General features: G+C 44.8%; 1 protein-coding gene and 1 non-coding gene across 2 annotated transcripts; both read left to right on the forward strand.

Moving 5' to 3' along the window:
- The first annotated feature begins 4794 nt into the window (after positions 1 to 4794).
- On the forward strand, positions 4795 to 219504 carry LOC138681636 (saccharopine dehydrogenase-like oxidoreductase). Its single transcript, XM_069769311.1, has 12 exons — positions 4795 to 5385; positions 8554 to 8663; positions 49005 to 49085; positions 62639 to 62768; positions 122409 to 122458; positions 130700 to 130830; positions 143882 to 143999; positions 167107 to 167226; positions 177913 to 177969; positions 201392 to 201503; positions 201622 to 201703; positions 219286 to 219504. Exons 1-12 carry the CDS (start codon positions 5187 to 5189, stop codon positions 219386 to 219388), a joined length of 1293 nt encoding a protein of 430 aa, XP_069625412.1. The 5' UTR covers positions 4795 to 5186; the 3' UTR covers positions 219389 to 219504.
- Positions 36620 to 36692, forward strand: TRNAT-UGU (transfer RNA threonine (anticodon UGU)). The gene has a single exon. It is a non-coding gene; the product is annotated as a tRNA-Thr (tRNA).
- Positions 219505 to 288358: the final 68854 nt, after the last annotated feature.

The raw sequence follows: 288358 nt of genomic DNA on the forward strand, positions 1-288358 counted from the left end.
CCCCCAAGGGTGGATTGCATGTCAATGACCAGGCCAATTTTTACAATTCTGACCACTGTCCATTTATGAGGTTATAACTCTGGAACGCTTCAACGGATCCCAGTGATTCTGACACTGTTTTCTCGTGACATATTGTACTTCATGATAGTGGTAAAATTTCTTTGATATTACCTGCGTTTATTTGTGAAAAACCCCCAGAAATTTGGCAAAAATTTTGAAGATTTCGCAATTTTTCAACTTTGAATTTTTATGCAATTAAATCACAGAGATATGTCACACAAAATACTTAATAAGTAACATTTCCTACATGTCTACTTTACATCAGCACAATTTTGGAACCAAAATTTTTTTTTGTTAGGGACTTATAAGGGTTAAAATTTTTTACAACACCATTTTTTTTAGGGACCACATCTCATTTGAAGTCATTTTGAGGGGTCTATATGATAGAAAATACCCAAGTGTGGCACCAGTCTAAAAACTGTACCCCTCAAGGTGCTCAAAACCACATTCAAGAAGTTTATTAACCCTTCAGCTGTTTCACAGGAATTTTTGGAATGTTTAAATAAAAATGAACATTTAACTTTTATTCACAATTTACTTCAGCTCCAATTTGTTTTATTTTACCAAGGGAAACAGGAGAAAATGGACCCTAAAAGTTGTTGTACAATTTGTCCTGAGTACGCCGATACCCCATCTGTGGGGGTAAACCACTGTTTGGGCGCATGACAGAGCTCGTAAGTGAAGGAGGGCAATTTGACTTTTCAATGCAAAATTGACAGGAATTGAGATGGGACGCCATGTTGCGTTTGGAGAGCCACTGATGTGCCTAAACATTGAAACCCCCCACAAGTGACACCATTTTGGAAAGTAGACCCCCTAAGGAACTTATCTAGAGGTGTGGTGAGCACTTTGACCCACCAAGTGCTTCACAGAAGTTTATAATGCAGAACCGTAAAAATAAAAAAATCATATTTTTTCACGAAAATTATCTTTTCGCCCCAATTTTTTATTTTCCCAAGGGTAAGAGAAGAAATTGGACCCCAAAAGTTGTTGTACAATTTGTCCTGAGTACGCTGATACCCCATATGTGGGGGTAAACCACTGTTGTGCGCATGGGAGAGCTCAGAAGGGAAGGAGCGCCGTTTGACTTTTCAATGCAAAATTGACAGGAATTGAGATGGGATGCCATGTTGCGTTTGGAGAGCCACTGATGTGCCTAAACTTTGAAACGCCCCACAAGTGACACCAAAGTAGACCCCCTAAGGAACTTATCTAGAGGTGTGGTGAGCACTTTGACCCACCAAGGGCTTCACAGAAGATTATAATGCAGAGCCGTAAAAATAAAACAAAATTTTTTTCCCACAAAAATTTATTTTTTAGCCCTCTGTTTTGTATTTTCCCGAGGGTAACCGGAGAAATTGGACCACTAAAGTTGTTGTCCAATTTGTCCTGAGTACGCTGATACCCCATATGTGGGGGGGAACCACCGTTTGGGCGCATGGGAGGGCTCGGAAGGGAAGGAGCGCCATTTGGAATGCAGACTTAGATGGAATAGTCTGCAGGCGTCACATTGCGTTTGCAGAGACCCTAATGTACCTAAACAGTAGAAACCCCCCCACAAGTGACCCCATATTGGAAACTAGACCCCCTAAAGGAACTTATCTAGATGTGTTGTGAGAACTTTGAACCCCCAAGTGTTTCACTACAGTTTATAACGCAGAGCCGTCTAAATAGAAAATCTTTTTTTTCCCACAAAAATTATTTTTTAGCCCCCAGTTTTGTATTTTCCCAAGGGTAACAAGAGAAATTGGACCCCAAAAGTTGTTGTCCAATTTGTCCTGAGTACGCTGATACCCCATATGTTGGGATAAACCCGTTTGGGCACATGGGAGAGCTCGGAAGGGAAGGAGCACTGTTTTACTTTTTCAACGCAGAATTGGCTGGAATTGAGATCGGACGCCATGTCGCGTTTGGAGAGCCCCTGATGTGCCTAAACAGTGGAAACCCCCCAATTATAACTGAAACCCTAATTCAAACACACCCCTAACCCTAATCCCAACGGTAACCCTAACCACACCTCTAACCCAGACACACCCCTAACCCTAATCCCAACCCTAAATGTAATCCAAACCCTAACCCTAAATTTAGCCCCAACCATAACTGTAGCCTTAACCATAGCCCCAACCCTAACCCTAGCCCCAACCCTAACCCTAACTTAAGCCCTAAGCCTAATGGGAAAATGGAAATAAATACATTTTTTTAATTTTTCCCTATCTAAGGGGGTGATGAAGGGGGGTTTGATTTACTTTTATAGCGGGTTATTTAGCGGATTTTTATGATTGGCAGCCGTCACACACCGAAAGACGCTTTTTATTGCAAAAAATATTTTTTGCGTTACCACATTTTGAGAGCTATAATTTTTCCATATTTGAGTCCACAGAGTCATGTGAGGTCTTGTTTTTTTGTGGGACGAGTTGACGTTTTTATTGGTAACATTTTCGGGCACGTGACTTTTTTGATCGCTTTTTATTCCGATTTTTGTGAGGCAGAATGACCAAAAACCAGCTATTCATGAATTTCTTTTGGGGGAGGCGTTTATACCGTTCCGTGTTTGGTAAAATGGATAAAGCAATTTTATTCTTCGGGTCAGTACGTTTACAGCGATACCTCATTTAAATCATTTTTTTATGTTGTGGAGCTTTTATACGATAAAAACTATTTTATAGAAAAAATTATTATTTTTGCATCGCTTCATTCTGAGGACTATAACTATTTTATTTTTTTGCTGATGATGCTGTATGGCGGCTCGTTTTTTGCGGGACAAGATGACGTTTTCAGCGGTACCATGGTTATTAATATCAGTCTTTTTGATCGCGTGTTATTCCACTTTTTGTTTGGCGGTATGAAGTGTTGTTTTTTGCCTCTTTTTTTTTTTCTTACGGTGTTTACTGAAGGGGTTAACTAGTGGGATAGTTTTATAGGTTGGGTCGTTACGGACGCGGCGATACTAAATGTGTACTTTTATTATTTGTTTTCTTTATTTAGATAAAGAAGTGTATTCATGGGAATATTTTTTTTTTCTTTATTTAGGAATTTTTTTAAAATTTTTTTTTACACGTGTGGAATTTTTTTTTTTTACTTTGTCCCAGGGGGGGACTTGCAGTGCCGTTCTGAGCAGGCACTTGGTAAGCCACCTCCCTCCCTGCAGGACCCGGATGCCACGGCCATATTGGACCCGGGCCTGCAGCGAGGAAGGAGGTAGGAGACCCTCGGAGCAACGCGATCACATCGCGTTGCTGCGGGGGTCTCAGGGAAGCCCGCAGGGAGCCCCCTCCCTGCGCGATGCTTCCCTATACCGCCGGCACACCGCGATCATGTTTGATCGCGGTGTGCCGGGGGTTAATGTGTTGGGGGTGGTCCGTGACAGCTCCTGGCACATAGTGCCAGATGTCAGCTGCGATAGGCAGCTGACAACCGGCCGCGATTGGCCACGCTCCCCCCGTGAGCGCAGCCGATCGCTATGACGTACTATCCCGTCGAGGGTCAGATAGGCCCAGGTCACCTCGACGGGATAGTACGTCAAAGGTCAGAAAGGGGTTAAGGGTTTCTTTCAGACTTTTTCTTGTGTAAGCCTGTAATATTGTCTTGTAATTTGACATTTGATGTAACATATTGTGTTGTTATCCTTGACGACTAGTGATGTTTACTGATATGCTAATTATACATTGTCTAGGCCACAGTTTGTTGACTTTTTAGAGGAGGAAAAAATATGCAAATAGATCTCCATTCTTCCCCTTTTATTTGTGAATACTGGATGAAGGACACTTGTTAATTATAAAACTATATCGAATGCCTCTGTGGAGACAGACAGAGATTCAGCCAAGACATCCAGGGACTCTACAAGATTGCAGACAAGACACCATCGCTCTATCACGAGGGACATAGATTTATCATTCTACAGGATGCCAATCTAGGGGACCTCGGCCTCCATTGGAAAAATACAGATTTGCTCCATTGACCATCGCTGAACCATGGATATGCCTGGAGAAAGCCAAGATTGAGATCTGCTGGTCGCCTGGCTCCATGGAGATGTTCGGAGAAGACAGGTTGTGACCCTCCGGTCGACTGGCCTTGTCCCTGAATGGACTAACATCTTCCTAAGCTTGCCGCTACCATCTCTCTGTGTACCACATGTGGGATAGTCAGCCCTGGAAGACGAAGCCAGGTTGTGACCCTCCGATCATCTGGCCCTTGTACCTGGACTGTCAACTTCGTATGCTTGTCGTTACCTCTTCTCTATGTGCGTGCCACAGGTCGGGTAATTGGCCTGGGAGCTCTTATCCCGGCGAGGCGAGTTAGCAGACGAGTGAGACTCTGTAATGTGCACCATCTTGAGTACATTTTCCTGTTCTGTTCTGTGTGTTATCTGCCTGTTTTGTGGTTCAATAAAGCATTGCCACTCAGTCTTACCCTCACCCTATATTGTCTGAGTAGCATTACAGCCACATTAAAGGGCATTCGGTGGGACGACCCTTGGTCCAGGCGGTTTTGCCCCCCCATGTCTCCACAATTCACTTTCTGTACTGTCACTTGCATTTGTTTCTGTCCATTGGAATGGCTGAAAAATGAAAAACCCGAAAGAAATGACATCCAGCAGATTTGGAAAAAAAAACACTTTGAAGGTTCACATCTGCAAGGAAAGAATGAGTAATGCCGAAATCTCACTCACTTTTAGTTCCGTAAAACGCTGCAAAAACATAGCAAGTAAACAATGTGTTAAAATGAGATTCAGATGAACCACGGACAGGGCCACGGGCAGTGTCTGCACTAACGGACACGTTCAGAGAAAGCCACAGACGGGCGAATTCACACTCTGCTCGGGTCACTATATTCTGTGGCCTTGCGGTTCGGTCCCGTTTTCAGGGAAATCGGAGGGAACCCGTCAGACAGCAATGCAGTGTGAACAGGGACTAAACTGACCCCGGCGGCCCCATGACATTCACCAGCTGCTTCCGTTTGCCAGTGACACGGATCGCTTGTGTACATGAATCCCGTCCGTCTGCTCACGTGTTTACAGCCACTGACACAGAACAGCTGCCCTGCCCTCACTGCCGTGCCCGGTAAAGCCTCGCCCATCTGGCGCTGCCGCCCGCACCAGTCAGTCACACACTCTCAGCGCAGTCACTATGGCGTCCAGAGCCTCCAGCCGGCCGTACCAGATCGTCGTATTCGGGGCCTCCGGCTTCACCGGGCAGTTCGTTGTGGAGGAAGTGGCCCGAGCGGCTGATGGCGAGGACTACAGAGGCCAAGAGCTGCGCTGGGCTGTGGCCGGCCGGAGCAAGAAGAAGCTGGAGGACGTGCTGAGCTGGGCCGCGGACAGGATGGGTGAGTGACAGGACGGCGGCCACTGGGGGGCGCACTGACCGGTGCTGCTTCTGACGGCAGCAATGGGCACAACTTCCTTCAAGTGGCTGACAATCAGCTGGTGTGGGACTACAAGGCTCAGCATGCCATGCTGGAGAACTACAGGTTGCAGCCAGCTGTGCTCGTAGGTCACAGGGTCCCGCACAGAGCCATATTGGGGTCTCGCTAGTCATTGTCCGGCTGGGCGTCCTGCTTGGCATGCTGCACTCGAGGCTCTGCCCTGGATATCCTCTATATCTGCAGAGCAGGGGGCCGCTCGCCGTCATGCCCCCCGTTATCCTTGTATCCCACAATCAGCCATATTGGGGTCTCGCTAGTCATTGTCCGGCTGGGCGTCCTGCTTGGCATGCTGCACTCGAGGCTCTGCCCTGGATATCCTCTATCTGCAGAGCAGGGGGCGCTCGTCCGTCATGCCCCCCGTTATCCTTGTATCCCACAATCAGAGCCATATTGGGGTCTCGCTAGTCATTGTCCGGCTGGGCGTCCTGCTTGGCATGCTGCACTCGAGGCTCTGCCCTGGATATCCTCTATATCTGCAGAGCAGGGGGCCGCTCGTCCGTCATGCCCCCCGTTATCCTTGTATCCCACAATCAGCCATATTGGGGTCTCGCTAGTCATTGTCCGGCTGGGCGTCCTGCTTGGCATGCTGCACTCGAGGCTCTGCCCTGGATATCCTCTATATCTGCAGAGCAGGGGGCCGCTCGCCGTCATGCCCCCCGTTATCCTTGTATCCCACAATCAGCCATATTGGGGTCTCGCTAGTCATTGTCCGGCTGGGCGTCCTGCTTGGCATGCTGCACTCGAGGCTCTGCCCTGGATATCCTCTATATCTGCAGAGCAGGGGGCCGCTCGCCATCATGCCCCCCGTTATCCTTGTATCCCACAATCAGCCATATTGGGGTCTCGCTAGTCATTGTCCGGCTGGGCGTCCTGCTTGGCATGCTGCACTCGAGGCTCTGCCCTGGATATCCTCTATATCTGCAGAGCAGGGGGCGCTCGTCCGTCATGCCCCCCGTTATCCTTGTATCCCACAATCAGCCATATTGGGGTCTCGCTAGCCATTGTCCGGCTGGGCGTCCTGCTTGGCATGCTGCACTCGAGGCTCTGCCCTGGATATCCTCTATATCTGCAGAGCAGGGGGCCGCTCGCCGTCATGCCCCCCGTTATCCTTGTATCCCACAATCAGCCATATTGGGGTCTCGCTAGTCATTGTCCGGCTGGGCGTCCTGCTTGGCATGCTGCACTCGAGGCTCTGCCCTGGATATCCTCTAAATCTGCAGAGCAGGGGGCGCTCGTCCGTCATGCCCCCCGTTATCCTTGTATCCGACAATCAGCCATATTGGGGTCTCGCTAGTCATTGTCCGGCTGGGCGTCCTGCTTGGCATGCTGCACTCGAGGCTCTGCCCTGGATATCCTCTATATCTGCAGAGCAGGGGGCCGCTCGCCGTCATGCCCCCCATTATCCTTGTATCCCACAATCAGCCATATTGGGGTCTCGCTAGTCATTGTCCGGCTGGGCGTCCTGCTTGGCATGCTGCACTCGAGGCTCTGCCCTGGATATCCTCTAAATCTGCAGAGCAGGGGGCGCTCGTCCGTCATGCCCCCCATTATCCTTGTATCCCACAATCAGCCATATTGGGGTCTCGCTAGTCATTGTCCGGCTGGGCGTCCTGCTTGGCATGCTGCACTCGAGGCTCTGCCCTGGATATCCTCTATATCTGCAGAGCAGGGGGCGCTCGTCCGTCATGCCCCCGTTATCCTTGTATCCCACAATCATGGGATTAGGGGGGTCTCCGGGTACTAGTGAGGCTGAAACCCCCCAGTCCGCACAATCCCTGGTCTCCAGAGGTAAACGCTGCCGGTCTGTGTCTGCTGCGACCTTCCACCCGGGATTTCACCCGTTCAGCGTTGTCTGCCGCCTTTGTGCCCGATCTTGGGTTTAGGCCACTGGTAGAATATTTTTCCGCCACAGATTACGATGCAGATTGGGCTGTGGATCTGGAGAAAATCTGCAGCTTTCACGGCTTATGGAGCAGGAGAAACTCAGTAGGATTTAATGGGGTTGTCCATCCCGGCCCTCTTCTGCATCGGGAGGAGGCGGCACTGATGATGCCGTGTCTGCACATCGGCAGGTATAGCACACCCGCCATGCTACAGAGACCTAACGTCATCAGCTCCGATTACCTGCCGATGTGGAGGGGCAGTCAGACTACTCGCTGACCACACATTAGATACTGTAGATCGTGGGCATGGGGCACCTGATGAAATTCAGCATGCCCAATCCATTCCTTGGAGAGGTGATGGCAGAAGTGACAGTGTGGTCCTGCATATTTAAGAGGGTGTAAGGCTGGTTTCACATTTGCGGTGGTGTCCACAGTTTTTCTGACGCGTACGTCAGCATTCGTCTTGATTTCCTAGCTTTTACATTGTAGAGGCAGGTGCATGCGTATTTTGTCGGTGTGCGGCTGAGCGCGGTTGACGCACCATGTTAGAATTTTTTTTTAGCGTCAAATTTTCGCCGCCATACGCATGTGGATGCTTGCGGAAGGAGTGCGTAAAAAAACGCATTACAGTCTATAGGAACGCAAGGACATGCGTTCGCTTGCATTTGCACAAGGGTCTATATACAGAAATCCCATGAGCGTGTCAAGGAAATTCTCCTTGAAATTTTTTTTCATAACAAACGCATGCAAAAAACGCATGTAAATGTTGCTTTTTTATCCGTCATGCGTAAATTGATGCAGATAAAAAAACGCAGCGTTATCATGCGTTTTGCCATGCGTTTGCGGTTGTGTACGAAACGCTGCGGACTCAACCGCAAATGTGAACCTAGCCTTAGATCTAGGGGACCTGAGAACCTGCAGAGCCGTATGTATAATGCCTGTGCTGCAGGAGAAGAGCCACATCCTGCATCTGACGGAGCGCGCTGCTACCATTACTTTTAGTCTTGTATGGTAAAGGTCCCATGCTCTAGACTAAGGCTTATAGGTGGTATAATGAGGCTTTAGCGGTATCATTAATTGCTTGTCTTCTTCCGCACCGCCAGCCTGTATTATAGAACAGTTCCGGGTTTTTTAGCCATTGTAGAACTAACCGCAGTCACTGCTTCTATCCATTATTCATCTGTAGGAAAGCCCCAGCTGAAGTCCATTGACATTCTAATCTCCGATGTTGGTGATGAAGCCTCCCTCGCTGAGATGTGTAAGAAGGCCTCTGTTGTTCTGGACTGTGTGGGACCAGTAAGTATCACACTGAAAGGACAAATGGAAACTACATGGAAAAATGGAATACTATGTGACATCTGATCGGCTATATGTCTGTTGGTTATTAGCTTGTTTAGACAGGCCAACTGCGATGCTGATGCTCACAGAATAATCAGTGATAAATTGTTCAGTGCACTTAATTGATAAATTGGTCAGTGCACTTAAACTGTGTCATTGTTATCAACAGCACATGCCCTTTTGCAAAGGAGGGTGTGCAGCCGAGGAGGATGATCTCTATAAGCAAACTTAAAGAGAACCTGTCTTGCCAAAATGCTATTTACCATCAGCTATAGCTTTAATGAGGTTACAATGTTGTCCGGCCACCTTAATGAAAGCTCGTCTACTGGGAGAAGATGAAATTGTGACCTCCCAGGAGCCACTCGGTAGCACAGGGCAGTTACAGTCACTTCTCCTTGTATAGAAGCAGTGACTGTTAACACTTACTGGCTCATTGACTGACAGGCCGTTCTGTTATGACCTGGTGGTTAGGACAATAATGGACCTGGTGGATAAGAGCACACGGAATGACCTGATAGTTAATAATAATATAGGACGAGCTCTGAGACGTGGGAACTCTGCTGACCGCAATCCCTAATCCTATCACACACACTAGAAATAGCCGTGGATTGCTCCTAACGCTCCCTATGCAACTCGTCACACCCTAAGGAACTAGCTAGCCCTGAAGATAGAAAAATAAAGCCTACCTTGCCTCAGAGAAATTCCCCAAAGGAAAAGGCAGCCCCCCACATATAATGACTGTGAGTAAAGATGAAAATTACAAACACAGAGATTAAATAGATTTAGCAAAGTGAGGCCCGACTTACTGAACAGACTGAGGATAGGAAAGGTAACTTTGCGGTCAGCACAAAAAACTACAAAAAGACCACGCAGAGGGCGCAAAAGGACCCTCCGCACCGACTCACGGTGCGGAGGCGCTCCCTCTGCGTCCCAGAGCTTCCAGCAAGCAAGACAAAAATCAAAATAGCAAGCTGGACAGAAAAATAGCAAACAAGAGAAAAACAAGCAGGAACTTAGCTTCTGCTGGGAAGACAGGTGACAAGAACGATCCAGGAGTGAACTAGACCAATACTGGAACATTGACAGGTGGCATGGAGCAATGATCTAAGTGGAGTTAAATAGAGCAGCCAGCTAACGAATTAACTTCGTCACCTGTGGAAGGAAACTCAGAAGCCGCAGCCCCACTCACAACCACCAGAGGAAGCCCATGGACAGAACCAGCCGAAGTACCATTCATGACCACAGGAGGGAGCTTGACCACAGAATTCACAACACCGTTCTGCCTGTACACACTGCAGTGTGATCTTTCTTTCATACTGCCATGGAGTGATAACAGCCACCACTCACAGTATGGTGAGCAATGACTGCAACCGCTCCTTATACTGCCCCTATGACTGATGACTGAAGGCAAATGGCACCCAGAAGGATATAAGTTATTTCCTCCCATTCGCTGTGCTGTTGGTAAGGTGGCCAGGCAGCATTTTAACCCTATTTACCTGTAGATTAACACATGACAGGTTCCCTTCAAAAACCCTTTCAACCACTGAATGAGAGTTTTGCTCATTTGTAGGTCAATCGACGAACTGGTTGCACTGCATGATTATCCCAAAATGAGCCTTCATAGGAACACTCATTCCTGATAATCATGCAATGTAAATGTGCCCTAAGTGTGAGCTTTTTAGTAAGGACAACAACTATATGCGGAGTTTCTTGTTATATTCCTTGCCATAACTCCCTTTTCATATCAGTACCACTAGTTCTTTAGTAGTGATGTCATTGTACATAGTTCAGGTAACTGCTGTAGCCAATCACTGGGCTCAGCGGTGATACTGGCATGTATGGCTTGAGAATGATATGGCTAATTGTCTGTAGCCATGGTATGACACATCCAGTTTCTTCAACAGAGTGGACCATTGTAGCTATGGAACAGCAATGTATTTTAAGACCTCATTCACACGTCAGTATTTTTTGCATCAGTATTTGTATTCCAAAGCCAGGAGTGGAACCTATAAAGGAAAACACCAAGGTTACTTACCGGTAGCTGTTTTTTCCGGAACCCATGACAGCACACCTGAGAGAGGGATCTGCCCAGCCAGGACAAGAAACCTACAGAAATAAAAGGGCGGTACCTCTCTCTCGCTTCAGTTGGGTTACAGAGCATGAGAGTTCCACCGGTTAGTTTACACGGAAAACAAACACCACATTATATCAACAATAAACACCCAAACTATAGTGCACATCCAAGAGGTGAGAAGGAGGAGGGAATATACAGGTTCTGTCATGGGTTCCATAAAAATCTGCTACCGGTAAGTAACCTTGGTGTTTTCCCTTCACACATGACAGCACACCTGAGAGATTTTTTGAGAAATGAAAACATCTTAGGGAGAAACCACCGCTTGTAGCACCCTTCTACCAAAGGATAGGTCAGCCGAGGAGGACAGATTCAGTCTGTATTGTTGTGAATTCTGCTTTTGGGCTCCCTCCGGTGGTTGTAGGTGGTAATGCAGTTGTCCCTAGGTTGCAGTCCTGGTCAGGTGTATCTGCTGATTGCAGTTCTGACTGGGGTATTTAGGTGTGCAGGATTCATTAGTCCTTGCCAGTTGTCCATGGTTGTTGGGAGGTGTTGGACCTCTGTCTGGTTCCTCCTGCCTTGCTGCCAAATCAGCAAAGATAAGTGTTGGGTTTTGTTTCTGTGGCACACATGCTGTGTGCTTGATAATTCAGTGCTATTCATTTGTTTTTTCTTGTCCAGCTTAGATTGTGTCAGTATTTTCTCAGTCTAGTTGGATTCTCAGGAGTTGCAGATATACATTCCACGTCTTTAGTTAGATGGTGGAATTTTTTGTATTATCTGCCGTGGATATTTTTGGAAGGGTTTTAATACTGACCGCTTAGTATTCTGTCCTATCCTTTCCTATTTAGCTAGAGTGGCCTCTTTTGCTAAATCCTGTTTTCTGCCTGCGTGTGTTTTTCCTCTCCTACTCACAGTCAATATTCGTGGGGGGCTGCCTATCCTTTGGGGTTCTGCTCTGAGGCAAGGTAGAATTCCTATTTCCATCTATAGGGGTATTTAGTCCTCCGGCTGTGTCGTGGTGTCTAGGGTTTGTTAGGCACACCCCACGGCTACTTCTAGTTGCGGTGTTAGTTCAGGATTTGCGGTCAGTACAGTTACCACCTACTCCAGAGAAAGTTTTGTGCGGCTCCAAGGTCACCGGATCATAACACTGTAGTACTTAAAGGAAGTAGACGGTGAGGACCAGGTAGCGGCCTTACAGATATGATAATTGATACCTCTGCCTTTTCTGCCTTTTCTGCCCAGGAAGTAGCCATAGCTCTGGTGGAGTGAGCCTTGATGCCTTCAGGAACCGGAGCGCCACTCAGAGTAGGATAAGCTAATGGCCTAACTGATCCATCTGGCAATGGTACCTTTAGATACCCCATAACCCTTTCTGCTACCCTGGAAGGCTATGAATTGGAATTCATCTTTCCTCCATTGACTAGTCATGGACATGTACTCTAACATGCTCCAGGGTGTTGTGATGCAAAAAAGTGGGGATTTATTACATACAGTAAATCACAAACATTTCGGTCGATACTGGACCTTCATCAGTGTGCTAGGTATAATTGTATACTTGTATGGCCCCAAAAACAATAGAATAGTCGGATTTGCATCAATCAGACATGCTGGAAAAAAAGGCAACAAGCCGGGAAGAAACAGAACCAGGCTGGTCAACTGACGGTGAGTCAGAATAATAGGTGGCGCTGAGGCTTAAAAGAGCTGTCAGTACGCCGGGACACTAGGGATAAATGCGGTATCCACCGCTAGTATCCACACTCTATTAGCGGTGGATACGTGTTATGATACGGTGGTCTAGGAGCAACATGGAACGAGCTCTGAAGGAAGTGGTAACTGTACTGACCGCAGTCCCTAAGCTCCACACAACACTAGAAGTAGCCGTGGAATGCTCCTAACTCTCCCTAGGCATCTCGTCACAGCCTAAGAGCTAACTACCCCTAAAGATAGAAGCAGGAAAACTATCTTGCCTCAGAGAAAATCCCCAAAGGATAGATTAGCCCCCACAAATAATGACTGTGAGTGGAGAGGGAAAATACATACACAGAATGAAACCAGGATGAGCACAGGAGGCCAGTCTAGCTAAATAGGACAGGATGGAATACTGTGCGGTCAGTATAAAACACTACAAAAAATCCACGCAGAGTTTACAAAAAATCTCCACACCTGACTAAAGGTGTGGAGGGTAAATCTGCTTCCCAGAGCTTCCAGCAAGACAGAATTAATTCATACTGATAAGCTGGACAAACATAGAAAGCACAGAACGGATAAGTCCACAATCTATGGACAGAAAAGAGCAAGTAAAAACTTAGCTTTGCTGAACTGGTCAGGATAACAGGGAAATCCAAAGAGATGTGAATCCAACCAGAAACCATTTACAAGTGGCACTGGCTGAAGGAAAGAGCCAGGCATAAATAGCTGAGCAGAAAAGACGATCAGTGGAAGCAGCTGAAGACAGCAAAATCCAAGGAGCAGCCATACCACTAGAAACCACAAGAGGGAGCCCAAGAGCAGAACTCACAACAGCACCCCCCCCTTGAGGAGGGGTCACCGAACCCTCACCAGAGCCTCCAGGCCGATCAGGACGAGCCAAGTGAAAAGCACGAACCAAATCGGTGGCATGGACATCGGAGGCAACAACCCAAGAATTATCCTCTTGGCCATAACCCTTCCACTTGACAAGATATTGAAGCCTCCGCCTCGAAAAACGAGAATCCAAAATCTTCTCAACATCATATTCCAACTCTCCCTCAACCAACAGCGGGGCAGGAGGGTCAACAGAGGGAACAACGGGCACCACATATCTCCGCAACAAAGATCTATGGAAAACATTATGAATGGCAAAAGAGGCTGGAAGAGCCAAACGAAAAGACACCGGATTAATAATTTCAGAAATTTTATAAGGACCAATAAACCGAGGCTTAAACTTAGGGGAAGAAACCTTCATAGGAACATGACGAGAAGACAACCAAACCAAATCCCCCACACGAAGCCGGGGACCAACACACCGACGGCGGTTAGCAAAACGTTTAGCCTTTTCCTGAGACAACGTCAAATTGTCCACCACATGAGTCCAAATCTGCTGCAGCCTGTCCACCACAGAATCAACACCAGGACAATCAGAAGGCTCAACCTGCCCAGAAGAAAAACGAGGATGAAAACCAAAATTACAAAAGAAAGGTGAAACCAAAGTAGCCGAACTAGCCCGATTATTAAGGGCAAACTCGGCCAACGGCAAGAAAGCCACCCAATCATCCTGATCAGCAGACACAAAGCATCTCAAATAGGTCTCCAAGGTCTGATTAGTTCGCTCCGTTTGGCCATTAGTCTGAGGATGAAACGCCGAAGAGAAAGACAAATCAATGCCCATCCTAGCACAAAAGGCCCGCCAAAATCTAGAGACAAACTGAGAACCTCTGTCAGACACAATATTCTCCGGAATGCCATACAAACGAACCACATGCTGGAAAAACACTGGAACCAGATCTGAGGAGGAAGGCAACTTAGGCAAAGGTACCAGATGGACCATTTTAGAGAACCGGTCACAAACAACCCAGATAACAGACATCTTCTGGGAAACAGGAAGATCCGAAATAAAATCCATGGAAATATGCGTCCAGGGCCTCTCAGGGACCGGCAAAGGCAAAAGCAACCTACTAGCGCGGGAACAGCAAGGCTTGGCTCGGGCGCAAGTCTCACAGGACTGCACAAAAGCACGGACATCGCGCGACAAGGAAGGCCACCAAAAGGACCTAGCAACCAAATCTCTGGTACCAAAAATCCCAGGATGACCAGCCAACACTGAACAATAAACCTCAGAAATTACCTTACTTGTCCATCTATCAAGAACAAACAGCTTCCCCACTGGACAGCGGTCAGGCCTATCAGCCTGAAATTCCTGAAGCACCCGCCGCAAATCAGGGGAGATGGCAGAAAGAATCACCCCTTCCTTAAGAATGCCAACCGGCTCAAGGACTCCAGGAGAATCAGGCGAAAAACTCCTAGAGAGGGCATCAGCCTTAACATTCTTAGATCCCGGAAGATACGAGACCACAAAATCAAAACGGGAGAAAAACGGGGAACATCGAGCCTGTCTAGGATTCAGCCGCTTGGCCGACTCGAGGTAAATCAGATTCTTATGATCAGTCAGGACCACAACGCGGTGCTTAGCTCCCTCAAGCCAATGTCGCCACTCCTCAAACGCCCACTTCATAGCAAACAACTCACGATTGCCGACATCATAATTGCGTTCCGCAGGCGAAAACTTTCTGGAAAAAAAAGCACACGGTTTCATCAAAGAACCATCAGACTCCCTCTGAGACAAAACGGCCCCTGCCCCAATCTCAGAAGCGTCGACCTCAACCTGAAAAGGAAGAGAAACATCCGGCTGACGCAACACAGGGGCAGAAGTAAATCGGCGTTTAAGCTCCTGAAAAGCCTCAACAGCCTCAGAGGACCAATTCGTCACATCAGCGCCTTTCTTCGTCAAATCAGTAAGGGGCTTAACCACACTGGAAAAGTTGGCAATGAAACGGCGATAGAAATTAGCAAAGCCCAAAAATTTTTGAAGGCCCTTCACAGATGTGGGTTGGATCCAGTCATGAATAGCTTGGACCTTAACAGGATCCATTTCTATAGACGAGGGAGAAAAAATAAAACCCCAAAAAGAGACCTTCTGAACTCCGAATAGGCACTTAGAGCCCTTCACAAACAAAGCATTATCACGAAGGATCTGGAACACCATCCTGACCTGCTTCAGATGAGACTGCCAATCATCGGAAAAAAATCAAAATATCATCCAAATATACGACCATGAATTTATCAAGATAATTGCGGAAAATATCATGCATGAAAGACTGGAACACAGATGGAGCATTAGAGAGCCCAAATGGCATCACAAGGTATTCAAAATGGCCTTCGGGCGTATTAAATGCAGTTTTCCATTCGTCACCCTGTTTAATACGAACAAGATTATATGCCCCTCGGAGGTCAATCTTGGTAAACCAACTATCCCCCTTAATCTGAACAAACAAATCAGTAAGCAAAGGCAAGGGGTATTGGAATTTGACCGTGATCTTATTAAGAAGACGATAATCAATACAGGGTCTCAAGGAGCCATCCTTCTTAGCAACAAAAAAGAAACCCGCTCCCAATGGTGACGAAGAGGGCCGAATATGCCCCTTCTCCAAAGACTCCTTAACATAACTCCGCATGGCGGCATGCTCTGGCACAGACAGATTGAAAAGTCGGCCCTTAGGGAACTTGCAACCAGGAATCAAGTTAATAGCACAATCACAGTCCCTGTGCGGTGGAAGGGAACTGGACTTGGGCTCATCAAATACATCCTGGAAATCCGACAAAAACTCAGGGACCTCAGAAGAGGGGGAAGAGGAAATTGACATCAAAGGAACGTCACTATGTACCCCTTGACAACCCCAACTAGTCACCGACATAGTTTTCCAATCCAGCACCGGATTATGTTCCTGTAACCGTGGAAAACCCAGTACAACAACATCATGCAGGTTATGCAACACCAGAAAACGGCAATCTTCCTGATGTGCAGGAGCCATGTACATAGTCATCTGCGTCCAGTACTGAGGTTTATCCTTGGCCAAGGGTGTAGCATCAATACCCCTCAAAGGAATAGGGCTCTGCAAAGGCTGCCAGGAAAAACCACAGCGCCTGGCGAATTCTAAGTCCATTAAGTTCAGGGCAGCGCCTGAATCCACAAATGCCATGACAGAAAAGGACGACAATGAGCAAATCAGGGTCACAGATAAGAGAAATTTAGGCTGTATAGTACTAATGGTAACAGACCTAGCGACTCTCTTAGTACGCTTAGGGCAATCAGAGATAACATGAGCAGAATCACCACAGTAAAAACACAGCCTATTCTGACGTCTGAATTCCTGTCGTTCTGTTCTAGTCAAAATCCTATCACATTGCATAGGTTCAGGACTCTGCTCAGAGGACACTGCCATATGGTGTACAGCTTTGCGCTCGCGCAGACGCCGATCAATCTGAATGGCTAGAGACATAGATTCGCTCAAACCGGCAGGCGTAGGAAAGCCCACCATAACATCTTTAAGGGCTTCAGAAAGACCTTTTCTGAAAATAGCAGCCAGAGCCTCCTCATTCCATTTAGTGAGCACAGACCATTTTCTAAATTTCTGGCAGTATAATTCTGCCGCTTCCTGACCTTAACACAAGGCCAACAGGGTTTTTTCTGCATGATCCACAGAATTAGGTTCGTCATACAATAATCCGAGCGCTTGAAAAAATGCGTCTACATTCAATAATGCCGGATCCCGTTTCAAGAGAAAAAGCCCAGTCTTGAGGGTCACCACGCAGCAAGGATATGATGATTTTTACTTGCTGAATGGGATCACCAGAAGAACGGGGTTTCAAAGCAAAAAACAATTTGCAGTTATTTTTAAAGTTCAAAAACTTGGATCTGTCCCCAAAAGACAAATCAGGAGTAGGAATTCTAGGCTCTAAAGCCGGAGTCTGGACAACATAGTCCTGGATACTCTGTACTCTTACAGCAAGTTGATCCACACGAGAAAACAAACCCTGAACATCCATGCCAAAGCATATATCCTGAACCACCCAGATATCAAGAGGAAAAAAAAATGGTTCAGAACTTTCTTTTCCTTCTTTTGAGATGCATTTAATTCATTTTTGGCCACTTATACTGTTATGATACGGTGGTCTAGGAGCAACATGGAACGAGCTCTGAAGGAAGTGGTAACTGTACTGACCGCAGACCCTAAGCTCCACACAACACTAGAAGTAGCCGTGGAATGCTCCTAACTCTCCCTAGGCATCTCGTCACAGCCTAAGAGCTAACTACTCCTAAAGATAGAAGCAGGAAAACTATCTTGCCTCAGAGAAAATCCCCAAAGGATAGATTAGCCCCACACAAATAATGACTGTGAGTGGAGAGGGAAAAGACATACACAGAATGAAACCAGGATGAGCACAGGAGGCCAGTCTAGCTAAATAGATAGGACAGGATAGAACAGTCAGTATAAAACACTACAAAAAATCCACGCAGAGTTTACAAAAAATCTCCACACCTGACTAAAGGTGTGGAGGGTAAATCTGCTTCCCAGAGCTTCCAGCAAGACAGAATTAATTCATACTGATAAGCTGGACAAACATAGAAAGCACAGAACGGATAAGTCCACAATCTATGGACAGAAAAGAGCAAGCAAAAACTTAGCTTTGCTGAACTGGTCAGGATAACAGGGAAATCCAAAGAGATGTGAATCCAACCAGAAACCATTTACAAGTGGCACTGGCTGAAGGAAAGAGCCAGGCATAAATAGCCGAGCAGAAAAGACGATCAGTGGAAGCAGCTGAAGACAGCTAAATCCAAGGAGCAGCCATACCACTAGAAACAACAAGAGGGAGCCCAAGAGCAGAACTCACAAAAGTGCCACTTACAACCACCGGAGGGAGCCCAAGAGCGGAATTCACAACAGATACCGCATTTATCCCTAGTGTCCAGGCGTACTGACAGCTCTTTTAAGCCTCAGCGCCACCTATTATTCTGACTCACCGTCAGTTGACCAGTCTGGTTCTGTTTCTTCCCGGCTTGTTGCCTTTTTTTCCAGCATGTCTGATTGATGCATATCCGAGTGTTCTATTGTTTTTGGGGCCATACAAGTATACAATTATACCTAGCACACTGATGAAGGTCCAGTATCGACCGAAACGTTTGTGATTTACTGTATGTAATAAATCCCCACTTTTTTGCATCACAACACCCTGGAGTGTGCTAGTCACTTTATATTGTATATGTTCAGGTTTGGGCACCTATGACTTTGCATCTCCCCTATTTAGGCTGTGCTTAGCATCTTCTATATCACATGTACTCTAACATGGACCTCCTCACTTCTAAAATATGGAATTTTTCCACCCCTGGATTTTTAGGGTTATCACAGAACGAGGGTAAGGTGATCTCCTGGCTCCTATGGAATTTAAGAACTACTTTGGGGAGATAAGCTGGATCTGGTCTTAGAACCACCCTGTCCTCAAATACTTGCATGTATGGGGAGCATATAGACAGGGCTTGTATGTCACTTACCCTACGGGCTGATGTTAAGACCACTAGAAACACTGTTTTAAGCATGAGGAATTTCGCAGATAACTCCTGTAAGGGCTCGAATGGTTCCCTAGTTCGCGCCTCTAAAACTAGGTTCAGATCTCATGGAGGAATTTTAGGAATTATAACCGGTCTAGATCTGTTACAGGATTTAATAAATCAGGACATCCATCTATTGGATGCTAGGTTGCAATTATACAAGGCACCCAGGCCGACACCTGTACCTTGAGAGTATTGGTTGCTAACCCTAGTTGCAATCCTGACTGTAGAAATTCTAGAATAGCCCTTACCGGAGCCTCATTCCCTAAGGGCTGTCCTAAAAACTCCAGGAATTTCTTCCATGTTCTACCATAGATCTTTGATGTAATCAGCTTCCTACTTTTCAATAGGGTGGAGGCTAGCCCTGGTGAGAATCCTTGCCGACTCAGTAACGCCCTCTCAAATTCCATGCTGCCAGATGGAAGCCCTTCACTTGAGAGTGGCACACCAGTCCCTGGGTAAGCAGGTCCTGGATCTCTGGTAGAATCCATAGATTGGTAACAGACATCCACCTTAGAAGGGAGAACCACGGTCTCCTCGGCCAAAATGGAGCAATGAGAATTACTCTCGTCTGATCTTCTCTGATCTTTCTCATGACCGCTGGAATCATAGCTGTCGGGGGAAACACATAGGCCATACCAAACTTCCAAAGTATCTGAAAGGCATCTACCGCAAATGGATTTCCCCTTGGGTTTAACTAGCAGAAGTTCTTCACTTTCCTGTTGTGTAAACTGGCAAGCAGATCTATCTTCGACCTTCCCCATGCCTGCACTATTTGCTGGAGCACTCAAGGATTTAGAGACCATTCTCCCTGCCTCAATTTCTTGCAACTCAGGAAGTCTGCTTTCGTGTTTTCTATTCCCCTTATGTGAAGAGCCGTAAGAGATAGCGGGTGTTGTTCTGCTAGCTGGAGCAGGATATTTTCTGCCCCCATAAGGGTATGGGACCTCGTTCCCCCTGGTGGTTGATATAAGCCACCACCGCGTGATTGTCCGACATGACTTGGGCATGGCGACCCCGAAGGAAGGAAAGAAAGTGTCTTAAGGCTCTTTCCACAGCCCACAGCTCCTTTAAGTTTGAACTCTGATCTCTTTCTAGGTTCCCTTCACTCTCTTTCTAGGTTCCCTCCACTGAGTAAGACCTCAGATGTGATCCCCATCCGGTACCGCTTGTGTCTGTCGTGATAGCATCCTCCAGCCACTGGACTCCTGACGCCAGATGCTCTCTTACTGTCCACCAGGCAAAGTAGTCTCTTACAGCTAAGGAAAGATGTACTTTTCCCTCTAAATGCCCTTTTAATGACCTCTGTGCTGACAGGACCTCCCACTGTAGCTGCCTTAGGTGAATTTGTGCCCATCTTACTGCTGGTATACAGGATGTTAGGGATCCTAGCAAGGACATCACCTTCCTTAGTGTCATTATAGGCTGCTACATTGCTCATAGTGCTAGCCCCATTATTTTGACTATCTTTTTCTCTGGTAGGAGACAGACCTGGCGCTTGGATTCCAGAACCAACCCAGGAAGGATAGTGTCTTTTCTGGTCTTAGCTTTGACTTGAGGGTATTTATCACCGAGCCTAGCTCCTTTATGGCCACATTCACTTCCCTCACTTGCTCTATACAGTGATCTTCCGACTTCCCGACTATAAGGAAGTCGTCCAGGTACGGGATGATAACAATGTCCTGAGAACGAAAGTAGGCCATCACCTCTGACATTACCTTGGTAAACACCCTTGGGGCCACTGGCAGACCAAATGGGAGGGCTGCATACTGATAGAGCCTGACCTGTCCCTGGATATACAGAGCCACCCTTAGGAACTTCTGATGGTCCCGATGGTTTGGGATGTGGTAATGTGCATCTTTTAACCCCTTAATGACCATCAACACGTCTTTCAACTGACCTGAGATATAAGAGACTAGCATCCCCATACAGGTGACAATCCAGTAGCTGTCAGCTGTACACTATAACTGACAACTTGCTGCATCAGCCACGATCAGTGTTGTCACCGTCCATATCTGTTTAACCACTTAGATGCTCCTGTCAATAATGACTATGTCATATAAATGTTTAAAAGTGTGGCTTCTCCCTCTTTATCCCCATGGGCATCCTGAGATCATGATTGTATGGTCCTGATGTTTGCCATGGCAATTCAAGAGCAAGTAGTGGCCTTAGAGTCTGCCGGCTTCAGTGGCCTGTTCAAAAGTCAGCAACATTTAGGTGTAAAAATACACTTTTAAATTCTGCAAATTGTCTCTTCGGAGAGGAAGAGGACTAGAACTCTAGTGTCACCTATTGGAAGTAGCAATCCGAACAGTCAATGTCGACCCTTTAACTAGCCTTGTCACATGACTTAGGTATAAAAGCCAAACCAGAATCTCAATTTGCAGACACAGTGTTTCGGGGTACTGCCCCTCGTTCGGTCATGTTACTTTGCATTAATTCCTGAAAATCACCCTGAATGGTTAATAAACTATGTGACGGCAAATTGTAATATGTCGAGGGGTGCGGTTTTTAAAATGTTTTCCAATATATAGGACCCCTAAAGTCACTTAAAACCTGGATAGGTCCCTAAAAAAATAATTTTGTAAATTTCCATGAAAAAATGAAAAATTACTGCTACATTTTTAAACCTAAAATGCTAACAAAACAAAATAACATTTTACAAATGGTGCTGATGTAAAGCCGACATGAGGGAAGTGTTATTTATTAATGTTTTTGAGTGGTATGACTATCTGAATTAAAGGGATAATCATTCAAAGTTTTAAAATTGCTAATTTTTAAAAATTTTTGTCAAATTTCTGATTTTTTTTTTATAAATAAACACAAAACATATCAACCTAAATTTACCATTGTCTTAAAGTATAATGTGTCACGAAAAAACTGTCTCAAAATCGCTGCAATTTGTCGAAGCGTTCCACAGAGTTATTACCACATAAAGTGACACTGGTCAGATTTGTAAAATTTGGCTGTCACTAAGGGGTTAAGTCTATGACCGCCATGAAGCAATCCTGGAACAACATCTTTATAGCGGTGTTTACTGACTCCATTTTGAAAGAGTAATTCACAACCCATCGGTTGAGCTTCCTCCTTGACGATAGTCTTTAGGGAACCGTCCGGCTTCTGTATCAAAAAGAGGGGGGATTAAAATCCTCTTCCTATCTCTTCCAGCAGGACTTCGCACAGAACCCGCTTTTGCACCATTCCCAAAATCTCCACCTCCAGGGCTAGCGATTCTGGAGATTTCCTGCAGGGTGTTAATATAAATGTCTGCCGGGGTGGATGGACGAAGTCTATCATCAGACCATCCTTTATGACTCTTAAGATCCTGCAACTGGGGGAGATGTCTACCCATGCAGGGAGAAAGATATAGAGCCTCCCCCTACCTCTGACCTGACATCATTGATGGAGCTTTTTGGATGATGAAGAGGGTCCCCTGAACATATATCCAGACCCCTTCCTGTCTTTGAAGTCTCAGCTCTTTCTTTCTCCCGGGAGACAACCCCTATTAAATTTCCTCCTCCGAAAAGAAGGCTTTCTAGCCTCCCCCGGGAAACCCCTTCGTCTTATCCCCTGCCTTCTCTAATATGTCCTCTATTTTCTGACCGAAGAGTAACTGACCGTCACACGGAATGGAGCGGAGTCTATTTTTCAAATGCAGATCTCCCGGACACCCTTTTAGCCACAAAGCCCATCTAGCCGCATTGGATAGGCTTGCCACCCTAACTGCCAACCTCACCGAGTTGGCTGAGGAGTCTGCTAGGAAGGCCGCTGCTCCTTGCAACAGAGACATATTGGCCAAGATTTCATCTCTTGGAACCTTACTCCTCAGCTGTTCATCCATCTGTTGCCAGACCATAAGGGGAACGGGCAGTATACATCTCGGCTATTGCCGGCTTCAGACCCCCTGCGGCTGCCTCCCAGGTGTGCCAAGGTAATCCATCTGCTTTTTTATCTAATGGGTCTCTTAAGTGTGCCGGAGTCCTCCAAGGGCAGGACAAATTTTTTTTTTTAGAGGACTTAGCTACTGCCCTGTCGATCATAGGGATTTTAGCCCAACCCTCCAAGTCCTTTCCCTCAAAGGGGTATCTCCTTTTGGAAGATGAGGGCAGGCTACCAGACCTCTTCTTCCACTCCTTCTTTATGAGTGCCTTTATCCTAGCGTTAACTAGAAAGGTGTGCTTCCTTTTTTTATCCAGGCCCCCAAATATAACATCCTCTATCCTTAGAGGATCGTTCCTAATCATTCCTATTAGGTCAACAATGGGCCTAAAAGGAGGAGAAAACACCTGACTTTCCTAACCAGTCTACCAGTGTCCTCAGCCGGAGGAGGAGTAGGAGGATGGGGGAAGAAGGAGGGGAACGGGGATTCCACATGATATTCCCTGCCACATTGCAAGGCCTCTGAATCCATGACAAGCCTCCGAGCTCACTTGCTTCCCTTTTTCAGAGCTAACTTTAGGGTATCTTTCACCTCCGCCCTGATTATGGTCCTAAAGCTTGTGGTGAAGTCGGGGGTCTCTTCGCGTATTGTTTTCTGTATGCTGTCAGAGCAGAGATCCTGCTGCCAATGACCAATGACCTTCTGACAGCAAAGTGTAATGGTGACCACTCTGCTCATTCTTCTCGACCTCTCTGCAGCTTTTGACACTGTTGACCACCATATCCTACTCTCTAGGATCCAGTCACTAGGCATTAAGGACAATGCTCTCTCCTGGTTCTCTTCCTACCTTTCTGACCGCTTCTTCAGTGTATCGTTCGTTGGCTCCACTTTGTCCCCTATTCCTCTCACTGTCGGGGTACCTCAGGGATCAGTCCTTGGCCCACTTCTCTTCTCCCTCTACACGGCCCCAATTGGACAGACCATCAGCAGATTTGGTTTTCAGTACCATCTTTATGCTGATGACACACAACTATATAAGTCATCCCCTGACCTTACTCCCGCTGTACTACAGAAAGCCAGTGACTGTCTGTCCGCAGACTATGACATCATGTCTGCCCTCTATCTGAAACTCAACCTCTCCAAAACTGTACTCCTTCTGCTCCCACCGTCTACTAACTTCCCTAAACCTGACATTCCGCTCTCCGTGGGTGGCACCATAATAACATCCCGGCAGCATGCGCGCTGGCTGGGTGTTATGTTTGACTCCGATCTCTCCTTCACATCCCATATACAATCTCTTGCCCGCTTTTGCTGCTTACACCTTAAGAACATCTCTAGAATCCGCCCTTTTCTCACCATGGAAACAACAAAACCCCTCACTGTCGCCTTGATCCACTCCCGCCGGGATTACTGTAAGACTCTATTAATTGGCCTCCCCCTCACTCGACTTTCCCCTCTCCAGTCTATCCTTAATGCAGCAGCCAGGGTCATCTACCTGGCTAATCGGTATTCAGACGTGTCTGCTCTTCGCCAGTCCTTACACTGGCTGCCCATTCATTATAGGATCCAATTCAAAGTACTTGTTCTCACCCACAAAGCTCTTCACAGTGCAGAACCCCTTACATCTCCTCCCTTATTTCTGTCTATCGGCCTAGCCGACCGCTGCGCTCTGCACATGACTTTCGACTAACCTCTGCACTATTCCGTACCTCCCACTCCTGTCTCCAAGACTTCTCCCGCGCTGCGCCAATCCTCTGGAATGTATCAGGCTACACGGGAAAGAGACAGAGGGAAAGGTGAACTGAGAGTGGACCCTCTGGGTCGCGGCTCCAGAGCCCCCTAGGGCGAGCAAACCAGATGTACGCACCCCCTGTACAGGGAGTGTTAGGAGCAGGCACAAGGAGGATGGAACCGCAACTGCCAGAGCCAAAATGACGACTGGGTAAAGTTGGTAAACAGGAACGCTGAGGAGACGAGGATGTCGAGGCAGTGAGCTGGAAAAAAAACACAAGTATTAAATGACGGCAATACTGAGAGTATGGAGGCAGAGGAGGACAATAGAACCAGGAAAAGACGGAACAAGCACGGAAGGAAAGGAGCACTTGGAACCAGCAAATGAGAAGGCCTGAGCACGATGCTAGATAAGCAGCAAAGCAGAATCGCAGCAACGAAGATACACAGGCGCTTACCTGCGTGAGCGCCAAGCAGAAATACCCGGTGGGCGGCGCCATATTGGAGGCGGGGCCACCGGGTCACGACCTCCCAGAAACCCGAGCGGCGGAGGAGACGCTACGGCGCATGCGCGGACCGCCGACGTGTCGGGAACCAGAGAAGCTGGGCAGAGAAGGACGGGTAGGGACCTTGGGAGCGCGCCTGCCGGACAGGTAAGTATCAGTGATTGTGACAGAATGCTCTACCCCAAGAACTTAGGACCATTCACAATTTGCATAGTTTTAGGCGCACCCTCAAAACATATTTGTTCAGAGCGGCCTATCACGTTCCCTAACAAAAGTCATTTTGTGTAAGGGCGCGTGTGTAATCCAATTCACTATCTCCATCTATCCCCCACCCCCTGAAGATGGCTGGATCATCATTGTAAATAAGCTCCTGTACTTTGTATCTCCCCCACCTCTTTGTAGATTGTAAGCTCTCACGAGTAGGGTCATCTTATTGTGGTTTAATTATTGTATTGTTAACGTTGTTACTTATGAGTTGTTTGAAACTGTTAAACTGTAAATTTAGCACTGCGGAATATGTTGGCGCTATATAAGTAAAGATTATTATTATTATTCTGCCACTAAACTGCCAGCGGGGTTTTACAAAGGGCACATTCTTTATTCTTAAAGTCTTAAAGTGATTAAGCAGAAAATGGCCCGAATTAACAACAAAGGTGACATTCTCATAGATTATTATTATTATTTATTTATATAGCACCATTGGTTTCATGGTGCTGTACATAAGGAGAGGTTAAATACAAATTACAGATATCACTTACAGTAAAGGTACCGTCACATTAAGCGACGCTGCAGCGATATAGACAACGATGTCGATCGCTGCAGCGTCGCTGTTTGGTCGCTGGAGAGCTGTCACACAGACAGCTCTCCAGCGACCAACGATGCCGAGGTCCCTGGGTAACCAGGGTAAACAGAGGGTTACTAAGCGCAGGGCTGCGCTTAGTAACCCGATGTTTACCCTGGTTACCATTATAAATGTAAAAAAAAAAAAAAAACTACATACTTACATTCCCGGTGTCTGGTCATGTCCCTCGCCTTCAGCTTCCGCACTGACTGAGCACCGGCCGTAAAGCACAGCGGTGACATCACCGCTGTGCTCTGCTTTACGGCCGGCCGGCGCTCACCAGTCAGTGCGGGAAGCTGAAGGCGAGGGACATGACCAGACACTGGGAATGTAAGCATGTAGTAACATAGTAACATAGTTAGTAAGGCCGAAAAAAGACATTTGTCCATCCAGTTCAGCCTATATTCCATCATAATAAATCCCCAGATCTACGTCCTTCTACAGAACCTAATAATTGTATGATACAATATTGTTCTGCTCCAGGAAGACATCCAGGCCTCTCTTGAACCCCTCGACTGAGTTCGCCATAACCACCTCCTCAGGCAAGCAATTCCAGATTCTCACTGCCCTAACAGTAAAGAATCCTCTTCTATGTTGGTGGAAAAACCTTCTCTCCTCCAGACGCAAAGAATGCCCCCTTGTGCCCGTCACCTTCCTTGGTATAAACAGATCCTCAGCGAGATATTTGTATTGTCCCCTTATATACTTATACATGGTTATTAGATCGCCCCTCAGTCGTCTTTTTTCTAGACTAAATAATCCTAATTTCGCTAATCTATCTGGGTATTGTAGTTCTCCCATCCCCTTTATTAATTTTGTTGCCCTCCTTTGTACTCTCTCTAGTTCCATTATATCCTTCCTGAGCACCGGTGCCCAAAACTGGACACAGTACTCCATGTGCGGTCTAACTAGGGATTTGTACAGAGGCAGTATAATGCTCTCATCATGTGTATCCAGACCTCTTTTAATGCACCCCATGATCCTGTTTGCCTTGGCAGCTGCTGCCTGGCACTGGCTGCTCCAGGTAAGTTTATCATTAACTAGGATCCCCAAGTCCTTCTCCCTGTCAGATTTACCCAGTGGTTTCCCGTTCAGTGTGTAATGGTGATATTGATTCCCTCTTCCCATGTGTATAACCTTACATTTATCATTGTTAAACCTCATCTGCCACCTTTCAGCCCAAGTTTCCAACTTATCCAGATCCATCTGTAGCAGAATACTATCTTCTCTTGTATTAACTGCTTTACATAGTTTTGTATCATCTGCAAATATCGATATTTTACTGTGTAAACCTTCTACCAGATCATTAATGAATATGTTGAAGAGAACAGGTCCCAATACTGACCCCTGCGGTACCCCACTGGTCACAGCGACCCAGTTAGAGACTATACCATTTATAACCACCCTCTGCTTTCTATCACTAAGCCAGTTACTAACCCATTTACACACATTTTCCCCCAGACCAAGCATTCTCATTTTGTGTACCAACCTCTTGTGCGGCACGGTATCAAACGCTTTGGAAAAATCGAGATATACCACGTCCAATGACTCACCGTGGTCCAGTCTATAGCTTACCTCTTCATAAAAACTGATTAGATTGGTTTGACAGGAGCGATTTCTCATAAACCCATGCTGATATGGAGTTAAACAGTTATTCTCATTGAGATAATCCAGAATAACATCCCTCAGAAACCCTTCAAATATTTTACCAACAATAGAGGTTAGACTTACTGGCCTATAATTTCCAGGTTCACTTTTAGAGCCCTTTTTGAATATTGGCACCACATTTGCTATGCGCCAGTCCTGCGGAACAGACCCTGTCGCTATAGAGTCACTAAAAATAAGAAATAATGGTTTATCTATTACATTACTTAGTTCTCTTAGTACTCGTGGGTGTATGCCATCCGGACCCGGAGATTTATCTATTTTAATCTTATTTAGCCGGTTTCGCACCTCTTCTTGGGTTAGATTGGTGACCCTTAATATAGGGTTTTCATTGTTTCTTGGGATTTCATCTAGCATTTCATTTTCCACCGTGAATACCGTGGAGAAGAAGGTGTTTAATATGTTAGCTTTTTCCTCGTCATCTACAACCATTCTTTCCTCACTATTTTTTAAGGGGCCTACATTTTCAGTTTTTATTCTTTTACTATTGATATAGTTGAAGAACAGTTTGGGATTAGTTTTACTCTCCTTAGCAATGTGCTTCTCTGTTTCCTTTTTGGCAGCTTTAATTAGTTTTTTAGATAAAGTATTTTTCTCCCTATAGTTTTTTAGAGCTTCAATGGTGCCATCCTGCTTTAGTAGTGCAAATGCTTTCTTTTTACTGTTAATTGCCTGTCTTACTTCTTTGTTTAGCCACATTGGGTTTTTCCTATTTCTAGTCCTTTTATTCCCACAAGGTATAAACCGCTTACACTGCCTATTTAGGATGTTCTTAAACATTTCCCATTTATTATCTGTATTCTCATTTCTGAGGATATTGTCCCAGTCTACCAGATTAAGGGCATCTCTAAGCTGTTCAAACTTTGCCTTCCTAAAGTTCAATGTTTTTGTGACTCCCTGACAAGTCCCCCTAGTGAAAGACAGGTGAAACTGCACAATATTGTGGTCGCTATTTCCTAAATGCCCAACCACCTGCAGATTTGTTATTCTGTCAGGTCTATTAGATAGTATTAGGTCTAAAAGTGCTGCTCCTCTGGTTGGATTCTGCACCAATTGTGAAAGATAATTTTTCTTGGTTATTAGCAGAAACCTGTTGCCTTTATGGGTTTCACAGGTTTCTGTTTCCCAGTTAATATCCGGGTAGTTAAAGTCCCCCATAACCAGGACCTCATTATGGGTTGCAGCTTCATCTATCTGCTTTAGAAGTAGACTTTCCATGCTTTCTGTTATATTTGGGGGTTTGTAACAGACCCCAATGAGAATTTTGTTACCATTTTTCCCTCCATGAATTTCAACCCATATGGACTCGACATCCTCATTCCCTTCGCTAATATCCTCCCTTAAAGTGGACTTTAGACAAGACTTTACATAGAGACAAACCCCTCCTCCTCTCCGATTTTTACGATCCTTTCTAAACAGACTGTAACCCTGTAAGTTAACTGCCCAGTCATAGCTTTCATCTAACCATGTCTCGGTTATTCCCACTATGTCAAAGTTACCTGTAGATATTTCTGCTTCTAGTTCTTCCATCTTGTTTGTCAGGCTTCTGGCGTTTGCGAGCATGCAGTTTAGAGGATTTTGTTTTGTTCCAATCTCCTCACTGTGGATTGTTTTAGAAATGTTCTTACCTCCCTTCTGAGCATGTTTTCCTGGGTCGTCTTTGTTCGAGTCTAATGTTTTTCTTCCCGTCCCCTCTTCTTCTAGTTTAACGCCCTCCTGATGAGTGTAGCGAGTCTTCTGGCGAATGTGTGTTTCCCAGGTTTGTTGAGGTGTAGTCCGTCTCTGGCGAGCAGTCCATCATACCAGTAATTCACACCGTGGTCCAGGAATCCAAATCCTTGTTGTCTGCACCATCGTCTTAGCCAGTTGTTTGCATCAAGGATCCTGTTCCATCTCCTGGTGCCATGCCCGTCTACTGGAAGGATAGAAGAAAAAACTACCTGTGCATCCAGTTCCTTTACTTTCTTCCCCAACTCTTCAAAGTCCTTGCAGATTGTCGGTAGGTCCTTCCTTGCTGTGTCATTGGTGCCAACATGTATCAGAAGAAATGGGTGGACGTCCTTGGAGCTGAAGAGCTTTGGTATCCTATCGGTCACATCCTTGATCATCGCACCTGGAAGGCAGCATACTTCTCTTGCAGTTATGTCCGGTCTGCAGATGGCTGCTTCGGTGCCTCTCAGTAGTGAGTCTCCCACCACCACCACTCTTCGTTGCTTCTTGGCTGTACTTTTTGCTGTCACTTGTTGCTGTGTGCCCTTTTCTTTTTTGCTTGTGTTATTTTTTTTACATTTACAATGGTAACCAGGGTAAACATCGGGTTACTAAGCGCGGCCCTGCAATTAGTAACCCGATATTTACCCTGGTTACCAGTGAAGACATCGCTGGATCGGCGTCACACACGCCGATTCAGCGATGTCAGCAGGAGATCAGCGACGAAATAAAGTTCTGATCTTTCCCCAGCGACCAACGATCTCCCAGCAGGGGCGTGATCGTTGGTAGCTGTCACACATAACGATTTCGTTAACGATATCGCTGCTACGTCACAAAAAGCAACGACATCGTTAACGATATCGTTATGTGTGACGGTACCTTAAGCAAACTAACAATTACAGACTGATACAGAGGGGCGCGGACCGTGCCCTTGCGGGCTTACATTCTACAGGATGGTGGGGAAGGAGACAATAGGTTGAGGGTTGCAGGAGCTCCGGTGTTGGTGAGGCGGCAGCTTCAGTAGTGGTGAGGAGGCAGCGGGGTCAGTGCAGGCTGTAGGCTTACCTGAAAAGGTGGCTTTTCAGGTTCCGTCTGAAGGATCCGAATGTGGTTGATAGTCGGATGTGTTGGGGCCAAGAATTCCAGAGAATGGGAGATATTCGGGAGAAGTCTTGGAGGCGGTTGGGTGAGGAGTGAATTAGTGTGGAGGAGAGAAGGAGGTCTTGGGAGTACCGGAGATTATGTGAGGGAAGATATCTGGAGATTAGTTCAGAGATATATGGAGGAGACAGGTTATGGATGGCTTTGTAGGTTAGTATTAGTAATTAGAACTGGATACGCTGAGGGAATGTGAGCCAGTGAAGAGATTTGCAGAGGGGGAAGCAGAGGAGTAGCGAGGAGAGAGATGAATTAGTCGGGCAGCAGAGTTAAGGATGGACTGGAGAGGTGCAAGGGTGTTAGCAGGGAGGCTACGGAAAAGGATGTTGCAGTAGTCAAGGCGGGAGATGATGAGTGCATGCACAAGTATTTTAGTAGATTGACGGTTGAGGAAATTACGGATTCTGGATATTTTTTGAGCTGGAGGCGACAGGAGGTGGAAAGAGCTTGGACGTGCGGTTTGAATGACGGGGTAGAGTCAAGGGTTACTCCGAGGCAGCAGACTTCTGGTACGGGGGAAAGCGTGATGTCGTTAATTGCGATAGATAGGTCAGGTAAGGAAGATCTATGAGATGGAGGAGCGCTAATGAGTTCAGATTTGTCCACTTTGAGTTTGAGGAAGCGAGAGGAGAAAAAGGAGGATATGGCTGATAGACACATCGGGATTCTGGATAGTAGAGAGGTGATGTCGGGGCCAAAAAGTTAGATCTGAGTCTCATCAGCATAAAGGTGGTACTGGAATCCATGAGACTTTATGAGTTGTCCCAGGCCGAGTGTATAGATTGAGAAGAGTAGGGGTCCTAGAACAGAGCCTTGGGGGACTCCAACAGAGAAGAGGGTGGGACGAGGAGGTAGTGTGGGACTGGGAGACGCTGAATGTGCGATTGGAAAGGTATGAGGAGATCCAGGATAGGGCGAGATCTTTGATGCCAAAGAAGGAGAGGATCTGTAGTAGGAGGCAGTGATCAACTGTGTTGAAAGCAGAGGACCGGTCGAGTACAGAGTATTGTTCATTAGCTTTGGCTGTAAGTAGGTCATTAGTGATTTTGGTCAGGGCTGTCTCAGTTGAGTTATGGGGGCGGAAACCAGATTGTCGATTGTCAAAGAGCAAGTTAGATGAGAGGTAGGAGGAAAGTTCAGCGTGGACATGCTGCTCCAGGAGTTTGTAAGCGAATGGGAGCAGTGATATTGGGCGATAGCTGGACATAGCCGTTGGATCGAGAGTTGTTTTTTTAAGGATAGGCGTGATTGTGGCATGTTTGAAAGCAGAAAGGAAAGTGCCAGAAGTTGGTGATGGGTTGAAGAGGTGGGTTAGGGATGGGATAATAAGAGTGGTGGTGAGGTTGGGCAGGAGGTGCGATGGGAGGGTGTCGAGCGCACAGGTGGTGAGGTGCGATTTGGAGAGGAGACAATTAAGCCCCCCTTCAGTGATGTTGGATAGGGAGGTTATGGAGTTTGGGCATTGGTCTGGTATACAAAGGGGTTGTGGTGATTGAACAATGAAGACTTGCCTTGTTTGGTCAATCTTATTTTTTTTTTTTTTTAAAACATCATTTTTATTGGTTGTTTTTTTTTTTTTTTAAACAAATAAGTACAATACATATTGCAAATGTTGCTTTAAATTATTACATAGAAATAAAACAAACATTAATCTTTGTAACACAAATAGTATTAACATATCCCCTAATGTCCACATCTAACCAGCTTCAATGATTGGAATCCGACAATCAAATCCAGAACATACACCAACTGATGCATTTATCATGTGACAAATTTTAATTTATCCAAACTACCACTTAAATCTTCTAACAAATACCAATCTGAATTAACAAAGGACCTCATTATCTCTTGAATTTCCCCTGTCGACAATAAGGATTCTATGAACACTCTCCATTTTTAAAAAAATCTTTTCGTCATCTTATCTTTATCCCTTTCTGCTTCTCTTTTTTCTAAATATAGGACAGCCATTAGTCCTGCTTTAATCTCTTTTATCCCTGGGAGTGTACTAGCCAACCAATATTGCAAAATTAAACGTTTTGTCACCAAAGCAATAGTATGGAACAGATCATGTAACTGACCCCCTCTTGTTTTGCCTGTCGTATAATGAAACAGCCAGCACATCGGGCTAGAATCCACCCAGATCCCACACATCTGTAGATACATATCTTGAACCATTGTCCATAACTCTTGTGTCTTGGGACACGACCAATCTTATTTTTAAAGTGTGTGTCAGCAGAGATGAGGGAGGTTGGAGGGGGCAGTGGGGGGCGAAGGAGGGAGTTAAAGGTTTTGAATAACTGTTTGGGGTTGTAGGATCGGGAAGATATGAGGGTTGTGAAGTAGGCCTTTTTAGCAGAGGTGAGAGCAGATTTAAAAGCGAGTGTTGCCTGTTTGAATGCAACGAAGTAGTCTTGCGAATGTGTTTTCTTCTGCTCTGCAACCCTGGACACTTGCCGGAGATTTTTAGTGGTGTTATTGTGCCAGGGTTGTCTATTGATACGTCGCACTCTGCCATGAACGAGATGGGCAACCGTGTCAATAGCTGATGCGAGAGTGACATTGTAGAAAGCAGTGGCACTGTGTGTGTTGTGGAGTGAGGATATGGATGCCAGTGGTAGGATAGAGTCAGAGAATGTGTGCAAGGTTTTTACGGGGGTGCGCATGTTGCTGGACATGGGTGACCGGTGAGGAGGACCGGGATGAGAAGGTGAGCAGATGGTGGTCCGATAGAAGGAGAGGGGAAGTGGTAAAGTTAGATAAAGAGCAGAGACTGGTGAAGACCAGGTCTAGTGTATGTCCGTCTGTGTGGATGGCTGCGGAGGACCACTGAGTAAGTCCAAAAGATGAAGTAAGGGACAGAAGTTTGGAGGCTGTTGACTCAAGGATATCAGTGGGGATGTTGAAGTCACCCATGATGATGGTGGGAATGTCAACAGAGAGAAAGTGAAAAAGTCAGGTGGAGAATTGGTCAATAAAGGCAGTGGCCGGGCCCGGAGGTCAGTATGTGACAGCCACTTGGAGGTTGGAGGGAGAGTAAATGTGGACAGAGTGGACTTCAAAAGCAGGGAGTATAAGGGAGGGTAGAGGTGGGATTGGGTTAAAGGTGCAGTTTGAAGAAAGGAGAAGACCGACTCCTCCACCATGTTTGTTGCCGGGTTGAGGGGTGTGGGTGAAGTGTAGGCCGCTGTAACACAGCGCAGCAGGGGAGGCGGTGTCAGAGGGTGTTAGCCATGTTTCTGTGAGGCCCAGGAAGGCAAGCTTGTGAGAGAGATAAAGGTGATGAATCACATGAAGCTTATTGCGGATTAAGCGGGCATTCCAGATTGCTCCAGAGAGAGGGAGCAGGGGGGTGGGCGTCAGGGGCACGAGTTTTATGTATGAAAGATTGCGGTAGTTCATATTGGATAGGGAGCGGTAGGAGGGGGTAGTAATGGAAGGTTTGAGCTGTGGGGGTCCAGGGTTGGGAGATATGTCGCCAGCAGTTTGGAGAAGCAGAGAAAGGGAGAACAGGTGAGAGAAGGAGAGTGGCCAGCTTGTTTTATGTTTTATTAGGACAGATTTGAGGTTGAGGAGCAGGTCAGCAGAGGAGGACAGCTGGGGAAGAAAAAAAGAGATGATTATTTGGTTAGAGGGTGCTGGGGTTTGGGGATAGCAAAGGAGAGAGAGGATTAGTGGAGCAAACACTGTAAGGGCATATGTAGGCATGATGAGGGAGTAACATGGGTTAATAGAAAAGCTAAGTCCAAGTAATAAGAAGTGCTTACTCTGCAGACATACCCAAAAGAGACAGCGACATAGTGTGGGGTCCTGACTCCTGCCGTGACTAATAGATCACTCACGACCCTCTGTCAAATCAAGGGTACCTGATTTGGAGGCTGGTCAGGGGTACGAACAACTGGATACTGAGGAGTCCCGCGATCTCTGGTCAGAATGGCAGCCATTCCTGAAACTCGAGCAGCAGCTGCTCCTCTTAGTGTGCCCAAGCTGGTGACCAGGCATAGACCCTGGTGAATGGTCCTGCACTGTGATCCTCCATAATGGGGCGCTTCGGACATGAGCGCCTCTTCTGTGGTCATCCCTCCTTATAAGAGGGATCCATTGCGCTTCCTGCCTCCTCCGGTACCGATCCATGCCCCTCCCCATCCCCATCCAGCCTCCCTGCCGGGACGCGCCCAGTATCCACGCACCCCGATACTCACTGTGGGCGCCGCCATCTTGGCCTCGGTACACACCCCCTGATATCACGCGCCCCCGGAAGCCCGGCTCACTATGAAGCATTGGTCAGCAGGCAGAGGAGAGAGAGCGGCTTGGCGGCTGCAGAAGAGTCACTGGGCCCATAACTGCACCGCTCCACGTCTACATGTAAGTCGAGGCACCTCAGGACCCACGGACGGTGCTTCCACCACCTGAAGGCAGGCATACAGGCACTCTGCCTGTTCTTCCAATGACGGGACAGACACGGGTGAGTGGATAAGAAAGTCTTCAAGCTACTGGGTTTTCAGCACAAGGGTCCCGTCAGTACAGGAAACCCAACTGAAGCAAGGAAGATGTATCGCCCTTTTATTTTAGTAGGTTTCCTTTCGCGGCTAGGCGGATCCCTCTTTCAGGTGTGCTGTCATAGGTGAAGGGAAAACTATGGTTGAAAGATTGACACCAGTTGTATGTTTTGGAGACTCTCCTGGCTTTGGTATACAAATACTGACGTGTGAATGAGGCCTAAAGGTGAGTAATGTTTATATTATTTAAAATCCCCATTTAAAATAAACTGGTCAAAAACACTATGCATACCCAAAAGAGGTAGGACAGTGTAAAACTTTATAAAAGACTAGATGGCAGCCCGATTCTAAAGAATCGGGAGTCTAGAATCCATATATACTTTATTTATTTAAATGTAAGAATAATACAATTAATAAATAATAGTAAGAAAGAACAAAAATAATAGGCAGTATATGGAGAAAACACCAAACAAAAGTTCAAAATTGGTGTGAAAATGTCACTGAACCACTTCACAACTAAATATATATAGTTTTGGTAAATGGTATTATCATTTTTTTGACGAAATTCGGCAGGAGCTTGAACAGCAACGTCACTGGGCCCGCCTCCACGCAGTAGAAACTTGCTGTGAGGTAAAAATTCAAAAATCACACCAAAATCACACAGTACGGCACGTTTCTGATTGGTCGCTCGCAGCAGGCGGCAACCAATCAGACACTGGACACTGTTGACGTCACTTATCTCCGGACATTAGCTCCGGACATTAGCTCCGGACATTATCTCCGCACAAAGCCACGGAAGTTGGCACAAATTGCAGGAAGTAGTATTCTAGGCAATTAATCTCCGGACATTAGCTCCGGACATTAGCTCCGGACAAAGCCACGGAAGTTGGCACAAATTGCAGGAAGTAGTATTCTAGGCAATTATATATTAGATACCTGTTCTAGCACCATCTGCTTTGCGGTTGCATGGAGTTTCTGCTTTTATTGATATGCAAATTAGGATTAGAATTTCAGCAGAGCAGATGGTGACAAAATACCTATCTTTTAAAATGTTTTTCATTTCCCTGTCCTGTGCTACCTCTGCTTGTGCATGAACAGTGTTACTGACAGATTCCCTTTAAATGAGTGACCTTTAGATGGGTTCCTCATTTTAAGTAAATTAAAAATTAAACCTCTACAACTTTCTATCACATACTTTTTTTAACCCGTAATTATTTTAAGTTCTCTCAGGCGGCAAACCAGCACATAGTCATGATCAGTGCCTTGCGAAAGTATTCGGGCCCCCTTGAACTTTTCACCCTTTTCCCACATATCATGCTTCAAACATAAAGATACCAAATGTAAATTTTTGGAGAAGAATCAGCAACAAATGGAACACAATTGTGAAGTTGAATGAAATTTATTGGTTATTTTAAATTTTTGTCGAAAATCAAAAACTGAAAAGTGGGGCGTGCACCTTTAAGCTAATACTTTGTTGCGCCACCTTTTGCTGCGCTTACAGCTGCAAGTCGCTTGGGGTATGTCTCTATCAGGTTTGTACATCGAGAGACTGAAATTCTTGCCCATTCTTCCTTGGCAAACAGCTCGAGCTCAGTGAGGTTTGATGGAGATCGTTTGTGAACAGCAGTTTTCTGCTCTTTCCACAGATTCTCGATTGGATTGAGGTCTGGACTTTTACTTGGCCATTCTAACACCTAGATACGGGGCTTCATAGCTCAGTGGTTAGAGCACTGGTCTTGTAAACCAGGGGTCGTGAGTTCAATTCTCACTGGAGCCTTTGTGTTATATTGAAACTAAATAGTTTAATACTTGAGCTTATCTATAAAAATACCTGCTAAGGTGAAGGTTTATTATACTGAGAAAAAAATGTTCAGACGTAATAATTACATTACTTGGAGAGTTTTCATCCATTTCAGGTTTTCAAAAAAACGTTGTGGCAAAGAAAAAAAATACTTGCTGCTTCTGTGAAGCTGATCCTGAGGAAAACTACTCCAAACTAGGCACATTCAAATCAAAAATCTGCAAAAAAGGCCTTAAGAATGAAAATCTCGTTGCAAACTCTGCAAAAAAATCCCCAGGAAACACATCATGAACATAAAAACTCTTCCCAGAAGTACCTAATAAAGTGGTGTTTTCCTAAGTGGTTTCTGCTTGCAAAACTCATTGTTTTGTTACTATTTGCTTGCCTGAGGAGGTGGTGATGGCGAACTCAGTCGAGGGGTTCAAGAGAGGCCTGGATGTCTTCCTGGAGCAGAACAATATTGTATCATACAATTAGGTTCTGTAGAAGGACGTAGATCTGGGGATTTATTATGATGGAATATAGGTTGAACTGGATGGACAAATGTCTTTTTTCGGCCTTACTAACTATGTTACTATGTTACTATGTTTATTTGTGAACCATTCCATTGTTGATTTTGCTTTATGTTTGGGATCATGGTCTTGTCGGAAGACAAAACTCCGTCCCAGTCTCAGGTCTTTTGCAAACTCCAACAGGTTTTCTTCAAGAAAGGTCCTGTATTTGGCTCCATCCTTCTTCTCATTAATTTTAACCATCTTCCCTGTCCCTGCTGAAGAAAATCAGGCCCAATCCATGGTGCTGCCACCACCATGTTTGACAGTGGGGATGGTGTGTACAGGGTGTTGAGCTGTGTTGTCTTTACGCCAAACATATTGTTTGGCATTGTTGCCAAAAAGTTCAAGTTTGGTTTCATCTGACCAGAGCACCTTCTTCCACATGTTTGGTGTGTCTCCCAGGTGGCTTGTTGCAAGTTTTAAACAACACTTTTTATGGATATCTTTGAGAAATGGCTTTCTTCTTGTTACTCTTCCATAAAGGCCAGATTTGTACAGTGTATGACTGATTCTTGTCCTATGGATAGACTGTCCCACCTCAGCTGTAGATCCCTGCAGTTCATCCAGAGTGATCATGGGCCTCTTGGCTCCATCTCTGATCAGTCTTCTCCTTGTTTGAGATGAAAGTTTAGAGGGACGGCCGGGTCTTGGTAGATTTGCAGTGGTATGATACTCCTTCCATTTCAATATGCACAGTGCTCTTTGTGATGTTTAAAGTTTTGGAAATCATTTTGAATCCAAATCCAGCTTTAAATTTCTCTACAACAGTATCACGGACCTGCCTGTTGTGTTCCTTGGTCTTCATGATGCTCTCTGTGCTTCAAACAGAACCATGAGATTATCACAGAGCAGGTGCATTTATACGGAGACTTGATTACACACAGGTGGATTATATTTATCATCATTAGGCATTTAGGACAACATTGGATCCACAATGAACTTCTGGAGTGAGTTTACTGCACTGAAAGTAAAGGGGCCGAATAATATTGCACGCCCCACTTTTCAGTTTTTGAATTTCCACAAAAATTTGAAATAACCAATAAATTTCGTTCAACTTCACAATTGTGTTCCACTTGTTGTTGATTCTTCACCAAAAATGTACATTTGGTATCATTATGTTTGAAGCATGATATGTGGGAAAAGGTTGAAAAGTTCCAGGGGGCCAAATACTTTTGCAGGGCACTGTATATTTGGATCCAGTGTAGGTTATATACAGATTGCACAAACTTCACAATTCTTTTATGCTAGTTTCACACTATGATGCTGAGGTTTTTGTTTCTTATTCATCAACTTTTTTTTTTTTCCTTTCTGTTTTTTACAGGTTTAATGGCAAATATAAAAAAATTACAAAAATAAAACTAAATGCAGTGAGCAGTTCTGATTTGTAGCTACTTTTGAGTTTATTGAAAAGTTATAAAACTGGCACAAAAATGAGCATCAAAGTGATAGATCAGCGTGTCCCACATCAAATTCAGGTCACTCTAGCCTGGCCCAAATGTGTTCTGGGCATTAGAATGGGCATCAAAACTGGCAAATAGACAATTTTCACAGATTTGAGTAAGTAATTGATGTTTTTGAGGGGTTAAATGACTTTGGGCCACTGATCTCACACCACCAATACACAGATAGTGATGACCCGCATCAAATTCAGGTCACTTTAATCTTGGTCCAAATGTGTTCTGGGCATCAAAGAGGGCGTACTATGTACCGTATGTAATGCTGGTGTGAGGTCAGTGGCCCAAAGTTACTAAACCCCTCAAAAACACCAGTCAATTATTCAAATAATTAAAATGAACGTCCACTTTGCTGCCAGTTCAGATGTCCAGAAGCCATTTGGGCCAGACAAGAGTGACCTGAATTTGATGTGAGGCACCCTGATCTATATGTGAGATAGGTGGCCCAAAATCATTTAAACCCTTTCAACAACACCCTCCAATGCCCACTTTGATGCCAATTTTTGTCAGTTTTTTTACTTTAGTAGCTGCTTTTAAGCGTATCAGGGCCCCTCGCTGCATTGTATTTTATTGTAATTCTTTTTTTTTGTATATTTTTTTTACAGGTTTAACAACAAAAATAAAGAAGTCGCCAAATAAGAAATCAACCTTCGCTTCATTTTCACACTTGCGTCTGATCCACTTTTAGGAGGGTTCTCGCCGTATACTATATTCATTGTTCTGGAAAATTCACACGGAGACTAATGCTTATTTTTAAAGAGGCATTTCAGAATAAGCAAATCATCGCCTATCTACTGGATAGGTGATATCGCTTACATCGTTGTGGGTCCCATGGTTGAAAGCAAAGCGTTGACGGCAGAAGCAGATTGTGCTTGCATTTGACTGTGCATTAATGTCTATGGCATGGGTGCAGATTCCAGTGTGGATAATTTCTGTGCCATAGGTTTTGAATGGAGGCTTAGTGTTTGCGTTATTTGCAGTTTCCATACTGGCTAGCAAAGGGGATCCCGACAATGGGACTCCTACTGATTTTAGTTATCTTTCTAATTCTATGGACAGGTCATGTCTTGCTTTAACCAGAATGCCTCTTTTAAAGGGACACTGTCACCTGAATTTGGAGGGAACAATCTTCAGCCATGGAGGCAGGGTTTTGGGGTTTTTGATTCACCCTTTCCTTACCCGCTGGCTGCATGCTGGCTGCAATATTGGATTGAAGTTCATTCTCTGTCCTCCGTAGTACACGCCTGCACAAGGCAATCTTGCCTTGCCCAGGCGTGTACTATGAAGGACAGAGAATGAACTTCAATCCTATATTGCAGCCAGCGGGTAAGGAAAGGGTGAATCAAAAACCCCAAAACCCCGCCTCCATGGCTGAAGATTGTTCCCTCCAAATTCAGGTGACAGTGTCCCTTTAAGGGAATCTGTCACCCCGGGATGTATATGATGTGTTAATATGGGCATGCAGGTAATGGAAATGTTAAACCAGTTCTTCCTGTATGCCTCATATTACCGGTTTTGTTGTTGAGAAATGCTATGTTTGGTCTTTATGCTAATGATTTCTTCCAGGCTCTGAGGAGTGCGGTGCCTGGAAGAAATCCTGCCTCCTATCTTCATTGTAAAACTACCCCCTCTCCCATGTACGTCAATTATGGCCCAAGAATCCTGCCCCTGCGCCCAGCACTCATTCCACAATACTCTTCCTCTTTTCTATGGGTGCTGCATTCAAGGGTGTTCTACGCAGGCATCGGCTAGTCGCTGTGACCTCCGGCGTGCATGCTGATAATATGCTCTCCCTACTTCCTCCCTGCATGGTCATCGCTAGGAACCATGTGTACATAGCAATGACTATGCAGGGAGGAGGAAGTGGGGAGAGAACCTTATCGGCGCGCACATCACTGAAGAGGAAGTCGCTGACGCAGAAGAATGCAGTGCCCATAGAAGGGAGGAAGAGGTTCGTATTGTGGAGGGCGTGTAGGCGCAGGATTCTGTTACCATACACTTTAGAAAACGGTTCGCCAACACTCGTCTTACCTGCTGCTATTCCTCCTATATTCCCCCACATGCATCATCATCCAAGCCAAGTGTACATGTGTTCTCAATAGGGATTGGGGACTAATCCAACGGCAGCCATTTCGTTTAGAGAACAAAAATATTGGACATGTTTAAATTTGACTGCCTAATCCTGTTCCCCTGATATCTGGGAGAGTCGATGACCCCTCAGGGATAACATCAAATGCTCAATCTCAGTGTTACTGATTGGCTTGGCAACCAATGTGACTCCACACTGCTTGTTTCTTACCTCTCCTGTTTGGCAGTTTGAGGCTATTTTGCTGATGTAATTGCATTGACTAGCATATCCTCATGAGGGTGTTATATTGATAGTTCTAGTACAGGTCTGGGCAAACTGTGGCCCGTGGGGCACATTCGGCCCTTGGTTATTCCTGGATTAGGACAGACAGAACTTCTGAACCTGTGACTTGACGCCTGTGACTTTGGGAAGCCCGTACTTTTCACCCCCCCATCGTCTTGACTTCAACAGTATCTGTATCTTCTGGTATCAATCTCTCACGTGTTTTTCTAGGGAAAATAAATTGGCCACCCTTGTTCTAGCCATTCACTGATAATATTTGTTGCAGTGACCTGATAATGCATTTCTGAGCCATAATGGGCTGCCATAAAGGTGCACTTAGCCTCTAATCTACCGCTTAATACCTACACACTGTGACCTGCTCCATCAGACTTTTCATCTATATTCTTCTCTACTACAAGAATTTACAATAGGGCTGTACAATGTTCAGTTAGGAGTCCTAAGACTTTGTGCCCTTTGTCCTTAGGCTGAAAGTCCTCAAGTTTGAAGGAAAAAAAAAATAATGATGAACACTTTGTCTCAGCAATAGGTGATTGCTTTGCTACCGGAAGTAATTACTCTGTCCTGGGAACATGAGGTTTTATACATTTTGGATAGAGCACATGGGGCCTGCTGATATATACCATCTGTGGGTGAAGGGAAAATGGGAGAAGGGGGGAAAAAACTGATTTAAGAAGAAAACTACACATCTCTCGTACTTGATCCTAAATGGGGGTTTCTGGGAAGGTACTAATGATGTCTATGAAATTCCTTGCTAATAAAAATCAAACTGACTACAAAAATTGGCAGTGGGCTACCCAGCCCTGTAATGTAGTAGACATGACTAGGGAGTTGGTCAGCAGATTTGACCCTATCCAAAGTAAGGACATGCATAAGAGAACATGCCATTCGTTCATTTTGAATGGAAAAAAGTTTTTTATTAAAGCTGGCAAAATACATTTTAGAACAATTTTTGAACCCACATACCCCACTATTGTTCACATATAGATTTTTCACCCCCAAACATCTCCCTACCCCCAAACATCTGCCCAGACCCTTCCCCTTCTAGTGTACGACAAACAATACATTACCCAGAGAACCATCTAAAATATGTTCGTTAAAGTATTAGTAAATTGAAAATCTCATCCTTTGCCAATTCCCTTAAGGCTATGTGCACACGTTGCGGATTAGCCTTAGGAATTTCTGGTTCGGATTCTGCCTCTCTTGGCAGAAAACGCAGCTGTGGATTTGTCACATTCTTTTGTGCGGATCCGCAGCGTTTTTGGTGCGGTTTTGCTGTGGATTTTCAGTGTTTTTTTTACCCCTGCGGATTTCTATAATGGAATGGGTATAAAAACGCAGCAGATCCGCAAAAAAGAAGTGACATGCTACTTCTTTTAATCCGCAGCATTTCCGCACCGAATTTTCCGCACAGCGTTTTTTTTTCTCATTGATTTACATTGTATTGTAAATCAATTGCGGATCTGCAGTGTTTCTGCACCACAAAAACCGCTGCGGATCCGCAGGAAATCCGCAACGTGTGCACATACCCTAATACTACTGCAGAACATCTGATCCAGTTTCCCCATTTTTGCCCAAAGTTGGCAGTAGCTCCCCTTTTGATATACATATTTTTTTCTTCATATAAATTGTATGTTTCAGATATTTTATTACTTCATCGATGAATGGAGGAGCACTTGCCATGCAATGTTTAGCAATAGATTTCCTAGTGTGATGTAATATTTTGGATATGTCTAACTGAATTGGACAGGAATTTCTGGCGTCCCTCACCAGTCCCAAGATCCAGGATTTAGGACTAAGGCCGGGGTCACACTGGCGACTAAAACGGACGAGTGCAATGTGATAAAAAAAAAATCAGCCGTTTTCCACTCGGCCGACTCTCGGCTCACTCGCACCCCCATATAAGCCTATGGGTGTGAGTGAGACAACGCACATCACTCGGATATCATCTGTGTGATGTGCGTTAAACGCTGACCCCAGCAATGGAAGAGATGGAAAAATTAGTTTCTCTGCCTCCTCCGCAGCTGTGCTCCGATCCTCTCTCTGCAAGAGGCTCGGAGCACAGACGCATGACACTCGGCTCCCGCTCGCAGCAGAACAGGAGCCGAGGGTCATTAACATATCGCATCTGATGCTCTCGCATCGGATGCAATAAGCTAGTGCAGTGGTCCCCAACTCCAGTCCTCGAGGGCCGCCAACAGTGCAGGTTTTCAGGATTTCCTTAGTATTGCACAGGGGTTGGATTCCAACCCCTGTGCAATACTAAGGAAATCCTGAAAACCTGCACTGTTGGCGGCCCTCGAGGACTGGAGTTGGGGACCACTGAGCTAGTGTGACTACAGCCTTAGGCTACTTGCACACATCAGTTTTTTTGCATCAGGCACAATCCGGCAAATTTTCAAAAAAATGCCTATGCAGCATCAATAGTAAAAAGATATAATGTAAAAAATAATAAACAAAATAAAAAATCATGATATTCTCACCTTCCAGCGTCCCCCGCAGCCTTCCCGCTCTTCGCGATGGTCCCGGTCCCAGTAATGCATAGCGGCAATGACCCCAGATGACGTGTGGTCTCGTGAAACCGCTACGTCATCGCAGGTCATTGCTGCGATGCATTACTGGGACCGGGAGCATCGCGACCATCGCAAGCAGCGGGAAGGCTACCAGAAGGTGAGAATATCACAATTTTTTATTTTTGGTTATTATTTTTTTACATTATATCTTTATCCGGATCCGGAAGAAAAGCTGATCCGCTGCAATCAGTTTTTACACTAATTGTGCCAGATCCAGCAATTCGTCCCGCCGCCGGAATATGCGTGACGGAAGTAGCCTTAGTGGGATTTGAATTTGATAAACCTCCATTAGTATAGCAACCCTTTGCCATAACGCGGTTAACAGCGACCATGACCAAAACATATGTATTTTTTTGTATGTAAAATCTGCCAACTTTACGCCGCAGCGTGGAGTAGCCAACATCTCTTTCCCAGTTAGCTTTAAAGAGGTTGTGTACTACATTCTATAATGCCCCTACCAATTTAAACCTTAAAATGAATCTATATAGCACCAACATATTCTGCAGCACTTTAGTTTTTTGCACACATTATCATCACTGTCCCCAATGGGGATCACAATCTAATTTCTCTATCGATATGTCTTTGGAATGTGGGAGGAAACCAGAGAACCCAGAGGAAACCCACGCAAACACAGGGAGAACATACAAACTCCTTGCAGATGTTGTCCTTGGTGGGAATTGAACCCAGGAATTCAGTGCTGCAAGGCTGCAGTACTAACCACGGGCTACCATGTAAAAAAGTATTTATGTAAGTGGCTCTTGTTGTCATCTGTACCTGTGAGGGTTTCTATTGCTGACCGCTCACTCGGCATCACGTGATCCCGGCTGCAGCCATCTGCTGATGTCAAGTTCCAGATCTCCTGCATTTCCCCGGGCGAGACCCAGTTGCGCACACTCCTCCTGATTGACTGGGCTGTGATGTGAAGTGAAACACCATTCACAGCCCAGTCAATCAGGAGGGGTCTCGCCCGGGGAAATGCAGGAGATAGGAAACTTGACATGACATCAACGGAGGCTGCAAATGGAGTCACATGATGCCGAGTGAGCGGTCAGCGATGGCGCCCCTCACAGCCATAGATGGCAACAAGAGGTACAGTACAGACCAGAAGTTTGGACACACCTTCTTATTTAAAGATTTTTCTGTATTTTCATGACTGTGACAATTGTACATTCACACTGAAGGCATCAAAACTATGAATTAACACATGTGGAATTATATACTTAACAAAAAAGTGTGAAACAACTGAAATTATGTCTTATATTCTAGGTTCTTCAAAGTAGCCACCTTTTGCTTTGATGACTGCTTTGCACACTCTTGGCATTCTCTTGATGCGCTTCAAGAGGTAGTCACCGGTAATGGTCTTCCAACAATCTTGAAGGCGTTCCCAGAGATGCTTAGCACTTGTTAGCCCTTTTGCCTTCACTCTGCGGTCCAGCACACCCCAAACCATCAGGTCATCTGGCGTAGCACCCCATCACTCTCCTTCTTGTTCAAATAGCCCTTACACAGCCTGGAGGTGTGTTTGGGGTTATTGTCCTGTTGAAATATAAATAATGGTCCAACTAAACGCAAACCAGATGGAATAGCATGCTGCTGCAAGATGCTGTGGTAGCCATGCTGGTTCAGTATGCCTTCAATTTTGAATAACTCCCCAACAGTGTCACCAGCAAAGCACCCCCACACCATCACACCTCCTCCTCCATGCTTCACGGTGGGAACCAGGCATGTAGAGTCTATCCATTCACCTTTTCTGCGTCGCACAAAGACACGGTGGTTGGAACCAAAGATCTCAAATTTGGACTCATCAGACCAAAGCACAGATTTCCACTGGTCTGTTGTTCATTCCTTGTGTTCTTTAGCCCAAACAAGTCTCTTTTGCTTGTTGCCTGTCCTTAGCAGTGGTTTCCTAGCAGCTATTTTACCATGAAGGCCTGCTGCACAAAGTCTCCTCTTAACAGTTGTTCTAGAGATGTGTCTGCTGCTAGAACTCTGTGTGGCATTGACCTGGTCTCTAATCTGAGCTGCTGTTAACCTGCGATTTCTGAGGCTGGTGACTCGGATAAACTTTTCCTCAGAAGCAGAGGTGACTCTTGGTCTTCCTTTCCTGGGGCAGTCCTCATGTGAGCTAGGTTCTTTGAAGCACTTGATGGTTTTAGCAACTGCACTTGGGGACACTTTCAAAGTTTTCCCAATTTTTTGGACTGATTGACCTTCATTTCTTAAAGTAATGATGGCCACTCGTTTTTCTTTACTTAGCTGCTTCGTTCTTGCCATAATACAAATTCTAACAGTCTATTCAGAAGGTCTATCAGCTATGTATCCACCAGACTTCTGCTCAACACAACTGATGGTCGCAACCCCATTTATAAGGCAATAAATCCCACTTATTAAACCTGACAGGGCACACCTGTGAAGTGGAAACCATTTCCGGTGACTACCTCTAGAAGCTCATCAAGAGAATGCAAAGAGTGTGCAAAGCAGTCATCAAAGCAAAAGGTGGCTACTTTGAAGAACCTAGAAAATAAGACATATTTTCAGTGTTTCACACTTTTTTGTTAAGTATATAATTCCACATGTGTTAATTCATAGTTTTGACGCCTTCAGTGTGAATTTACAATTTTCATAGTCATGAAAATACAGAAAAATCTTTAAATGAGAAGGTGTGTCCAAACTTTTGGTCTGTACTGTATTTACAAATATACTTCTTTACAAGGTTAAATCTGTGGGGACATAATACACTGTAGTGGACAACCTCTTTAACTAGTGCCATAGGGTCACCCAATTTTTTTAATAAGTGAGTTAAACGATAAAGAAATAATGCTTTTAGTAATTTTTAGCTTGTACCAAAAAGTCTAGGTGTCCATTTGATGAGATAGTGAGGTCAGATATGGTTTCCTAGGATCTTATTGCATGCCTTGGTTGTAAGTATTTGAAGAAATCGGAATTGTGAAAAGTGAACTCCTGCTTCAGATATTCAAAAGGGCAGAAATGGCCATCAAGATATAATTGGTACAGATATTCCAAACCCTGCCTTTTCTATTCCTTGAACCCCCTCCAAATGCTGTAATTTCCTCAAACCATGGTTATTCCAAATAGGAGTATACTTGGAGCAACCTCGTATTCCCCACCACTTTTTACAAGTCCACTAGATTTTATGTATCAGGAGTAGAGTGGGGTAGCATCTTAAGTTTTCTTTAAATTTATGGGATTCCAAGAGTTCCTGCATGTTGTGAGTTCCCCCCAAATATTCCAACACTAGCGCCCCTCCATCTTTGTCCCTCAAGAACCAACCCTTTAAAATGCTGAAATTGGGAGGCCAAGAATTACCCTCATGTATGCAGCCACGCTAATTCCCCCCGATCTTTGGGTAGCTATAGCTTTTCAGGTTTAATTCTAGTTTCTTGTTTTTCCATACCAGATCTCTAAAGATGTTATGAATTTCCTGAACCAAAATTTGGAAATCCAAATGGTGACGTTGTGCAAGTGTATATAGGATATAGAGCATAAGGAATCACTGGCCTAAATTATGTATTTATTTATATTTATTTATTATTTCCATTATAATTGGAAGGGAAATATTAGAATTAACAAATACAGGTTGTCGGCGTACAGAACAATTCTTTCTACCTTATTATCATTTTTTAAACCCTTTATTCCTGGATGCCCTCTGATTATAAAAGGGCTATTGCAAGTGCAAAACATAGTGATGATAGCAGGCACCCTTGTATTGTACCCCTGTAAATTTTAGAACTGTCCCAATTGACCCTTACCTTAAGAACATACAATTCTAGTTGCTGTTCAAAGTACTTTTGCTGAGACAAGACATTTAATTTTCAGGTCACAAGTGCCCAGTGGGCCATCTACAGCTAAACATGTGCCATGGCTGTAGTCACCAAAGCAGGGCAGCACTGTCTGGTGTGGACATGCCTGCCTCTGAAACCCCATGTTTGGGCCGGATATGAACAGTGCATGCGCAGGATTTCAAAAGTGGGCGCGATGACAGTGGTAAGCTGTTGGGGACAGCTGCAGTGACAGCAGTCAGAGCTCTGCTTCCTGGGCACTTGCAACCTAATTAGAGCGAATCTGTAAAATCTGCTTTCACTTGTACAAGTGCAAGTAGAAAGGTATGTGTTCTCGGGTGTAAGTGTATTATCCAATGCTGTGAAAAATCTTCCGAGTTTCATCCAGACAACTTGGTCGATTTTCATCTTTGTTGTCATCCGTGTGTTTGGTTTTCAAAAATATACATGATCAATACTGATCCTTAAGATAATTTAACCCATAAAGATCAGGTGCTACACAAGAATGTTTTGTGTGGGATTTGAAAAAAATGTTTTTTTTTCCCTCCACACGGACACTTGGTCTGTGTGAAAAACTGTCATCTCACCAGCCCTATTGAGTAAGGCTACGTTCAGACTAGCGTTGTGCTAGTGTGCGTCGGGTTAGCGTCGGGCGACGCAGCGGCGATGCACGCGTCATGTGCCCCTATGTTTAACATGGGGGACGCATGCGTTTTTATTTGTTGCGTTTTGCGACTCATGCGTCTTTTTTGCCGCAAGCGTCGGACCAAGAAAACGCAACAAGTTGCATTTTTCTTGCGTCCGATTTTCGGCAAAAAACGACGCACGCGTCGCAAAACGCAGCGTTTTTGCATGCGTTTTGCCACGTTTTTGCGTGCGTTGTGCGTTGCGTCGCCGACACAGCGGCGCACAACGCTAGTCTGAACGTAGCCTTACCTTGGTCAGTGTGCTGTGCAATCTTTACTCAGCACATGCCCTACTCTCGTCTTAATTAGGCCTTATCGGAAGAAGTCTAGGGCAGACTACTATTTAGCATAGGGCAGACTACTAATTAGCATATTGTAAGTGCCAATTGGCTCTTACCCACTATATAAATGATAACCCTGCCTCATATTTGTGGAGTTTTGTAATTGTTATCAGTTGATTAGAGATAACGCTGCAGAGTAAAGTTCTCCCACTTATTGGAAGTCCATGGTGCAGATGTTGGTTTGTAATAAAGTCTATACTGATTGTGAAATGTTTTTCCTTGAGACGCCTCCACAACATTCACCTGATCTGCAAGAATGCAGTTAGTGTAGGTGAGGGGTGATGGCAGCTCTGTACTGAATGACCCATCACTTCTGTGAGAGATGGCGCAAAGCCCCCTGATCTAGTTACATTGGTCGGCATTGCTTTTGCTAGTTGCACAATCTTTTGATGTTATAAAGGGCTCACATTATGATGTATATTACCATTTCTAAATAATAATTGCTGCTTAAGTTTTCTAGTTAAACCTTCTTCACAATGACTGACTTGTCTTCTGAATGTGCATTGTATCAGTACAGATTTTATGGCGAACCTGTGGTGAAGGCCTGCATTGAAAATGGAGCTCACTTTGTTGATATCTGTGGAGAACCCAAAGTAAGTTTTCATTCACTTAATACACAAATAATGGTTTATGTGCTTGTAGTTATTACATTATTTTTATCATTCTTTAGTTTCTGTGTTTAAAGATTATTTTCATCTATAACCATATAACATCTATACTTGGCGACAACCTCCTGGCACCCTCATCAATTCCAAGAAAAAGGCTGTGTAGACATGCGCACTACCATTCCATCCACAGCCGGCATGTCTCTTATTAGCAGGAACTCTCTGCAATCGCTGTAGTCTAAGGCCAGGATCACACATGCCAGAAGAGTCTCGCATGTTAATACCCAGGAGCCAAATCCGCAACGTGTGCACATACTCTCAGGCCGGGATCACACATGCGAGAAATATGGCAGAGTCTCGCATGTGTGATCCCAGCCTGAGAGTATGTGCACACGTTGTGGATTTGGCTCCGGATCCGCAGCGGATTTGGCCCTGCGGATCCAAAGCAGTTTTCCATGCGTTGTACAGTACCATGTAAACCTATGGAAAACCAAATTCGCACTGCAAATGCTGCTGAAAATTTCACGCAGAAACACAGCGGTTTATTTCCCACAGCATGTCAATTCTTTGAGCAGATTCCGCAGCACTTTACACCTATTCCATAATAGGAATCCGCAGGTGTAAAAATGCAGGCGAAATCCGCAGAAAATCTGCAGGTAAAACGCAGGGGGCAGAATCCGCGTGGAAAAATCCACAATGCAGTCCACAACGTGTGCACATACCCTAACTGTGTAGATGCCTCTGTCACTCTCATGCGGCAGGATTGAAGCTGTTGCCCCCTCTAAGTGGGACCAATAGTTACCGTGTCAGTCGGCACCCTCTAAACGCCCCCATGGCTGCCGTCTTGGTACTGCTGTGAAGCCCGGCGACAGTCCCATAAACTAATATAAATAATGCCACAATCCTTGCTTAGCTGCAATACGTGATAATAATGAATTAGTTGTGAAAATAGAATATTTTACTGGTGTCAAATTGACAATCCAGAAAGATAAACACAAATTGCATAAAGATTAGAAAAACGTCATATAAGATGCCGAGTAGAGGAGAAACTGCATGAGAACTGATGTTACAAAAAATACGGTAAGATAATATATGTGATCCAACCAGTGATAAGTCATAGGTAGGGAATAGTACCCAAAGGATTGTAGAATAAAAATGCATATATAATGAGAACATAATTATTGTAAAAGGTTATGGAAAGGCGGTATGAATCAAATAAATAAAAAAAATCTAAAGTAGTAACCCAAATGTGATATAGGAATCACACTGTCCCTCCGCCCCACTTTCCAACTTGCGTTTCGTGTGGCTTCTTCAGATAGTGATGGACTTCATAGGAACCCATGGTTTACATTATATACTGAAGTATTGCAGTACAATTGGTGGAGGAAGGTTGAATTTGGTGGACCTAGGTCTTTTTTTCATCCCATGTAACTATATAGTACAAGTAATTAAAGCATCGTAGATTCAAATCTCCCATGGGGAATAAAGAGAAAAAAATAAATGGCCCCTTTTTTATCTGTTAATAAAAAAGAAACATGCTTTGTATTTAAATTAATCCGTACTATAATCGCCATAAAGAGGGGTAATAAAAATCAAAATGTCAGATCGGCATGCAAAAAAACAAGCACTATTACACAGGTCAATCAACAGAAAATTAAAAATTTTATCAAAATCTATGCATATTTTGGCACCACCTTAAGGGTATGTTTCCACAGTCAAGATACGGCAGCACTTTGGACGCAGCACATGTCCGTTCCATCCAAAGCTATGCCGGATTTTGTAGGTGCGGTGATTCCGCATGTGTTCATTGAACCGTGCTGAATCACTGCATCCTGTGCATTGGACTGTGATATTTATCTTGCTGAGGCGGAGTGTCTCCGCAAGATAAATTGACTTGCTGCGGTCTAGAAAGACGCACCGCATGTGCGTATACGCAGGGAAGCCGGAGGCGTCTTTGCACACATAGTGGAGACGGGATTTCATAAAATCCCATCCACTATGCTGTAACATCTGGCCGCTGCGGATTGGATGCTGCAGCTGTACGCAGTGTCCAATCCGCAGCATTTACTTACCCTGGAAACATACCCTAATACTGTAGTACTGACATGGAGAATCAGCTGTTCACGTTCAGCAGCTTGTGCTTTCTGCATCAACAGACCCATGAGCTATTGATTGGCTGCGACGGGGATGTGCGTTTATCAATGCTGCAGTCAAAAGAGCAATAAAAGCAATGCTAGAAGGCCTGTGCTGGAGTCGGGAAGGGCTGTCCTTATTTTACTTTACAGGAAGTGTTTGGGGTCCACTTTTCTAGAAGTGGAAAAACCCTTTAAATAAAAAAGGCAGCCACAGATGGGTTATAGGAACTTGAATGCAAGTTCTCACACGGTCGCTTATTGTGCACCGTGTGGGAGAGCAGCCTGTTGATCACAACCATACTATTAGATCAGGTGGACTAGCAGCAATGTACTACACAAGTCTGTCCTTGTTCAGTTGCTGGAGAATGAGGTATTAGTAATTTGTATGGCACATTGTAAGGTTTGGGTCAGCCTGCATATATGGAGGTTAGGGTAAGTACAGATGGTCGTAGATTATGCAAATGACATTCTGAGCAGAGTATGATCAGAGTTTTATCAGAGTGCCAACATAGTGTCCGATGAGAGAATCTGAGCACTCTGAGAAGATGGAGAACAAAATGTCTCCATCTTTTACATTCTGTGAGCCTGCGTAAATTGGACTGTACTTGGATGTCATCCGAGTGCAGTTTTTTTTCCACGCATGCATTGACTTGAGTGGGTAAATAGCATCCAATTTCAAAAAGAAATTGCAACATAGTGCTATTTATTTCACTGCCAGTGTCTGATATATATATATATATAAGTTGCTGTCACAACCACAAGGGGTCGGTCCAGCGGACGACATAACAACGGGATGGGAAAAGGGGGAGGAAGACCCTAATAGTAGGGAATGAGGGATGGGGCATCGCCTAACTCAGCCTGTGCCTATCCCTCTCCCCTAATGCCCTATGTGGGTCCTTCCCCCTCCCTGCCACTGTCACATACCTGTCCCTTGCTGTCACCTCACTAAACCCTGGCAAGTGCACTGGCCGGCAAGGACGCTAACCTCACCGTTGCAGATACTACTAACACGGGGGATTGTGACAAGCACAAAGACAGACAAGGTATGTAATCAAGCAACTTAGCTCCTGGCTCTGCTGCCAAGCTCCACACCACAGAGGATACGGAAACAGGACCCCGAACTCCACAGAAGAAGCAGATTCAGCACTGACAACAGAGGGCTGCAAGTCCAAGGCTGGCATACATAGAAATCTCTATTACCAACAGTCAGCTGGTGTGTCATATGGCTATTTAAATGATGTGGGAGTAGTCACCACCCACATCAGGTGACCAGCAACAAAGCAGCTTCCAGCAAGGAAACTGACATTAACCCTTGCTGGCACGAAAGCAAAAAACAACATTTAAATTAAAGCTGAGGCAGAGCTGTCACGAATCCAAAAATGGATTGTGACACGTGCATTAGCAATGCTATTTTGATAAGATGTCTGAGTGATATCTGATAAAAAAATAAATAAATTGAATATCACTAGTCTGATTTATAGGCTGTTGTGAGAGTGCCCTTATTGATAGACTATAAGCCAACATGGTGCACAACACCACGCAAAGCCTGTAGAATACTAGTGAAACCGGGTGTGTTTGTCCAAATCTGCCCTGCTGATAAAGATGGATGGTAGACGATATTCTTCAAAGCTTTATTCAAAACTGGTTAATAGTCAATGTGTTTTGAGGTCATGCAGGACAAGATAGGGGTTTGAAGAATATTGTCTGCCATCCATCTATAACAGAAGTGAAGATTTGGACACATACACCCGGTTCCACCATTATCATTTGTCTCTGATCCCATGTCCTGCAGCAGCTGATCCATACTTTTTACATGTTGCTTAGTTGCAACAAAATGAGGTGAGTGTACCTCTCCCAGAGCACACTATGTTTTTAACCAGTTGAGACCCTTTATGCTTTTTTTTTTTTGCTCTCCAGAATTTCTACTTTGATTCATGTAGAATACTAGGCATACACCCTATCTATGGATCATAGGTGTATGAGTGGATCTTAATCATCTATATATATAATTGTCTAAGGGTTTTTCCGTCTGTCTGTCTGTCTGTCTTTCTGTCTGTCTGTCTGTCTGTCCAGGAAATCCTGCGTCTCTGATTGGTCGAGGCCGCCAGGCCTCGACCAATCAGCGACGGGCACAGCGACGATGATGTCATAAAGGATGTAGAAATCCCACGTTTCTGATTCAGCGACGGGCACAGTATCGATGTAGATGTCATAATGGTTGCCATGGCGACGATGATGTCATAAAGGTTGCCTTGACCAATCAGCGACGGGCACAGTCTGCCGCGAATTCTGGAATCATCATTGTCCAAATACTACGGGGACATGCATATTCTAGAATACCCGATGCGTTAGAATCGGGCCACAATCTAGTAGTTACATAGTTATTAAGGTTGAAGGAAGACTTTAAGTCCATCTAGTTCATCCCATAGCCTAACCTAACATGCCCTAACATGTTGATCCAGAGGAAGGCAAACAAAATTCATGTGGCAAAGAGTAAGCTCCACATTGGGGAAAAAAATTCCTTCCCAACTCCACATACGGTAATCAGACTAATTCTCTGGATCATCGCCCTATCAAGGAATCTAGTGTATATACCCTGTAACATTATACTTTTCCAGAAAGATATCCTGTCCGCTCTTAAATTTAAGTAACGAATCATCAGTATTTTACAACCTCCCTTTCATAACTCTGTGGTCTGTCTGTGGAGCGCCCCCAGACGCAGGGCCGTGGGTTACTTGGTACCGGTCCTCTCTGTCTCAGTTCTGGGGTTGTCACGGTGGCTGGACCCGGTCCGTGACCCTGCTAAGGGACGTCCAATAAAAGGGATGATGAAAGTCAGCTAAGGTTTCGTGACGCCACCTGTGGTATTCGGTCAGGGTGACCGACGCTGCTTGGGCTCCACTGGGGTGATGTGATGGCAGCTAGATGGTATCCCTTCCCATAGGTGAAGTATATCCCCAGGGCTTCCCGGTAATGTAGATGGTGATGGTGTGAGGTGCAGACAATAACGAGGACACAGGGTTGCAGTCTCTTTACCTCTTTACTGGTGACTTCAGGATCCTCAATCCAGAGCACAGTTAACAGGGCTGTCTGAGACCGGCCGGTCCGAAGGCACATCCAGAGTTCCCTTTGCAGGTGGAAATCGTTGCCTACCACTAGCGCCTGTGTGTTATAGTGCTTCCCTGCTGAGCATTTGGGATAGTCCTCACAACTGTTCTCATTCTTTCTAGTTCTTTCTCGTTCTTTCTAGTTCTTTCTATTCTCCGTCCCCCAAGTTTGTTATGGCTAGGATGCACCCATTTGACGGGTAGGCTCGGAGCTCTTCCGGGACCCTAGAGACGCCCCTCTCCACGGTTGCCCCCTATGTCTGCTTAGGTGATGTAAGGTAGACAGCCAACCTATAATTAATTGTCCTGCGGTATTTGAAGTAAGGCATAAAGCCAGTTACTTTCTCGGTGTTCCAGGCACCGGCTACGCGCCCAAGTAGGATGTTGCCGTTCTCGGGGCATGACTCCTACTGGCTCTCCTTTATGTTTGATCTCGTTTCTCACTGTCCACAATATCCTTCGCTTCGTGTCCATTCTAAGGATACCGCCGCAAGGTAGTGCAGGCGCGGTTCCGTTTCGTTCTGTTCTTGTCGCTAAGTCTCTGCCAGGTTCCCACGCCTGACAGGGACTCCCCTGAAGTCTCCCTCGCAACACCCCCTGCCACGGGATGTTGCCTGGGCAAAACCCAGTCAGCTTCTGATCTAACTTCCTATCCAACCCCTAGTTTTACCAGTGTGAGGAGTGGCCTAATAAATAAAACCTTTTGCTCCCCCTAGTGACAGGAGTGTGAAGTGTAATGTGTGCTGGTGATACCTGGTCATGTGAACTCCTTTAGTGCCATCAGACGTACCATCACTCCCCTTAGTGGCAGAGCGACATTACTGCAAGGACTGGGTCTCTGGGGCGCTGCACTCCCCCCCATTTAAATCCAGTACTCCTGGACTGGGAAGAAGAACAACAATACATGTTAGCAAAAGACATACAAAATTTTGGAATGCTTGAAACAAGTAAATATAACAATGCTTCTCTTTATGGGAGGTGAGGACACTTGAACGTTACAAACAAAAATAAGGTTAAATATTTTAAATAACACTCTGACTATAAATAACTTCTGGCACCCTGCCGGGTATTCTACTAAGTGCAAATTCTGAACAATAATTTAACTTCTCCTTTAAGGGCGTATAGGCTGAACCCACTAAAGACTTACTATAAAGTACTTTAATGCAAACTCAACTTTTTCTTTATTTTTCTAACTTCACATATGCAGGACCGCCTAGCTCCTTGTCTGGGCCTACTGCCGTTGTCGCAATCAACCATCTTTCTATGGTTCTCAGGAGGACTCTCTAACCCCTACGGGTTCACTGTGTTGAAATTCGTCTTCCAACTTTTCCTGTCCTCAATCTCTAGTAACATTATCAACATTTCCTAAGTCTCAACATTATTACAATTTAACTTTCTTAAGGCAACATTATACTTTAGTGCAACACGTGAACATTCCCTTTAAGAGGGAACCAAGTCTCTTTGAGGTAGTGCAGATTCTCTCTGTTTGCAAGTCCGTTAGAAAGCAAGAACTTTTGCGCTGTATTCAAAAACAGTCTCTTCACAAAGCCTTCTTTCTTTGTAAAACCAGTAGAGGGCACCTTTAAGAAGGTGCGAACTATTTACAAAACAGTTTGTCAACCATTCACCGTCCATGATTCGGCAGTCTTTTAAGCAGTGATGAACTTGTGCAAAAATAAAACAAAACAATAGGGATCCCGGGTAAACAAAGAAACCCCTTTAAGGATTAACCCTAGACGGGTTTTAGCAGCAAAACAGCAGGAAGACAACCAATTAACTATTTACAGTTTCAGGTTTCCGAGGTTTATTCTCGCAACAGTAAGTTGCAAGGCACCAGTTGGCAGCAAACACTTCCTGGCCGGGGAAGGTCTGTATCCGGGCTCTCATCTGTTGCTGCATTACTATCGTGGATTTGTCTCTCCGGTGTGGTCAAGTCATTAGTGGTCTGGGCACGAACGGCAGTGCCAGTGGCCGACTCCACACGCAGGACGCTATACGCAGGGGTGGTATTACTGGGTCCCGCAGGTTCTGGGATCGGCGAGACACTGTCATTAGTCTCGGTAGTGACCGTAGACGGCGCTACCACAGGCTCACGTTGTCTGACCCTCTTGGCATACCATCCCCGCTCCAGTGGCGGGTGTAGGTCACATAGTCCCCTCTGTACAAGTTTCGGGTAGGAGGTACGCTGTGAGACGGGTTCTACATTACAGCTAGTCACAAAGACTTCAGTTGGCAGCCCTGACTCCAGTATAAAGCCGCAACCCCTTCTCAGATGAAAGGCTAATACTATCCCCTGTTTCACTGCACTTTCAGGACAGCAGTGGCAGAGGGGCGTTTGTACCTCTGGTCGGGCAGTCTGTTCTGTTCGTTCTCGGTCTTTCCACTGTGAAATTAAGCTTCGTCGATACTGCTCCCAGGTGAGCCCAACTATGTAAGAGCCCTCCTGTCTGGACCCGTCCGGTTGGATCCTTGGCGCATCCCATTCAAAAATCACCCCCTCGTGACTCACGTCCAATGGTTCGCCCATAGATGTCGGTAGCGGGGGCAATATCCCCTTCATGGCGTAAAGAGCTGCCACCACAATCTCGGTAGCGGAAGACTGGTCATAGATGGGATGTGGAGCGGTCGCTGGAGCTGGATCGGTCGGTGGGGCAGGGTCGCTTTTGGTACCTGCGTCTGATGTGGTTCCACCGATGTCGATCGGCTCCGCTGACGAGGACACTGGAGGCTGCTGCGGCTCTGACCACGGCTCCCCCTGTACGATCTTCTTGCACAGTTCCGACTTCCATTTCTTTGCCGTCGCCGACCCCACGTCCGGAGTTGGGTGGTTCGATGCCTCCTCCGGCAGCTCCAAGAAGTCCAGATCCCCCTGTGGCGGCAAGCCCCGGTTCGGCTCCGCTGGGTTGCAGTGACCCTGGGTCACTTCGTCGTCGTTCAGGTACCCGCTGGTCGTCAGCTCTGCTCCTTGATCGGCGGTGGCACACACACGAGGCTTCGCCATTTTCTGGGGTTTGAGCTCCTGCATTGAGCTCGTCATCCTGCAGCCGTAGTCGGAGGGGGCGGATGCTGCTTTTGGCGCTGCTTTCGCGGTTTCCTCCCATGGCACGCCCTCCTTCTCCTGCGCTCCTCGTGGCGCGGCAATGGCACCAGTTTTGGCGGCAATCTTGGCGGCAATCAGCGATACACAGTCTTTGCAATAAATCACAGTTCAAGCACAATTCCAACACAGTTCCAAGGCACAGATGACCCAATTCTTCAGGCTTAAGAACAATCCTGTTCACGACGCCAAGTTGGAGCGCCCCCAGATGCAGGGCCGCGGGTTACTCGGTACCGGTCCTCTCTGTCTCAGTTCTGGGGTTGTCACGGTGGCTGGAGCCGGTCCGTGACCTTGCTAAGGGGCGTCCAATAAAAGGGATGATGAAAGTCAGCTAAGGTTTCGTGTGGTATTCGGTCAGGGCGACCGACGCTGCTTGGGCTCCACTGGGGTGATGTGATGGCAGCTAGATGGTATCCCTTCCCACAGGTGAAGTATATCTCCAGGGCTTCCTGGTAATGTAGATGGTGATGGTGTGAGGTACAGACAATAACGAGGACACAGGGTTGCAGTCTCTTTACCTCTTTACTGGTGACTTCAGGATCCTCAATCCAGAGCACAGTCAACAGGGCTGTCTGAGACCGGCCGGTCCGAAGGCACATCCAGAGTTCCCTTTGCAGGTGGAAATCGTTGCCTACCACTAGCGCATGTGTGTTGTAGTGCTTCCCTGCTGAGCATTCGGGATAGTCCTCACAACTTCTGTTCTCGTTCTTTCTAGTTCTTTCTCGTTCTTTCTAGTTCTTTCTATTCTCCGTCCAAGTTTGTTATGGCTAGGACGTACCCGTTTGACGGGTAGGCTCGGAGCTCTTCCGGGACCCTAGAGACGCCCCTCTCCACGGTTGCCCCCTATGTCTGCTTAGGTGATGTAGGGTAGACAGCCAACCTATAATTAACTGTCCTGCGGTATTTAAAGTAAGGCATAAAGTCAGTTACTTCCTCGGTGTTCCGTGCACCGGCTACGCGCCTCAGTAGGATGTTGCTGTTCTCGGGGCACGACTCCTACTGGCTCTCCTTTATGCTTGATCTCGTTTCTCACTGGCGACAATATCCTTCGCTTCGTGTTCTTTCTAAGGATACCGCCGCAAGGTAGTGCAGGTGCGGTTCCGTTTCGTTCTGTTCTTGTCGCTAAGTCTCTGCCAGGTTCCCACACCTGACAGGGACTCCCCTGAAGTCTCCCCCGCAACGCCCCCTGCCACGGGATGGGCAAAACCCAGTCAGCTTCTGATCTAACTTCCTATCCAACCCCTAGTTTTACCAGTGTGAGGAGTGGCCTAATAAATAAAACATTTTGCTCCCCCTAGTGGCCGGAGTGTGAAGTGTAATGTGTGCTGGTGATACCTGGTCATGTGAACTCCTTTAGTGCCATCAGACGTACCATCACTCCCCTTAGTGGCAGAGCGACATTACTGCAACGAACAGGTCTCTGGGGCGCTGCACTTGCATCCAGCTTGGAACTGGTATTTCAACCTGTCCTGTCTCAGTAAATTTAAACAGTCCGACCTAAATTCTTTGCATACAGAACAATTGTTAATTTTATTAATTGTTAATTTTATTATCGGCAGTACATCGGACATAGTGCTGCCATTAACGATATTAATGTTTTGCTCATTAACTAGGTAATTAGTCATATTTACACATTTGCTTGTTCCTGATATCACCTTGTCTAAATGAGCCTTAAAGGGAACCTGTCAGTCTATTTATGTTGGCCAAACCACTGGTAGCATAAATTAGAGCCTGGTTTCACAATCACAGCCTGATATGCTTTACTCTGAAACGCTTCAGTGCTTAGTTTGAGGAGCCGACTGGAGTCCGTAGGAGAGCCCAGATGAGCCCACTGTGTGATTCTCCCCATGCCGCTCCAGATGATAAAGCTCTCACTATGTACAAACATGGGGGAGACCTGTCAATCACCGGTCGAGGACCATAGTGGACACCTTATGTCTTGACTTACGCTTCAATCAGATGGTCAAACTGTGTTTTCTCTGAAACCCAAAAGCGTTTCAGATTAAGATGTACCAGGATGAAATTGTGCAGTCAGGTTCCGATTCATGCAGCACGCAATTTGGCCAGCATAGATTGAGTGACAGGTTCTCTTTAAAGCGAACTTGGCATGTCCCCCATGCCATCCCAATCCTCTAGCATTTGCTGCCTGAACAGCCCTCTACAGCGTTTAACACCTAGACCCATGTTTAGAAAAGGCTTTATAAACTGTGCGTTTTCTATGCTAATTAGTCCTTTGACTAGTAGTTGTGGCTTTAGTTTCCCCAGACTAGTCGCCCCGCACAGCATGTCATCACGCCGCTGTGGACACTGCCATTGTGGCATCATTGCCAGCTTCCTGTAGAGCACGCTCATGCACGTGGCTTTTTTCACACACATCTTTGCTCCTTTGAAGCTTGGTGTAACCTTTCTGGGTTCAGAGGCATACTGCGCATGTCCAGAAGTGAGGAAGGCAGTTTAGAAAGACTTTAAAAAAAAAAAAATTAAACATGAATCTAGGTGTTAAAACGCTGTAAAGGGCAGGTTAAGCAGGGTAAGTAGTCTAATGCTGGTGGATTGGAGGGTATGGGGACCTGTCAGGTTCCCTTTATGTAATACCATCTGTCAGCATTCAAAGCAAACGTTTCAATTATTGTGTGTGTGTGTGTGTGTGTGTATGTATATATATATATATATATATATGTATATATATATATATATATATACATATATATATATATATATATATATAAATTGTCTAAGGGGTACTTCCGTCTGTCTGTCCGCAACTTCCGTCACGGCAATCCCGCGTCTCTGATTGGTATCACCAGCTGCCTGTCATGGCTGCTGCGACCAATCAGCGACGGGCACAGTCCAATTAGTCCCTCCCTACTCCCCTGCAGTCAGTGCTCGACTCCCGCATACTCCCCTCCACTCACCACTCACACAGGGTTAATGCCAGCGGTAACGGGCCGCGGGTACCGCACTCCGTAACCGCTGCTATTAACCCTGTGTGACCAAGTTTTTACTATTGATGCTGCCTATGCATCAATAGTAAAAAGATCTAATGTTAAAAAAAAAAAAACCTGCTATGCTCACCTTCCGTAGTCCGACGATGCGCTCGCGCCTGCCGCCAGCTTCCGTTCCCAGAGATCCTTTGCGAATTACCCAGAAGACTTAGGGGTCTCGCGAGACTGCTAAGGGTACCGTCACACAGTGGCACTTTGGTCGCTAGGACGGCACGATCCGTGACGTTCCAGCGATATAATTACGATCTCGGTGTGTCTGACACGCTACTGCGATCAGGGACCCCGCTGAGAATCGTACGTCGTAGCAGATCGTTTGAAACTTTATTTCGTCGCTGGATCTCCCGCTGACATCGCTGAATCGGCGTGTGTGACGCCGATTCAGCGATGTCTTCACTGGTAACCAGGGTAAACATCGGGTTACTAAGCGCAGGGCCGCGCTTAGTAACCCGATATTTACCCTGGTTACCAGTGTAAATGTAAAAAAAACAAACAAACACTACATACATTCCGGTGTCTGTCCCTCGCCTTCAGCTTCCCGCACTGACTGGTGAGCCCCGGCCAGCCGTAAAGTACAGCGGTGACGTCACCGCTGTGCTTTCCGGCTGGCGCTCACTGTCAGCGCAGAGAAGCACAGCGCCGGGGAACAGACACGGAATGTAAGTATGTAGTGTTTTTTTTACGTTTACGCTGGTAACCAGGGTAAACATCGGGTTACTAAGCGCGGCCCTGCGCTCAGTAACCCGATGTTTACCCTGGTTACCAGGGGACTTCGGGATCATTGGCCGCTGGAGAGCTGTCTGTGTGACAGCTCTCCAGCGACCAAACAGCGACGCTGCAGCGATCGACATCGTTGTCAGTATCGCTGCAGCGTCGCTTAGTGTGACGGTACCCTAAGTCATCTGAGTAATTTCGCAATGCATCCTGGGAACAGAAGATGGTGGCAGCCGCGCGCATAGGGACAGCTTCGCTGGATCCCGGCAGGTGAGTATATAACTTTTATTTTAATTACCTTTTTTTAAAACGGATATGTGCCCACACTGCTATATACTACGTGGGCAGTGTTATATAGCGCGTGGGCTGCGTTATATACAGCGTGGCTGCTATATACTACGTGGCCAGTGTTATATACTACGTGGGCAGTGTTATATACCGTGTGGGTTGCGTCATATACTATGTGGGCAGTGTTATATACCGTGTGGACAGTGTTATATACCGCGTGGGCTGCGTTATATACCGCGTGGCTGCTATATACTATGTGGCCAGTGTTAGATACTATGTGGGCTGTGTTATGTGCTGCGTAGCCTGTGCTATATATTACATGGCCACTGTTATATACTGCATGACCTGTGTTATATACTACGTTGTCTGTGTTATATACTGCGTGGCTGCTATATACTGCGAGGGCTGTGTTATATACTATTTGGGCTGTGTTATATACTATTTGGGCTGTGTTATATACTGAAAACCTGAAAACCCTCTCTTCAGGAAAGCCTACAGCCAACAATAACCGAGCCGCCACCTCACCACTGCCAGAGCCGCCGCCTCACCTCTGCCTTCTTTCTCTTCCCCACTATCCCATAGAATGTAAGTCTGCAAGGACAGAGTCCTCTCCCCTCTGTACCAGTCCGTCACTGTAAACCTGTTTACTGTAAACGATATCTATAACCCTGTATGTAACCCCTTTCTCATGTACAGCACCATGGAATTAATGGTGCTATATAAACAAATAATAATAATTATAATATACTGCATGGCCTGTATTAACGCATCGGTATTCTACAATATGTATGTATGTATATAGCAGCCACATAGTATATAGCACAGGCCACGTAGTATTTGTCTGCTATATACTACATGGCTCCTATATACTACGTGGCCTGTGCTATATACTATGTGGCTGCTATATACATACATACATACATACTCTAGAATACCCGATGCGATAGAATCGGGCCACCATCTAGTGTATGTATATATATATATATATATATATATATATATATATATATATATATATATATATATAAAAATATGGGTATAAATCACAACTGAATGCAGTGCATGTGTATATAGATCACATACTGCTTGCCATTGTATCCATGTGGCCCTATTGTCTTGATATTTACTATCTTTTTGGCATTTTCGTCCTATTGTGATATTCCTTTGTAGTAATTATATTGTATGGTTTTCTTCCCAGTTTCTTGAATCAATGCACATGAAGTATGACAGGCAGGCTGCAGACAGAGGGGTATATGTTGTGGGCAGCTGTGGCGTTGACGCCATTCCTGCTGATCTAGGGGTCCTATTTACAAGGAACAGCATACAAGGTAAGGGCGGATACAAATCACCGTAAAATAAATAAAACTGTCCGATATCTGTCCAGAAAAGTGGGACAGGTGTCATGCGATTTTTATCACCTAGCACTCGAATGATATCCGATTTACATGTAAATGTCATCCGAGTGCAATGCGATTTTTAACATTAGCTTTTACATAGAGTAATCCTGTCATTTACTCATAGTTTTCAAAGGAACTATTCTTTAAAAAAAAAAATATATATATATATATACCCGTATTTTCCGGCGTATAAGACGACCCCCCAACTTTTCCAGTTAAAATGTAAAATCTTCTTAAAAGTCGGGGGTCTTCTTATATGCCATGTGTCGTCTTATAGGGTCGGTGACTAATGTGGCTTTTGGGGGGGGGAGTGGTCCCCAGCACAGAGACCCCACGCTGCTACAATGAGGTAATAGGGGGATACTCCACTCACACTTTCCGTTGAGACGTCCCCTCTTCGTCATCGGGACCACTCCCCCCCACCCACCATATACACATTGGTCTGCACCCGACGTACAAGACGACACCTGGCGTATAAGACGACCCCCGACTTTTAAGAAGATTTTCAGGGGTTAAAATGTAGTCTTATACGCCAGAAAATACCGTATATATATATATATATATATATATATATATATATATTTCATTCTGCCTCCCAAAAATCGGAATGGAAAGCGAACAAAAAGTTATGTGCCAGGCGTCAGGCGAAATATGGAATAATTATCGTTTTCAAAATATGGTGATAAAAAAACAATTTTTTGCAAAAAAAAAAACAACTTTTAGTTCGTGACAACAGCAAAACCTAAAAACCCGATGTAAATCTGATATTGCACCAAACCGAAGAATAAAGTCGTCTAATCACTTATACCACATGAGGAATGGCTTATAAAATAAATAAAACCAATTCTTCTTTGATTTGGTTATTCTGCCCCCCAAAGATCGCAGTAAGGCACTGCTCACATGCAAATATGCAGTTGGTCACAGTTTTGTGCACTCCTGACTTGACGGAAACCGCTGAAGAGAGGCCAAACTGAGTCCAGAGTAACCCTGCTGCTTCATTATAGTGTGTGGCTCCCTCGGGGGTTTCATCTGAATCACGTCACTTAGAGATTTAGATGGTGCTCAGCAAAGAGTGCTAAATAAATGTGATCCCAAACATTATGTAACATGCTCCTAACAAAAGCTTCAAATCAGTCCACAAAAGTCCCCACTCAGGCCTGTCATCTGTCAATGAAAATATAGGGGCTTCCACGTTACTGGTAGCAAAAAGGCTGTTGAGAAATGCTATGGCTCCTCACCCTCCCAAAAGAAAACCAGTGAATTCTGCGCTTCCTAATGCCCCCCTCCCGTCTGAGCCCCAGTGTGCCTAAACCACATTTAGCGACCACATGTTTGGCATTTCTGTAGCGATGAGAGCCCGCCTAATTTACAGGTGCGTATCTCCAGAATCACAAGCTGGGCACTACCGCATACTGGCCATTATAATTTGCTTGTGACAATGGCAATTTTCACTCAGCAACATCCACTTCTGCTTGTTTTTGGAACACACCCATAGAATAAAAACCGTCACTATACCTGTAGATAAATTCCCAAAGGGGTAAAATTACCAAAGTGCGGCCACTTGATGGCAGATTCTGCTCTTCTAGCACTTAGAGGCTCTGTATATGGAGTCCGCAAACTATTCTAGCAAAATCTGCGCTCCGGGAGGCAAATGGCTCTCCGTCAATCCAGTCTCTCACCATATTGCTAAGCAGTACTGTGCAGCTATATATGGGGTATTTCTGCATTCAGCAGAAATTGTGGGACAAATCTTGGTGCCATTTTTACCCATTTTCACTTTGGAAAATGTGAAATCTTGGGCTAAAACTAAATTTTGATGGTAAAAATGTAGATTTTTTTTCTTCCCTGCCCAATGGTATAAAATTGGTTCAAAGAAAATGCGCAAAGATTGAGCTTGATTTAAGTTGGTATACATGCAGCACATAAACGCATGTTCACATTGGCCATAAAGCATATAAAACCTACAAAAAACAAAATGAGCAAAAACCCTGCTGTAACTAAATGTATCAAAAATAGCATAAAAGCCATCCCACTGTCAACAAGGTGACCCTGATTGGGACTGTGCTGCATGTATACCAACTTAAACTAAGCTTAGTCTTTGTGTTTTTTCTTTGCATGTTTGCATTCTGTACATGTCGGGGTGTGGCCTCCTTCTCCTGAGCTGAAAATTCCTCAGACTGGTGTCCATAGATCGGGACCTGGTCCTTTTGTCTGCCCTTATTCACACACTGAGGTCAACTCTGACACATGGTAAGGTTTTTAATATCAGACAGCATAGGAATGTCCCGATTAGGGTCACCTTCTTGACAGTGAATTGGCTTTTATGCTATTTTTGATCAATAATAGAATTACTAAGAACCCTGAGTTATTCGAATGCACGTTTGCTTTTTTCTCATTTAGTTACAGCAGGGTTTTTGCTCATTTTGTTTTTTTAAGGTTTTATAAAATACCTGTACAGTAAGCTACACATGCACTGTATTAATTATGTCACTGACCTCTTTATACAGTGGGGCAAAAAAGTATTTAGTCAGTCAGCAATAGTGCAAGTTCCACCACTTAAAAAGATGAGAGGCGTCTGTAATTTACATCATAGGTAGACCTCAACTATGGGAGACAAACTGAGAAAAAAAAATCCAGAAAATCACATTGTCTGTTTTTTTAACAATTTATTTGCATAATATGGTGGAAAATAAGTATTTGGTCAGAAACAAAATTTCATCTCAATACTTTGTAATATATCCTTTGTTGGCAATGACAGAGGTCAAACGTTTTCTGTAAGTCTTCACAAGGTTGCCACACACTGTTGTTGGTATGTTGGCCCATTCCTCCATGCAGATCTCCTCTAGAACAGTGATGTTTTTGGCTTTTCGCTTGGCAACACGGACTTTCAACTCCCTCCAAAGGTTTTCTATAGGGTTGAGATCTGGAGACTGGCTAGGCCACTCCAGGACCTTGAAATGCTTCTTACGAAGCCACTCCTTCGTTGCCCTGGCGGTGTGCTTTGGATCATTGTCATGTTGAAAGACCCAGCCACGTTTCATCTTCAATGCCCTTGCTGATGGAAGGAGGTTTGCACTCAAAATCTCACGATACATGGCCCCATTCATTCTTTCATGTACCCGGATCAGTCGTCCTGGCCCCTTTGCAGAGAAACAGCCCCAAAGCATGATGTTTCCATCACCATGCTTTACAGTAGGTATGGTGTTTGATGGATGCAACTCAGTATTCTTTTTCCTCCAAACACGACAAGTTGTGTTTCTACCAAACAGTTCCAGTTTGGTTTCATCAGACCATAGGAAATTCTCCCAAAACTCCTCTGGATCATCCAAATGCCCTCTAGCAAACTTCAGACGGGCCCGGACATGTACTGGCTTAAGCAGTGGGACACGTCTGGCACTGCATGATCTGAGTCCATGGTGGCGTAGTGTGTTACTTATGGTAGGCCTTGTTACATTGGTCCCAGCTCTCTGCAGTTCATTCACTAGGTCCCCCCGCGTGGTTCTGGGATTTTTGCTCACCGTTCTTGTGATCATTCTGACCCCACGGGGTGGGATTTTGCGTGGAGCCCCAGATCGAGGGAGATTATCAGTGGTCTTGTATGTCTTCCATTTTCTAATTATTGCTCCCACTGTTGATTTCTTCACTCCAAGCTGGTTGGCTATTGCAGATTCAGTCTTCCCAGCCTGGTTCAGGGCTACAATTTTGTTTCTGGTGTCCTTTGACAGCTCTTTGGTCTTCACCATAATGGAGTTTGGAGCCAGACTGTTTGAGGGTGTGCACAGGTGTCTTTTTATACTGATAACAAGTTTAAACAGGTGCCATTACTACAGGTAATGAGTGGAGGAAAGAGGAGACTCTTAAAGAAGAAGTTACAGGTCTGTGAGAGCCAGAAATCTTGATTGTTTGTTTCTGACCAAATACTTATTTTCCACCATAATATGCAAATAAATTGTTAAAAAAACAGACAATGTGATTTTCTGGATTTTTTTTTCTCAGTTTGTCTCTCATAGTTGAGGTCTACCTATGATGTAAATTACAGACGCCTCTCATCTTTTTAAGTGGTGGAACTTGCACTATTGCTGACTGACTAAATACTTTTTTGCCCCACTGTATCTGTTCTATGTGTGTATTTCTATTCTATCCTCTTCTGTCCGGTCACTGTGATTTTACTGTACGCGGCAGTTGAAATTTCAGGTTTTCACGGACAAGCGTATGTAAAAATCGGACGGCACTTGCATGGTCTGAGTGCCGTGCTGTTTTTTTTTTTTCAAATTTAATAAAATAACATTTTATTGATTATAATTGTTTGCCTTAGAATGATGAATTATCTCTAATAAAGGTCTCATTTCTAGCATGATATTAAAGGTAATTGATATGATTTAGACACTTGAGGACCTTGTTCAGGATGCAGTAGGGAATTTATGTTGGTTTGATTAGCGATACATTCTGTTTATAACTGGCACACAAATGCAGGGCAGCACACCAGGGCTGAGAAATCCTGCTCCTATTTCCTTCATTTAACCATGGCAGGGGATAGCCTCTCTTGGAATGTAGGAGGTCGGGGATAGCCTCTCTTGGAATGTAGGAGGTCTTAATAACCAAATAAAAAGGATTTTCACCATTTCAATAAATTTAAAACCATCAATGTGAGGTTAGTGTTTCTCACTAAATTAGAATATCATCAAAAGTTTTTTTTAACTCAAATAGATTTTTATTAACCCCTTCCCGACCTTTGACGCCACGTAGGCGTCATGAAAGTCGGTGCCATTCCGACCCATGACGCCTATGCGGCGTCATGGAAAGATCGCGTCCCTGCAGATCGGGTGAAAGGGTTAACTCCCATTTCACCCGATCTGCAGGGACAGGGGGAGTGGTAGTTTAGCCCAGGGGGGGTGGCTTCACCCCCTCGTGGCTACGATCGCTCTGATTGGCTGTTGAAAGTGAAACTGTCAATCAGAGCGATTTGTAATATTTCATTATAACGGGTGAAATATTACAATCCAGCCATGGCCGATGCTGAAATATCATCGGCCATGGCTGGAAATACTAGTTTTTTTCCACTAATGTTAGAATAGGGTTAGGGTTATGGTTAGGGGTAGGGTTAGGGGTAGGGTTAGGGGTAGGGTTAGGGTTAGGGTTAGGGCTAGGGGTAGGGTTAGGGTTAGGGCTAGGGGTAGGGGTAGGGGTAGGGTTAGGGTTAGGGTTTCGGTATGTGCACACGTATTCTGGTCCTCTGCGGATTTTTCCGCTGCGGATTTGATAAATCCGCAGTGCTAAACCGCTGCGGATTTATGGCGGATTTACCGCGGTTTTTCTGCGCATTTCACTGCGGTTTTACAACTGCGATTTTCTATTTGAGCAGTTGTAAAACCGCTGCGGAATCCGCACAAAGAAGTGACATGCTGCGGAATGTAAACCGCTGCGTTTCCGTGCAGTTTTTCCGCAGCATGGGCACAGCGATTTTTGTTTCCCGTAGGTTTACATTGAACTGTAAACTCATGGGAAACTGCTGCGGATCCGCAGCGTTTTCCGCAGCGTGTGCACATACCTTTAGAATTAGGCTATGTGCACACGGTGCGGATTTGGCTGCGGATTCGCAGCAGTGTTCCATCAGGTTTACAGTACCATGTAAACATATGGAAACCAAATCCGCTGTGCCCATGGTGCAGAAAATACCACGCGGAAACGCTGCGTTGTATTTTCCGCAGCATGTCAATTCTTTGTGCGGATTCCGCAGCATTTTACACCTGTTCCTCAATAGGAATCCGCAGGTGAAATCCGCACAAAAAACACTGGAAATCCGCGGAAAATCCGCAGGTAAAACGCAGTGCCTTTTACCCGCGGATTTTTCAAAAATGGTGCGAAAATATCTCACACGAATCCGCAACGTGGGCACATAGCCTTAGGGTTAGGGTTGGAATTAGGGTTGTGGTTATGGTTAGGGGTGTGTTGGGGTTAGGGTTGTGGTTAGGGGTGTGTTGCGGTTAGGGTTGTGTTTAGGGTTATGGCTACAGTTGGGATTAGGGTTAGGGGTGTGTTGGGGTTAGTGTTGGAGGTAGAATTGAGGGGTTACCACTGTTTAGGCACATCAGGGGTCTCCAAACGCAACATGGCGCCACCATTGATTCCAGCCAATCTCGTATTCAAAAAGTCAAATGGTGCTCCCTCACTTCCGAGCCCTGACGTGTGCCCAAACAGTGGTTTACCCCCACATATGGGGTACCAGCATACTCAGGTCAAACTGCGCAACAATTACTGGGGTCCAATTTCTCCTGTTACCCTTGTGAATCAAAAAAAATGCTTGCTAAAACATAATTTTTGAGGAAAGAAAAATGATTTTTTATTTTCACGGCTCTGCGTTGTAAACGTCTGTGAAGCACTTGGGGGTTCAAAGTGCTCACCACATATCTAGATAAGTTCCTTGGGGGGTCTAATTTCTAAAATGGGGTCACTTGTGGGGGTTTCTACTGTTTAGGCACACCAGGGGCTCTGCAAACGCAACGTGACACCCGCAGACCATTCCATCAAAGTCTGCATTTCAAAAGTCACTACTTCCCTTCTGAGCCCCGACGTGTGCCCAAACAGTGGTTTACCCCCACTCATGGGGTATCAGCGTACTCAGGAGAAACTGGACAACAACTTTTGGGGTCCAATTTCTCCTGTAACCCTTGGGAAAATAAAAAATTCTGGGCTAAATAATTATTTTTGAGGAAAGAAAACGTATTTATTATTTTCACGGCTCTGCATTATAAACTTCTATGAAGCACTTGGGGGTTCAAAGTGCTCACCACACATCTAGATAAGTTCCTTTCGGGGTCTAGTTTCCAAAATGGGGTCACTTGTGGGGGGTTTCTACTGTTTAGGCACATCAGGGGCTCTGCAAACGCAACGTGACGCCCGCAGAGCATTCCATCAAAGTCTGCATTTCAAAACGTCACTACTTCAATTCCAAGCCCCGGCATGTGCCCAAACAGTAGTTTACCCCCACATATGGGGTATCACCATACTCAGAAGAAACTGGACAACAAATATTGGGGTCAAATTTCTCCTGTTACCCTTGGGAAAATTAAAAAATTCTGGGCTAAATAATTATTTTTGAGGAAAGAAAACGTATTTATTATTTTCACGGCTCTGCATTATAAACTTCTATGAAGCGCTTGGGGGTTCAAAGTGCTCACCACACATCTAGATAAGTTCCTTTCGGGGTCTAGTTTCCAAAATGCGGTCACTTGTGGGGGGTTTCTACTGTTAAGCCACATCAGGGGCTCTGCAAACGCAACGTGACGCCCACAGAGCATTCCATCAAAGTCTGCATTTCAAAACGTCACTACTTCACTTCCGAGCCTCGGCTTGTGCCCAAACAGTGGTTTACCCCCACATATGGGGTATCAGCGTACTCAGGAGAAACTGGACAACAACTTTTGGGGTCCAGTTTCTTCTGTAACCCTTGGGAAAATAAAAAATTCTGGGCTAAATAATTATTTTTGAGGAAAGAAAACGTATTTATTATTTTCACGGCTCTGCATTATAAACTTCTATGAAGCACTTGGGGGTTCAAAGTGCTCACCACACATCTAGATAAGTTCCTTTGGGGGTCTAGTTTCCAAAATGGGGTCACTTGTGGGGGGTTTCTACTGTTAAGCCACATCAGGGGCTCTGCAAACGCAACGTGACGCCCACAGAGCATTCCATCAAAGTCTGCATTTCAAAACGTCACTACTTCACTTCCGAGCCCCGGCATGTGCCCAAACAGTGATTTACCCCCACATATGGGGTATCAGCGTACTCAGGAGAAACTGGACAACAACTTTTGGGGTCAAATTTCTCCTGTTACCCTTGGGAAAATAAAAAATTGCAGGCTAAAAGATCATTTTTGAGAAAATATTTTTTTTTTTTTTTCATGGCTCTGCGTTATAAACTTCTGTGAAGCACTTGGGGGTTCAAAGTCCTCACCACACATCTAGATTAGTTCCTTTGGGGGTCTAGTTTCCAAAATGGTGTCATTTCTGGGGGATCTCCAATGTTTAGGCACACAGGGGCTCTCCAAACGTGACATGGTGTCCGCTAATGATTGGAGCTAATTTTCCATTTAAAAAGCCAAATGGCGTGCCATCCCTTCCGAGCCCTGCCGTGCGCCCAAACAGTGGTTTACCCCCACATATTGGGTATCTGCGTACTCAGGACAAACAGGACAACAATATTTGGGGTCCAATTTCTCCTATTATCCTTGGCAAAATAGGAAATTCCAGGCTAAAAAATCATTTTTGAGGAAAGAAAAATTATTTTTTATTTTCATGGCTCTGCGTTATAAACTTCTGTGATGCACCTGGGGGTTTAAAGTGCTCAATATGCATCTAGATAAGTTCCTTGGGGGGTCTAGTTTCCAAAATGGGGTCACTTGTGGGGGAGCTCCAATGTTTAGGCACACAGGGGCTCTCCAAACGCGACATGGTGTCCGCTAACAATTGGAGCTAATTTTCCATTCAAAAAGTCAAATGGCGCGCCTTCCCTTCCGAGCCCTGCCGAGTGCCCAAACAGTGGTTTACCCCCACATATGAGGTATCGACGTACTCGGGAGAAATTGCCCAACAAATTTTATGATCCATTTTACCCTACTGCCCATGTGAAAATGAAAAAATTGAGGCGAAAAGAATTTTTTTGTGAAAAAAAAGTACTTTTTCATTTTTACAGATCAATTTGTGAAGCACCTGAGGGTTTAAAGTGCTCACTAGGCATCTAAATAAGTTCCTTGGGGGGTCTAGTTTCCAAAATGGGGTCACTTGTGGGGGAGCGCCAATGTTTAGGCACACATGAGCTCTCCAAACGCGACATGGTGTCCGCTAACGATGGAAATAATTTTTCATTCAAAAAGTCAAATGGCGCTCCTTCCCTTCCGAGCCTTACCATGTGCCCAAACAGTGGTTTACCCCCACATGTGAGGTATTGGTGTACTCAGGAGAAATTGCCCAACACATTTTAGGATCCATTTTATCCTGTTGCCCATGTGAAAATGAAAAAATTGAGGCTAAAAGAATTTTTTTGTGAAAAAAAAGTACTTTTTCATTTTTACGGATTAATTTGTGAAGCACCTGGGGGTTCAAAGTGCTCACTATGCATCTAGATAAGTTCCTTGGGGCGTCTAGTTTCCAAAATGGGGTCACTTGTGGGGGAGCTCCAATTTTTAGGCACACGGGGGCTCTCCAAACGTGACATGGTGTCCGCTAAAGAGTGGAGCCAATTTTTGATTCAAAAAGTCAAATGGCGCTTCTTCCCTTCCAAGCCCTGCCGTGCGCCCAACTAGTGGTTTACCCCCACATATGAGGTATCAGCGTACTCAGGACAAATTGGACAACAACTTTCGTGGTTCAGTTTCTCCTTTTACCATTGGGAAAATAAAAAAATTGTTGCTAAAAGATAATTTTTGTGACTAAAAAGTTAAATGTTCATTTTTTCCTTCCATGTTGCTTCTGCTGCTGTGAAGCACCTGAAGGGTTAATAAACTTCTTGAATGTGGTTTTGAGTACCTTGAGGGGTGCAGTTTTTAGAATGGTGTCACTTTTGGGTATTTTCAGCCATATAGACCCCTCAAACTGACTTCAAATGTGAGGTGGTCCCTAAAAAAAATGGTTTTGTAAATTTCGTTGTAAAAATGACAAATCGCTGGTCAAATTTTAACCCTTATAACTTCCTAACAAAAAAAATTTTGTTTCCAAAATTGTGCTGATGTAAAGTAAACATGTGGGAAATGTTATTTATTAACTATTTTGTGTCACATATCTCTCTGGTTTAACAGAATAAAAATTCAAAATGTGAAAATTGCGAAATTTTCAAAATTTTCGCCAAATTTCCGTTTTTATCACAAATAAACGCAGAATTTATTGACCTAAATTTACCACTAACATGAAGCCCAATATGTCACGAAAAAACAATCTCAGAACCGCTAGGATCCGTTGAAGCGTTCCTGAGTTATTGCCTCATAAAGGGACACTGGTCAGAATTGCAAAAAACGGCAAGGTCTTTAAGGTCAAAATAGGCTGGGTCATGAAGGGGTTAAGTATAAAATCACAATAAACATTTTACAACAATACAGGGATTTTGGAAAGATTTCCCCCCGCAATATATCCCAACATTTCCAACTCCCCTCCACCCCCCTTTCTCCCCATTTAGACAGCTCATGCTCTTCCCTTAGCATATCGTATACCGGCATATACTTTAGTATTATGTGATTACTCCTATTATCCCCATATAAACAAACATTCCAACAGGAAAAAACTTCACAGAACGTTCTTCCCTCATCCCTCCCCTACCTCAATTCCAGCCAAGGCGTCCACAGTTTATCATAAAACTCCACTTTCCCTTTTTTCTGGTAAACCCCCTTTTCTAGAGTAATAACATGTTTCACATATCGAAGGTATTCTCCTCTCGAAGGTGGATCCTCTTTTTTCCAGTTTCTTGCTATGACCTTTCGAGCCATGTACAATAGTCAAGCAATTGCTATCTTCAAATTGTTATCTACTCTTATCTCCTCTACATATCCCAACAAACACATCACCGGTTCCCTTGGGACCACACATCTATAAAGGTACCTTCACACTGAACGATATCGCTAGCGATCCGTGACGTTGCAGCGTCCTGGCTAGCGATATCGTTCAGTTTGACACGCAGCAGCGATCAGGATCCTGCTGTGATGTCGTTGGTCGCTGCAGAAAGTCCAGAACTTTATTTCGTCGCTGGACTTCCTGCAGACATCGCTGAATCGGCGTGTGTGACGCCGATTCAGCGATGTCTTCACTGGTAACCAGGGTAAACATCGGGTTACTAAGCGCAGGGCCGCGCTTAGTAACCCGATGTTTACCCTGGTTACCAGCGTAAACGTAAAAAAAACAAACACTACATACTTACCTTCTGCTGTCTGTCCCCGGTGCTGTGCTTCTCTGCTCTGGCTGTGAGCGCCGGCCAGCCGGAAAGCCCAGCGGTGACATCACCGCTCTGCTTTCTGGCCGCTGTGCTCACAGTCAGTGCTGGAAGGCACTGCGCTGGGGACAGACAGCAGAAGGTAAGTATGTAGTGTTTGTTTTTTTTTACGTTTACGCTGGTAACCAGGGTAAACATCGGGTTACTAAGCGCGGCCCTTCGCTTAGTAACCCGATCTTTACCCTGGTTACCAGGGGACTTCGGGATCGTTGGTCGCTGGAGAGCTGTCTGTGTGACAGCTCTCCAGCGACCAAACAGCGATGCTGCAGCGATCGACATCGTTGTCGGTATCGCTGCAGTGTCGCTGAGTGTGAAGGTACCTTAAGCCCCCTCTATTCGATTGATAATCACCAACCAGAAAGCAGCCAACCTCTGACACATCCAGAGCATGTGAAGCAGTCCAGTATTGTCATTCCTACACCTAGGGCACGCCGAGTCAGACCATAATCCGGCCTTATACAAAACATCTGGAGATATATACACTCTATGTAGAATATAAAGCTGAGACAGTCTGTACGGTTCATTCAGTGACATTCAGTATCCATTCTAACACAGACATCCATGTTTCATCCTCTAAATGGCCCAATTCTCTCTCCCATTTACCGTATTTTTCGGACTATAAGACGCACCGGACCATAAGACGCACCCCAAATTTGGGGTGAAAATTGCAGAAAAAAAGATTTTTTATAACATGGGGGTCCGTCTTATTGTCCGAATTTACAGTATCTTATGGCGGTGGCAGAGCAGGGTCACAGGAGGCAAGGTGGGGTGATGCTGGGATGAGGAGGTGCTGGGATGAGAAGGTGCTGGGATGAGAAGGTGCTGGGATGAGAAGGTGCTGGGATGAGAAGGTGCTGGGATGAGAATGTGCTGGGATGAGAAGGTGCTGGGATCAGGAGGTGCTGGGATGAGAAGGTGCTGGGATCAGGAGGTGCTGGGATCAGGAGGTGCTGGGATCAGGAGGTGCTGGGATCAGGAGGTGCTGGGATCAGGAGGTGCTGGGATCAGGAGGTGCAGTGAGAGGTATGGCGTGAGAGGGGTCCCTGGCGTACCATGCAGGCTTACCTAGGTGGCAGAGGTGCGGTGGCAGAGGTCCGGTGGCAGAGGTGCGGTGGTGGGGGTGTGGCAGCAGAGGAGGCGCAGGAAGCGGGGTCCCTTTCCCCGGTATGGTGATGCAGCAGGCCCGGTATGCAGCAGAGCCGGGTGAATCCTCTTGTTATCGGTGGGCGCGGCCATCTTCCTGAGGCCGCGCGTGTGCAGATGAAGCGCTCTGCTCCCGGGGCTTCAGGAAAATGGCCGCGGGAGGCCGCGCGTGCGCAGATGGAGATCGCGGCGGCCATTTTCCTGAAGCCCCGGCGAAGCAGAGCGCTCCATCTGCGCACGCGCGGCCTCTGGAAAATGGCCGCCACCACCGATAACAAGAGGATTCACCCAGCTCTGCTGCATACCGGGCCTGCTGCATCACCATACCGGGGAAAGGGACCCCGCTTACTGCGCCTCCTCTGCCGCCACACCCCCGCAACCGCACCTCTGCCACCGGACCTCTGCCACCGCACCTCTGCCACCTAGGTAAGCCTGCATTGCGACTATTAGACGCACCCCCCATTTTCCCCCCTTTTTTTGGGGGGAAAAAGTGCGTCTTTTAGTCCGAAAAATACGGTAGTTCTAGCGCCAATCGGGAAACCCAATAAATGAGTATGTAGTAGGTCTCTGTACAAGGTGGAAATAATCCCTTTCGTTGCCCCCTCTCCACACTCATACTCCAACACTAAATCACCTTGAATTTTAAAACAGTCTCCCCTGTTCTGGGCATTAAATGCATGTCTCACCTGTGCATATTGATATCCCCCAGAAGCCCTAATACCAAATTCCGATTGTAGCTGGGAAAAGGATTTCAGCTCTCGCCACTCTAGAACCTGATAGACATATCGTATCCCCCTGGCCTGCCATTCTGGTAAACATCCCATTGCCATAAACTCCGGTAAATGGTTATTAAACCACAGCGGGGAGAACCTGGTAAGACAGGTGACTCCACAAATTTTTCTAACTCTTCCCCATAATTTATATATCAGGAATAGCGTAGGATAGATTTTCCCAAGTGCCCCCAGAGTCCCATCTTCCAAGCACTGTACCGCAGGACATCATGTCGTCACCCTCTCTATCAGCAGTTGTACCACGCTGGAAGACGCCTCACGCTCCTAGCCCTTTAAGTGCTGGCACTGAGCCACCAGGAAGTATATTTTAGACTTAGGCAAAGCCAAATCTCCTTCATCCTTAGGTCTCTGAAGCGTCTCCAACCTAATATGGGGATGATGCTTCCCTCACACCAAATTCCTAAATAAGGAGTTAATCAGCTTAAATTTCCCACGTGGTATCCAAATAGGTGAGTTATTGAGAACATATATTATCTTAGGCATGAGAATCATTTTAATAAGGTTGACTGACAAGTGCAATTTAGACTATGCCCCTACTTTTGCCTTAAGAACCCCCAACACGGGAGTCAAATTCTTATGCAAGTAATCTGTAATCGGCAGAGAGATCCATATCCCCAAATATTTGAATTGATCAGCCACTTTAAATCTGCCTCCATCCGCAACATCTCCCATCTCATCCCCTATGTCATCTACCTTAAACAGAGTTGATCTATTCCAATTTATCCTCAACCCCGACAATGCTCCAAATTTTTCGATAAGCCGAATAGCATTTCCCAATGAAATATGTGGATCGCTCAGGAACAGCAGTATGTCGTCCGAGTACAACGCTATCTTTTCTTCAGTTGACCCATACTTAAACCCAGATACTTCAGCAGACTGACTAATCTTGGCGGCCAACGGCTCAACAGCCAAAGCAAACAGGAGAGGGGAGAGTGGACACCCCTGTCTCGTCCCTTTATGTAACTTAATCGTAAACTCTCCATTCACCCTAACTCTAGCCACTGGTTGCGCATACAGCAGTTTGACCCAGGACACAAATTGTGGACCAAAACCCAAACAGTGTAACACCTGCCACAAATACCCCCATTCTACACTGTTGAAAGCCTTATGGGTGTCTAAGGATGCAATAACTCTCTGGCCTCAGTTATCAGTTACTCCCATCATTAAACTCAAACTCCTCTATCTCCCACTGTATGTTGTCTATATCAATACTGCGCAACCAGTTAAGGTGAATTTTCCACTCTCCCCTGCACCCGGCCCGCGCCCCCCATCGGCCGCAGCTCCACCTCAATCGGATTATGATCATAAAATGACCCCACATGATGCTCAATACTGTATAATTGCCACACATGATGCTCAATACTGTATAATGGCCACACACGATGCTCCATACTTTATTATGGCCACACAGTGCTCCATACTGTATAATGACCACACAGTGCTCCATACTGTATAATGACCACACATGATGCTCTATACTTTATAATGGCCACACATGATGCTCCATACTGTATAAAGACCATACAGTGCTCCATACTGTATAATGACCACACATGATGCTCCATACTGTATAATGGCCACACATGATGCTCCATACTGTATAATGGCCACACAGTGCTCCATACTGTATAATGGCCACACATGATGCTTCATACTGTATAATGGCCACACATGATGCTCCATACTGTATAATGACCCCACATGATGTTCAATACCGTATAATGGCCCCACATGATGCTCCATACTTTATAATGGCCACACATGATGCTCCATACTTTATAAGGGCCACATATGATGCTCCATGCATACTGTATAATGCCCCCCCCTCCCATCCTGTATGCGTGGCTCATCTCCCCCTCCCTGTATGCATGGGTGGCTCAGGCTCATCTCCCCCTCCCTGTATGCATGGGTGGCTCAGGCTCATCTCCCATCCCCCCCTATGCGTGGCTCATCTCCCCCTCCCTCCCTGTATGCATGGGTGGCTGGCTCACCTCCCATCCCCCCCCCTATGCGTGGCTCATCTCCCCCTCCCTCCCTGTATGCATGGGTGGCTCAGGCTCATCTCCCATCCCCCCCCCTATGCGTGGCTCATCTCCCCCTCCCTCCCTGTATGCATGGGTGGCTCAGGCTCATCTCCCATCCCCCCCCTATGCGTGGCTCATCTCCCCCTCCCTCCCTGTATGCATGGGTGGCTCAGGCTCATCTCCCCCTCCCTGTATGCATGGGTGGCTCAGGCTCATCTCCTATCCCCCCCCCTATGCGTGGCTCATCTCCCCCTCCCTGTATGCATGGGTGGCTCAGGCTCGTCATCTCCCATCCCCCCCTGTAGGCTGTATGCATGGCTCATCTCCCCCTCCCTGGCTGTATGCGTGGCTCATCTCCCCCTCCCTCCCTGTATGCATGGGTGGCTGGCTCATCTCCCATCCCCCCCCTATGCGTGGCTCATCTCCCCCTCCCTCCCTGTATGCATGGGTGGCTCAGGCTTATCTCCCATCCCCCCCTATGCGTGGCTCATCTCCCCCTCCCTCCCTGTATGCATGGGTGGTTGGCTCATCTCCCATCCCCCCCTATGCGTGTCTCATCTCCCCCTCCCTCCCTGTATGCATGGGTGGCTCAGGCTCATCTCCCATCCCCCCCATGCGTGGCTCATCTCCCCCTCCCTCCCTGTATGCATGGGTGGCTCAGGCTCATCTCCCCCTCCCTGTATGCATGGGTGGCTCAGGCTCGTCATCAAACAACCCCCCTCAATGCGTGGCTCATCGGCTGCCCCGCCGCCCCCCATCCATGGTCCTGCTTCATCCTCCCCGGCTCCCCCCGTCCTCCCTGGCTGTCATCATCATACTCACCTCACACCGCGCAGAAGAACGGAATCCCGGCTCCACCTCTGTCCCGACTCCCAGCGGCGGGGCAGCACCCTCGTCCTGTGTGAGCGCCGCGGTCAGGTGGTACCGCTCATTAAGTTCATGAATATTCATGCATATTCATGAACCTTAATGAGCGGTACCATGTGACCGCTCACACAGGATGAGGCGAGGGCGTGCAGTCACTGAAAGCAGACCAGGCATCGCTGGAGCAGGTGAGGTGAGTATGAATCAATCATACCGTATCATGATGTCTTCAAGGGGGCAAGCCAAGGAGGCAGCGGCGGGCGGGGGATGGGGGGTGTTTAAGGTGACCCCGGCCGGACCGGACTTCATAAAAAAAACAAAACACACACACACCTGCTCAGGTGTCGCCCCCCCCCCCCGCATCGCCCCGCCCTAGGCACGTGCTTTCAAGTGCCTAGTGGCAAATACGGCCCTGCATGAGGACATGAGTATAATATGTCTTTTAGGGTCGGCTCCCCTCTTGCTGCTGCAGCCATGCCACCGTCTCCCTCCCCCTTCAGTACCTCAGCCTTTCCTTCGGCAGTCATTTCTTCATCCTCCCCTTCAGATCTATCTTCAGCAGACAGCTTAGTTCCTCTACATCATCCACCCGGGCAAACTTTCTCAATTTAGCAGCAGCCTCCAAGCGTCTCTAACATGCAGTGTTAGCCTTATCAGCGTCTTCCCTGGCCACGGCGCCATCTTGGAATGCACCGGCCTCTCCAGCCCCCGCATCTTTCTGCCATCTCCAGGTCATTTCTTCCTCCACCAGTCCTCCCCGCCGTGTTCTAGCGCTCCCGAGACCTTCAGCCAGCAGATATATCACACTTTAAAGCAGACAGCGGCATCTGCACAGGATTAGAGCAATAATGGCAGCGGGAGTTCTCTCCTATGCAATCACTCACATGGCCAGCTAGGACACCCCCCCAATATCATCAAAAGTTAATTTATTTCAGTTCTTCAATACAAAACGTGAAACTCATATATTCTATAGAGTCATTACAGAGTGATATATTTCAAGTGTTTATTTCTGTTAATGTTGATGATTTATGGCTTACAGCCAATGAAAACCCAAAAATCATTATATCAGTAAATTAGAATAATTAACAAAAATACCTACAAAGGCTTCCTAAGTGTTTAAAAAGGTCCCTTAGTCTGTTTCAGTAGGCTCCACTATCATGGGGAAGACTGCTGACTTGTCAGATGTATATGGATAAGCCACAAAAGGTCATTGCTAAAGAAACTGGTTGTTCAGAGTGCTATATCCAAGCACGTGACTATAGCTGACAACTTGCTGCATCAGCCACCATCAGTGTTGGTACCGACTATGGTTGTTTAACCCCTTAAATGTTGATGACAATAGTGACTATGGCATGTACCGTATATACTCGAGTATAAGCCGACCCGAGTATAAGCCGACCCCCCTAATTTTGCCACAAAAAACTGGGAAAACTTATTGACTCGAGTATAAGCCTAGGGTGGAAATGCAGCATTTACCGGTGAATTTCAAAAATAAAAATAGATCATTATTTCCCCATAGCTGTGCCATATAGTGCTCTACACCGTTCATTATTTCCCCATAGCTGTGCCCCATATAGTGCTCTGCACCGTTCATTGTGCCCCATAGCTGTGCCATATACGGTGCTCTGCACCGTTCATTGTGCCCCATTGCTGTGCCATATACAGTGCTCTGCACCGTTCATTGTGCCCCATTGCTGTGCCATATTACGGTGCTCTGCACCGTTCATTGTGCCCCATTGCTGTGCCATATACGGTGCTCTGCACCGTTCATTGTGCCCCATTGCTGTGCCATATACAGTGCTCTGCACCGTTCATTGTGCCCCATTGCTGTGCCATATACGGTGCTCTGCACCGTTCATTGTGCCCCATATCTGTGCCCATATACGGTGCTCTGCACCGTTCATTGTGCCCCATTGCTGTGCCATATACAGTGCTCTGCACCGTTCATTGTGCCCCATATCTGTGCCCATATACGGTGCTCTGCTCCGTTCATTGTGCCCCATTGCTGTGCCATATACGGTGCTCTGCACCGTTCATTGTGCCCCATTGCTGTGCCATATACGGTGCTTTGCACCGTTCATTGTGCCCCATTGCTGTGCCATATACGGTGCTCTGCACCGTTCATTGTGCCCCATATCTGTGCCCATATACGGTGCTCTGCACCGTTCATTGTGCCCCATTGCTGTGCCATATACGGTGCTTTGCACCGTTCATTGTGCCCCATTGCTGTGCCATATACGGTGCTCTGCACCGTTCATTGTGCCCCATATCTGTGCCCATATACGGTGCTCTGCACCGTTCATTGTGCCCCATTGCTGTGCCATATACAGTGCTCTGCACCGTTCATTGTGCCCCATATCTGTGCCCATATACGGTGCTCTGCACCGTTCATTGTGCCCCATTGCTGTGCCATATACGGTGCTTTGCACCGTTCATTGTGCCCCATATCTGTGCCCATATACGGTGCTCTGCACCGTTCATTGTGCCCCATTGCTGTGCCATATACGGTGCTCTGCACCGTTCATTGTGCCCCATTGCTGTGCCATATACGGTGCTTTGCACCGTTCATTGTGCCCCATTGCTGTGCCATATACGGTGCTCTGCACCGTTCATTGTGCCCCATAGAAATCTCTGCCGCCGCTGCTGCAATAAAAAAAAAAAAACACATACTCACCTCCCTTGATTGCAGCTCCCGGCGTCTCGTTCCGGCGCCTCCATCTTCCCGGCGTCTCTGCTCTGACTGATCAGGCAGAGGGCGCCGCGCACACTGTATGCGTCATCGCGCCCTCTGCCTGAACAGTCAGAGCGCAGACGCCGGGAAGATGGAGGCGCCGGCCGGGAAGATGGAGCGGCGCCCGGCGGCTGGAACGAGGACAGGTGAATATGCTATACTTACCTAGTCCTGGCGATCCTCGCGCTGTCCCTCTGCCTGGTCTTCGGTGCCGCAGCTCTTCCTGTCAGCGGTCACCGGCACCGCTGATTAGAGGAATGAATAGGCGGCTCCGCCCCTATGGGAGGTGGAGCCGCTTATTCATATCTCTAATGAGCGGTCCCACGTGACCGCTGAAGAGGGGAAGAAGCTGCAGCACAGAAGACCGTGGGACGGCAGGGACAGCGCGAGGATCGCTGGGACTAGGTAAGTATACCTCAGCGCCCTCACCCGCCGACCCTGCCACCCACATTGACTCGAGTATAAGCCGAGAGGGGCACTTTCAGCCCAAAAATTTGGGCTGAAAATCTCGGCTTATACTCGAGTATATACGGTATATGTTTAACAGCATGTGGGGGCTTCCTCTTTTTTTTTTCCAAAGAACTTTATTAGGATTTTGTATTTTAACCTGGAGAGGAGGGGGAGGGGAATAAAGGGAGGGGAGGAAAGGAGAGGGAAGGATAGGAGTGAAGGAAAGAAGGGGAGGGTAAATACAACATACTATACGTAGAAATAATTCAACTTAAAGTGAAGCAAGGGACGCAACCCTTGAAGGCAAATAGGCAAGAAACGAGTCATCAACAATTTATCTAAACGATGCAAAGAGACGGTCCTTGTGAAAAACTTGTTAGCATCAAGCAACTACGGCTACGAAACCGACATTTAACATGAGAGGGGAAAGAGAGAAAGTTTTGTGGACATTTTCATCTTATATTGAGACGTAAACCAAGTTAATTATGTTGGTTGTTCAAGGAGGGTAATGCTGCTCCCATATATGCCACTTTTGGTAAAATTTGCTAAATTCGTTATTAAACAGGGCAAATTTAAGTTCAAATTCTCTATGTTGCATCATAAGTTTGACAACGAAGGCTGCATTGGGCAGTGTGGGCTTTTTCCAGTGGAAGGCAATGGATTTCTTAGCTACTAAACAGAGATGTAGGATTATGCGCAATAGGGATCTATCGATAGAATTAGTGTCCAAGGAGAGAAAGGCTAATTGTGGGGAGAGGGTAGAAGGGGATCCTGACAATTTAGAGATGATTGAGGAAATTTCCAGCCAAAAGAGGGCCACGGTGGGGCAGCTCCAAAAGATATGCAATAGGTCGCCTTTATGGCCACAGTTCCTCCAACATAGGGGGGAGTTGGATGTGCTGATGTGAGACAATCTTGCTGGAGTGTAGTACCACCTGGAGCACACCTTAAAGTGTGTCTCCAGAAGGGACATTGAAATTGATGATTGGTATGATGCCGAAAAGGCCTCCTCCCAATCGTCTGTAGAGACCTGGAGACCTAGGGATTTCTCCCAGGTTATGAGAGCTGCGCTTTTAACCAGTGATGAATCTTTATTGAAGCTATTGTAGATGAACTTGTGACTCCAGAAGATTGGGTGATTTGGATTGGATAATATTTTTGAGGAAGACTCCGAGAATTTCAATTTGAGGTTAAGAAATAGACTTAGGTTTTCCCTCAGAATCATGTAGTGAAGGAAAAGAGACGAGGGGGCGTTGAATTTGTTTTTTAGTGAACTGAAGTCAATGAATTTAGACCCAGTGTAAATGTCGCCAAGGGTTTGAATTTTTAAGTCAGCCCATATAGGGGGTAGGACAAGATTTAGAATTGAGTAGATAAATAGCAGGGATAGTTTGAGTTGGACAGGATTGTTTTAACCCCATCCCCTTTTTTCAGAATTAAAGACCATGCGAGAGAAATCGCCTGAAAAATTGGGTGGCTGTAGGTTTTGTTGGGGGAACTAGATATAGCTTTGAGAATGATGGATTTAAGGGATTTTCTTCCGTTGATCTCTACCTCCAAGTCGAGCCATGCAGGCTCATTCTGGTCTGACCACCAGGGTGAGCTTTGTTTTAGTAGAAGCGTATTATAGTGGGCCGTAATATTTGGGAGATCCATTCCTCCGTGGATTTTTGTTTTGTAAAGGGATCTGGTATTTGTTCTGGGCTTTTTATCGTTCCAGATGTATTTATTTAGCCTTGATTGGATCTTATGCAGGAAAGATGCGGGGATGGGAAGGGGAATACATCTAAGGATATACAAGATTTTTGGTAGGGTAAACATCTTAACTGTTAGGTTTCTTCCCCACCAGGATAAACTTTTGTCATTAAAAGTGTTGCAGTCTTTTTTAAGTATTTCATCTATCTTCCCCAAGTTTGAGGAGATAGTCTTATCAAGGTTTTTGTTAATTATGATCCCTAAGTATGGGAATTCTTCATTACACCACTTGAATGATATTACCTTTTTCAAGGAATTGATTTCCTTTTTGCAGAGATGGATGGGTAGGATGTTAGATTTTGAGCCGTTGATTTTGAATTTGGAAAGAGATGCAAAGTTTTCAAGTTCTTTGATAGTTTCTAGAGTGGAGACAGTTGGATTGGTAAGGGTTAGGATAATGTCGTCTGCAAATAAACTAAGTTTATGATGACGTTTGTTGGTGGATATGCCTGTAATGAGAGAATTCTGTCTGATACGTTCCGCCAGGGGTTCAAGTGCCAAATTGAAAAGCAAAGGGGATAAGGGGCAACCTTGTCTAGTGCCATTGTTAATAAGGAAGGGGTCTGAGATATGATTATTGCAGGTGACTTTAGCTGTAGGACCTTGGTATAGTGTCATAAATGAGGAGATAAGTTTGTCATTAAAACCAAATTTTTGAAGGGTCTGTTTGAGGAAGCTCCAATCTATACGATCAAAGGCCTTTTCGGCGTCTAAAGAGATAAAAACTGTGGGGGTTTTGGATTTATTAGTGAGTTTGATTTGATTCAATATCCTTCTGGTGGCGTCGGCAGGTTGCCTATTTTTAATAAACCCCATTTGATCATTGACTATCAATCTCGGGAGGATGATGCTAAGTCTATTGGCCAAAATTTTTGAGAACAACTTGATGTCTGTGTTCAGGAGGGATATAGGCCTATAGCTACTAGTATCCATAGGGTTAGCTGCTTGCTTTGGGATAAGGACAATTGAAGCCTCCAACATTTCTGGAGGGAAGGAACCTGAATCAGAAACATAATTAAATAGTTTAACCAGATGAGGTGTTAAGTTTTTTTCAAAAGCTTTGTAATATGAATTACAAAAGCCATCTGGCCCTGGGGATTTTTGCGATTTGAGGTGATTGATGGCCTCTTCAACTTCTGAGGAGGAGAAAGGGGCTGATAGGGATTCAATTTCTTCCTTTGTGAGGGAAGGAAGGTTGATGTTGGCAAGATAGGATTTAATGTCCGAATCTTTTGGTGGGGGGGATGTTGGGTCTAGGTTAAGGTTATATAATTTAGAATAATATTTGGAAAATTCATTAACTATATCTTGGGGGTGGGACAAAGTGGTGTCGGAAAGGGAAGAAATTCTATTAATTTTGTTATGGATTCTAAGCTTTTTTATTCTATTTGCCATGTACTTGGTTGGCTTGTTCAGGGAGGAGTATACCTTAAAATTGGAAGAATTAAGGGCAGCTTCGTAAGGTAAGAAGAGGAGGGATCTTAATTCCTGCCTAAGGGAGTTTAAGTCTGTTTGGAGTTTAGATGAGGAAGAAGGGAGGCTAATTAAGGACTTTTCCAGGTCACGAATGTCTTTTTGAAGTTTTTTAATTTTTGCCCTTTTTTCCTTTTTTATTTTAGAAGATATGTTTATTAGGGTACCTCTAATAACAGCTTTATGGGCACACCAGTTGGTTGCGGGGTTGGTGGTTTCTGGAGGGTTCTCGTTGAAAAAATGGGAAATATTATTTTGGATCGTGTTCGCATGAATGGAATCGTGAATGATAAATGAGCTGCATTTCCATGTGTTAGAGTTTTTTAGGGAGGGGCCAAGGATAACTTCTCCAGTGACAGGGGCATGATCCGACAGAGTCCTATCCCCTATGTCCATTTTTTTGAATTTTTCCAGAGAGAAAATGTCTGACAATATTAGATCAATCCTGGATGCCGAATGGTGGACCGAAGAAAAATGAGTATACTCTCTAGATGTGGAATTAAGACATCTAAAGGTGTCATAGAGCTCACTTTTGTCCAGCCACCAATTCAGGTCCTCTGAGGCTGGTCTCAGGCCAGAAGAAGAGTCAAGTGTTTTGTCAGGGGTGACATTAAAGTCGCCTAAGAAGATGAGGTTACCCTTCTTAACCTTGTTGATTTTCTTCAGGAGCTTGGACAGAAAGCTAATCTGTTTTTTGTTTGGAGCATATGTGTTGATTAGAGTACAATCTTGGCCGTTAATATTGCATAACAGGATGTGATATCTGCCTTTTGGATCAGCATATTCCTCAATGAACTCGAAAGGTACACTATTCCTGATCAGGGTGATCACCCCCTGCTTTTTTGCTGGAGTTACAGGCCTCAAAAATATGAGGAAAGCTACGGTGATTAAAGTAGGGGTGATTCCCTGCCAGGAATTTTGTCTCTTGTATGCATACAATGTCTGTCTGAAGACTGATCAACTCTCTCCACAAAGCATGTCTTTTTTGTGGGCTATTCAGCCCTCTAACATTATATGAGAGTATTTTGAATGACATATTTACAAAATAGGACAAAAAAGGCTGATGTAACCTAGGAGGAGACAAGCATAACATCACAGCAGGAATAAAAGGACCTAAATATAACTTTTCCCTAGTCTATCCACAGATCAACCAAAACTTGGTGGGTACCTAGGGAGAAGAAAAGTCAGAACAAAACTGGTAGGTCGCAGAGCTACCTAGGAAGAAGATAAAGGGGGGTTAGTACACGTGGACGAGAATAAGGGGTTTATCCCAAAATATGGTGAAAAAAGGAAAAGGAGACCCCTTAAAATGGAAGTTAACCATTTATAAAGAACATAGTTGATCAACGGCCCAATGATCTGACGAAGTCCATTCCTTCATCGACCGAGTAGATCGGGATGGTTTTTTCCCTGAAGGAGACTAGAAGATTGAGCGGGAAGCCCCATCTATATTTAATGCCTCTGTAGCGGAGGGCTGACGTGACTGGCTTGAACTCTCTGCGGCCTTCCAGGGTGTCTTTGGAAAAATCGGGAAATACCTTCAGATTTTTGTGGGGGTCTGGGAAGGATTTTTTATCCCTCAAGTAAGAGAGAATGGCCTCCTTAATCTTGAAGAAATGAACTTTGAGAATAGTATCTCTAGGTAGATCAGCGGGGACCTTAGGAGGTTTTGGCAGTCGGTGGGCCCTGTCAATTGTTAGGTCTAGGTCTGATAGATCGGGCAAGGCTGATTTAAATATGTCTTTTATATGTTGAGATAATTGATCTTGAGGCACATCTTCAGGGATACCTCTGATTTTTAAGTTATTTCTTCTACTTCTGTCCTCCAAGTCGGCCATCTTGGAGCGTAAGTTCTTCAGCTCAATGTTAACTCGGTCAAGTTCGTCAAATGAAATTGATGACCTGTGTTCGAGCCTGTTGATCCTTTCCTCATGTTTGGATAGTTGTCTGTCTATGTTGTCTATTTTATCGTCTAATTTGTCACAGTATTTTTGGAAGTTAATATCCATTTCCGTCTTTAGTGTTTTGACGACGATATTTAATCTTTCGTCCATTTTTGATGCTAGTTTATTAAGTAAATCTTCGTAATCTGGCGGATTAGAGCTTACGAAGGGGCCTGGGTTATCATATTTAATTTTGCTCTTCATGGGAGTTGGATTTGGAGAGGTGTCACTAGAGTCAATCTCGTCTTCTACTCCAGAGTAATTTTCCGTAGATGTGTATTTCTCACTTATTGCGCCTGGGTTCGATCTTTTTAGGCTATGTGATGAGTCCATTTTTATTGGGGAATGTTTACTGGTTGGAGACTTGCTAAAGGATTCGTATTCTAGAAGGTTAGGAAGGTCTCTCCTGGGAGACCTGGATCTGGGCCTGGGAGAGGAGAAGGAGTTGTGTCTAGTTTTTTCCTGGTCTCTGCGACTCAGGGTTTTTTCTTGTTTCTGGCTATATTGGGATCTTAGTGGCGCGGTTGGGACGGTTTTTCCTTTGGGTTTAGTGCCGCTCATATTGGCAGATAAAAGGCCTGAAAACCGTTGGTACCTTAGCTGAATTTATTCTGATGTAATTGAGTTGAATGCAATGGCACTGAGTTTTAGCCTTTTCCCCTTGGTTATCTGTTAATGTAGGAAATGATGCACCTTGTTATAAGAAGTCAGATCAGAAAATACTGTAAGATTCACTAAGCAGGTTAATTTTTGTAGTTTTGGTGCAGGACTTAGAGTTTAGAGCTGTTGTTCTCTGTTATCAGTTCTGGGGAGCAGACAACAAAATGGCCCCTGCGTATGGATTCCTGGATGTTTTTGCCGGGACTTCTTCCCTTAGGCAGCTAATCTGAGATCTTAAGGCTTTTGGTTTACTGGATGATTATTTATTTATTTGTTTATTATGAGACCGAGCTTAGGGGGGGGGGGGGGGGTATTAATGCTCTTAGCTTATGTGCTTATATGGGGGCTTGGAATGTGAGAAGGAGAGGTGGATGGGGATCGAACCAGTGCCCTCCCAGTACTGCGTTGTAAGAATGTGCCCCAGGGATTGCCCGACAGGTCCGGGGTTACTGGGGAGGGTGAGAGACAGGGCCCGCTGGAAGGGTCAGGAGCTGGGGCTGTTACCTTCTTCAGCACCACTGCAGCTCCGTTCCCTCCTGCTCAGATCTCCGTCACCGGAGATATCTTCGGCGGCGCCGGCGGAGACACGGGCTCAGGATGAAGGGGCGGAGCCTCGGGTCTCCGTACGAGACCGGAGCTCCGGTACTTGCCGCGTTAGTGGATGTGGTCCGGGTCTTTTACTCCGGGAGTGACGGCTGGGGGATCCTCTGACGGTGGCTGCAGGTATGGAGTTCGCCGCTGCTGCGGCTCTGCGTTGTTTGTCGGCACCTGACAGGCGCTAGCGGTGGAGTCCCGGCGGCGTTGTTCCTGGCGCGGCAGGAAACTTCCGTCCTCTTCTGTCCCCTATTATTATTATTATTATTATTAATTATTATAGCGCCATTTATTCCATGGCGCTTTACATGTGAGGAGGGGTATACATAATAAAACAAGTACAATAATCTTGAAAAATACAAGTCACAACTGGTACAGGAGGAGTGAGGACCCTGCCCGCGAGGGCTCACAATCTACAAGGGATGGGTGAGGATACAGTAGGTGAGGGTAGAGCTGGCCGTGCAGCGGTTTGGTCAATCGGTGGTTACTGCAGGTTGTAGGCTTGTCGGAAGAGGTGGGTCTTCAGGTTCTTTTTGAAGGTTTCGATGGTAGGCGAGAGTCTGATATGTTGTGGTAGAGCATTCCAGAGTAGGGGGGATGCACGAGAGAAATCTTGTATGCTCCGGAGCCGGTCTTCTGGGGATAGTCGCTGTGTCTTCTGCCGGAGCAGTCGGCCGGCTGTCTGTGACTAGATTATGGGCGCCGCTGCAGCTCAGCTCTCTCTGTCTGCGGGTATCGGCTGCTAGGGTAGGGTCCCCCGGCGGCGCTGCAAGCCTGGGACTATTTTGTCTGCAGACTCTGGCTGGTGCAGGGGTCCCAGATGGTCCGTCTGTTTTCTCCTATGTCCGGTGATCGGTCTTGGGGACCCTGGAAGGAGTAGATGAGTCTGTTGTGGCAGTTTATTTCTGTGAGCAGGAGGCAGAAATTCCTCTTAAGGGCGGCGCGGATGGATCCGCTGGGCGGCAGGCCTGAGGCCTAGACGCGCTGGTGCAGCTTTGGGGCTTTGGAGCCCTAAATGAGGAGAAAATGTCCCGGAACTTGGTTGGAGGGGGTCTCTGGTGAGTCAGCTGGTGTTGTAAGGGGTCTTTGTGGCGTGGGGATCTCCTTGGTGCGGTGGAAGTAGGTTATTTGGGACAAAACCCCAGGAGCTCTCTCTTCACAGGTGCTTCTCCATCAACACCGAAGCCACGCCCCCGGGGGCTTCCTCTTTAACCCAATTGGCATTCTGAGATCTTAATTGTGTGGTCCTGATATCTGCCATGGCATTTCGCTGCCAAATAATGTCCAGAGTCTCCCCTTCATAGCAGCCTGTTCAAATGTTATGGTAAAAATAAACTTTTTTATTCCTGTCATGCTACTTTGCATTAATTCCTGGAAAGCACCAGAAGGGTTAATGAACTACCCGAAAGCAATTTTGAATACCTTGAGGGTGCGGTTTTTAAAATGGTATCACTTTTGCGGGGGTTCCAATATATAGGACCCCCATAGTCACTTCAAAACTGAACAGGTCACTAAAAGTTGTAAATTTCTTTGAAAAAAAATAAAAATGACTGTTACATTTTTAAACCTTCTAAAATGCTAACAAAATAAAACCACATTTTACAAATGGTGCTGATGTAACATGAAGGAAACGTTAATCATTAATAGAGATGAGCGGTGTTCGAGTCGAACTGTTCGCCAATTTCAAATTCAAACTGTTTTGGGCGGTGTTCGAGTCGTTCGACGAACTCGAACAATTTGCTTAAAATTCGGCTGTTCGAGTTTCTGTTCAATAACTGTTGGTTCACTAAAAGCCTAACTTGATTTGCACATTAAAACTGTTTATCATTGTTAATAGACTGTTTCAGTGTATGGGGGCGGGGGATAGATCTGTGCTGAAATAATGCCGATCTCCATTTTTTTTTTTCTTTCCCGCATTTACAGTGGGGCGGTGCAGTCTCTCAGCCTATCAGCAGTGCACACACAGCAATGTGCATGTGATACACACAAGCAAGGGCATGTGTCATTGGCTGTGTATGTCACATGTCCTTATAAGAACCAGCCATTTACCCCATAACCACCATTTCCTCACTGCTGCAGCTTAGTGTTAGACGGCACCGCTGCTGCTGTGACGCTATGCAGTCTAAGAGTGTTTTTTTGGAGCAAATTTTCAGAGTGACAGGTTTAGGGAGTCAGGAGGAGTCGGGACTAGTTGTAATATTTGCCCTTTTCAGGGTAGGTTACAGCAGTTCATAGCACTGTTTGCCAGGCAGGTCTGTGCCAGTGCTGTGCAAGTGTTTGTCACAGCATTTGGTGTAATCTAGCTCAGCCAATTCTTTTGGGCTAGTAGCATTGTCTGATAGTCATCTGAGTAGCCCGCCTGTGAAGCTAGCTACACCGCCTGTGTATCTCTATTTTTACTGCATCTAATCCAGGTAATACTTTTGGGCCTAGGAGCAGTGTCTGCACGTCAGCAGAGTAGCCCGCCTGTGTAACTAACTACACCGCCTGTGTATCTCTATTTTTACTGCATCTAATCCAGGTAATAGTTTTGGGCCTAGGAGCAGTGTCTGCACGTCAGCAGAGTAGCCCGCCTGTGTAACTAACTACACCGCCTGTGTATCTCTATTTTTACTGCATCTAATCCAGTTAAAGGGACACTGTCACCTGGATTTGGAGGGAACAATCTTCAGCCATGGAGGCGGGGTTTTGGGGTTTTTGATTGCCTTGTGCAGGCATGTACTACGGAGGACATAGAATGAACTTCAATCCAATATTGCAGCCAGCATGCAGCCAGCGGGTAAGGAAAGGGTGAATCAAAAACCCCAAAACCCCGCCTCCATGGCTGAAGATTGTTCCCTCCAAATCCAGGTGACAGTGTCCCTTTAATAGTTTTAGGCCTAGGAGCAGTGTCTGCATGTGAGCAGAGTAACCTGCATGTGAAACTAACTATACCGCCTGTGTATCTCAATTTTTACTGCATCTAACCCAGTTAATAGTTTTGGGCCTAGTACCACAGTTTGGCCACTCATTTCTGCTCGGTTTTCATCCATCAGTTGTTGTGCCAACAACTACAGATTCAGAGTTGCCAATTAGTTAAGCACTAAAATGAGTGGCAAAAGGCCTGCTGCTGGTGGAAAGGAGAATAGGCGTGTTGGAAAGGGAAAAAAAGGTTGTGTCCGTGGGGTAGGTGGTAAAGCAACAGTAACATCTGCAGAAGAAAGACCATCTTCTAGCCAAAGTAAGATGTCTACTTCTTTTCGTGGACAATCTGATATGATACCTTTCTTACGACCATCGCTACAAGAATCGCCAAAAATTCCAGATGAGGCACAAAAACAGCAGGTGCTTGAACGGATATCAAGTGCTCGTTCAAGTGGGCTCTCCTCCATGTCAACTTCAACATCACAACTACTCCAGTCCTCAGAGTTGTCACCCCAATCGCACTTGCTTCCTCACAGCTCCCAAGTCTCCAGCCGCCCGTCCGAGCATGGGGTAACACACATGGTTGAGTCTGTAGAGCTGTTTACACATACTATAGCCTGGGAATCAGAGGTCTGCTCCAGAGCTTCTGTGAATCCAGACAAGGAAATGATCTGCACTGATGCCCAGAATCTTTGTGAGTTGGATCTAGGCCCAGATGAAGAAGGTTCTGAGCATAATGTTGACCCTCGTTCCCAAACTGTAACTCCTGTTGGTGGAGACAATGAGGAAGATGATGATGAGACTGAGATACCTGATTGGAACGAAAACTTGACTTTTCGGTCGGGGCAGGAAAAGGTTGGCTCTGAAGATGACGGGTGTGAGAACACACAGGATGATGATGACGAGGTTGTAGACCCCACTTACTGTCAACCCCCAGTCTGCCAGTCCATGAGGTCAGCAGAGGAGGTGGAGAAGGATGCTAATAACGAGTCTGACGACGAGGTTACTTTGCGCCTTCCTGGACAGAGACAGAGTGCTGGAAGCACGTCAACAACTGCATCCTCAACCCCAACTGTGCCTCAGACCAGAAGTCATGGTAGCTCTTCAGGTCGCACGGGCTCTAAGCCTTGCATCGCCTGGGCATTTTTTGACATTGCAAAGGATGACCCAACTCATGTTGTCTGTAAGATTTGTCAACAAAATCTCAGTAGAGGACAAAAAATGACTTGCTTGAGTACTTCATGCATGAACCGTCACATGGATATGAGGCATAAGTTGCAGTGGGAAGCTCACTGTGCTACAATGCGGCCTAGTGGGCCGGATCAACCACCGTCTGCCCCATCATGTGCATCCGCATCCTCTTCATCCTCTGTGACTGTGGGGACAGCAGTCGCCCATGGTTTTGGACACAGGCCTTACACCTTTTAACCCGCAACAGCCAGTGTGATTGGCAGGTCGTCAGGACATTTGCAAGTGGAAACACCTGCTGTTGTTGAGCGCTCTCCGACATCGACACCACATTTTGATCAAGGCAACATAACATCTCCACCTGCACCTTCCTCACAAACCAGCAGTTTGCCGGGGACACCCTACTCAACTAAGGACGGCAGCCAGCCCTCAGTCCCTCAGATGTGGACAAGTAAAAAACCATTTCCTCCTAGCCATGACAAAGCTAAGAGGTTGAATTTCTCCATCTGCAAGCTGTTGGCTACAGAAATGCTGCCTTTCCGCCTGGTGGACACAGAGGATTTTCAAGACTTTATGTCCGTTGCAGTGCCCCAGTACCAGATGCCCAGTCGCCACTACTTCTCAAAGAAAGCTGTGCCTGCGCTACACCAGCATGTCACACACAACATCACAGCTTTCTTGAGAAACTCTGTGTGTGACAGGGTGCATTTCACCACAGACACTTGGACGAGTAGACATGGACAGGGGCGTTACATGTCGGTGACTGGGCACTGGGTAACTACGGCGACATCAGGAGAAGGGGCTGCTGTCCAAGTCTTGCCGTCCCCCACGAGCTGCTCGTCGATCCTCTGTATCTAGAAGTTCCTCCACTGCTTCTGCCTCCTCAACCTCCTCTCGGTCCTCCACCTGCACCCAAAGCCTGTCTGGTAATGCCACCCGCAGAATCCTGCACATCTCCTCACTATGCTATCACCAGGGCTCAACGGCATCAGGCAGTGTTTACATTGAAATGTCTGGGAAATGTGAGTCACACAGCTGAGGAGTTGTGGTCAGCTCTGGAGACCGAGTTCCATCAATGCTTGTCTCTAGGGTTGAGCGAAACGGATCGTTCATTTTCAAAAGTCGCCGACTTTTGCCACAGTCGGATTTCATGAAACCCGACCCGATCCCTGTGTGGGGTCGGCCATGCGGTACGCGACTTTCGCGCCAAAGTCGCGTTTCAATGACGCGAAAAGCACCATTTCTCAGCCAATGAAGGTGGACGCAGAGTGTGGGCAGCGTGATGACATAGGTCCTGGTCCCCACCATCTTAGAGAAGGGCATTGCAGTGATTGGCTTGCTGTCTGCGGCGTCACAGGGGCTATAAAGGGGCGTTCCCGCCGACCGCCATCTTACTTCTGCTGATCTGAGCATAGGGAGAGGTTGCTGCCGCTTTGTCAGAAGCAGGGATAGCGTTAGGCAGGGTCCATTAACCCCCAAACCGCTTGTGCTGTAGCGATTTCCACTGTCCAACACCACCTTTTGTTTGCAGGGACAGTGGAACCTACATTTTTTTTCCTCAGCGCTGTAGCTCATTGGGCGGCCCTAGAAGGCTCCCTGATAGCTGCATTGCTGTGTGTACGCCGCTGTGCAAACCAACTGCTTTTTTCAAAGCACAAATCCTGTTGTTCCTTCCTTTCTGCACAGCTATCTTGTTTGTTAGTCCACACTTTTGATTTAATTTGTGCAGCAGTCCACTCCTTCTTCTTATTGCTGCCTGCCATACCTGGCTGAGATTACTGCAGGGAGATAGTAATTGTAGGACAGTCCCTGTTTTTTTTTTTTTTTTTTTTTTTTTTAACTCTCCCTGAAAAAAAATAAATAGTGGGAGATTAATCTTGGCATTTGTGCTTGAGTGCTAGTCGTGTGTGCCATCTCTCTACAATTGTGGGGCACAGAAAGCCTAGTGTCTATAATCCTTTATTTTATTTTATTTTTTTAATTCTCCCTAATAAAAAAAAATAGTGGGAGATTAAGATTGGCATTTCTGCTAGAGTGCCAGTCCTCTGTGTGCCATCTCTCTCCAATTTTGGGGCACAGAAAGCCTAGTGTGTAATACTGGCCCTGATTTCTTGGCAATTCTCCCTAACCAAAAAAAGTAGTGGGAGATTAAGATTGGCATTTCTGCTAGAGTGCCAGTCCTGTGTGTGCCATCTCTCTCCAATTTTGGGGCACAGAAAGCCTAGTGTGTAATACTGGCCCTGATTTCTTGGCAATTCTCCCTAACAAAAAAAAGTAGTGGGAGATTAAGATTGGCATTTCTGCTAGAGTGCCAGTCCTGTGTGTGCCATCTCTCTCCAATATTGGGGCACAGAAAGCCTAGTGTCTGTTTTTTTTATTTTTGTTTTTAAATTCTCCCTGAAAAAAAAAATAGTGGGAGATTAATATTGGCCTTTGTGCTTCTGTGCCAGTCCTGTCTGTGCCATCTCTCTCAAATTGTGGGCCACAGAAAGCCTAGTGTTTTTTTTTTATTTTGGTTTTTCAATTCTCCCTGAAAAAATAAATAGTGGGAGATTAATATTGGCCTTTGTGCTTCTGTGCCCGTCCTGTCTGTGCCATCTCTCTCAAATTGTGGGCCACAGAAAGCCTAGTGTCTGTTTTTTTTAATTTTGGTTTTTAAATTCTCCCTGAAAAAAAAATAAATAGTGGGAGATTAATATTGGCCTTTGTGCTTCTGTGCCAGTCCTGTCTGTGCCATTTCTCTCAAATTGTGGGCCACAGAAAGCCTAGTGTTTGTTTTTTTTATTTTGGTTTTTAACCCCTTCCCGACCTTTGACGCCACGTAGGCGTCATGAAAGTCGGTGCCAATCCGACCCATGACGCCTATGTGGCGTCATGGAAAGATCGCGTCCCTGCAGATCGGGTGAAAGGGTTAACTCCCATTTCACCCGATCTGCAGGGACAGGGGGAGTGGTAGTTTAGCCCAGGGGGGGTGGCTTCACCCCCCGTGGCTACGATCGCTCTGATTGGCTGTTGAAAGTGAAACTGCCAATCAGAGCGATTTGTAATATTTCACCTATTATAACTGGTGAAATATTACAATCCAGCCATGGCCGATGCTGCAATACCATCGGCCATGGGTGGAAATACTAATGTGCCCCCACCCCACCCCACCGATCGCCCCCCCAGCCCCCCGATCTCTCCGGTACACTGTTCCGGCTCCCCTCTGTCCTGTGCTCCGCCCCCCCCCGTGCTCTTGTCCGCTCCCCCCATGCTTCAATCACCCCCCCGTGCTCCAATCACCCCCCCTGCACTCCGATCCACCCCCCTCCGTGCTCCGTTCCACCCCCCGTGCTCCGTTCCACCCCCCGTGCTCCGTTCTACCCCCCGTGCTCCGTTCCACCCCTCCCGCGCTCCGATTCACCCCCCCATGCTCCGATCCCCCCCCCCCCCCCGTGCTCCCCCCCACCCCATCATACTTACCGATCCTGCCGAGGTCCGTCCGTCTTCTCCCCGGGCACCGCCATCTTCCAAAATGGCGGGCGCATCCGCAGTGCGCCCGCCGAATCTGCCGGCCGGCAGATTCGTTCCAAAGTGCATTTTGATCACTGAGATAGTTTATATCTCAGTGATCAAAATAAAAAAATAATAAATGACCCCCCTTCCTTTGTCACCCCCATAGGTAGGGACAATAAAAAAATAAAGAATTTTTTTCCACTAATGTTAGAATAGGGTTAGGGGTAGGGTTAGGGTTAGGGGTAGGGTTAGGGGTAGGGGTAGGGTTAGGGGTAGGGTTAGGGGTAGGGTTTCGGTATGTGCACATGTATTCTGGTTCTCTGCGGATTTTTCCGCTGCGGATTTGATAAATCCGCAGTGCTAAACCGCTGCGGATTTATGGCGGATTTACCGCGTTTTTTCTGCGCATTTCACTGCGGTTTTACAACTGCGATTTTCTATTTGAGCAGTTGTAAAACCGCTGCGGAATCCGCAGAAAGAAGTGACATGCTGCGGAATGTAAACCGCTGCGTTTCCGTGCAGTTCTTCCGCAGCATGTGTACAGCGATTTTTGTTTCCCATATGTTTACATTGAACTGTAAACTCATGGGAAACTGCTGCGGATCCGCAGCGTTTTCCGCAGCGTGTGCACATACCTTTAGAATTAGGCTATGTGCACACGGTGCGGATTTGGCTGCGGATCCGCAGTGGATTGGCCGCTGCGGATTCGCAGCAGTGTTCCATCAGGTGTACAGTACCATGTAAACATATGGAAACCAAATCCGCTGTGCCCATGGTGCGGAAAATACCGCGCGGAAACGCTGCGTTGTATTTTCCGCAGCATGTCAATTCTTTGTGCGGATTCCGCAGCATTTTACACCTGTTCCTCAATAGGAATCCGCAGGTGAAATCCGCACAAAAAACACTGGAATCCGCGGAAAATCCGCAGGTAAAACGCAGTGCCTATTACCCGCGGATTTTTCAAAAATGATGCTGAAAAATCTCACACGAATCCGCAACGTGGGCACATAGCCTTAGGGTTAGGGTTGGAATTAGGGTTGTGGATAGGGGTGTGTTGTGGTTAGGGTTGTGATTAGGGTTATGGCTACAGTTAGGATTAAGGTTAGGGGTGTAAGGGGGTTAGTGTTGGAGGTAGAATTGAGGGGTTACCACTGTTTAGGCACATTAGGGGTCTCCAAACGCAACATGGCGCCACCATTGATTCCAGCCAATCTCGTATTCAAAAAGTCAAATGGTGCTCCCTCAATTCCGAGCTCTGACGTGTGCCCAAACAGTGGTTTACCCCCACATATGGGGTACCAGCATACTCAGGATAAACTGCGCAACAATTACTGGGGTCCAATTTCTCCTGTTACCCTTGTGAAAATAAAAAAATGCTTGCTAAAACATCATTTTTGAGGAAAGAAAAATGATTTATTATTTTCACGGCTCTACATTGTAAACGTCTGTGAAGCACTTGGGGGTTCAAAGTGCTCACCACATATCTAGATAAGTTCCTTGGGGGGTCTAGTTTCTAAAATGGGGTCACTTGTGGGGGTTTCTACTGTTTAGGCACACCAGGGGCTCTGCAAACGCAACGTGACGCCCGCAGACCATTCCATCAAAGTCTGCATTTCAAAAGTCACTACTTCCCTTCTGAGCCCCGACGTGTGCCCAAACAGTGGTTTACCTCCACACATGGGGTATCACCGTACTCAGGAGAAACTGGACAACAAATATTGGGGTCAAATTTCTCCTGTTACCCTTGGAAAAATTAAAAAATTCTGGGCTAAATAATTATTTTTGAGGAAAGAAAACGTATTTATTATTTTCACGGCTCTGCATTATAAACTTCTGTGAAGCACTTGGGGGTTCAAAGTGCTCACCACACATCTAGATAAGTTCCTTTCGGGGACTAGTTTCCAAAATGGGGTCACTTGTGGGGGGTTTCTACTGTTAAGCCACATTAGGGGCTCTGCAAACGCAACGTGACGCCCACAGAGCATTCCATCAAAGTCTGCATTTCAAAAAGTCACTACTTCACTTCCGAGCCCCGGCATGTGCCCAAACAGTGGTTTACCCCCACATATGGGGTATCACCGTATTCAGGAGAAACTGGACAACAAATATTGGGGTCAAATTTCTCCTGTTACCCTTGGGAAAATTAAAAAATTCTGGGCTAAATAATTATTTTTGAGGAAAGAAAACGTATTTATTATTTTCACGGCTCTGAATTATAAACTTCTGTGAAGCACTTGGGGGTTCAAAGTGCTCACCACACATCTAGATAAGTTCCTTTCGGGGACTAGTTTCCAAAATGGGGTCACTTGTGGGGGGTTTCTACTGTTAAGCCACATTAGGGGCTCTGCAAACGCAACGTGACGCCCACAGAGCATTCCATCAAAGTCTGCATTTCAAAAAGTCACTACTTCACTTCCGAGCCCCGGCATGTGCCCAAACAGTGGTTTACCCCCACATATGGGGTATCACCGTATTTAGGAGAAACTGGACAACAAATATTGGGGTCAAATTTCTCCTGATACCCTTGGGAAAATAAAAAATTGCAGGCTAAAAGATCATTTTTGAGAAAATACTTTTTTTTTTTTATTTTCATGGCTCTGCGTTATAAACTTCTGTGAAGCACTTGGGGGTTCAAAGTCCTCACCACACATCTAGATTAGTTCCATTGGTGGACTAGTTTCCAAAATGGGGTCATTTCTGGGGGATCTCCAATGTTTAGGCACACAGGGGCTCTCCAAACGTGACATGGTGTCCGCTAATGATTGGAGCTAATTTTCCATTTAAAAAGCCAAATGGCGTGCCTTCCCTTCCGAGCCCTGCCGTGCGCCCAAACAGTGGTTTACCCCCACATATGGGGTATCAGCGTACTCAGGACAAACTGGACAACAACATTTGGGGTCCAATTTCTCCTATTACCCTTGGCAAAATAGGAAATTCCAGGCTAAAAAATCATTTTTGAGGAAAGAAAAATTATTTTTCATTTTCATGGCTCTGCGTTATAAACTTCTGTGAAGCACCTGGGGGTTTAAAGTGCTCAATATGCATCTAGATAAGTTCCTTGGGGGGTCTAGTTTCCAAAATGGGGTCACTTGTGGGGGAGCTCCAATGTTTAGGCACACAGGGGCTCTCCAAACGCGACATGGTGTCCGCTAACAATTGGAGCTAATTTTCCATTCAAAAAGTCAAATGGCGCGCCTTCCCTTCCGAGCACTGCCGAGTGCCCAAACAGTGGTTTACCCCCACATATGAGGTATCGGCGTACTCGGGAGAAATTGCCCAACAAATTTTATGATCCATTTTATCCTATTGCCCATGTGAAAATGAAAAAATTGAGGCGAAAAGAATTTTTTTGTGAAAAAAAAGTACTTTTTCATTTTTACAGATCAATTTGTGAAGCACCTGAGGGTTTAAAGTGCTCACTAGGCATCTAAATAAGTTCCTTGGGGGGTCTAGTTTCCAAAATGGGGTCACTTGTGGGGGAACGCCAATGTTTAGGCACACAGGAGCTTTCCAAACGCGACATGGTGTCCGCTAACGATGGAGATAATTTTTCATTCAAAAAGTCAAATGGCGCTCCTTCCCTTCCGAGCCTTACCATGTGCCCCCACATATGAGGTATCAGTGTACTCAGGAGAAATTGCCCAACAAATTTTAGGATCCATTTTATCCTGTTGCCCATGTGAAAATGAAAAAATTGAGGCTAAAAGAATTTTTTTGTGAAAAAAAAGTACTTTTTCATTTTTACGGATCAATTTGTGAAGCACCTGGGGGTTCAAAGTGCTCACTATGCATCTAGATAAGTTCCCTAGGGCGTCTAGTTTCCAAAATGGGGTCACTTGTGGGGGAGCTCCAATTTTTAGGCACACGGGGGCTCTCCAAACGTGACATGGTGTCCGCTAAAGAGTGGAGCCAATTTTTGATTCAAAAAGTCAAATGGCGCTCCTTCCCTTCCAAGCCCTGCCGTGCGCCCAAACAGTGGTTTACCCCCACATATGAGGTATCAGCGTACTCAGGACAAATTGGACAACAATGTACGTGGTTCAATTTCTCCTTTTACCATTGGGAAAATAAAAAAATTGTTGCTAAAAGATAATTTTTGTGACTAAAAAGTTAAATGTTCATTTTTTCCTTCCATGTTGCTTCTGCTGCTGTGAAGCACCTGAAGGGTTAATAAACTTCTGGAATGTGGTTTTGAGTACCTTGAGGGGTGCAGTTTTTAGAATGGTGTCACTTTTGGGTATTTTCAGCCATATAGACCCCTCAAACTGACTTCAAATGTGAGGTGGTCCCTAAAAAAATGGTTTTGTAAATTTCGTTGTAAAAATGAGAAATCGCTGGTCAAATTTTAACCCTTATAACTTCCTAGCAAAAAAAAATTTTGTTTCCAAAATTGTGCTGATGTAAAGTAAACATGTGGGAAATGTTATTTATTAACTATTTTGTGTCACATAATTCTCTGGTTTAACAGAATAAAAATTCAAAATGTGAAAATTGCGAAATTTTCAAAATTTTTGCCAAATTTCCGTTTTTATCACAAATAAACGCATAATTTAGTAACCTAAATTTACCACTAACATGAAGCCCAATATGTCATGAAAAAACAATCTCAGAACCGCTAGGATCCGTTGAAGCGTTCCTGAGTTTTTACCTCATAAAGGGACACTGGTCAGAATTGCAAAAAATGGCAAGGTCTTTAAGGTCAAAATAGGCTGGGTCATGAAGGGGTTAAATTCTCCCTGAAAAAAAAAAAATAGTGGGCGATTAATATTGGCCTTTGTGCTTCTGTGCCAGTCCTGTCTGTGCCATCTCTCTCAAATTGTGGGCCACAGAAAGCCTAGTGTCTTTTTTTATTTTGGTTTTTAAATTCTCCCTGAAAAAAAAAATAAATAGTGGGAGATTAATATTGGCCTTTGTGCTTCTGTGCCCGTCCTGTCTGTGCCATCTCTCTCAAATTGTGGGCCACAGAAAGCCTAGTGTCTGTTTTTTTTTATTTTGGTTTTTCAATTCTCCCTGAAAAAAAAATAAATAGTGGGAGATTAATATTGACCTTTGTGCTTCTGTGCCAGTCCTGTCTGTGCCATTTCTCTCAAATTGTGGGCCACAGAAAGCCTAGTTTTTTTTATTTTTTTTATTTTGGTTTTTAAATTCTCCCTGAAAAAAAAAAAAAAATAGTGGGCGATTAATATTGGCCTTTGTGCTTCTGTGCCCGTCCTGTCTGTGCCATCTCTCTCAAATTGTGGGCCACAGAAAGCCTAGTGTCTGTTTTTTTTATTTTGGTTTTTAAATTCTTCCTGAAAAAAAAAAAAGAAATAGTGGGAGATTAATATTGGCATTTGTGCTTGAGTGACAGTCCTGCGTGTGTGGCATCTCTCTCATTTTGTGCCACAGAAAACCGAGTGTGTAACATTGTGCCTGATTTTCCTTGCAGTCTCACCCACCTATAAAGGGATATCTAAATCCTACAGAAGTTTGAGTTCACCTTTTTAGTTGTTTAACAGTAACAAATACCGTTACTTTGGTTACATTTTCAAAACAATGAGGAAGTCTGGTGGAAGAGGTCGTGGCCGTGGACGTTCATTGCCAGCTGGTAATGATGGTAGTGGTGGTGGAGCATCAGGTGGTCGTGGGAAAAACAATATAGCACCTAAGTCTCGAGCTGTGGAGCCAGGTTCGTCGTCTGGCTATACAAGGCCTCGAACGCTCCCTTTTCTGGGAGTAGGAAAACCGCTTTTAAAGCCGGAGCAGCAAGAGCAAGTTTTGGCTTTCCTTGCTGACTCAGCCTCTAGCTCTTTTGCCTCCTCTTCTGAAACTGGTAAATGTAACAGCAGCACGTCGTTAGTGGATGTTGATGCTCAGGGCAAGTCGCTCCATTGTCCTGTTCAGCAAAAACAACAACAGAGAAGGATGCGTCAGGCGACACAACGGGTTACTCCATGGAGCTCTTTACACATACCGTTCCTGGGTTAGAAAGTGAAACAGTTAACAGGCCATGCCCATTACAAGTTGATTCGGACATGGAGTGCACAGCCAGATTACTATGCTGTTCCTTTGACTCAGACCACAACATTGCCCTCGCAGTGTACTGATCCAGAATCAGACCCTGATGAGACTATGGTGCCCCGTCACGAACGCTATACCACCGGCTTACATGGTGACACAGACGAAGTTGCACACGAGATAGAAGAGGAGGTCATAGATGACCCAGTTGTTGACCCCGATTGGCAGCCATTGGGGAACAGGGTGCAGGCGGCAGTAGCTCTGAAGCGGAGGAGGAGGGGTCGCAGCAGGCATCAACATCGCAACAGGTTCCATCTGCCGGGCCCGTATCTGGCCCAAAACGCGTGGCAAAGCCAAAACCTGTTGGAGGACAGCGTGGCCATCCGGTTAAAGCTCAGTCTGCAATGCCTGAAAAGGTATCCGATGCTAGAAAGAGTGCAGTCTGGCATTTTTTTAAACAACATCCAATTGATCAGCGCAAAGTCATCTGTCAAAAATGTTCAACTACCTTAAGCAGAGGTCAGAATCTGAAAAGTCTAAATACCAGTTGCATGCATAGACATTTAACCACCATGCATTTGCAAGCCTGGACTAACTACCAAACGTCCCTTAAGGTTGTAGCACCCTTGGCCAATGAAGCTAGTCAGCAACGCTACATCCCTTCCGTCACTGTAAGGCCACCATTTTCCGCACCACCTGCAGTATCTGTGCAGGTTTCGTTGCCAGGCCAAAGCAGTCAGGGTCAGGGAATCACTAGTTTCGTAGTTGGAAACACTGCATGTAGGGCACCGGCAAGAATACCGTCTCCAACCGTCTCTCAGTCTGCCATGTGCACCGGCACCCCCGCTAGTTCCATGATCTCCAGCTCTCCAGTCCAGCTCACCCTACATGAGACTCTCGTTAGAAAAAGGAAGTACTTAGCCTCGCATCCGCATACACAGGGTTTGAACGCCCACATAGCTAGACTAATCTCGTTAGAGATGATGCCCTACCGGTTAGTTGAAAGCAAAGCTTTCAAAGCCCTGATGGACTATGCTGTACCACGCTACGAGCTACCCAGTCGACACTTCTTTTCGAGAAAAGCCATCCCAGCCCTCCACCAGCATGTTAAAGAGCACATCGTCCATGCACTCAGGCAATCTGTGAGTACAAAGGTGCACCTGACAACAGATGCATGGACCAGTAGGCATGGCCAGGGACGTTATGTGTCCATCACGGCACACTGGGTGAATGTGGTGGATGCAGGGTCCACAGGGGACAGCAATTTTGGGACAGTTCTGCCTAGCCCACGGTCTAGGAAACAGTTGGCTGTAGCCGTTCGCACCCCCTCCCCCCCTTGTCCTCCTGCAGAAGCGAGAGCTCGTCCACAGAACGCAGTCGCACAACCACTCCATCCGCAGCTGCCACTGTTGCACACCAGGTGTCCCATTATGGGGCAGCTACTAACAAGCGTCAGCAGACTGTATTGGCTATGAAGTGTTTGGGCGACAACAGACACACCGCGGAAGTTCTGTCCGAGTTCTTGCAGAAAGAAACGCAGTCGTGGCTGGGCACTGTAGATCTTGAGGCAGGCAAGGTAGTGAGTGATAACGGAAGGAATTTCATGGCTGCCATCTCCCTTTCCCAACTGAAACACATTCCTTGCCTGGCTCACACCTTACACCTGGTGGTGCAGTGCTTCCTGAAAAGTTATCTGGGGTTATCCGACATGCTCCTCAAAGTGCGCGGACTTTGCTCGCATATCTGCCGTTCGCCCGTACACTCCAGCCGTATGCAGACCTATCAGCGGTCTTTGAACCTTCCCCAGCATCACTTAATCATCGACGTTGCAACAAGGTGGAACTCAACACTGCACATGCTTCAGAGACTGTGCGAACAGAGGCGTGCTGTTATGTTTTTGTGGGAGGATACACATACACGGGCAGGCAGTAGGATGGCAGACATGGAGTTGTCAGGTGTGCAGTGGTCGAAGGTACAAGACATGTGTCAAGTCCTTCAGTGTTTTGAGGAATGCACACGGCTGGTTAGTGCAGACAACGCCATAATAAGCATGAGCATCCCCCTAATGCGTCTGCTGATGCAAAGTTTGACGCACATAAAGGAGCAGGCGTCTGCAGCAGAGGAAGAGGAAAGCCTTGATGACAGTCAGCCATTGTCTGGTCAGGGCAGTGTACAGGACGAGGTAGCGGGCGAACAGGAGGAAAAGGAGGATGAGGAGGATGATGGGGATGAGTATTTTTTTAATGAGGAAGCTTCTCCGGGGCCAATAGCAACTGGTGGCAAGGCCGGGTTCAGGTTTTTTTAGGGAGACAAGTGACGTAGATTTGCCTGAAACTGCCCCTCAACCCATCACGACCGCAGATTTGACAACTGGAACTTTGGCCCACATGGCGGATTATGCCTTACGTATCCTGAAAAGGGACCCACGCATTATTAAAATGATGACTGATGACGATTACTGGTTGGCCTGCCTCCTTGATCCTCGCTATAAAGGCAAATTGCAAAATATTATGCCACATGAGAACCTGAAACAAATATTAGCAACCAAACAATCAACTCTTGTTGACCGTTTGATTCAGGCATTCCCAGCACACAGCGACGGTGAGCGTTATCACACGAGCTGCAGGGGGCAGCAGGCCAGAGCTGTTAGAGGTGCACAAATCAGAAGTGGCGTTGGACAGAGGGGTTTTCTGACCAGGTTGTGGAGTGATTTTGCTATGACCGCAGACAGGACAGGTACTGCAGCATCAATTCAAAGTGACAGGAGACAACATTTGTCCAGTGTGGTTACTAACTATTTTTCATCCCTTATCGACGTTCTCCCTCAACCGTCATTCCCATTTGATTACTGGGCATCCAAATTAGACACCTGGCCAGAATTGGCAGAATATGCATTGCAGGAGCTTGCTTGCCCAGCAGCTAGTGTCCTATCAGAAAGAGTATTCAGTGCTGCAGGTTCAATATTAACCGAAAAAAGGACTCATCTGGCTACCCAAAATGTTGATGATCTAACCTTCATTAAAATGAACCACAACTGGATTTCAAATTCTTTTGCCCCACCTTTCCCGGCTGGCACCTAGCTTTCCTATGAAAAGGTCTTGCTTGTGGACTGCTCTGACTGACTTTTCCAATCTCGTAATTTGCAGCAGCTGTTTGTCCAGCATATGACATGTTTACACCTCCCAAAATGGCCAAACTCCCCCCACGGAGCCGTGGTCTCGCCACTTGGCGCAAGCACCCGTGAGAGTGCCGTTTTTCTGAAGAGGTGGGTGTGCACGCTTTTGGTCGACGGCACTGCCACTGGGTCCCTCATAGTACAATAAAGTGTCTCTGGCGGTGGTGGTGCGCACCCAACGTCAGACACACCGTTGTAACATGAGGGGCCCTGGGCCTGTACCGCCGGCCACAAGAGAGTTCCCCCCCAGCTCAAACAGTGCTCTACCACTTGCAAAATTATCTCTCACAGCGCCACCAATGTTTAGTCTATGCGCTGACATCCTTCAATGCCTGGCACTGACAATACCAATGTGTTGACATGTATGATGCTACTTAAAATAGTCAGGGGCAGTGTCCTATATTTACACCAGTAAATACTTTGCGCCAAATTACTAGGTCTGAAACTCAGCAGAGGAGCCCACCCCTGAACCTAAGAATGCCACCCTTTTGTCTTTTGGTTTTGTTGGATTGCGAGACATTAACATCTATTTATTTTTGGTGAGTACTAACTGTCAGACACTCATTACAATCGGCCTCCGCTGACAACACCAATGCTGCCTGTGTACCCCTGCAAGATAATTCCAAGTGTCTACAGCCTACTTTTGTTATGTTAGGCCTACTAAGCCTGTCTGCGGTCCATTATAGAAATTGTCCTTCACTGACCACACCACTGCTGCCCATGTACCCCTGGAAACTATTTTAAAGTGCCTACAGCCTACTTTTGTTATGTTAGGCCTACTAAGCCTGTCTGCGGTCCCTCCTTACAATAGTCCTCCACTGACCACACCACTGCTGCCCGTGTACCCCTGGAACCTATTTTAAAGTGCCTACAGCCTACTTTTGTTATGTTAGGCCTACTAAGCCTGTCTGCGGTCCCTCCTTACAATAGTCCTCCACTGACCACACCACTGCTGCCCGTGTACCCCTTGAACCTATTTTAAAGTGCTTACAGCCTACTTTTGTTATGTTAGGCCTACTAAGCCTGTCTGCGGTCCCTCCTTCCACTAGTCCTCCACTGACCAGACCACTGCTGCCCGTGTACCCCTGGAACCTATTTTAAATTGCATAGAGCATCCTTTTTTTAATTGTTGGCGTACTAAGTCTGTCTGCGGTCCATAATTGAAATTGTCCTCCACTGACCAGAGCAATGCTGCCTGTGTACCCCTGTAACCTTTTTTAAACTGCATTGAGCCAAATTTTTTGTTTAAGGCCTACTACCTGTGTCTGCCTGCGCCACTCAATACAGCTGTCCTCCTCTGAAAAAAGCTGAGCGTCAATAGTCTGGTTTTCAGCCTATAGGAATTTGAAAACTGCATTGGGGCTACTACTTCGGTAGGGCCTACTAACGGTGTCTGCCGCTCCAAGGTGTTCTCCTGGTTGCCTCTCCATAGCTTCGATCTTCTAGCTCTCGTTCAGTAGTTGTTGAAACAACACTGCATTAGGCCTACAAGTTGGGTATGGGTTGTAGAGACGGTGTCTGCCGCTCCAAGGTGTTCTCCAGGTTGCCTCTCCATAGCTTCGATCTTCTAGCTCTCGTTTAGTAGTTGTTGAAAACAACACTGCATTAGGCCTACAAGTTGGGTCTGGGTTGTAGAGACGGTGTCTTCCGCTCCAAGGTGTTCTCCAGGTTGGCTCTCCATAGCTTCGATCTTCTAGCTCTCGTTTAGTAGTTGTTGAAAACAACACTGCATTAGACCTACAAGTTGGGTCTGGGTTGTAGAGACGGTGTCTGCCGCTCCAAGGTGTTCTCCAGGTTTCCTCTCCATAGCTTCGATCTTCTAGCTCTCGTTTAGTAGTTGTTGAAAACAACACTGCATTAGGCCTACAAGTTGGGTCTGGGTTGTAGAGACGGTGTCTTCCGCTCCAAGGTGTTCTCCAGGTTGCCTCTCCATAGCTTCGATCTTCTAGCTCTCGTCTAGTAGTTGTTGAAAACAACACTGCATTAGGCCTACAAGTTGGGTCTGGGTTGTAGAGATGGTGTCTGCCGCTCCAAGGTGTTCTCCAGGTTTCCTCTCCATAGCTTCGATCTTCTAGCTCTCGTTTAGTAGTTGTTGAAACAACACTGCATTAGACCTACAAGTTGGGTCTGGGTTGTAGAGACAGTGTCTGCCGCTCCAAGGTTTTCTCCAGGTTGCCTCTCCATAGCTTCGATCTTCTAGCTCTCGTTTAGTAGTTGTTGAAAACAACACTGCATTAGGCCTACAAGTTGGGTCTGGGTTGTAGAGACGGTGTCTTCCGCTCCAAGGTGTTCTCCAGGTTGCCTCTCCATTGCTTCAATCTTCATGCTCATCTTAAGTAGTTGTTGAAACAACACTACATTAGGCCTACAAGTTGGGTCTGGGTCGTAGAGACGGTGTCTGCCGCTCCAAGGTGTTCTCCAGGTTGCCTCTCCATTGCTTCAATCTTCATGCTCGTCTTAAGTAGTTGTTGAAACAACACTACATTAGGCCTACAAGTTGGGTCTAGGTCGTAGAGACGGTGTCTGCCGCTCCAAGGTGTTCTCCAGGTTGCCACATAATCGAAGCTGCATAGAGCCTATTTTGTAATTTTATGCCTACTAAGTCTTTCTGCCGTCCCTCCTTCCAATTGTCCTCCACTGAGCACACCAATGCAGACCGTGTACCCATGTAACCTTTTTTAAACCTGCGTCGAGCCAACTTTGTGGTGTAAGGCCTACTTGTAGTGTCTGGCTGCGCCACTCAATACAGCTGTCCTCTTTACAAAAAATGACCTACAATTATCTGGTTTTCAGCCTATCGGAATTTTAAAACTGCAGTGGGCCTACTAGTTGGGTTGGGGCCTTCTATCGGTGTCTGCCGCTCCTTACTGTTCTCCTCCAGTGAACAAAGCTGTGCCGCCTGTTTACCACTGTTGCCAATTTTGAACTGCATTTAGACTACTTATTGATTTGGGCCTACTTTCTGTGTCAGCTTTTCATTCCAGTTGTCCTCCACTGAACAAAGCAATGCCCCCTGGTTAGTCCTGTTACCAATTTTGAACTGCATTTAGCCCACTTTATTCTTTGGGCCCATATCTGTTTCCCCCTCATCCTGCCCATTGCCCAGCCAGTGATAGATGAGTCTGCTGGTACATTGACCCATAACGCAACATTCCCCGTGCACGCTACACTGCAAGATTGTGACCCTGCTGAAAGTCAGGTTCCCCTTCCCGCATACCATACCACCTTACACGGGGACAAAGAGGAAGGTGCAGATGAAGGTGCAGGTTCCTTTATCAGGTGGGGGGGAGGAATACTCGTTGGCGACGTCACTGGCACAGGGCCCCTCATAGTACGCAAAAGTGTCGCTGCCGGTGGGAGGTGCCAGTGCCAATGCCAACGAGTGCCCCCCCCCCTTGCTTGCTCAGGATCACAGCACTTGCAAAGTTGAAATACTTACCTCTCCCTGCTCCACTGCCGTGACGTGGTCCAGATTTCCTGGGCCCACTAATTACTTGAACCAGCCCTACCCCCCACAACTTTAGCCAAATGACCCCCAATTTCCAATGCCTTACTATTATTATGAGGTAAATTAAGATTGACAAGCTTCAGTAACAAGAATGTATGTTTTTGCCATTAAAATGGGCACTGTACATGTTTTCCTGGCCTCCACTCACTGCCGACTATGCTCCCCCATTGACTTGCACTGGGTTTCGTGTTTCGGTCGATCCCCGACTTTTCGCGATAATCGGCCGATTCCATTCGACTCGACTTTTGAGATAGTCGGGTTTCGCGAAACCCGACTCGACTCTAAAAAAGTCAAGGTCGCTCAACCCTACTTGTCTCCACTCAACCTGCAGCCAGGGAAGACTGTGTGCGACAATGCTGCAAACCTGAGTGCGGCCCTTCACCGGGGCAATGTCACACACGTGCCTTGTATGGCTCACGTTTTGAACCTGGTTGTCCAGCAATTTTTATCCCACTATCCCGGACTCGATGGGCTTCTGCAGAGGGCACGGTCGCTGTGTGCTCACTTCCGCCATTCGCATCCCGCAGCTCAACCACTTACAGCTCTACAGAAGTCGTTGGGCCTGCTAGTTCACCGGCTGAAATGCGATGTGCCCACACGGTGGAATTCAACTCTGCACATGTTGCAGCGACTGTGGCAGCAACGACGAGCCCTGGTGCAATATGTTATGACGTATAGCCTGGGCCAACGAGATCAAGAGGTGGGGCAAATCACGCTGCAGGAGTGGTCTCAGATCAGGGACCTATGTACCCTTCTGCACAGTTTTGAAATAGCAACGAAGATGTTTAGTGCTGACGATGCCATTATCAGCATGACCATTCCGGTGATTTACATGCTGGAGCACACCTTAAACAGTGTTCGGAGTCAGGTGGTGGAACAAGAGGGGGAGGGGGAACAGAAGGAGTCGTATGCGGAAGGGATAATATCTCCAAGGTCAAGAAGGTTGGCAGCACCAAGGCGGCTGGCATTGGAGGCTAGGGGAGAGGGATTACCGAGAGCGCATGGTAGCAGCCAAACTGTTGAGGAAGGTGCAGGAGGCGAGGAAGAAGTGGAGGACGAACTCGTGCTGGGCATGGAAGACTCATCAGATGAGGGAGACCTTGATCAAATTTCTGTTGTGCGAGGTTGGGGGAGAGGCCAGACGAAGGGAGCATGATTCTCACTTCGCCACCACCAAGACATCAAGGACTTGGTCCTCCTGGATGCGCAAGACACATGAGTGCCTTCTTGCTGCGCTACCCGCAACATGACGTGTACACAACAAGATATAGGTCGGCACCACCGTCAGGGATCACCTATAACATGCTACAGAAGAGCAAGGACCAAAAACAAAAGAAAAAGGGTAGCATGCATAATAAAGGGATCACCACAAGATTTATAGCAAAACATAACAAATTTTTATTGAACCACAGTTGAGTACACTACAAAAAACCCATTAAAAACACTTAAAATTGCAGCATATAGCAAAGATGAGAACGAGACCTATAATGAGGTCAAGCCACAGTGTCACCCCACACAAACTACCAGAACAAATCCAGGTACAGGAGATTTAGGGATGTAATAGAACCCAGCATGAAAGGCCTCCGTAGCTAAAAATAGCCAAACAGATAACCCATCCTATACTACCTGACATGAATAGACCAGGCCTCCTAGGTAGCGTTCCTGCATAATAAGTCAGGGCTGATGAGAGATGGCAATAATCAGGGGTGGCACCGGGCAAAGATGACCCTCGGATTGTCAGAATCCGAAGTAATGCCGACTACTGGGTTGCCACACTCTTAGATCCCCGCTACAAAAGTAAATGGTGAAATAATTCCTGCCATAGAAAGGGATTCACGCATGCAGGACTATCAGCAGAGACTGTTACAGAATCTAACATCTGCTTTTCCACAAAACACAAGTGGTGCACGTAGTCAGTTTCTGAGTTCTAACTTGCCAACCGGGGGACTATCGAGTCATCATTCAAACCGTAACAGTAACATCGTATCTGGTGGTAACAGCAATTTTTTCCAATCATTTCAAGATTTTTTTTAGACCATTCTTTGCAAGGCCACAAGAGACAAGAAGTCTGACGCACAGTTAACGCCTAGAGAGGATGTTACAAGAGTATCTCCAAGTTAGTGCTGCTGGTGGTGTGCTGACAGATAAGCGCATGTGGCTGTCCAGTGACGATGTAGACAGACTATCACAGAGTTACCGCAACAGAACAACACCAGAAGACCACGGTGTCTAACGGCTTCTGCTTCATCGCTGAGAAGAAGCACTTCTCCTGTGTATTAAAGGTGTTTTGTTTTCTTTCAGCAGGACAGGGGTTAATAGGCCATGTGGAAATTCCTGCTTTCAGCTGTGCTCAGTTAGCCACTCCTTTCTCCTATAAAAGCTAGGCTTTCTGATCAGATCCTTGTCTGAAATAGCACTTGCTTGATAAACCTGGAGTAGTAAGGAGCTGGTGTTTGGAGAGCTGGAGGAATTTATTGTGCGACAGTTGTATGGTTTGTACGCTTGGAATATTCCTCATCCTTACCTGCTTTATTTACCCTCCCCGTCCTTCACACCCTGGTGGATACCTTTGTTATTTGTGAGAGCATATTTTGTGTGAGAGGAGTTTTCTTTTAACCCCTGTCTTTGTTCCCCTGTTTGTCGGGTTGGTGTACTGTTGTACACTGTAGCGCCTCTCTTCCCCGGGTGGGGGAGGGGACAGACGCAGGGCAGCAGTCAGGAGCCAGGGCGAGGGCGGAGGCCCCGGCATCCTCGCCATCTGAGGTATCCCGGGGAACAGGGCGAGTTAGGGCGCCCCCTAGAGCTAGGGCCAGGAAAGGTGCCCCTGGTTCCAGTTTACTCGCCAGTCCAATCGTGACACTAACGTTCATCAAGATGAAGAAATCCTGGATCCAAAAGGACTTTTCTACCCATGTGTCATCTTGGGGAGACTAAAAGCTTGATGATTTTTGAAAATCACCTCACCAACCGTTTTAAAAAACTCTGGCGAAATTGATGCCACTTAAGTGGTGTCTGTGGCCGAATTTTGGGAAAAAATGGATGTTAAGGACCGGTGGTAGTATATATAATAAGAAACGAGGTGCGTTCGCAGTCCGAGGTCCACCATGCAGGTAAAAGACCCTGCTGCTAGTAAGACAGACTATATGGCGGTACTAAGTATACACACATGGGTTAACTTCACCCTGCGTGAAGGAGGCGATCCTGTTGCGTCACAGGACCGCAGTACCGCACATAAAGCGCGAGCAAGAAGTCAGCGGACTCAACCCCTACACAGGATTGAAGTCCGATTAGACACTTGCTGGCACAACACCGCAACTGGGTGTGTCAGAGGAATATAAATAATAATATAAAGGCACAAGAGTGCGTGCAGTGCCGCACTGACGGATGCCACTAACCACCCAGGCTTGGGTCAGGAAAGCGCAGAGCAAGCGCACGGCGCCGTACTGGCGGACACAGCAACTGGTAGCTGAAATGTGTGTTTCGTGCTGTTGGATAAGTCGGGCGCTAGATAGCAAACATACACCTTCCGCGAACAGACATTCAATAGGGAGGGTTATTTAAAGAGCGACTTTCACTCACAACACACACACATATTTACAAGACAATACTAGCGCATGGCCGTGCGGTCATGCGCAGTTTATATAGTAGCAGCACAGGAAGCAGCTCCAGAAGTTTTGCCCTTCCAGGACCTGCCAAGAGGACCAATGGGATGTGCTGCAATACCTGAGCATGTGACCCTCGATCTCCAACGGGAGATCCTGCCCTGGGCATGATCAGACAGAGAAATGCAGGACTTAGATCCAGAAACGTCCACTCGCCGCTGCCCAGCACTGGCTTCAATAGCAGAAGCAGGAAAAGCAGCAGTAACTCTTCGCACAGAGTCAGACTGAGCGAGACGCTGGGATCGACGTCCCTGCTGAGCAGACTCCACCGCGGCTGGAGAAGAATGGGAGACCGCAGCGGAGACGGATCGAGATTCCCCCAGTGCAGCAGAGGAAACTCGACTCCTAACAATGGAGGCTCTTTATTTAGTCCCTTTGCTGAGTTTTACATGATGTTGCCATCGTCAATTCCAGGTGGGTGGGGTTGTCTGCTGTTATGACCTGGTGGTCAGGACAACAATGGACCTGGTGGTCAAGAGCACACAGAATGACCTGATAGTTACTGATAATAAAGGACGAGCTCTGGGATATGGGAACTCTGCTGACCGCAATCCCTAATCCTATCACACACACTAGAAATAGCCGTGGATTGCTCCTAACGCTCCCTATGCAACTCGGCACAGCCTAAGGAGCTAGCAAGCCCTGAAGATACAAAAATAAAGCCTACTTTGCCTCAGAGAAATTCCCCAAAGGAAAAGGCAGCCCTCCACATATAATGACTGTGAGTAAAGATGAAAATACAAACACAGAGATGAAATAGATTTAGCAAAGTGAGGCCCAACTTACTGAACAGACTGAGGATAGGAAAGGTTGCTTTGCGGTCAGCACAAAAACCTACAAAAAGACCACGCAGATGGCGCAAAAAGACCTTCCGCACTGACTCACGGTGCGGAGGCGCTCCCTCTGCGTCCCAGAGCTTCCAGCAAGCAAGACAACAATAAAAATAGCAAGCTGGACAGAAAAATAGCAAACCAAAGAAAATACTAGCAGGAACTTAGCTTCTGCTGGGAAGACAGGTCACAAGAACGTTCCAGGAGAGAACTAGACCAATGCTGGAACACTGACAGGTGGCATGGAGCAAAGATCTAAGTGGAGTTAAATAGAGCAGCCAGCTAACGAATTAACCTCGTCACCTGTGGAAGGAAACTCAGAAACACCCACCAGAGGAAGTCCATGGACAGAACCAGCCGAAGTACCATTCATGACCACAGGAGGGAGCCGAACAACAGAATTCACAACAGTACCCCCCCTTGAGGAGGGGTCACCGAACCCTCACCAGAGCCCCCAGGCCGACCAGGATGAGCCAAATGAAAGGCACGAACCAGATCGGCAGCATGAACATCAGAGGCAAAAACCCAGGAATTATCTTCCTGACCATAACCATTCCACTTGACCAGGTACTGGAGTTTCCGTCTCGAAATACAAAAATCCAAAATCTTCTCAACCACATACTCCAACTCCCCCTCAACCAACACCGGGGCAGGAGGATCAACGGATGGAACCACAGGCGCCACGTATCTCCGCAATGACGACCTATGGAACACATTATGGATGGCAAAAGAAGCAGGAAGGGCCAAACGAAATGACACAGGATTAATAACCTCAGAAATCTTATACGGACCAATGAAACGAGGCTTAAACTTAGGAGAGGAAACCTTCATAGGAACATAACGAGACGACAACCAAACCAAATCCCCAACACGAAATCGGGGACCCACACAGCTCGGCGGTTAGCGAAACGTTGAGCCTTCTCCTGGGACAATGTCAAATTGTCCACCACATGAGTCCAAATCTGCTGCAACCTATCCACCACAGTATCTACACCAGGACAGTCCGAAGACTCAACCTGCCCTGAAGAGAAACGAGGATGGAAACCAGAATTGCAGAAAAACGGCGAAACCAAAGTAGCCGAGCTGGCCCGATTATTAAGGGCGAACTCAGCCAACGGCAAAAAGGACACCCAATCATCCTGATCAGCAGAAACAAAGCATCTCAGATATGTTTTCAAAGTTTGATTAGTTCGTTCGGTTTGGCCATTTGTCTGAGGATGGAAAGCCGAGGAAAAAGACAAATCAATGCCCATCCTAGCACAAAAGGATCGCCAAAACCTCAAAACAAACTGGGAACCTCTGTCAGAAACGATGTTCTCCGGGACACCATGTAAACGAACCACATGCTGGAAAAATAATGGCACCAAATCAGAGGAGGAAGGCAATTTAGACAAAGGTACCAAATGGACCATCTTAGAAAAGCGATCACAAACCACCCAAATGACCGACATCTTTTGAGAGACGGGGAGATCCGAAATAAAATCCATAGAAATATGCGTCCAGGGCCTCTTCGGGACCAGAAAGGGCAAAAGCAACCCACTGGCACGAGAACAACAGGGCTTAGCACGAGCACAAGTCCCACAGGACTGCACAAAAGAACGCACATCCCGTGACAAAGACGGCCACCAAAAGGATCTAGCCACCAAATCTCTGGTACCAAAGATTCCAGGATGCCCAGCCAACACTGAACAATGAATCTCAGAGATAACTCTACTAGTCCATCTATCAGGGACAAACAGTTTCTCCGCTGGGCAACGGTCAGGTCTATCAGCCTGAAATTTTTGCAGCACCTGCCGCAAATCAGGGGAGATGGCAGACAAAATTACCCCCTCTTTGAGAATACCCGCCGGCTCAGGAACACCCGGAGAGTCAGGCACAAAACTCCTTCACAGGGCATCAGCCTTCACATTCTTAGAGCCCGGAAGGTACGAAACCACAAAATCAAAACGGGAGAAAAATAACGACCATCGAGCCTGTCTCGGATTCAACCGTTTGGCAGACTCAAGATAAGTCAAATTCTTGTGATCTGTCAAGACCACCATGCGATGCTTGGCTCCTTCAAGCCAATGACGCCACTCCTCGAATGCCCACTTCATGGCCAACAACTCTCGATTACCAACATCATAATTACGCTCAAGCAGGCGAAAACTTTCTAGAAAAGAAAGAACATGGCTTCATCACCGAGCCATCAGAACTTCTTTGCGACAAAACAGCCCCTGCTCCAATCTCAGAAGCATCAACCTCAACCTGAAACGGGAGCGAAACATCTGGCTGGCACAACACAGGGGCAGAAGAAAAACGACGCTTCAACTCCTGAAAAGCCTCTACAGATGCAGAAGACCAATTGACCACATCAGCACCCTTCTTGGTCAAATCAGTCAACGGTTTAGCAACACTAGAAAAATTAGCGATGAAGCGCCGATAAAAATTAGCAAAGCCCAGGAACTTTTGCAGGCTCTTCACAGATGTCGGCTGAGTCCAATCGTAAATGGCCTGGACTTTAAGAGGGTCCATCTTGATAGTAGAAGGGGAAAAAATGAATCCCAAAAATGAAACCTTCTGAACCCCAAAGAGACACTTTGACCCCTTCACAAACAAGGAATTTGCACGAAGGACCTGGAACACCATTGACCTGCTTTACATGAGACTCCCAATCATCCGAAAAGACCAAAATATCATCCAAATACACAGTCAGGAATTTATCCAGGTACTCTCGGAAGATGTCATGCATAAAGGACTGAAATACTGATGGAGCATTGGAAAGCCCGAATGGCATAACCAGGTACTCAAAATGGCCCTCGGGTGTATTAAATGCTGTTTTCCATTCATCGCCTTGTTTAATACGCACAAGATTATACGCCCCTCAAAGATCTATCTTGGTGAACCAACTAGCCCCTTTAATACGAGCAAACAAATCAGACAGCAACGGCAAAGGATACTGAAATTTGACTGTAATTTTATTAAGAAGGCGGTAATCAATACAAGGTCTCAAAGAACCATCCTTCTTGGCCACAAAAAAGAACCCTGCTCCTAACGGTGATGACGACGGGCGAATATGGCCTTTCTCCAAGGATTCCTTTATATAACTCCGCATAGCGGCGTGTTCTGGCACAGATAAATTGAACAATCGGCCCTTAGGAAACTTACTACCAGGAATCAAATTAATTGCACAATCGCAATCCCTATGAGGAGGTAGGGCATTGGCTTTGGGCTCATCAAATACATCCCGATAATCCGACAAAAACTCTGGAACTTCAGAAGGAGTGGAAGACGAAATAGACAAAAATGGAACATCACCATGTATCCCCTGGCAACCCCAGCTGGACACAGACATAGATTTCCAGTCCAATACTGGATTATGAACCTGTAGCCATGGCAACCCCAAAACGACCACATCATGCAGATTATGCAACTCCAGAAAGCGGATATCCTCCTGATGTGCAGGAGCCATGCACATGGTCAATTGGGTCCAGTACTGAGGCTTATTCTTGGTCAAAGGCGTAGCATCAATTCCTCTCAATGGAATAGGATACTGCAAGGGCTCCAAGAAAAAACCACAGCGCCTAGCATACTCCAAGTCTATCAAATTCAGGGCAGCGCCTGAATCCACAAATGCCATAACAGAATAGGATGACAAAGAGCAAATCAGAGTAACGGACAATAGAAATTTAGACTGTACCGTACCAATGGTGGCAGACCTAGCGAACCGCTTAGTGCGCTTAGGACAATCGGAGATAACATGAGTGGAATCACCACAGTAAAAACATAGCCCATTCTTACGTCTGTGTTCTTGCCGTTCAGCTCTGGTCAAAGTCCTATCACATTGCATAGGCTCAGGCCCATGCTCAGATAGTACCGCCAAATGGTGCACAGCTTTACGCTCACGCAAGCGTCGATCGATCTGAATGTCCAAAGACATAGACTCATTCAGACCAGCAGGCATGGGAAATCCCACCATGACATCCTTAAGGGCTTCAGAGAGACCCTTTCTGAAGATTGCTGCCAGGGCACATTCATTCCACTGAGTGAGCACAGACCACTTTCTAAACTTCTGACAATATATCTCCGCTTCATCCTGACCCTGACACAGAGCCAGCAAGATTTTCTCTGCCTGATCCACTGAATTAGGTTCGTCATAAAGCAATCCAAGCGCCAGGAAAAACGCATCAACATCACGCAATGCCGGATCTCCTGGCGCAAGGGAAAATGCCCAGTCTTGAGGGTCACCACGTAACAAAGAAATAATGATCTTTACTTGTTGAACAGGGTCACCTGAGGAGCGAGATTTCAAGACAAGAAACAATTTACAATTATTTTTGAAATTCAAGAACTTAGATCTATCACCAAAAAACAAATCAGGAATTGGAATCCTAGGCTCTGACATCGGATTCTGAACCATAAAATCTTGAATGTTTTGTACCTTTGTAGTGAGATTATCCATCCAAGAGGACAGACCTTGAATGTCCATGTTTACACCTGTGTCCTGAACCACCCAGAGGTAAAGGGGAAAAGAGAGACAAAACACACTGCAAAGAAAAAAAAATGGTCTCAGAACTTCTCTTATCCCTCTATTGAGATGCATTAGTACTTTGGGCCACCTGTACTGTTATGACCTGGTGGTCAGGACAACAATGGACCTGGTGGTCAAGAGCACACGGAATGACCTGATAGTTACTGATAATAAAGGACGAGCTCTGGGACGTGGGAACTCTGCTGACCGCAATCCCTAATCCTATCACACACACTAGAAATAGCCGTGGATTGCTCCTAACGCTCCCTATGCAACTCGGCACAGCCTAAGGAACTAGCTAGCCCTGAAGATAGAAAAATAAAGCCTACCTTGCCTCAGAGAAATTCCCCAAAGGAAAAGGCAGCCCCCCACATATAATGACTGTGAGTAAAGATGAAAATACAAACACAGAGATGAAATAGATTTAGCAAAGTGAGGCCCAACTTACTGAACAGACTGAGGATAGGAAAGGTTGCTTTGCGGTCAGCACAAAAACCTACAAAAAGACCACGCAGAGGGCGCAAAAAGACCTTCCGCACCGACTCACGGTGCGGCGGCGCTCCCTCTGCGTCCCAGAGCTTCCAGCAAGCAAGACAACAATAAAAATAGCAAGCTGGACAGAAAAATAGCAAACCAAAGAAAATACAAGCAGGAACTTAGCTTCTGCTGGGAAGACAGGTCACAAGAACGATCCAGGAGAGAACTAGACCAATACTGGAACATTGACAGGTGGCATGGAGCAAAGATCTAAGTGGAGTTAAATAGAGCAGCCAGCTAACGAATTAACCTCGTCACCTGTGGAAGGAAACTCAGAAACACCCACCAGAGGAAGTCCATGGACAGAACCAGCCGAAGTACCATTCATGACCACAGGAGGGAGCCCGACAACAGAATTCACAACAGTCTGCAGAGTTGTTTACTCATACTATGGCCTGGGATTCAGAGGTCTGCTCCAAAGCTTCAGTGTCTGCTAGTCAGCAGAGTAGGCCAGCCATCCACCGCCTGTTTACCTAAGTACTATTTTTAACGGCATCTGTCCCAGGAAATCCTTTTGGGCCTAGTAGAATTTAGTGCTACTCAGCAGTGTACCCCACCAATGAAGCAAGCTACACCGCCTGTTTACCTAACTACTATTTTGTAACGGCATCTAGCCCAGGAAATCCTTTTGGGCCTAGTAGAATTTGGTGCTACTCAGCAGCGTACCCCACCAATGAAGTAACCTACACCGCCTGTTTACCTAACTACTATTTTGTAACGGCATCTAGCCCAGGAAATCCTTTTGGGCCTAGTAGAATTCGGTGCTACTCAGCAGTGTACTTCACCCGTGAAGCAAGCTACACCGCCTGTTTACCTAACTACTATTTTTTAACGGCATCTGGCCCAGGAAATCCTTTTCGGCCTAGTAGCAATTTCTGCTACTCAGCAGAGTACCCCACCCATGAAGCAAGCTACACCGCCTTCTTTCTTTCTCAATCTAACCCCTCGGCTCTGGGGTTTCCACTCTCCCTCCAGCTCTCTCCTTCTCACAGGTGGACTACTGCGTGTTTTTACACTGTGGCAAATCTTTTGGGCCCAGGCATAAGAAGTCGTTGAGGTAATGGATAATATGTGCCGCCTTACAAATGTCCATGACGACACATTCGAGGAAGCAACTAAATGCCTCAAATAGTGAGCAGGATATGGAGCACCCCATGGGCAAACAGCGATCTATGTAGTATGCTCCTTCACAGAAGCAGCCCAATAGGAGGACACTATTCGGAGGCACAGGTAGTAACCGGAACGCCCCCTCAATGTCTGTTTTGGCCATTAGGGTGCCCCTTACCAACTTCTTGACCCACCTGATTGCCTCTTCAAAGGAGGTACAGTACATAGTACTGTATTTGGTTCTACATCGATGTTGTCGTTTACTGACCTGCCCCTTGGATATGACAAATGGTGGATTAGTCTGAATGTATTGGGTTAATTTTTTGGCACAACTCCAAACGGGGGTACCAGTACGTCTTCTAAGGAAAGTGTTGTGAATGGACCCACTGCCATTCTACCTAAAGATATTTCTTTTTTTATTTTTTTTTGTCAAGACGTCTGGGTGTTGGTAGAGTGATTTTAGATTTTTACTCCAGCCTTTCTTGATTTTAGAAGGGCATTACATGCCTATATCTGTGTCTCCTCCTCCTTTTACTCCTCCACCTCTTTTCTTTTTGCATGACTATATGTAGTTATGACTTTTCTATGTGTTTGTTGTGTCTTCTGAGCAGTTTGTCAGCTTTTGGACACCTTTTCTATGTGTTTTCTATGTGTTTGTATGTGTTTGTGTTTGCCTGCCATTGGTTTCAATGGGGTTCGACGGTATTCATCGAACGTTAGACGAACATTCGTCGTTCACGTGCCAGTTATTGAACCAAACCCAAACACTAGGAAGGTGGCTCAACACTATTCATTAATGTGTTTGTGTAGTATGACTATCTGGATTAATGGGCTAACCATTCAAAGTTTGAAAATGGCTTATTTTTTTACATTTTTGTCAAATTTCTGATATGTTTTGCATTTATTTATAGAAATAGCCTAAATTTATCATTATCATAAAGTATGATGTGTCATGAAAAAACAGGCTCAAAATCAATTGAATATGTTGAAGCATTGCAGAGTTACTACACAAAGTGTTGTGAATTCTGCTCTTGGGCTCCCTCCGGTGGTTGTAAGTGGCACTTTTGTGAGTTCTGCTCTTGGTCTCCCTCCGGTGGTTTTAAGTGAAATGGCTGCTCCTTGGATTTAGCTGTCAGCAGCTGCTTCCACTGATTGTCTTTTCTGCTCGGCTATTTAGCCTGGCTCTTTCCTTCAGCTTGTGCCACTTGTCAATGGTTCCTGGTTGGATTCACATCTCTTTGGATTTCCCTGTTATCCTGACCAGTTCAGCAAAGCTAAGTCCTTGCTTGCTCTTTTCTGTCCACAGGTTGTGGACTTATCCGTTCTGTGCTTTCTATGTTTGTCCAGCTTGTCAGTATGAATTAATTCTGTGATGCTGGAAGCTCTGGGAAGCAGATTTACCCTCCACACCTTTAGTCAGGTGTGGAGATTTTTGTAAATTGTGTGTGGATTTTTTGTAGTGTTTTATACTGACCGCACAGTATTCCATCCTGTCCTATCTATCTAGCTAGACTGGCCTCCTATGCTCATCCTAGTTTCATTCTTTGTATGTCTTTTCCCTCTCCACTCATAGTCATTACTTGTGGGGGCTATCTATCCTTTGGGGATTTTCTCTGAGGCAAGATAGTTTTCCTGTTTCTATCTTTAGGGGTAGTTAGTTCTCAGGCTGTGACGAGGTACCTAGGGAGTGTTAGGAGCATCCCACGGCTACTTCTAGTGTTGTGTTGAGCTTAGGGCTGCGGTCAGTACAGATACCACTTCCTTCAGAGCTCGTTCCATGTTGCTCCTAAACCACCAGATCATAACAATATAGTAACACTGGTCATCTTCTGTTTTGTGGTGTGGGAGGCAGAGGTCTACCTTTGGCAGGCATTGCTGGTATGGAGGGCTATTAAGAAATAAAAAATTACATGTTATCATTACAATCATGAAAGTTCAGTCAATCAAAATATAAAATTAATTATCCACTCTGTAAACGGCATAATGAGAAAAAAATCTAAACACCAGAATCACATGGTAAATAAAAAAAATTATAATTGCACTTTATTATCAATTTTGTCGCACTTGGAATTTTATCCAAGTTTTGAGAATGTCACATGATATAATAAATAGTGTCATTCAAAAGTACAACTTGTTCCCCGAAAAAAAGCCCCTATGTGGACAGAACAATAAAAATAAAGTTAAGGCTGTTGAAAGCAGATGAAAGAATAAAATCTTAAAATAGCATGATATGAAGGGGTTAATGCCATAACAAATATCTGTACCATCACCCTGGAAACTTCAACTAAATTTTGAATAGATGATTGCCAGTTCCATATTTTGGCATAGGGTCCAGTGTATGATACTGATTTTCCAGGAGAGGTAACTCTTGTTGTCACTGTCCTTTACTGTAAAGTATGTGCTATCGGGATAAATAGATTATATTTCTTTATGAGGACATAGGCGACAAATATATTGATCTGGACCTTGTTTTTTATCAACCTAATTTCTGCACATGGACTTTAAACATTTTCGTTTTGTATTACTGGAACCTCCTTATATCCTAGCAATATCCGATATAGACTTTACCCTTTCTTATTGTATACTATAAATAGGCCTGATGCTGTCGCATCGGGAGTGCGGTGAAATTAACATAGACGTCACCGCTATTCCCCACGCAGGCGCAGTAACAGCTCGTATGCACGGGTAGAGCGCGCAGTTGTGGCTTTTATTGCGCATGTGCGGGAATAGCGGAGATATGTATGTCACTTGCGCAGGCGCAAGTGACACTGCCGCAGTGCCTTATGGGATTCGGGGACAGCGGCCGGAAGTCCCAACTGGCGATTATTATATATAGATATTTGTTATTCTTGTTATTCATATCCTTAATTAAAGTTAATGTTTTAATTAAAATCTATGAGTACAATCTGAGTGCGACAGCCATGTAGCATAGACAATAAGGCTATGTTCATATGCAGCATTTTTGCTGCTTTTTTCCCCGCTATATTGGAAGTAAAAATGCTGTGTTCAAACCTCGTATTTTTCTACGTTCTCAAAATCTCTGCAGTTCTCAAATTCAGTCAGGAAAAAAAAAGTGTGTACATGAGATTTCCGAAATTTTATTTGTATTTAAAAAGCTGTGAAACACTGCATGTGAGCCTGGCCTAAGGATTTTCATAATAATAGTCACACACATTTTATGGTTCATTGTTAGTTTTATGTGGATGGGAAGATACAAGGAAAATACTTTATTTGTTTATTTCTTTCTAATTTTTAGGTACCTTGACAGCTGTAGAAGGTTTTTTGTCTGTAAAGTCTGGACCAGAGGTTAGTTTAATTCTTGGTGAAATAAACATTAGTAGCCAAGGGCGTAACTACATTGGGTGCAGGGGTTGCAATCCCACCCAAGCCCTGGAGTTTAGGGGGCCCCAAAAGTCCCTTTTGCCTATATAAAATAATCAATGCTATTAAAGGCTTGCAATAATTTGGAGCTTTTGCATAGGAGCCAATGAGCTGCAAGTCCCTCCTCTGTCAGTAGCATACTGTTATCAGTGAGTCATTGTGTACCATGGAATAGATTAACCCCTTTCTGACATTAGACGTACTATCCCGTGGAGGTGGTCTGGGCCCCTATGACTACCGACGGGATAGAACGTCATCACCGATCAGCCGTGCTGACGGGGGGAGCATGGCCGATCGTGGCCGTGTGTCAGATGATTATCACAGCTGACATACGGCACTATGTGCCAGGAGAGGTCACAGACCGCTCCTGGCACATTAACCCCCGGAACACTGCGATTAAACTTGATTGCAACGTTCCAGCAGCATAGGAAAGCATTACACAGGGAGGGGGCTTCCTGCGTGCTTCCCTGAGACCCTTAGAACAACGCGATGTGATCGCATTGTTCCGGGCGTCTCCTCCCTTCAGGCCCTGGATCCAAAATGGCTGTGCGGCTCCTTCCGGGTCCTGCAGGGAGGTGGCTTGCAAGCACCGGCAAGCCTGAGAACAGGTGCCGGCAAGCCTGCAGCACTGCCTATCAGATCGCTGATCTGACACAGTGCTGTGCAAAGTGTCAGATCAGCGATCTGACACCATAGCATTATGTCCCACCCTGGGACAAAGTAAAAAAGTAAAAAAAAAATATTTACATGTGTAAAAAGAAAAAAAAAATCCTAAATAAAAAAAAAAGATATTCCAATAAATACATTTCTTTATGTAAATAACAAAAAAACTAAAATAAAAGTACACATATTTAGTATCGCCGCATCCGTAACCACCCGACCTATAAAAGTGTCCCACTAGTTAACACCGTTAAAAAAAAACGAGGTAAAAAACAATGCTTTATCATATTGTCAAACAAAAAGTGGAATAAAACGTTATCAAAAAGACGGATATCAATAAACACGGTACCGCCGAAAAAGTCATCTTGTCCAGCAAAAAACGAGCCGCCATACAGTGTAATCAACAGAAAAATTAAAAAGTTGTAGCCCTCAGAATAAAGCGATGCAAAAATAATTATTTTTTCTATAAAATAGTTTTTATTGTATAAAAGCGCTGAAATATAAAAAAAATGATATAAATGAGGTATCGCTGTAATCGTACTGACCCAAAGAATAAAATAGCTTTATCAATTTTACCAAACGCGGAACGGTATAAACACCCCCAGCCAAAAGAAATTCACAAATTGCTGGTTTTTGTTCATTCTGCCTAACAAAAATCTGAATAAAAAGCGATCAAAAAATGTCATGGTACCAATAAAAACGTCAACTCGTCCCGCAAAAAGCAAAACCTCACATGACTCTGTGGACCAAAATATGGAAAAACTATAGCTCTCAGAATGTGGTAACGCAAAAAATATTTTTTGCAATAAAAAGCATCTTTTAGTGTGTGACAGCTACCAAACATAAAAACCCGCTATAAATAATAAATCAAACCCCCCTTTATCACTGCCTTAGTTAGGGAAAAATAATAAATTAAAAAAAGTATTTATTTCCATTTTCCCATTAGGGTTAGGGTTGGGGTTAGGGTTAGGGAAGGGTCTAAAGTTAGGGTTAGATTTGGGGCTAAAGTTAGGGTTAGGGTTGGGCTAAAGTTAGGGTTGGGGCTAGAGTTGGGGTTAGGGTTTGGATTACGTTTACGGTTGGGTTAGGGGTGTGTCAGGGTTAGGGGTATGGTTAGGGTTGGGATTAGGGTTAGGAGTGTGTTGGGGTTGGGATTAGGGTTAGGGGTGTGTTGGGGTTAGGGGTGTGGTTAGGGTTGGGATTAGGGTTAGGGGTGTGTTGGGGTTAGGGTTGGAGTTATAATTGGGAGGTCTCCACTGTTTAGGCCCACCAGGGGCTCTGTAAACGCAACATGACGTCCGATCTCAATCCATACAATACTGCGTTGAAAAAATAAATCTGTGCTCCTTCCCTTCCGAGCTCTGCCGTGTGTCCAAACAGTGGTTTACCCCCACATATGGGGTATCCGCGTACTCAGGACAAATTGCACAACAACTTTTGGGATCCAATTTCTCCTGTTACCCTTGGGAAAATAAAACAAATTGGAGCTCAAGTAAATTTTTTGTGAAAAACAGTTAAATGTTCATTTTTTTTTTTTTTTAAACATTCCAAAAACCCATGTGAAACACCTGAAGGGTTAATAAACTTCTTGAATGTGGTTTTGAGTACCTTGAGGGGTGCAGTTTTTAGAATGGTGTCACACTTGGTTATTTTCTATCATATAGGCCCCTCAAAATTACTTCAAACGTGATGTAGTCCCTTAAAAAAAAATGGTGTTGTAAAAATGAGAAATTGCTGGTCAGCTGTTAACCCTTATAACTCCCTAACAAAAAAAATTTTGGTTCCAAAATTGTGCTGATGTAAAGTAAACATGTGGGAAATGTTACTTATTAAGTATTTTGTGTGACATATATCTGTGATTTAAAAGCATAAAAATTCAAAGTTGGAAAATTGCGAAATTTTCAAGATTTTCGCCAAATTTCCGTTTTTTTAATAAATAAATGCAGGTAATATCAAAGAAATTTTACCACGACCATGAAGTACAATATGTCACGAGAAAACATTGTCAGAATCATCAGGATCCGTTGAAGCGTTCCAGAGTTATAGCCTCATAAAGGGACAGTGTTCAGAATTGTAAAAATTGGCCCGGTCATTAACGTGCAAACCACCCTTGGGGCTTAAGGAGTTGATGAAGCTGCCAGTTGAGGACCTGAGAGGCGCTGATTTCTCAAACTACAGACTCTAATGTACTTGTCTTGTTGCTCTGGTTCTACTCTGGTTAGAGCCTGTTTGTGCCCTCCTCTGAAGGGAGTAGTGCACACCATTGTAGGAAATGTTCAGTTTCTTGGCAATTTCTCGCATGGAATAGCCTTCATTTCTAAGAAAAAGAATAGACTGTCGAGTTTCACATGAAACTTCTTATTTTTTAGCCATTTTGAGAGTTTAATTGAACCAACAAATGTAATGCTCCAGATTCTCTACTGGCTCAAAGGAAGGTCAGGTTTATAGGTTCTCTAATCAGCCAAACTGTTTTCAGCTGTGCTAACATACTTGCACAAGGGTTTTCAAGGGCATTCTAATCATCCATTAGCCTTGTTACACAGCAAACAAAGTACCATAAGAACACTGTAGTGATGGTTGTTGGAAATGGGCCTCTATACACCTATGAAGATATTAAATTACAAACCAGACGTTTGCAGCTAGAATAGTCATTTACTACATTAACAATGTAAAGAGTGTATTTCTGAATTATTTAATGTTAGCTTCATTGGAAAAAACTGTGCTTTTATTTCAAAAATAAGGAAATTTCTAAGTGACCCTAAACTTTTGAATGGTAGTGTACATTATACAGGTTATAGAGAAGCGTGTATACATGTGTATCATACATATACACGAGAAAGCTGTGTCTGCAGCTGTATGCACAGAAGCGATGAATGAGCTCTGCTGCATAGAGCTTCTCCAAGACACATTGCTGTGATTGTGCATCAGATTCCAGAGACAGGAAATCGGGGAGAAATTGACGTGACCTCACAGGACGTCTTCGAATTCTCCGCTAGATATCATGTGACTAGGAGAACAGCTCAGGTTACAGAAGGATTTGGGAAAGCAAGGTATTAAGTAAAGTTGGCAGTTAGTTTACATGAAAGGGCCAATACCTGCTAGAGTATGATGTGCCTAATTAACCCCTTCCCGACCTTTGACGCCACGTAGGCGTCATGAAAGTCGGTGCCAATCCGACCCATGACGCCTATGTGGCGTCATGGAAAGATCGCGTCCCTGCAGATCGGGTGAAAGGGTTAACTCCCATTTCACCCGATCTGCAGGGACAGGGGGAGTGGTAGTACAGCCCAGGGGGGGTGGCTTCACCCCCCCCCCCCCCCGTAGCTACGATCTGTTTCACTTTCAACAGCCAATCAGAGCGATTTGTAATATTTCACTATTAAAACTGGTGAAATATTACAATCCAGCCATGGCTGATGCTGCAATATCATCGGCCATGGCTGGAAAAACTAATGTGCCCCCACCCCACCCCACCGATCGCCCCCCCCCCCAAGCCACCGATCTGTCCGGTACACTGCTCCGGCTCCCCTCCATGCTGTGCTCCGCTCCCCCCGTGCTCTTGTCCGCTCCCCCCGTGCTCCAATCACCCCCCCGTGCTCTGATCCAACCCCCCTGCACTCCAGTCCACCCCCCCGCGCTCCGATCCACCACCCCATGCTCCGATCCCCCCCCCCCCCCGTGCTCCCCTCCCCCACCCCATCATACTTACCGTTCCTCCCGGGGTCCGTCCGTCTTCTCCCTGGGCAGTGCGCCCGCCGAATCTGCCGGCTGGCAGATTCGTTCCAAAGTGCATTTTGATCACTGAGATAGGTTATATCACAGTGATCAAAATAAAAAAAATAGTAAATGACCCCCCCCCCCCCCTTGTCACCCCCATAGGTAGGGATAATAAAAAAATAAAGATTTTTTTTTTTTTTCCCCACTAAGGTTAGAATAGGGTTAGGGTTAGGGTTTCGGTATGTGCACACGTATTCTGGTCCTCTGCGGATTTTTCCGCTGCGGATTTCATAAATCCGTAGTGCTAAACCGCTGTGGATTTATGGCGGATTTACCGCAGTTTTTCTGCACATTTCACTGCAGTTTTACAACCGCGATTTTCTATTGGAGCAGTTGTAAAACCGCTGCGGAATCCGCAGAAAGAAGTGACATGCTGCGGAATGTAAACCGCTGCGTTTCCGTGCAGTTTTTCTGCAGCATGTGTACAGCGATTTTTGTTTCCCATAGGTTTACATTGAACTGTAAACTCATGGGAAACTGCTGCGGATCCGCAGTGTTTTCCGCAGCGTGTGCACATACCCTTAGAATTAGGCTATCTGCACACGGTGCGGATTTGGCTGCGGATCCGCAGCGGATTGGCAGCTGCGGATTCGCAGCAGTGTTCCATCAGGTTTACAGTACCATGTAAACCTATGGAAAACCAAATCCGCTGTGCCCATGGTGCGGAAAATACTGCACGGGAACGCTGCGTTGTATTTTCCGCAGCATGTCAATTCTTTGTGCAGATTCTGCAGCGTTTTACACCTGTTCCTCAATAGGAATCCACAGGTGAAATCCGCACAAAAAACACTGGAAATCCACCGTAAATCCGCAGGTAAAACGCAGTGCCTTTTACCCGCGGATTTTTCAAAAATGATGCTGAAAAATCTCACACGAATCCGCAACGTGGGCACATAGCCTTAAGGTTAGGGTTGGAATTAGGGTTGTGGTTAGGGTTGTGATTAGGGTTATGGTTACAGTTGGGATTAGGGTTAGGGGTGTGTTGGGGTTAGTGTTGGAGGTAGAATTGAGGGGTTTCGACTGTTTAGGCACATCAGGGGTCTCCAAACGCAACATGGCGCCACCATTGATTCCAGCCAATCTTGTATTCAAAAAGTCAAATGGTGCTCCCTCACTTCCGAGCCCCGACGTGCGCCCAAACAGTAGTTTACCCCCACATATGGGGTACCAGCATACTCAGGACAAACTGCGCAACAATTACTGGGGTCCAATTTCTCCTGTTACCCTTGTGAAAATAAAAAATTGCTTGCTAAAACATCATTTTTGAGGAAAGAAAAATGATTTTTTATTTCTCTGTGTTGTAAACGTCTGTGAAGCACTTGGGGGTTCAAAGTGCTCACCACATATCTAGATAAGTTCCTTGGGGGGTCTAGTTTCCAAAATGGGGTCACTTGTGGGGGGTTTCTACTGTTTAGGCACACCAGGTTGCTCTGCAAACGCAACGTGACGCCCGCAGACCATTCCATCAAAGTCTGCATTTCAAAAGTCACTACTTCCCTTCTGAGCCCCGACGTGTGCCCAAACAGTGGTTTACCCCCACACTTGGGGTATCAGCGTACTCAGGAGAAACTGGACAACAACTTTTGGGGTCCAATTTCTCCTGTTACCCTTGGGAAAATAAAAAATTGCAGGCTAAAAGATCATTTTTGAGAAAATAATTTTTTTTTTTTATTTTCATGGCTCTGCGTTATAAACTTCTGTGAAGCACTTGGGGGTTCAAAGTCCTCACCACACATCTAGATTAGTTCCTTTGGGGGTCTAGTTTCCAAAATGGTGTCATTTGTGGGGGATCTCCAATGTTTAGGCACACAGGGGCTCTCCAAACGTGACATGGTGTCCGCTAATAATTGGAGCTAATTTTCCATTTAAAAAGCCAAATGGCGTGCCTTCCCTTCCGAGCCCTGCCGTGTGCCCAAACAGTGGTTTACCCCCACATATGGGGTATCAGCGTACTTAGGACAAACTGGACAACAACATTTGGGGTCCAATTTCTCCTATTACCCTTGGCAAAATAGGAAATTCCAGGCTAAAAAATCATTTTTGAGGAAAGAAAAATTATTTTTTATTTTCATGGCTCTGCGTTATAAACTTCTGTGAAGCACCTGGGGGCTTAAAGTGCTCAATATGCACCTAGATAAGTTTCTTGGGGGGTCTAGTTTCCAAAATGGGGTCACTTGTGGGGGAGCTCCAATGTTTAGGCACACAGGGGCTCTCCAAACGCGGCATGGTGTCTGCTAACAATTGGAGCTAATTTTCCAATCAAAAAGTCAAATGGCGCGCCTTCCCTTCCGAGCCCTGCCGTGTGCCCAAACAGTGGTTTACCCCCACATATGAGGGATCGGCGTACTCGGGAGAAATTGCCCAACAAATTTTAGGATCCATTTTATCCTATTGCCCATGAGAAAATTAAAAAATTGAGGCGAAAAGAAATTTTTTGTGAAAAAAAAGTACTTTTTCATTTTTACGGATCAATTTGTGAAGCACCTGAGGGTTTAAAGTGCTCACTAGGCATCTAGATAAGTTTCTTGGGGCGTCTAGTTTCCAAAATGGGGTCACTTGTGGGGGAGCTCCAATTATTAGCCACACGGGGGCTCTCCAAACGTGACATGGTGTCCGCTAAAGAGTGGAGCCAATTTTTCATTCAAAGAGTCAAATGGCGCTCCTTCCCTTCCAAGCCCTGCCGTGCGCCCAAACAGTGGTTTACCCCCAGATATGAGGTATCAGCGTACTCAGGACAAATTGGACAACAACTTTCGTGGTTCAGTTTCTCCTTTTACCATTGGGAAAATAAAAAAATTGTTGCTAAAAGATAATTTTTGTGACTAAAAAGTTAAATGTTCATTTTTTCCTTCCATGTTGCTTCTGCTGCTGTGAAGCACCTGAAGGGTTAATAAACTTCTTGAATGTGGTTTTGAGCACCTTGAGGGGTGCATTTTTTAGAATGGTGTCACTTTTGGGTATTTTCAGCCATATAGACCCCTCAAACTGACTTCAAATGTGAGGTGGTCCCTAAAAAAATGGTTTTGTAAATTTCGTTGTAAAAATGAGAAATCGCTGGTCAAATTTTAACCCTTATAACTTCCTAGCAAAAAAAAATTTTGTTTCCAAAATTGTGCTGATGTAAAGTATACATGTGGGAAATGTTATTTATTAACTATTTTGTGTCACATAACTCTCTGGTTTAACAGAATAAAAATTCAAAATGTGAAAATTGCGAAATTTTCAAAATTTTTGCCAAATTTCCGTTTTTATCACAAATAAACGCAGAATTTATTGACCTAAATTTACCACTAACATGAAGCCCAATATGTCACGAAAAAACAGTCTCAGAACCGCTAGGATCCGTTGAAGCGTTCCTGAATTATTACCTCATAAAGGGACACTGGTCAGAATTGCAAAAAACGGCCAGGTCATTAAGGTCAAAATAGGCTGGGTCATGAAGGGGTTAAGACGCACACCACTTGGTGAATTTGTCTCATTATAAAGGTGCTACGCGCCTCTGGTAGAATTGTACTCCAATCATGGGCTGGAGCACATTTCTGGCGTACGTTACCCCACTAAAGTGGCATAACTTTTCATGATTTTGAAAGGTGTCACTTAGTGAAACCCTGTCCCACCCATTCTTCGCCCACATTGGCATAGCTGGGTGGGACTGGTGTGAAATGGCAAGTGACAATATTTCTGCACAACTTATAACATTATTCGCTTTGTCACACTTATGTTGTTTAGGGCCCTTGTCTTCATGAGGGGTCCTGGCAATCTCTTATCGATGTAGTTACAGATCGGGCAAGTATGAAGAATTTCAGAAAGAAATTGGCCCTCAAGCCACTTCCAGTTATTGGGAAAAAGTTAAAAAGAAGGTAAGTTTAATTAATCTCAATCTTTCTTCTATTTACAATAGTCCATCGAGTTCAACCTAGTTCTTTTTTCAACCTATGTAGCTATCACCCACAATCTTATGTGGACTGAGGAAATCATCCAGCCCTTTTTTAAAAGCTTTTATTGTTTCTGCCATTAATACCTCTTGTGGTCGGGCATTCCTCAGTCTTACTGCTCTAACTGTAAAGAACCCTTTCCTTTAACTGTTGTAATCGCCTTTTTTTTTCCACCCGTGATGAGTGCCCCCTGGTCCTTAGTATGGTCTTTGTATTAACCACACATGTCTTTATACAAATAAATGATATCCCCCTATGAGACGTCTTTTTTCTAAGATAAACTAGTTTAACTTTTCCATCCTCTCATCACATGTAAAGTGCCATGGAATAAATGGTGCTATAATAATAAATAATAATAATAATAATATGAGAGGCCTTCCATCCCATGTAATAATCTAGTTGCCCACCTTTGAACTGACTTCTGAATTTCGTTTTATAAATGTGGAGCCCAAAATAGGATCCCATATTCTAAATGTGGCCTCACAAGTGATTTTTATAGGGGTAACTGTTGATCTCACTGGATTTTTATCTCTTTTTATACACTCTCTAAAACCTTGTTTGCTTTTGCATCTGCTGCTTGACATTGAGTACTGCTGCTCTGCTTACTTGTAACCAGAATACCCGAGTCCTCCTGTTGTTTAATACCAATTATTCTCCGATTTAATGTATATTCAACAATGGGACTACTCCATCCTAGGTGCATTACTCTACATCTATCAACATTAAATCTCATTTGCCGAGTGTTTACCCATCCAGTCATCTTATTTGCTTTCGTGTTTCTTGTGTAGCACAGCCTCCTGAATTTCACTTGTCTCCACTCCTAACTTGTCTCTCTCAGTGAACATGATAAAACAATTGCGAACTTTCTTTTCTTCAAACACTGCGTTGTTGTTCCTCCTAGAAATGTAAGAATAAATTACCAGCTCCAGTTGTTTCAGTGCACTTCCTGATTCGGCTTGGAGACATTGCAGAGCGGTTATTGTTATGCTGGGCTGGGCCTTGTAGTGACATCTACCTTTTCAAGCCTGTGCCATCACTTCTGCTGGTGTTGCTGTTCCTGAAAGAAGACATTCCTGATCCCTGATTTCTCCTAATTCCCAACCCCCCTTCTGCCACCAAGACCAGGTCTCTCCTTCTGTGGCAGATTTTTTTTTTCCTTCATGCATCCTGAAGCTGTCCAGTGCTCATCAGTGACACCAATGCTCCTCTTTGGCCAGGGCTTTTTTTTTTCTTTTTTCAATTTTTTTTAAATCCCCGTTTTTACACTACATCCGTTCATGCGTCCTAAAGCTATTGAGCCGTTGATCAGCATCCAATTGTGGTGCTTTTCTTTCGCATGCACACGCGTAAAAAATATTGAATACAACATTTTTTATTAGTTGATAGGATTACATTAGGCACAGTAAAAAATATGTAGTAGTAATCAGTGTATACTATAGTATTAATTTTTTTTTACTGAATACAGTCAGGATTAGTGTCAGATTGTTGCGGGTACTCAGTAATTTTTTTTTTTTTAACTGACATGTGTGTTTGTTTTTACCAAATTTTGATTATTTTTTTATTCGGTATTTGGTATTACACAGTATTCAGCGGAGAAGGCATACGTTTTCCTTGCCTCAGACGCTGATAGTGAAGGAGAGGAAGCCACCTTCATTTTTCCTCCTCCTAAACTGAGGCCAAACCACCACGCAGAAGTCCCAGAACAGAAAATGGACCTCACCACCCGAAGATTGTGAGCCATAGATTCCAGATTTTGTGGCACAGTCAAGTATCCAATTTTTATCAGCCTCACAGAAACAGACTTTTTCTCAGAGGATTTTGTGAATTTCATGGTGGTCGAGACAAATTTGTATGCCAAGCAATTTTTGGTCCAAAATACCACTACTCTATTTTCTAACTGGGACCCCTGTAGATGCAGAAGAAAGACATTTTGGGGCCTTAATCTTTAAATGGGGTTAGTGAAGAAGCCAGAACTTTGGCAATGTTGGTGTTGACGTTTTGAACAACACTCCAGTATTTTGCATGGCTGTGACCCATAAACGTAGATCATCCACAAATTTTTGCATTATAAATGTAGACCATCCACAAATTTTTGCATTACAATGACAATGCACAGTGTCTTCCTGAGGTGACCCCAATTGTGCCTGACTTTTCAAAGTTCGGCCGGTCATTGAGCACTTCAGCAACAGGTTTGCTGAGATGTACATCTCCCAAAGGAACATCTGCGTGTATGAATCCCTAATCCGTTTCAAGGAGAGGCTCAAATTCTCAAATTAAGCTGTACAAACTGTGCGAGAGTACCTCAGGGTACACCCACAAGGTTAGGGTTTATGAAGGGAAGGACACGTGGATTCAACCCCCTGAATGCCACCCCTGTCCTGGGAGTGGGTAGGAAAATTGTTTGGGATTTGGTGCTCCCACTTCTGGATCAAGGTTATCACCTCTAGAGATGAGCGAATTTGCTCAGGTTCCCTCTTATTCGCCAAGCTATAGGACTTGCCGAATAAGCTGCAGAGGAAACCCTGCTTCCTGGATTGCGCCGGACGATCAGCTGATCAGCACTGCAGCTGTATGTGTCGCAGCTGTGTCACAGTCACGACACATGCATGGAGAGCCTGTTTGTTGGGCTCTCCATGCATGTGTCGTGACTGTCACACAGCCGCGACACATGCAGCTGCGGCTTTTTAAGGGCACTGAGGTTTAAGGTTATAGCGCCCCCAGCGTCGGAATTTCTTCGGGGTCTTGGTGAACATGATTCGGGTTGGTTGTTACTGACCCCAGTGTTGCGATCGCCGTTATTAACGGTACAATGGCGACCACAAAAAAAGTCTGATTTTTCCATTTAATTTCTCTCTCCTCTGATGTGATCGCACAGATCAGAGGATATAGAAATAGGGTTCCCCGATCACCCCCCTCCAGTACCTCCGTTGTCCTTGCAAGCCCTTCTGAAGTCCCCCGGGCCACTGGCTTGTTCTTCTGGGAGAAAATGGTGGGCGCATGTGCAGTGCGCCCACCGAGATCTGCCGGCCGGCACCTGGCAACAATAAGAGATTTTTTTCTATTGGTTAATTTTGATCACTGTGATAGACCCTATCACAGTGATCAAAATAAAAAAAATAGTAAATCAAACCCCTCTTTATCACCCCCTTAGTTAGGGAAAAATAATAAAATTTAAAAATAAATTATTTCCATTTTCCCATTAGAGTTAGAGTTGGGGCTAAAGTTAGGGTTGGGGTTAGGGTTTGGATTACGGTTGGGATTAGGGTTAGGGGTGTATTGGTGTTAGGGTTGGAGTTAGAATTGGGGAGTTTCCACTGTTTAGGCACATCAGATGCGACATGCCGTCCGATCCTAATTCCAGCCAATTCTGCCTTGAAAAAGTAAAACGGTGCTCCTTCCCTTCCGAGCACAGCTATGCACCCAAACAGTGATTTACCCCTACATATCAGATGTCAGAATCTTCAGGACAAATTGCAGAACAACTTTTGGGGTCCAATTTCTCCCTTTATCGTTGGGGCAATAAAAAAATTGGAGGCGAAAAGGTCACATTTTTGTGAAGAAAAAAAAAATATGATTCTTTATTTTTATGGCTCTACGTTATAACTTCTGTGAAGCACTTGGGGGTTCAAAGTCCACACATCTAGATAAGTTCCTTAGGGGGTCTACTTTCCAAAATGGTGTCACTTGTGGGGGGTTTCCACTGTTTAGGCACATCAAGGGCTCTCCAAACGCGACATGGCGTCCGATCTCAATTCCAGCCAATTTTGCATTGAAAAGTCAAACGGCGCTCCTTCCCTTCTGAGCTCTGCCATGTGCCCAAACAGTGGTTTACCTGCATATATGGGATATTAGCAAACTCAGGACAAATTGCACAACAACTTTTGGGGTCCAATTTCTCCTGTTACCCTTGGTAAAATAAAACAAATTGGATCTGAAGTAAATTTTTTGTGAAAAAAAGTTAAATGTTCATTTTTTTTAAACATTCCAAAAATTCCTGTGAAGCACCTGAAGGGTTAAAGAACTTCCTGAATGTGGTTTTGAGCACCTTGAAGGGTGCAGTTTTTAGAATGGTGTCACTTCTGGATATTTTCTATCATGTAGACCCCTCAAAGTGACTTCAAATGTGATGTGGTCCCTAAAAAGAAAAAAAAATGGTTTTGTAAAAATGAGAAATCGCTATTTAATTTTAGCTCTTATAACTTCCTAACAAAAAAAAAATTGGTTCCAAAATTGTGCTGATGTAAAGTAGACATTGTTAGGTGTTGAGTTCCCGCCTCTGCACAGGGGAAATCTCGAACCATCTCCGCCGCGGTCTCCCATTCTTCTCCAGCCGCAGTGGAGTCTGCTCAGCAGAGACGTCGGTCCCAGTGTCTAACTCAGGCTGATACTGGACGACTGGTTACTACTGCCCTTCCAGGCTCTGTCCTTGTAGCCAGCAATGTTCAACGGCGAGCAGGTCTTTCTGGGACAAAGTCCAGCTTTTCCCTTTCTGAGCATGCCCACGGGACGATCTCCCATTGGAGGTCGGGGGTCACATGCTTTGATACTGCAGCAAATCGCATTGGTCCTCTAGGAAGGTCCTGAAGGTATTCTTCTGTGGCAGACTCCCATCGGTCCTTCTGGGAAGGTCCTGTACTTGCTGCAGCTATAAAAGGTTCACATGGCCACACGGTTGTGCGCTAATATACATTTGAAAACGTGTGTGTGGTGATGAGTGCCAGTCGTTCTTTAAACATTCCCTCCCTTGTGTATGGCTGCTCGCGAAAGGTGGATGTCTGCTATCTAGCGCCCTGCTGAGCTATCAGCACAAAGCCACACGTAAACAGCGTCTAACTGCTGTGACCGCCAGTGCAGCGCCGTGCTCTATTAGAGCACTTACCTTACCCAAGTCTGGGTGGTTAGTGGCGTCCGCCAGTGTGGCGCAGCACGCACTTCTGTGCATATTAGTTACTCTGATACCCCAATTGTGGTGTCGATCGCAAGAGGTCTACACGAACTCTAATCCTGTGTCCTGGGATAGAGTTCTGTGATTCCTTGCTTGCGCTTTCTGTGCAGTACTGCGGCCCTGTGACGTAACAGGGTTCGCTTTCTTCATACAGGATGAAGTTAACCCATGTGTGTATCCTCATTGTACCGGCATGTAGTCCGTCATTACTTAGCAGCAGGTTTCATGTCTGCACGTGGACCCCGGGCTGCGAACGCACCTTATTCTATCTATTTAATTATTTGGTGCGTTCCGCTAGCCCTAACAGACATGTGGGAAATTTTACTTATTAAGTATTTTATGTGACTTATCTCTGTGATTGAAGGGCATGAAAATTCAAAGTTGGAAAATTGCTAAATTTTCGCTAACTGTCCATTTTTTTCATAAATAAACGCAAGTCATATCAAAGAAATTTTACCACTATCATGAAGTACAATATGTCACGAGAAAACAATTCTCAGAATCACGAGTGTTAGGGGTCGAGTTCCTGCCTCTGCACAGGGGGAATCTCAGGCCATCTCTGCTGCGGTCTCCCATTCTTCTCCTGCCGCAGTGGAACCTGCTAAGCTGAGATGTCGATCCCAGCGTCTTGCTCAGTCTGACTCTGTGCTAAGAGTTAGTGCTGCATTTCCTGCTTCTGCAATTGAAGTCAGTGCAGGGCAGCGGCGAGCGGACGCTTCTGGGGCTATCTCCTGCTTTTCACATTCTGAGGATGCCCAGAGTAAGATCTCTCAGTGGAGATCGAGGGTCACATGATCAGATACTGCAGCTAAGGTCCTTGTAGGTGCTAGGACTAAATCCTGCTTTGCACTCTGAGCATGCCAAGGGCAAGCTCTCTCAGTGGAGATCTAGGGTCACATGCTCAGGTACTGCAGCACTCCATTGGTCCTTCTTTGAAAGGTCCTAAACGTGCTGCAACTATTTAAGGCTCGCATGGCTGCACGGCCATGCGCTAGTATCAACTCTTAATATGTGCTTTGCGCCAGTGTGTTCAGGGACCCGGCTGAAATAAGCCCCTAGAATGCTGGCACCTCTGGCGAGGAGATTGTGTGAACGTGATTCAGGGACCCGGTTGAAATAAGCCCCTAGAATACCGGCACCTCCGGTGAGGAGATTGCGTGTGTGCATAACCACTGACTGCTATCAGTTAGGCAGTAAGCTTGTGCTCCTGTGAGGCTAACAGGGCGCAGTGCTTTCCTCTCGCGGCTGCTCTGTGAGGTAACAGAACTAGTCTATACCGCCAAACAGTGCCACCATTCACTAGCAGCAGGTTCCTCCTGCATGGTGGACCCCGGGCTGCGAACGCACCATTTATAATAAACATCTATTTCTACTCGGTGCGTTCCGCTAGCCCTAACAACGAGGATCCATGGAAGCGTTCCATGGAATGAGTAAAGTTACACACGTGGTCAAAATTGTTGGTACACGACCTTGTTTAATTACAGAAAAAGCCACAATGGTCATAGAAATAACTTGAATCTGACAAAAGTAATAATAAATAAAGAACTATGAAAATTAACAAATTAAAGTCGGACATTGCTTTTCAACCATGCTTCCACAGAATTAAAAAAATAAAAATAAAACTCATGAAATAGGCCTGGACAGAAATGATGGTACCCCTGAAAATATTGTGACAAAAGGGACATGTTAAATCAAGATATGTTCACTAACTAGCATCACAGGTGTCTACAATCTTGGAATCAGTATTGGGCCTGTATATAGGGCTACAGATACTCACTGTGCTGGTGACATTGTGTGTTTCACACTCAGCATGGACCAAGGGAAGCGAAGGAAAGTGTTGTCTCAGGAGATTAGAAAGAAAATAATAGACAAACATGTTAAAAGTAAAAGTTATAAGACCATCTCCAAGCAGCTTGATGTTCATGTGACTACAGTTGCACATATTATTCAGAAATTTAAGATCCATGGGACTGTAGCCAACCTCCCTGGACATGGCCGCAGGAGGAAAATTGATGACAAATCAAAGAGATGGATAATACGAATGATAACAAAAGAGCCCAGAAAATCTTCTAACCAGGTTAAAGGTGAACTTCAAGCTCAAGGAACACCAGTGTCAGATCGCACCATCCATCGTTGTATGAGCCAAATTGGACTTCATGGGCAACGACCAAGGAGGACACTATTGTTGAGAAAAAATCATTAAAAAGCCAGACTGGAATTTGCCAAACTACATGATGGCAAGCCACAAAGCTTCTGGGAGAATGTCCTATAGACAGATGAGACAAAAATAGAACTTTTTGGCAAGGCACATCAGCTCTATGTTCACAGACGGAAAAATTAAGCATATCAAGAAAAGAACACTGTCTCTACTGTGAAGCACGGAGGAGGCTCTGTTATGTTCTGGGGCTGCTCTGCTGCATCTGGCACAGGGTGTCTAGAATCTGTACAAGGAACAATGAAATCTCAAGACTATCAAGGGATTCTAGAGAGAAATGTGCTGCCGAGTGTCAGAAAGCTTGGTCTCAGTCGCAGGTCATGGATCTTGCAACAGGATAATGACCCAAAACACACAGCTAAAAACACCCAAGAATGGCTAAGAGGAAAACATTGGACTATTCTGAAGTGGCCTTCTATGAGCCCTGACCTAAATCCTATTGAGCATCTTTGGAAACATGCCATCTGGAAAAGGCAACCTTTAAAAAAGAGACAACTGGAGCTGTTTGCTCTTGAGGAGTGGGCCCAAATACCTGTCGAGAGGCGCAAAAGTCTCAATAACAGTTACCGGAATCGTTTGATTGCAGTGATTGCCTCAAAAGGTTGTGAAACAAAATATTTAGTTAAGGGTACCATCATTTCTGCCCAGGCCTATTTCATGAGTTTTATTTTTTTTCTTAAATTCCATGGAAGCATGGTTGAAAAGCAATGTCTGACTTTCATTTGTTCATTTTCATAGATCTTTTATTTATTACTTCTGTCAGATTCAAGTTATTTCTGTGACCATTGTGGATTTTTCTGTCATTAAATGAGGGGTACCAACAACTTTGACCACGTGTGTAACAAGGCAGTACTATGGCCAGGGGAAATAATAAGGCAGGTGTCTCAAACTTGGCTGGGTATATGGGCCGCACACAGAAAAACATTTAATTTTGAGGGCCGCATTATTTGCATGACAAAATTCCTTATCTTGTAGTGATGCCCCAAGCTGGTCCCTATCTTGTAGTAATGCCCCATACTAGTCCCCATCTTGTAGTAATGCCCCATGCTGGTCCCTATCTTGTAGTAATGCCCCATGCTGGTCCCTATTTTGTAGTAATGCCCCATGCTGGTCCCTATCTTGTAGTAATGCCCCATGCTGGTCCCTATCTTGAAGTAATGCCCCGTGCTGGTCCCTATCTTGTAGTAATGCCCCATAATGGTCCCTATCTTGTAGTAATGCCCCATACTGGTCCCTATCTTGTAGTAATGCCCCATACTAGTCCCTATCTTGTAGTAATGCCCCATACTGGTCCCTATCTTGTAGTAATGCTCCATGCTGGTCCCCATCTTGCAGTATCTTGCCCCATCCAGGTTCCCCCATATATTGCAGACATGTGCCCCATCCAGGTTCCCCCATATATTGCAGACATGTGCCCCATCCAGGTTCCCCCATATATTGCAGACATGTTCCCCATCCTGGTCCCCCCCATTTATTGCAGACATGTCCCCCATCCAGGTCCCCACATATACTAGACAGGTACCCCATCCAGGTTCCCCCTTATATTGCACACATGTCCCCCATCCATGTTCCCCCATATATTGCAGACATGTGCCCCATCCAGGTCCCCCCATATATTGCAGATATGTGCCCCATCCAGGTCCCCCCATATATTGCAGACATGTCCCCCATCCTGGCCCTCCCCATTTATTGCAGACATGTCCCCCATCCAGGTCCCCCCCATATATTAGACAGGTACCCCATCCAGGTCACCCCTTATATTGCAGACATGTCCCCCATCCCGATTCCACCATATATTGCAGACAGGTCACCCATCCAGGCCCCCCCCCCCCCATTTTCACATAGACATAACAGAGAAGAAAAAAAAAAGATTCTTCTCACCTGTCCTTTCTTCTCACGGCACCCTTTCTGCCCGCCGGCACATAAACTCCTTGATGATCGCAGCCCGGTCCAGGAGCCGCTGGCATCCGCGTTGTAGTGCAGTGTATTGCAGCGCAGAGACCGGCTCTCGGCACAGCATTACTAGTGTCAGCCGCTGGCCTATCAGAGGCCAGCAGCTGACATCTGCGTCCCGGCGCAGCGGCGTATGACGTCACTGCCATGCGCAGATGTCAGCTGTAGGCCCCTGATAGGCAGGCGGCTGACACTATTATTGCTGTGCAGAGAGCCAGTCTTTGCGTGGCAATACACTGCACTACAGCGCAGATGTCGGCATCTGCTGGAGTGAGCTTGATCGTTACGGGGTCTATGTGCCGGCGGGCCGCATGAAGCAGCCGGAGGGGTCGCAGGCGGGCCGCGTGTTTGAGACCCCTGGTATAAGGCTTGGGATATCCAGGAAATAATCTCTACATATAATTGACCTCTAAGAAATGGCCCCAAAACTGTCCAAAGCCAAGTACATACAGAAATCGAACGCAAGTTCCACCGTTCACGATAAACATACTCCCTATGTATAGGATTTGGCCTCCTGAGTCTCGGCTTCTTAATTTTCCAATAAATTGGATCTTTTGACTAAATATAAACTGTGACGTATTCTACTGTCCTGTCCGCTTTGAGATCTGATGAATTGGTCTTTTCCCATGAATAATCTCTGTGCTCTTCAAACAACACCCACCTCCCCTCCTCTCAAATGTCACTGATCATAGAAGGGGTTTTGCACAATTGGTATTTTGTCAGTCCAGATATGGTTTTATATACTATACAGGATAAATGGCATGCAAGGTATTTGCTCATCAGATTCATGTAAGAATAACATTACTCAACTGTTGGTCTTTGGCATTTACAAAGTAGGGTGCTATGAGAACCTTTTTAAAAAATTCTGTCTTCATGTTGCTGAAACTCCACTATATTGTTGCACTTTTTAAAGGGACACTGTCACCTGAATTTGGAGGGAACAATCTTCAGCCATGGAGGCGGGGTTTTTGGGTGTTTGATTCACCCTTTCCTTACCCGCTGGCTGCATGCTGGCTGCAATATTGGATTGAAGTTCATTCTCTGTCCTCCGTAGTACATGCCTGCACAAGGCAATCTTGCACAGCGCAGGCGTGTACTATGGAGGACAGAGAATGAACTTCAATCCAATATTGCAGCCAGCATGCAGCCAGCGGGTAAGGAAAGGGTGAATCAAAAACCCCCAAACCCCGCCTCCATGGCTGAAGATTGTTCCCTCCAAATTCAGGTGACAGTGTCCCTTTAAGTGCACCAATACAATTTTATATTGATTTGCGCCATTGCTAACAATATATATCTCTGTTGTCTGTTATTTATGCATGGGCAAATGAATGGATCAATCTGCACTAAATTTTGCAAATGGGTAAATACTTGTGCTTCCAAAGGTTTTACACTTGGTTTCAGTTTTCTAGGACCTACCACTGTCAACATATTCGCCAAAAAACAAAAGCAAAAGCAAATATTAATTAGATATAAAGTTAGGACCAAATCTTCCCCAAATGTGCAATATGGATAAATCTGGCACATCAAAGGTTTTACACCAGGTCAATAACAGTAAGTCCTAGAGAGCTGAAACCTGGTATAAAACTTTCCGTAGCATCAGATTTACCCATTTTGCAATTTTGGGTCAGATTGGTACAGCACTTTGGCCATATATTACATATTGATTTTTGTGTTCTGCTTTTGGGGAAATAGGTTTCAGCACTATAGGACTGTATAATCTTGACAAAAAAATAACAGAATATATAAGCATTCTCGAGATATTCGCAAAAACATGGAACATGAAAGCAAAATGTAATTTACGACCAAACGTCTGGACCAATCTGCCCCAAATGTGCCACATGGGTAAATCAGGAACATTGGAAGATTTTACATCGGGTATCTGTTCTTTTGTGATACAACTTTATCAACATAGTCACCAAAAAACGGAATACAAAAGTAAATCTGAAGTTAAATATCATAGTGCCACCACTGGAGATGTGAAATTTCTGTTCATAACAGCTCAGATATGTTGGTTTAATATTGGTAGAAAAAAGGAAATAATTTTGCTCACCCTTATGATGGTATTCTCACAGCCCATGAGAATTTTGATCCGATCACGGAAACGTCTCTGCTTGACGCCAGGTACTTGTGCATGAAAATGAAGGTATCCAGCTCAGGAAATACAATCAAAAGTCTTTAATTGGACAAGTTAAAAAATAAGCTGCTTGACAAACCGGGATGTCTTAAGTAACTGGACGCGTTTCGAACACATATAGTGTTCTTAGTCCTCAGTTTCACCTATATTGGTAGCAAAAGAAGTATTTAACCACACATAATCAATAAACAACTAAAGGGACTATTGTCATCACCGAGTGACTGTTCAAACAAAGTCATCTTTGATAGTTCTGGCATCAAACAACCAGAGAAGAGAGTAAATAGATGGAAACCAAGCAGGTGGGAAGGTGTATTTAAAGTGAACCTGTCAGCAGTTTTGGCCGATATAAGATAGGGCCACCGCCTTTCAGAGTTCATCTACAACATTCTATAATGGTTGGGGGGGCGGTCCGGTCCAATGGGTGTTGCAGGTCCGGGTCCTCCCATCTTCTTGCGATGCCGCCCTGCTGCTTGCTTTATGTCTGCCTGGCATCGCGCTCCTGCGCGGGCATACTTACCTGCCCTGTTGAGGGCAGAAGAAAGTACTGCATTGCGCGGGCGCTGGGCATCTGACCTTTCCCAGCGCCTGCGCATTGCAGTACTTTACTCTGGCCTCAACAGGGCAGATAAGTATGCTGCGCTAGAAGCGTTGAAGCAACAGGAGGTCGGAATCGCAAGAAGATGGGAGGCACCAGACCCGGACCTGCGACACCAATCGGTTATGCCAGTATCAAGTCACTAATCTCGCCCGTCGATTCCTGTATCACAAGACCGTGAGTGGCCGAAAGGTTAACATGACAACCCGGGACTGCAGGAGATCCCTGTGGTTACCATTGCCTGAATGCGGCCGGTAGTTGGTGGTCATTTTTGCACAGGCGATCTGATGATCTCAGCTTTTAGTCTCCCACAGAGACTATTTAAGCATGTGTAAAATTAAAAAAAAAAGTATGTATGTTCAAAATGCCCCCCATTCACATGATCCAAATAAAACAATTAAAAAAATACACATTTGGTATCACCGTGTTCAGAAATGCGCAATCTATCAATGTAGAAAAATAATTAATCCTATCGGTAAACGTCTTAACGAGAAAATCAAGACTCCAGAATTCCTTTTATTTTGGCTGCCACAACATTGCAATGGTATGCAATAACAGGCGATCAAAAGACCATAGCTACTCCAAAATGGTATTGATAAAAACACCAGCTCAGCGTGCAAAAAATAAGCCCTGACCTAGCCCCATATCCCAAAAGATGGAGATGCTGCAGGTCTCATCAAATGGCGACATTTATTTTTGGCAAAGTTTAGATTTTTTTCACAACTTAACCTAAACATGTTTGATACCTGCGAACTCGTAATGGCCTCGAGTATCATAGCGGCAGGTCAGTTTTAGCATTTGGTGAAACTTGGTAAGAAAAAAACAAACACAAAAAAACAATTGTGGAATTTCTCTTTTTTTGCATTTTCACTGCACTTTGATTTTTTTTTAACCCTTTTTCCGGTACATGATATGGTAAAACCAGTGCTGTGGGTCAAAAGTACAACTTATCCCACAAAAAAGCAAGCTCTCACACGGCCAAAATAAAAAAGTTAAGACTCTGGAAGACAAGGAGCAAAAAACTGAAACTGAAAAACCCACGGCCGTGAAGGGGTCAAACCAAGTAGACTCGTGCAATGCTAGGTAATTCTACTGTTGTTCTGTGTAGATGCTAGTTTGCACTTTGTTTTGCAGGGGTGCAGTATTTTACAGTAATGAGGTGCAGCAGTATTCCATTCCTTTTCTTGAATCTGATGCTTCTGTCGTCAAGAGGACCCAACGTTATCTCTATGAGAATCTGCAGGAGACTCCAGTGAGTAAAGTCTGTCAGTTATTTCTGTATTCACACTGTCTATACGTTAATGTTGGAAAAATGTTTCGGTTAGCGAGGAGAGTGCAACACCAGTCTCATTTTCAACCTCTTAAGATTAGGGTTATATAACATGATGGGTAACTTGTGAAACAATATACCGTATATACTCGAGTATAAGCCGACCCGAGTATAAGCCGACCCCCCTAATTTTGCCACAAAAAACTGGGAAAACTTATTGACTCGAGTATAAGCCTAGGGTGGAAAATGCAGCAGCTACCGGTTAATGTCAAAAATAAAAATAGATACCAATGAAAGTAAAATTAATTGAGACATCAGTAGGTTAAGTGTTTTTGAATATCCATATTGAATCAGGAGCCCCATATAATGCTCCATACAGTTCATGATGGGCCCATAAGATGCTCTATATAAAAATGTGCCACATATAATGCTCCATACAGTTCATGATGGGCCCATAAGATGCTCTATATAAAAATGTGCCACATATAAGGCTCCATACAGTTCATTATTGCCCCATAGATGCTCCATATAAAGCTGTGCCCCATATACAATGCTCTGCACCATTCATTATTGCCCCATAGCTGTGCCATATAGTGCTCTGCACCGTTCATTATTGCCCCATAGCTCTGCCATATAGAGCTCTGCACCGTTCATTCTTGCCCCATAGTTGTGCCATATAGTGCTCTGCACCATTCATTATTGCCCCATAGCTGTACCATATAGTGCTCTGCACCGTTCATTATTGCCCCATAGCTGTGCCATATAGTGCTCTGCACCGTTCATTTTTGTCCCATAGCTGTGCCATATAGTGCTCTGCACCGTTCATTTTTGTCCCATAGCTCTGCCATATAGTGCTCTGCACCGTTCATTTTTGTCCCATAGCTGTGCCATATAGTGCTCTGCACCGTTCATTTTTGTCCCATAGCTGTGCCATATAGTGCTCTGCACCGTTCATTATTGCCCCATAGCTGTGCCAAATAGTGCTCTGCACCGTTCATTATTGCCCCACTGATGTACCATAGAAAGCTGTGCCATTGCTGCTGCTGCAATAAAAAAAAAATGCCATACTCACCTCTCTTGCTTGCAGCTCCCAGCGTCCGGTCCCGGCGTCTCTCCACACTGACTGATCAGGCAGAGGGCGCCGCGCACACTATATGCGTCATCGCGCCCTCTGACCTGCACAGTCAGAGCGGAGAGACGCCGGGAAGATGGAGCGGCGCCGGGAAGATGGAGCGACGCCCGGCGTGTGGAACGGGGATAGGTAAATATGACATACTTACCTGCTCCCGGCATCCCGCTCCTTCTCCCGGACAGCTGGTCTTTGGTGCCGCAGCTTCTTCCTCTATCAGCGGTCACCGTTACCGCTGATTAGAGAAATGAATATGCGGCTCCACCCCTATGGGAGTGGAGTCCATATTCATTTTTCTAATGAGCGGTCCCACGTGACCACTGAAGAGGGGAAGAGCTGCAGCACCCGAAGACAGTGTAACAGGCAGGGGGAGCGTCAGGATCGTCGGGACTAGGTAAGTATGCCTCAGCGCCCTCTCCCCCTCACCCGCCGACCTTGCCACCCACCGTGACTCGAGTATAAGCCGAGAGGGGCACTTTCAGCCCAAAAATTTGGGCTGAAAATCTCGGCTTATACTCGAGTATATGCGGTATTACAGTGATTTATGCCTTTTCATCCCTAAAGGAAAACATTCAAACTTGCAATAATTCCAACATAGCCTACATCGTGTATTACTTATTCTCTATAGTGAAATACGAGTGATTGCACGCCCTTCGAGCGTGCGCTGTGATTACGAACTACACAATGGGGTTTAACAGCGCAGCAGACTGATCTCGCAATGGGGTGTACCCATGCACCAGACTGGCATATGTGCAGACTAATGGCAAACATAAATACCTGGTGTACCTCTCCTGCCACTCCTACCTTGTGTATGAAAAAGCTCTGTGGTTAATACTGTTCAGGTAGAGCTATCCAATAGCGCTATCCATGAAGAAAGTGAAAGGGTAGAGCTATCTCATAGGCCTATTCCTAAAGGAAATGAACGGGTAGAGCTATCCGATAGTGCTAATCCTCAATGTTCCTGAGCGTAAGCTATTTCACATGGTTGAGCGCACTTGGGATCTGACCCCAAGGCCCTGCCCATGTCCAATGTTTGGTCCATAGACCGCGGCTAGGAGTTACTCCCGCTTTTGTGAACAACATTTTTTGGCTTTTACAATTGTTAAAGAGCTTAACAGAAGACTTCTTTGTACACACAGTTGGCAGTAAACCATTTGTCAACATTAGGATAAGTTTACCTTGCTTCTGTTCCTCAAATATTTTCACCCTCATTTGTTGGCTTTTCCTTCCCCTGGAGAAAGCCACATATAACAGCCCATGTGAAAACACTGGGAGAGGCAAATAAATTCCTACAATATCCAAGGATTGTCCCTGAGATTTATTGATGGTCATTGCAAAAGCCAATATGGCAGGAAACTGATGCGGTCGCATCTGGACTGGCAAGTTTTTATCTTTGGAAATCAGGTCAATTCTTGGAATAAAAACTGACCCTTTGCTTTTCCATTTAAAGCAATGGCATGAATAACGTTTGCTTTTAAGCTTTTCACATAAAGCCTTGTGCCATTACAAAGGCCACGCTTTCTGTTAAGATTACGCAGGAGCATAATTACAGCTCCTGGTTTCAGCTTTAGTTCATGAGGAGGCATCCCAGTGGGATTCAGAGAGTTAAGAATCTTTACAGGGTAATCTGTGAGAATCACACCCTCCTCTTCCGCAATTGTGTCAAAGAGCGATATGTTGAGTGTTCACCTTGAACTTGACTAAGAATTTTGTCATTCAAGGCGTGAACATCATCATTCAATGGTGTAAGAATTGCTTTATTGGCAATTCTACCGTTGCATCGGTAATCTCAATTGAGTCACCAAAAATAGCTGTAATTAAATCACCCTCTTCAATAAAAGAATTCGGAATTTCAATTGTGTCTTCTGGTAGACCATATACATTTGACACCTCTCCCTTGCCAAGTTTTAGTAACCATGAGTTGTACTCAACTTCGTCCTGAGACGTTCTCATATTCTGTTGTAACTGGAACCGTGAAAACTGATTCCAGGATTTTGAGTATTTAATGGTGGACTGTACAATTTGAGCTCTTTTTCCTCCTTCCACTATTGGTAGGGTTTGACAAAAGTCACCACCGTTTATGAAAACTTTGCCACCAAATGTTTTTTTTCACATGTTTTGGAACAAATTATCCAAAGCATTGATATTAAAATAGGGAGTCATTGTTACTTCATCCCAAATAAGGACAGATGACTTCCTAAGCTCTTTTGCTTGAAGTGAGGTTAGCTTAATTTTTGTCACTGTGGTCTCATTTGTTGTAATTCCAAGGCCAAACTTGGAATGGTAGGTGCTACCGTTTTGTAATAATGAATATCCAAAATGTGTTGGTCAATAATTTGGGGCATTCCATCAAACATGTAAAATTCCCAAATCCAATACTGCCAAAATTACAGTACAAAGCAAAAGTTTGGGCACACCTTCTCATTTAAAAATTTTTCTGTATTTTCATGACTATGAAAATTGTAAATTCACACTGAAGGCATCAAAACTATGAATTAACACATGTGGAATTATATACTTAACAAAAAAGTGTGAAACAACTGAAAATATGTCTTATTCTCTAGGTTCTTCCAAGTTACAACCTTTTGCTTTGATGACTGCTTTGCACACTCTTGGCGTTCTCTTGATGAGCTTCAAGAGGTAGTCACCGGAAATGGTTTTCACTTCACAGGTGTGCCCTGTCAGGTTTAATAAGTGGACTTTTTTGCCTTATAAATAGGGTTGGGACCATCAGTTGTGTTGAGCAGAAGTCTGATGGATACATAGCTAATAGTCCTACTGAATACACTGTTAAAATTTATATTATGGCAAGAAAAAAGCAGCTAAGTAAAGAAAAATGAGTGGCTATCATTACTTTAAGAAATGAAGGTCAGTCAGTCTGCAAAATTGGGAAAACTTTGAAAGTGTCCCCAAGTGCAGTTGCAAAAACCATCAAGCGCTACAAAGAAACTGGCTCACATGAGGACCGCCCAAGGAAAGGAAGACCAAGAGTCACCTCTGCTTTTGAGGATAAGTTTATCCGAGTCACCAGCCTCAGAAATCGCAGGTTAACAGCAGCTCAGATTAGAGACCAGGTCAATGCCACACAGAGTTCTAGCAGCAGACACGTCTCTACAACAACTATTAAGAGGAGACTTTGTGCAGCAGGCCTTCATGGTAAAATAGCTGCTAGGAAACCACTGCTAAGGACAGGCAACAAGCAGAAGAGACTTGTTTGGGCTAAAGAACACAAGGAATGGACACTACATGCCTTGTTCCCACCGTGAAGCATGGAGGAGGAGGTGTGATGGTGCTTTGCTGGTGACACTGTTGGGGATTTATTCAAAATTGAAGGCATACTGAACCAGCATGGCTACCACAGCATCTTGCAGTGGCATGCTATTCCATCCGGTTTGCGTTTAGTTGGACCATCATTTATTTTTCAACAGGACAATGACCCCAGATATAATTAGATTTGCCCTCTCTTGCAGCAGGAAGGGAATGTTTTGTCCTGCGCCATTTCGTCTTTGAAATTTTTAGATTGGCAGAACTGACATCGAAATGTCAGTTAGCCAGCATAGTGCTCTTCAATACGTGTCTCATCAATTTGATTAAAAAGTCCTCTAGCGGCAAATGTAACTTGCCGTCATCGAGTGGCTCTTACATTTTGCACACGTATTCTATCTTGTTCTCTTTTTTGTGAAATATGTGTATCACTTTGTGCGTTGCGTGTTGCTCATTGTCGTGCAGCATTAAATGCTCTACGTGATTCAGTTGCTTCATTCGTTTCTCTTGCTCTGGCCACCCTTTGTCGGGCTGCATCAGCAGTTCTTCGACAATTTCGTTCGTCTTTTGTTTTGTTAAGATGCAGGTTACGCATCCATATGCGATTAGCTTCTCTAAGTGCAGCAGCGTGCTCAATTTGATCCATCTTTGTAATGTTGCCTCAGTGTTGCCTCACTGGCTCCGGCTCCGGAGCCCTCGTATCTTTTTTTTTTTGGTATCTCTTCATAGATGACTGAATTGTATTTTGATTAGGAGGTGCCCATTTTAGGCATATTTCATTCACATTTTGACAATCTACCAATGTCATAAGATTTACATCTGAGAATAAAGCAGGACTTCATAACTTTTCTAGATATCCTTATTGAAAAAGAACAAATGGGACACTTGGGGACCCGTACCTTTTTAAGAAGTCTGCGTCTACTAACAATCTACTCTGATGGGATAGCCATTCTTGCTACCTTAAGAAGGGCACCTGGAAGTGGCAGTATTACTGGGTGAGGAGAGACTGCTCCTCTAATTTGGTTTATCATGAACAAGGACGAGATTTGATGAATAGATTTTTGGAGAGCTGTTATCCATTACCAGTGCTCTTGGAGGCCTACCAGAGTGCAAAGAAATGTGACAGTCTGTTTCTGCGAAGACCCTGAGATACAGAGGGTGAAACAAAGTAGTCTATTCAGGCGATGAAAACTTATGATCAGATCACAAGGAACTAGAAATCTATTGGCTAGACATTGGAACTTGCTTAAGGCGGACCCAAACTTAAGGGATGTTATACCCCCTTCCCCAGCAATAACTTTTAGGAAGGGTAGGTCAGTCAAAGAACAGTTGCTGCATAGTCTTCACACAAATGAGAAAGTTACAGGCACTTGGTTGGAGAACAAAGCCATGGGGACATGTAGATGTGGAGAATGTAAGAACCCCCAATACTTTCAGGAGTGAGACAACTGGATACCATTGTCGTCCTTTCGCTAACTGTAATACCGAGGGTGTTTGTTTATTTAATGAAAATTGAATCTTCAGAGAGAAAGAGGACTTGAACTCTAGTGCCACCGGTTGGAAGTAGCGATCCTACAAGTTACAATAAACCCTTTAACAAGTCTTGCAATATAAATCAGTGCAAAGTATGAGAACTGATTTGGTTAGGTAAGAGGCTCTGAACTGGGGTTTAAGGGGTACCATTTCACTTGTCCATTGGAGTGCTTCGATAACAGATCAAGGATCATATTGGGGACATGAACATATTACCCCGATTGTTAAGGAGATACATGGAGGAAGGCTAGACACATTCTACATTTGTGTTATTGAGGTGCTAGCTCCCCAGTTAGTGGTGGTAACTGAGACCAGAAAATCTTACAGAAAGAAACTAAATGGATATACATAATGAACACAACTAAACCACATGGGCTGAATGAGCAACTTCGCATTAACAGAGAAAAGAAAAAAAAAAGTTGAATTCCAGCTCCTTAAAACATGACGTTTATTGTATCCAAATAAAAAATCCAAATGTCCATGGTGTGCAACCTCCCACCGGTAAGTGCCTGGGATGACAGAGATAAACGGCTACGCGTTTCGATCGGAGTGATCTTTATCAAAGCCATACCTGGATCAGGCAGCTTCTCCTACTTATAAGGAGGCTCACCCAACCAGATCATTCATTTGAGTCACATGGCAATTTGACAGGTCCTTTCATCTAAAATCATTGTTCTATATGTAACAACATAACAAAAATAAAGGATTAAAATCACATTCAGCAATAATGTAACATAACTTCATGTCTTTTATTCAATCCTGTTGGGACACAGGTGTTCAATTGGAAAATCCAATATGCTTCTCGTGTGAGAAGCCGGCGTCTAATGTCACCACCCCGACTAGGGGTATTAACCCGTTCTATGCCCTGAACCTGAAGAGTGACAGTGCTGCGTGCATGGTGCCTAACAAAATGTTTGGATGCTGCTGATATATTCCTGTCATTATTCTGAGTGTTACCTATGTCATATAAGTGTTCCCTAATGCGTGTTTTCAATTTTCTGGATGTACAGCCCACATACGACAGGTTACACTCTATACATTTGATTTTGTATACCACATTGCAAGAATTACAATTGATGTACTGCTTTATATCAAATTTGATAGTTTCATCCGCATTATAAAATGTCTTTTCAATACTGGCGAATTTACATGTGCTACAATTTCGTGTGCCACACCTGAAAAATCCTGGATAATTTAACCAGGTTCTGATGGATTTATTTTTGGAGCAGAACAAGCTAGGGGCTATTTTATTACCAATGGTCGGGGCTCTTCTCGACACCACATTAATGCCAGAATTTAGTATGTTATACAGCTGCGGATCTTCATATAAAATAGGTAAATATCTGTTGACAATATCTCTAATTCTAGCGAACTGCGGGCTATATTGAAAGCATATGTATGGCTTTTGTTCCATTTGTAAATTTCTATGCTTTTGTGCTGTAACTAGTTCTTTACGATCTTTTCCTGCTACTATTTTTTTGGCCCGATTAATTGTCCATTGAGGGTATTGTCGATGTGTTAATTTATTTGCTATTTGCTCGATTTCACCCTTGAGATCTTTTTCTGAACTGCAATTCCTTTTAATCCTGGTGAACTCACCCACCGGAATTGATTTAATTGTATGCCTGCTATGGCTGCTTTTGGCATGCAGTATTGTGTTACCCCTCACTGGCTTGTGATGTGTTCTGGTGACGATATTTGAATCTATTTGCCCCGTGAGCTCCAGATCTAGAAATGATATACTTTTGCTATCTGCCCTATGCGTGAATCTAATATTGTACTCATTCTGATTCAGGTACTCCATGAAGCGCGGTATGGCAGACACATCACCCTCCCATATCATGAGCGTATCATCAATGTATCTGCCATACCACGCCACATATTCCAAATACGGATTGTTCACGGAAAAAACGCACTCCATCTCCCAGACGTACATTACCAAATTAGCAAGGGAGGGAGAGTATTTCGCACCCATGGCCACTCCAGCTTGCTGCATATAAAATTGATTATCAAATGCAAAAAAATTACTAGTGAGCAAAAAATGTATTACCATCAGCAGATATTCAATCAAATCCTCAGAATACTGACTGAATTTGACAAGGTGATATTGGATCGCTCTGATTGCTAGATCGTGCGGGATGCATGTATATAAAGATATAACGTCGCAGCAGAGCCAGGAATAATTTTTTTGCCATATCTTACCATCAAAAATACGTAATACCTCCTTAGAGTCTTTTATATATCCAGGGGAACGTTTTACAAGTGGCTGGAGGAGAGAGTCTACCCATTGACAGAGTCTTTCATTGCAGGACCCGATTCCAGATACTATGGGTCGCATTGGGGGAATCCCCTCTTTTTTATGTATTTTAGGGACCCCATATATTATAGGAGTGACTGGACATTCAACTATTAGATATTCCATTTGTGTTTTAGTTAATACCCCCAGATCGAATCCCTCCTTGATAATGACATCTCTCTTTTTGATAATTTCTTGTGAGGGATTATTTGTTAGTTTTTTATACGTGATTTGATCAGATAATAGTTCCAGCATTTTTTTCTGATAGTCCACTGTGTCCAATACCACTACCACCCCTCCCTTATCTGACATTTTAATTGTAAGATCTGGCATATTTTGTAGCTCTCTTATAGCGTTACGTTTTTTTATAGATATATTCTTAGGGTTGTATTTATTATTAGTTTTTATTTCCTTGTTTAATTGTCTGAGTTCCCTTTCTATGTTTTCTTGAAATTTGTCCATACACTCAGATCTGGCCTGGATTGGATAATAGTAGGGATTTTTTGTAGTAAAATTCTTGGAAACATGCACCCGGTCACTATCCAGCAATGTATCTGAGCTGAGATCTTGTAGCGCAATTAGTGCTACTTGTTCTTTAAAGTCCATCTGTGAGTACTCATTATCCACCATAGGTGGTGCTACAGATCCTTCCTGACTTAATTCCTCTTCAGTATTTTGCTCCTGATAAAAATGTTTTCTGATGGTCAGGTTGCGGATAAATTTATTAGTGTCCATAATTGTTGCAAATAGGTCAAAATCCTGGTCAGGAACAAAATTTAATCCCAAGGATAAAACTTGGACCTGTTCTGATGATAAACTTCTGGATGACAGGTTAAGTACATTCGTATATTCATTTATCTTTTGTGCAGTTTCTTGTTGCGTGTAGTCATTCCCCCGTCGTTTGTGTTTTCTCCCCCCCCGCCTGCTGCGTTTTTTGGCTGGCGGTAGTTATTTCTTGGGGTGTATACTCTGTTTTCATTCAGGGAAATGTCTGACGCACTGGCCTGATTGTCTGATGAGTCAGGGTCTGACCAAGTAAAATATACATGCGATTTTTCTTTGCTCTTAGCGTTTTTTCGTTTATGGCGAGATTGACTATACTTCAGTATCGATCTCGGGGTTTTATTTATATTAGTCCAGTTACCCCAATCATACACTTTATTAGTCGCATAATCGTCAGAGTCTCTAGTAAATTTTCTTTTTTTCCGATCCATGATTTGTTCCTCCAAACCCATTATTTTTTCTTTGGTTTGTATCATAAGTGCATCAAACTGTGCACCTGTTTTATAATCATTCAAAAGAAGATTTACTTCATCTATTTCCTGCTGTATATTTTTCAATTTGTCCTCCTCGTGTTTAATAATAAGATTCATCAAATCCTTCGAACGTTTGCTTAGAATAGAATTCCACTCCTCCAAGAATTCTGCTGAGTATACGGTTGTGGGTATTTTTCTAATTCGCAGACCTCTTGAGATCATGTTCTTAGCCACATAATTATTCAATGTGGTTTGATCCCACCACACTTTTGTTTCCTGCATCATAAGTGTTTCCAATTTACTCATATTTTCATTCAGAGTGGATATACCCACATCTTCATTTTCATGAGTAGAGAACACCTGAGCAGCTTTACGCAATCTGTCTCTTGTTAAGTCCATAGCCATGCTGATATGTGAATAATGATAAAAGAAAAAAGGCTCTGTATCCCTTGGCAACTAAACCGGTAATAGACAGTACATGTGTCCGCAATAACTTTATCAGGGAGTAGTACCAGGAGCACGGCAATCCAGCATTATAAATAGTAACAAAGAGAAAAAGAGTTTGTAGCCAGCTCACCGGTAAATCACCGCAGGTGCACGGAACTCCGCTGCAGGAAGACGATCCAATCATCAGAGAAAAGAAAAAAAAAAGTTGAATTCCAGCTCCTTAAAACATGACGTTTATTGTATCCAAATAAAAAATCCAAATGTCCATGGTGTGCAACCTCCCACCGGTAAGTGCCTGGGATGACAGAGATAAACGGCTACGCGTTTCGATCGGAGTGATCTTTATCAAAGCCATACCTGGATCAGGCAGCTTCTCCTACTTATAAGGAGGCTCACCCAACCAGATCATTCATTTGAGTCACATGGCAATTTGACAGGTCCTTTCATCTAAAATCATTGTTCTATATGTAACAACATAACAAAAATAAAGGATTAAAATCACATTCAGCAATAATGTAACATAACTTCATGTCTTTTATTCAATCCTGTTGGGACACAGGTGTTCAATTGGAAAATCCAATATGCTTCTCGTGTGAGAAGCCGGCGTCTAATGTCACCACCCCGACTAGGGGTATTAACCCGTTCTATGCCCTGAACCTGAAGAGTGACAGTGCTGCGTGCATGGTGCCTAACAAAATGTTTGGATGCTGCTGATATATTCCTGTCATTATTCTGAGTGTTACCTATGTCATATAAGTGTTCCCTAATGCGTGTTTTCAATTTTCTGGATGTACAGCCCACATACGACAGGTTACACTCTATACATTTGATTTTGTATACCACATTGCAAGAATTACAATTGATGTACTGCTTTATATCAAATTTGATAGTTTCATCCGCATTATAAAATGTCTTTTCAATACTGGCGAATTTACATGTGCTACAATTTCGTGTGCCACACCTGAAAAATCCTGGATAATTTAACCAGGTTCTGATGGATTTATTTTTGGAGCAGAACAAGCTAGGGGCTATTTTATTACCAATGGTCGGGGCTCTTCTCGACACCACATTAATGCCAGAATTTAGTATGTTATACAGCTGCGGATCTTCATATAAAATAGGTAAATATCTGTTGACAATATCTCTAATTCTAGCGAACTGCGGGCTATATTGAAAGCATATATGGAACAAAAGCCATACATATGCTTTCAATATAGCCCGCAGTTCGCTAGAATTAGAGATATTGTCAACAGATATTTACCTATTTTATATGAAGATCCGCAGCTGTATAACATACTAAATTCTGGCATTAATGTGGTGTCGAGAAGAGCCCCGACCATTGGTAATAAAATAGCCCCTAGCTTGTTCTGCTCCAAAAATAAATCCATCAGAACCTGGTTAAATTATCCAGGATTTTTCAGGTGTGGCACACGAAATTGTAGCACATGTAAATTCGCCAGTATTGAAAAGACATTTTATAATGCGGATGAAACTATCAAATTTGATATAAAGCAGTACATCAATTGTAATTCTTGCAATGTGGTATACAAAATCAAATGTATAGAGTGTAACCTGTCGTATGTGGGCTGTACATCCAGAAAATTGAAAACACGCATTAGGGAACACTTATATGACATAGGTAACACTCAGAATAATGACAGGAATATATCAGCAGCATCCAAACATTTTGTTAGGCACCATGCACGCAGCACTGTCACTCTTCAGGTTCAGGGCATAGAACGGGTTAATACCCCTAGTCGGGGTGGTGACATTAGACGCCGGCTTCTCACACGAGAAGCATATTGGATTTTCCAATTGAACACCTGTGTCCCAACAGGATTGAATAAAAGACATGAAGTTATGTTACATTATTGCTGAATGTGATTTTAATCCTTTATTTTTGTTATGTTGTTACATATAGAACAATGATTTTAGATGAAAGGACCTGTCAAATTGCCATGTGACTCAAATGAATGATCTGGTTGGGTGAGCCTCCTTATAAGTAGGAGAAGCTGCCTGATCCAGGTATGGCTTTGATAAAGATCACTCCGATCGAAACGCGTAGCCGTTTATCTCTGTCATCCCAGGCACTTACCGGTGGGAGGTTGCACACCATGGACATTTGGATTTTTTATTTGGATACAATAAACGTCATGTTTTAAGGAGCTGGAATTCAACTTTTTTTTTTCTTTTCTCTGATGATTGGATCGTCTTCCTGCAGCGGAGTTCCGTGCACCTGCGGTGATTTACCGGTGAGCTGGCTACAAACTCTTTTTCTCTTTGTTACTATTTATAATGCTGGATTGCCGTGCTCCTGGTACTACTCCCTGATAAAGTTATTGCGGACACATGTACTGTCTATTACCGGTTTAGTTGCCAAGGGATACAGAGCCTTTTTTCTTTTATCATTATTCACATATCAGCATGGCTATGGACTTAACAAGAGACAGATTGCGTAAAGCTGCTCAGGTGTTCTCTACTCATGAAAATGAAGATGTGGGTATATCCACTCTGAATGAAAATATGAGTAAATTGGAAACACTTATGATGCAGGAAACAAAAGTGTGGTGGGATCAAACCACATTGAATAATTATGTGGCTAAGAACATGATCCCAAGAGGTCTGCGAATTAGAAAAATACCCACAACCGTATACTCAGCAGAATTCTTGGAGGAGTGGAATTCTATTCTAAGCAAATGTTCGAAGGATTTGATGAATCTTATTATTAAACACGAGGAGGACAAATTGAAAAATATACAGCAGGAAATAGATGAAGTAAATCTTCTTTTGAATGATTATAAAACAGGTGCACAGTTTGATGCACTTATGATACAAACCAAAGAAAAAATAATGGGTTTGGAGGAACAAATCATGGATCGGAGAAAAAAAGAAAATTTACTAGAGACTCTGACGATTATGCGACTAATAAAGTGTATGATTGGGGTAACTGGACTAATATAAATAAAACCCCGAAATCGATACTGAAGTATAGTCAATCTCGCCATAAACGAAAAAACGCTAAGAGCAAAGAAAAATCGCATGTATATTTTACTTGGTCAGACCCTGACTCATCAGACAATCAGGCCAGTGCGTCAGACATTTCCCTGAATGAAAACAGAGTATACACCCCAAGAAATAACTACCGCCAGCCAAAAAACGCAGCAGGCGGGGGGGGGGAGAAAACACAAACGACGGGGGAATGACTACACGCAACAAGAAACTGCACAAAAGATAAATGAATATACGAATGTACTTAACCTGTCATCCAGAAGTTTATCATCAGAACAGGTCCAAGTTTTATCCTTGGGATTAAATTTTGTTCCTGACCAGGATTTTGACCTATTTGCAACAATTATGGACACTAATAAATTTATCCGCAACCTGACCATCAGAAAACATTTTTATCAGGAGCAAAATACTGAAGAGGAATTAAGTCAGGAAGGATCTGTAGCACCACCTATGGTGGATAATAAGTACTCACAGATGGACTTTAAAGAACAAGTAGCACTAATTGCGCTACAAGATCTCAGCTCAGATACATTGCTGGATAGTGACCGGGTGCATGTTTCCAAGAATTTTACTACAAAAAATCCCTACTATTATCCAATCCAGGCCAGATCTGAGTGTATGGACAAATTTCAAGAAAACATAGAAAGGGAACTCAGACAATTAAACAAGGAAATAAAAACTAATAATAAATACAACCCTAAGAATATATCTATAAAAAAACGTAACGCTATAAGAGAGCTACAAAATATGCCAGATCTTACAATTAAAATGTCAGATAAGGGAGGGGTGGTAGTGGTATTGGACACAGTGGACTATCAGAAAAAAATGCTGGAACTATTATCTGATCAAATCACGTATAAAAAACTAACAAATAATCCCTCACAAGAAATTATCAAAAAGAGAGATGTCATTATCAAGGAGGGATTCGATCTGGGGGTATTAACTAAAACACAAATGGAATATCTAATAGTTGAATGTCCAGTCACTCCTATAATATATGGGGTCCCTAAAATACATAAAAAAGAGGGGATTCCCCCAATGCGACCCATAGTATCTGGAATCGGGTCCTGCAATGAAAGACTCTGTCAATGGGTAGACTCTCTCCTCCAGCCACTTGTAAAACGTTCCCCTGGATATATAAAAGACTCTAAGGAGGTATTACGTATTTTTGATGGTAAGATATGGCAAAAAAATTATTCCTGGCTCTGCTGCGACGTTATATCTTTATATACATGCATCCCGCACGATCTAGCAATCAGAGCGATCCAATATCACCTTGTCAAATTCAGTCAGTATTCTGAGGATTTGATTGAATATCTGCTGATGGTAATACATTTTTTGCTCACTAGTAATTTTTTTGCATTTGATAATCAATTTTATATGCAGCAAGCTGGAGTGGCCATGGGTGCGAAATACTCTCCCTCCCTTGCTAATTTGGTTATGTCCTTCTGGGAGATGGAGTGCGTTTTTTCCGTGAACAATCCGTATTTGGAATATGTGGCGTGGTATGGCAGATACATTGATGATACGCTCATGATATGGGAGGGTGATGTGTCTGCCATACCGCGCTTCATGGAGTACCTGAATCAGAATGAGTACAATATTAGATTCACGCATAGGGCAGATAGCAAAAGTATATCATTTCTAGATCTGGAGCTCACGGGGCAAATAGATTCAAATATCGTCACCAGAACACATCACAAGCCAGTGAGGGGTAACACAATACTGCATGCCAAAAGCAGCCATAGCAGGCATACAATTAAATCAATTCCGGTGGGTGAGTTCACCAGGATTAAAAGGAATTGCAGTTCAGAAAAAGATCTCAAGGGTGAAATCGAGCAAATAGCAAATAAATTAACACATCGACAATACCCTCAATGGACAATTAATCGGGCCAAAAAAATAGTAGCAGGAAAAGATCGTAAAGAACTAGTTACAGCACAAAAGCATAGAAATTTACAAATGGAACAAAAGCCATACATATGCTTTCAATATAGCCCGCAGTTCGCTAGAATTAGAGATATTGTCAACAGATATTTACCTATTTTATATGAAGATCCGCAGCTGTATAACATACTAAATTCTGGCATTAATGTGGTGTCGAGAAGAGCCCCGACCATTGGTAATAAAATAGCCCCTAGCTTGTTCTGCTCCAAAAATAAATCCATCAGAACCTGGTTAAATTATCCAGGATTTTTCAGGTGTGGCACACGAAATTGTAGCACATGTAAATTCGCCAGTATTGAAAAGACATTTTATAATGCGGATGAAACTATCAAATTTGATATAAAGCAGTACATCAATTGTAATTCTTGCAATGTGGTATACAAAATCAAATGTATAGAGTGTAACCTGTCGTATGTGGGCTGTACATCCAGAAAATTGAAAACACGCATTAGGGAACACTTATATGACATAGGTAACACTCAGAATAATGACAGGAATATATCAGCAGCATCCAAACATTTTGTTAGGCACCATGCACGCAGCACTGTCACTCTTCAGGTTCAGGGCATAGAACGGGTCAATACCCCTAGTCGGGGTGGTGACATTAGACGCCGGCTTCTCACACGAGAAGCATATTGGATTTTCCAATTGAACACCTGTGTCCCAACAGGATTGAATAAAAGCCATGAAGTTATGTTACATTATTGCTGAATGTGATTTTAATCCTTTATTTTTGTTATGTTGTTACATATAGAACAATGATTTTAGATGAAAGGACCTGTCAAATTGCCATGTGACTCAAATGAATGATCTGGTTGGGTGAGCCTCCTTATAAGTAGGAGAAGCTGCCTGATCCAGGTATGGCTTTGATAAAGATCACTCCGATCGAAACGCGTAGCCGTTTATCTCTGTCATCCCAGGCACTTACCGGTGGGAGGTTGCACACCATGGACATTTGGATTTTTTATTTGGATACAATAAACGTCATGTTTTAAGGAGCTGGAATTCAACTTTTTTTTTTCTTTTCTCTGATGATTGGATCGTCTTCCTGCAGCGGAGTTCCGTGCACCTGCGGTGATTTACCGGTGAGCTGGCTACAAACTCTTTTTCTCTTTGTAACTTCGCATTAACCCCTTGACGACCGCTGATACGCCTTTTAACGGCTGCAGTTATGTGTACTTATGCCTCAGTGCCGCTTTTTAACAGCGCTGAGAAATAAGTGTGTAACGTCCCCAGCGTCGGAATTTCTCCGACCCCAGAGACCCCAGAGAACATAATTCAGGTCAGTTTTTACCGACGCCAGTGCTGCGATCACCATTATTAACGGAATAACGGCGACTAAAAAAAAAACGTCTGATTACCCATTTAATTTCTCCTCTGCTGTGATCGCGTATGAGTGGAGAGAGATTCTTCCGGTGTCCCGTCAACCCCCCGTGAAGTCCCCCTGTGCGGCGTCTTCCGGGAAGAAAATGGGCACATGCGCAGTGTGCCTGCCGAGATCTGCTGGCCGGCACCTGCCAAAAATAGTTAATCAACCCCCCATTTATCACTCCCTTTAGTTAGGTAAAAATAATACAAAAAAATGTATTTATTTAAATTTTTCCATTATGGTTAGGGTTGGGTTAAAGTTGGGGTTGGGGCTAGGATTAGGGTTTGGATTGGGCAAAAGTTCGAGTTGGGCAAAAGTTGGGGTTGGGCTAAAGTTGGGATTGGGCTAAAGTTAGGGTTGGGTTAGGGTTGTGGTTATGGTTGGGATTATGGTTAGGGTGGGAATTAGGGTTAGGCGTGTGTTAGGGTTAGGTTTGTGGTTATGGTTAGGGTTGGGATTAGGGTTAAAGGTGTCTTGAGGTTAGGGTTGGAGTTAGAATTGGGGAGGTTCCACTGTTTAGGTACATCAGGGGGTCTCCAAATGCTACATGGCGCCACCATTGATTCCAGCCAATTTTGCGTTCAAAAAGTCAAATGGTGCTCCCTCCCTTCTGAGCCCTGCCATGCGCCCAAACTTTCCCCCACCTAGGGGTGTTGGTGTACTCGGGAGAAATTGCACGACAAATTTTGTGGTCAACTTTCTCCTGATACCCGTGTGAAAATAAAAAAATTGGTTCCAAAATAAATTTTTTGAAAAAAAAAAATTTTCATTTTTTCCTTTCACATTGCTTTGATTCTCTTGAAGCACCTGAAAGGTTAATAAAAACTTCTTGAATGTGGGTTTTGTGCACCTTGAGGGGTGCAGTTTTTTAGAATGGTGTCACTTTTGGGTATTTTCTGTTATATTGACCCCCCAAATTTACTTCAAATGTGAGGTGGTCTGTAAAAAAATGGTTTTGTAAATATTGTTGGAAAAATGAGAAATCGCTGGTCAATTTTTCTGAATATTTTCCCACGCTAGAGTTCATATGAGTTTATGCCACCAGGGGGCGCATCACCGCATGTCTACGAAGCTATGGTCCCCTGCATTCCATTCTTTCCCCAGTTTTTACAGCCAGAGGCGGTTGCATTAGCAGGCTCCTGGTTGTAAAATTATTTAACCCCTTCAGATGGATTTACATCGTGGGACATGACTGTACAGCGAACAGGTATGGGATATTGTTGATTTTTTATTTTCCCTTTATTTCAGAAGACAAGGGTCGTCAGTTGGATTGAGCGTACAATAACATTAAGGCAGGTTAATAATGGAGAGATGTCAATAAGACGCCTATCCATTATTAATCCAATAGTAGTAAAGGGTAGAGTAGTAAATACACACGCACATTATGAATAAAGTATTTTAATGAAATAAATACACACATGGGGTTTTAAAATCTTTATTGTACGCTTAATCCACCTGAAGACCCTCGTTCTGCAAAAAAAATAAAATAAAAATGCAACAATATACCATACCTGTCCGCCGTACAGTCATGTCCCATGCTGTAAATCCATCTGAAGGGGTTAAATAATTTTACAACCAGAAGCCTGCTAATGCAGCTGTTGCTCCTGGTTGTAAAAACTGGGGAATGAATGAAATGCAGGGGAACGTAGCTTCGTTGACTTGCGGTGATACGCCTCCTGGTGGCATAAACTCATATGAACTCTACAGTGGGAAAATATTCTGAAAAGATTTTAAAACCCCATGTGTATTTACTTAATTAAAATACTCTATTCATAATGTGTGTGTTTTTTTAACCCTTTATTACTATTGGATTAATAATGGATAGGTGTCTTATTGACATCTCTCCATTATTAACCAGGCTTAATGTCACTTTACATTAGCAAGGTGACATTAACCCTTTATTACCCCATATCCCACCGCTACTCGGGAGTGGGAAGAGAGTGGCTAAGTGCCAGAATAGGCGCATCTTACAGATGTGCCTTTTCTGGGGTGGCTGAGGGCAGATGTTTTTTAGCCGGGGGGGGGGGGGCAATAACCATGGTCCCTCTCTAGGCTATTAATATCTGCCCTCAGTCACTGGCTTTCCCACTCTGGCGGAGAGAATTGCACCGGAGTCCATGCCAGTTTTTTCAGTGATTTAACCCTTTATTTTAACACCTAGAGCTTCCAAATTTTGCACACAGACACTTCTAACATTAGTAGTGAGGAATATGTAAAAAAATAAGGGATATGAAATGGTTTACTGTATGTAAACCATGTGTCATGTCCTGTCGGGTTTGATAAGGAGATAGCAAAGCCGGCAATTGAATTACTGGCTTTTATGCTATCTAGCTCTGTATGAAATATATATGTGTCTCAATGACATATATATATATATATATATGCAGATATATATATATATATATATATATATATATATATTGTATATACTCGAGTATAAGCCGAGGTTTTCAGCCCCTTTTTTTTAAGCTGAAAGTGCCCCTCTCGGCTTATACATGAGTCATTGTCCCAGAGGGGTCGGCAGGAGAGGGGGAGCAGCGGCTGTGACATACTCACCTTCTCCTGGCGTGGTCCCTGCATCTCCGATGGTCTCTGGGCGCTGACAGCTTCTTCCAGCGTTGAGCTGTCACATGGTACCGATCATTACAGTAATGAATATGGACGCGACTCCACTCCCATAGGAGTGGAGCCGCATATTCATTACTGTAATGAGCGGTACCAGTGACCGCTCAAAGCTGGAAGAGCTGCCACGCCCGGAGAGTCCATCAGAGAAGCTGCCAGGGACCGCGCCGGGAGCAGGTGAGTATAATGGGGAGGGGAGCACGGAGATATTCACCTGTCCTCGTTCCACCGCCGGGCGCCGTCTTCCGCGTCAACTGCCTGTGACGCTCAGGTCAGAGGGCGTGATGACGTGGTTAGTGCGCACCCTCTACCTGAGCGTCAGTGCGGAGAACGGGGAAGACGAGAGTGGAGTATGTCATTTTTTTTTTTTAATCGCAGCAACAGCATATGGAGCATAATAGTCTATGGAGAATCTTATGGGGCCATAATCCGCATTTGTGCAGCATTATATGGGGAAAATGTCTGTATGGAGCATCTTATGGGGTCATAATCAGCATTTGTGCAGCATTATATGGGGCAAATGTCTGTATGGAGCATCTTATGGGGTCATAATCAACATTTGTGCAGCATTGTATGGGGCAAATGTCTCTATGGAGCATCTTATGGGACCATAATCAGCATTTGTGCAGCATTATATGAGGCAAATGTCTGTATGGAGCATCTTATGGGGTCATAATCAACATTTGTGCAGCATTGTATGGGGCCCATCATAAACTTTATGGGGCATTATATGGGGCTCCTGATTCAATATGGATATTCAAAAACACTTAACCTACTGATATCTCAATTAATTTGACTTCTATTGGTATCTATTTTTAGTTTTGAAATTTATCAGTAGCTGCTGCATTTTCCACCCTAGGCTTATACTCGAATCATTGAATTTTCCCAGTTTTTTGTGGAAAAATTAGGGGTCTCGGCTTATACTCAGGTCGACTTATACTCGAGTATATACGGTATATACATATATATAGACTGTATACTGTATATGTTTTCACGAATATTTGAGCCCATGAATCCATTCTATGTCCATTCCGGTGAGAAAATTTTGCTGTACGGATGTTTAAAAGCACAAAATACGCAGCCACACCTTGCCTACGGATGACATACGGATCACTGTTCAGAGAACATTTCTGCATATTTGGTCTGTAAAAAAGGGACTGTATTAGAGTTTACAACCATAGTTGTAATCATCAGATAATTGAGGTCATCACATACAGACAGCTCAGTATGCAGCAAATCTTCCCACAATATACATACTGTATACATTATGACGTTAGAAGAGGTTTTAAGGGATTCCCATCTCACAATCTATCTATATAATCGTCTAAGGGTCACTTCCGTCTGTCTGTCACGGAAATCCCGCGTCACTGATGGATCGCGGCCGGTAGGCTGCGACCAATCAGCGATGGGCACGGTCCGGCCGCGCAATCGCCCTTTCCTACTCTCTAACAGTGCCCCCTCCATACTCCCCTCCAGTCAGCGCTCAGGGCCGGCTCCAGGTTTTTGAGGGCCCCGGGCGAACGAGTCTCAGTGGGCCCCCCCCCTTTAACACATACCATGATTCATGATGCACAGATAAGAATCAGCCCACGCCGCGCAGTATATAACACACTAACACAGCCCACGCAGTGTATAACACAGCCCACGCACGCAGTATATAACACACAGCCCACGCACGCAGTATATAACACACAGCCCACGCACGCAGTATATAACAGTGTTATATACTGCGTGCGTGGGCTGTGTGTTATATACTGTGTGCGTGGGCTGTGTGTCATAATAACACACAGCCCACGCACGCAGTATATAACACAACACAGCACAGCCCCGTGACGTAGTATATAACCGCGGCAACACCTAAAATGGGTGACACTGGCTGACATCAGATTTGGAAAGTAAAAGGGTCAGTCACGCAGCAGACCCAGGCTCAGTCAGCAGCAGGCTGCCTGCATCCCATTTCGATTCATTCCCCCCCCAGCCCCTGCAATGCGCAGCGTTGGGGTCAGGGACCGTCACCGAAGACGAGTCACTCACTCACAGTCACTGCTGCTAGCCTTCGCCGGCCCGTCGCCCTCGTTGTGGACACACAGGAGAGGGCACCGACCGTGCACCTCCTCACTCACTGCAGCTGCTGCTCGTCTTCTCCTGCTTGGCTCTGCTAGACCTGTCCTCTTGACCTGGATGGTGGCTCTGTCTTCTTGCTCTTAGGATGACAAGCCGACCGGAAGTAACAGGACAGATGACCCAGCGCCGCCCGGAAGTGACTCTCTCTGTATTGTGTATCCATGGTGACGGGCCGGCGGAGGTGAGTATTGCTGCTATTGCAGCTGCGCAGCGCCAGGCGCCAGCGAAACGGCTCAGACAGAGCTCTGTTGTCTGCCCCCTGCTGCCGAGGTGCCGCTGGGCGCCGGGGATGATGAGGGATTTGATTTGATCACTGTACACACACAGCAGCGATGTACACAGTGACAGTGTGTACTACCATAAATGGGCCCCCCCGTCTCGCCAGGGCCCCGGCATTTGCCCGGGTACGCCGGGTGCTGACGCCGGCCCTGTCAGCGCTCACACAGGGTTAATGGCTACGTTACACCGCGTTATGCCGCGGTGTAACGCAGTCCGTTAACGCTGCTATTAACCCTTTGTGACCAACTTTTTACTATTGATGCTGCCTATGCAGCATCAATAGTAAAAAGATCTAATGTTGAAAATAATAAAAATAAAAAATCATTATATTCTCACCTTCCGGCACCTTTCCCGCTCCTCGCGACGCTCCGGTCCAAAAAATGCATTGCAGTCTCGCGAGATGATGACGTAGCGGTCTCGCGGCTGGGGGCCGCCGGAAGGTGAGTATATAACTATTTTTTATTTTAATTCTTTTTTTAACAGGAATATGGTGCCCACATTGTTAGATACTACGTGGGCTGTGTTAAATACTACATGGGCTGTGTTAGATACTGCATGGGCTGTGTTATATGCTGCGTGGGCTGTGTTATATACTGCGTCTCTGTGCTATATACTATGTGGGTTGTGCTATATACAACGTGACTGAAATATATTACATGGCTGGGCAATATGCTACGTGGCTGTGTTATATACTGCGTGAGCTGTGCTTATACTACGTGGGCTGTGCTATATACTACGTGGGCTGTGTTATATACTCCGTGGCTGTGTTATATACTACGTGGGCTGTGCTATATACTACGTAGCTGTGCAATATACGTGGCTGTGCTGTATACTACGTGGCTGTGTTATATACTACGTGGGCTGTTATATACTACGTGGCCTGTATTATATACTGCGTGGGCTGTGCTATATACTACATTGCATTTTTTATATACTATGTGGGCTGTGCTATATACTACGTGGGCTGTGCTATATGCTACTTGGGCAGTGTTATATACTACATGGCCTGTGCTATATACTACGTGGGCTGTGTTATATGCTACATGGGCTGTTATATACTATGTGGCTGTGTTATATGCTACGTGGGCTGTGCTATATGCTATGTGGGCTGTTATATACTATGTGGCCTGTGCTATATGCTACGTGGCTGTGCTATATGCTACGTGGGCTGTGTTATATACTACGTGGGCTGTGTCATATGCTACGTGGCTGTGCTATATACTACGTGGGCTGTGTTATATGCTACATGGGCTGTTATATACTATGTGGCTGTGTTATATGCTACGTGGGCTGTGCTATATGCTATGTGGGCTGTTATATACTATGTGGCCTGTGCTATATGCTACGTGGCTGTGCTATATGCTACGTGGGCTGTGTTATATACTACGTGGGCTGTGTCATATGCTACGTGGCTGTGCTATATTTCTCTGCTGTATCTGAGCATCATGAATCTTAGTATGTGTTAAATAGGGGGGCCTACTGATACTCTTTCACCCGGGGCCCTCAAAAACATGGAGCAGGCCCAGGAGTATATAATAATCAGTGACAGGAGCAGTCCGGCCGCTAATTGCCGTGGAATTTTGACCACGCTTCGCAAATTGGTTGTGCCCGGCCGGCTAAATCCTGTGTATCAATTGCATTATTCTGAAAACTTCATAAATAAACTACATACATATTCTAGAATACTAGATGCGTTAGAATCGGGCCACCATCTAGTTATATCATAAACGTCTTAAAGATGCGAGTGAATGAACTGAATGGCTTTCTGTCCAGTGTGTACATTGGTATAATATATATATTTTTCCTCGTCCTAGGTGCAATATGCCGCATATGCTGCAGTGGGTGGTATCGCTTCAGTTATAATATTGATGTTTGCAGGATTCTTCTTTCTGCTTATTACCAAATTCAGCTTTGGTCGTAAACTTCTCATAAAGGTAAGCCTTTTTTTTTTTCCTTTTTATTTTCTGTAGGTGGTACTATCGCTAGGGGCACACAGTGTCATCAAAGCAAAGTTTTTGATATTCAATATATTTTTTATTTTGTCCGCTTTATTATATCAGTGAGGCCGGCGTCACACTAGAGTTTTACGGACGTATGAGAGGCGCAAAAACAACACATTGCACACGGACCAATCATTCTCTATACGGCAGCTCCTATATGCCGTATAGTTCGCAGCCGTATTTTACGGGCTGAAAAAATCACAGCATTCTACGTTTGTCAGCGTATTGCGCAAAAAATCCGCCAATGAAAGTCTATGGGGGTGAGAAAAATACAGATTACACACGGACCATCAGTGTGACTTGCGAGATATACGCACCGGTGTTCTATAGAAAAGCCGGTAATTAAACGCGGTGTACAGTAAAATCACACTGACAGAATAGATAGAATAAATGTCTACACATAGTACAGATATATATATATATATATATATTAGCTGAAGAGCCCGGCGTTGCCTGGGCATAGTAAATACAGTATCTGTGGTTAGTTATAGCACCTCACTTTTCTTATTTTCCCATCACGCCTCTCATTTTCCCCTCACATCTCTCATTTTCCCCCTCACTCCTCTTATTTTCCCCCTCACTCCTCTCATTCCCCCCTAACACTTGTCATTTCGACCTCACATCTGTCATTTTCCGATCACTCCACTATTTTCCCTCACTCCTCTCATTTTGCACTCACAGCTTTTCATTTTCACCTCACACCCCTCATTTTCACCTCACACCTCTCATTTTCCCCTCAGTATATACATGTTTGTCATCTCCCTTGTATATAGTATACACCTGTATGTCATCTCCTGTATATAGTATATACCTGTATGTCATCTCCCCTGTCAATAGTATATACCTGCTGTATGTCATCTCCTTCTGTATATTGTATATACCTATGTCATCTCCTCCTGTATATAGTATATACCTGTATGTCATCTCTTCTGTATATACTATATACCTGTATGTCATCTCCTCCTATATATAGTATATACTTGTATGTCATCTCCCATGTATATAGTATATACCTGCTGCATGTCATCTCCTCTATATACCTATGTATCATCTCTTTTATATAGTATATACCTGTATGTCATCTCCTCCTGTATATAGTATATACGTGTGTCATCTCCTCCTGTATATAGTATATACCTGTAAGTCATCCCCTCCTGTATATAGTATATACCTGTGTGTCATCTGCTCCTGTATATAGTATATACCTGTGTGTCATCTCTTCCTGTGTATAGTATGTAACTGTATGTCATCTCCTCCTGTATATAGTATATACCTGTGTGTCATCTCCTCCTGTATTTAGTATATACCTGTATGTCATCTCCTCCTGTATATAGTATATACCTGTGTGTCATCTGCTCCTGTATATCGTATATATCTGTTTCATCTCCTCCTGTATATAGTATATACGTGCGTCATCTCCCCTGTATATAGTATATACCTGTGTGTCATCTCCTCCTGTATATAGTATATACTTGTGTGTCATCTCCTCCTGTATATAGTATATATCTGTGTGTCATCTCCTCCTGTATATAGTATGTACCTGTATGTCATCTCCTCCTGTATATAGTATATACCTGTGTGTCATCTCCTGTATATAGTATGTAACTGTATGTCATCTCCTCCTGTATATAGTATATACCGGTGTGTCATCTGCTCCTGTATATTGTATATATATGTGTTTCAACTTCTCCTGTATATAGTATATACGTGAGTCATCTCCCCTGTATATAGTATATATATGTGTGTCATCTCCTGTATATAGTATATACCTGTGTGTCATCTCCTCCTGTATATAGTATATATGTGTGTCATCTCCTCCTGCTTATAGTATGTACCTGTATGTCATCTCCTCCTGTATATAGTATATACCTTTGTGTCATCTCCCCTGTATATACTATATATGTGTGTGTCACCTCTTCCTGTATATAGTATATACCTGTATTTCATCTCCTGTATATAGTATATACCTGTGTCATCTCCCCTGTATATAGTATATTCCTGTGTGTCATCTCCTCCTGTATATAGTATATACCTGTGTGTCATCTCCCCTGTATATAGTATATACCTGTGTGTCATCTCCCCTGTATATAGTATGTACCTGTATGTCATCTCCCCTGTATATAGTATATACCAGTGTCTCATCTCCTGTATATAGTATATATACCTGTATGTCATCTCCTCCTGTATCTAGTATATACCTGTGTGTCATCTCCTCCTGTATATAGTATATACCCGTGTGTCATATCCCCTGTATATAGTATATACCTGTGTGTCATCTCCTCTATATAGTATATACCTGTATGTCATCTCCTGTACATAGTTCAGCTACCACAACCCCTTTGTATACCAGACCAATGCCCAAACCCCATAACCTCCCTATCCAACATCACTGAAGGGGTGCTTAATTGTCTCCTCTCCAAATCGCACCTCACCACCTGTGTACTCGACCCCATCCCATCCCACCTCCTCCCCAACCTCACCACCACACTTATCCCATTCCTAACCCACCTCTTCAACCTATCACTATCTTCTGGCACGTTCCCTTCTGCTTTCAAACATGCCACAATCACGCCTATCCTCAAAAAGCAAACCCTCGATCCAATTGCTATGTCCAGCTATCGCCCAATATCACTGCTCCCATTCGCTTCCAAACTCCTGGAGCAGCACGTCCACTCTGAACTTTCCTCCCACCTCTCATCTAACTTGCTCTTTGACAATCTACAATCTGGTTTCTGCCCCCATCACTCAACTGAGACAGCCCTGACCAAAATCACTAACGACCTACTTACCGCGAAAGCTAATGGACAATACTCTGTACTCCTCCTTCTAGACCTGTCCTCTGCTTTCGACACGGTTGACCACTACCTCTTTCTACAGATCCTCTCCTCCTTTGGCATCAAAGACCTCGCCCTATCCTGGATCTCCTCGTACCTTTCCAACCGCACATTCAGCGTCTCCCACTCCCACACTACCTCCTCATCCCACCCTCTCTCTGTTGGAGTCCCCCCAAGGCTCTGTTCTAGGACCCCTACTCTTCTCAATCTATACACTTGGCTTGGGACAACTCATAAAGTCCCATGGATTCCAGTACCACCTCTATGCTGATGACACTCAGATCTACCTCTCTGGCCCAGACGTCACCGCTCTGCTGTCCAGAATCCCAGAGTGCCTATCAGCCATATCCTCCTTCTTCTCCTCCTGCTTCCTCAAAATCAATGTGGACAAATCTGAACTCATCATCTTTCCTCCATCCCATAGATCTTCCTTACCTGACCTATCTATCGCAATCAATGACATCATGCTTTCCCCCGTACCGGAAGTCCGCTGCCTCGGAGTAACCTTCGACTCTGCCCTGTCCTTCAAACCGCACAGCCAAGCTCTTTCCACCTCCTGTCGCCTCCAGCTCAAAAATATCTCCAGAATCCGTCCTTTGCTCAACCGTCAATCTACTAAAATGATTGTGCACACCCTCATCATCTCCCGCCTTGACTACTGCAACATCCTTTTCTGCGGCCTCCCTGCTAACACCCTTGCACCTCTCCGGTCCATTCTTAACTCTGCTGCCCGACTAATTCATCTCTCTCCTCGCTACTCCTCTGCTTCCCCCCTCTGCAAATCTCTTCACTGGCTCCCATTCCTTCAGCGTATCCAGTTCAAATTACTAATACTGACCTACAAAGCCATCCACAACCTGTCTCCTCCATATATCTCTGAACTAATCTCCCGATATCTTCCCTCACGTGATCTCCGGTCCCCCCAAGACCTCCTTCTCTCCTCCACACTTATTCACTCCTCATCCAACCGCCTCCAAGACTTCTCCCGAATATCCCCCATCCTCTGGAATTCTTTGCCCCAACACGTCAATAGCTGATGCGAGAGTGGCATTGTAGAAAGCAGTGGCACTGTCTGTGTCGTAGAGTGAGGATATGGATGCTAGTGGTAGGATAGAGTCAGAGAATGTGTGGGTATCTAGGTGTGCAAGGTTTCTGCGGGGGTGCGCATTTTGCTGGACATGGATGACCGGTGGGGAGGACAGGGATAAGAAGGTGAGCAGATGGTGGTCGGATAGAGGGAGAGGGGAAGTGGTGAAGTTAGAGAGCAGAGATGGGTGAATACCAGGTCTAATGTATATATGTATGTCATCTCCTCCTGTATATAGTATATACCTGTGTGTCATCTCCCCTGTATATAGTATATACCTGTGTGTCATCTCCCCTGTATATAGTATATATCTGTATGTCATCTCCTCCTGTATTAGACCGCGTTCACACGTTATTTGGTCAGTATTTTTTCCTCAGTATTTGTAAGCTAAATTGGCAGCCTGATAAATCCCCAGCCAACAGGAAGCCCTCCCCCCTGGCAGTATATATTAGCTCACACATACACATAATAGACAGGTCATGTGACTGACAGCTGCCGTATTTCCTATATGGTACATTTGTTGCTCTTGTAGTTTGTCTGCTTATTAATCAGATTTTTATTTTTTAAGGATAATATCAGACTTGTGTGTGTTTTAGGGCGAGTTTCGTGTGTCAAGTTGTGTGTTGAGTTGCATGTGACAGCTTAGTGTAGCAAGTTGTGTGCAACAAGTTTTGCGCGTGGCGAGTTTTATGTGTGGTGCGTTTTGAGTATGTGCAAGTTTTGTGTGAGGCAACTTTTGCATGTGTTGCAACTTTTGTGCATGTGGCAATTTTTCCGCGTGTGCAAGTTTTGCATGTGGCGAGTTTTCCATGAGGTGGGTTTTGCACGTGTGGCGAGTTTTGCGTGAGTCTAGTTTTGCATGTGGCGAGTTTTGCGCGTGGCGAGTTTTGAGCGGCGAATTTTGTGTTTCGACTTTTATGTGGCAAGGTTGGTGTATGTGTGGTGAAATGTGTGCTGAGGGTGGTATATGTGTTCAAGCACGTGGTAGTGTGTGGCGCATTTTGTGTGTGTGTTCATATCCCCGTGTGTGGTATCCCATGTCGGTGCCCCACCTTAGCAACTGTACGGTATATACTGTTTGGCGCCATCGCTCTCATTCTTTAAGTCCCCCTTGTTCACATCTGGCAGCTGTCAATTTGCCTCCAACACTTTTCCTTTCACTTTTTCCCCATTATGTAGATAGGGGCAAAATTGTTTGGTTAATTGGAACGTGCGGGGTTAAAATTTCGCCTCACAACATAGCCTATGACGCTCTCGGGGTCCAGACGTGTGACTGTGCAAAATTTTGTGGCTGTAGCTGCGACGGTGCAGATGCCAATCCCAGACATACACACATACACACACATTCAGCTTTATATATCTACTATATAAAGCTGAATGTGTGTGTGTGTGTATGTGTGTGTGTATGTCCGGGATTGGCATCTGCACCGTCGCAGCTACAGCCACAAAATTTTGTACAGTCACACGTCTGGACCCCGAGAGCGTCATAGGCTATATTGTGAGGCGAAATTTTAACCCCGCGCGTTCCAATTCACCAAACAATTTTGCCCCTATCTACATAATGGGGAAAAAAGTGAAAGGAAAAGTGTTGGAAGCGTCGCAGCTACAGCAACAAAATTTTGTACAGTCACACGTCTGGACCCTGAGAGCGTCATAGGCTACGTTGTGAGGTGAAATTTTATCCCCGTGCTTTCCAATTCACCAAACAATTTTGCCCCTATCTACATAATGGGGAAAAAGTGAAATGAAAAGTGTTGGAGGCGTCGCAGCTACAGCCACAAAATTTTGCACAGTCACACGTCTGGACCCCGAGAGCGTCATAGGCTATGTTGTGAGGTGAAACTTTAACTCCGCGCTTTCCAATTCACCAAACTATTTTTCCCCTATCTACATAATGGGGAAAAGTGAAAGGAAAAGTGTTGGAGGCAAATTGACAGCTGCCAGATGTGAACAAGGGGGACTTAAAGAGTGAGAGTGATGGCGCCAAAGAGTATATACCGTACAGTTGCTACGGTGGGACCCCGACATGGGATACTCACCACACACGGGGATATGAACACACACACAAAATGCGCCACACACTACCACGTGCTTGAACACATATACCACCCTCAGCACACATTTCACCACACATACACCAACCTCGCCACATAAAAGTCGAAACACAAAAGTCGCCGCTCAAAACTCACCACGTGCAAAACTCGCCACATGCAAAAAATAGGCTCACGCAAAACTCGCCACAAGTGCAAAACTCACCTCATGGAAAACTCGCCACACGCAAAACTTGCACATGCGGAAAAATTGCCACATGCACAAAATTTGCAACACATGCAAAAGTTGCCTCACACAAAACTTGCACATACTCAAAAGGCACCAGACATAAAACTCACCACGCGCAAAACTCGCCATGCGCAAAACTTGCTGCACACAACTTGCTACACTAACCTGTCACATGCAACTCGACACACAAAAAGTTGCTACACGCAAGTTGCCACACAAAACTCATCTCACAAAAGTCGCTACATGCATGTCGCCACACACAACTCAACACACACAACTTGACAAACGAAACTCGCCCTAAAACACACACAAGTCTGGTATTAGCCTTCAAAAATAAAAATCTGATTAATAAGCAGACAAACTACAAGAGCAACAAATGTACCATATGGGAAATACGGCAGCTGTCAGTCACATGACCTGTCTATTATGTGTATGTGTGAGCTAATATATACTGCCAGGGGGAGGGCTTCCTGTTGGCTGGGGATTTATCAGGCTGCCAATTTATCTTACAAATACTGAGGTAAAAATACTGAGCAAATAACGTGTTAACGAGGTCTAATACAGGAGATCACACAGGTATATACTATATACAGGGGAGATGACACACAGATATATACTATATACAGGAGAGATGACACACAGGTATATACTATATAAAGGAGGAGATGGCATACAGGTACATACTATATACATGAGGAGATGACACACAGGTATATACTATATACAGGAGCAGATTACCTACAGGTATATACTATATACAGGAGGAGATGACATACAGGTATATGCTATATATAGAAGATGACATACAGGTATATACTATATACAAGAGGAGATGACACACACATATATACTATATACAGGGGAGATGACACAGGTATATACTATATACAGGAGGAGATGACATACAGGTATATACTATATATAGGAGGAGATGACATACAGGTATATACTATATATAGGAGGAGATGACATACAGGTATATACTATATACAGGAGATGACATACAAGTGTATACTATATATAAGGGAGATGACAAACATGTATATACTGAGGTGAAAATGAGAGGTGTGAGGTGAAAATGAAGAGGTGTGAGTGCAAAATGAGAGGAGTGAGGGAAAATAGTGTAGTGATCGGAAAATGACAGATGTGAGGTCGAAATGACAAGTGTTAGGCGGGAATGAGAGGAGTGAGGGAGAAAATGAGAGGTGTGAGGGAGAAAATTAAAGATGTGATTGGGAAAATGAGAGGCGTGATGGGAAAATAAGAGAAGTGACGTGCTATAACTAACCACAGATATTTACTATGCCCAGGCAACGCCGGGCTCTTCAGCTAGTTAGATATATAGGCACTCCAAGTCCTTTCAAGGTGAAGAAGTGTGTAGTTTATTCGAACCCCACATCTCTGTGCGATGTTTCAGCTCACACTGAGCCTTTCTCAAGCCTTGAAACGACTTTGAGTGCTGCCTTCTTTTTTCCATTGTATATATATGTCATTGAGACACACACACATATATATATATATATATATATATATATATATATATATATATATATATACAGTATATAGTACAGACCAAAAGTTTGGACACACCCTCTCATTTAAAGATTTTTATGTATTTTCATGACTATGAAAATTGTACATTCACAATGAAGGAATCAAAACTATGAATTAACACATGTGGAATTATATACTTAACAAAAAAGTGTGAAACAACTGAAATTCTGTCTTATATTCTAGGTTCTTCGAAGTAGCCACCTTTTGCTTTGATGACTGCTTTGCACACTCTTGGCATTCTCGTGATGAGCTTCAAGAGGTAGTCACCGGGAATGGTTTTCACTTCACAGGTGTGCCCTGTCAAGTTTAATAAGTGGGATTTCTTGCCTTATAAATGGGGTTGGGACCATCAGTTGTGTTGTGCAGAAGTCTGGTGGATACACAGCTGATAGTCCTACTGAATAGACTGTTAAAATTTGTATTATGGCAAGAAAAAAGCAGCTAAGTAAAGAAAAACGAGTGGCCATCATTACTTTAAGAAATGAAGGTCAGTCAGTCCAAAAAATTGGGAAAACTTTGAAAGTGTCCCCAAGTGCAGTGGCAAAAACCATCAGGCGCTACAAAGAAAGTGGCTCACATGAGGACCGCCCCAGAAAAGGAAGACCAAGAGTCACCTCTGCTTTTGAGGATAAGTTTATCTGAGTCACCAGCCTCAGAAATTGCAGGTTAACAGCAGCTAAGATTAGAGACCAGGTCAATGCCACACAGAGTTCTAGCAGCAGACACATCTCTACAACAACTGTTAAGAGGAGACTTTGTGCAGCAGGTCTTCATGGTAAAAAAGCTGCTAGGAAACCACTGCTAAGTACAGGCAACAAGCAGAAGAGACTTGTTTGGGCTAAAGAACACAAGGAATGGACATTAGACCAGTGGAAATCTGTGCTTTGGTCTGATGAGTCCAAATTTGAGATCTTTGGTTCCAACCACAGTGTCTTTGTGTGACGCAGAAAAGGTGAACGGATGGACTCTACATGCCTGGTTCCCACTGTGAAGCATGGAGGAGGAGGTGTGATGGTGTGGGGGTGCTTTGCTGGTGACACTGTTGGGGATTTATTCAAAATTGAAGGCTTACTGAACCAGCATGGCTACCACAGCATCTTGCAGCGGCATTCTATTCCATGCGGTTTGCGTTTAGTTGGACCATCATTTATTTTTCAACAGGACAATGACCCCAAACACACCTCCAGGCTGTGTAAGGGCTATTTGACCAAGAAGGAGAGTGATGGGGTGCTACGCCAGATGACCCGGCCTCCAGTCACCAGACCTGAACCCAATCGAGATGGTTTGGGGTGAGCTGGACCGCAGAGTGAAGGCAAAAGGGCCAACAAGTGCTAAGCATCTCTGGGAACTCCTTCAAGATTGTTGGAAGACCATTCCCGGTGACTGCCTCTTGAAGCTCATCAAGAGAATGCCAAGAGTGTGCAAAGCAGTCATCAAAGCAAAAGGTGGCTACTTTAAAGAACCTAGAATATAAGACATAATTTCAGTTGTTTCACACTTTTTTGTTAAGTATATAATTCCACATGTGTTAATTCATAGTTTTGATGCCTTCAGTGTGAATGTACAATTTTCAAATTTTCATAGTCATGAAAATACAGAAAAATCTTTAACCCCTTCACCCCCGGAGCTTTTTTTGTTTTTCCGTTTTTCGCTCCCCTCCTTCCCAGAGCCATAACTTTTTTATTTTTCCGTCAAAATGGCCATGTGAGGGCTTATTTTTTGCGGGACGAGATGTACTTTTGAACGATACCATTGGTTTTACCATGCCATGTAACAGAAAACTGGAAAAAAATTCCAAGTGTGATGAAATTGCAAAAAAAGTGCAATCTCACACTTGTTTTTTGTTTGGCTTTTTTGCTAGGTTCACCAAATGCTAAAACTAACCTGCCATTATGATTTTCCAGGTCATTACGAGTTCATAGACACCTAACATGTATAGGTTATTTTTTATCTAAGTGGTGAAAAAAAATTCCAAAGTTTGCTAAAAAAAAAAAATTGCGCGATTTTCCGATACCCGTAGCGTCTCCAATTTTCGTGATCTGGGGTCAGGTGAAGGCTTATTTTTTGCGTGCCGAGCTGGCGTTTTTAATGATACCATTTTGGTGTAGATACGTTCTTTTGATCGCCCGTTATTGCATTTTAATGCAATGTCGTGGCGACCAAAAAAACGTAATTTTGGCGTTTTGATTTTTTTTCTCGCTACACCATTTAGCGGTCAGGTTAATCCTTTGTTTTTATTGATAGATCGGGCGATTCTGAACGCGGCGATACTAATTATGTGTATGTTTGATTTTTTTAAAATTGTTTTATTTTGATTGGGGCGAAAGGGGGGTGATTTGAACTTTTATATATTTTTTATTTTTTTATATTTTTAAACACTTTTTTTTTTAATTTTGGCATGCTTCAAAAGCCTCAATAGGAGGCTAGAAGCATGCACTACACGATCGGCTCTGCTACATAGAGGTGAAGTACAGATCACCTCTATGTAGCAGAAATGCAGGTGTACTTTGAACGCCGACCACAGGGTGGCGCTCAAAGCAATCGGCCATCAACAGCCAAGGAGACCTCTGGTTGTTATGGCAATGCACCGCTGACCCCCGATGATGCTACCTACAATCCTGCACCAAGGCTCTGATTAATGCTGCCCATGGTTTGGTTAGGGCATCATGAATCGACTGAGGTTCTCTTCTAATGTTGCCAGGCTTAAAGTGACAGGGATTACTCAGGTAAATTACTACAGTGTCAATAAAAACCGTGTACAGTATTCAGATTTGTGTGAAAGACTTCATTCAGATTTTTACTGGATGTTTTGCCTTTTGGTAATTTTGTCATGATTTATGTGTTTTTCTTTCGTTTAATATACAGTACCCCAAATTATTCTCGTTTGGTTATTTCTCCAAAGAAGGTCCAACTGCGAAACAGGTATTGTGTGTGCTTGTTGTTGTTGTTTCCTTCCTTTCTATCTGGAAGAAAATGCATAACAGTGAATACAGCTTTGGAGCAGAATTACATGGGTCAGAGCAGAGTTTGACATTTTTATTTTTTTTTAATTATAAAATGATTTACAGAGGTTTTTTTTACTACCATGTCTAATATTTTAATTTGTGTGGTCAAGGATAACATAGGTAAACAAAAAATGCAGTTTTTAAATGAAGGTACTTATTATTAAATGAAAATGAAATCCAAACCTATAGGGCCCTATGTGAAAAAGTAAATCCCCCTCCCCGCCATTTCAACATAAATTAACTGTGGTTTATCACATCTTTGGAAAGCTCAGATAAATTTGCCTAGCCATACCCAGGCCTGATTACTGCTACACATGTTCTCAATCAAGAAATCCCTTAAATAGGACCTGCTTGAGAAAGTGAAGTATACCAAAAGATCCGCAAAAGCTAGACATCATGCCGCGATCCAAAGAAATTTTGTAACAAATGAGAAACCAAATAGTTAAGATCGATCAGTCTCGAAAAGGTTATCAAGCCATTTCTAAAGCTTTGGACCTCAGCGAACCACAGTGAGAGCCATTATCCACAAATGTCGACAACATGGAACAGTGCTGAACCTTCCCAGGAGTGGCCTACCGACCAAAATTACCCCAAGGGTGCAATGATTACTCAACCAAGAGGTCACAAAAGACCCTATAACAACATCCAAAACACTGCAGGCATCATTTGCCTCAGTTAAGGTCAGTGCTCATGACTCCACCATAAGAAAGAGACTGGACAAAAATAGCCTGCATGGCAGAGTTTCAAGATGAAAACCACTGCTGAGCAATAGGAGCATAGAGGCTGTTTTTCCAGAAAACATCTTGATGATCCCTAAGAATTTTGGGAGAATACTCTGGACTGAAAAGACAAAAGTTGTACTTTTTGGAAGGTGTATGTCCCATTACATCTGGTGTAGAAGTAACACAGCATGTTAGGAATGGAACATTATAAGTAGTAGCAGCAGCAGCTGATGCTGCTGCTACAGGGGATGGGTGAGGATACACTAGGAGAGGGTAGAGCTGGTTGTGCGGCGGGTCAGTAGACTGAGGATCACTGCAGGTTGTAGGCTTGTCGGAAGAGGTGGGACTTCAGGTTCTTTTTGAAGGTTTCCGTGGTAGACGAGAGTCTGATGTGTTGGGGTAGAGCGTTCCAGAGTATGGGGGAAGCACGGGAGAAGTCTTGTATGCGGTTGTGGGGAGTAGAGAAGGAGATCTTGAGGATCGAAGGTTGCGGGTAAGTAAGTACCGGGAGACCATATCACAGATGTATGGAGGGGACAGGTTGTGGATGGCTTTGTATGTCATAGTTAGGGTTTTTAACTGGAGCCTCTGGAGAATAGGAAGCCAGTGAAGGGCTTGGCATAGGGGAGAGGCTGGGGAATAGCAGGGAGACAGGTGGATTAGTCAGGCGGCAGAGTGTAGGATGGATTGGAGTGGTGCCAGAGTGTTAGAGGGGAGGTCAGAGAGTAGGAGGTTGCAGTAGTTGAGGCGAGAGATAAGGGTGTGTACTAGTGTCTTTGTGGTTTCATGGTCAAGGAATACGTGGATCCGGGAAATATTTTTGAGTTTGAGACGGCAGGAGGAGGCAAGGGCTTGGATATGTGGCTTGAAAGGGAGGGCAGAGTCGAGGATCACCCCCAGGCACCAAGCATGTGGGACTGGGGAAAGTGATTAGCCATTGACATTGATGGATAGGTCTGGTGGAGGGGTAGAGTGAGATGGGGGTAAGATGATGAATTCTGTTTTGTCCTTGTTCATTTTTAGAAAGCGAGCAGAAAAGAAGGCTGAAATAGCAGACAGACATTGTGGGATTTTGGTCAGTAAGGAGGTGAGGTCAGGTTTAGATAGGTAGATCTGCGTGTCATCAGCATAGAGATGATACTGCAAACCGTGGGATACTATGAGCTGTCCAAGGCCGAAGGTGTAGATTGAGAATAGTAGGGATCCTAGAACTGAGCCCTGAGGAACACTGACAGACAGGGGGTGAGGTGAGGAGGTGGTGTGGGAGAAGGAGACACTGAATGTTTGGTCTTTTTGATATAATGAGATCCAGGATAGGGCCAAGTCTGTGATGCCAAGAGATGAGAGAATCTGTAGCAGGATGGAATGGTCCACAGTGTCAAAGGCAGAAGACAGGTCCAAGAGAAGGAGGACAGAGTAGTGTCGCTTGCTCTTGGCGGATAGAAGGCTGTTGGTGACTTTAGTTAGAACATCATACCAACAGTAAAATATTCATACAACTGAAGGATTCTCCGGTGGGCCCAGGCACTGACACCTGCTGGCATACTGGCCAGCAGCTGCCTAGGGCCCCCACTGCTCCAGGGGCCCCCAGGCAGTGGCTATTGGGTACCTGAGTCAAGGGGGCCCACCCTGTGCCAGCGTAGCAGCAGCTGGAGACAGGATCCTGTCCCCGCTGCTAAAGCAAAATGAATATTCACGCTTCCCCATGCCCCTAGGGGCGTTTAGAGGCGTGAATACCATTTCTCTTTAATAGCAGGCATCGTTAGCCGCAGGCTGCAGCTAACACTTCCCGCATGTAAAGCCGCACCACACACACGCACACAGCACCACACCACATACACACACGCAGCTGCACAGACACACAGGGCAGCACATCCCGGCGTCCTTCTTCCTGTCTGAGACAAGCCAACTGTATGATGTCATCATCCAGCACGCTGTTTCAGACAAAGCAGCCAGCGAGGAAGTGGCTGCCTAGATGTGCTGCTGCTTCAGGGAGGTGAGCTGTGCTGTGTGTCTGTGTGATGATCTGCTGCTGCTGCGGTGAGCTGTGCTGTGTGTGTTTTGTGTGGTGAAGGACAATGATATTGGTGGGGGGAGACAATGATGGAGGTGATGGGCAATGATGGTGGTGGGGGAGACAATGATGGAGGTGATGGGCAATGATGGTGGGGGGAGACAATGATGGAGGTCATGGGCAATGATGGTGGTTGGGGGAGGCAATGATGGAGGTGATGGGCAATGAGGGTGAGGGGAGGCAATGATGGAAGTGATGGGCAATGAAGGTGGGGGAAGCAATGTTTGATGTAATAGGCAATGATGGTGGGGGAGGCAATGATGGAGGTGCGGCGGGTCAGTAGACTGAGGATCACTGCAGGTTGTAGGCTTGTCGGAAGAGGTGGGACTTCAGGTTCTTTTTGAAGGTTTCCGTGGTAGGCGAGAGTCTGATGTGTTGGGGTAGAGCGTTCCAGAGTATGGGGGAAGCACAGGAGAAGTCTTGTATGTGGTTGTGGGGAGTAGAGGAGGAGATCTTGAGGATCAAAGGTTGCGGGTAGGTAAGTACCGGGAGACCATATCACAGATGTATGGAGGGGACAGGTTGTGGATGGCTTTGTATGTCATAGTTAGGGTTTTTAACTGGAGCCTCTGGAGAATAGGAAGCCAGTGAAGGGCTTGGCATAGGGGAGAGGCTGGGGAATAGCAGGGAGACAGGTGGATTAGTCAGGCGGCAGAGTGTAGGATGGATTGGAGTGGTGCCAGAGTGTTAGAGGGGAGGTCAGAGAGTAGGAGGTTGCAGTAGTTGAGGCGGGAGATAAGGATGTGTACTAGTGTCTTTGTGGTTTCATGGTCAAAGAATACGTGGATCCGGGAAATATTTTTGAGTTTGAGACGGCAGGAGGAGGCAAGGGCTTGGATATGTGGCTTGAAAGGGAGGGCAAGTGATGGGCAATGATCGTGGGGGGAGACAATGATGGAGGTCATGGGCAATGATGGTGGTTGGGGGAGGCAATGATGGAGGTGATGGGCAATGAGGGTGAGGGGAGGCAATGATGGAAGTGATGGGCAATGAAGGTGGGGGAAGCAATGTTTGATGTGATAGGCAATGATGGTGGGGGAGGCAATGATGGAGGTGATGGGCAATGATGGTGGGGGAGGCAATGATGGAGGTGATGGGTAATGATGGTGGGGAGGCAATGCTGGAGGTGATGAAATGGGCGATGGTGGGGGAGGGAGGCGATGATGGAGGTGATGAAATGGACAATATTGGTGGGAAGGAGGCAATGATGGAGGTGTGTTGTGAATTCTGTGGCAGAGCTCCCTCCTGTGGTCACGAGTGGTACTGCGGCTTCTGAGTTTCCTTCCTCAGGTGATGTGGTGAAGTCGTTAGGTGCTGCTCTATTTAACTCCACCTAGTGCTTTGCTCCTGGCCTCCAGTCAATGTTCTAGTATTGGTCTTGCTTCCTCCTGGATCGTTCCTGTGGCCGTCTGCTCTGCATAAGCTAAGTTTTGCTTGTGTTATTTTTGTTTTGCTATTTTTTCTGTCCAGCTTGCTTAATTGGTATTTCTTGCTTGCTGGAAGCTCTGGGACGCAGAGGGAGCACCTCCGTACCGTTAGTCGGTGAGGAGGGTCTTTTTGCCCCTCTGCGTGGTTGTTTGTAGGGTTTTGTGTTGACCGCAAAGTTATCTTTCCTATCTTCGGTCTGTTCAGTAAGTTGGGCCTCACTTTGCTAAATCTATTTCATCTCTGCGTTTGTATTTTCATCTCTACTCACAGTCATTATATGTGGGGGGCTGCCTTTTCCTTTGGGGTATTTCTCTGAGGCAAGGTAGGCTTGTTTTTCTATCTTAGGCCTAGGTAGTTTCTCAGGCTGTGCCGAGTTGCATAGGGAGCGTTAGGCGCAATCCACAGCTGCCTCTAGTGTGGTTGGATAGGATTAGGGATTGCGGTCAGCAGAGTTCCCACGTCTCAGAGCTTGTCCTATGTCTTTTGGTTATTGTCAGGTCACTTTGTGTGCTCTGAACTTCAAGGTCCATTGTGGTTCTGAATTACCTAATCATAACAGAGGTGGTCAAATGGGGATGATGGGAGAGACAGGTGTTTTTTATGATAGGGGTGGTGGGGGAGAAGGCAATGTTGGAGGTGGTGATGAGGACAATGATAGGGATGGAGAGGGACTGCATTATACTTTGAGGGGGCTACATTATATTCTGTGGGGGAACTGCATTATTTTCAGGGGAATACATTAGATTATGGGGGCTACATCATACTATATGAGGGGGGTACAGTATACTCTATGGGGGGCTGCATTATATTCTGTTGTGGGGCTGCATTATTCTCTCAGGGGACTACATTATATTCTGGGGGCTACATATTACTATATGGGGGGCTACAGTATACCCTATGGGGGTCTCCATTATATTCTGTAGTGGGGCTGCATTCTCTCAGGGGACTACATTATATTCTGGAGGGCTACATCATACTATATGAGGGGGGCAGCATTATGCCCTATGAGGGGGCTACAGTATACTCTATGGGGGGCTGCATTATATTCTGTGATGGGCTGCATTATACTATATGAGGGGGGCTGCATTATACCCTATGAGGGTGCTACATTATATTCTATGGTGAGGACTGCATTATACCTGAGGGGGTTGCATTATATTTTGTAGGGTGCAGCATTGTATTCTATGAGAGGGGGCTGCATTATATTTTATGAGGGGGCTACATTATATTCTATGAGGGGGCAACATTATATTCTATGAGGAGGCTGCCCCTTTATGATTCTACCCCAACCCTTGCTACATAATTAAGACGTGTACTACCTTATATTATGCCCTGATATTAGCATGTTTTACCACACAATTGGTGGTCTTGTATCTATTTCTATGTAGCTACATAGTGGGCCCCAAGAATGATTTTCTCTGGTGGGCCCAAGGTGCTCCAGTCCGACGCTGCATACAACCAAAACATTTCCTCCAACAATAAATACATTATGATCCTCTTCAAATCCAATAACTCATAACCAATAGAGCAAATGAAGTAGCAACACAATCAAAATTATAAAAAATAAATATCTTTTATTACAAATATAGCAGAAAATGGAATAAATTTCTCACAAGAACAATATCACATATAATAAATAATAAGGGGTACCATTTCCCAATAATCATGGACAATCATAACAAGAGACAAAACATATAGAGATCTATGACCTATACAACCTGCTAACGACACATATCATGATAATAGTATGCATATCCATGCTGGTTACTTATAAAATATGTATGATTTAGTAACAGTCATTGCCAGCATGCATATGCGTATATATATATATATATATATATATATATATATATATATATATATATATATATAATGTATATATGTCTCAAGTGTATCCGCAGTGCATATAACAACTACCTAAAATTCATTGCCCAAAAGGGTTATTGTTATGAACAGGTAATTCAGAACCACAATGGACCTTGAAGTTCAGAGCACACAAAGTGACCTGACAATTACCAAAAACATAGGACGAGCTCTGAGACGTGGGAACTCTGCTGACCGCAATCCCTAATCCTATCCAACCACACTAGAGGTAGCCGTGGAGCGCTCCTGACCAGACCTATGCGCCTCGAGCACAGCCTGAGAAACTAGCTAGCCCTAAGAAAGAAATATAAGCCTAGCTTGCCTCAGAGAAATCCCCCAAAGGAAAAGGCAGCCCCCCACATATAATGACTGTGAGTTGAGATGAAAATACAAACGCAGAGATGAAATAGATTTAGCAAAGTGAGGCCCAACTTACTGAACAGACCGAAGATAGGAAAGATTGCTTTGCGGTCAACACAAAACCCTACAAACAACCACGCAGAGGGGGCAAAAAGACCCTCCTCACCGACTAACGGTACGGAGGTGCTCCCTCTGCGTCCCAGAGCTTCCAGCAAGCAAGAAAAACCAATATAGCAAGCTGGACAGAAAAAATAGCAAACAAAAAATAACACAAGCAAAACTTAGCTTATGCAGGATAGACAGGCCACAGGAACGATCCAGGAGAAAGCAAGACCAATACTAGAACATTGACTGGAGGCCAGGATCAAAGCACTAGGTGGAGTTAAATAGAGCAGCACCTAACAACTTAACCTCATCACCTCAGGAAGGAAACTCAGAAGCCGCAGTACCACTCTCATCCACCAAAGGAAGCTCATAGACAGAACCAGCCGAAGTACCACTCACGACCACAGGAGGGAGCTTGGCCACAGAATTCACAACAGTACCCCCCCCTTGAGGAGGGGTCACCGAACCCTCACCAGAGCCCCCAGGCCGACCAGGATGAGCCACATGAAAGGCACGAACCAGATCGGCAGCATGGACATCAGAGGCAAAGACCCAGGAATTATCTTCCTGACCATAACCTTTCCACTTAACCAGATACTGGAGTTTCAGTCTCGAAACACGAGAATCCAAAATCTTCTCCACCATATACTCCAACTCCCCTTCAACCAAAACCGGAGCAGGAGGATCAATAGATGAAACCACAGGTGCCACGTATCTCCGCAACAATGACCTATGGAACACGTTATGGATGGAAAAAGAAGCTGGAAGAGTCAAACGAAAAGACACAGGATTAAGAACCTCAGAAATCCTATATGGACCAATGAAACGAGGCTTAAACTTAGGAGAGGAAACCTTCATAGGAATATAACGAGATGACAACCAAACTAAATCCCCAACACGAAGTCGGGGACCCACACAGCACCTGCGGTTAGCGAAACGTTGAGCCTTCTCCTGGGACAAAGTCAAATTGTCCACTACATGAGTCCAAATCTGCTGCAACCTATTCACCACAGTATCCACACCAGTACAGTCCGAAGACTCAACCTGCCCTGAAGAGAAACGAGGGTGGAACCCAGAATTGCAGAAAAACGGCGAAACCAAAGTAGCCGAGCTGGCCCGATTATTAAGGGCGAACTCAGCCAAAGGCAAAAAGGACACCCAATCATCCTGATCAGCAGAAACAAAACATCTCAGATATGTTTCCAAGGTCTGATTGGTTCGTTCAGTCTGGCCATTTGTCTGAGGATGGAAAGCCGAGGAAAAAGACAAATCAATGCCCATCCTAGCACAAAAGGCTTGCCAAAACCTCGAAACAAACTGGGAACCTCTGTCAGAAACGATGTTCTCTGGAATGCCATGTAAACGAACCACATGCTGGAAAAACAATGGAACCAAATCAGAGGAGGAAGGCAATTTAGACAAGGGTACCAAATGGACCATCTTAGAGAAGCGATCACAAACCACCCAAATGACCGACATCTTTTGAGAGATGGGGAGATCCGAAATAAAATCCATAGAGATATGTGTCCAGGGTCTCTTCGGGACCGGCAAGGGCAAAAGCAAACCACTGGCACGAGAACAGCAGGGCTTAGCCCGAGCACAAATCCCACAGGACTGCACAAACAAACGCACATCCCGCGACAGAGATGGCCACTAGAAGGATCTAGCCACCAAATCTCTGGTACCAAAGATTCCAGGATGACCAGCCAACACCGAACAATGAACCTCAGAGATAACTTTATTCGTCCACCTATCAGGGACAAACAGTTTCTCCGCTGGGCAACGGTCAGGTCTATTAGCCTGAAATTTTTGCAGCACCCGCCGCAAATCAGGGGAGATGGCAGACAATATTACCCCCTCTTTGAGAATACTCGCCGGCTCAGGCAAACCCGGAGAATCGGGCACAAAACTCCTAGACAGGGCATCCGCCTTCACATTTTTAGAGCCCGGAAGGTACGAAACCACAAAGTCAAACCGGGAGAAAAACAGCGACCAACGAGCCTGTCTAGGATTCAACCGTTTGGCAGACTCGAGATAAGTCAAGTTCTTGTGATCAGTCAAGACCACCACGCGATGCTTAGCTCCTTCAAGCCAATGACGCCACTCCTCGAATGCCCACTTCATGGCTAGCAACTCTCGATTGCCAACATCATAATTTCGCTCAGCAGGCGAAAACTTCCTGGAAAAGAAGGCGCATGGTTTCATCACCGAGCAATCAGAACTTCTCTGCGACAAAACCGCCCCTGCTCCAATTTCAGAAGCATCAACCTCGACCTGGAACGGAAGCAAAACATCTGGTTGGCACAACACAGGGGCAGAAGAAAAACGACGCTTCAACTCCTGAAAAGCTTCCACAGCAGCAGAAGACCAATTGACCACATCAGCACCCTTCTTGGTCAAATCAGTCAATGGTTTAGCAATACTAGAAAAACCATTGATGAAGCGACGATAAAAATTAGCAAAGCCCAGGAACTTCTGCAGACTCTTCAGAGATGTTGGCTGAGTCCAATCATAAATGGCCTGAACTTTAACAGGGTCCATCTCGATAGTAGAAGGAGAAAAAATGAACCCCAAAAATGAAACCTTCTGAACACCAAAGAGACACTTTGACCCCTTCACAAACAAAGAATTCGCATGCAGGACCTGGTACACCATTCTGACCTGCTTCACATGAGACTCCCAATCATCCGAGAAGACCAAAATATCATCCAAGTATACAATCAGGAATTTATCCAGGTACTCTCGGAAGATGTCATGCATAAAGGACTGAAACACTGATGGAGCATTAGAAAGCCCGAATGGCATAACCAGGTACTCAAAATGGCCTTCGGGCGTATTAAATGCTGTTTTCCATTCATCGCCCCGTTTAATACGCACAAGATTATATGCACCACGAAGATCTATCTTGGTGAACCAACTAGCCCCCTTAATCCGAGCAAACAAATCAGACAGCAGCGGCAAGGGGTACTGAAATTTGACCGTGATTTTATTTAGAAGGCGGTAATCAATACAAGGTCTCAGCGAACCATCCTTTTTGGCCACAAAAAAGAACCCTGCTCCCAATGGCGACGACGACGGGCGAATATGACCCTTCTCCAAGGATTCCTTCATGTAACTCCGCATAGCAGCGTGCTCAGGTACAGATAAATTAAACAGTCGATCCTTAGGAAACTTGCTACCAGGAATTAAATCGATAGCACAGTCACAATCCCTAAGCGGAGGTAGGGCACTGGACTTGGGCTCATCGAATACATCCCGGTAATCAGACAAGAACTCTGGGACCTCAGAAGGGGTGGATGATGAGATAGTCAGAAATGGAACATCACCATGTACCCTCTGACAACCCCAGCTGGACACAGACATAGATTTCCAATCTAATACTGGGTTATGGACTTGTAGCCATGGCAACCCCAACACGACCACATTATGCAGATTATGCAACACCAGAAAGCGAATATCCTCCTGGTGCGCAGGAGCCATGCACATGGTCAGCTGGGTCCAATACTGAGGCTTATTCTTGGCCAAAGGCGTAGCATCAATTCCTCTCAATGGAATGGGACACTGCAAGGGCTCCAAGACAAACCCACAGCGCCTAGCATACTCCAAGTCCATCAAATTCAGGGCAGCGCCTGAATCCAGAAATGCCATGACAGAATAGGAAGACAAAGAGCAGATCAAAGTAACGGACAAAAGAAATTTCGACTGTACCGTACCAATGGTGGCAGACCTAGTGAACCGCTTAGTGCGCTTAGGACAATCGGAGATAGCATGAGTGGAATCACCACAGTAGAAACACAGCCCATTCTGACGTCTGTGTTCTTGCCTTTCAGCTCTGGTCAAAGTCCTATCGCACTGCATAGGCTCAAGTTTATGCCCAGATAATACCGCCAAATGGTTCACAGATTTACGCTCACGCAAGCGTCGACCGATCTGAATGGCCAAAGACATAGACTCATTCAGACCAACAGGCATAGGAAATCCCACCATGACATCCTTAAGGGCTTCAGAGAGACCCTTTCTGAAAATAGCTGCCAGCGCACATTCATTCCATTGAGTGAGCACGGACCACTTTCTAAACTTCTGACAATAAATCTCTATCTCATCCTGACCCTGACACAGAGCCAGCAAATTTTTCTCTGCCTGATCCACTGAATTAGGTTCTTCATACAGCAATCCGAGCGCCAGGAAAAACGCATCAATATTACATAATGCAGGATCTCCTGGTGCAAGGGAAAATGCCCAGTCTTGAGGGTCGCCACATAATAAAGAAATAATGATCCTAACTTGTTGAACTGGGTCACCAGAGGAGCGGGGTTTCAAAGCCAGAAATAGTTTACAATTATTTTTAAAATTCAAAAACTTAGTTCTATCTCCAGAAAATAACTCAGGAATAGGAATTGTAGGTTCTAACATAGGATTCTGAACCACTAAATCTTGAATGTTCTGTACATTTATAGCGAGATTATCCATCAAAGAGAACAGACCCTGAATGTCCATGTCCACACCTGTGTTCTGAACCACCCTGATGTAAAGGGGAAAAGAAAGACAGAACACAGTGCAAAGAAAAAAAAATGGTCTCAGAACTCTTTTTCCTCTATTGAGAAGCATTAGTACTTTGGGCCTCCAGTACTGTTATGAACAGGTAATTCAGAACCACAATGGACCTTGAAGTTCAGAGCACACAAAGTGACCTGACAATTACCAAAAACATAGGACGAGCTCTGAGACGTGGGAACTCTGCTGACCGCAATCCCTAATCCTATCCAACCACACTAGAGGTAGCCGTGGAGCGCTCCTGACCAGACCTATGCGCCTCGAGCACAGCCTGAGAAACTAGCTAGCCCTAAGAAAGAAAAATAAGCCTAGCTTGCCTCAGAGAAATCCCCCAAAGGAAAAGGCAGCCCCCCACACATAATGACTGTGAGTTGAGATGAAAATACAAACGCAGAGATGAAATAGATTTAGCAAAGTGAGGCCCAACTTACTGAACAGACCGAAGATAGGAAAGATTGCTTTGCGGTCAACACAAAACCCTACAAACAACCACGCAGAGGGGGCAGAAAGACCCTCCTCACCGACTAACGGTACGGAGGTGCTCCCTCTGCGTCCCAGAGCTTCCAGCAGGCAAGAAAACCCAATATAGCAAGCTGGACAGAAAAAATAGCAAACAAAAAATAACACAAGCAAAACTTAGCTTATGCAGGATAGACAGGCCACAGGAACGATCCAGGAGAAAGCAAGACCATTACTAGAACATTGACTGGAGGCCAGGATCAAAGCACTAGGTGGAGTTAAATAGAGCAGCACCTAACGACTTAACCTCATCACCTGAGGAAGGAAACTCAGAAGCTGCAGTACCACTCTCATCCACCAAAGGAAGCTCATAGACAGAACCAGCCGAAGTACCACTCACGACCACAGGAGGGAGCTTGGCCACAGAATTCACAACAGGTTATAGAGAAATGATATAGCCAAAATGGCTCCGTTAGTTTTCTTGCTTAATATAGAAAAATACATCAATTACCTGCGGCCATATTTGTAACAGGGTGACAGTCCGTGGCTACACCTCGAAGCGCGTTTCCCCGACCCTGCAGTTTCGTCAGGAGGTCTGATGAAGGGACCTGAGTAGTCTCCAAAGCTTGCAATTTGTTACAATCTTTTCAGTAAGCCATTAAAAGGTGTCAACCACTGAGGACTCTCAATTCTAAATATTTTTCTATCTACTGACTAACACGGTACCAAGATATATATCTTTCCTATATTGTATCACTTAACAGATTTAAAGGAGTATTCCCATCTCAAAGATCCTATCCCAATATGTAGTAAATCGGGAAAGAAAGGAGAGGTTTGTGGATGATTTCTGCACTTGCTGATCACTGATGAGACGTATATCCCAGATTGAAATGCGTAGAATAAACCACTATCCATTTGATAATCTTGGATATACGTATCATCATTGAGCACAAGCGCGGAAATCATCCACAAACCTCTCCTTTCTTTCTGGATATCCGTGGATCTGTTGCAGCTGATGTGCTTCATTACATGCTTTATAGATACTCATGAAAGGTTAGTGTAATTTTGATTGTATCGCCTGCAATACTCCTCAGATGAGACCCTATGTTGCGCTGATCTCTCCTGCAGCTCTGCTAATATGAAGCACATGTAATAATATATTCTATTAACCCCTTCCCGACCTGTGACACAGCGTATGCGTCATGAAAGTCGGTGCCAATCCGACCTGTGACGCATATGCTGTGTCACAGAAAGATCGCGTCCCTGCAGATCGGGTGAAAGGGTTAACTCCCATTTCACCCGATCTGCAGGGACAGGGGGAGTGGTAGTTTAGCCCAGGGGGGGTGGCTTCACCCCCTCGTGGCTACGATCGCTCTGATTGGCTGTTGAAAGTGAAACTGCCAATCAGAGCGATTTGTAATATTTCACCTAAAAAAATGGTGACATATTACAATCCAGCCATGGCCGATGCTGCAATATCATCGGCCATGGCTGGAAATACTAATGTGCCCCCACCCCACCCCTCCGATCGCCCCCCCAGCCCCCCGATCTGTGGCCCGCTCCCCTCCGTCCTGTGCTCCGCTCCCCCGTCCTCCTGTCCGCTCCCCCCGTGCTCCAATCACACCCCCCGTGCTCCAATCAAACCCCCCCGCACTCCGATCCCCCCCGTGCTCCGATCCACCCCCCCTGCACACCGATCCACCCCCCCTGCACACCGATCCACCCGCCCGCACACCGATCACTCTCCCCCATGCTCCGATCCCTCCCCCCCCGTGCTCCGACGCCCCCCCGTGCCCTGATCTCCCCCCCCTGTGCCCTGATCTCCCCCCCTTATACTTACCGATCCTGGCGGGGTCCGTCCGTCTTCTTCCCCGAGCGCCGCAATGTTCCAAAATGGCGGGCGCATGCGCAGTGCGCCCGCCGAATCTGCCGGCCGGCAGATTCGTTCCAATGTGAATTTTGATCACTGTGATATAATCTATCACAGTGGTCAAAATAAAAAAACAGTAAATGACCCCCCCCCATTTGTCCCCCATAGATAGGGACAATAATAAAATAAAGAATTTTTTTTTTTTTCCACTAAGGTTGGAGTTAGAACTAGGGTTAGGGTTAGGGTTAGGGGTAGGGTTAGGGGTAGGGGTTGGGTTAGGGGTAGGGGTAGGGTTAGGGGTAGGGTTAGGGGTAGGGGTAGGGGTAGGGTTAGGGGTAGGGTTAGGGTTAGGGGTAGGGTTAGGGGTAGGGGTAGGGTTAGGGTTTCGATATGTGCACACGTATTCTGGTCCTCTGCGGATTTTTCCGCAGCGGATTTGATAAATCCGCAGTGCTAAACCGCTGCGGATTTATGGCAGATTTACCGCGGTTTTTCTGCGCATTTCACTGCGGTTTTACAACTGCGATTTTCTATTGGAGCAGTTGTAAAACCGCTGTGGAATCCGCAGAAAGAAGTGACATGCTGCGGAATGTAAACCGCTGCGTTTCCGTGCAGTTTTTCCGCAGCATGTGTACAGCGATTTTTGTTTCCCATAGGTTTACATTGAAATGTAAACTCATGGGAAACTGCTGCGGATCCGCAGCGTTTTCCGCAGCGTGTGCACATACCTTTAGAATTAGGCTATGTGCACACGGTGCGGATTTGGCTGCGGATCCGCAGCGGATTGGCCGCTGCGGATTCGCAGCAGTGTTCCATCAGGTTTACAGTACCATGTAAACCTATGGAAAACCAAATCCGCTGTGCCCATGGTGCGGAAAATACCGCACGAAAACGCTGCGTTGTATTTTCCGCAGCATGTCAATTCTTTGTGCGGATTCCGCAGCGTTTTACACCTATTCCTCAATAGGAATCCGCAGGTGAAATCCGCAGTAAATCCGCAGGTAAAACGCAGTGCCTTTTACCCGCGGATTTTTCAAAAATGGTGCGGAAAAATCTCACACGAATCCGCAACGTGGGTACATAGCCTTAGGGTTAGGGTTGGGTTGGAATTAGGGTTGTGGTTAGGGTTAGGGGTGTGTTGGGGTTAGGGTTGTGGTTAGGGTTACGGCTACAGTTGGGATAAGGGTTAGGGGTGTGTTGGCGTTAGAATTGAGGGGTTTCCACTGTTTAGGCACATCAGGGGGTCTCCAAACGCAACATGGCGCCACCATTGATTCCAGCCAATCTTTTATTCAAAAAGTCAAATGGTGCTCCTTCCCTTCCGAGCCCCGACGTGTGCCCAAACAGTGGTTTACCCCCACATATGGGGTATCAGTGTACTCAGGACAAACTGGGCAACAATTACTGGGGTCCAATTTCTCCTGTTACCCTTGAGAAAATAAAAAATTGCTTGCTAAAACATCATTTTTGAGGAAAGAAAAATGATTTTTTATTTTCACGGCTCTGCGTTGTAAACGTCTGTGAAGCACTTGGGGGTTCAAAGTGCTCACCACATATCTAGATAAGTTCCTTGGGGGGTCTAGTTTCCAAAATGGGGTCACTTGTGGGGGGTTTCTACTGTTTAGGCACACCAGGGGCTCTGCAAACGCAACGTGACGCCCGCAGACCATTCCATCAAAGTCTGCATTTCAAAACGTCACTACTTGACTTCCGAGCCCCGACATGTGCCCAAACAGTGGTTTACCCCCACATATGGGGTATCAGCGTACTCAGGACAAACTGGGCAACAATTACTGGGGTCCAATTTCTCCTGTTACCCTTGAGAAAATAAAAAATTGCTTGCTAAAACATCATTTTTGAGGAAAGAAAAATGATTTTTTATTTTCACGGCTCTGCGTTGTAAACGTCTGTGAAGCACTTGGGGGTTCAAAGTGCTCACCACATATCTAGATAAGTTCCTTGGGGGGGTCTAGTTTCCAAAATGGGGTCACTTGTGGGGGGTTTCTACTGTTTAGGCACACCAGGGGCTCTGCAAACGCAACGTGACGCCCGCAGACCATTCCATCAAAGTCTGCATTTCAAAAGTCACTACTTCCCTTCTGAGCCCCGACGTGTGCCCAAACAGTGGTTTACCCCCACATATGGGGTATCAGCGTACTCAGGAGAAACTGGACAACAACTTTTGGGGTCCAATTTCTCCTGTAACCCTTGGGAAAATAAAAAATTCTGGGCTAAAAAATTATTTTTGAGGAAAGAAAACGTATTTATTATTTTCACTGCTCTGTGTTATAAACTTCTGTGAAGCACTTGGGGGTTCAAAGTGCTCACCTCACATCTAGATAAGTTCCTTTCGGGGTCTAGTTTCCAAAATGGGGTCACTTGTGGGGGGTTTCTACTGTTTAGGCACACCAGGGGCTCTGCAAACGCAACGTGACGCCCGCAGACCATTCCATCAAAGTCTGCATTTCAAAAGTCACTACTTCCCTTCTGAGCCCCGACATGTGCCCAAACTGTGGTTTACCCCCACATATGGGGTATCAGCGTACTCAGGAGAAACTGTACAACAACTTTTGGGGTCAAATTTCTCCTGTTACCCTTGGGAAAATAATAAATTGCAGGCTAAAAAATCATTTTAGAGAAAATAAAATTTTTATTTTATTTTCATGGCTCTGCGTTATAAACTTCTGTGAAGCACTTGGAAGTTCAAAGTCCTCACCACACATCTAGATTAGTTCCTTTGGGGGTCTAGTTTCCAAAATGGGGTCATATGTGGGGGATCTCCAATGTTTAGGCACACAGGGGCTCTCCAAACGTGACATGGTGTCCGCTAATGATTGGAGCTAATTTTCCATTTAAAAAGCCAATTGGCGTGCCTTCCCTTCCGAGCCCTGCCGTGCGCCCAAACAGTGGTTTACCCCCACATATGGGGTATCAGCGTACTCAGGACAAACTGGACAACAACATTTGCGGTCCAATTTCTCCTATTACCCTTGGCAAAATAGGAAATTCCAGGCTAAAAATCATTTTTGAGGAAAGAAAAATTATTTTTTATTTTCATGGCTCTGCATTATAAACTTCTGTGAAGCACCTGGGGGTTTAAAGTGCTCAATATGCATCTAGATAAGTTCCTTGGGGGGTCTAGTTTCCAAAATGGGGTCACTTGTGGGGGAGCTCCAATGCATAGGCACACAGGGGCTCTCCAAACGTGACATGGTGTCCGCTAACAATTGGAGCTAATTTTCCATTCAAAAAGTCAAATGGCGCGCCTTCCCTTCCGAGCCCTGCCGTGTGCCCAAACAGTGGTTTACCCCCACATATGAGGTATCGGCGTACTCGGGAGAAATTGCCCAACAAATTTTAGGATTCATTTTATCCTATTGCCCATGTGAAAATGAAAAACTGAGCCGAAAATAATTTTTTTGTGAAAAAAAAAAGTACTTTTTCATTTTTACAGATCAATTTGTGAAGCACCTGAGGGTTTAAAGTGCTCAATATGCATCTAGATAAGTTCCTTGGGGGGTCTAGTTTCCAAAATGGGGTCATTTGTGGGGGAGCTCCAATGTTTAGGCACACGGGGGCTCTCCAAACACGACATGGTGTCCGCTAACGATGGAGATAATTTTTTTTTTTTTTTTTTTTTTTTTTTTTTCAAGATTCAAAGAAGCTTTATTGGCAGGACCAAATACACATCAGTTTTGCCAAAGCAAGTGTATAGAGGCAATAGGGATAGGGACTGAGGGGATGTTGGGTAGGAGCTGTGGGGGGAGGTGGATGGGGCAGATCCAGGTTGGGGGCTATAGTCCATGGCATAGGGGAGGTGGATGGGGCAGGTCCATTGTGGGGGCTATAGTCCATGGCATAGGGGAGGTGGATGGGGCAGGTCCAGTTTGGGGGCTATAGTCCATGGCATAGGGGAGGTGGATGGGGCAGGTCCAGGTTGGGGGCTATAGTCCATGGCATCATAGTTCTCTTTCTCGCAATCTATGACATTCGCTCACATACCGCGCTGCTATCTCCACCGCTCTCTCTTCTTCTCCCAGCAAGATATATGTTTTCTCTTCCTCCTTCATGGTGATGAAGTCTGGGAAGAGATGTGAGAGTCTCCTGAAGTGAGTGTCCCTCACTGCTGAGTATTTGGAGCAGTGTAGCAGGAAGTGGGTTTCGTCCTCTATGGCCTCCTGGTCACAGTGTTGGCACAGTCTTTCCTCCCTGGGCTTGTAGCTCTGCCTGTGTCGGCCACATTCGATGGCCAGACTGTGGGCACTGAGTCTATATCGGCTCAGGATCTGGCGGTCTCTGGGGTCCGGGAGTTTCTCCAGATATGGGGCCAGTCTGTAGTCTCTCTGTAGGCTCCGGTACATGGTCAGTTTCTGTGAGCTGATGATATCATTCTTCCAGTCACTGACATACCTCTCCTGGCCTTCATCTGCCATCTTCCTAATTCCGGCTTTTGTCAGGTTGTTGTGATTGGTGTTCTGCTCCGGTTGGGTTTGGCTGGGCTGTTCCGGGGGTTCTGGTTTTTCTGTTTCACCTTCATGTGTCAGGGCTTTATGGTGATGGGAGCTTGGATTGCTCCTATGCAGGTGAGCCCGGAATGACAGCGCCCTCTTTAGAACTGTTAGGTGTAGAGGGAATCTGCCCAGCTCGGCCCGACAAGCACTGTTGGAGGTGCTCCGATGGACCTGGAGAAGGTGCTTGCAGAATTCCAGGTGGAATATTTCTGTTGGACTGGAGTCCCACTTTGACCAGTCTGGGTAGGTGTGAGGACCCCAGACTTCGCTGCCATACAGGAGGATTGGGGCGATGATGGAGTCGAAGATTTTTAGCCAGACCCTCACTGGTGGCTTCAGATGGTAGAGTGTCCTTCGGATGGCATAGAAGGTTTTGCAGGCCTTGTCTTTCAGGGTCTCTATGGCTTGTTTGAAGTTCCCTGACCGGTGAATCTCTAGGATAATTTTTCATTCAAAAAGTCAAATGGCGCTCCTTCCCTTCCGAACCTTACCATGTGCCCAAACAGTGGTTTACCCCCACATGTGAGGTATCGGTGTACTCATGAGAAATTGCCCAACAAATTTTAGGATCCATTTTATCCTGTTGCCCATGTGAAAATGAAAAAAATTGAGGCTAAAAGAATTTTTTTGTGAAAAAAAAGTACTTTTTCATTTTTACGGATCAATTTGTGAAGCCCCCGGGGGTTCAAAGTTCTCACTATGCATCTAGATAAGTTCCTTGGGGCGTCTAGTTTCCAAAATGGGGTCACGTGTGGGGGAGCTCCAATTTTTAGGCACACGGGGGCTCTCCAAACGTGACATGGTGTCCGCTAAAGAGTGGAGCCAATTTTTCATTCAAAAAGTCAAATGGCGCTCCTTCCCTTCCAAGCCCTGCCGTGCGCCCAAACAGTGGTTTACCCCCACATATGAGGTATCAGCGTACTCAGGACAAATTGGACAACAACTTTCGTGGTTCAGTTTCTCCTTGTACCATTGGGAAAATAAAAAAAATGTTGCTAAAAGATAATTTTTGTGACTAAAAAGTTAAATGTTCATTTTTTCCTTCCATGTTGCTTCTGCTGCTGTGAAGCACCTGAAGGGTTAAAAAACTTCTTGAATGTGGTTTTGAGCACCTTGAGGGGTGCATTTTTTAGAATGGTGTCACTTTTGGGTATTTTCAGCCATATAGACCCCTCAAACTGACTTCAAATGTGAGGTGGTCCCTAAAAAAAATGGTTTTGTAAATTTCGTTGTAAAAATGAGAAATCGCTGGTCAAATTTTAACTCTTATAACTTCCTAGCAAAAAAAAATTTTGTTTCCAAAATTGTGCTGGTGTAAAGTAGACATGTGGGAAATGTTATTTATTAACTATTTTGTGTCACATAACTCTCTGGTTTAACAGAATAAAAATTCAAAATGTGAAAATTGCGAAATTTTCAAAATTTTCGCCAAATTTCCGTTTTTATCACAAATAAACGCAGAATTTATTGACCTAAATTTACCACTAACATGAAGCCCAATATGTCACGAAAAAACAATCTCAGAACCGCTAGGATCCGTTGAAGCGTTCCTGAGTTATTACCTCATAAAGGGACACTGGTCAGAATTGCAAAAAACGGCCAGGTCATTAAGGTCAAAATAGGCTGGGTCATGAAGGGGTTAAAAAAAGTATTTAGTCAGCCACCAATTGTGCAAGTTCTCCCACTTAAAAAGATGAGAGAGGCCTGTAATTCACATCATATCTAGACCACAACTATGAGAGTCAAAATGAGAAAACAAATCCAGAAATCACCTTGTCTGATTTGGCAAGATTTATTTTCCAAATTATGGTGGAAAATGAACTTTTGTTAATGATCAAATACTTATCTCAATATTTTGTTATATATCCTTTGCTGGCAATGACAGAGGTCAAATGTTTTCTGTAAGTCTTCACAAGGTTGGCACACACTGTTGGTGATATGTTGGCCCATTGTTCCATGCAGATCTCCTCTACAGCAGTGATGTTTGGGCTTGTCACTGGGCAACACGGACTTTCAACTCCCTCCAAAGGTTTTCTATGGGGTTGAGATCTGGACACTGGCTAGGCCACTCCAGGACCTTCATTTGCTTTTTACGAAGCCACTCCTTTTTGCCCTGGCGGTGTGCTTGGGATCATTATCATGCTGAAAGACCCATCCACGTTTCCTCTTCAATGCACTTGCTGATGGAGGGAGGTTTGCACTCACAATCTCACGATACATGGCCCCATTCATTCTTTCATGTACACGGATCAATCGTCCTGGTCACTTTGCAGAGAAACTGCCCCAAAGCATGATGTTACCACCCCCATGCTTCACAGTAGGTATGGTGTTCTTTGGATGCAACTCAGCATTCTGTCTCTTCCAAAGACGACAAATTTTGTTTCTACCAAACAGTTCTATTTTGGTTTCATCAGACCATATGACATTCTCCTTATACTCTTCTGGATAATCCAAATGCTCTCTAGCAAACTTCAGATGGGCCTGGACATGTACTGGCTTAAGCAGGGGGACATGTCTGGCATTGCAGGATCTGAGTCCCTGGCGGCGTAGTGTGTTACTGATGGTAGCATTTGTTACTGTGGTCCCAGCTCTATGTAGGTCATTCACTTTATGGTTCTGGGATTTTTGCTCACCTTTCTTGTGATCATTTTGACCCCACAGAGTGAGATCTTGCGTGGAGCCCCAGATTAAGGGAGATTATCAGTGGTCTTGTATGTCTTCCATTTTCTTATTATTGTTCCTACAGTTGATTTCATCATACCAAGCTGCTTGCCTATTGCAGATTCAGCCTTCCCAGCTTTGTGCAGGGCTATAATTTTATTTCTGGTGTCCTTCCACAGGTCTTTGGTCTTCACCATAGTGGAGTTTGGAGTGTGACTGTTTGAGGTTGTGGACAGTCGTCTTTTATACTGATAACAAGTTCAAACATGTGCCATTACTACATCATGTAATGAGTGGAGAACTTGCCAAATCAGACAAGGTGATTTTCTGGTTTTGATTTCTCATTTTCACTCTAATAGTTGTGGTCAACCTATGATGTCAATTACAGGTCTCTCTCATCTTGTTAAGTGGGAGAACTTGCAGAGTTGATGGCTGACTAAATACTTTTTTCCCCACTGTACCTCCAATTAGAAATGTAGAATAGCTTTCATCATGTCCAGGCATTGCAGGACCTTAGGTATCTATGGTTATGACCACTAGCAACTAGCTGTCACTAAATCTGTGGTCGAAATCATGGATATCTAAGGTCCTGCAATTCCTGCACATGAGGAGAGACCTGAAAAACTATACTACATTTCTAATTGAAGGTATTTGTTAATATTATTGTTATTACACCTGCTACATATTGGGATAGGATCTTGGAGATGGTAATACCCCTTTTAAGTGTGATAAACATGCAAAGGAGTAGGAAATCAGGAAGGGGTAAACACTTTTTCACCCATCTGTATGTAAAGACCGGTAGCAGCTGAGTCGGCGGTGTTGAATTGATTCCATAACTCCCCCTCACGTCAATCAGAATATCTCTATTAATGCTTACAAAACTACAAAGGGTAGTGTAGGATTAGACCCAAACTACAGCTTTAATAAAAATGAGCATCAATACCATTTACAACTAATAAACACATGCGGTACTGAGAAAAAGCAATGTTCATTCAATCTCAAAGCTAGCAATAGGGTAATATAAATACTGTATATACACTGCTCAAAAAATAAAGGGAACACTAAAATCCCACATCCTAGATATCACTGAATGAAATATTCCAGTTGTAAATCTATTCATTACATAGTGGAATGTGTTGAAAATAAAACCTAAAAATTATCAATGTAAATCACAACTAATAACCCACAGAGATCTGGAGTTGGAATGATGCTCAAAATCAAAGTGGAAAATGAAGTTACAGGCTGATCCAACGTCAGTGGAAATGTGTAAAGACAAGGAAATGATGCTCAGTAGTGTGTGTGGCCTCCACATGCCTGTATGACCTCCCTGCAATGCCTAGGCATGCTCGTGATGAGGCAGCGGATGGTCTCCTGATGGATCTCCTCCCAGACCCGGACTAAAGCATCCGCCAACGCCTGGACAGTCTGTGGTGCAACGTGACGTTGGTGGATGGTGCAAGACATGATGTCCCAGATGTGTTCAATCGGATTCAGGTCTTGGGAACGGCGGGCCAGTCGATAGCGTCAATGCATTCATCTTGCAGGAACTGCTGATACACTCCAGCCACATGAGGTCTGGCATTGTCCTGCATTAGGAGGAACCCAGGGCCCAACCGCACCAGCAAATGGTCTCACAAGGGGTCTGAGGATCCCATCTCGGTACCTAATGGCAGTCAGGCTACCTCTGGCGAGCACATGGAGGGCTGTGCGGCCCTCCAAAGAAATGTCACCCCACAACATTACGGACCCACTGCCAAACCGGTCATGCTGAAGGATGTTGCAGGCAGCACATCGCTCTCCATGGCATCTCCAGACTCTGTCTAGTGTGCTCAGTGAGAACCTGCTTTCATCTGTGAAGGGCACCAGGGTGCTAGTGGCGAATTTGCCAGTCCTGGTGTTTTGTAGCAAATGCCAAGCGTCCTGCACGGTGTTGGGCTGTGAGAACAACCCATATCTGTGGATGTCAGGCACTCAGACCATCCTCATGGAGTTTGTTTCTAACCGTTTGTGCAGACACATGCACATTTGTAGCCTGCTGGAGGTAATTTTGCAGGGCTCTGGCACTGCTCCTTCTGTTCCTCCTTGCACAATGGCTGAGGTAGCGGTCCTGCTGCTATGTTGTTGCCCTCCTACAGCCCCCTCCACATCACCTGGTGTACTGACCTGTCTCCTCGTAGCACCTCCAGCCTCTGGACACTACGCTGACAGTTACAGCAAACCTTCTTGCCACAGCTTGCATTGATGTGCCATCCTGGATGAGCTACACTACCTGAGCCACTTGTGTGGGTTGTAGAGTCCGTCTCATGCTACCACGAGTGTGAAAGCACAACCAACATTCAAAAGTGACCAAAACATCAGCCAGAAAGAATTGGTACTGAGATGTGGTGTGTGATCCCCACGTGCAGAACCACTCCTTTATTGAGTGTGTCTTGATAATTGCCAATAATTTCCATCTGTTGTCTATTCCATTCGCAAAACAGCATGTGAAATTGATTGTCAAACAGTGTTGCTTCCTAAGTGGACAGTTTGATTTCACAGAAGTTTGATATACTTTGAGTTATATTCTGTTGTTTAAGTGTTCCCTTTATTCTTTTGGGCAATGTATATATATATATTTTTTTTTTTTGCTTATTTTATCCATGGAGACATTTTGAAGAACTGTCTATTATTCATTATGGAAGTATGAATGTTATGTCTGCAATAAATGTATTTACTAAATATTCTACTGATAGATGGCAGAATCTTCATTCTCAATAACATTCTTCGGGGAGGGTTACAGTCGGGGCATAGACCCACAACAGGGGAAGCCCAATGTGAAAATCTGCACACAGGTTTCAGGACCAGGTACATTTTTCTCTTCTTTGTCAAACTAAACTTCTAGTAAACTATTTAAAATGATCTCAAAGTTGTTGTTTTCTGAAATAGAATTTTCTTAGTATTTTTGCCAAACATTGCTTTTCAGAAGCTGGATATGTTGCTACCCCAATAGCCATGGTTCAGGCCGGAATGACTATTCTAAAGGAGCCAGAATCTCTTCCAAAAAGGTACGTGTAGTAGTCGAATACAAATTGCTTACTTATCTAATCTAATCGTGGGTAATAAAAGTAATATATTTAAATATTCCCGGTCATCCTTTTCCTTTTTGGTCTGATTCATGTTCGGTGAATGCTTTATCTAATCGTGGGTGCAAAGCCTCTTGGGCATACAGTATATCACAAAAATGAGTACACCCCACACATTTTTGTAAATATTTTATTATATCTCTTCATGGGACAACACTAAAGATATGATACTTTAATGCAATGTAAAGAGGTCAGTATACAGCTTGTATAACAGTGTAAATTTGTGCGCCCTATTAATACTCAACACACATATTAATTACTCAACACACAGCCGTTCATGACTAAACCGCTGGCAACAAAAATAAGTACACCTCTAAAAAAAAATGCCCAAATTGTGCCCAAAGTGTCAAGATTTTGTGCGGCCACCATTATTTTCAAGCACTGCCTTAACGCTCTTAGGCATGGAGTTCACTAGAGCTTCACAGATTGCCACAAGAATCTTCTCCCACTTCTCCAAGACGACATCACGGAGCTGGTGGATGTTATTGCGCTCTTCCACCTTCTGTTTGAGGTTGCCCCACAGATGCTCAGTAGGGTTTAAGTCTGGAGACATGTTTTGCCATTCCGGCACCTTTACACTCAGTTTCTTTAGTAAGGCAATGGTCATCTTGAAGGTGTGTTTGGGGTTGTTATTAGTGATGAGCGAATATACTCGTTACTCGAGATTTCTCGAACATGTCCGGGTGACTTCCGAGTATTTGTAAGTGCTCGGAGATTTAGTTTTCCTTGCAGCAGCTGAATGATTTACATCTCTTAGCCAGCTTGAATACATGTGTGGATTCCCTAGCAACCAGGCAATTCCCACATCTACTTATGCTGGCTTGTAGCTGTAAATCATTCAGCTGCGGCGATCAAAACTAAATCTCCGAGCACTTATAAATACTCGGAGGACACCCGAGCATCCTCGGGAAATCTCGAGTAACGAGTATATTCGCTCATCACTAGTTGTTATCATGTTCATAGTATCATAGTTATTAAGGTTGAAGGAAGACTTTGGCTATGTGCACACATTGAGGATTAGGCTTAGGAATTTCTGGTGCGGATTCTGCCTCTCCTGGCAGAAAACACACCTGCGGATTTGTCGCGTTTTTGTGCGGTTCCGCAGCATTTTTTGTGTGTTTTTGCTGCGGTTTTCTTGCGGATTTGCTGCGTTTTTTACCCCTGCGGTTTTCTATAATGGAATGGGTACAAATACACTGCAGATTCACAAAAAAGAAGTGACATGCTACTTCTTTTAAACCGCAGCGGATTTTCCGCAAATTGTGCACAGCATTTTTTTTTTCTCATTGATTTACATTGTACTGTAAATCAATTGCGGATCTGCAGCGTTTCTGCACTGCAAAAAACGCTGCGGATCCGCAGAGAATCCGCAACGTGTGCACATACCCTTAAAGTCCATATAGTTCAACCCATAGCCTAACCTAACATGCCCTAACATGTTGATCCAGAGGAAGACAAAAAAAAACCCATGTTGCAAAGAGTAAGCTCCACATTGGGGAAAAAAATTCCTTCCCGACTCCACATACGGCAATCAGACTACTTCCCTGGATCAACGCCCTATCAAGGAATCTAGTATATATAACCTGTAACATTATACTTTTCAAGAAAGGTATCCAGTCCCCTCTTAAATTTTAGTAATGAATCACTCATTACAACATCATACGGCAGAGAGTTCCATAGTCTCACTGCTCTTACAGTAAAGAATCCGCGTCTGTTATTATGCCTAAACCTTCTTTCCTCCAAACGCAGAGGATGCCCCCTTGTCCCTGTCTCAGGTCTATGATTAAAAAGATCATCAGAAAGGTCTTTGTACTGTCCCCTCATATATTTATACATTAAAATAAGATCACCCCTTAGCCTTCGTTTTTCCAAACAAAATAGCCCCAAGTGTAATAACCTATCTTGGTATTTCAGACCCCCAAGTCCTCAAATAACTTTGGTCGATCTTCTCTGCACCCGCTCTAGTTCAGCTATGTCTTTCTTATACACCGGAGACCAGAACTGTGCACAGTATTCTAAGTGTGGTCGAACTAGTGACTTGTATAGAGGTAAAATTATATTCTCCTCATGAGCATCTATGCCTCTTTTAATACATTCCATTATTTTATTTGCCTTTGTAGCAGCTGCCTGACACTGGCTACTAAATATGAGTTTGTCATCCACCATACACCAAGGTCTTTTTCATTGACGGTTTTGCTCAGAGTTTTAGAATTAAGCACATAATTATACATCTTATTACTTCTACCCAAGTGCATGACCTTACATTTATCCCCATTAAAGCTCATTTGCCATTTATGAGCCCAAGCTTCTAGTTTACATAAATCATCCTGTAATGTAAAATTGTCCTCCCCTGTATTGATTACCCTGCAGAGTTTAGTGATATCTGCAAATATTGTAATTCTGCTCTGTATGCCCCCTACAAGGTCATTAATAAATATGTTAAAAAGAAGAGGGCCCAATACTGACCCCTGTGCTACCCCACTGCTAACCGTGACCCAGTCCGATTGTGCTCCATTAATAACCGCCCTTTGTTTCCTATCCCTGAGCCAGCTCTTAACCCACTTACACATATTTTCCCCTATCCCCATTATTCTCAATTTATGTATCAACCTTTTGTGTGGCACCGTATCAAAAGCTTTGGAAAAGTCCATATACACTACGTCCACTGGGTTCCCTTGGTCCAGTCCTGAACTTACCTCTTCATAGAAATTGATCAGATTTGTCTGACAGGAACGGTCCCTAGTAAACCCGTGCTGATACTGGGTCATGAGGTTATTCCTCTTCAGATACTCCAGCATAGCATCCCTTAGAATGCCCTCCAAGATTTTACCCACAGTAGAGGTTAAGCTTACTGGCCTATAATTTCCGAGTTCAGTTTTTGTCCCCTTTTTGAATATTGGCACCACATTTGCTATACGCAAGTCCTGTGGTACAGACCCTGTTATTATGGAGTCTTTAAAGAATAAAAATAATGGTCTATCAATGACTGTACTTAATTCCTGCAGTACTCGGGGGTGTATCCCATCCAGGCCTGGAGATTTGTCAATTTTAGTGATTTTTAGACGCCGCCGTACTTCCTGCTGGTTAAGCAGGTGACATTTAATTGGGAATTTTAGTTATCACGGATCATATTGTCTGCCATGGGGTTTTCTTGTGTTGGAGTACTACTACCCTGTGGCCCAGTTTCTGAAGGGAGGGGATCATGCTCTGCTTCAGTATGTCACAGTATCACAGTACACGTGGGTATTCATTGTTTCCTCAATGAACTGTAGCTCCCCAAAGTCGGTAGCACTCATGCAGCCCAAAACCGTGACACTCCCACCACCATGCTTGACTGTAGGCAAGACACACTTGTCTTTGTACTCCTCACCTTGTTGCCGACATACACTCTTAACACCATCTGAACCAAACAAGTTTCTCTTGGCTTACTGGAACCATGTGCTTGGTCTGCTTGTCAAACTGTGTGTTTTCTTGTTCATCATCTTTAGAACAGGCTTCCTTCGAGGACGACAGCCATGCAGGCCAATTTGATGCAGTGTGCAGCGTATGGTCTGAGCAATGACAGGCTGACACTCACCCCTTTAACCTCTGCAGCAATGCTGCAAGCACTCATACATCTACAGTGTGTCTGTAAATTCATGGTGCACTTTTATAGTTTACATTTTGACGCTCTTTCTCTGGTCCAATCATATCAGACCTGTTCATGAGGAGAGATAACAAGAACCAATCAAACAACACAAACTCATTTAAGCTGTAGCTGAGCCCCCAGTCATATTAACCCCTGATAAACTGAACTCTGATTAATACACTGCCAGGTCTGTGACATTATGCAACCACAAGCTTATGCCAGCTGTGTGGTTTTCCATGACAGTCGCGATGTGGACGGTACAGAGGAAAGTTCAGTGTGTTCTGTGGCTCGCCAAATTCGAATCCGTGTCCAAAGTGCTACGTGAATATTGGCGCATTCATAACGCTGCGCCACCACATAGGAATAACATTACTCGATGGGATAAACAGTTGAAGGAAATCGGCAGTTTGGTGGGAAACCTCGTTCTGGTAGGCCATCAGTCTGTGACGAGTCTGTAGAGGCTATACGATACAGGATAGCTACCTAAGGAGCCCTAAAAAATCTGTGCGTGCTTGTGCTTGAGAGTTACACCTAAACAAGACTACAGAGACAGAAATGTCTCTGTTTTACAAATTGCGGCTGTTGCACGCTATCAAACCGGCAGATAGACCCAAACGATGTGGGTTTGCTACAGATATGCTTCATGAGATCGGCAGTGATGCAAGATTTTTGCAGAAGATTGTGTTTAGCGATGAGGCGACCTTCCATATCTCTGGACATGTTCATTGCCATAACGTCCAAATATGGGCTGCTGAACATCCTCATGCCTATGCTGAGCACGAACGTAACACCCCTAAAGTGAACGTGTGGTGTGATAGGTCCATTTTTTTTTTGCGGAGCTGTCTGTGACGGCAAACACGTATCTTGACATGTTGGAATTGTTTGCAGTGCCACAATTTCCAGAATGTGTCACCTTTCAACAGGACAGCGCTCCTTTTTTTCATCAGCGTTTTGGATTAAAATATAACTTTTAATATATAATTTTTTTAAAAATTCAAGAAATTTGCCAAACAATTCTTCACCACATAAAAAAGTGCAAGGTGCATAAGACATACAACACTAAAATACGTGGAGTGCATATGACTATTGGGGCATTAGTCACACTCACGCCCTATATGCAGAGAAAGGGCTGATCCTTAAACCCATTCTTATATGACATATACTATGTACTGGTACTCTATTTGTGCGGTCAGCTTATTATGGGCAATCATTAGCCACCCTATATTCCGTACACACAGTCCAGATGTACACAGCAGTGATAGTTATACATACAGACTATATCCTATATCCATATTGTCAGGGCCATTTGTCTGCCACATATGAGAGATGAATCCTTAAAGGGACTCTGTCACCTGAATTTGGCGGGACTGGTTTTGGGTCATATGGGCGGAGTTTTCAGGTGTTTGATTCACCCTTTCCTTACCCGCTGGCTGCATGCTGGCTGCAATATTGGATTGAAGTTCATTCTCTGTCCTCCATAGTACACGCCTGCGCAAAGCAATCTTGCCTTGTGCAGGCGTGTACTATGGAGGACAGAGAATGGACTTCAATCCAATATTGCAGCCAGCATGCAGCCAGCGGGTAAGGAAAGGGTGAATCAAACACCTGAAAACTCCGCCCATATGACCCAAAACCAGTCCCGCCAAATTCAGGTGACAGGTTCCCTTTAAGTCCATTCCTATATGCCATATATTATATACAGGTACTCTATTTATATCATCACCTTTTGATGAGCAGTTAACAGCCAAACGGTATGACCCTTATTGTTTCCTCCACATAATATAAATGTACACAACAGCTAGTAGTTACTCATACAGACTACATCCTATATCCATATTGACAGGACCATCTGTTTGCCACATATGAGATCCTCTCCCACAACCGAATGTCCCTTAGGATCAATATTCAGTAACATGGGGCGGTCATCAAACCTTAGCACTATTCAATCCCAGGTAGAGCAATTTATTCATGTATCAAATCTTGCTCATGCATCTTAATTGCTCCTACCATTCTCCTTCACAGCATGGAGGGGATTGTAATAACATAACATATTTCGCATGAATGGCAAATTTGGAAAGATCTCACCTATGTAGATGTCATTTTCATAAACTCCCTTTATTCCAAACACAGTGGTGGATACGTTCTCCCCCTGGTCCCGACGCGTTTCGTTGTCCTCATCAGGGGATAACCTTGGGGTCAGTATAATTGTGCCATCAAGAAGAGGCTGTCTATTGCGCTACGGCGCTCCTCCACACTACGCCACCTTTGTTTGTCAGTTTCTGGATAGAACATTGTTATGAACAGGTAATTCAGAACCACAATGGACCTTGAAGTTCAGAGCACACAAAGTGACCTGACAATTACCAAAAGCATAGGACGAGCTCTGAGACGTGGAAACTCTGCTGACCGCAATCCCTAATCCTATCCAAAGACACTAGAGGTAGCCGTGGAGCGCTCCTGACCAGACCTATGCGCCTCGAGCACAGCCTGAGAAACTAGCTAGCCCTAAGAATGAAAAATAAGCCTAGCTTGCCTCAGAGAAATACCCCAAAGGAAAAGGCAGCCCCCCACATATAATGACTGTGAGTTGAGATGAAAATACAAACGCAGAGATGAAATAGATTTAGCAAAGTGAGGCCCAACTTACTGAACAGACCGAAGATAGGAAAGATTGCTTTGCGGTCAACACAAAACCCTACAAACCACCACGCAGAGGGTGCAAAAAGACCCTCCGCACCGACTAACGGTACGGAGGTGCTCCCTCTGCGTCCCAGAGCTTCCAGCAAGCAAGAAAAACCAATATAGCAAGCTGGACAGAAAAAATAGCAAACAAAAAATAACACAAGCAAAACTTAGCTTATGCAGGATAGACAGGCCACAGGAACGATCCAGGAGGAAGCAAGACCAATACTAGAACATTGACTGGAGGCCAGGATCAAAGCACTAGGTGGAGTTAAATAGAGCAGCACCTAACGACTTAACCTCATCACCTGAGGAAGGAAACTCAGAAGCCGCAGTACCACTCTCATCCACCAAAGGAAGCTCATAGACAGAACCAGCCGAAGTACCACTCACGACCACAGGAGGGAGCTTGGCCACAGAATTCACAACAGAACATTCCCCCGGCAGTGGATAGGCAGGGGTTCTGTCAAGCCATGGCCACCACGATCCCCGGATCTGATGCCCTTATGCTTTTACTTGTGGGCTTATATAAAGCAACATGTGTACATTGAACGTATCAATGATATTAATCACTTAAAACAGAGAATCACAGACGTTATTCACTCTGTTACACCAGGCGTCCTTACCCATGTGTGGCAAGAACTTCACTATCGTTTGGATATGTGTAGGTCAACAAATAGAGCACACAGCGAACTGCAATGAATAGGTATGAAACTGGGAGAGTTTCTTTTATTTGGAGCAGATTTCACATTTCTATCGCTTTTTGTTGCTTTCCAGTGACTGGTCAAAAGTGCGCCATGACTTTACGGACACACTGTATCTTGAAAAGACAACCTTTGAATATGACGCTGAGCACATGCACTCCACTTCTTTGGTTGACCATGGCGAGGCCTGTTCCGAGTGGAACCTGTGTTATTAAACTGTTGTACGATCTTGACCACTGAGCTGCAGCACAGTTTCAGGGTGTTGGCAATGTTCCTATAGCCGAGGCCATCTATATGTAGAGCAACAATTATTTTTTTTCAGATCCTCAGAGTTCATTGCCATGAGGTGCCATGTTGAACTTCCAGTGATGAGTATGAGCGAGTGTGAGGGCGATAGCACCAGATTTCACGCCTGCTCCCCATTCACAACTGAGACCTTGTAACACTAAGTCACATGACTTCGGTGAGAGAAAATGGCTAATTGGGCACTATTCAGCTATTTTCACTTGGGGTGTACTCTCTTTTGTTGCCAGCAGTGTAGACATTAACATACCTCCCAACCGTCCCGGATCCAGCGGGACTGTCCTGATTTTGACAGTCAGCCCCGTGATCCCGGGCGGGACATTAATTGTCCCGCACTGGTTGGGAGGTGTGTGATATTACCCGGTCAGCTGAGAGCTCCCGACACACACAGCAGCAAACCACATGATGGCTGCTCTGTGCGCACAGAACCTGTGATGAGGTCACAGGATGGGAGGAGTCAGGGGTCACATGATCGGGAGGACATCCTCGTACAGGACTCTGCTGGTTGCCATGGGCGCTGGAGGAGGGTAAGTGTATGTGTGTGGTGTGAGGTAAGGAGGTGTTTACAGTGTGGATGTAGCAGAGCCGTGTGTGTACGAGGTGTATGGATCAGAGCAGCGTGTGAAAGGTGTATGGAGCGGAGTTGTGTGTGTACGATGTGTACGGAGCGGAGCCGTGTGTGTACGAGGTGTACGGAGCCGTGTGCATGAGGTGTACGGAGCGCAGCCGCGTGTGTACGAGGTGTACGGAGCGGAGCAGCATGTGAAAGGTGTACGGAGTGGAGTCGTGTGTACGAGGTGTCCGGAGCACAGCCGCGTGTGTACGAGGTGTACGGAGCAAAGCAGCATGTGAAAGGTGTATGGAGCAGAGCCATGTGTGTAAGAGGTGTACGGAACCATGTGTACGAGGTGTACGGAGCACAGCCGCGTGTGTACGAGGTGTACGGAGCGGAGCAGCATGTGAAAGGTGTACGGAGCGGAGTCGTGTGTAAGAGGTGTACGGAGCCGTGTGTACGAGGTGTACGGAGCGGAGTCGTGTGTACGAGGTGTACGGAGCAGAGCAGCATGTGAAAGGTGTACGGAGCGGAGTCGTGTGTAAGAGGTGTACGGAGCCGTGTGTACGAGGTGTACGGAGCACAGCCGCGTGTGTACGAGGTGTACGGAGCAGAGCAGCATGTGAAAGGTGTACGGAGCGGAGTCGTGTGTAAGAGGTGTACGGAGCCGTGTGTACGAGGTGTACGGAGCACAGCCGCGTGTATACGAGGTGTACGGAGCGGAGCAGCATGTGAAAGGTGTACGGAGCGGAGTCGTGTGTAAGAGGTGTATGGAGCCGTGTGTACGAGGTGTACGGAGCACAGCGTGTGTACGAGGTGTACGGAGCACAGCGTGTGTACGAGGTGTATGGAGCGGAGCAACATGTGACAGGTGTACGGAGTCATGTGTGTAAGAGGTGTGCGGATCAGAGCTGAGTGTGAAAGGTGTATGGAGCGGAGCCACGTGTGTACGAGGTGTACGGAGCGGAGCCACGTGTGTACGAGGTGTACAGAGCAGAGCCACGTGTGCGGAGCAGAACCATGCGTGTACAAGGTATACGGAGCGGAGCAGCGTGTGCAATGTGTATAGAGCGAAGCCGTGTGTGTAGGAGGTGTACGGAGTAGTGCCGTGTGTGTACGAGATGTATAGAGAGGAGCCGTATGTGTATGAGGTGTACGCAGCGGAGCCGTGTGTGTGCAAGGTATACGGAGCGGAGCAGCGTGTGCAATGTATAATGGCTGCACATGATGCTCCATCGTGTATAATGACTGCACATGATGCTCTATCGTGTATAATGACTGCACATGATGCTCCATACTGTATAATGACCACACATGATGCTCAATACTGTATGATGGCCACACATGATGCTCTATACTGTATAATGACCGCACATGATGCTCCATACTGTATAATGACCGCACATGATGCTCCATACTGTATAATGACCGCACATGATGCTCCATACTGTATAATGACCGCACATGATGCTCCATAATGTATAATAGCCACACATGATGCTCCATACTGTATAATGACCGTACATGATGCTCCATACTGTATAATGACCGTACATGATGCTTCATACTGTATAATGACCGCACATGATGCTCCATACTGTATAATGACCGCACATGATGCTTCATACTGTATAATGACCGCATATGATGCTCCATACTGTATAATGGCCGCACATGATGCTCCATACTGTATATTGGCCGCACATGATGCTTCATACTGTATAATGACCGCACATGATGCTCCATACTGTATAATGACCGCACATGATGCTCCATACTGTATATTGGCCGCACATGATGCTTCATACTGTATAATGACAGCATATGATGCTCCATACTGTATATTGGCCGCACATGATGCTTCATACTGTATAATGACCGCACATGATGCTCCATACTGTATAATGACCGTACATGATGCTCCATACTGTATAATGACCGTACATGATGCTTCATACTGTATAATGACCGCACATGATGCTCCATACTATATAATGACCGCACATGATGCTTCATACTGTATAATGACCGCATATGATGCTCCATACTGTATAATGGCCGCACATGATGCTCCATACTGTATATTGGCCGCACATGATGCTTCATACTGTATAATGACCGCACATGATGCTCCATACTGTATAATGACCGCACATGATGCTCCATACTGTATATTGGCCGCACATGATGCTTCATACTGTATAATGACAGCATATGATGCTCCATACTGTATATTGGCCGCACATGATGCTTCATACTGTATAATGACCGCACATGATGCTCCATACTGTATAATGACCGCACATGATGCTCCATACTGTATATTGGCCGCACATGATGCTTCATACTGTATAATGACAGCATATGATGCTCCATACTGTATAATGGCCGCACATGATGCTCCATACTGTATAATAGCCGCACATGATGCTCCATACTGTATAATGACCGCACATGATGCTCCATACTGTATAATGACCGCACATGATGCTCCATACTGTATAATGACCGCACATGATGCTCCATACTGTATAATGACCGCACATGATGCTCCATAATATATAATAGCCACACATGATGCTCCATACTGTATAATGGCCACACATAAAGCTCCATACTGTATAATGGCCACACTCACATGATGCTCCATTCTGTATAATGACCGCACATGATGCTCCATACTGTATAATGACCACACATGATGCTCCTTACTGTATAATGACCGCACATGATGCTCCAATGATGAGCTGAATGTGTACGAGGTGTACAGAGCGGAGCCGTGTGTGTATGAGATGTATGGAGTGGAACCGTGTGTACGGAGCGGAGCCGTGTGTGCAAAGTTTACAGAGCGCATCCGCGTGTGTAGGAGTAGCTACAGTATGTGTGGCCATTATACGGTACGAAGTATCATGTGCTGCCAATATACAATATGGAGCATCATGTGCAGTCATTATACAGTATGGAGCATCATGTGTGGCTATTATATATTAATAATATATAATAGCCACACATGATGCTCCATACTGTATAATGGCTGCACATGATGCTCCTTCGTGTATAATGACTGCACATGATGCTCCATACTGTATAATGACCACACATGATGCTCAATACTGTATGATGGCCACACATGATGCTCTATACTGTATATAATATTATGGAACATCATGTGCGGTCATTATACAGTAAGGAGCATCATGTGTGGTCATTATACAGTATGGGACATCATGTGCGGTCATTATACAGTATGGAGCATCATGTGAGTGTGGCCATTATACAGTATGGAGCTTTATGTGTGGCCATTATACAGTATGGAGCACTGTGTGGCCATTATACAGTATGGAGCATCATGTGTGGTTATTATATATTATGGAGCATCATGTGCGGTCATTATAGAGTATGGAGCATCATGTGTGGTCATTATACAGTATGGAGCATCATGTGCGGTCATTATACAGTATGGAGCATCATGTGCGGTCATTATACAGTATGGAGCATCATGTGCGGCTATTATACAGTATGGAGCATCATGTGCGGCCATTATACAGTATGGAGCATCATATGCGGTCATTATACAGTATGAAGCATCATGTGCGGCCAATATACAGTATGGAGCATCATGTGCGGTCATTATACAGTATGGAGCATCATGTGCAACCATTATACAGTATGGAGCATCATATGCGGTCATTATACAGTATGAAGCATCATGTGCGGTCATTATACAGTATGGAGCATCATGTGGGGTCATTATCTAGTATGGAGCATCATGTGCGGTCATTATACAGTATGAAGCATCATGTACGGTCATTATACAGTATGGAGCATCTTGTACGGTCATTATACAGTATGGAGCATCATGTGCAGCCAATATACAGTATGGAGCATCATGTGTGGCTATTATGCATTATGGAGCATCATGTGCGGTCATTATACAGTATGGAGCATCATGTGCGGTCATTATACAGTATGGAGCATCATGTGCGGTCATTATACAGTATAGAGCATCATGTGTGGCCATCATACAGTATTGCGCATCTTGTGTGGTCATTATACAGTATGGAGCATCATGTGCAGTCATTATACACGATGGAGCATCATGTGCGGCCATTATACAGTATGGAGCATCATGTGCGGCCATTATACAGTATGGAGCATCATGTGCGGTCTTTATACGGTATGGAGCATCATGTGCGGTCATTATACCATATGGAGCATCATGTGTGGCCATTATACAGTATGGAGCATCATGTGCGGTCATTATACAGTATGGAGCATCATGTGCAGTCATTATACAGTATGGAGCATCATGTGCGGCTATTATACAGTATGGAGCATCATGTGCGGCTATTATACAGTATGGAGCATCATATGCGGTCATTATACAGTATTGAGCATCATGTGTGGCCATTATACAGTATGGAGCACTGTGTGGCCATATTTTTTTGTTTATAATTATTCTTTATGAACAGTGTGATCAGCAGTGCTAAACGGGTGTGGTTGGGACGTGAATATGGGTGTGGCTAGTGAATGGGTGTGACCAGAGGCGTGGCCTAAAATTTGCCGCAGCGCGTGTTGCGCGCCGCAAACTTTGTCCCTCTTTCCCAGCTTCAAAAGTTGGGAGGTATGCATTAATGGTTGTTAGGTTTTTGAGAGAGAACACCAAATTTGGACTGTTATACAAGCTGTACACTGACTACTTTACATTGCATCAAACTGTCATATCTTCAGTGTTGTCCCATGAAAAAAATATAAAATATTTACAAAAATGTGAGGGGTGTCCACACTTTTGTATTAGGCTGCCATCACACTAGCAGTATTTGGTCAGTATTTTACCTCAGTATTTGTAGCCAAAACCAGGAGTGGGTGATAAATGCAGAAGTGGTGCATATGTTTCTATTCTACTTTTCCTCTAATTGTTCCACTCCTGGTTTTGGCTTACAAATACTGATGTAAAATACTGACCAAATACTGCTAGTGTGACGGCAGCCTTAGGCTGTATACCCAAATTGTTCACTATAATATAGTAAAAGAAAGGACCAGCACCCCAAATATTTGAGCAAAGGTTGACTTTTATTGGCCCGTGTGGCGGTATTTCATTTGCCACATGGGCTAATAAAAATCTAGCTTTTGCACAATTAATTAAAGTGCTGATTCCTTTTTTCTACTACATTTATCTCCATTTTTTGCCATTTTGTAGAATCCTCTTTTTTAATTTATATTGTTTAATCCATTAAAGGGGTTGTCTAGGTTTATGATATCAATTTTCTATCAATATCTTCACTGCAACTTAGCTCCCATTCACTTCAATGGGAGCAGAGATGAAATTCCATGAATTTCATATCCATTTGCCCATTGATCTACTTTCCTTAATATTGAAATAGGAAAACCAAGACTGAAAAGTTGTAAAATTATGAAAATCCCGGGATCATGAGACTCCTTAATAATATGCAAATGATGAAAGAATGGAGACAAGATTTTTCAAAACATCTTGATTTGGTGTAGAGTATGAGCACCACACGCAAAAATACATGCACTTCCACGCCTTGGCTTGCTATTAATGGTTGTCTGAGAATTATTTTGCCACAATGAATGCCCATGAGCATGTAAAATATTCAAGATCCACTGGTGGCAGCTCCCATTGCAATTGTCTCCTATGGAGCACATTCAGGGCGTTATTGGTTGGCAAGGCCAGAGACACTGCAGGCTATGGTAGTATGTTTAGGCCATGCAGTTTTCTCACAGTTATGGTATGTGCACACGTTGCGGTTTAGCCTTAGGATTTTCTGCTGCCGATTCTTCCCTCTCTTGCCAGAAAACGCAGGTGTAGTTTTGTTGCGTTTTTGATGCGTTTTTTCCATGCGGATTTGTATGTGTTTTTGAAAGCTAAATAAAGATCTATTATTGACAAACAAAAAAAAGATTTGTGATGTCATTTCTTGTCCAACCTCCTCTTTTACATTTGTCCAACCCGCACTCCATTACACACACAGTTAGACAGACAGACCGACAGATAGAAGGAATGAGATAGATACAAGGAATGAGGCCGGCATCACACTAGAGAGTTTTACGGACGTATGAGAGGCGCAAAAACAACACATTGCACACGGACCAATGATTCTCTATGGGGCAGCTCCTATCTGCCGTATACTTCGCAGCCGTATTTTACATGCGTAGAAAATCGCAGCATGCTGCGTTTGTCAGCGTATTGCGCAAAAATTCCGCCAATGAAAGTCTTGCCAACGGATTACATACAGAACACTGTTTTGGGAACATTTCTGTTTATTGCGCCCGTAAAAAACGGACCGTATTTTCCTACGCCAAGTGTGACGCCGGCCTGAGATAGATAGTTAGAAGGAATTAGATGGATAGATGTAGATAGATATATGGATAGTTAGGCTACTTTCACACATCAGTTTGTTAACGTCAGGCAGGATCCGGCGAATTTTTGAAAAAACGGATCCATTGCAAATAGTGAAAAACTGATGCAACTGATCCGTTTTTTTTTTTAAAAAAAGAGAGCGAATGGAAAATGTGCATGATTTGAATGGAAACATGCATGAAAAAATGGATTCAGAGGCCGGATTCATCATTTAACATCTCAGTTTCATACGTTTTTTGCTGGATCCGTTGCTGTGCGTTTTTTCGCCGGACAGAAGTAACGTTCCTCTGTATGTGTTTTCTGTCTGGCGGAAACAGCTTTTTTGATGGATCCGGGAAAAAAACGGATGAAACATGTGGCCATCAGGCACAATCCGGCGCTAATACAACTCTGAGAAAAAACGGATCCAGCAGAAAAAAAAACTGATCTTTTTTTTTCAAAACTCGCCGGATTGTGCCTGACGGCAAAAACCTGATGTGTGAAATTAGCCAGATAGATATATGGATAGAAACATCTATGTATCTATAGATATATCTATAGATAGATATATCCATAGCTAGGCCGATGTTGATTAATGAACATAAAGAAAAAACGGCGTGGGCTCCCGTGCAATTTTGTGCACCAGAGGGGGAAAGCCAACGGCCGGGGGCCAATATTTGTAGCCTGGGAAGGGGGTAATACCCATGACCCCTTTCCAGGCTATGAATATTAGCCCGCAGTTGTCTGCATAGCCTTTACTGGCTATTAAAATAGGGGGACCCTCCAAAAAAATAACCAGAAAGGCTACGCAGACTGCTGCGGGCTGATATTCATAGCCTAGAGAGGGGGCATGGATATTGCCCCCCCCCCCCCCCCCCCCCCCCGGCTACAAATACCAGTCCGCAGCTGCCCCACAAAAGACGCATCTGTAAGATGTGCCAATTCCGGCACTTAGCCCCTCTCTTCCCACTCCCGAGTAGCGGTGGGATATGGGGTAATAAGGGGTTAATGTCACTTTGCTATTATAAGGTGACATTAAGCCGGATTAATAATGGAGAGGCTTCAATAAGTAGTGAAAGAGTTAAAAAAAATAATAAAGACACAGGCAGAAAAAAGTATTTTATTATTCTTAATTTTACCATACTTCAGCGCCTGCAAAAAATGTCAAATAATAAACCGTATACTCCCTGTCCGACGCAGTCCAATTAATAACATCGGGTGATGTCACTGCTCTATAGGACCTCCAGTGACACACTGACAGGAGACAATGGCTCCTGCAGTGCATCACTGAGGTTACCTCAGTTCAGGGTCTCACTTTATGCCATTTCTGCATGGGAACTTTCTCACACAGCAGTGCCAAAAGTGAGACTGGGGACTATTTTTTACAGTGGCGGAGGAATACAGTGCAGAAGGATACCTCCCTCCCGTCATTGTATTCCTAGAGCCCCTAGAGAGCGGTCGCATCAGCTGATGCTGCTGCTCTCCACGGGAGATCGTCGTGGGACACTCGTGGATTTCTGCGGATCAGGGAGTATATTGTTTGTTATTTTAATATTTTTTACAGGTGGCACTGGCTTCGGGGAACAAAGTGACAAGTGATGGTGAGTATGTACTCTGTTATATGTACTGTATGTATGTAATGTATGAATGTACTGTATGTATGTATTGTATGTCTATATGTATGTATATTATATGTTGTATGTTCTGTCATATGTTGTATGTTCTGTCATATGTTATATGTGGTATGTACTGTCATATGTTGTATGTACTGTCGTATGTTGTATTTTCTGTTCTATGTTCGTGGTTTTTTTTGTTTGTTTTTTTTTACATTCAACACATTAGCCGGACAATGGGACTACTACTGTCCCATCATTAGCTAATGTGTCAATCACTGTCACTGCAGCAGGCATAGCCCAATGGGACTTGTAGTCCCATCGGACGATGCCTGCACGCACACACACCCCCAAGGACCCCCCACAGCACGGCACAGACCCCCAACAGCCCGCTGCAGACCCCCGACAACCTGCCGCAGACCCCCGACTGCCCAGCACAGACGCCTGACAGCGATCCCCGCAGACACACACAAACACCCGCACAAAGATACACACATCTTCCCGCACACAGTCTCCGCCCACACACAGTCTCCGCCCACACACTCTTCCCCCTCCCAATCTGCAGCATTTCTTACAGCAGAACCGCAGATCTTTCTTAGATCTGCAGTTTTGCTGCGGATGTGCCCGACTCAATGCAAGTCAATGGGTGCAGAAACGCTGCAGATCCGCACAAATAAATGACATGCTCCTTCTTTTAACCCGCAGCGTTTTCAGTGTGGAGTTTTCCGCACGATTAGCACAGCATTTTTTTTCCCATTGATTTACATTGTACTGTAAATCACTTGTGGATCTGCAGCGTTTCTGTATGGTAAAAAACGCTGCGGATCCGCAGGAAATCCGCAACGTGTGCACATAGCCTCACACAAACAATATGTGGCTTAGTGTAATGTTGACTAATCGCACCTGTATAGATGGAGAAATGTCTGTACCACCGAGCTGTTTGTGTACCAGGAATAAACACTAGAGCTGCCTGGTTACCATACTGTATATTATGCCACCCCACAGCATAATCCCAGGAGTCGGACCGATATGATGTTGCCTCGTGAAGGCCTCTTCAAGGTATTGCCCACTTGGTCTCCAGATGGAGCCATGAAGTTGGAATTGAGGCATACCCTCTTCGGTGATTAGCCCCGATTATCGTCTTGAATGGAATGAAAGCCAGAGATTGGTCTGGTGGTGATGTGGGCAAAGCCATGAAGTTGCCTTCACAAGACAACTTCCGTGATAACAGGGTGAGGTGGCATAATGTACTGTACCCCTCCTGCCTTCATTCTAGGTACACTAACCGCTCGACATTACATTAGTTTGGTGGTGAAACCAGTAGTACCGCCAGTGTGTCCCAGGAGCCATTTTTCAACACCTAATTCAATGACTGCTCAACATTGAAATTCCAGAATCAAGATTGAAGAGTGTGTATCAATGACGTATCCTATGGATAAGGTCTTCTAGTTCATAAGCTTGGATAACCCCTATTATGCTTTTTGTACAAGATTCAACATTTTTCACATGTACATAGTGAGGTTCCTCATCAATGTCTATAAACCAAGTTGTACGTCTGAACAGTTTTTCTGCATTTCCTGCGCTATTGTTTATTCATGGTGTAATTTGTATTTTAATAAATATAAATGTATATAATTTATTTTTATTTTTTTTCTTCCAGTGGAGGAGTGTACACTCCAGGAGCAGCATTTTCCAAAACCAAGTTGATTGACCGACTGAACAAGTCTGGCATTCATTTTACTGTTGTTAGCCAGATGGAGTAATACATTCCACTATAACTACCGGCATGACAAGCTGGTTCAGCACTTAATAACACATAAGATGTATTTTTCAAATGAAAATGAATTGCGTTAATAAAACGTTCTGTGTAAAATGAGAATTGTTACAATGTTTTTCATTAATAAATAAGTCTATACTAAAAAGGGTATTCTCAAAGTATGAAACTGGTATAGTTGGAGAGCATTAAAGGAAATGGAAAAAGCTATTTCATTGTAAACTTATCAGCTTTCATTCTGCTGTGAGATTTTTTTTATCTTCCATAATGTACAGCTTGATGCCAAGGACATCAACCACCAGAGGCTGGCTGAGCATGTACAGTAGTTACATTCCAGTAGAGGGGTTATCTCTGAGTATACCAGCCAACTCTCCCCATCCCCTTGAATTTCTATACAGAAAATATCTGCTTTATCCTTCCAACCAGCCCCTGACCTATTAGGGTCTGTTTCCACGTGCAGGAAACGCTGCGTGTCTGACGCTGCATAGAGCCGCAGCGTCAGACACGCAGCGTCCAGATGTTACAGCATAGTGGAGGGGATTTAATGAAATCCCGTCTCCACTTTGAAACTCATCAAAGAGAATGAAGACTTTCTAGACAGAACAGAAGCATCTCTACTGGTCACAGAAGGTGAAAAAAGTGTCAGAGAACCTCCAAAAGCAGATGAGTGGAAGCATGTGACCAAAAGAAGCAAGAAGACAATGGAGAAATCACCAACCACACAACTGAAGAACCGATATCAAATCTTTGTAGAGGATGAAGATGGCACACCTAAGGATGAAGCAATACCAGCAAGCAAAAAAGAAAAGGGCACACAGCAACAAGTGAAAGCAAAAAGTACAGCCAAGAAGCAACGATGAGTGGTGGTGGTGGGAGACTCACTACTGAGAGGCACAGAAGCAGCCATCTGCAGACCGGACATAACTGCAAGAGAAGTATGCTGCCTTCCAGGTGCGATGATCAAGGATGTGACCGATAGGATACCAAAGCTCTTCAGCTCCAAGGACGTCCACCCATTTCTTCTGATACATGTTGGCACCAATGACACGGCAAGGAAAGACCTACCGACAATCTGCAAAGACTTTGAAGAGTTGGGGAAGAAAGTAAAGGAACTGGATGCACAGGTAGTTTTTTCTTCTATCCTTCCAGTAGACGGGCATGGCACCAGGAGATGGAACAGGATCCTTGATGCAAACAACTGGCTAAGACGATGGTGCAGACAACAAGGATTCGGATTCCTGGACCACGGTGTGAATTACTTGTACGTTGGACTCCTCGCCAGAGACGGACTACACCTCAACAAACCTGGGAAACACACATTCGCCAGAAGACTCGCTACACTCATCAGGAGGGCGTTAAACTAGAAGAAGAGGGGACGGGAAGAAAAACATTAGACTTGAACAAAGAAGATCCAGGAAAACATACTCAGAAGGGAGGTAAGAACATTTCTAAAACAATCCACAGCGAGGAGATTGGAACAAAACAAAATCCTCTAAACTGCATGCTCGCAAACGCCAGAAGCCTGACAAACAAGATGGAAGAACTAGAAGCAGAAATATCTACAGGTAACTTTGACATAGTGGGAATAACCGAGACATGGTTAGATGAAAGCTATGACTGGGCAGTTAACTTACAGGGTTACAGTCTGTTTAGAAAGGATCGTAAAAATCGGAGAGGAGGAGGGGTTTGTCTCTATGTAAAGTCTTGTCTAAAGTCCACTTTAAGGGAGGATATTAGCAAAGGAAATGAGGATGTCGAGTCCATATGGGTCGAAATTCATGGAGGGAAAAATGGTAACAAAATTCTCATTGGGGTCTGTTACAAACCCCCAAATATAACAGAAACCATGGAAAGTCTACTTCTAAAGCAGATAGATGAAGCTGCAACCCATAATGAGGTCCTGGTTATGGGGGACTTTAACTATCCGGATATTAACTGGGAAACAGAAACCTGTGAAACCCATAAAGGCAACAGGTTTCTGCTAATAACCAAGAAAAATTATCTTTCACAATTGGTGCAGAATCCAACCAGAGGAGCAGCACTTTTAGACCTAATACTATCTAATTTACCTGACAGAATAACAAATCTGCAGGTGGTCGGGCATCTAGGAAATAGCGACCACAATATTGTACAGTTTCACCTGTCTTTCACTAGGGGGACTTGTCAGGGAGTCACAAAAACACTGAACTTTAGGAAGGCAAAGTTTGACCAGCTTAGAGATGCCCTTAATCTGGTAGACTGGGACAATATCCTCAGAAATAAGAATACAGATAATAATTGGGAAATGTTTAAGAACATCCTAAATAGGCAGTGTAAGCGGTTTATACCTTGTGGGAATAAAAGGACTAGAAATAGGAAAAACACAATGTGGCTAAACAAAGAAGTAAGACAGGCAATTAACAGTAAAAAGAAAGCATTTGCACTACTAAAGCAGGATGGCACCATTGAAGCTCTAAAAAACTATAGGGAGAAAAATACTTTATCTAAAAAACTAATTAAAGCTGCCAAAAAGGAAACAGAGAAGCACATTGCTAAGGAGAGTAAAACTAATCCCAAACTGTTCTTCAACTATATCAATAGTAAAAGAATAAAAACTGAAAATGTAGGCCCCTTAAAAAATAGTGAGGAAAGAATGGTTGTAGATGACGAGGAAAAAGCTAACATATTAAACACCTTCTTCTCCACGGTATTCACGGTGGAAAATGAAATGCTAGGTAAAATCCCAAGAAACAATGAAAACCCTATATTAAGGGTCACCAATCTAACCCAAGAAGAGGTGCGAAACCGGCTAAATAAGATTAAAATAGATAAATCTCCGGGTCCGGATGGCATACACCCACGAGTACTAAGAGAACTAAGTAATGTAATAGATAAACCATTATTTCTTATTTTTAGGGACTCTATAGCGACAGGGTCTGTTCCGCAGGATTGGCGCATAGCAAATGTGGTGCCAATATTCAAAAAGGGCTCTAAAAGTGAACCTGGAAATTATAGGCCAGTAAGTCTAACCTCTATTGTTGGTAAAATATTTGAAGGGTTTCTGAGGGATGTTATTCTGGATTATCTCAATGAGAATAGCTGTTTAACTCCATATCAGCATGGGTTTATGAGAAATCGCTCCTGTCAAACCAATCTAATCAGTTTTTATGAAGAGGTAAGCTATAGGCTGGACCACGGTGAGTCATTGGACGTGGTATATCTCGATTTTTCCAAAGCGTTTGATACCGTGCCGCACAAGAGGTTGGTACACAAAATGAGAATGCTTGGTCTGGGGGAAAATGTGTGTAAATGGGTTAGTAACTGGCTTAGTGATAGAAAGCAGAGGGTGGTTATAAATGGTATAGTCTCTAACTGGGTCGCTGTGACCAGTGGGGTACCGCAGGGGTCAGTATTGGGACCTGTTCTCTTCAACATTTTCATTAATGATCTGGTAGAAGGTTTACACAGTAAAATATCGATATTTGCAGATGATACAAAACTATGTAAAGCAGTTAATACAAGAGAAGATAGTATTCTGCTACAGATGGATCTGGATAAGTTGGAAACTTGGGCTGAAAGGTGGCAGATGAGGTTTAACAATGATAAATGTAAGGTTATACACATGGGAAGAAGGAATCAATATCACCATTACACACTGAACGGGAAACCACTGGGTAAATCTGACAGGGAGAAGGACTTGGGGATCCTAGTTAATGATAAACTTACCTGGAGCAGCCAGTGCCAGGCAGCAGCTGCCAAGGCAAACAGGATCATGGGGTGCATTAAAAGAGGTCTGGATACACATGATGAGAGCATTATACTGCCTCTGTACAAATCCCTAGTTAGACCGCACATGGAGTACTGTGTCCAGTTTTGGGCACCGGTGCTCAGGAAGGATATAATGGAACTAGAGAGAGTACAAAGGAGGGCAACAAAATTAATAAAGGGGATGGGAGAACTACAATACCCAGATAGATTAGCGAAATTAGGATTATTTAGTCTAGAAAAAAGACGACTGAGGGGCGATCTAATAACCATGTATAAGTATATAAGGGGACAATGCAAATATCTCGCTGAGGATCTGTTTATACCAAGGAAGGTGACGGGCACAAGGGGGCATTCTTTGCGTCTGGAGGAGAGAAGGTTTTTCCACCAACATAGAAGAGGATTCTTTACTGTTAGGGCAGTGAGAATCTGGAATTGCTTGCCTGAGGAGGTGGTGATGGCGAACTCAGTCGAGGGGTTCAAGAGAGGCCTGGATGTCTTCCTGGAGCAGAACAATATTGTATCATGCAATTAGGTTCTGTAGACGGACGTAGATCTGGGGATTTATTATGATGGAATATAGGCTGAACTGGATGGACAAATGTCTTTTTTCGGCCTTACTATGTTACTATGTTACTATGCGTGGTAACACGCACGCGGCGGCCCTGCGACTCCGGACATGCTGCGCGTCTTTTTAGATCGCAGCATGTCCGTATATCTTGCGGCGACGCTGCGTCGCCGCAAGATATAGCACAGGGCCCTATGGTGGGGAGCGATGATGCCGGATGTGTGCTATGAACACATCCGGCATCATCGCGTCCCAGAAAGGGGGCGGGGCTTACCGCAGAGCGGCTAAGCCGCTCTGACGATACCGCCGGCCATCCTGATCGTGGACACATACCCTTATCAGTCATGCAAAATGACAATCACCTGGGCCACCACCAGCAGCAGTTTCCAGAGCTGTTCTTGTACTCCTTGCTTCTTTCACTTTCCAAGCCCTATTTTTGCTTAAAGTGGTAACAGATTCCAGATCAAGCAATAATAGACCGTTAATGTGCCCCTATAGCCAGCAGAAACTCAATAGACTAAGCTGCTGAAGCAAAATTGTCACGCAAGGAAATGTGCGCCCTTTCCCCCACAATCCCAACAGTAAGGGTATGTGCACACGTTCACGTTTTTTCGCATTTTTTTCACGTTTTTTTTTCGTGATAAAAACCGCATTAGAAACCGCAGACATATGCATCCTATCATTTAGAATGCATTCTGCAATTTTTGTGCACATGATGCATTTTTTTCTGCGTTTTAACCACTATACTATGCATTTGGGAAAAAACGCACCAAAAACGCGTCAAAAACGCATGAAAAAAAACGCATGCGGATTTCTGGCAGAAATGTCCGGTTTTTGTCAGGAAAATTTCTGCAAGAAATCCTGACGTGTACACATACCCTAAGGAAGCTAAAACCTGTGCAGCAGGGTGTTGCTGAACACACACGTTCCGAAAAACTTTACAGTAAGTAGTTTATGGCTAGTTCAGAAATAGCATGCTCCTATTTTAGTTAAAGAAGACCTTGCACCAAGTTTTGTTCACATTGAACTGGACACACAATATGGCTGCAGAGCAGAATAAAACATGTTTTGTCTTTTCTCGTCTCTTCATAGTGGATATTAAAAATCAAAGTATCTGGCCCCTAATGAATTAACATATACATATTAGTGCTAACCCAAGGGTATGTGTCCACGTTCAGGATTGCATCAGGATTTGGTCAGGATTTTATGTCAGTATTTGTAGCCAAAACCAGGAGTGGCTGATAAATACAGAAGTGGTGCATATGTTTCTATTATACTTTTCCTCTAATTGTTCCACTCCTGGTTTTGGCTTACAAATACTGACATAAAATCCTGACCAAATCCTGATGCAATCCTGAACGTGGACACATACCCTTACTCTATAGGTTACACTCCGTATACATTTAAGCAACACAGAACCCAATAAAGGAACAAGGAGCGAAAATCTAAAATAAATCAAGTTTATTGAATATCTATAAAAACATCAAAATATTCAACAAGTGTTTTTCAAGTGCCTCAAGTCAAAACTAGAAAAAGACAACAACGTTGACACACCATATTGATCCTAAGATATTTCAAAAATAACTCTCTCTTTATAGGATACAAAAAATGCATTTACCAAATCTCAGGGGTCCCCAACTCCATGCCTCGAGGGCCGCCAACAGTGCAGGTTTTCAGGATTTCTTTAGTATTGCATCGGTGGTGATGTGATCATCTGCACAGGTGATGATTCCAACCCTGTGCAATACTAAGGAAATCCTGAAAACCTGCACTGTTGGCGGCCCTCGAGGCCTGGAGTTGGGGACCACTGCCATATCTAATGGATATAATCCTATTATTCACAAAACACTGAATCCCATATTGGTTCTTTCACCATACCGAGAGCATACAGATAAACCACCCCCATCTCCATCTATCGCACAAGGCTGTCACAAAATTTGGAGTGCATATCTGCTTACAAATACCTGGATCTGCGTGTCCACCCTGCTGTCTCACCCCAGGGGTGTATGCTGTATGCTCTCTCGGTATGGTGAAAGAACCAATATGGGATTCAGTGTTTTGTGAATAATAGGATTATATCCATTAGATATGGTAAATGCATTTTTTGTATCCTATAAAGAGAGAGTTATTTTTGAAATATCTTAGGATCAATATGGTGTGTCAACGTTGTTGTCTTTTTCTAGTTTTGACTTGAGGCACTTGAAAAACACTTGTTGAATATTTTGATGTTTTTATAGATATTTAATAAACTTGATTTATTTTAGATTTTCGCTCCTTGTTCCTTTATTGGGTTCTGTGTTGCCCTAATGAATTAGGTTCAAGTGGATGTTATGAGTGGGGCCATGTACTTCATTCCCCTGTATGATGCTGATTATTCATAAGCGAGTAGCAACACTCAAAAGAAAAAAGAACGTCTTTCCTACATAACTTAGAACAGGTTTCTCACTGTGTGAGGGCAGTCCCACACGTCCAGATAATTCCGGTACCGGAATTATCCGTTTCCATGTGCCCGTGCGTTTCTGTGGCACACGTGCGGCACATGTGTGCCGCCCGTGTGCCCACTGGGTACCACACGCACCGTGCAGGAGACAGCGCTAAAGTTTAGTGCTGTCCCCCCCACTGGTGCTGAAGCCTCCATTCATATCTTCTCTGCAGCAGCGTTTGCTGTAGAGAAGATATGAATATTCCTTTTTTTTTTTGTTTCTCGTGTTTACAATAAAGATCCATGTCCCACCCCCTGTGCGCCCGCCCGCTGTTCTTAACCCCTTACCGGCATCGGACGTACTATACCGTCCGATGCCGGCTCCCCTGCTTTGATGCAGGGCTCCGCGGTGAGCCCGCATCAAAGCCGGGACATGTCAGCTGTTTTGAACAGCTGACATGTGCCCGTAATAGGCGCGGGCAGAATCGCGATCTGCCCTCACCTATTAACTAGTTAAATGCCGCTGTCAAACGCAGACAGCGGCATTTAACTACCGCTTCCGGCCGGGCGGCCGGACATGACGTCATCGCCGACCCCCGTCACATGATCGGGGGTCGGCGATGCTTGTATATTGTAACCATAGAGGTCCCAGAGACCTCTATGGTTACTGATCGCCGGTGGCTGTGAGCGCCACCCTGTGGTCGGCGCTCACAGCACACCTCCATTTCTGCTACATAGCAGCGATCAGCAGATCGCTGTTATGTAGCAGAGCCGATCGTGCTGTGCTTGCTTCTAGCCTCCCATGGAGGCTATTGAAGCATGGCAAAAGTTAAAAAAAAAAGTTTAAAAAAATGTGAAAAAAATAAAAAAAACATAAAAGTTTAAATCACCCCCCTTTCGCCCCAATCAAAATAAATCAATAAAAAAAATATCAAATCTACACATATTTGGTATCGCCGCGCTCAGAATCGCCCGATCTATCAATTAAAAAAAAGTATTAACCTGATCGCTAAACAGCGTAGCGGGAAAAAAATTCGAAACGCCAGAATTACGTTTTTTTGGTCGCCGCGACATTGCATTAAAATGCAATAACGGGCGATCAAAAGAACGTATCTGCACCGAAATGCTATCATTAAAAACGACATCTCGGCACGCAAAAAATAAGCCCTCAACCGACCCCAGATCATGAAAATGGAGACGCTACGAGTATCAGAAAATGGCGCAATTGTTTTTTATTTTTTTTTTAGCAAAGTTTGGAATTTTTTTTCACCACTTAGATAAAAAATAACCTAGTCATGTTAGGTGTCTATGAACTCGTACTGACCTGGAGAATCATAATGGCAGGTCATTTTTAGCATTTAGTGAACCTAGCAAAAAAGCCAAACAAAAAACCAATGTGGGATTGCACTTTTTTTGCAATTTCACCGCACTTGGAATTTTTTTCCCGTTTTCTAGTACACGACATGCTAAAACCAATGACGTCGTTCAAAAGTACAACTCGTCCCCCAAAAAATAAGCCCTCACATGGCCAAATTGACGGAAAAATAAAAAAGTTATGGCTCTGGGAAGGAGGGGAGCGAAAAACGAACACGGAAAAACGAAAAATCCCCCGGTCATGAAGGGGTTAAAATACTCACCCGGCTCCCTCGCTGGCGCTGCTTCCTGTCCTGGCCACAACTTCTACTGTATGAGCGGTCACGTGGGGCCGCTCATTTACAGTAATGAATATGCGGCTCCACCCCTATGGGAGGTGGAGCCGCATATTCATGACTGTAATCGGTGGCCGCACGTGACCGCTCATACAGTAGAAGGTGCGGCCAGGACAGGAAGCAGTGCCAGCGAGGGAGCCGGGTGAGTATTTTAAGAATAGCGGGTGGGCGCACACGGGGTGGGAGGGGGGTGGGGACATGGATCTTTATTGTAAACACGAGAAACAAAAAAAAAAGGAATATTCATATCTTCTCTACAGCAAACGCTGCTGTAGAGAAGATATGAATGGCGGCTTCAGCACCAGTGGGGGGGACAGCGCTTACTGTAGCGCTGTCTCCTGCACGGCACACGGACTGCACACGGACAACGTCCGTGTGAGGTACGTGTTTTACACGGACCCATTGACTTTAATGAGTCCGTGTAATCCATGCGCTCCCACGAACACTGACATGTCTCCGTGTTTGGCACATGGAGACACGGTCCGCAAGAAATCAATGACATCTGCACAGATGCATTGATTTCAATGTGTCTACGTGTGTCAGTGGCTCCGTTACGTGAGGAAACTGTCACCTCATGTAACGGAGCCACTGACGTGTGAAACTGGCCTGAGATGTTGTGACACAGATCTGATCTCCTGGTCTAACCTCCTACATGAGTCAGGGTGGGACCATGCAGCTGAGGTGTATTACATCTTTCCTCCTTTCATAGCACTGTCAGCTCTGTTATACTTTCCCCCTTTTCCCACACTTCCTTTCAGGAGCTGAACGATTAAAGTGTCAGTATCATACTTATGTCTGTTGTGCTCAACTGATCTCCTCTGTCAGTTGTAATGGTGGTCTGATCTCACAGCAAAGCAACTTGCCTGTCTACTCCTTAGGCCTCTTTCACATGTCCATGTCTCCGGTACGTATAGTGACAGTTTTCACACGTAGACCCATTCAAATGAATGGGTCTGTACACGTCAGTGTGTTTCCACACTATGTCAGTTTTTTACCATCGACACAGATGGCAAAATGTCCCGCACATGTGCACACAGAGAACACACATTGATGTCCTCCGTGTGACACACATCGGCACCAGGGAAGAAGCACTACAGTAAGGGCTGTTCCCTGGCTGCAGGTGCTGAAGCCGGCTCTCATCATTCTCCCCTGCTCTGCCAGCGAGCAGAGGAGAATGATGAGCGTTATATTAAAGTCCGAACGACAGCAGGTGAGGGCTTTTGGGACTCTTACCCCCATCATCCGACACATGCTACCGCTAATAAGTGATAGTAGGTGCAGATGATCGGGGTATTCCACAGCCGCTGCCTGGGATCTAAGGAAATATATGAATGAAAAACCTGACACGGGTTCCAACCTATTTTCTTTAACTAACCAGACAAAACTCACAGCTGGGGGCTGCAACCCTCAGCTGTCAGCTTCAGCAAGGTTGGTTATCAAGAATAGAGGGGTCCCCACTTTAAATGAATATTTTAAAAAACGGCATAGGGTCCTCCCCATTTTTGAAAACCAGCCTTGCTAAAGCTCACAGCTGGAGGCTGCTATTCTCAGACTGGTAAGGGGCCATTGATATAGGCCCCCCAGCCTAAAAACAGCAGCCTGCAGCTGCCCAGAAAAGGCGCATCTATTAGATGCGCCTATTTTGGCGCTTTGCCCAGCTCTTCCCACTTGCCCTGTAGGAATGGTAAGTGGGATAATATTTGTGGGGTTGATGTCACCTTTTAGGTGACATCAAGCCCACGGCTTAGTAATGGAGTGGTGTCTAGAAGACACCTCTCCATTACTAATCCTATTGTTATTTGTTAAAGACACAGCCAGAATAAAATCCTTTATTTGTAAAAAATATACACAGACTCTTTAATGTTCTAAATTAAACCATACATACTGCAACACAAATGTCCCCGACGAACTCGATCTCCTGTAATAAGAGTAAAATAGTAAAACATACCTGTCCGTCGTTGTGTCCCACGCTATAATGTCTTGGGGCTAAATAGTTTTCAACCAAGACGGTGCCAAGATGTGACCATCCCGCCTGAAAACTACTGATGAATGAGATGCTGAGAGCGCAGCCTCATTCACCAGCGATAACATCATCACCGACTTTTTCCCATGGTCCTGAGGTCAACGCAGTTCAGCCCAGCCTCGATGTCACCGCTGCTTGTCAGATACTTATGATACTCTTCAGTGCAGAGTATCAAATCGGCGATCTGACACCATACAGTGATGTCCCAGGATGGGACAATGTAAAAAAAATTATATTAAAAAGTGTAACAATATTTTTTAACCCCTATATCCCCGAGGGTGGTTTGCATGTTAATGACCAGGACAATTTGTACAATTCTGACCACTGTCCCTTTATGAGGTAATAATTCTGGAACGCTTCAATGGATCCTGGTGATTCTGAGAATTGTTTTCTCGTGGCATATTGTACTCATGATAGTGATAACATTTATATGATATGACGTGCGTTTATTTGTGAAAAAAAATGGAAATTTGGCAAAAATTTTGAAATTTTTGCAATTTTCCAAGTTTTAATTGTTATGCCCTTAAATTACAGAGATATCTCACGCAAAATACTTAATAATAAAGAAATTCCAAAAGGGTTTATATGACACCATTCTAAAAACTGCACCCCCTCGAGGTGCTCAAAACCACATTCAAGAAGTTTAACCCTTCATTTGCTTCACAGGAATTTTTGGAATGTGGAAAAAAAATGTAACATTGTAACTGTTTTCCCCAAAAAATGTTCTACAGGTCCAAATTTTTTTATTTTGACAAGGGTAACAGGAAAAAATGGACCCCAAAATTTGTTGTGTAATTTCTCTTGAGTGCACCCATACCCAAAATGAGGGAGAAAACCACTGTTTGGTCGCACAGCAGAGCTTGGAAGGCAAGGAGCGCCATTTGACTATAAGCAATATTTGCTGGAACAATTGGCGGACACCATGTCATGTTTGGAGAGCCTCTAATGTGCCAAACAGTGAAAATCCATCTTAAGGGACACCATTTTGGAGACTAGACCCCTCAGGGAACTGATCTATTTGTGTGGTGAGCACAACGTTTATAACGTTAAGCCGTAAAAATAAAAAAAATCTAATTTTCCTCAAAAATATGTTTTTAGCACAAAATATTGCATGTTCATGAGGGTAACAGGAGAAATTGCACCATACAATTTGTTGTGCAATTTCTCCTGAGTACGCCGATACCCCATATGAGGGAGCACGGCAGGGCTTGGAAGGGAAGGAGCGCCATTTGATTTTTTGAATGTAAAATTTGCTGGAATCATTAGTGGACATTATGTCCCATTTGGAAAGCCCCTGATGTAAATAGTGGAAACCCCCTGAAGTGATCCCATTTTGGAAAGTGGTGAGCACCTTGAACCCCCAGATGCTTCACAGAAGTTTATAATGTTGAGCCATGAAAATAATAAAATCACATTTTCCTTACAAAAATGTTGTTTTAGCCCCAAGTTCTTAATTTTTCTACAGGCTAATAGGAAATTTTTTTTACAACAAACTGAGGTCCATTTTTTCCCGAGTGCGCCAATACCCTACATGTAATTGGGAAATATTTTTCAGGCACAAGGCTCAGAAAGCAAGGAGCACCAGATATTACTGATGTGGTTTGCAGGTACCATGACCCACTGGGAGAGCCAATGGGGTGCCAGAATAGCAGAATATATAATATATAATGAATTTATCTAGACGTGCAGTGATCATATTGACACCATGGGTGTGTCACATAATTTTATACCATTTAGCAGTGAAGAAAAATAACTACATTTTTACCATCAAAATTTAGTTTTAGCCCCATATTTAACATTGTCACAAGAAGTGCGTTAAAATGGCACCAAAATTTGTCCCACAATTTCTACTGAATGTGGCAATGCCCTATAAGTGGATGTACAGTTCTACTTTGCCATACGGAGAGACTCTGGAGAAACGGGGCGCTATTTGCCTCCTGGAGTGCAGATGTTTCTAGAACAGTTTGCGAACTCCATATACAGAGCTGCTAAGTGCTAGAAAAACAGAATCCCCCTCAAGTGACCCCATTTTGGAAATTATACTCCTTTGGGAAATTTTCTACAGGTATAGTGCTGATTTTGACTCCATGGGTATTTTCCAGAAACAAGCAGCAATGAATGTTGCCAAGTGCAAACTGCCGCTGTAGTAACGAGTACTCTGTAGTGACCAGTACGTTGCAGTCACCAGTACGATATGCTCAGCTCGTACATCTGGAGGCATGCACCCGTAAGTTAGTCTATAAAAGCCTGATCTGGTGTGGGAAGGGCAAAAATGGAGGGAGAAAACACTGGGATAGAAAAATCCTATATATCCCTAGCATTTACTTCCCTACCTATCCGCGGAGGTTGGCACCCTCTTGGACGCAATATGGCGCCCCCGCTCCTCGACGGCTTGCCCTAAATGCCCTATAAGTCCCTTAATGTGATGATGTCAAAAATATACAAACAACACACACATACACCAAATACCAGGTAGTAAATCACCAACAACAAACAAGCCCAACCGGGCTGGTCTGGCCGTACAAAGCCCTACAACCTATGGTACCACGTTGATGGCCAAGGCTGATACGCCCTAAGGAGTCCCTAACCAAAAGTCCCTGCCTATCAGCGGAGGTTGGCACCCTCTTGGACGCAAATGGCGCCCCCGCTCCTCGACGGCTGCCCCTGTTGACCCTCACTGAGTCCCTACAAACGTAGGGGGATCCTAGATACAGGGGGTGCCTAAGGGGCTAAAATGGTGACCCGTAGCTCTGAGCCTTTCTAACTTCGGTCAGACCATAAACAAATACACACAACAACACACAAACTAATATTGATAACACTATATAAAGTATCTTGCTGGAGAGACGACTATTACATAGGATGGTAGATGAATATAACACCTCTACCTTCTAGGCATATATGTATGAGTCAGGATATTTTAATTCTAATGGTATTACCAAAGTTATATCCCCAATAACAACAGATAGAATATACAGGGTATCTTGTCAAAACTCTGGAATATTTGACATGGGATTACTAATAAACCTAACTTCCCCACCATCTGAGGAGATACACATAAATGAAAGATACTTTTTAGCCATAGTGATATAGCCAACACTTAGTATCCCAAATACCAAAAGACACTAATATTCTATATATACCAATAACACGTCTATAGTTGGTGAAAATACCGAATAATGAAATTAAAAAACCCCAATCCACTTATCTGCGGTCGGGTTATGCCTCTACGCGTTTCCCCCCCATGATATGGTTCCTCAGGAGGCAAATGGGAAATTAGGCTTCCGTGTGTTCAGGTCACATCGGAGATGCATGCTGTGCCCGGTTGTAGGTGCAGGAAGTACGCCGGCTAAAACACCCCCCTTAAATAGTCCCCTCCTTCAAGATTCAAAATATAGGGGCTATAGTCCATACATACGCATCGCTGTTCATATTGTCCCATAGATGTGATAACGTGGAGCCCCATACATTATCCATGTGTACTCTCAGCCGCCATTGCTGTATGGCCCATCAGCGTTTTCTCATAGCGCACGCGCCGTTACCAGGCGCTAGAGGTAGAAATGCCAGGTACGCAACTGCGCATATGTCCGGTCTCCATTTTACTGTGTACCGCCTCGCATCAAAGAAAGACTGCACAGGCGCCTGGCTACCATCTTCCTATGGACCGCCTTCACCAAGGAGAGACTGCGCAGGCGCCTGGCTGCCACTTTCCTCTGTACCACCTCCACCGAGGAAAGACCGCACAGGCGCCCTGCTGCCGTTTTCCTTTGTACCGCCCCTACACAGAGGGGAGACTGCCCATGTGCCGTACTTGCGAGACGGAACCTCATACCTAGAGGTCCTTTCATTGCTCCTAAAGTGCTGACATTAATGAAGCGCCATAATATCAATACTGAGCCATATGTATGAAAGTCCCTATATTATCTTGAGCCATTGACACTGGCCAATAACCCTACGCCGCCCATGTACGACCGAGTCCATCAACCCTCCAGAAGTGGCCGCTTTATTTATCATTTATGCTAGCCACTGACTCCACTTGCATATATCCATGCATTTTAACATAGAGTTTAACATAAAGGCGGCTCGGTCGCGTCCATTCAGATTAGAGGGCTAAAAACACAGTGGTCAGGAAGCAATCACCAGCTATGTGCTTCTACACAGAGTTGTTATCACAGAATTCAACCTATAAAATCGGGAACATACGATCCATATGTAATGGTATGTGATTCAGACGGCGTATATCCACACACACAACCAACTAATCCTAAATCACTGATATGGCGATAATTTGGAGTGCACATAAACGGTGGATAAACAGAGCACCCCCCAAAATTTAAACAAATTTACTTGCAGACCATCTAATAGGCCTACAGTGCTGTAAAATTAGTATCAGGGAAAGAAACAGAAGCCGAAAGACAAAATCGACGTAAACAGTTCACACAAAGCACCCATAAGTTAACCGCTCGTTCAGTCCTCTAGGGAACATCGACCCCATCCTGAAGATCCACTGAGTTTCCTTTTGAAGGATAACCCTATCCCAATCACCTCTCCTTCCATTTTGTTTTACCACTTCTAGGACACAAAAGGAGAGAACCCTGCTGTCACCCTGGTGTGTCTCCCATACATGTCGTGCTATCGGGGTGTCTCTAGCATGTTTTATGTCCCCTAAATGCTCCCCAATCCTCCTTCTAAGTTCCCTTTTCGTCAGTTAATTACCGGCGATCGCAAAACAGGGGTCGGTAATACCGACCCCGATCATGCTCTTTGGGGTCTCGGCTACCCCCGGCAGCCGAGACCCCAAAGATTCTCCCGGTGCCGGCCTGCGGGCGCACTGCGCATGCGCCCGCCATTTTGAAGATGGCGGCGCCCACCGGGAGACACGAGGAGCATCGGGGGAGCTAGGTGAGTATTGGGGGGCCACCTGGGACCCCTTTTCTCTGTCCTCCGATGTGCGATCACATCGGAGGACAGAGAAATTAAAAAGAGATCGCTTTTTTTTTTTTTGCGATCGCCGGTAAACGGTTAATTACCGGCGATCGCAAATGCGGGGTGGGTTAAAAACCCCCCGAATCATGTTCTCTGGGGTCTCGGCTACCCTCGGCAGCCGAGACCCCGGAGAAAATCGGCCTCTGGGGGGCGCTATGGACTTTTTCCACAGCGCCGTTAATTAACGGCGCTGTGGTTTAAGTACCCTTAGCGGCCGCCGTTAAAAGGCGTATCGGCGGTCGCTAAGGGGTTAAGAAACACTAAAAGAAATCAAGAACAAAAAATGTGGTAGTCAGTAATGGTTACCTTTTTTAACCAAGCATAGGGGAAAAATTATAGACTCACTCAATTCTGAGGAAAAAAATTATGGAACCGTGAAAAAAAAAAAAAACACTCCAACACATCACTAGTATTTTGTTGCACCACCTCTGGCTTTTATAAAAGCTTGCCGTCTCTGAGGCATGGACTTAATGAGTGTCAAACAGTACTCTTCATCAATCTGGCTCCAACTTTCTCTAGCGCTGGAGTCCTGGGTTCAAACCCCGCCAAGGAAAACATCTGCAAATAGTTTGTATGTTCTCTCCGTGTTTGCGTGGGTTTCCTCCGGGTACTCCGGTTTCCTCCCACATTCCAAAGACATACTGATAGTGAATTTAGATTGTGAACCTCAACGGGGACAGCGACGATAATGTGTGCAATCTGTAAAGCGCTGCGGAATATGTTAGCGCTATATAAAATTAAAGACTATTATTACTAACCATTACTGACTACCACATTTTTTGTTCTTGATTTCTTTTAGTGTTTCTTAAATCCAGAAAGTTGCCATTTGAAATGACTTTAGTTTTGTGCCATGTTTGTAATCTGCTTTTTTTCTACAAAATTAAACAACTGAATAAACATCCTCCAAGGCCGGTGACTAGATAATTTTTGCCAGGGGTTGTATTAGACGATGCAGACATCATAACGTAATAAAAGCCCAGCAAATGCTCTCCAACACCGATCCACATGATCACCAATAAGTTTGAAAAAGTGGTGGTCAAGCTTACGCACAGCCATTTGTCCTTTTATCTATGGAATTGCAGAAGGCAGTTATTTATGATGGTGATAACGGAGTATAGCATTGTTTCACATGCAAAGAGACTTAAGACCCCAATATCTATATTTGTTATGTTTAATGTGGCTGGACCATTAGAACTCAGACATTTATCTCCTATCCTTTGAATAGGTGATAAGCTATGGTTGTGGGACAATCCCTATAAAACAAAAGAATGTTTATATAATAAATTAACAATAAGAAGTTAAGGAGTTCCATTCAGCAAATTTTTCATGTTGAGCTGGGCACAGGATGTAACAATGGTTGCACAGTGGATTAAAACAGTGTTTTGTTTTAAATCTGCCTCATTAGAGTGAATGGATCCCTTGAGGGTTTCATCTGAATCACGTCACTCAGAGATTTAGATGGAAACCCCAAAGGAAGTGCTCAGCAAAGAGCGCCAGATAAATGTGATCCCAAATGTTATGTAAAATGTTACCAATATAAGCTTTAACGCAATCCACAAAAAAACAAGTCCCCACTCAGGTCGTTTTTTTGTTTACCGGCGACCGCAAAAAAAAAAAAAAAAAAAGTAAAGTGTAATTCTCTGTTCTCTGATGTGATCGCACATCAGAGGACAGAGAAATAGGGGGATTCGGGGACCCTAGCATACTCACCTAGGTCCCTGGATCCTCTTGCTGCTCCTCCTGGCCGCCGGCAGAAGAACATGGCGGACGCATGCCCAGTGCGCCCGCCATCTGTCTCCATCTGCCGGCCGGCAGGAGAACAGCAGTTGGGGCTAAAATTAGGGTTAGGGTTAGGGGTAGGGTTAGGGTTAGGGGTAGGGTTAGGGGTAGGGTTAGGGTTAGGGTTAGGGGTAGGGCTAGGGTTAGGGCTAGGGTTAGGGCTAGGGTTGGGGCTAAATTTAGGGTTAGGGTTGGGGCTAAACTTAGGGTTAGGCTTCTTTCACACTTACGTCGGTACGGGGCCGTCGCAATGCGTCGGCCCGACATACCGATGCATGTTGTGAAAATTGTGCACAACGTGGGCAGCAGCTGTAGTTTTTCAACGCATCCGCTGCCCAATCTATGTCCTGGGGAGGAGGGGGCGGAGTTACAACCACGCATGCGCGGTCAGAAATGGCGGATGCGACGTACAAAAAAACGTTTCATTGAACGTTTTTTTGTGCCGACGCTCCGCCAAAACACAACTGATCCAGTGCACGACGGACGCGACGTGTGGCCATCCGTCACGATCCGTCGGCAATACAAGTCTATGGGCAAAAAACGCATCCTGCGGGCACATTTGCAGGATCCGTTTCTTGTCCAAAAGACGGATTGCGACGGAATGCCAAACGACGCAAGTGTGAAAGTAGCCTTAGGGCTAGGGTTAGGGTTGGGGCTAAAGTTAGGGCTAGGGTTGGGGCTAAAGTTAGGGTTAGAGCTGGGATTAGGGTTAGGGTTTGGATTAGGGTTGGTATTAGGGTTAGGGTTGGCATTAGGGTTACGCTTGGGATTAGGGTTAGGTTTTGGGGTAAGGGTTGTGATTATGGTTAGGGTTAGTGATTAGGATTATGGATCAGGTTGGGATTAGGGTTAGGGGTGTGTTGGGGTTAGGGTTGGAGCTAGAATTGGGGGGTTTCCACTGTTTAGGTACATCAGGGGGTCTCCAAACACGACAGCCAATTTTGCGCTCAAAAAGTCAAATGGTGCTCCCTCCCTTCTGAGCTCTGCCGTGCGCCCAAACAGTGGGTTACCCCCACATATGGGGCATCAGCGTACTCGGGATAAATTGGACAACAACTTCTGGAGTCCAATTTCTCTTGTTACCCTTGTGAAAATAAAAACTTGGGGGCTACAAAATCTTTTTTGTGAAAAAAAAAAATATTTTTTATTTTCACGACTCTGCATTCTAAACTTCTGTGAAGCACTTGGGCATTCAAAGTTCTCACCACACATCTAGATAAGTTCCTTGGGGGGTCTAGTTTCCAAAATGGGGTCACTTGTGGGGGGTTACTACAGTTTAGGTACATCAGGGGCTCTGCAATCGCAACATAACGCCCACAGACCATTCTATCAAAGTCTGCATTCCAAAAAGGCGCTCCTTCCCTTCCGAGCTCTGCCGTGCGCCCAAACAGTGGTTTACCCCCACATATGGCGCATCAGCGTACTCGGAATAAATTGGACAACAACTATTGCAGTCCAATTTCTCCTGTTACCCTTGTGAAAATAAAAACTTGGGGGCTACAATATCTTTTTTGTGGAAAAAAAAATATTTTTTATTTTCACGACTCTGCATTCTAAACTTCTGTGAAGCACTTGGGCATTCAAAGTTCTCACCACACATCTAGATAAGTTCCTTGGGGGGTCTAGTTTCCAAAATGGGGTCACTTGTGGAGGGTTTCTACTGGTTAGGTACATCAGGGGCTCTGCAAACGCAACATAATACCCGCAGACCATTCTATCAAAGTCTGCATTCCAAAACGGCGCTCCTTCCTTCCGAGCTCTGCCGTGCGCCCAAACAGTGGTTTACCCCCACATATGGGGTACCAGCATACTCAGGACAAATTGGACAACAACTTTTGGGGTCCAATTTCCCTTGTTACCCTTGTGAAAATAAAAACTTGGGGGCTAAAAAATCTTTTTTGTGGAAAAAAAAATTTTTTTTTATTTTCACGGCTCTGCATTATAAACTTCTGTGAAGCACTTGGGCATTCAAGGTTCTCACCACACATCTAGATAAGTTCCATGGGGGGTCTAGTTTCCAAAATGGGGTCACTTGTGGGGGATTTCTACTGTTTAGGGACATCAGGGGCTCTCCAAATGCGACATGGCGTCCGATCTCAATTCCAGCCAATTCTACATTGAAAAAGTAAAACGGCACTCTTTCTCTTCCAAGCTCTGCGGTGCGCCCAAACAGTGGTTCACCCCCACATATTGGGTATCGACGTACTCAGGAGAAATTGCACAACAACTTTAGTGGTCTAATTTCTCCTGTTACCCTTGTGAAAATAAAAATTTGTGGGCAAAAAGATCATTTTTGTGTAAACAAAAGCGATTTTTTATTTTCACGGCTCTACGTTATAAACTTCTGTGAAGCACATGGGGGTTCAAAGTGCTCGCCACACATCTAGATAAGTTCCTTAAGGGGTCTAGTTTCCAAAATGGTGTCACTTGTGGGGGGTTTCCACTGTTTAGGCACATCAGGGGCTCTCCAAATGCGACATGGCGTCCAACCTCAATTCCAGCCAATTCAACATTGAAAAAGTAAAACGGCGCTCCTTCACTTCCAAGCTTTGCGGTGCGCCCAAACAGTGGTTTACCCTCACATATGGGGTATCGACGTATTCAGGAGAAATCGCACAACAACTTTTGTGGTCTAATTTCTCCTGTTACCCTTGTGAAAATAAGAATTTGTGGGCGAAAAGATCATTTTTGTGTAAACAAAAGCGATTTTTTATTTTCACGGCTCTACGTTATAAACTTCTGTGAAGCACTTGGGGGTTCAAAGTGCTCACCACACATCTAGATAAGTTCCTTAAGGGGTCTAGTTTCCAAAATGGTGTCACTTGTGGGGAGTTTCCACTGTTTAGGCACATCAGGGGCTCTCTAAATGTGACATGGCGTCCGATCTCAATTCCAGCCAATTCTGCATTGAAAAAGTCAAACGGCGCTCCTTCACTTCTAAGTTCTGCGGTGCGCCCTAATAGTGGTTTACCCCCACATATGGGGTATTGGCGTATTCAGGAGAAATTGCATAACAAAATTTATGGTTACATTTCTGTTTTTACACTTGTGAAAATAAAAAAAATGGTTCTGAATTAAGATGTTTGCAAAAAAAAGTTAAATGTTCATTTTTTCCTTCCACATTGTTTCAGTTCCTGTGAAGCACGTAAAGGGTTAATAAACTTCTTGAATGTGGTTTTGAGAACCTTGAGGGGTGTAGTTTTTAGAATGGTGTCACACTTCATTATTTTCTATCATATAGACCCCTCAAAATGACTTCAAATGTGATGTGGTCCCTAAAAAAAAATGGTGTTGTAAAAATGAGAAATTGCTGGTCAACTTTTAACCCTTATAACTCCCTAACAAAAAAAAATTTTGTTTCCAAAATTGTGCTGATGTAAAGTAGACATGTGGGAAATGTTATTTATTAACTATTTTTCGTGACATATCTCTCTGATTTAAGGGCATAAAAATACAAAGTTTGAAAATTGCAAAATTTAAAAAATTTTCGCCATATTTCCGTTTTTTTAATAAATAATCGCAAGTAATATCGAAGAAATGTTACCACTAACATGAAGTACAATATGTCACGAAAAAACAGTCTCAGAATCAGCGGGATCCGTTGAAGCGTTCCAGAGTTATAACCTCATAAAGTGACAGTGGTCAGAATTGCAAAAATTGGCCTGGTCATTAAGTACCAAATTGGCTCTGTCACTAAGGGGTTAAACCAAAAAGTTGCCATGTGAAATGACTTTAGTTTTGTTTCATATCTGTGATCTGCTTTTTTTTTTAAACAACTGAATGAACATCCTCCAAGGCCGGTGATAATTTTTGCCAGGGGTTGTAGCTGAATTTATTTTCACCATCTAAATTTTTAAAAAATTGCAATTTCGGTATTTGCTAATAATGCAATGCCCTAATCTACTAGTGACTGGTTCATCAAAACTATTGAGTGTGAATAATCTTGGTGAGCTCTCCAGCACTCGATGAAAATTGTGCCAATATTTGGCCTTTATATGAATACTGATATCAGTAGGAAGTCTACAATTAATGGCACGCTCAAATCATTATGAGTCAGACTTTAATTACTTTGAACATTACAAAAGGTTGAAAAATATACTACAGATTGCTCAAGAGCAGATGCTCAGTCAATTGTAGGATGTAGACATAAAGTGAGTTTTTGCTTCATGTAAGGCGTCATTCATGTAGGTACATGAAAAACTGGTTTGGATATCATCAGCATATTGTCTGTGTCTGTTTTTCTCATCAATGTATCTTCAGTGTATTTCACAAATGGATAAATAAATTACATAGCTTCTATACTTTGCAGCGTTACAAACAGACAGCACGTGGATGCCATTCGTTCGCTGTAAGTGTTTCAGTAACCCATATATTGGCTCCCTTCTTCCATGATACCGGAGAAAAACGGACATGTCTCTGTGAGTATTGGACAGACACACGGCCCCTGAAAAAATATGAACATGTAAACCGCTCAATAGACTATAAGGGGTACAAATTGTACCGTCAAAAACACGGATAGAAAATGTACGTGCCACACATACATGTGAATGAGACATAAGACGTATACCCCAGCATGCACATGATTCAGCCGTCTCAAACACATGGCCCACGGTGTTGCTCCTTGAGGATGCTTTATGCAGGCCACATGCACTGTAGACCCCTTGACATGTCTGCCCGGTTCAGGGGGCCGCTGACAGGAGCGTTTTATTTTAGCTGAGTGTGTTTTTAGATGCACTTTCACTTGAATGATGTACCTGCTATGGTTGTGGATGGGGAGGAGGTGAGGCGGCAGCAGCGGAGCTGCAGTTCACAGGAGGCAGGAACCAGCTGCCACGGGTAACCCCTATGCCCGCTGGTAAAAATAAATGAATATTTAGGACTCTCTACGTCCACGGGAGTGGAGAGCAGTGAATATTAATTTCTCTTTAATAGCGGGCACAGTAAGCACAACTGTCGGCTTCCTGCAGCGAGCGGGTAATCATGTGTGCTACTATTAAAGAGCAATTAATATTCACTGCTATTCATACACATAGTCCCGGCGTGTGGAACAGTGAGTATTCCGGCAGCTGTCCTTTGCTTGTAAGCAGCGCATGACGTCACTGCCATATGCTGCTTACAAAAATAAATCATCAGCTGGAATCTGAACAGGATGCTGCGATGGAGCATAGGGAAGGTAAGTAGGATGTTTTCTTTTCTTTATGTTTTTCTGATGGGGGCATGCATACCAGGATGGGGATGAGGTGGCCATGCATACCAATATAGGGATGAAGGGACAATGCATACCAGGATGGGGATGGAGGAACCATGCATACCATGATGGGGATGGACGCCATGCATAGCAGGATAGGGATGAGGGGGCCATGCATACCAGGATAGGGATGGGGATGGGGGCCATGTATACCAGGATAGGGATGGGGATGGGTGCCATGCATACCAAGATAGAGATGAGGGGGCCATGCATACTAGGATGGGGATGAAGGGACCACGCATATCAGGATGGGTATTATGGCCGCCATGCATATCAGGATGGGGATGGGTGCCATGGATACCAGCATCGGAATGAGGGGGCCATGCATACCTAACTGACCGGACATTCAGCGTCTCCTACTCACACACCACCTCCTCACCTCGCCCCCTATCTGTCGGAATCCCGCAAGGTTCAGTTCTACGGCCCCTGCTCTTCTCCATCTACACGTTTGGCCTGGGACAGCTTATAGAATCTCACGGTTTTCAGTATCATCTCTATGCTGACGACACACAGATTTACATCTCTGGACCAGCTATCACCACCCTACTAACCAGAATCTCTCAATGTCTGTCCGCTATTTCATCCTTCTCTGCTAGATTTCTAAAACTTAACATGGACAAAACAAAATTTATCGTCTTTTCCCCATCTCACGTGACCCCCCTAATGAACCTATCCATTACAGTAAACAGCTGCCCACTCTCCCCAGTCCCACAAGCTCGCTGTCTTGGGGTAATCTTTGACACTGATCTCTCCTTCAAACCACATATCCAAGCCCTTTCCACTTCCTGCCGTCTTCAACTCAAAAATATTTCACGGATCCGTACATTCCTAAACCAAGAATCTGCAAAAACCCTTGTCCATGCCCTCATGATCTCCCGCCTCAACTACTATAACCTCCTGCTCTGTGGCCTCCCCTCTGACACTCTCGCACCCCTCTAATCTATTCTAAACTCTGCTGCCCGACTAATCCGCCTGCCCCCCCGCTATTACCTCGCCTCTCCCCTCTGTCAATCCCTTCACTGGCTCCCCATTACCCAGAGACTCCAGTACAAAAGCCTAACCGTTACATACAAAGCCATCCACAACCTGTCTCCTCCATACATCTGTGATCTCGTCTCCCGGTACTTTCCTGCACGAAACCTCCGATCCTCACAAGATCACCTTCTCTACTCCCCTGTTATCTCCTCTTCCCACAATCGCATACAAGATTTATCTCGCCCATCCCCCCTACTCTGGAACCCTCTACCACATCACATCAGACTCTCACCTACCATCGAAATCTTCAAAAAGAACCTGAGGACCCACCTCTTCCGACAAGCTTACAACCTGCAGTAACCACCGATCGACCAAACCGCTGCACGACCAGCTCTACCCTCACCTACTGTATCCTCACCCATCCCTTGTAGATTGTGAGCCATCGCGGGCAGGGTCCTCTCTCGTCCTGTACCAATTGTGACTTGTATTGTTCAAGATTATTGTACTTGTTTTTATTATGTATACCCCTCCTCACTTGTAAAGCGCCATGGAATAAATGGCGCAATAATAATAATAATAGCTATAATAATAATAATAATAGGGATGAGGGTACCATGCATACTAGGATGGAGATGAAGAGACCATGCATACGACGATGGGGATGATGGGTGCCATACATACCAGGATGGGGATGGGTGCCATGCATACCAGGATAGTGATTAGGGGGTCATACATACCAGGATGGGAATGAGGGGGCCATGCATACCAGGATAGGGATAAGGATGGGCCCCATGCATACCAGGATAGGGATGGGCATTGACGCCATGCATACCAGGATAGGGATGAGGGGGCCATGCATACTAGGATGGGGATAAGGACACCATGCATGCCAGTATAGGGATGAGGGGGCCGTGCATACCAGGATAGGGATGGGGATTGACGCCATGCATACCAGGATAGGGATGAGGGGGCCATGCATACTAGGATGGGGATAAGGACACCATGCATGCCAGTATAGGGATGAGGGGGCCGTGCATACCAGGATTGGGATGAGGGGGCCTAGCATAACCAGGATGGGGATGAAGGGACCATGCATACCAGGAATGAGTTGAGTGGGCCATGTATACCTGGATTGGGGACATATACCAGGATGGGGGATATTAGTACAGAATTTACCAAATTTTTGCTTCACTTTTTTTTTCTATTTTCCTACTTTAAAATCTAGGGACATACCTACGATATGAGGATCTGGATGGGGACATGACTAGAATATGGTGACCTGGATGGGGCTCTAAATGAAAAAAAACAAAAACACAGCAAACATGTTCAAAAGGTGTATAGAAAAAATGTCACTTTGTCCTTTAAAGAGTGCGCCCCCCCAAATTCAAAATTTTTCTATATGCCGCCCGTATACCCAGCCGAGTTTGAGCCCCCTGCCCTAACTCATGGTAGAGTGTCAAGGTGAAAAGATATATCTTCATACACTTTTTGTACTTTTATATCCTTATGCTGTGAAACAATAAGTTTTCCCCTTTGCTTGCTGATGCAAATGTAACTGTATTTAAAATGGCTGCCAGTATTCACCTATGCCCTAGTTTCGTTTCTGAGAAGCTAAGTATCGTTTCTGCTGAAATCGAAACTTGAGATATGTGGAGAGAGGAGGATCCACCAGATGACGTCAGGACTAACCAGAAAGACCGGATACTAGACATATATTGCTTAACCCCTTTACCCCCAAGGGTGGTTTGCACGTTAATGACCGGGCCAATTTTTACAATTCTGACCACTGTCCCTTTATGAGGTTATGACTCTGGAACGCTTCAACGGATCTTGGCAATTCTGAGAATGTTTTCTTATAGCATATTGTACTTCATGATAGTGGTAAAATTTCTTCGATATAACTTGCGTTTATTTGTGAAAAAAACGGAAATTTGGCGAAAATTTTGAAAATTTCGCAATTTTCCAACTTTGAATTTATATTCTGTTAAACCAGAGAGTTAAGTGACACAATATAGTTAAGAAATAACATTACCTACATGTCTACTTTACATCAGCACAATTTTGGTAACAAATTTTTTTTTTCTAGGAAGTTACAAGGGTTAAAATTTGACCAGCAATTTCTCATTTTTACAACAAAATTTACAAAACCATTTTTTTTAGGGACCACCTCACATTTGAAGTCATTTTGAGGGGTCTATATGGCAGAAAATACCCAAAAGTGAAACCATTCTAAAAACTGCACCTCTCAAGCTGCTCAAAACCACATTCAAGAAGTTTATTAACCCTTCAGGTGTTTCACAGCAGCAGAAGCAACATGGAAGGAAAAAATTAACATTTTACTTTTTAGTCACAAAAATGTTCTTTCAGCAATAATTTTTTTAATTTCCCAAGGGTAAAAAGAGAAAATGGACCTCAATAGTTGTTGTCCAATTAGTCCTGAATATGCTGATACCCCACATGTGAGAGGGAACCACTTTTTGGGCGCATGGCAGGGCTTAGAAGGAAAGGAGCGCCGTTTGACATTTTCAAGCTAAAATTGGCTGGAATTGAGATCGGACGCCATGTCGCGTTTGGAGAGCCCCTGATGTGCCTAAACAGTGGAAACCTCCCACAAGTGACCCCATTTTGGAAACTAGACCCCCTAAGGAACTTATCTAGGTGTGTGGTGAGCACTTTTATCCCCCAAGTGCTTCACGAAAGTTTATAACGCCCAGGCGTGAAAATAAAAAATCCTATTTTTTCCACAAACATGATGGTTTAGTCCCCAATTTTTTATTTTCTCAAAGGTAAAAGGAGAAATTGGACCACAAAAGTTGTTGTCCAATTTGTCCTGAGTACGCTGATACCCCATATGTGGGGGGGAACCACTGTTTGGGCGCATGGCAGGGCTCAGAAGGAAAGGAGCGCCGTTTGACATTTTCAAGCTAAAATTGGCTGGAATTGAGATCGGACGCCATGTCGCGTTTGGACAGCCCCTGATGTGCCTAAACAGTGGAAACCCCCCACAATTGACCCCATTTTGGAAACTAGACCCCCTAAGGAACTTATCTAGGTGTGTGGTGAGCACTTTTATCCCCCAAGTGCTTCACGAAAGTTTATAACGCCCGGGCCGGAAAATAAAAAATCCTATTTTTTCCACAAACATGATGGTTTAGTCCCCAATTTTTTATTTTCTCAAAAGTAAAAGGAGAAATTGGACCCCAAAAGTTGTTGTCCAATTTGTCCTGAGTACGCTGATACCCCATATGTGGGGGGGAACCACTGTTTGGGCGCATGGCAGGGCTCAGAAGGAAAGGAGCGCAGTTTGACATTTTCAAGCTAAAATTGGCTGGAATTGAGATCGGACGCCATGTCGCGTTTGGACAGCCCCTGATGTGCCTAAACAGTGGAAACCCCCAAGTGAACCCATTTTGGAAACTAGACCCCCTAAGGAACTTATCTAGGTGTGTCGTGAGAATTTTGAACCTCCAAGTTCTTCACTAAAGTCTAAGTGCTTCACTAAAGGGCTCGGAAGGGAAGTAGTGACGTTTTGGAATGCAGACTTTGATGGAATTGTCTGCAGGCACCATGTGCCATTTGGTGAGCCCCTGATGTGCCTAAACAGTAGAAACTCCCCACAATTGACCCCATTTTGGAAACTTGACCCCGTAAGGAACTTATCTAGGTGTGTCGTGAGAATTTTGAACCACCAAGTGCTTCACTAAAGTCTATGATGCGTGGTGTGAAAATAAAAAATTCTATTTTTTCCCCCACAAAAATGATCTTTCAGCCCCCAATTTTTTATTTTCCCAATGGTAACAGGAGAAATTGGACCCCAAAAGTTGTTGTCCAATTTGTTCTAAGTACGCTGGTACCCCATATGTGGGAAAAAACTGTTTGGGCACTTCGGGACTCAGAAGGGAAGCAGTGACGATTTGGAATGCAGACTTTGATGGACTAGTTCTGAGAGGGCATGTTCCATTTGCAGAGCCCCTGATGTGCCTAAACAGTAAAAAAAAAACCACAAGTGACATCATTTTGGAACCTAGACCCCCAAGGAACTTACTTAGATGTGCCCCCTCTTTGGAACTAATCTACTGGTTCCTGTTAAGTTAATTAGTAGTGCATGGAGGTGTGGTACAATTTGAAGCAGTCCTTCATACACAGGCCAGGTTTGTCGGGGCAGGTGTCACATTGATAGATGGTGTCCTTGCGTACTCCTCTTTTGTAGCACACTCGGCACCTTTTTTGCGGCTTACTTTTTCTATCAGTTGGCGGGACCACCCCCGGAAAATGCTGACCTGGTACGATACGAGCACCCTCAGTTCCGGAAGTACTGGGGCCCGCTCCTTCCCTCGTGCCAAATATCAGGGCCTTAACCACTACCTCCTGGAACTGAAGGTACGACGTATCAGTGTGTCGTGCACATCGTGACAGCAGGAAAGCGTTGAGCATTGCCATTTGTACGATGTACACGGACAGCTTTTTGTACCACACCTTGGCCTTCCTCAAAGCACTGTACGGTTGGAGGAGTTGATCGGAGAGATCAACGCCCCCCATGTTTTTGTTGTACCCCAGTACACAGTCCGGTTTGCAGACCTGTGTTGAGGTACCCCGTACACTGCTGAGGGCACTGCCATCACCGTGTATGGTGGTCAAGAGAAGGACATCCCTCTTGTCCTTGTACTTGACCACCAGCAGGTGGTCGCTACATTGGGCTTTGCTCTCACCTTTTCTGAGCATCTGCCCAAGTAGCGTCTTCGGGAGGCCTCTCTGATTTTTGCGGACAGTACCGCAGGCTGCGGTACCTCGCGCAGAGAGGGATTTGTAGAGTGGGATGCTGGAATAAAAGTTATCGGTGTAGAGGTGATAACCTTTATCCAGCAGTGGGTGCACCAAATCCCACACAATTTTCCCACTCACTCCCAGGATGGAAGGACACTCAGGCGGTTCAATCCTGCTGTCCTTCCCTTCGTACACTCTAAAGCTGTAGGTGTACCCTGAGGTACTCTCACACAGCTTGTAGAGTTTGAATCCGTACCTGGCCCTTTTGCTGGGCAGGTATTGACGGAATCTGAGCCGCCCCTTAAAATGAACCAAGGACTCATCCACACAGATGTCCCTTTTGGGCACGTACACTTCAGCAAACTTTTTGCTGAAGTGTTCGATGACCGGCCGAACTTTGAACAGACGGTCAAAATTGGGGTCATCTCGTGCGGGACACCGTGCATTATCGTTGTAATGCAGGAACTTATGGATGGCCTCAAAATGCGTCCGAACCATGACCATTCGGAACACTGGAGTGTTATATAAAATATCTACACTCCAATATTGCCGAATTTCTGGATTCTTCACGATCCCCATATGGAGGACCAGGCCCCAAAACTGCGTCATTTCAACTGCGTCTACAGGAGACCAGTTAGAAAATGATGAATGGGGGTTTTGCTCCAAAAATTGCCGAGCATACAAATTAGTTTGCTCCACCATGAGGTTAACGAAAGCCTCAGAGAAAAAGACTTTGAAAAAGTCTATTTCTGTGAGGCCGGTGGTGTCAAACTTGATTCCTGATTCTGCCACAAAATCAGGAATCAGTGGCTCGTAATTCTTGGGGGGGCGAGGTCCATATGGGATCCGAAGAGGGTCGCGCTGATTCATTTTCAGGAGTGGGCGCTGCCTGATCTTCTCTCCTGGGGCGTCTGCGTGGCGGTTCCGCAGGACCCGAGGAGGAAGATGAGGAGGAGGAGGAAGAGGATGAAGAATCTGAAGAGTAAAGGAATGTGGGATCCTCTCCCTCGCTATCAGTGTCGGAGGCAAGGAAAGCATATGCCTCCTCCAATGAATAGAGCTGCTGGGACGAACGGGACATTTTTTGTGTGAGTATGGTGCTTGGGTGTAATATTTATTGGTAACTGTGTATGTGTGGGGGGGGGGATAGTGTTTGGTGCAAACTATTCTGAAAGGAAAAAGCTAAAGGGAAAAAAATACCTGTAAAAGGAAAAGTCTAAAACGGCAGGCCCTAGCTCTGATAAGTGAACTGCGTCACTTATCAAAGTTCGGCGGCTGCTGGGAGTGTGAACGGGGATGTGTAAAAAAAAAAAAAAGAAATGAAAGGCACGGGTTCAGACGCAGCGGCTGGGTGTGCGGACGTGGATGTGGAGAAAAAAAAGAAATGAAAGGCACGGGTTCAGACGCAGCGGCGGGGTGCGTGGACGGGGATGTGGAAAAAAAAAAAAAATTAAAGGCACGGGTTCAGACGCAGCGGCTGGGTGTGCGGACGTGGATGTGGAAAAAAAAAAAGAAATGAAAGGCACGGGTTCAGACGCAGCGGCGGGGTGCGTGGACGGGGATGTGGAAAAAAAAAAAAGAAATGAAAGGCATGGGTTCAGATGCAGCGGCGGGGTGCGTGGACGGGGATGTGGTAAAAAAAAGAAGAAATGAAAGGCACGGGTTCAGACGCAGCGGCGGGGAGCGTGGACGGGGATGTGGAAAAAAAAAAAAAGAAATGAAAGGCACGGGTTCAGACGCAGCGGCGGGGTGCGTGGACGGGGATGTGGAAAAAAAAAAAGAAATGAAAGGCACGGGTTCAGACGCAGCGGCGGGGTGCGTGGACGGGGATGTGGAAAAAAAAAGAAATGAAAGGCACGGGTTCAGATGCAGCGGCGGGGTGCGTGGACGGGGATGTGTAAAAAAAAAAAAAAAGAAATGAAAGGCATGGGTTCAGATGCAGCGGCGGGGTGCGTGGACGGGGATGTGTAAAAAAAAAAAATGAAATGAAAGGCACGGGTTCAGACGCAGCGGCGGGGTGCGTGGACGGGGATGTGGAAAAAAAAAAAAGAAATGAAAGGCACGGGTTCAGATGCAGCGGCGGGGTGCGTGGACGGGGATGTGGAAAAAAAAAAGAAATGAAAGGCACGGGTTCAGACGCAGCGGCGGGGTGCGTGGATGGGGATGTGGAAAAAAAAAAGAAATTAAAGGCACGGGTTCAGACGCAGCGGCGGGGTGCGTGGACGGGGATGTGTAAAAAAAAGAAAAGAAATGAAATGCACGGGTTCAGACGCAGTGGCGGGGTGCGTGGACGGGGATGTGGAAAAAGAAAAATGAAAGGTACGGGTTTGGACGCAGCGTTTGGGTGCGCGGACGGGGATGTGGGAAAGAAAAGCGAGCACGAGTGTTGATCGGTGAACTGCGTCACCAATCAACGCTCGGCGGCGCTAAGGGGGGTGAAAAAGAAAAGCGAGCACAAGTGTTGATCGGTGAACTGCATCACCAATCAACGCTCGGCGGCTGATAAATTTGGGCACGGACGGACGCGGCGCAAAGTGGGGGTGGAGGGGGAAGGGGGGGAGGGGTAAGGGGGGGTGAAGTAAGATCGGGCCGGGATCGGGGATGAAGGGATGAACACTTACGGTTGTAGTCTCTCTTCTTTCTTCTGTCTTCTTTCTTCTGTCTTCTTTTTTTAGCAAGAATTGTGGTGTCACAGGCTACTGTGGCACCACAAGTCTCAGCACAGGAGGGGATCTGTCAGCGTAACCGCTCTTCAGGAATCCTCACCAGGTGTGAGGATTCCTGAAGAGCAGTCAGACAGGTCAGGGACAGGTGAGACAGGTCACAGAGCGGTCACACCGCTGCTGTGACCTGTCATTGGTGGGATCGAATGATCACATCGATCCCACCAATCAGAGGTGGCCCTGGTGACGCCGGTGTCGCTAGGCACCAGCCTATGATCGGAGCTCACAGCGACCGGCAGGTCACCGGCAGGTCACCATCAGGGCACACCGCTGCTGTGCCCTGATTGACAGAGCTGCAGGAGGTGGCAGGAAGATGCAGGGCCCTCCTGCATGTATTTCCAAGCAGGGCACAGCGCGGTAACACCGCCGCTGTGCCCTGCGATCGGCGCAATCGATGTGATCGTCGATCGTGCCGATCCGGCAGGTCTGTTCCTGATTGGCGCGATGGACGATCACATCGATCGCGCCAATCACAGCTGCAGGATCCGGAGCCGCAGGGCAGCTGAGGAAGGCTCCGGATCAGGTACTTTCAGACAGGGCACAGCGCGGTAACACCGCTGCTGTGCCCTGCGATTGGCGCGATCGATGTGATCGTCGATCGCGCCAATCCGGGGGGTTTTGGGTACTCGATCCTAGCCTCGGTACTCGATCCTAGCCTGGAACCTCACTGTTTCAGCCAAGCTGATTGGCTGAAACAATGAGAAAGGCTGTGATTGGCTGTTCAGAATTGAACAGCCAATCACAGCGATCGGGAGGCGGGGGAGGGGACGCCATACCCCAGGATGCCGAGGCCATCTTACCCAAGGTAAGATGGCGTCGGAATTTTAATGCGATCACCGCGACTTAAGTCGCAGTGTCGCATTAAAGGGCATGACGTACTATCCCGTCGCTAGTCATAGGGGCCCACCCCACCTCGACGGGATAGTACGTCTGATGTCAGAAAGGGGTTAAACCCCGCCTAACCCCGCCTATTGCACACCTTCCCCTAATGCACTACATAAAGCTATTTATCAGGAAATAAAAGTCAGTTGCTGTGACCGTTGCAAATACTTGTAGAAGCACGAGCATGCACTGAGATTGAACCAGCACTTTGTCTGACTCATTCTTACCCGATACCAATGCTCATAGTCTAATTTGGAATGACTGGTGAATGAAGGGTATTGTCGTGACGACCCCGACAATTTGGCGCAAACAACGTGGGGCGTGGCCAGCGATCCGAGACCCCCTGGACCCATCCCTGGACGTCCGTGGACAACACCCGTAGTGGCTGACCTCGAGGACTGATCACCCTCCAAACACGGTAAGTGGAGATCATATACTCTGTATGTGTCACACTTGCTAGTGTTTCAGTCATTATTGGTTTGTCTGTGGTCTCGTTGGGTCCGAGGGGTGACCGGTCGAGTGGTGAGACCAAGCGCGATCCCGTGCCATGCTTCGAACCAGCAACTGAGAGACGTCGCATTCTGCGCATCCTCGTGTACACCATACCTCCTTCACCGGTCATCGTACTCCATTCAACCACCCTACCCGTGACTATTGTCTAGTAGCGAAATAGAGTGAAAGATTGAGAAAGTTGTAGATTGGGGGGCGGCTTAGAGAAAGGGATAGGAGACGCAGCCCCTGTGATATTGTATAGATAGGTAACTAAGACGTCGTGAGAGGGGACCACCTGTATTTCAGTGGAGGGCTCTCATTAGGAGACCGCCTCCCAACGGTTTGGAATATCGTGACAGGACAGTCTGTAATCACCGGTGTTCAGGTTAGGGACAAGAAATATCGAGCGCGAGGCTCTATATTCATAGTACGTTGAACGCGAGGTTCCGTGCTTTAGGACACAGTGTTGATTGTCGTTGTCAGCGGCCTGAGCTGCAGCAGGGCGTAGTATTCTGTGAGTCATGTTGCGTCTCTTAAAGCAGAAAAAGTCCGTGCCCCACAAGTTAGATGAGGAATGCTGTGATGTTCTTATCTGTTCTGTGTCTCTGGTATGGAGAGGGCAAGTCGCTGCGTTCTCTCTGAATTTTCTATCCTTGTGTAGTATGTGCTGGGAGATCTGTGTTTTGTTTGAAGCAATAGTACAATATTGTATTGAATTAGAAAGAAATATTGTAAGTTTAAAGTAAAATATGGTGTCTTGTTTTAGAAGGAAATTTGTAAGTGATAGTATGGTTATCAGTGTAATTGAAAGATTGGTAAAAGATTCACCTGCTTCAAGTTGACTGGTTGATATATAGCAAATTAAGGATTAACAGAGGACGTGAATTCGGATTTGTTTTTGTTACGTTGAATAAGGAAAGTTGTCTATTACTATGACAAAAACTGGATGTTTGTGGTGCAAGAAGGAACTGAGAAAGTGATTGAGGGTAATGTGTTAGAAAGACAAATAATTAAAAATAATAATCTGAAACAGGGGGGCTCCCTGTTAGATAATATGGTCCCTCCCCAGGAAATTAAGCCTCTTCTCCCGACTGTAAGCCCTATGCCCCTTAACCCCCAGGCACCAATATATCCTGGACTGCCAAGAAGTTCTATGGGCGTCTTATGGTAGTATTTAAATATTTGGGGATTTCACTGTATAATAAAGCCCATTTACACCTTTTTGTGGCAGCTTTAATGTCCGGCCTTAAATCTGAATTGAAAGAGGCAATAATGTCAGTCAGATCCGATATTGAGACTTCCATTCTGGACGATGCATTGAAAAAAGTAGTACAAAGTTTTCAGAAGAACTTAACCCGCTCTCCATCAACAGGGAAAGCAAGGGTTAAACCAGTAGCCGCAGCGATTTCTGCTCCAATCTCAGCTCCCCCCCCCCCCACACAGTTACAAGGACGCAGCTGGTTCCTTATCAGTGGCCAAGACTCCAGCTCCAGCCCTCCCGCCTTACACAAATCCAGTCCCAACTCCAATATCCCTTTTTAACCCTATTTCTGGGAATCTCCCTCGCCATGTCAATTCTCAGATCAAGAGCTTGTTTTAATTAGAGTAGATGGCAGACCCATTAAACATTCTCTCACAAAACACATCCCTGTGGGACCTTTCCCTGAAGTTACTGCTCAGTTCGTAATCTCTCCCTCATGTCCGGTAAATTTACTGAGGGCAGATTTATTATCACAGTTCCGCTCCAGAATATAATTCCAAGATGATGGTCAAATGGTATTTATGTTATATAACCCATATGCGGATGAACATAATGAGATGTGTATCTTACACGCCCTTTCCACGGTTATGATGGCCCTGATAGGCCCAGATTCACCCCCAATAATGCCTGTAGAACCAGTAAAAGTGTTTCTCCCAGATTGCCAGTTCCTGTTTGCATTCACTTATCAGGGACGACAATTGATGTGGACAGTTATGCCACAAGGGGCCCAAAACAGTCCCAATCAGTTTGCAAAAACTATATGGGCGAGTGTCTTTTACCCTGGCAGTTAGAATATCCTTATGTCACGCTGCTTCAGTATGTGGGTAATCTTTTGTTATGTGCACAGACAGAGCAGGAAGCCATTGTTGCCACTGTTAGCCTTCTCAAGTATCTGGCAGATCTGAACTGTCGGGTTTCGGCCTCGAAACTTCAGTTCTGCCTTGGTCAAGTGATATTTTTGGGTCACTGTCTTTTTCAGGGTGCCAGACACCTCACAGACGAAAGAAAAATAGCAGTCAGCTCCCTTCCTTTCCCAAAAGATGAGAAGGAACTCTAGCGTTTTCTTGGACTATGTACTTATTGTTGTCAGTGGATACCGGACGCATCCCGCATAATGCAACCTCTCTACAAGGCCCTGAAAGACGGTTCAAGATATGCTGATGATTTTGGCAGACTCCACACAGGATACGCTGTTACTATGGAAGACACTGTAGTGCACGCAGCTGCACTCCCTCCCTCCCAGTCAGCACAAGAAGTAGAACTTCAGGCTCTGTCTACTGCATGTGTTCTGGCCAAAGACAGGCGGGCTAATATATACACGGACTCACAGTATGCATTTGGTATTGCTCATGATTTCAGCGCCCTATGGGCCAATCGAGGGTTTGTTACTACTGCCGGAACTCCAGTGAAGAATGCTGAAGCTGTTAAAACCCTCATGGACTCAATCAAATTACCTACCCAGGTGGCCATTATCAAAGTTAAGGAGCACGGTCCTAGGAACAGTCCGCAGACTGTTGGTAACAGCTCTGCAGATATGCAAGCAAAAGCTGCTGCTCTCCTACCCGTATGAACAGACCATACCAGCTATGGTGACCACACGCTCTCAGCATAAAGTTACAAGAAACACTGACTCTACAGGAACCTGATGATCCACAACAGACTGAAGTTTTCTGCCGGACCCCGCGAGACCGCTTAATGACGATGCAGAGAATGTCTCCTAAAGGAAGAAGTGAAGCAGTGGAAGGCTGATGGAGCACGTATGGACAATGGTTTCTGGAAAAAGGACCAACTTGTGTGTCTCCCTAAGCGGATGTACCCTGCTATTGCCATGTGGGCACATGGGCCCACACATCGAGGAAAAAACAGGCCCTACCCCTAGTACAAAAATTCTACTGGACTCCAGGTATTTCTACAATCCTGACAGCACTCAACCGTGCATGTAACATCTGTCAGACCTGCAATCCCGGTCAACTTCAACGTGTACCCCCGAAGCACCTTGCTAAACCCGACTATCCTTTCCAAAGGCTCCAGGTGGACCACATCACGTTGCCTAAGTCTGGAAGGTATGAATATTGTCTGGTGGTTGTTGACATGTTCTCCAATTGGCCGGAAGCATTCCCCGTTACCAACATGACTGCAAAAACCACAGCAAAGAAACTGGTGATGGAAGTTATATGCAGATATGGTGTTCCAGAAGTTGTCGAAAGTGACCAAGGCCCGGCCTTTTCTTCTCATGTGTATCAGGAGGTTCTGACAATGATTGGATCCACTGTAGCCCTCCATACTCCGTACCATCCACAATCCAGTGAGAAAGTTGAGAGGCTGAACGGCACACTGAAGGGACAATTGGCTCTTACACATTCGTACTACCCCTATTGCAAAACATGGCCTGTCCCCATATGAGATATTGTTTGGTGCTAGGCCCTCAGTTGCAAATTTCAAGCCTCAGTAGTTATCAGAAGAAACTGACCGTGCTGTTCAATATGTTATTAAGCTTAGTAAAAATGTTGCTAACACCCATGTTTTGGTTTCTTCTTCCCTTCCAGATTCAGCAGAAACCGACATTTGTCACAATTTGAAGCCTGGTGGTTTTATGGTCGTGAAAAGCTATGTCAGAAAACACGGACTAGAACCCTTGTATGACGGTCCCTACCAAGTCCTCCTCATTACTCGTATGTCAGTAAAGCTGGAAGGAAGGCCGACGTGGATCCACGTATCGCACTGCAAGCTGGTCAAACAGACTAGTAGCAAATAAGGGGACATAATGTTTTAGTTTTTCGTATTTCCATTTAATAATATTGGTAACCGCATGGGACAGCCTAAATTCTCCAATATCCTTGAATAATAAGTTTGTACAATATCATGAAAGATTAGTAGTACAGATGGGTATAGCCAATAAAATTGTCAGTTCTATTTTCATTTACCCTATGATTACACAAATGTGCGATAAATTGCTTATGGCTACAGACTATCTAGATGATCAAATTTGGGATATATTGGATATACTTAATACTACTGTTGTTGTCCAAAACCAACTTATCATAGTCACTAATCAATACACTGTAGTACTGGACTACTTAACAGCAGCACAGGGTGGTATGTGTCAGGTTATTGGACCCATTAGAGTATGATGGCACTGATCCAGGGGAGATCCCTAAGTACGTTCCCCTCAAAAAATTAGACAATACCCCCTACTCTCAGATGAAGCTAAGAGACTTACTCTAGGGACAGCGGGAGAACTCTATGTGAGGCTAGTAAAGGGTTCAGCTGCCTGGAGGCCTCTCGCAAAGGGAGAGCTTCTGAGGTGTCTGGATGAAGAAATCCACCTCCCCTTTCCCCATCACATGGACAGTCTCGAAGGATCTTTCTTTTTAGGGAAAAACTTAGTGTTTAGGGGGGATTGTCAAGGTGAAAAGATATATCTTCATACACTTTTTGTACTTTTATATCCTTATGCTGTGAAACAATAAGTTTTCCCCTTTGCTTGCTGATGCAAATGTAACTGTATTTAAAATGGCTGCCAGTATTCACCTATGCCCTAGTTTCGTTTCTGAGAAGCTAAGTATCGTTTCTGCTGAAATCGAAACTTGAGATATGTGGAGAGAGGAGGATCCACCAGATGACGTCAGGACTAACCAGAAAGACCGGATACTAGACATATATTGCTTAAACCCCGCCTAACCCCGCCTATTGCACACCTTCCCCTAATGCACTACATAATGCTGTGTATCAGGAAATAAAAGTCAGTTGCTGCGACCGTTGCAAATACTTGTAGAAGCACAAGCATGCACTGAGATTGAACCAGCACTTTGTCTGACTCATTCTTACCCGGTACCAATGCTCATAGTCTAATTTGGAATGACTGGTGAATGAAGGGTATTGTCGTGACGACCCTGACAATTGTACAAAAGCTTCTATTGCGCACATAGAAAAATGTAAACTAAATTTCTGACTCTCCAATTCTTTTTATAAGAACCACAAAAGACAACAATTAAATTGTGAATATTTCATATGTATGAGATGTGTGTTTTTGTTTGGTTGGTTTTCTTTTTGCGATGGGCATCCATTCAGACTGGTGACTTTTTAGATTTTCACACATTGTGCTCTTATCAATAGACAAAATGATTTTTGAAATGTGTCTGTCACTCACAAAATTTACAAGTAAAATGCCAACTAAGGTAAAGTTTGCTTGAATACCACAGGGTTAACAACTGCTGGAACTAACATCTTGTCTTTTTTTCTTTACAATGGCAGCCACATCATTTTTCAGCTTGTATATACAAGATTCCAGTTGTTGCCAAAAGTCTTTAAACATTTGTGATTGCTTCTCTGTAAAAAGCCGCAAGTGATGAATGTTCTCTTCCTCCTAATAAAATAAAATATATAAATGCTTTACAATGTTACACCAACTTGAAGAATTTTTTATTTTTTAGTATATACTAGTTTTTAGTAGTGGTCAAAAACCTTCAAGAACTGCAAAGTCCATCTGCAAAAGAGAAATTCTTATTAACTTGCACCTTTTAGTAAAGTCTCTTTTCTGCACGTTTGGCAATAATTTTATGCTGGACATCTTCAAGTTTTTTTGTACGGTTATTAAAAAAATCTCGATTGATGAAGCAACTGGAAACTTAAAGCCTTGCCCATAATCACAGACATTAAAAAAAAAGAAAACATAAAATATGAAAAAAACTCCAAAACTAGGTGAGCGTGCAAGTTATTTACTGGAACAATTTGATGGGTATAGAGAAAAGTGGCATTGCTAAAATATGGCAGACATTTGTGATAAAAGATAACTTAATAGGTGGTATAACATTAGAGTAGACTGTTTTTTTAAAAGGTGCTCCAAATAAGTCAAACAGCAGGAGCCAGTGTGATAAATGTATCCCTATCTAAAAATGACACTGTATTGATAAATCTGCCTGATTTTCCTAACAGCACTTACCTATGGGCATAGAGTTGACATGGCACAAATGTGATTGTTAGTAGATATTCTGGCATTTTAATAAAATCACTGTTTTATCTGCTGCACATCTAGTAGCTATCTGAATGTTGAGCTCTGTATAATCCCGACCACATCACTGATTGGCAGCTTTCGGTCTATGCAGTGTACACCGAAAGCTGCCAGTCCGTGGAAGGGGCGGGGGTATACAGAGCTCATGAATATGGAGGACTACATAACAACAAGTTTACTAGTCCTCTAGTAATGACATCTTGATAAAACCATGATTTTATCAAAACTGCAACAAGCAGCCCAGTAAATGACGCATCACCGGAGTCAGTGTCTCTGCCTCTCCATTATGCTGCTCTCAGATTAGTTAACAAAAACCTGGTGACAGATTGCCTTTGTTTGCTTTACTGTGCCTGTGGCAAGGGGGCAGAATGCAGGTGATATAACTAAAAGATCTAGACGTCAAGGAGCACTGACACTTTTCCTGTAGATGAAGTACTACAGCTGTTAGATGGATTGAATAGTGTCAAATGTTAGCACTGGATTGTGTAGTAAGAGCTATTTTTTAATGGTTTCAACACTCCAATTAATTAATACTAATTATTGATATGGTTTTAGTCAGTTTTATATATATACAGTATCAGGGCCGTATTTGCCACTAGGCACTTGAGGGCACGTGCCTAGGGCGGTGGGATGCGGGGGGGCGCCCTTGAGCTAGGTTTTTTTTTTTATTTTTTTTTTATAAAACTCCGGGGTCAAGTTTCCGCCCCCCTCCTCCCTCCCTCCTTCCCGCCCCCCTCCCTCCCTCCTTCCCGCCCCCCTCCCTGAAGACGTAATACTCACCTTCCTCCAGCGGTGGCTGCAACTGTGTCTTAGCGCCGTCCTGTCTTCAGCGGTCACATGGTACCGATCATTAAGGGTGATGAATATGCGCATATTCATCTCACCTTAATTAGCGCTACCATGTGACTGCTGAAGACAGGAAGGAAGACGCTGCAGAGATGCCAGGAAGTTCTGTGCTGCGCGGTGAGAGGTAAGTATGACAGGGAAAAAAAGTGGGGAGCCGTGCACACAGGGAAGAAGGATGGGGAGCCGTGCACACAAGGGAGAAGGATGGGGAGTCGTGCACACAAGGGAGAAGGATGGGGAGCATTGCACACAAGGGAGGATGGGGAGCCATGCACACAAGGGAGAAGGATGGGGAGCCGTGCACACAGGGGAGAAGGATGGGGAGCCGTGCACACAGGGGAGAAGGATGGGGAGCCATGCACACAGGGGAGAAGGATGGGGAGTCATGCACACAGGGGAGAAGGATGGGGAGCCATGCACACAAGGGAGAAGGATGGGGTGCCATGCACACAAGGGAGAAGGATGGGGAGCCGTGCACACAAGGGAGAAGGATGGGGAGCCGTGCACACAAGGGAGAAGGATGGGAAGCCATGCACACAAGGGAGAAGGATGGGGAGCCGTGCACACAAGGGAGAAGGATGGGAAGCCGTGCACACAAGGGAGAAGGATGGGGGAGCCGTGCACACAGGGGAGAAGGATGGGGAGCCGTGCACACAAGGGAGAAGGATGGGGTGCTGTGCACACAAGGGAGAAGGATGGGGGAGCCATGCACGCAGGGGAGAAGGATGGGGGAGCCATGAACGCAGGGGAGAAGGATGGGGGAGCCATGAACGCAGAGTGGGAGGATGGGGGAGCCATGCACGCAGGGGAGAAGGATGGGGGAGCCATGAACGCAGGGTGGGAGGATGGGGGAGGCATGAACGCAGAGTGGGAGGATGGAGTATAAATATGGAGTATAAATACTGGGCCCTATAAGGGGGACACAGTGTGAGAGGACAGTGTGAAGAGGGGACCGGTATAGAAAGGAGTGGTCAGTGTGAAGAGTATGTACCATAAGAGGGACAGTGTGGGGGTCATATTTTGTGCAGACAATATAGTGAGGAGCAATTTTTTATTTGGGAGCATTATAATGACAATTGTATCTTTAAGGGCGTCATGTGGAGACTTTCTGCAAAAGAGCGGCGAAGATGGAAGTCTGCAGAGACGGCTGTGGATGAGAAAAAACTCATCATGGGATCTGGACAAGATGAAGAAAAGGAGAACGGCTCCAGAGGCGACGTCATCTATCAGGTACCTGGATGTAAATGTTATTTGTGATGCTAACTCTCATGTTTTTATATATGTTAGGAGATTTAAAGGGACACTGTCACCTGAATTTGGAGGGAACAATTTTCAGCCATGGAGGCGGGGTTTTTGGGTGTTTGATTAACCCTTTCCTTACCCGCTGGCTGCATGCTGGCTGCAATATTGGATTGAAGCTCATTCTCTGTCCTCCGTAGTACATACCTGCACAAGGCAATCTTGCCTTGCGCAGGCGTGTACTATGGAGGACAGAGAATGAGCTTCAATCCAATATTGCAGCCAGCATGCAGCCAGCGGGTAAGGAAAGGGTGAATCAAACACCCGAAAACCCCGCCCCTATGGCTGAAAATTGTTCCCTCCAAATTCAGGTGACAGAGTCCCTTTAAAGGGGATGTCCAGGTTTGTGATGAGTCTGCAGTCATTCTTTGTGACTGCAGACTTCTGAATTCTCACAGTGCACACTGCACGCTGTCAGGATTCTCTCATGCTGGGGATTTACATTAATGCGATCACATGCTGACTAGACATGCGTGACCTCCGTCAATGAAAATGAACTGAGCGTGGCCGGGCACATCTAGTCGGAATGTGGTCAGAAGTATACAAATCACATACTTGTGCTGACATGACCGTCCACCGGCAAGGGAGAATCCTAAAAGTGCAGTGCACGCATTGTGAGAATTCAGAAGCTGCGATGTCAGGATTCAGCTCTGCAAGTTCCAGTAGTCGTCACATGGACACGTCACTCATATGCGATTTTCAGACTTAGAGTATGTGTCCACGTTCAGGATTGCATCAGGATTTGTTCAGGATTTTTCATCAGTATTTGTAAGCCAAAACCAGGAGTGGGTGATAAATGCAGAAGTGGAGCATATGTTTCTATTATACTTTTCCTCTAACTGTTCCACTCCTGGTTTTGGCTTACAAATACTGATGAAAAATCCTGAACAAATCCTGATGCAATCCTGAACGTGTACACATACTCTTATGGTCCTGCGACAACGAGCTTCTCTTCTGCTTCTCTTAGTTTTTCACTGAACATTGAGAGCATTAGGGAGAGGAGCTCGTGGGCACATGACTGAGTGTGCAAATCACATATGTCCTTGGCGGAGGGGGGGCACCAAAATGAATTCTTTCCCCGGGTGCCAGAAACCCTAGATACACCTCTGCCGGTATGCTACTGCGAGCAGTGATTACCGGGTCTGGTAGAGGGAGGTCTGTGCACAGGCAGTGAGGCAGGGACTGAGGGTGTGCACAGAGAGGATGGAGACCCGGAGACTGCCCGTCCCAGTCTACGCCGTAGCCTAGAGCCCTCATTATCATAGGAATATGTCAGTTAATAAATTGCTTTTCTGAAGCTTCATAGTGTAGTTATAGGTCAGGGAGGGTTGGATAGGGATGAGCTAGCAAAGTGCAGGGACAGGTAGTGATGGCTACTTGCGAACATGTGCGGCAATTGCGGTTTTGCACTTACGATGATACATAAAACACTGCTAGCAGTGTTTTTTCTCATTGCTGCAAGTACCTCATTTGCCGGATGGCGGCAAAACCGCAAGTGCCGCACATGTCTGTAAGTCCCATAGGGAATGAATGAGGCCGAACGCAGTGTTGCCGTAAGTGATCCATTACGCGGCAGATGCGGAAAAACTGTCGGATCTGCTGCAAAAGGCGACTTTCACATCAGCGATTTTTGCCAAAGTCACTGCCGATAGTGTTATACTCACCAAAGGGGGAGGCAGCACTAAAAGTGCCTAGGGCAGCAGAAACTCTAAATACGGCCCTGTACAGTATATATATATATATATATATATATATATATATATATATATATGTATATGTATATGTATATATATATATATATATATATATAATATATATATATATATATATATATATATATATATATATATCCCTTACTTTCATGGAGTTAGCAGAAGGTCATTGAAGCTTAAGGCTATGTGCACACGTCAGGATTTCTGGCAGAAATTTTCCTGACAAAAACCTGACATTCTGCCAGAAATCCGCATGCGTTTTTTTCGCGTTTTTTTGCCGCGGTTTTGATGCGTTTTTTGCACGTTTTTATGCGTTTTTGATGCGTTTTTTTCCAAATGCATAGAATAGCGGGAAAAACGTGAAAAAAACGCAAAATTAATGAACATGGTGCTTTTTTTTACCGTGATGCGTTTTTTTCACGGAAAAAAACGCATCATGTGCACAAAAATTGCAGAATGCATTCTAAATGATAGAATGCATTGTATGCATTTTTAATGAGTTTTTATCGCGAAAAAACCTGAACGTGTGCACATACCCTAAAGCCCCCGTCACACAAAGCGAGATCGCTAGCGAGATCGCTGCTGAGTCACAAGTTTTGTGACGCAACAGCGACCTCAGTAGCGATCTCGCTATGTGTGACACGTAGCAGCGACCAGGCCCCTGCTGTGAGATCGCTGGTCGTGTCGGAATGGCCTGGACCTTTTTTTGATCGTTCAGGTCCCGCTGGGTAGCACACATCGCTGTGTTCGACACCTTACCAACGACCTCATGACAGGACGTCCCTCATTGAGGTCTGTTAATCGTCATGAAATAGCTGCCATGTGACATCGTTGTACAGGTCGCTACATCGCTGCTGCGTCGTTGGGGAGATCTCACAGTTTGACATCTCACCAGCGACCACATAGCGACGCAGCAACGATCCCTGACAGGCCGTATCGTTGTCGGGATCGCTGTAGCGTCGCTAAGTGTGACGGGGCCTTAAATGTCATTCAGATGGTCAAGTGATCAAGGAATGCAAATGGACGGTCATTTAGTTATTATCTAAACAAAAGACAGAGATGTTATCCTGCCAATTAAATATTTAAGTGGAGGCTGTTAAGTTTACAGAACACATACCATGGTAGATCAAAGATTTTAACTGAGATACATTGAGAGTTTAACATATAAAGAGGACTGAACTTTTAGAGGGGGGACACACATGCAACAGAGATGGGAGATACAGAGACAGACAGCCTGATGACTTCTACAATAATAATGTAATGTATGAATAATGTTTGTTTTGATACACATGTATTTATTTTATTTTATTGTTCAATATTATAATTTATTAAGTAAATTCATTTTAGATTACTCAATTCTCGTGTGAGCATGTTCTTATTCATCACAATTTTTGAATCTGTTACAAAGCATGGACTCCAACATGTTTATTGGCCACGACCAGGGTTATCGGGAAATGACTTATTTTCTCTCCATTGAAAAACTTACAAATTGATCCATACAACATGTTTATGGTAGAATCCGGGGGATAAATCTCTTTTACAGTTAGCTCTTGCAGTTGCTTTTTGCAAGCAAAAGTTTTTTTACTAAAACCGTACTAGTACAGTGCTGCTATTTCTGGTGACCGGGTTAAGATGGCTGCTGTCCCTGACAGCAGACCATCCCTGCACGTAGCCCCGGGGGGCTGCACCACCCCTCACACATTGTCAATCGCTGTGATTGGCAGCATTTTAGTTAATGAAAAAAACCCTGTTACATGCTGTGATGTGGGCTGTGTAACACAGCACCAATCACAGTCATGAAAATGGGTGGGGTGATCATTATCTCAGTTTTGGCATGCAGAGCAATTATATAGCCCCTCTGTGTACGTGATTCAAAGATTCATTGGTGGCCAGTGTGATCCCCCTGCGATCTCCTACCTCCGGCTCCAGCATCCTGCTCTGCCGAGATCCTCCTGCGATCTGCCTGCTGTGCTGTGTGCTGGCTCATCAGTGATCACAGCAGCAGCAACTCTCCCATCCCTGTCCCAGTCTCCCCATCCCTGTTCCAGTACTCCCCTCCCCTTCCAATTGAATTTTTTGCGCACTTTTTTGCGCTTTTTTCGTGTGCGCAACGTCCTGCACAGAGCATTCATGCGCTTCCTGTGTCCGCAGCGCTCTGATCAGTATCTTTGCTGATCAGAGACTGCACCATAGGACTTTTTCTTTTTGTAGCTAATTAGCGTGGAGGATGTCGCAGTGTAAGCAACGTCTGATTTTTTTTTGTTGAAAAAAATAATAATCGAAATTAGTACAGCGTAGTTTTAGAGGTAGAGTAGCTGGCATCACAGTGTTAGTGACGACCGACCTTCTTTTAGAGAAAAAAAAATTGTTCAGAGTAGTTCTATAGGTATCGAGGTAGAACGTTAGTGTAGCCAGCGTCACAGTGTTTGGTGATGACTGATCTTGTTTTAGAGGAAAAAAAAATCGTACAGAGTAGTTTTATAGGTAGCATGTTATTGTAGCGGGCGTCACAGTGTTTGGTGACATCCTATCTTGTTTTAGAGAAGAAAAAAAAGTATAGCGTAGTTTTATAGGTAGGGAGGTAGCATCTTTTTCTGCATAAAATAAGTGTTATCATTGGGTAATTTCTAGTGCATTAGGGGAGCATACGTCACATTGTTGGTGACGTCCGTTTTTCTTTTGTTAAAAAATAATTTGTTGCGTCAAGTAAATTTTTAGCGAGTGCATTAGGGGAGCGTACATAATATTGTCGGTGACATTCATTTTTATTTTGCAAAAAAAAATTAGTTGCGTTGAGTAAATTTTTAGGGGGTGCATTAGAAGAACATACGTCACATTGTTGGTAACGTTCATTTTCTTTTGTAAAATAATAATTAGTTGCGTCGAGTAAATATTTAGCGAGTGCATTAGAGGAGTGTACATCACATTGTTGGTGACGTTTGTTTTCCTTTTGTAAAAAACAACAAAAACTAGTTGTGTCAAGTAAATTTTAAGCGAGTGCATTAGGGGAGTGTACATCATATTGTTGGTGACATACATTTTTCTTTTGTAAAAAAAATTTGTTGCGTTGAGTAAATTTTTAGCGAGTGCATTAGGGGAGCATACGTCACATTGTTTACATAGTTACATAGTTATTAAGGTTGAAGGAAGACTTTAAGTCCATCTAGTTCAACCCATAGCCTAACCTAACTTGCCCTAACATGTTGATCCAGAGGAAGGCAAAAAAAACCCATGTGGCAAAGAGTAAGCTCCACCTTGGGGAAAAAAATTCCTTCCCGACTCCACATAGGCCAATCAGACTAGTTCCCTGGATCAACGCCCTATCAAGGAATCTAGTGTGTATAACCTGTAACATTATACTTTTCCAGAAAGATATCCTGTCCCCTCTTAAATTTAAGTAATGAATCACTCATTACAACATCATACGGCAGAGAGTTCCATAGTCTTACTGCTCTTACAGTAAAGAATCCGCGTCTGTTATTGACGTTCAACTTTCTTATGTAAAAAAAAAAAATTTGCGTTGGTATAAATTTATAGGTAAGGCATTAGTGTAGTGAACGTCCGTATTTTTTTTATACAAACTTATTTTTTTCCATGTAATTTTTCTTTTCATTTTTTTCTTGTTTCTTCTAAATTTTCTCTCTCTACTTTTTTTCTCTCTGTTTTTTTGTATAATAAATAACACAAGTCCAACACATTACACATGTAAAAGCACCACTTACACACACATCCTAGGGGTTTGGGGAAAAAAATGGCCCATTCGTCATGAAGACGCTATTCACGAGAGGAGGCATACGCCTTCCTTGCCTACAACAGGGATTCAGGCTGTGAGGAAGATCCCACATCCCTCTATTCCTCCTCCTCATCTAGAGAGGAAAGACACCCCACAAGGCGCTCTAGGATGCAGGCAACTCCTGCAGCAAACAATCCTATATGAATTGCACCCCCCCCCCCCCCGAAAAATTATCAGCCCGTCATTCTGGATTTCATCGGCAGCTCAGGAATCCAGTTTGACACCACTGGCCTCACTGGAATTGACTTCTTCAAATTCTTTTTCAGTGAGGAAGTAATAAATCTTATGGTGGCCCAGACAAACTTGTATTCCCAACAATTTTTCACCCAAAATCTCACGTCATCATACGCCAGATGGACGCCTGTAAATGCAGCAGAGATGACATTTTGGAGAATTGTGCTGCATATGGGCATAATGCGAAAACCAAGGTTTCAGCAATACTGGAGTACTGATATTCTCTACAGTACACCAGTATTCCGCATGGCCATGACAAGGACACGATATGAAGCGATCCAACAATTTTGCATTATAGTGATAATGCGCAGTGTCCTCCCAGAGACGATACAAACTTTGATCGTCTACATAAAATTCAGCCAGTGGTTGACCACTTCAGCAGAAAATTATCTGAGGTGTACACACCCCAGAGGGACATCGCTATTGATTAATCTCTAGTTCATTTCAAAGGGAGGCTAAAACTCTGACAATACCTGCCCAGTAAAAGGGCCAGGTATGGAATAAAACTGTACAAACTGTGCGATAGTACCTCAGGGTACACCCACAGATTTAGGGTCTACGAGGGGAAGGACACCCAGATTAACCACCCTGAATGTCCCCCATCCTGGGGGTGTGTGGGAAAATTGTGTGGGAATTGCTGCACCCACTGATAGATAACTGTTATTACCTCTACATTGATAATTTTTACACCAGCATCCCGCTCTTCAAGACCCTCTCTGCCAGAGATACCGTTGCATGTGGCAACGTGCAAAAAAATCAGCAAGACCTCCCTAAGCCGAAAATGCTGAGAAAAGGCAAAAGCAGAGCTCAATGCAGCGACAACATCATGGTGGTCAAGTATAAGGACAAAAGGGATGTCCTTATCTTGACCACTATATACCATGACAACAGCTCCCTTATCACTGTTCATGGGACCACAACACAAGTCCCAAAGCCAGATTGTGTCTTGGAATACAATCGGTACATTGGGGGTGTAGATCTTTCAGATCAAGTCCTCAAACCATATAGTGCCATGTGAAAAGCCAAAGTACGGTATAAATAATTGGCCGTGCACATTGTACAGATGGCAATGTACAATGCTTTTGTCCTGTTCAGTTTCAGGAGGTAGTCCTCAAGACCCTAATGTTTGGAATTCAGGAAGGTGAGGGTCCTCGTACTTCTGAAGCTGATAGTGCCCGTATTGTCCCAGGTCAACATTTGCCAGGACAGATTCCCCAAACAGCGAGGAAGGGACGATCACAAAAACGTTGCAGAGTGACCCAAGAGGGTCCATTGTTAAACCTGCCCTGAGAAACCTGGTCTTTGCATTAAGGATTGCTTCAAAGTGTACCACATGTCCACAAATTAATAAAATTTGTTTATACCCGGTTGACACATCACACTTTTATAATCTGATGTACCGCGCACATCTTACACATAACACCACATTATAATGCTTTCTGTTTTACTGTGTATGCATTTATAATCATGACTATAAAACTATGCCTCTAGATAAATTCCTTCAGGAGTGTAGTTTCAAAAATGGGGTGACTTGTGGGGGATTTCCAGTGTTTAGACATATCAGGGGCTCTGAAAACGCAACATGACGCCCGCAGACCATTCAATCAAAGTCGGCAATCCAAAACGTCACTTCTTCCATTCCAAGCCCTGCCGTGTGCCCAAACAGTAGTTTTCCCCAACATATGGGGTATCTGCGTACTCAGGAGACCTTGCACAACAACTTTAGTGACCATTTTCTCCTGTTGCCCTTGTAAAATAAAATTATTTTCACGGCTTTACGTTCTAAATTTCTGTGAAGCATCTGGGGGTTCAAAGTGCTCACCCACAGCTACATAGCTTCCTTGAAGGGTCTAGTTTCCAACATGGGGTCAATTGTGGGGGTTTTCCAATGTTTATGCACATCAGGGACTCTTTAAACGCGACATGGAGTCCGCTCTCAATTTCAGCCAATTTTGCGTTCAAAAAGTCAAAAGGTGCTTCTTCCCTTTCGAGCCCTGCCGTGTGCCCAAACAGTGGTTTTCCCCCACATTTGAAGCATCGGCATACTCAGGAGAAATTGCTCAACAACTTTAGTGGACCATTTTCTCCTTTTACTCTTGTGAAAATCTGAAAATTGTTGCTAAAAGATAACCTGGGGGTTCAAATTGCTCACCACACAGCTAGATAAGTTCCCTGAATGATATAGTTTTCAAAATGAGGTCTCTTGTGGGGGGTTTTCAATGTTTAGGCACATCAGGGGCTCTTGAAACAAGACATGGCATCTGCTCTCAATTCCAGCCAATTTTACATTCAAAGAGTCAAAAGGTGCTCCTTCTCTTCCGAGCCCTGCCGTGTGCCCAAACAGTGGTTTTCCTCAAGATATGGGGTATAAACACGCCAGTCCACCTCTGACCTGTTGCCGTTGGTGACTGTACCGCTGTGTTAATCTTCTACTCACAGCATTACACAGCATTACATAGTACACGATATCCTCCGGATCGCAGCAGAGAATCATATCCTCAAGTTTACAGTCACTAAACACGCCAATTCACCTCCTTAGACTAGTTACTGTTGGCGACTGCACTGCTGTGTATGCCAGGCTTTTCAGCTGCCTTGGCCTTTTGGCTCGGCTGGCCTTTGTGGCCTCACACAGGTGGAGCTCTGCAGAGACTCCTGCTCTGTACTCCTCCAAACACAAGACTGACACTGACTCTGAACCTGACACACCCAAACCCTATACTGCAGGGTTTTTTACTTGAATCTGTGGCCTTCAGCCACATGGAAAACTGGTCAGGAATGAAATTGGCTGCACTACTATCGTCCGTAATCCGTTTCAAAACACAAAAGCACAGAGCAGGCCCTCTCAAAACTGCCTTGGACAACCAGCATGCCCAAGACCTATACTCACTTTAGTCTGCATTGCAACCGCAGCTACGCCTATGGCTGCAATGCGCTGTCATGGCCTTAATACACCGACGTGTGCATCCTGTGGAGAACATACAGTGACCCGAACATGTAACACCAGTCACTGCCTCACATACCCCCTCCCTCTTTTCAAACCTGTGGGGTTGAACACTTGCCACCCCACATGGGCGTGTGATAAGTTATCTGCATGACCGTGGAGACCCAAGCCCGACATTGTGCTGAGAAACCAAAGTAGGATCCAGAACCATCGGTTGACGCAAGCATCCCTCCCCTTTGTGTTTCTCTTTGTTACATGACTACCCACCTCCCCATTCTCCATTGCAGAAGACACACCCAATTTCCTGACTAACAGTAGATTTGGACCAGTTTTGGGTGGTCTTGACCTTGTTTATTTGGGGTTCACTAACCCTGCAGCTCATCCCGTGACCCAAGTACCTGCCTTTGGGCTCTTGTTACTGTTTCCTCCATACCCTTACATGTGCCTCGGTGACGTCCTACCGAAATGCCGAGGTCCACCCCAGCAACTCCTGGTATACATCTGTACCCCTTCGCACCCAAACCCGAGCTTCCTGATGCTGTTGTCTAGCGAGAGCTCTATCCATTTTACCTTGATGCCTGGCTACATCCTTGGCTGGTGCCAGAGGGTTCCTCATGCGTACATTCCTAGTCGCCTCGGCGACCACACATTCCCGATTCCTCCAGGCTTTCTTTCTATATGTGAGTTTTATATAGCTGCGTCTCTGTGTGGAACCCTGTAACTGAGCTATCCCTAGGCTGCCGTCCCCTATGACAGGAATCTCTGACTCGGGACCTTCAGGTTCTGTGAACACAACAACATCCTCAGCCTCTTCTGCCAATGCCTGTAGGGGGAACCTATTGGGGTTACACTCTGTCCCTAGGTGGGCAACCCCTTTAGCAGGTATCCCTGACTTGGGATCTTCGGGTTCCTCGCCCAGAACAACATTTACCTTGAGAGGGTTGACACTCGTCTCCCGCAGGGACCAGAACAAGGGCAAGTCTCTTCCCAACACGGCCCCGTATGGAAGGGTCTTCGCCACTCCCACAACATGTTTAATGTCCCCACATGATGTTGAAAAATTAACCTCTGCAGTTGGGTACTCCCGGATTTCCCCATGGATACCCATCACATCCACTTTCTGTCCTTTGGCATTGTCCCTGGCAACAAGGGACCCATGAATCAAAGTCACTATGCTGCTCGAGTCCAGTAGAGCCTCTGTTTGGTACCTGTTCACGAGTACCTGGAAAAGCTGGGCATCGCTGTCGGCAGTTCCCATAGTGGTGGCACACTGACTGGGCGTAAATAGACACCCAGCGAGCATACCTGCAGTCCATGGGGTCAGATTTCTGAGGGCAGTTGACAGCCACATGTCTGGTTCCAAAATTGTGTTGATGTAAAGTAGACATGTGGGAAAGGTTATTTATTAACTATTTTGCATGATATGACTCTTTGATTTAACGACATAAAAATTAAAAATTTGAACATTTTCACCAAATTTCCATTTTTTTCACAAATAAATGCAAGTCATGTCGAAGAAATTTTACCACTATCATAAAGTACAATATGTCACGAGAAAACAATCTCAGAATCAGTGGCATCCATTGAAGCATTCCATAGTTATTACCTCATAAAGTGACAGTGGTCATAATTGTAAAAATTGGCTTGGTCATAAAAGTGAAAACAGGCTTCAGGGTGAAGGGGTTAACGCACTGGGGTTTACTAGTTTGTTACTCATAACTAAGTGCATCCAATGTTTATCTTACCGGAGGTTTATAGTGTTTCAGCCTTAAAAAATGTCCCCTGATCGTGTTCATACTTTGGTAAAAAACTTTAAGGGCCTTTGCGAAGTCACCATCATAACTTGTCCTATGCCCAGACAATCTCGTATCTTCTATTGTAGAATTTGCAGAAAATGAGTTTTTGCCAGAGTGTTCCTGCCATGAACTAATTCCAGATTTGTCGTAGCCTTGAATTAAAACATCACAATCATACATTTATATATATTTATACACATATTAGACTATACATATTGATAAATTGCTGACCTTGACGTTTCCAAGTGTCAAAATGCTTTAGTGATTCTTTAAGGAAAATATTTTCTTCTCTTAATGACCTATTTATGTTTCGTAACAGTTCGGTTTCTTGTTCCAGCTTTAACAACTTCATGTAGAGGTCCGGTACATGGCTATTTGGGTCCTGAAGCAAAGTACAAAAAAAGTTGAAAGCTATTTTCCACTCATTTTTTTCCTAATGTACCTAAAATGAAGTAATTTAGCTTTTTTCTTATAAATTCAAAGGGCAGGGCTGGTAGAATCCATTAATCATTAAAAATAGCAATGGACTGATGGGAGAAGTGCTCGGCCACTATAGAAGCAGTAACTCATCTTCCATTACAAGGCAGTTTTTAATTAGAGCTGGATCCTACTTGCCCTTTACATCTGTAGGCTCCGGCTCAGGAGAGGCAAGTGTGGTAGTGTAGGTTGCCATCTAGAGTGGTTGCTTTTTCGACTGCAGATTGGCTCACGCAGTTTATTACAAACTATGCTAAATACCTCAATTTTATAAGTATAAGCGATATAGAAGTGATACAGCTCAAAATTCCCATATTCATTGTTCACACAGCTTTACTGCTCTGAGAGTTTTTGGATTTGTTTGTAAGCTAATGCAATGTAGTCTCCTGTCTCCTGTAAATTCAATTTATTTTTCTTGGAGATGCATGTTACATTTTTTTTTGTATTAAACAATTGCCACATGTAAAGATTTTGTACACTACCTGTACGATTTGGAGCCATAATCAGACAGGTAGTAAATCTTTGAATAGTACCCAGTAGTGAAAACTAAAAACCAGGACCAGAGACTGGAATTAAGCCCTGAATTTTGACCTTGCACAGCTTGGAGTTAACATCAGAGGAGTAAGTACAGTCTTATGGGATCCCAAGGCAATATTTGGTCTTAAGTCCCACCACCAACTTAATGCTGCCTGTGTGCGTGAGCATCATGGGTGTTTATAAAGACATGTCCTCCTCACATAAAATAATGTTACAAGTTACAAGTACTATCACCATACTGTTACTGATCAAAACCCAGTGTTCCAAGACCAATAATAACACTTAAGGACAAAAAAAGTTGCACTATGACTACATACAATATTACCAATATACTCATCATTAACCAAATCCATTGAAGGGACCAATATTACCAACACACAGTGACCATTTAGTAATATCAATGCTCTGCAGATTTTATAAATATATAAAATACAGATCTATCTAATAATGTTCACTCTGATCGTAGTCGTTCACTCCCACCGCAACCTCACTACCCCGTTTGGCCCAGACCATCATAAACACTTTAGCTAGTGCTGCTGTGAGGCCGTGCCAGTGGGATGGTGTAGCCATGGAGGCTTTACACTGCAGCACTCCCCCTGTTGATGCATTGTCACTATGGTGGTGGTCAGTGCACAGCGCTGTGCATTTTAGGTGAGTGACACACAGAGAGATTCACCGTGATGTGGCAGTGGGTGTCATGCAGTCTGATCAGAATGTTAAACTAAGAAGCTCATGTTAATTTTTGCTTAACTGCAATAGATCAATGTACGAATGAAATGCACAGACATGTCCCACTCTGTGCCTCCACAAAGTAATAGTGCTGCCCTCTGTGCGTCCACATAATAAAAATGTTCCATTTTGCCATAACATTTGAATCCTCCTGTGCCAGGCAATGAAAACAAATAACCTAAAACAAACCTCACTCTGCTCCCATGATGATTGGTGATATGCTTTTCCTGCTTACTTGGACTCTCCAGCACAGATGATCTGGTGAAGTGATATCATTGCACCACCTGACATTACCTGCAGAGTAAATGACAGAGCAGGTGGCCATTGGCTTTCAGCTCAGCCAAAGATCAATAATTAGGTTGTGAGCATGTGGATACTGTTAAGTATTGTGGGATGATGTGGTTCACTATCAGACTGGCCCATTTGCCATTAACCAGATTGGTAGTCCAGTCCTGCTAAAAAGCCACCCAAGGGGGCAAGCAGCTCTCTCTGCCTCGACTTTTCCTTACACAGGGGTGCTTGCTTTGCCGAGCCCTCCGGTCTTCTCTACAAGAGAGTGGATGCAGAGAAGCCTCACTGAGAACAAAAGTATCGCCATGACAGATCCTTATCTCAGTGATATCATCTTTCAGAGGAGACTGGGAAGGACCTCAAGCACATTAGACTGTTGGTGAGTTTAGCTGACAGTCTAATATGTATTGGGGGCCGTAAGTCTTATTATCTCTCATGAACAATGATCCATTCCCTTTACTTTTATCTATAAAATGCCTAAAAAAGGCCCAAGTGTAAAATCTTGGCACGTTTGTCACTATCTGACGCCCGCTGTAGGTTCATACAGATCCTTAGAACAAAACCCTTATACAGTGACAAGGGCCAGGTCTTCATTTACAAATGAATGTGTGAACGGTGAGAATATTTTTGTCATAACTCATCACAGAAAAGCAAACAATTTTAGAAATCTCTACATCACCCAATCTGTATGATTTTTAATTGCAACACGTTCATTAAAATTGATAGTTTGATACTTGCCACCAAGTTAGGATTAGGAAGTGAATGCTTCATACTGTCAATTAAAATACATCCTCCGTTTGTGTATTCCATGTCTTTCAGAGACCAGTCAAGTTCAGGGCAACCCTCTGCAAAAATAACTCAGAATAAAAATAAGAATATTGATCCAGTTAGAATATACTGTATATATATAAATGTATTGGTTATATTCTGTACCATTCATATATCATTATTGTTTCTAGCTATTTATCTAGAGGAATTTTTCAGCATAAAGTAGGGGACACTTTCAGTATGGTCTTACTCTGACATTTTTTTGCTGACTGTTTCTCATCAATGATCTGATTTCTCATTTTGATCTGATTTTCATCCATCAGTGTGGTATCTGTTTTCATTGTATGCAAAAAAAAAAGCAAGCTTCTCCTATACATTAAAGGGGATCTACCAGTAGGATCAACCCTTCTAAGCCATCTATATGGGCATGTAGGTTATACGAAGCTAAATAACATGATACCCAGACAGCTAGTCTGACGCAAGCAATTCAGTCTAAAAATAAAAATGTAATATGTAACTTGCCCCTGCAGGAAAATTGTCCACTGTTATCATTAGATCATTTACTAATAACTTGCTGCTTTTAGAGAAGTTTGGGATAAATGGATAGAGATTCTTCCAAAATTATACAATACTGGTGAAAATGTCAATGTGGATGAACAACTTGTGGCACACTATGGTAGATGCCCATTCAAACAATATATGCTGAGTAAGCCAGCAAAGTACGGAATCAAGATATGGACACTTTGTAACAGCAGCAGTTCATACACTCTAAACGCTCAGGTATACCCAGAAAAAAGATGCGAGAAAAGCCTGAATGGAATCAGGGAATGTGAGTAATTTCAGAGTTGACATATGGTCTAAGGCTAAGTTCACACTTGCGTGTGGATGTTTTGCAGATGGCTGCCTTCCCTAAGCTCCGCCTACGCCCTGCCTACTTCCGCATGCGTCCTGCGTACCTATCTTTAACATTGGGTACGCAAGGACATGCGTTGTATACGGATGCGTGCAGATGCGGTGTTTTGATCAAAACGGTGTCAAAACGCTGCATCCGCATGCAACGCATGTCCCTGCATACCCATTGTTAAAGATAGGTACGCAGGATGACGCAGGACACATGCGGAAGTAGGTGGAGCGTAGGCGGAGCTTAAGGAAGGACGTACTCGGTCATCCTCCAACCATCCACACGCAAGCGTGAACTTAGCCTAAATGACACAATGTGACAACTTCTTTACATCGCACCAACTGTGGCAGCTGTTGCTGAAACGAAAATTTACAATGCTGGATAGCTAGACACTGTAAGAAAAAGAAAGACTGAACCGCTGCAAAGTATCCTTGGAAAAAGAGATGTCCATAGTTCAACATTTTTCTTTACTGGAGATACGACAGTGGTTTCTTACATTCCCATAAAAATCAAACAGATGATTGTGATGGGCATGATGCACCATGACAATGCAGTAAGTAGTCAAGATGACAAAAAGCAGCACGGTGTTCATTTTAGGACTTGATCACATATCAAAGTCAAACATCAGAAATACTCTGTCTGATGCCTGATACTTTCCGTACCCACTGTATATAAGAAAAATATGGATTTCTCTGGAAAAAGACATTGAATTACACACAGAGGTGTAGCTAGGTGTTCAATTCTGGGTGCAAATCATCTGAGTCGGCCCCTAACCAGGTAACCGTGTATACACCTAGAATGGCACAATCTAATCATAAGTATAGGGAAACCTCAGCAGATGACAGAGCTGTTATTGAAAATCTCTATACAAAGATTAACACTGACGTTGCCACTAGAGTTGAGCAACTTTTACTTTTTTAGGATCGAGTCGGGTTTCGCGAGAGTCGGGTCGGGTGAAATTGGTCCAATTATTTTGAAAAGTCGGGGGCCGACCGAAACACGAAACCCAATGCAAGTCAATGGGGAATCAAAGTCGGCAGTGAGTGGAGGACAGGAAAACACCTACAGTGCCCATTTTAATGCCAAAAACATCAATTCTTATTTCTTAAGCTTGTCAATCATAATTTACTTTATAATAATAATTAGGCATTGAAAACAGGGGGTCATTTGGCTAAAGTTGTGGGGGGGTAGGGCTGGCTCAAGATTTTCGTGGGCCCAGGAAACGCGGAATACATCACGGTGGTGGAGCAGGGAGAGGTAAGTATTTCAACTTTGCAAGTGCTGTGATCCTGAGCAAGCAGGGGGGGCCCACTCGTTGGCACTTGGCACTGGAACAGGGCCCCTCATAGTACGGCGGTGTGTTTGACGGCGGGTGGCGCCTCCCACTGCCAGAGACACTTTTGCGTACTTTGAGGGGCCCTGTGCCAGTGACGTCACCAACGAGTATGCCCCCCACCTGATGACGGAACCTGCACTTTCATCTGCACCTTCCTCTTTGTGCCCGTGTAAGGTGGTATAGAATGCGGGAAGGGGAACCTGACTTTCAGCAGGGTCAGATTCAGGCTGTGTAGAGTGCAAGGGGAATGTAGTGGTCTGGGTCAATGTACCAGCAGGATGAGGAGAAAACACAGATATAGACAAGTAGGCTAAATGCAGTTCAAAATTGGTAACAGGACTAAACAGGTGGCATAGCTTTGTTCAGTGGAGGACAACTGTAATGAGTGGCGCAGACACAGTTAGTAGGCCCAAATACAAAAGTAGGCTAAAAGCAGTTCAAAATTGGTAACAGGACTAAACAGATGGCATAGCTAGGTACTGAGGTGGGCTCCTCTGCTGAGTAGCAGACAGTGATAGTAGGCGCATAGTATTAACTGGTCTAAATGGAGGCCAGGGCCCCTGTATGTTTTAACTATCATCTATCATTTCAACAAATTTGTATTGGCAGTGCCATTGAAGGATTTAACAGCACAGACTACACAGTGGTGGAGCAGGGAGAGGTAAGTATTGCAAGTGTTAGAGCACGGTTCGAGCTGGGGGGAACACACTCTCGTGGGCGGCGGTACTGGCACAGGGCCCCTCATATTACGATGGTGTGTCTGACCTTGGTTGTGCACCACCACGTCAGAGACACTTCATTGTACTATGAGGGACCCTGTGCCAGTGCCGTCGCCCAAGAGTGGGCACACCCACCTGTCCAGGCAAACAGCACTCACACGGGTGCTTGTGCCAGGTGGTGACCACGGCCCTGTGGGGGGAGTCAGCCCATTTAGGGAGGTATAAAAATGGCCTATGGTGGACATTCAGCAGCTGCAAATGGCGGAATTGGAGAAGTCAGTAAGAGGAGGCCAAATGCAAGACATTTTTCAGGCAAGCTACGTGTCAGCAGGAGAAGGTGGGGCAAAATAATTTGAAATCTATGACTGGTTCATTTTAATGAAGGTTAGATCATCAACATTCTGGCTAGCCAGACGTGTCCTTTTTTCGGTCAGTATTGAACCAGCAGCACTGAAGACTCTTTCTGATAGCACACTAGAAGCAAGGCAAGCGAGCTCCTGTAATGCATATTCTGCCAATTCAGGCCAGCTGTCTATTTTAGATGCCCAGTAATCAAAGGGGAATGACCTGTGAGGGAGAACATCGATAAGGGAGGAAAAGTAGTTCGTAACCATACTGGACAAATGCTGTCTCCTGTCACTTTGAATCGACGCTGTGGCAGAAAGTGGCTGGAAGATATATGAAAAAATACAAGGACTGTAGTACAATTTCAATCTCCCTACAATGATCTCAGGAAAAGTATGGCAGCAATAAAAAGGACTGCTGCACACAAAAGTGTGGACAAATAAACAAGATAACTGTGCAGAAAGTTGCAACAGGATTTTTTATTTTAAAAAAGCAGTTGGTTTGCACAGCGGCGTGCAAACAGCAATGCAGCTATCAGGGAGCCTTATAAGGCAGCTTAATAAGCTACAGAGATGATGCACAAAAATAGAGCCTCCACTGTCCCTGCAAACAAATGGTGGTGTTGGACAGTGGAAATCACTACAGCACAAGCAGTTTCGGGGCTTAATCTTCCCTCCCTAACTATATCCCTTCTTCTGATGAAGCAGCGGCAACCTCTCCCTATGCAACGATCGGCAGAAGATGGCGGTCGGCGTGCACGCCCCTTCATAGCCCCTTTGACGCTGCAGAAAGCAAGCCAATCACTGTCATGCCCTTCTCTAAGATGGTTGGGACCGAGACCTATGTCATCACGCTGCCCACACTCTGCGTCCTCCTTCGTTGGCTGAAAAATGGCACTGAAAGCGTCATACGAAATGCGACTTTGGCGCGAAGATCGCCGACCTCATGGCCGATCCCACACTAGGATCGGGTCGGGTTTTAGGAAACCCGACTTTGCCGAAAGTCGACAATTTTTGAATTTGTCCCATCCGTTTCGCTCAACCCTAGTTGCCACCATATGGTGACTATATAGCTGTAGATACCAGTGCTTCAGAACACATAAGAGAATACAGCAGGACGGGACATACCGCCGGTGCAACTGCACCGGGGCACCCGGAGGTGGAGGGGGCCCCCTGCAGGTTAGCTAATACTGAGGGCAATCTGGCCTGTTTCTCAGAGCCTGAGGCTCCATGGGGCCCATGACAAGATTGCCCCCATTTGCGGCCAGCAGGGAGCGAGAATAATGATGAGGGTAGTGGAGAACCATGATGTGGGTTGGGGGAGAACAATGATGGGGCTGGTGGAGAGGACGCTGAGGTGTGGTGAAGGAGAACAATGATGGGGCAGGTGGAGAGGACACTGAGGTGTGGTGGGGAAAACAATGATGAGGGTGGGGAGAACAATAATGGGGCTGATAGAGAGGACACTGAGTTGTGGTGGGGATAAGACAGGTGTGGTGGGGAGAACAATAAGGAGGCTGGGGAGAACAATGATGGGCTGGTGCAGAAGACACAGGTGTGATGGTGAGAACAATGATGGGGTGGTGGACAGGACACAGGTGTGGTGGGGAGAACAATGATGGGTTGGTGGAGAGGACACAGGTGTGGGGAGAACAATGATGGGGCTGGTGGAGAGGATACTGAGGTGTGGTAGGGATAAGACACATGTGGTGGGGGAGAACAATGAGAAGGGTGGGGAGAACAATGATGGGGCTGGTGGAGAGAACACAGTTGTGGTGGTGAGAACAATGATGGGGTGGTGGAGAGGACACTGAGGTGTGGTGGGAATAACAATGATGGGCTGATGGAGAGGACACAGGTGTGGTGAGGGAGAACAATGATGGGGTGGTTAAGAGGACAATGAGAGGGGTGGGGTAGAAGACTGATGGGATGGAGGAGAGGACAATGAGTGGGGTAAGGGAGAGGGCAATGATGGGGTGGGGAAGAGTACAATGATGAATGTGGGGGTGAAAACAATGATCGGGATGGTGGAGAGGACAATGAGGGGGTGGGGAATTGGGATGGGAGTAAGGGAGAATTATAATGGATTTATGAAAAGGGGGAGGTAGATGTTAGATATGGATGTAAAATGAATTGTGCGGTGGAGGAGGGTGCTAAGTCCGTGATAGCGTCCTCCTCACCCATCTTACAATTCATTATGGAAACAGGAACACATGGGCTACTTGCACAGTGAACAAGTCTGTATGATCATGTTCACACACCACCAAAAAACCTGAAGACACAAAAGAGAATAGTGAAACCAAAAACACTCAGTTTGAAAAAATGTTGCAGTAATCCGCAAGTGCTAGTAAAAGATGTAAAAAACAGGGTATTTGGTTGATACGTTTTTTGCAAAAAATGTATACTAAGCTGCTCTACCAATCTTCACGGTATACCCTTATCAGAGCAGTCCTAACTAATGTATGCAATCCCTATCTGATGTATTTAAAAACCTGATCATCTGTATATAACCTGTGTGAACAGGGTTCAGAGAGGAAAAATCCATGTGTGCATACAGGGTAGAACAGCTTTTGTGCAGATAGCCCAAGAGGAGTGGTGGAACTCCCCAGTCTTGTAGACACAAGAGAACAATTATGGAAACAGGAACACATGGGCTACTTGCACAGTGAACAAGTCTGTATGATCATGTTCACACACCACCAAGAAACCTGAAGACACAAAAGAGAATAGTGAAACCAAAAACACTCAGTTTGAAAAAATGTTGCAGTAATCCGCAAGTGCTAGTAAAAGATGTAAAAAACAGGGTATTTGGTTGATACGTTTTTTGCAAAAAATGTATACTAAGCTGCTCTACCAATCTTCACGGTATACCCTTATCAGAGCAGTCCTAACTAATGTATGCAATCCCTATCTGATGTATTTAAAAACCTGATCATCTGTATATAACCTGTGTGAACAGGGTTCAGAGAGGAAAAATCCATGTGTGCATACAGGGTAGAACAGCTTTTGTGCAGCTAGCCCAAGAGGAGTGGTGGAACTCCCCAGTCTTGTAGACACAAGAGAACAATTATGGAAACAGGAACACATGGGCTACTTGCACAGTGAACAAGTCTGTATGATCATGTTCACACACCACCAAGAAACCTGAAGACACAAAAGAGAATAGTGAAACCAAAAACACTCAGTTTGAAAAAATGTTGCAGTAATCCGCAAGTGCTAGTAAAAGATGTAAAAAACAGGGTATTTGGTTGATACGTTTTTTGCAAAAAATGTATACTAAGCTGCTCTACCAATCTTCACGGTATACCCTTATCAGAGCAGTCCTAACTAATGTATGCAATCCCTATCTGATGTATTTAAAAACCTGATCATCTGTATATAACCTGTGTGAACAGGGTTCAGAGAGGAAAAATCCATGTGTGCATACAGGGTAGAACAGCTTTTGTGCAGATAGCCCAAGAGGAGTGGTGGAACTCCCCAGTCTTGTAGACACAAGAGAACAATTATGGAAACAGGAACACATGGGCTACTTGCACAGTGAACAAGTCTGTATGATCATGTTCACACACCACCAAGAAACCTGAAGACACAAAAGAGAATAGTGAAACCAAAAACACTCAGTTTGAAAAAATGTTGCAGTAATCCGCAAGTGCTAGTAAAAGATGTAAAAAACAGGGTATTTGGTTGATACGTTTTTTGCAAAAAATGTATACTAAGCTGCTCTACCAATCTTCACGGTATACCCTTATCAGAGCAGTCCTAACTAATGTATGCAATCCCTATCTGATGTATTTAAAAACCTGATCATCTGTATATAACCTGTGTGAACAGGGTTCAGAGAGGAAAAATCCATGTGTGCATACAGGGTAGAACAGCTTTTGTGCAGATAGCCCAAGAGGAGTGGTGGAACTCCCCAGTCTTGTAGACACAAGAGAACAATTATGGAAACAGGAACACATGGGCTACTTGCACAGTGAACAAGTCTGTATGATCATGTTCACACACCACCAAGAAACCTGAAGACACAAAAGAGAATAGTGAAACCAAAAACACTCAGTTTGAAAAAATGTTGCAGTAATCCGCAAGTGCTAGTAAAAGATGTAAAAAACAGGGTATTTGGTTGATACGTTTTTTGCAAAAAATGTATACTAAGCTGCTCTACCAATCTTCACGGTATACCCTTATCAGAGCAGTCCTAACTAATGTATGCAATCCCTATCTGATGTATTTAAAAACCTGATCATCTGTATATAACCTGTGTGAACAGGGTTCAGAGAGGAAAAATCCATGTGTGCATACAGGGTAGAACAGCTTTTGTGCAGATAGCCCAAGAGGAGTGGTGGAACTCCCCAGTCTTGTAGACACAAGAGAACAATTATGGAAACAGGAACACATGGGCTACTTGCACAGTGAACAAGTCTGTATGATCATGTTCACACACCACCAAGAAACCTGAAGACACAAAAGAGAATAGTGAAACCAAAAACACTCAGTTTGAAAAAATGTTGCAGTAATCCGCAAGTGCTAGTAAAAGATGTAAAAAACAGGGTATTTGGTTGATACGTTTTTTGCAAAAAATGTATACTAAGCTGCTCTACCAATCTTCACGGTATACCCTTATCAGAGCAGTCCTAACTAATGTATGCAATCCCTATCTGATGTATGGAAGTGGAGAACCATGATGTGGGTTGGGGGAGAACAATGATGGGGCTGGTGGAGAGGACGCTGAGGTGTGGTGAAGGAGAACAATGATGGGGCAGGTGGAGAAGACAGGTGTGGTAAGGTAGAACAATGATGAGAGTGGGGGTGAACAATGATGGGGCTGGTGGAGAGGACACTGAGGTGTGGTGGGGAAAACAATGATGAGGGTGGGGAGAACAATAATGGGGCTGATAGAGAGGACACTGAGTTGTGGTGGGGATAAGACAGGTGTGGTGGGAAGAACAATAAGGAGGCTGCGGAGAACAATGATGGGCTGGTGCAGAAGACACAGGTGTGATGGTGAGAACAATGATGGGATGGTGGACAGGACACAGGTGTGGTGGGGAGAACAATGATGGGTTGGTGGAGAGGACACAGGTGTGGGGAGAACAATGATGGGGCTGGTGGAGAGGATACTGAGGTGTGGTAGGGATAAGACATGTGGTGGGGGAGAACAATGAGAAGGGTGGGGAGAACAATGATGGGGCTGGTGGAGAGAACACAGTTGTGGTGGTGAGAACAATGATGGGGTGGTGGAGAGGACACTGAGGTGTGGTGGGAATAACAATGATGGGCTGATGGAGAGGACACAGGTGTGGTGAGGGAGAACAATGATGGGGTGGTTAAGAGGACAATGAGAGGGGTGGGGTAGAAGACTGATGGGATGGAGGAGAGGACAATGAGTGGGGTAAGGGAGAGGGCAATGATGGGGTGGGGAAGAGTACAATGATGAATGTGGGGGTGAAAACAATGATCGGGATGGTGGAGAGGACAATGAGGGGGTGGGGAATTGGGATGGGAGTAAGGGAGAATTATAATGGATTTATGAAAAGGGGGAGGTAGATGTTAGATATGGATGTAAAATGAATTGTGCGGTGGAGGAGGGTGCTAAGTCCGTGATAGCGTCCTCCTCACCCATCTTACAATTCATTATGACACTATCATAGGACTTAAAATTTATTGGGGAGTGGTAGAAGATTGTGTATGGTGCATCGGTCATTTTATAATTAATTGAAAGGTGGGAGAATACTCTGTCAGTGGCTTGTAATGGATTTGGAGGTGTTGGAGGATGCTCAGTACCTGATAATGTCTTCTCCCACCCCCAAATTCATTATGATGCTATCAAGTACTTATAATGAATGGAGAGACACAGGTCAGGGACTAAGGCTATGTGCACACGTTCAGGATTTGCAGGAGAAAATTCTGTTGCATGTCCTAATGTGTTGGCAGGAAGAACACCATAAAATACATTTATTTTTTCCACATTTTTGCAATGCCTTTGTTACGTATTTTCTCCCACTCATTAGTATGGCTGAAATATGCTATAATATTTGACATTGGAATCTGCTGCAAATCTGCAAGGAAAAAATAAGCAATGTGTGCATGAGACTTCGGGGATCTCATTCACTTTTCTGGTACTGTAAAACCTTGCATGCTTTCCGTGTGCACATAGCCTTACAGTTAATTGGGGAGAGTCACAGACTGAATAATTTATATTATTGGGTGGTAGAGATTATAGTTAATGGGGGGAACAGTGCTGGTTATCACTAATATCTTGATTGGTGAGTGGCTAATAGCATATTAATGGTGGGGTACATACCTGTAGTCAGAGGTGCAGTGCCGGGGAGACCCATGTACGAGAAGAAGCAGCATAAAATGAGACGTCAGCGGTAAGTGCCTAGATGTACAAATTATTCTGTATCTGCACTGTGTGACTTGGAGTGATAATGTTATCTGTAAAATTGCATAGGCCACATTTTCACATTCATGTGAAATGTCCGTGTTCTTCCAGATTTTTTTACAGGATGGCACAAGGACTTGTAGCATTTTAGAGGTCTATTTACCCATCTGTGATAATCACAGATCCGAGAATGAGATCCATAAGGGTCAGAAAATGTTCTGTGCTGATATGATTTTAACTCCTTTACCCCCAAGGGTGGTTTGCACGTTAATGACCGGGCCAATTTTTACAATTCTGACCACTGTCCCTTTATGAGGTTATACAGTGGGGCAAAAAAGTATTTAGTCAGTCAGCGATAGTGCAAGTTCCACCACTTAAAAAGATGAGAGGCATCTGTAATTTACATCATAGGTAGACCTCAACTATGGGAGACAAACTGAGAAAAAAAAATCCAGAAAATCACATTGTCTGTTTTTTTTAACATTTTATTTGCATATTATGGTGGAAAATAAGTATTTGGTCAGAAACAAAATTTCATCTCAATACTTTGTAATATATCCTTTGTTGGCAATGACAGAGGTCAAACGTTTTCTGTAAGTCTTCACAAGGTTGCCACACACTGTTGTTGGTATGTTGGCCCATTCCTCCATGCAGATCTCCTCTAGAGCAGTGATGTTTTTGGCTTTTCGCTTGGCAACACGGACTTTCAACTCCCTCCAAAGGTTTTCTATAAGGTTGAGATCTGGAGACTGGCTAGGCCACTCCAGGACCTTGAAATGCTTCTTACGAAGCCACTCCTTCGTTGCCCTGGCGGTGTGCTTTGGATCATTGTCATGTTGAAAGACCCAGCCACGTTTCATCTTCAATGCCCTTGCTGATGGAAGGAGGTTTGCACTCAAAATCTCACGATACATGGCCCCATTCATTCTTTCATGTACCCGGATCAGTCATCCTGGCCCCTTTGCAGAGAAACAGCCCCAAAGCATGATGTTTCCACCACCATACTTTACAGTAGGTATGGTGTTTGATGGATGCAACTCAGTATTCTTTTTCCTCCAAACACGACAAGTTGTGTTTCTACCAAACCGTTCCAGTTTGGTTTCATCAGACCATAGGACATTCTCCCAAAACTCCTCTGGATCATCCAAATGCTCTCTATCAAACTTCAGACGGGCCCGGACATGTACTGGCTTAAGCAGTGGGACACGTCTGGCACTGCAGGATCTGAGTCCATGGTGGCGTAGTGTGTTACTTATGGTAGCCCTTGTTACATTGGTCCCAGCTCTCTGCAGTTCATTCACTAGGTCCCCCCGCGTGGTTCTGGGATTTTTGCTCACCGTTCTTGTGATCATTCTGACCCCACGGGGTGGGATTTTGCATGGAGCCCCAGATCGAGGGAGATTATCAGTGGTCTTGTATGTCTTCCATTTTCTAATTATTGCTCCCACTGTTGATTTCTTCACTCCAAGCTGGTTGGCTATTGCAGATTCAGTCTTCCCAGCCTGGTGCAGGGCTACAATTTTGTTTCTGGTGTCCTTTGACAGCTCTTTGGTCTTCACCATAGTGGAGTTTGGAGTCAGACTGTTTGAGGGTGTGCACAGGTGTCTTTTTATACTGATAACAAGTTTAAACAGGTGCCATTACTACAGGTAATGAGTGGAGGAAAGAGGAGACTCTTAAAGAAGAAGTTACAGGTCTGTGAGAGCCAGAAATCTTGATTGTTTGTTTCTGACCAAATACTTATTTTCCACCATAATATGCAAATAAAATGTTAAAAAAACAGACAATGTGATTTTCTGGATTTTTTTTCTCAGTTTTTCTCCCATAGTTGAGGTCTACCTATGATGTAAATTACAGACGCCTCTCATCTTTTTAAGTGGTGGAACTTGCACTATTGCTGACTGACTAAATACTTTTTTGCCCCACTGTAACTCTGGAACGCTTCAACGGATCCCAGTGATTCTGACATTGTTTTCTCGTGACATATTGTACTTCATGACAATGGTAAAAATTCTTTGATAGTACCTGCGTTTATTTGTGAAAAAAACGGAAATTTGGCGAAAATTATGAAATGTTTAAATAAAAATGAACATTTAACTTTTTTTCACAAAAAATTTAATTCAGCTCCAATTTGTTTTATTTTACCAAGGGTAACAGGAGAAAATGGACCCCAAACATTGTTGTACAATTTGTCCTGAGTATGCCAATACCCCACATGTGGGGGTAAACCACTGTTTGGGCGCATGGCAGAGCTCGGAAGCGAAGGAGCGCCATTTGACTTTTCAATGCAAAATTGACTGGAATTGAGATGGGACGCCATGTTTCGTTTGGAGAGCCCCTGATGTGCCTAAACATTGAAACCCCCCACAAGTGACACCATTTTGGAAAGTAGACCCCCTAAGGAACTTATCTAGAGGTGTGGTGAGCACTTTGACCCACCAAGTGCTTCACAGAAGTTTATAATGTAGAACCGTAAAAATAAAAAATCATATTTTTTCACAAAAATTATCTTTTCGCCCCCAATTTTTTATTTTCCCAAGGGTAAGAGAAGAAATTGGACCCCAAAAGTTGTTGTACAATTTGTCCTGAGTACGCTGATAGCCCATATGTGGGGGTAAACCACTGTTTGGGCGGATGGGGGAGCTCGGAAGGGAAGGAGCGCCGTTTGACTTTTCAATGCAAAATTGACAGGAATTGAGATGGGACGCCATGTTGCGTTTGAAGAGCCACTGATGTGCCTAAACATTGAAACCCCCCACAAGTGACACCATTTTGGAAAGTAGACCCCCTAAGGAACTTATCTAGAGGTGTGGTGAGCACTTTGACCCACCAAGTGCTTCACAGAAGTTTATAATGTAGAACCGTAAAAATAAAAAATCATATTTTTTCACAAAAATTATCTTTTCGCCCCCAATTTTTTATTTTCCCAAGGGTAAGAGAAGAAATTGGACCCCAAAAGTTGTTGTCCTGAGTACGCTGATAGCCCATATGTGGGGGTAAACCACTGTTTGGGCGCATGGGAGGGCTCGGAAGGGAAGGAGCTCCATTTGGAATGAAGACTTAGATGGAATGGTCTGCAGGTGTCACATTGCATTTGCAGAGCCCCTAATGTACCTAAACAGTAGAAACCTCCCACAAGTGACACCATTTTGTAAACTAGACCCCCTAAGGAACTCATCTAGATGTGTTGTGATAGCTTTGAACCCCCAAGTGTTTCACTACAGTTTGTAACGCAGAGCCGTGAAAATTAAAAAAAAAATCTTTCCCCCCCAAATTATTTTTTAGCCCCCAGTTTTCTATTTTCCCGAGGGTAAGAGGAGAAATTCGACCCCAAAAGTTGTTGTCCAATTTGTCCTGAGTACGCTGATACCCCGTATGTTGGGGGGAACCACCGTTTGAGCGCATGGCAGAGCTCGGAAGGGAAGGAGCGCTATTTGGAATGCAGACTTAGATGGAATGGTCTGCAGGCGTCACATTGCGTTTGCAGAACCCCTAATGTACCTAAACAGTAGAAACCCCCCACAAGTGACCCCATATTGGAAACTAGACCCCCCAGGGAACTAATCTAGATATGTTGTGAGAACTTTGAACCCCCAAGTGTTTCACTACAGTTTATAACGCAGAGCCGTGAAAATAAAAAATGTTTTTTTTTCCCCACAAAAAATATTTTTTAGCCCCCAGTTTTGTATTTTCCCAAGGGTAACAGGAGAAATTGGACCCCAAAAGTTGTTGTCCAATTTGTCCAGAGTACGCTGATACCCCATATGTTGGGGTAAACCCCTGTTTGGGCACACGGGAGAGCTCGGAAGGGAAGAAGCACTGTTTTACTTTTTCAACGCAGAATTGGCTGGAATTGAGATCGGACGCCATGTCGCGTTTGGAGAGCCCCTGATGTGCCTAAACAGTGTAAACCCCACAATTATAACTGAAACCCTAATCCAAACACATCCCTAACCCTAATCCCAACAGTAACCCTAACCACACCTCTAACCCTGACACACCCCTAACCCTAATCCCAAACCTATTCCCAACTGTAAATGTAATCTAAACCCTAACTGTAACTTTAGCCCCAACCCGAACCCTAACTTTAGCCCCAACCCAAACTGTAGCCCTAACCCTAGCCCTAGCCCTAACCCTAGCTCTAACCCTAACCCTAGCCCTAACCCTAGCCCTAATCCTAGCCCTAACCCTAGCCCTAACCCTAGCCCTAGCCCTAACCCTAGCCCTAACCCTAACCCTAACCCTAACCCTAGCCCTAACCCTAACCCTAGCTCTAACCCTAACCCTAGCCCTAACCCTAGCCCTAGCCCTAGCCCTAACCCTAACCCTAGCCCTAACCCTAGCCCTAACCCTAGCCCTAGCCCTAACCCTAGCCCTAACCCTAACCCTAACCCTAGCCCTAACCCTAGCCCTAATGGGAAAATGGAAATAAATACATTTTTTTAATTTTTCCCTAACTAAGGGGGTGATGAAGGGGGGTTTGATTCACTTTTATAGCGGGTTTTTTAGCAGATTTTTATGATTGGCAGCCGTCACACACTGAAAGACGCTTTTTTTATTTTGAGAGCTATAATTTTTCCATATTTTGGTCCACAGAGTCATGTGAGGTCTTGTTTTTTGCGGGATGAGTTGTCGTTTTTATTGGTAACATTTTCGGGCACGTGACTTTTTTGATCGCTTTTTATTCCGATTTTTGTGAGGCAGAATGACCAAAAACCAGCTATTCATGAATTTCTTTTGGGGGAGGCGTTTATACCGTTCCGCGTTTGGTAAAATTGATAAAGCAGTTTTATTCTTCGGGTCAGTACGATTACAGCGACACCTCATTTATATCATTTTTTTATGTTTTGGCGCTTTTATACGATAAAAACTATTTTATAGAAAAAATAATTATTTTTGCATTGTTTTATTCTCAGGACTATAACTTTTTTTATTTTTTTGCTGATGATGCTGTATGGCAGCTCGTTTTTTGCGGGACAAGATGACGTTTTCAGCGGTACCATGGTTATTTATATCTGTCTTTTTGATCACGTGTTATTCCACTTTTTGTTCGGCAGTATGATAATAAAGCGTTGTTTTTTGCGTCGATTTTTTTTTTTTTTTTCTTACGGTGTTTACTGAAGGGGTTAACTAGTGGGCCAGTTTTATAGGTCGGGCCGTTACGGACGCGACGATACTAAATATGTGTACTTTTATTGTTTTTGTTTTTTTATTTAGATAAAGAAATGTTTTTATGGGAATAATATATATTTTTTTTTTCATTATTT

Source organism: Ranitomeya imitator, chromosome 5 (assembly GCF_032444005.1).
Source record: "Ranitomeya imitator isolate aRanImi1 chromosome 5, aRanImi1.pri, whole genome shotgun sequence".
Taxonomy (NCBI): domain Eukaryota; kingdom Metazoa; phylum Chordata; class Amphibia; order Anura; family Dendrobatidae; genus Ranitomeya; species Ranitomeya imitator.

Excerpts from the sequence above, each read along its gene's own strand:
- LOC138681636 (XM_069769311.1), top strand. The coding sequence starts at position 5,187 with ATGGCGTCCAGAGCCTCCAGCCGGCCGTACCAGATCGTCGTATTCGGG. Across the intron at positions 5,386-8,553 it reads CTGGGCCGCGGACAGGATGG|GAAAGCCCCAGCTGAAGTCC; the intron begins GTGAGTGACAGG and ends ATTCATCTGTAG. Across the intron at positions 8,664-49,004 it reads TTCTGGACTGTGTGGGACCA|TACAGATTTTATGGCGAACC; the intron begins GTAAGTATCACA and ends GCATTGTATCAG.